A 263,961-nucleotide genomic window follows, 5' to 3' on the forward strand; every position below is an offset into this window, starting at 1 on the left:
TATGTATGTATGTATGTATGTATGTATGTATGTATTGAGACAGAGTCTCCCTCTGTCATCCAGGCTGGAGTACAGCGGCGTGATCTCTGCTCCCTGCAAACTCCACCTCCCAGGTTCAAGGGATTTTCTTCTCTCCACCTCCCAAGTAGCTGGGATTACAGGCCCCCAACACCACGCCCGGCTAATTTTTGTATTTTTTCAGTAGAGATGGGGTTTCGCCATGTTGGCCGGGCTAGTCTTGAATTCCTGATCTCAGCTCTTGTCATTTTATTTGAATTTATTATATGATTATTTGATCAACATCTGTTTTCCCTACCAAAGTATAAGCACCTCATCCTGGGGCCCATAATGAGTAATCAAGAAATATATGTTGAGGCCGTGCGTGGTGGCTCATGCCTGTAATCGCAACACTTTGGGAGGTCGAGGTGGGCGGATCACTTGAGGTCAGGAGTTCGAGACCAGCCTGGCCAACATGGTAAAACCCCGTCTCTATTAAAAATACAAAAAAAGTAGCCAGGCATGGTGGTGTGCACCTGTAGTCACAGGTACTAGGGAGGCTGAGGCATGAGAATTGCTTGAACCTGGGAGGGGGAGATGGCAGTGAGCTGAGTTGGTGCCACTACACCCCAGCCTGGGTGATAGAGCGAGACTCTTGTCTCAAAAAAAAAAAAAAAAAAAAAAAAAAAAAAAAAAAAAAAAAAGAAAGAAAAGAAAAAAGAAAAAGAAAGACAAGAAAAAAAAAAGAAATATATGTTGAATCAGCAAATGAAAAACAGTGTAATTACCAGGACAAAGCACATGGGCATTTGGAAAATTCTGGAGGATATTTCTAGAGTGCTTTCCAGAAGGGTGGTAGCAAGGAACACTCGCACCAGGCATATGGGAGTGTCTGCGTATCCACGCCTTTACCATAAATTTCACACATGCAGCAAAGCTTCAATCATCTAACAAGTGCAAGCCCCCAGGCCAGTCATAAAGTGAGAGTACAGTCAGCAGCAGACGCTGAGCCAAGCAGGCGGAGAGCAGCTGACTGAGTCAAAGATGCAAAGGTGGCCCCAGAGCCGGCGTGTCTGGGCCCTTCTGGAGCCAGAAGACAGGAACAGTCTCCCTGGTTGCCTGTCAAAGCCACGTCTAATCATTCAGGCCTGGAAGTCTGGGGAAGCGGCAGAGGAAAGGACTGGAAAGAAGTTAACAGAAGAGGCTGAGCACGGTGGCTAACACCTATATTCCCAGCATTTTGGGAGGCTGAGGTGGGCAGATCACAAGGTCAGGAGTTCAAGACCAGCCTGGCCAATATGGTGAAACCCCATCTCTACTAAAAAAAAAAAATACAAAAATTAGCTGGGCATGGTGGCGCATGCCTGTAGTTCCAGCTACTCGGGAGGCTGAGGCAGGAGAATTGCTTGAACCCGGGAAGCAGAGGTTGCAGTGAGCTGAGATCATGACACTGCACTCCAGCCTGGGCGACAGAGTAAGACTCCGTCTTAAAAAAAAAAAAAAAAAAGGTGACAGAAGAGAGAGAAGAAAATGCAGGCAGAGGTAGCAGAGCTCAGAGACAGAGGCAGATGTCAGAGGCAGTGGCGGGCTCAGGAGGTCTCAGATCTGCTGCCAGTGGGAGAAGAGCTGCTCTGGGGACCGTCTGGGGATCATCAGCTCACACTTCTGGCACTGGGGCTGGGAAGATTCGAAAATCAGGACTGCTGACCAGGGCACCTACTTGGGGCTTCTCCATGGTAGGTTGCTTCTAAGATGACTGCAGCGATCCTTGTCTCCTGTACTCATGGCCTCTGTAGCTCCTTTCTAAGCAACAGAATACCTCCGTGCCACAATCAGGTTGCAAGAGATTCTCATTTTCCTCTTGGCAGCAGACGCCCTTCCTTGTTGACTTTGATAGACTGAGTGGCTATGTTGGGAAGTCCCGCACAGGAGGAGCCCAGTTCTAGCTGACTAAGAACTCAGGTGCTCTTTGAGCTGCCTTTTTATTTTTATTTACTTTTATTTTTTTTGAGATACGATCTTGCTGTCACCCAGGCTGAAGTGCAGTGGTACAATCATAGCTCACTGCAGCCTCAACCTCCTGGGCTCAAGCAATCTTCCCACCTCAGCCTCCTGGGTAGCTGGAACTACAGGCATGCATCACTGTGCCTGGCTAACTTTAAATTTTGTGTAGAGACAGGGTCTCACTATGTTGCCCAGGCTAGTCTCAAACTTCTGAGCTCAAGCTATCCTCCTGCCTCAGCCTCCCAAAATGCTGGGATTACAGGTGTGAGCCACTGTACCTGGCCCTTCAAGACTTCAAGAAATGAAATTCTGTACCAGGCATGGTGCCTCATGCCTGTAATCCCAGCAATTTGGGAGGCCGAGGCAGGTGGATCACCTGAGGTCAGGAATTTGAGAGTAGGCTGGCCAACGTGGTGAAACCCCATATCTACTAAAAATACAAAAATTAGCCAGGTCTGGTGGTAGGCGCCTGTAGTCCCAGCTACTCGGGAGGCTGAGGCAGGAGAATTGCTGGAACCCGGGAGGCAGAGGTTGCAGTGAGCTGAGATCACACCACTGCACTCCAGCCTGGGCAACAAGAGTGAAACTCCATCTCAAAAAAAAAAAAAAAAAAAAATCAAGACCAGGCACGGCAGCTCATGTCTGTAATCCCAGCACTTTGGGAGACCAAGGTGGGTGGATCACCTGAAGTCAGGCAGATGTCCCAGCTACTTGGGAGGCTGGGTGCGGTGGCTCACGCCTGTAATCCCCACACTTTGGGAGGCCGAGGCGAGAGGATCACTTGAGGCTGGGAGTTCCAGACCAGCCTGGCCAACATGGCAAAACCCGACAGGGTTTAGTAGAAACATCTACTAAAAATACAAAATCCAAAAATTAGATGGGCGTGGTGGCCGGCGCCTGTAATCCCAGCTACTCAGGAGGTTGAGGCAGGAGAATCACTTGAACCTGGGAGGCGGAGGTCGCAGTGAGCTGAGATCACACCACTGAACTCCAGCCTGGGCGACAGAGTAAGAATCTGTCTCAAAAACAAAACAAAACATAACAAAACAAAACAAAAAACCCAGTTTGGGAGCTTCCAGTGTACTAATGTAAAAGTCATTCCAGCCGGGCGCGGTGGCTCACACCTGTCATCCCAACACTTTGGGAGACCGAGGTGGGCGGATCACCTGAGGTCAGGAGGTCGAGACCAGCCTGACCAACATGGAGAAACCCTGTCTCTACTGAAAATACAAAATTATGGGTGTATTTTTAGGCTTGGACTGGGTGTGGTGGCGCTTGCCTGTAATCCCAGCTACTCGGGAGGCTGAGACAGGAGAATCACTTGAACCTGGGAGGAGGAGGTTGAGGTCAGTGGAGATGGCACCAATGTGCTCCAGCCTGGGCAATAGGAGTGAAACTCCGTCTCAAAAATCAAAATATATAAATAAAAATAAAATTCATTCCATTAGACAAAAAACCTCTCTCACAAAACTTAAAAAAAAAAGGAATAGATGTTTTCTTTTGAAGCAGTTTTATGTTAACAAAAAAGTTACCTGGCGAGTACAGAGAATTCTTGAAAACTTCCTCTCCCTGCTCCAACTCCCCCAAATTTTCCTGCTGACTAACATCTTGCATTAATGTGGTACATTTGTTACAATCAATGAGCCAATATGAATACATTATCGTTAGCTAAGATCCACTGTTAACAGTCGGTTGTACTCTGCGTTTTACACGAGATGGGTCTTGCCCAGTGAATAATGTCAGGCATCCACCATTACAGCATCATATAGAATAATTTCACTGCCCCACAAATCCCTTGCACGCCATCCATTCCTTCCTCCTTCCCTCCGCACCAGCCCCTGATTACTGTTTTCAGAGCTTTGCTGTTTCCAGAATATGGTATAGTTGGAATCATACAGTTTGCAGCCTTTTCACGGTGGCTTCTTTCCCTTAGCACCACAACACTTTCTGAGACAAGCCCTTCTCCACCCTGGGCTTTAAGTGAGAAAAGAACCTTGTGATTTGAGAAGACCTGCTCTTCAACAGAGCAACTCTGCAAGGAATGCCGCTAAGGTCCTCAGGATGCCTTTGTCTGAAAGGGTTTGTGAGGCACTTTTCCTTTTTTTCCCTGAGGTCTTAATAAAGGATCTTACAGTTCCCTCTGGACTGCTTTGTCCTGAGGCCCTTTCTCACTTTGAGAATCATTTACTGGCTGAAAACTCTGTTCCGGCCTTTACGTTTCCTCCCAGCTTCACTGGAAAATGAAATTGTTTGCTCCTAGTTCCTCTCTCTCCTTTTCCATTTTATTATAGGCAGAAGGAGCCAGGAGCACCTTCAAGACTTGCCTGGAAAACTCATCAGCTACAGCAACAAGCCAGCTAGGTGTACTCGGTGTCTACTTTCTATGCTATGGCAGGCAACAGTTTTATTAAACCTTCTGCCACCACATGAGAAAGGGTTCCTTTGCTCCAATAGCCAATAGCATTTTCTTTTTTCTTTTTCTTTCTTTTTCTTTTTTTTTTTGAGATGGAGTCTCGCTCTGTCGCCCAGGCTGGAGTGCAGTGGCGTGATCTTGGCTCACTGCAGCCTCCGTTGCGTAGGGTGAAGCAATTCTCTGCCTCAGCCTCCTGAGTAGCTGAGATTACAGGTGCCAGCCACCACATCTGGCTAATTTTTTTATTTTTAGTAGAGACAGGGTTTCATCACGTTGGCTGGGCTGGTCTCGAACTCCTGAGTTCAAGCAATCCACCCATCTCAGCTTCCCAAAGTGCTGGGATCACAGGCTTGGGCTACTGCGCCTGGCTTGCATTTTTCTTTTCCTTCCTTTCCTTCTTCCTTCCTTTCCTTCCCTTCCTTCCCTCCTTTGCCTCCCTCCCTTCCTTCCTTCCTTCCTTCTCTCTCTCTTTTTCTTTCTTTCTTTTCTTTCTTTCTTTTCTTTCTTTTTCTTTCTTTCCTTTCTTTCCTTCCTTCCTTCTTTTTCTTCTTTTCTTTTTCTTTCTTTCCTTCCTTCTTTCCCTCCCTCCCTCCCTCTCTTTCTTTCTTTCTCTCCTCTTTCTTTCTTTCCTTCCTTTTCTTTTCTTCTTTCTTTCTCTCTCTCTCTCTTTCCTTCCCTCCCTTCCTTCCTTCCTTCCCTTCCTCCTTCCTTCCTTCCTTCCTTCCTTCCTTCCTTCCTTCCTTCCTTCCTTCCTTCCTTCCTTCCTTCCTTCTTTCTCTCTCTCTTTCTCTCTCTCTTTCTCTCTCTCTTTCTCTCTTTCTCTCTTTCTTTCTTGGAGTCTCACTCTGTCGCCCAGGCTACAGTGCAGTCACTCAATCTTGGCTCACTGCAACTTCTGCCTCCCGGGTTCAAGCAATTCTCCTGCCTCAGCCTCCTGAGTAGCTGGGATTACCGGCATACCCCACCATACCTGGCTAATTTCTGTATTTTTAGTAGAGATGGGGTTTTACCATGTTGGCTAGACTGGTCTTAAACTCCTGACCTCAGGTGATCCACCCAACCTCCGCCTCCCAAAGTGCTGGGATTACAGGCGTGAGCCGCCCCACCCGGCCTCTTTCTTTTTTTTTTAAGAGATGTGATCTCACTACGTTGCCCAGGGTGATCTTGACTTCCTGGGCTCAAGTCATCCTCCTGCCTCAACTCCCTGAGTAGCGGGAACATGCACTATTGGACCCGGATCATCTTCTTTACTTTCCTGCAAGCCCTTGCCAACTTCCTCCAGGCTTCTGCCCACTGCCTGCTCCTAAAGCCAATGCCATGTGTTTCAGATTTTAGTGACCAGAGCACAGTGAGGCACTTCAGACCCATTAGCTTTCTAATCATCATACCAGCTGTGCGAGTTGGGGGGTTACTGCCCTCCCCTTTCATAGGAGTGAACACTGAGAATTGGGGAAATTACACAACTGGTCATAAGCACCCAGTTAGGAGGAGGAGGATGAGGAGGAGGAGAAGGAGGAGGAGGAGAAGGAGAAGGAGGAGGAGGATGAGGAGGAGGAGGAGGAGAAGGAGGAGGAGAAGGAGGAGGAACTGAGTGTTTGAAAGACAGTTTAAAAAAATTGGATAGCACAGTAGCCTGGGGACATTTAGTGAAGAGTAAGATGGCTGTATGTGCATTGATAACTGTTCAAGGTGCCATCGTGATGGTCCTGAACTGGGAGGGAAAGAGTCATATGTTTGCTATGCTCTTCTCACCAAGGCAGGGGATTGTGTTGTCTGTTTTAGAGAGTTGTCTGTGAAAAACAATTAAAACTTGATGCTTAGGCCAGGGGCAGTGGCTCACGCCTGTAATCCCAGCACTTTGGGAGGTCAAGGCAGGTGGATCACTTGAGGTTAGGAGTTTGAGACCAGCCTGGCTAAGGTGGTGAAACCCCATCTCTACTAAAAATACAAAAATTAGTCAGGCCTTGTGGCAGGCACCTGTAATCCCAGCTACTTGGGAGGCTGAGGCAGGAGAATCGCTTGAATGCAGGAGGCAGAAGTTGCAGTGAGCCGAGATCATGCCATTAAACTCCAATCTGAGTGACAAGAGCAAAACTCCTCAAAAAAATAAAAATTAAATTAAAAAAAAAAAGGCCCAGGCGCAGCAGCTGATACTTATAATCCCAGTACTTTGGGAGGCCTAGGCAGGTGGATCACCTGAGGTCAGGAGTTGGAGACCAAGCTGAACAACATAGCAAAACCCTGTCTCTACTAAAAATACAAAAATTAACCGGTCGTGGTGGCGTGTGCCTGTAATCCCACCTACTTGGGAGGCTGAGGCAGAAGAATCGCTTGAATCCAGGAGGTGGGGGTTGCAGTGAGCTGAGATCATGCCACTGCACTCCAGCCTGGGTGACAGAGTCTCATAAATAAATAAATAAATAAATAAAGCAGGTGCGATGGCTCACATCTGTAATCCCAGCACTTTGGGAGACTGAGGTGGGCAGATCACCTGAGGTTAGGAGTTTGAGACCAGCCTGGCCAAACTGATGAAACCCTATCTCTACTAAAAAAGAAAAAAATTACAAAATATATATATATATATATAGACAGGTGTGGTGGCGGGCACCTGTAATCTCAACTACTCAGGAGGCTGAGGCAGGAGAATCGCTTGAACCCGGGAGGTGGAGGTTGCAGTGAGCTGAGATCACACCATTGCACTCCAGCCTGGGCGACGACAGCAAAACTCCCTCTCAAAAACTAAAAAATAAAAGAAAAAATAAATAAAAACAAAATTTGATGCTTAAACAATTAAGCTTCATGCATCTCTTTAATTTTTCTTTTATTTAAACTCTAATTTCATGACAGATTAAGCTTCATGAATCTCAAAAATGTGTAGAACCCTCACTCCCAGCCTTCCCTCCCTCTCTCTTGTCCTTCTTTCTGATTTCTTGGAATCAGAAGGAAGATTCAGATATTCAGGAACCATCTCACAGGAGGCACCCAGGTGACGTGTCCAACATCACTCCACGCAGGTGTCCTTGGGTCCTGGGTGCCCAGGTTCCTGTGAATTGTGACCCCCGGCAGAAGCGTGAGCATCTGCAGAGGAACCTGCCCACCCAAAGCCAGGGAACAGCCAAGGCTGGCATCTCAGGGTGGCTGTGTGCCAGGGCACCTCTGACTTGCGCTGAGTCAAATGGACAAAGCCCGCAATGCACCCATAACCCAGATTCTTGAGACCCCGCTTGACTTTGGGAATCCCAGGCATTAGGCTCGGGGCAGTGTCATCATGGCGCTTGCTGGCCAAGTCAGGACACAGCCTAAGCCGGAATCTGCTGGTGCTGGTATAAGCGGTGAGTGGGCGTGTGGGTGGGGGTTGCGGTTAGGGTGTGGACATCCCAGAATCCAGGACTCTGTTCACAATTCGTCCACACTCCCTGCTCCCCTCCCTTACAGCACCTCCCTCCCGAGGCCTCCTGAGCCTCTAACCCCCAGATAAGGAAAGGGGTGGACTCAGTTGGAGTCCAGTGGCCGCTCCGGTCCAATCAACTCTACCTGGGGTGAGGGGAAGCTCCTCTGGCCGGGCTGCTCCCTCTGCAGGGCTGTGACTGGACAGATTACTCAAGAAAGGAAGCAGGTGGGCCGGAACGAACCCATGGTGCCACATAGGCCTCCGTTCTCATGCATATAAGTTTCCCACACTCAGGCAGGAAATGAAAATGCTTCTTGGACCCCCAAGGAGAATAAAGGAGAGGGGAAGGAGAGGAGGATTTTTCGGTGCTATTAATGACACTTTCAGCCTCCTGTGCATTTTTGGGACGGCTGCAGAAGGCAGTGCTGCGCCCCTACCCAGAACTAGGGAGTGCTTCCCAATTGGCCTCCCGCCTTCCTCTCGTCCTCTAGGGCCTCCATTGGCAGCTGTGCAAGGGCCCGGCCCTGCCTCTGTCTCTCCACACTCGCTGTGATACCTCAGGCCTCCCAAGCTCCGCCACGCCCTTCCCTCTTTCGGGAACAGCTGCCTTCCATCACCTTGGCTGCCTGGCTAATTCCTGCTCATTCCTTAAAGCCCTGTTTTGATTTCTCCTCAATAAAACTCTGACACCACCCTCCAGTCAGAATTAGTCACTTCTTTCTCTGTACGTTGGAAACACCGCTTTATCGTGGAGACTTTAAGGATCTTCAAGTAGAGAGACTCCTCTCGTGCAGGTTGTGCACCCTCTCACCACCGCGTGCGTTACCCGAGTTGTAAAGGGCGGTTCCCTGTGTCTGCCCAGCTGCACCGATACACCCAGCTGCGCACGGTGCCCAGCGCAGGGAGAACGAATGATCATCTGTCCAACGCGCCCATTTTCGGGTGAGGAAACTAAGGCTCCAACTCGATCAACGCACTCTGTTGATTACCAGAAAAGTAGCAGGACAGGTGTCCGGTCCTGTCCCACGCTACCCCGGCCCATTAAGCCGGCACCCCGGCTCCGACCCCCGGCTGTGCCCGGCGCCGCCGCCTCGCCCGGCGGGGCCGCCCGGAGCGCCCGCACCTCCTCCCGCTTCCACCTGGCCCGGCCCGCCCCGCCCGGACTCGGGACTGGGAAGTGCGGCGACTCCCGGAACCAGCCATTGGCGCCAGCGCGGGGAGCGGGGGGTGCAGAGCTGAGGGCGCGGGGGGCCACGCGGGCGGCCCCCACCCCCAGCCTGGCCTGATCTGCGCTGCCGCGCGGGGGCGCCCCCTCCCAGGCCCGGCGCCACCCAGCCCCGCTCCGCCAGGTGCAGCGCCGCGCAGGGGTGGGCGGGGGCGGGGTTCGGCGCGCACCTTCAAGGGGCGGGGCAGGGGCGGTGTAGAGGCGGGACCACAGCCAGCTGGGCCGGGGTTTTGTGCGCATCTCCGGGGAGGGGCGGGGATGGGGCGGGGCCGGGGCGGGGCCGGGTCCGTGCACACCAGACGGCGGGCCGCCCCCTCCTCCCTCCTTCCTACTCCCGGCCCGGGATTAGCGCCCTGGGAGCCCGCGCCCCGCGGCCTCGCCGCCACACTTTCCTGGGAGCGGCGGCCACGGCGGCACCATGAAGAAGTCTTACTCAGGTGGGCTTCGCGCCCGGGGTGGGAAGGGGTCGGTGTCCCGGGACCAGCCCTGCTCACCTGAGCGCCTGCGGCCGGGAGTGGCGAGGCGCCCGCGGAGCTGAGCGAGTCCCCGCGGCGGGCACACCGCAGGTCGAATTTCTCCCAGGACAGGGCCGCTGTCGGGCCACTTTCGACCTGAGCCGAACGTCCCCTGCGCTGTCTCCAGCCCTCGCTCGAGTGTCTGAGGGGCTGCCCTGTGGGACGCTCCCTCCTCCTCGCCCCTTGTACCCTCGCAGGAATCCCTGACTTTTCAGGTCGGCCGGGTGCTTTGGGTCCCTGGTGCGTCTGTGTGGGTGGATGGGGTGGGGGCTGGGTGGAGGGGTGTTCTTGGGTTCAGCCTCCAGGGCTGGTGATCCAGGCCGCAGCATCCTTGGGGCACGGGACGGCCTCCAGATGGGACTGTCCAGCAGCGCCCAAACTTGGCGACTCGGGTTCGTGTTTTGCGCTCAGGACGCCCGCGGCTGACATCCGCACTCCACCCTAGCAGGGCCCTCCTTAAGCAGGCGGAAGGGGCCTGACTTGGGCCTCACCATGAGCCGGTTCAGGAGTCTTCATAAGAGGATTCCGCTCTGGCACTCTGAAGTTCCATTTCACAGATGGGCACACCGAGGCCGCATGGGCAGGTTAAGGGAAATTCAGATCTTCATTCTTTGTCTTTTCCTTTCCTTTTTTTTTTCCTTTGTGGTTTTCTCCAAAGGACCGAGGCAGGCAGGATCCTTTGTCCTCCTCAGTCCTCAAATTATAAACAGCGTCTCCTCTTCTAACTCTAGAAACCCTCTGTTTAATGTTCCTCCTTTAATTCATTCGAATAGAAAGTTGTCTGCCAAGGACCCATGAAGGACAGAATCATGGGCCTTAGTTGGAGGTGAAGGAGTCATCGCGGCCATCCCCCTGCCTTTGGGCCATTGTCGGTTTCCTCTGGCTTTCCATATTTAGGAACCAAATGAGTGATAAAGAATACCTTGTCTCAAAGAGGATTACGAAGAACTTCCCCGAAAATTCCCTTCTGGGTCAGTAGCTTAGAATTTCAACTTTCACCCGGTTGTTGCAAACAACATGGCCCTCTCCACACCCCAGGCACAGCTCTGTCAGGAGCGTGGGTGGGTTGGTGTGCTGGTGGGTGGGAGCGGGCTTCCAGGTGGCACATGCTTGGTTTTGGCACTGGGGCTTCCTCCCTAACATGCTCCAAATACTTGAGATGGTTGTGGGGATCGCGCGGTGCACGGCCCTTTCCTGGGGATCTCTAGCCCGCCTAGGGAGGGTCCGTTGCCCTTGGTTTCTTACACTTAATCTCCCACTGGTGGGTCCAGACAGTGGGGGTGACCAGGGTCCTCCCAGGTCGTGGGTCCTGGGCTTTTTCTGCGGAGACCCTCCTGCACAGATGCCGGAAGGACCCTGAAGCAGGCTTGGAGTCTCTGCACCTGCGGCTTATTTGGAGACTGGGAGACCATCACTTGTCCCTTTCTCCTCTCTTCCACACCTACGCCACCTCTCACTGGGTTTCTTTTTTTAAAAAAGGACAGAACCTTTTGCAGTAGGTGGAAGTAGAGTTTGTGGGGGGAGCAGGAACCAGCTCTTGTAAAGCAGCCTCGGTGGCTCCTTGTGTTTACCTAAAGGGGCGGGCCCCTCTGAGGATGGGGGAAGGGAGGACTCAGACCATTTCTGGTTTGCTCCCTGCTTGGCAGTGGCCCAAGGTGTGCTGGGTCACTGTGTTGCAGTCGTATGGGGTCAGACTGGTGGGGGCTGATGGTGAAGGTGGCCTCTTGCCCTCATTCTGAGTGTCCTGGAGCTCTCTTGGTAGCAGCTCTGTTCCAGGTAGGGGCGCTTGCAGGAGTCAGGCTGACCCCTCAACAGCCGTCAACACCATGAAATTAAGGAAAGCAGCAAAAGATGTTGAAAATCTTCCTAGTCTCTGACAATCCAAGGACAACAGGAAGGTTTTTATTTTTTCATCTAGATTGAGCGGGATTATTGCTTCTGGACCTGTATATGGGCTTCAGAATAAACTGAATGACCATAATGTTCCTGGTAGAGCTGGTTTGAACACTCACGAGCCTCTGAAAAGGAAAAATATTTTAGAAGGATGTGTTGGGGCAATCTCAAGTACCGTGGGTCTGTACACAGTCATCGAACACACTTTATGTGTTGGGCACACACGGCCAGGTCTGAGTGGGTACAGAATGATAATGAGATGTAGTCCTTGCTTGCAGAGAACTTACATTCTCACCGGGAGTCAGGATGAGGGTGAGACACCAGCTCATTAACACCCTTCCCTCCTGAGCAGTTCATCCTCCAAATACTACAGGAATGCCCCGGAGGTTTTAGGGAGAGCTGGGCCTTGAGGAAGAAGTCTTGAGTAGTGGAGAATAAAAAGGGACTTGGCCAGGTGCACCTGTAGTCCCAGCTACTCAGGAGACTGAGACAGGAGGATTGCTTGAGCCCAGGAGTTCGAGGCTGCAGCACTATGACAGCACCCGGAAACAGACACTGCACTCCAGCCTGGGCGACGTCATGAGACCCCATCTGTAAGAAGGTCTTGTCCAATGGGGAAGGCAGCAAGGGCCCACACGGGGCAGCTGCAGGATATAGGGGAACACTGGGGACAGGCTCTCTCTAGCAGCTCCACTGCTGCTCCAGGCTTTCCTGATGTGCCTCACCTGGCCTTCTAGTGAGTTGGAGATAGTGGTAGTCTACAGGCAGTGTGGTCCAGTGGTTACACTTGGGGACTCAGAGCCGCCAACGCCTTGGGATTAAATCTCACCGGGCTGCGCCTCTCCCTGTGGCACAAGGTTCTCACCTCATGCATCTCATTTGCCTCATTTGTTTGTGTGTGTGTGTGTGGTGTGTATGTGTTTTTCTTTTCTTTTCTTTTTTTTTTTTTTTGAGACAGAGTCTCACTCTGTTGCCCAGGCTGAATGATCTCAGCTTACTGCAACCTCTGCCTTCCAGGTTTAAGTGATTCTCCTGCCTCAGCCTCCTGAGTGGCTGGGATTATAGGAGTGCGCCACCACGCCCACCTAATTTTTGTATTTTTACTAGAGATGGGGTTTCACCATGTTGGTCAGGCTGATCTTGAACTCCTGACCTCGTGATCTGCCTGCCTTGGCCTCCCAAAGTGTTGGGATTACAGGCGTGAGCCACTGCCCAGCCTGCCTCATTTGTTAAATGGGACAGTGCTATGTTGTTGTAAAGGTTAAACGAGTTCATATTTGAAAAAGCTGAGAAATGCCTGCTCTGTGACCTGTTAGCTGCTGTCGTGATCGTGATTGTGATTGTCATTGACAGCAGGAGGATGGAGAAGGCTGGGGTTACGCCATTGCTAGGATGTTCCAGGAGCCTCAATGATCTTCCCTTACTGCAGTCAGAGTACGGTGCAGGGTCTCTCCCCCAGCCCGTCAGCACTGGAGCCAGCTGCACTGTACCCCCCGGTTCTCTGGGTTCTGAGTTTTGGGACTCCCTTTGCATACTAGGTCACATGGAACTTGCTGTTATTCCCAGGCTCCCCTGGAAACTCTCTGTGTGTGGCAGTGGCAGGAGGACTTACCCAAGGCCCATGAGCCACAGAAGCGGGACTGAGGTTGCATGGCACCCCCACTGGCACCTGGGAATGACTCTGGGGATTCTTTTTTTATTTTTTATTTTTTGAGATGGAGTCTCACTCTGTTGCCCAGGCTGGAGTGCAGTGGTGCAATCTTGGCTCACTGCAACCTTTGCCTCCCGGGTTCAAGCAATTCTCATGCCTCAGCATCCTGAGTAGCTGGGATTACAGATGCGTGCCACCGTGCCCAGCTAATTTTTGTATTTTTTAGTAGAGACGGGGTTTCACCATACTGGCCAGGCTGGTCTAGAACTCCTGACCTCAGGTGATCCACCTGCCTCAGCCTCCCAAAGTGCTGGGATTACAGGCAGGAACCACTGTGCCCGGCCACTCTGGAGTTTCTCTGTGGCTTTCAGGAGATTCCTGAAGGGGCACCAGCCATGATTCAAAAGCTCTATGCTGTCATGACTTCTGAGTCCTGAGCAGGGAGGGAGGCTGCACCCACAGAGGAAGCAGCTTCTGTTGTGATTCAGTACGCTGGCTCGCCGTGGTGGACAGGGCTGCACCCCCACCCAGCGCCCCAGGAGCTGACTTATGGGAAGGGCAAGGAATTGCACCCTCAGAGAACACTTCCCCACTTTGCCAGGCACTAACCTGGTGCCAGGCAACCATGGGAAGGGCACAAGCCCAGGGTTTCTTCCTCTTCTCCCCCAACCCCGTCTCCGTGCCTGTTCTCGCTGCCTCTTGCCTCCTCACGTCCACGCTTGTCTGCCCTGGCACATTCAGGGGACCTGGGCTGGAGAGAAAAAGCCACCTCTTATAGTTAGTCTGTGGCTCTGTCTGACTTGTGTCCTCCACCGAGGCCCCCCAGTGGTGAGACAGCTGGCTGAGCCTAAGTCCTGGGGCCAGCCCTCTCCCTAGTCTGTTGCAAAGATAGGAAGGCATGCCCAGGCAGGGGCCACCTGCCCTGCCCCCTCACGCCAACCGCAGGCACTTGCCCGTCAGATCTCCCCGGCCTGCCCAGAGGGGTTCTGATAGCTGAGGGCGAGGCACCTGGCAGCGGGGCATTGAGTTTGCGACAGTCCACCTTCTTCCTGGAACCGTCCCCCACAAGTGGGACCAACTGAAGCCAGGACAGGCGCAGGGGGACCCAGGATTGCCACTTCGGGGCAGTGGTCTGGAGTCCAGGTCCAGGTGACATGGGAGCCAACCCTCTGCTCGGAGGTCCCAGGTGTGTGTTTGCAGAGGACATCTCACTTGAGGACCCATGGAAGGGGATACTGCCCACCCCCTACCCGGTCCTTGGGCTGCCCTCCTCTGACACTCTCCTGCCCACCCATCCCAGGCAGCCCTGACAGTCCCACGGGACTGGGACCTAGAGGTGGCCCCTGTTTCCGCCCCAGTGTTTGTCCACAGGCAGCCTTGCGTGGGCTCTGAAGTTTGCCTAAGATGGACCTGATAAGGAAAGTTCAGTACACATCAGTGCAGGCCCGGCCTGGGGGTGATGATGGCAGTTCCTGGGCAGATCCCGCTGGCTTTAGGGTAGGAGGGGCTCCAGAGAGAGGCTCCAGGCCCCTAGGGGTGTGAACCTTTGGGGTGAGGAGGGAGGTGACGCGCTGGGTTCCTGCGCCTCTGTTTGTTGGAGCCATTACCTTGGAAACATCCCAGCTCTAGGCGGTTGCCAGGGATTTATGGGGATCAGTGGGTGCCAATGCCTGGGTGAAGCCCTCAGGGCTTGTACACAGCACACAGCTCTGGGGCCCAGTGGCTCACTTCACTGTGTGAAGTGGCTCAGTCTCCGGGAGAGCCCTTAGCCAGGCAGGCCTGACGGCAACTGCCAGGTCATGGTGATCTGGAATCGCTGACCGAAGGGAGTCAGTCACGGTGGGTGCAGGGCCCCGGTGGGGAGCCATCGTGATGCCAGGCATGGGGATCGTGTGGCACCCAGGCCTGTGGGTGACGAGCTTCTGTGGGGACAGTGAAGTGCCCCCATGGCTGATGGGCTGGTCACCTCTGCCCCTTTCCTGATGCAACAGTTGTGCCCATGTCCCGGGAATTTTGCCAGGAGGCCTGGCTGGCATTGGCCTGCTCTACTGGAGCAGCGCTGCTGAGCTGTGAGCTGCTTGTCTCCCTGAGGTTCCTAGGCCATTTCAACTCTCCGTGTGGATTTGGTCATTCATTCCAGAATCGTCTGCCGGGTGCCGCTGAGTGTCAGGCTCTGTTTGCCTCCTCTGCTGCACCCTGGAGGCTCTGGGCACCAGCTCTGCAGGGTGGCCTGGCCATGGGTCTCCAGGGTAGAGCATGGCACTCTCTACTCCCAGCCCAGTTTCTCTCTGCCTATCTCCCTGACCCCACCCCGGGTGCAGGTCCATTCGCAGCCCCTGGGAAGGGAGTCATTGAGCTGTTGCTGGCAGGGGAGGGCGGCTCCCAGGCACTGCTTACCAATGGCCTCTCCGCAGCTCTGTGACAGCTGAGCTTTGTTCTCAGCCTAATCTGACCTGGTTCTCCAAAGCTGACTGTTGGCAGCCTGAAAACCTCCAGGACAGGAAACAGGAGTGGCGCAGGGAATGTAAGATGATCCCAGCTTCAAGTCACTGGGCCGCCCTTAGACCCAGGCTGCCTGCTGTCTCTGGCAGGTACCCAAGTCGCTTGTCATCCTCAGAGCAGCGTTGGCCCCGGGCCTTCAGTGGCCTTTGTGTCGGGGTGAGAGGAGCCCTGGATGGCCACTCTGCCCTGGGTGTGTGGGTCCCCAGAAGTGCTGGGTTAGGGGGCACAGAGGGCCAGAAACGCTCTGGAGCACTGGACTCTCTCGCTGACTCCTACCCCACCCTGGCCTGGGGTTTCAGAGAAGGGGTCCAGGCAGGAGTGCCATCTTTTCTCAATGGGGATGTGGCTTCAGTCTCTGCCCAGGTGGGTGCGTTGCTCTCTGTCTGGCTCCTAAAGAGGTCTGGCTCCTCCCATGCTGCGGAAAGGACCTGTGATGAGGCCTATGCCCTGGCCGGGGCCCTCTGCTTTTCCCAGTGCTGCACCTGGGAACCAGGGGTTGGGCCCCGGAAGCCGAGGACGTCCCTGAATGCCATGCCTGGGCACCTGTCCTGGCCAGGCCAGGCGTGTTGGGGCAGCGGCTGACATGGGAGCAGCAGCGTTGCCTGCCAGGTTTGAGATGGGCCCCGGGTGCGTGTGGTTACCAGGAAGGGCTGGGCAGAGCAGGCGGGTGGGCCGCCCCTGGGCCTTGTGCGGCAAATCAACCTGATCCTCATCCTGGGGCCGGGGCTTCCTTTCACAGCCTTCCCGTAAACTATGGCTCCTGTTTCCATCCCAAATCAGATCCCAGCAGGGGAATAATGTCCGTGTAACCCAAGCCACTTGGAAGTGGGTTACATCCAACCCCTGTCATCTTCCAGCTTGTTGAGGACTTGACTAACTCAACCCAGAGGGATTTGGAGGGTTGTCTGCAAAACCCACTAATAACAGGGGACTTCAGCTCTGTAGCCACAGGGTCTACAGAGGTGTCGGGCTGTCGGGTTATTGCTGGGAGGTGAGCCGGTGGTGTAGACACCGTGGAGGCACCGGTCGTGGAACAGCTGCAAGTGCACACAGAGGCCGGCATCGAGGGGTGGGGAGGAGGAGGTGGATTTCTCGCCAATGTTGGCATCATGTTGCCTCCAGCATCAGAGACCCAAGGTGTGGCTGACCTCGGCTGGGGTGATGAGTCATTGGATAACAGAGCCTTCCTGGTAGCTGGGGGTTAACGCTTTAACTGCTAGGCCTTTGTATTATGCTGCTTCTTTTGTTTGTTTTGTTTTGTTTTATTTTGTTTTTGAGATGCAGTCTCACTCTGTTGCCCAGGCTGGAGTGCAGTGGCTCAATCTTGGCTCACTGCAACCTCTGCCTCCTGGGTTCAAGCAATTCTCCTGCCTCAGCCTCCTGAATAGCTGGGATTACAGGCATGCGCCCCCATGCCCGGCTAATTTTTGTATTTTTAGTAGAGATGGGTTTCACCATGTTGGCCAGGCTGGTTTCAAACTCCTGACCTCAGGTGATCCTCCCGTCCCAGCCTCCCAAAGTACTGGGATTACAGGCGTGAGCCACCACGCCCAGCTTGCATTATGCTTTTTTTTTTTTGAGATGGAGTTTCGCTCTTGTTGCCCAGGCTGGAGTGTAATGGCGCGATCTCAGCTCACTGCAACCTCCGCCTCCTGGGTTCAAGCGATTCTCTTACCTCAGCCTCCCAAGTAGCTGGGATTACAGGCCTGCGTCACCATGCCCAGCTAATTTTGTATTTTTAGTGTAGATGGGGTGTCCCCATGTTGGTCAGGCTGGTCTCGAACTCCCAACCTCAGATGATCTGCCCGCCTTGGCCTCCCAAAGTGCTGGGATTACAGGTGTGAGCACCACACCCGGCCTATGCTTATTATTATTACTATTTAATTTTTTTTTTTTTTTTTTTTTTTTTTTGAGACGGAGTCTCGCTCTGTCGCCCAGGCTGGAGTGCAGTGGCCGGATCTCAGCTCACTGCAAGCTCCGCCTCCCGGGTTCACGCCATTCTCCTGCCTCAGCCTCCCGAGTAGCTGGGACTACAGGCACCCACCACCTCGCCCGCCTAGTTTTTTGTATTTTTTTTTTTTAGTAGAGACGGGGTTTCACCGTGTTAGCCAGGATGGTCTCAATCTCCCGACCTCGTGATCCGCCCGTCTCGGCCTCCCAAAGTGCTGGGATTACAGGCTTGAGCCACCGCGCCCGGCCACTATTTAATTTTTTAAGGAAAGCAATCTAAGCTATACGCTGTATCCCTTCTTTCTCTTTTGCTTTTTGTTGTCAGTTTTCTGTGTTACTTATTGCCAAACAACATGAACAGGAAATTGAAAGGAAAACTTCAGCAATCATTGACTGTAACATTTCTTTTGTGTTCCATTCAGTGCTTGTTTGCACAGGAACATGAGATAGGATTTGATTTAATTATGAAAAAGGCATATATTTTCAGAGTTGCATACTCCCCATAGAATGAATGTTGTTGAATTCTGTTCTTTTCACTCGAAATTAGATCTCAGGCATGGATTTCATGATTATCAGTATAATCGTTCTTCAGAGTGGACATTCCATCATGTAGGGGACCATCCTCTCCCCAGCTGCTGGTGTGGACGCTCCTCCTTGGTGGTGTGGACGCTCCTCCTTGGTGGTGTGGGTCTGGGCCCTTGAAGGGTGATGTCCTGAGTAAAGATGTTACAGTAGCCGTGCTTATACATGCTTATAGCTTTGGGCCCAGGGCTAGATGGAGACTGGCTTCAACTCTAGAGCTTGCTGTCTTAAATTATTATTATTTTTTTTTTTGAGACGGAGTCTCGCTGTGTCGCCCAGGCTGGAGTGCAGTGGCGCGATCTCCACTCACTGCAAGCTCTGCCTCCTGGGTTTACACCGTTCTCCTGCCTCAGCCTCCCGCATAGCTGGGGCTACAGGTGCCCGCCACCACGCCGGGCTAATTTTTTGTATTTTTTTAGTAGAGATGGGATTTCACCGTGTTAGCCAGGATGATCTCGATCTTCTGACCTCGTGATCTGCCCGCCTTGGCCTCCCAAAGTGCTGGGATAAAATAAATTCTTAGGGCCGGGAGCAGTGGCTCCCGCCTGTAATCCCAGCACTTTGGGAGGCTGAGGCAGGCGGATCATGAGGTCAGGAGATTGAGACCACGGTGAAACCCCGTCTCTACTAAAAATACAAAAAATTAGCTAGGCTTAATTAGTCCCAGCTACTACAGCAGGCAGGAGAGGCTGAGGCAGGAGAATGGCGTGAACCTGGAAGGCGGAGCTTTCAGTGAGCTGAGATTGCACCACTGCACTCCAGCCTGGGTGACAGAGCGAGACTCCGTCTCAAAATAAATAAATACATTCTTATACCCACTTGCATTATTTATTATTATTATTATTAAACAGGGTCTTGCTGTGTTGTCCAGGTTGGAGTGCAGTGGCGTGATCATGACCTCCCAGTCTCGACCTCCCAGTTTCAATTGGTCCTCCCTTCTCAGCCTGCCAAGTAGCTGGGACTACAGGTGTGCACTGCATGCCTGGCTAATTTTGAAAAAATTTTTGTAGTGGCCAGGCGCAGTGGCTCATGCCTGTAATCCTAGCACTTTGGGAGGCTGAGGCAGGCAGATCACCTGAGGTCAGGAGTTCAAGACCAGCCTGACCAACACAGAGAAGCCCTGTCTCTACTAAAACTACAAAATTAGCCAGGCGTGGTGGCGCATGCCTGTAATCCCAGCTCCTCAGGAGGCTGAGGCAAGAGAATCGCTTGAACTGGGGAGGCGGAGGTTGTGGTGAGCCGAGATGGTGCCATTGTACTCCAGCCTGGGCAACGAGAGTGAAACTCCATCTCAAAAAAAATTTTTTTTTTTGTAGTGACTGAGTCTTGCTTTGTTGTTGCCTAGGCTGGTACTGAATTTCCAGCCTCAAGCGATCCTCCTGCCTCAGCCTCCCAAAGCTCTGGGAGTACAGGCATGAGTCACTGTGCCTGGCCTCCACTTGCTTTGGCTACCTTTCTCTGTCTTAGGTAACCATACATTTCTCCAGGTAATTAAGAAAAGATTGCGCATGATGAGTCCCTTTTCTGGTATTTCTGGGATTGCCCCCAAAACCAGACAAGTGTTCTTACCTCGACATTTTCTTAAGAGTTGAATGAACGGAATGCCATTTGCCCTCAGTCTGCTGGTGCCCCTGAGAAGGCCCAGTGCTTCCTTGTTTGAAAAGTCATCCCCTTGTTGAGGTCTTTGATTCCTTTTCACCACTGGCGGTCATGCCGGGGGCTCCACAGAGCCACCCCTTCCCCATCTCTTCCGTGGCCCCTCAGGATGCATCTGTACCCCCGGAGATGTCTGTTTTCTTGGGCCACCTCTCCTGGCTGTCACTCACCCTGCTGGCTCGTTACTTGTGCAGCAGTTTCTTCTGGAACCCTCAGCCTCCTGCCATCTACCCTCTGCAGTCCCCGTTTTGTTCCTCTTGCCTCGGTCTTCCTCCCCATCATCCCTCTACCTATTGGTCCCCATCTCTCTCTATGGCACATCCCTGTGTTATACTCCGATGGCTGGATAAAGGTCGAGTGAAATGCATCTATCCCTTTGGTGACTGGGGTACCCATTAAGCAGAAGGGATCCAAGGCTGGCATAACCTTTTCCCACATCCTGGGGTATTGTCCTGTGGCTCTTCCTTGTTGGCGTCTGCAGTTTTTATTGTTTTTATTTTCTGAGATGGAGTCTCGCTCTATCGCCCAGGCTGGAGTGCAGTGGTGCAATCCTGGCTCGCTGCAACCTCCATCTCCCAGGTTCAACCAATTCTGCTTCAGCCTCCCGAGTAGCTGGGACTACAGGTGCATGCCACCACGCCCAGCCAATTTTTGTATTTTTTTTTTTTTTTTTTTTTGAGACGGAGTCTCGCTGTGTCTCCCAGGCTGGAGTGCAGTGGCGTGATCTCGGCTCACTGCAAGCTCCGCCTCCCGGGTTCACGCCATTCTCCCGCCTCAGCCTCCCAAGTAGCTGAGACTACAGGCGCCCGCCACCACGCCCGGCTAGTTTTTTGTATTTTTAGTAGAGACGGGGTTTCACCACGTTAGCCAGGATAGTCTCGATCTCCTGACCTCGTGATCCACCCGCCTCGGCCTCCCAAAGTGCTGGGATTACAGGCTTGAGCCACAATTTTTGTATTTTTAGTAGAGACGGGGTTTCCCTATGTTGGCCAGGCTGGCCTCCAACTCTTGGCCTCAGGTGATAGGTTCGCGTTGGCCTCCCGAAGTGCTGAGATTAAGGGCATGAGCCACCAGGCCCCGCCATGGTCGGCAGTTTTTGACCACTGGTCGTTCTCCGTGTGATCAGTGATCTTCCTCTTGGCCCACTGACCCTGCCCTGTTCATCTGCTCACCTTTCTCATGCATACTGTTTGTTCGTGGGGGATGTAATGGGGTCTAACCAGGAAATGGAAACCACTTGAGTATTAATTAATTTATTTATTTATTCATTTATTTTTCCCAAGACAGAGTCTTACTCTGTCACCCAAGCTGAAATGCGGTGGTGTGATCACGGCTCACTGCAGCCTTGAACTCCTGGGCTCAAGCAATCCTCCCTTCTGAGCCTCCCAAGGGGCTTGGACTATAGGTGCACACGATATGCCGGCCTAATTTTTTTTTATTTTTTGTAGAGACAGGGTCTTGCTTTGTTGCCCAGGCTGGTCCCGAACTCCCAACCTCAAGCAGTCCTGCCTCAGCCTCCCAAAGTACTGGAGCTACAGGCATGTGCCATCACACCCTGCTAATTTTTGTATTTTTTTTTTTTGTAAAGACAGGGTCTTACTATGTTGCCCAGGCTGGTCTTACGTTCCTGGGTTTATGTGATCCTGCTGCCTGGGTCTCCCAAAGTGCTGGGATTATAGGCGGGAGCCACAGTGCCTGGTCCACCTGAGCATTTAGAACAGAAGGACTGAAAGGCAGGGAGCTTGTTACACAGAGGATCGGAGAGGTGAAGGCCGGACAGGGAACAGAAAGGCAATCGGCAGGAGATCAGAGTCGTGTAGACTTATGCAGCCTTCTAAGGGTATGGATGCAATGATTCACTCAGAATTTCGAGAAAGCAAATAACAACAAATGATAAATTATAAGCAGCTGTTAAATATCACAAACATCACTACATGCAAAAGAGTATCAGTCAAGTTACCTGTCATAGCTCCAAAGTTATATTTCTCCCACATTTTTGGCATTACTTCTTCAATATGATGACTTTGTAATATCGTTTTCTATTTTGAGAATAGAAAACTAATCAGGCTGGACACAGTGGCTCATGCCTGTAATCCCAGTACTTTGGGAGGCCAAGGCAGGAGGATCACTTAAGACCAGGAGTTCAAGACCAGTTTGGGCATCATGGTGAAACCCCATCTCTACTAAAAATACAAAACTTAGCAGGGCATGGTGGCATACACCTGCAGTCCCAGTTACTTAGGAGGCTGAGGTGGGAGGATTGCTTGAGCCCAGGAGGTTGAGGCTGCAGTGAGCCATGATCATGACAATGCACTCCAGTCTGGGCGAGAGACTGAGACCCTGTCTCAAAAAGAAAAAAGAAAAAAAAAAGGCCGGGCGTGGTGGCTCATGCCTGAATTCCAGCACTGTGGGAGGCTGAGATGGGCAGATCACTTGAGGTCAGGAGTTTGAGACCAGCCTGGTCAACATGGTGAAACCCCATCTCTACCAAAAATATAAAAAATTAGCCAGGTGTGATGGCACATGCCTGTAATCCCAGCTACTTGGGAGGCTGAGGCAGGAGAATGGCTTGAACCCAGGAGGCAGAGGTTTCAGTGAGCCAAGACCATGCCACTGCACTCCAGCCTGGGCAACAGAGTAAGACTCCATCTCATAAATAAATAAATAAATAAATAAAGCAAATTAATCTCCCTAGTTGATCAAATTTCATTTTTATTTTGGTAGTTGGGATGTATATAAAAGTGGCGGTCAACACAGAGTTGGTGGTGCTGGTACAATTTTTTTGTTCAAGAAACACAGGAGTTCTGGTAAATCCTATTTTTTTTTTTTTAATGTGATTCCCATCAAGAAAGAGAGAGGAAAGTGGGGGATATTGCTAATTATTTCTGTCCAGAGAGACTTTTCTGTTTTGACTCCACATTGAAGGAATTGAATCATTTGCTTACTACTTTGCCTCTGGTGATGGGAGTAATTTTCCACAGATTTGCTTCTGGACCTGTGCATTTCAAGTCTTGCTTCTCTCCACTGCGCACATTTTTCCGGCGCCAGGCACCGCAGGATATGTTCGTGTCTTGTGATTTTTGATTCTGCGCGGTAGGTGGAATTGGAACGGTGAGCGGAGCGAGTATTCCTGGAATCCATTTCCGCACCGGAATAGCGAGCATTAACTGAACTATACATGGAAATAAATGGGAACTACATAAATATAACCCGACTAAAGCCAAACTAAATATCTTTCCAGTTCAACTTCTCCTTAGCAGGAGCCCCCACATGGCAGCAAGCCTCCGTTTCCACCTCACACGAGAGAAAATGTGACGGGCAGGAACTCAAGACTGGAAATGAACGGGGATGTTAATTGATCGTAGGGAAAATATTTTCCATTTTGTAAATTTTACAAAAAATGTTTGACCCCGTGGACATGTGGTTAGGGCCCTTCTCGGTGCCTTGAGAGGGACCCATGCAGGCAGAGGAAGCGTTCTTTGCATTGCGGGGGTGACCTGGAGATTGGCAGCAGGGTGCCACCACCAGCCCTAGGTCAGGGGATGAGAGGGAGGAAGGCCTGTGACCAGAGTCCAGGGGCCAGAGTCACCTGCTGGGAGCCCAAACAAAGGTGGGACTCTGGCAGGAGCTGGAACTACACAAAGGACCAACCCTCCTGCTGGAGACGCCGTCTTAGGCAGAGGAGGTGGAGAGCTCCCGCCCCTCCCTGGCTCCCACCTCCCAGGCTCCTCCCCAGCCTATCATTGGTTGAACCCAGCCCAAAGCCAGCAGGCCTGGGGTCCTGGACACCTGAGCCAGCAGAGGTCGGCATTTCTCCCATACAAAGGAGGGCACGAGAAGTGGGAGGCACGGAGGGGGATCAGGCCAGGACCTGCACAGGATGTGCAAAGAGAAGCTCCCCTCTCTTCCCACTCGAAATGGCATCTGCAGCCGGCCTCACTTCCCCACTGTTAGATAGGAAGAGGAACCTTGTTCCTGGCATCAGCCGCCACCCCCACGGAGGCCCCTTTCCTCTTTGGTCTTTGCTTGCAATCACTGGCGATGCTGATGGACCGTATCTTCTGGGGAGTTTGGTCATTAACATGGTTTCCCATTTGTTACGGACTGAACTGTGCCCTCCCCCTTGAATTCCTGCATTGAAGCCCTAACTCCCAATGCAGCTGTAATTGAAGATAGGGCTTTTAGGGAGGTAATTAAGGTTAAATGAAGTCATAGGGTGGGACCCTAATCTAATAGGATTGGTGTCCTTGTAAGAAGAGGGAGAGACACCAGAGATCTCTCTTCCCCCCTCGCTTGTAAACACAGAAAAAATGACCGGAGAACACAGCAGGGAGGTGGCTACAAGCCAAGAAGAGAGGCCTCGCTGGGAACCAACCTTGACGGCACCTTGATCTGGGACTTTGGGCCTTTCAAACTGAGAAATACATGTCTGGTGTTTAAGTCACTCCCTCCATGGTAATCTGGATGGCAGCCTGAGCTGACCAAAGCACCATCTGTATCAGCCAGGGCTCTCCAGAGAGACAGCCAAAAGGAGATAGATGGATGGATGGATGGCTAGATAGACAGACAAACAGACAGATACAGACAGATAGACACAGGCAGAAAGATAAACAGGCAGACAAATGGCTAGATAGACAAGCAGACAGAGAGATAGAGACAGACAGACACATACAGGCAAACAGACAGACAGGCAGACAAATGGATAGATAGATGATAGATAGACAGGCAGACAGATAGATAGCCAGGCAGACAGATAGATAGACACACACAGGCAGACAAACAGACAGACACACAGATGATAGGCTGGGTGCAGTGACTCTCACCTGTAATACCAGCACATTGGTAGGCTGAGGCCAGTGGATCACTTGAGGCCAGAAGTTCGAGACCAGCCTGGATAACATGGTGAAACCCCATCTCTACTATAAATACAAAAATTAGCTGGGCGTGGTGGTGCGTGTCTGTAGTCCCAGCTAGTCGGGAGGCTGAGGCACGAGAATTGCTTGAACCTGGGAGTTGGAGGTTGCAGTGAGCCGAGATCACACCACTGCACTCCAGCCTAGGCGACAAAGTGAGACTCCACCTCAAAAAGAATAAAAAGATAGACAGATGATAGATGGATGATAGGTAGATAGATAATTAGATAGATAGATAGATAGATAGATAGATAGATAGATAGAAATGACAGATGGACAGGCAGACAGATAAACTGATTAGATAGATGATAGATGGATAGATAGAAGATAGGTGATGGATGGGTGGGTAGATAGGCAGATAGATGGATAGAAATATAGATAGATAGATAGGAAGGAATTTGTTAGGGGAATTGACTTATGCCATTGTAGAGGCCAAGATGTACCACAGAAGGCTGTCCTCAAGCTGGAGACCCAGGAAAGCCAGTACCATGGCTCAGTCCAAGTCTGCGGGTCTCAGATCTGGGAAGCTGTTGGTGTAACTGTTAGTTCAAGGCCAAAGGCTTGAGAGCCTGGGAGACTGCTGGAGAACTGGGAGTTATTTTTATTTTATTTTGTTGTTGTTGTTGAGACAGTCTTGCTTGCTCTGTCAGTCAGGCTGGAGTGCAATGGCACAATCTTGGCTTACTGCAACCTCCGCCTCCCGGGCTCAAGCAATTCTCCTGCCTCGGCCTCCCGAGTAGCTGGGATTACAGGCGTGTACCACCACGCCCAGCTAGTTTTTGTATTTTTAGTAGAGATGGGGTTTCACCATATTGGCCAGGCCGGTCTTGAACTCCTGACCTCAGGTAATCTGGCCGCCTTGGCCTCCCAAACTGCTGAGATTACAGATGTGAAGCACTGCGCCCGGCCGAGAACTGGGAGTTCTAAGTCCAAGGGCAGGAGAAGAAGACATCCAGCTCCAAGAGAAAGAGAGGAATTCACCTTTTCTCTGCCTTTTTGTTGTCTGGCCATGGAATGGTGTCATCCACAGTGAGGGAGGATCTTTACCACTCAGCCCACCAACTTACATGCCCATCTCCTCCAGAAACACCCTCACAGACACACCCAGAAGCAATGCATTACCAGCCATCCCTTAATCCAGCCAAACTGACACCTGCCATCAGCCACCACACCGGCTCAGCAGAACCGTGGTTGCATGGCGATGGTCTCCATCCCATCTAAAGAAGTTGAAGATGAACTGTTGGCACAAGCCAGTTGTTCTTTCAGGCTCCTTCCAGTTGTTCTTTCTTTTAAAAATGTATTTATTGAGCACCTGCTGTATGCCAGGTGCTGTGACAAGCACTAGGGCACAGCAGTGAGCAAACAAGGACTCTTCTTTCTTGGAGTGTACATGCGGTAGAAGGAAACAGAGAATCAATGAATTCATCAGTTCCAGAAAACTGTCAAAATAGGACTAAGAACTATGCCGAGAATTAAGATAAGGTGATTGTGGGCCGGGCGTGGTGGCTCAAGCCTGTAATCCCAGCACTTTGGGAGGCCGAGACGGGCGGATCACGAGGTCAGGAGATCGAGACCATCCTGGCGAACACGGTGAAACCCCGTCTCTACTAAAAAAAAATACAAAAAACTAGCCAGGCGAGGTGGCGGGCGCCTGTAGTCCCAGCTACTCGGAAGGCTGAGGCAGGAGAATGGCATAAACCCGGGAGGCGGAGCTTGCAGTGAGCTGAGATCCGGCCACTGCACTCCAGCCTGGGAGACAGAGCGAGACTCCGCCTCAAAAAAAAAAAAAAAAAAAAGATAAGGTGATTGCATAGAAAGCGACTGATGGCTGCTTTGGAATGAGTGGTGAGGGGTCACAGAGATGATGACAGCTGAGTTGAGACTGGGAAGACAGGAAGGAGCCAGCAGTGAAAGGACTGAGCTGGGAGCAAGCTTGGTGCCTTCCAGGAACAGCAAGGAGGCCAGAGGGGCTGCGGTGGAGCAGGGGAGGGGGAGGAGGGAGACGCAGGTCAAAGAAGAGCCTGGGGCCAGATGGAGGACCCTTCCTCCAAAGCTCAGTCATTTCCTCCTTAAAGGAGAATGTGTTACCTCCAAAAGTCACACTTGCCAGCACAGTGTCTGGCTCATCATATGCCTTCAGTCGGCGGTGAGCGTGGCTGCTCTTGTTATTACTACATTATAATTACTAGGAATAATGGGGTCACCAGGCTTTGTGTTTACAGCAACGTGAGGGTGTCAGCAAGCTTCCCTGGGGAACCCATCTCCCCTCACTAAGTTCATAAGAGCCTGACAGCCAGGTCAATGTAGTAAGAGCTACAGCTGCCCAGTGGACTGGACTCTTTAGCCAGGGGCCAGGGCACTTTCATCTCAGCAGAAACCTCTAAGGGGACTGGGGAGTGTGCTGTGGATGTTTCTGGGTTACTCAGGCCTCCTTGGGAGCCTTCCCCACCACAGCTGCTGCAGGGAGCTCAGTTGCAGTGATGAGCTGCGGCTCAACCTTGTTAGTGCAGAGATTGTCACTTGGGTGAGTGAATGGGGCTCAGGATGCCCCAAGGGTATGTGGAGATGGGGGTCAGCTGTCTTCTCTGATGCCTTGCAACCTCCTGCCCCTGCCTTTCTGCATCTCGTTGCTTCCTGGCCTCTCTCACTTTGGGTGCTTTGGAACGACATGCAATCCAATACACAGGCTGACTTTATTATTTTATTTTGTTTTGTTTTATTTTATTTTGGGGACAAAGTCTCTGTCACTCAGGCTGGAGTGCAGTGGTGCAATTGCAGCTCACTGCAGCCTTGAACTTCTGGGCTCAAGTGATCCTCTTGCCTCAGCCTCCCAAAGTGCTAGCATTACAGGCATGAGCTGCTGTGCCTGGACTAGGCTGGCTTTAAAAGCTCCTCACTCTCTCTGCATCCTGATGATACCTACCTCCTGGAGGAGGCTCCCAGCCATTGGCTTCTGACACTTTGTAGCTATTGTTGGCCAGTTGTGGCATGTGAAGCTGAGGCTCAAGAGAAGGGCAGGCCTGTCCAAGGCCACACGGCTCAGTGCTAACACTCAGACTTCAGTGTTCTTTTTTATTTTTTATTTGTTTATTTATTTTTGAGACGGAGTCTCACTCTGTCGCCCAGGCCAGAGTGCAGTGGCGCAATCTCAGTTCACTGCAAGCTCCGCCTCCTGGGTTCACGCCATTCTTCACCTCAGCCTCCTGAGTAGCTGGGACTACAGGCGCCCGCCACCTCGCCCGGCTAATTTTCTTTTTGTATTTTAGTAGAGATGGGGTTTCACTGTGTTAGCCAGGATGGTCTCGATCTCCTGACCTTGTGATCCGCCCGCCTCGGCCTCCCAAAGTGCTGGGATTATAGGCGTGAGCCACCGCGCCCAGCCGACTTCAGTGTTTTTATCTCCCTCCTGGTCGCTTCCACCCTTAGTGCATCTCTGGAGGCCCGAGGGAGCTAAAGACCAGGCTTTGGTCGGCTAAGAATTTACAAAAGCTATCTCTGTGCTCCTCTGTCAGTTCATCACTCTGTTATCTCCCCCGACAATGAATTCAGTTTGAATTTCAGATAAACAAAGATTAATTTTTAGTATAATCATATCCCACAGCACATTTGGGATATACTTATGCCTAAAAATGATTCACTGTTTGCTGGCCTTAGTAGCTCATGCCTACAATCCCAGTGCTTTGGGAGTCTATGGTTGGAGGATTGCTTGAGTCCAGGAGTGTTCAAGGTTACAGTGAGCCATGATCATGCCATTGAGCTCCAGCTTGGGTGACACAGCAAGATCCTTATCTCTTAAAAAAAATTGTTGACTGTTTATCTGAAATCCAGGTTTAACTGAGCATCCTGTATTTTATATGAGAACCCTATATGGGTGAGACCCAGAGTCCTGACGCCCACTGGTAAGCCTTGGCAGGGAGGCTCTGTGGGTCCTTGGCTGGCACTGATGCCCTGTGATGAGCAGGGCCATCTGGCGAGGTGGACGCCTGCTGCCCGTGCAGGCAGAGCAAGGTCCTGGGCAGGCATGAGCTGATCTCACCTTCCCCAACCTGGGAGCCAGATACTACTGGCAGCTTGCCATCAAGAGAGGGGCCACCTCCGTGGGCCTTCTTTGGCTTTCGGCCCTCCCCCTAACCTTCCTCCTACCCCAAACGGAGGCCCAGGGCACCGCGCCAGAACCAGCGTGCTGCCTCCTTTGGTTGGCATTTTGTAGTTGGGTGGACTGTTTCCTTGTCACAGGAGGTGGCGGGTGCCCCTTCCACTTCACAGGGAGGATGGCTGGGACTCCTGACCTTGAGGCAGAGTGCTGTCTTTTTTTTCTTTTTTTTTTTTTCTTTTTCTTGAGGCAGAGTCTTGCTCTTGTCACCCAGGTTGGAGTACAGTGGCATGATCTTGGTTCACTGCGGCCTCCACCTCCTGGGTTCTAGCGATTCTTCTGCCTCAGCTTCCTGAGTAGCTAGGATTACAGGCGCATGCCACCACTGAGAACAATGCCTTCTACAGGGTTTATTCTCCTGTAGGAGCAAGTTCCCAAGGCAAGGGGATTGCTCACCTCATGGATGAATACATTGACTTTAATCCACAGCCCCAGGTGTCAGCCTTGAGGGTGGGGAAAGGTTGTTCTATGTCTGGGGAGGGGTCAGGGCAAGGCCAGGAGGGCCTGGTGCCCAGTGTACCTCTTCAGGGTACAACTCCAGGTAGCAGAGGCCAAGGACAGAGGGGAGGAGAAGAGGGAGGTGGCCATTATCTCCTTATCTCAGCTTCCTCTGGAGATAAGCGTAACTATTTTAGCTATCCACTAAGTCTGGAGATAAGTCTGGAATTTAAACCTTTGACTTTGATCCAGCCCTTCACAGCTCCTGTGACCAAACTGAGCTTCAGAAAAAGGGAGTGAAGCCTGTGCATCCTGGACACCCCCAACCCCGGTTCAAACCGCCCCCATCCCCAGCTCAAACCGCCCCCACCCCCGGCTCAAACCGCCCCCACCCCCGGCTCAAACCGCCCCCACCCCAGGCTCAAAGTGGGAAGGAACCACGGGGAAACAAACAGGGGAGGCAGGGGTGACCCGGATGAAAGTCTCCATGACCCACCTTTCCCCAGGGGCTATCTTGGGAGCTTTTTAAACTTTTATTGTTTTTTAATAGAGATGGGGTCTCACTGTGTTGGTCAGGCTGGTCTCCAACTCCTAGCCTCAAGCCATCCTCCCACCTCAGCCTCCCAAAGTGCTGAGGTTACAGGCATGAGCCACTGCACCTGGCCTCTCAGGAGTTTCAAGAAAAAAGTTGGGAATAGATTCTTTTTTTTTTTTTTTTTTTTTTTTTGAGACAGGGTTTCACTCTGTCGCCCAGGCTGGAGTGCAATGGCACGATCTCAGCTCACTGAGACCTCCACCTCCCGGGCTCAATTGCTTCTCCTGCCTCAGCTTCCTGAGTAGCTGGGATTACAAGCATGCAGGCTAATTTTGTATTTTCATTAAAGACTGGGTTTCACCATGTTGGTCAGGCTGGTCTTGATCTCCTGAACTCAAATGATTTGCCTGCCTCGGCCTCTCAAAAAGTGCTGGGGTTACAGGTGTGAGCCACCGTGCCCGGCCAGGAATAGATTATTTTCCGTAGATGACTTCTGTCATTATTGCAAATGGATGTTTATGCACAAGTGAGTTTTCATAATGTCTCATCCTGAAAAGCTCCTTTTTGAGGGAATGGTGACTTTTGATAGAGGAGAGACTGTCCAGGCCTCATTCATTGTCAGCACAAGGGCAGAGCAGGGGTGTGGCGGTGTCACCCTCCTCGGAGACAGCCCCATCCCTGCTCTGCCCAGGGGTTCAGAAGTCTGGTCTATTCGAGCCCCCAGAGGGGTTTGGAGTGGCTGTCTTACATCACAGGTGGGGTCTGTAAGGATCTGAAATGGCCTTTGAGAAGGCCGGTGTGGTTGGTGCATTCCAATCATTAAAGTAACAACAATGATACATCAAATAGGGTCTGCTCAGATTCTGAGTGCCCGTTTCCACCTTGTGACTTACCAGATTCCACCTTGTGACTTACCAGATTCTAGCATAAAAACCCAGGTAAAAGAAAAAATAGCTGGGTGTGGTGGTTCGTGCCTGTAATCTCAGCGTGAGGCCAAGGCAGGATTGCTTGAGACCAGGAGTTTGAGACCAGCTTGGGCCACCTGAGACCCCACCTCTGAAAATAAACAAACAAATAAAAGATCTTCATGCTGTATGTATTTCTTATATCTAGGTTCCCCAAATTATATGTTTTGGGGAAAGTCCATTAAGAGAAGCCCCTGGCCGGGTGTGGTGGCTCACGCCTGTAATCCCAGCACTTTGGGAGGCTAAGGTGGGAGAATCACAAGGTCAGGAGTTTGAGACCAGCCTGGCCAACGTGGTGAAACCCCATCTCTACTAAAAATACAAAAATTAGCCAGGCTTGGTGGTGCATGCCTGTAATCCCAGCTACTTGGGAGGCTGAGGCAGGAGAATCACTTGAACCTGGGAGGTGGAGGTTGCAGTGAGCCAGGTTGATGCCATTGCACTCCAGCCTGGGCGACAAAACGAGACTCCATCTCTAAATAAATAAATAAATAAATAAAGCGGGTTCCTAAATATGTGGACCAGACCCCACCCCTGCAAAGCTGCTGTGCCCAAAGGGGGTTGTACTTGGTGGAGTTGGGGCAAAAGAGCAGGGAGGGCACCGGGCAGTTGATCTGGTCTCCACTGCTGGAAAGGGGCTGTGCTGTTGGTGCCCTGAGCTGGTTCCATGAGGAAGACGCTGCATGCTGCATGGGGCGCCCTAAGTTTGCTCGTCCTGTCTAGGCTCACCCTTTCCTCTCCAGGACCAGGGAACCCGCTCGTCTCCTGTCTTCAGCACCTTCTCTCTGACTTGTGAGCGCTGCATTTCTTTCTGCTTGGAACGCTGGCCTGTGTTGGATCCCCGGGCTCCTGCCTTCTACTGTCTTTTGCCATACCTCGTCAAAGTGTCTTTTATTTATTTATTTAATTTCTTTATTATTATTATTTTTCGAGACAGAGTCTCGTTCTGTCACCCAGGCTGGAGTGCAATGGTGCGATCTCGGCTCACTGCAACCTCCGCCTCCCGGGTTCAAATGACTCTCCTGTCTCAGCCTCCTGAGTAGCTGGGATTACAGACACATGCCACCACGCCCGGCTAATTTTTGTATTTTTAGTAGAGATGGGGTTTCACCATGTTGGCCAGGCTGGTCTCAAACTTCTGACCTCAGGTGATCGGCCCACATTGGCCTCCCAAATTGCTGGGATTACAGGCGAGAGTCACCATGCCCGGCCAACTATTGTAATATTGATATAATAATAGTATCACAGCCAGGTGCAGTGGTTCACGCCTGTAATCCCAACACTTTGGGAGGCTGAGGCAGGCGGATCACCTGAGGTCAGTTCGAGACCAGCCTGGCCAACATGGTGAAACCCTGTCTCTACTGAAAATACAAAAATTAGCTGGGGCGTGGTGGTGGGTGCCTGTAATCTAAGCTATTTGGGAGGCCGAGGCAGGAGAATCACTTGAACCTGGGAGGCGGAGGTTGTGGTGAACTGAGATCGTGCCACTGCAGTCCAACCTGGGTGACAGAGCAAGACTCCATCTCAAAAGTACTACTACTAATAATAATATCACTTATTGAGTTTTAATTTTGTGCCAGGCACTGTCCTAAGTACTTGTACTATGTGACCTCATTTACTCGGAATAACCTATGAGTAAGCACCACCTCTGTCCCTAAGGAAGCTGAGACTCAGGACATGGAAGTCATCTCCCAGGGCCCACAGCAAGGGCCTGGTGAGGTTTGCATTCGAATTCTGATCATCTGACTCCTGGCTTTCCTGCCTCCTTTGCCTCCCCAAACTCAAAAACTTTCATTTGGAATGACTCCAGACAGCTAGATTTCAATTGTGTTCTCTCCTTCTGAGTATGTTTTATTTTATTATTATTTTTTTTATTTTTTTTATTTTTTTTATTTTTTATTTTTTTTTTTTTTTTGAGACGGAGTCTCGCTCTGTCACCCAGGCTGGAGTGCAGTGGCCGGATCTCAGCTCACTGCAAGCTCCGCCTCCCGGGTTCACGCCATTCTCCTGCCTCAGCCTCCCGAGTAGCTGGGACTACAGGCGCCCGCCACCTCGCCCGGCTAGTTTTTTGTATTTTTTAGTAGAGACGGGGTTTCACCGGGTTAGCCGGGATGGTCTCGATCTCCTGACCTCGTGATCCGCCCGTCTCGGCCTCCCAAAGTGCTGGGATTACAGGCGTGAGCCACCGCGCCCGGCCGAGTATGTTTTATTTTAAAATCACATAAAGATAACTCAGTTCTCAACTGGAGCCACGGAATCGTTAGATGTCTTGGAGACTTTTCCAGCTACCTCTTTGCTGGACTCAGACACAGGCCTGAATAATTAGGTCCGAGGAGCTGAACCGGCGCTGCTTGTGGCCAGAGGTCTCTTCCTGGGAACAGTGGTGGTGACGGCGGCTGCACTGAGCCTGGCAATTTGTTCAAGAGCAGGGGACTCTCAGGCTGCGCTCGTCCCCTTCTTATGAACGAAGTTTGCTTTGCGTCTTCTCTGTGCCAAGGGCTGCCAGGCACAAGATGCCTGTTTTGGGAAATCAGAAAAATAAACAGTGTAAATAAAACAAAAACTCCACCCAAGAAATCTGAGACAGCTGCTGTTTTCCCCACCGTTTCTCCACCCCCATGCTGGGTTTGGAGAGAGTGGGCCAGCCTGTTTCCTAGGGATAAGATGCCCTGGGGAGTTTCACCTGGATGGAACCTCTTCTATTTTACTTTTGCCCGGTGCCAGGGGGCAGAGGGCAGGGGTGGTGTCCATCTGGCCCAGGGAAAAGGACAGGGCAGCCTTTGTCGCCGGCATCCCCTGCAGAGATGTCTCAGCCAGAAGTGACTTGATCCAGGAACGTGTGTCCCGTTCTCTGCTGAGTGGCCGCTCCTTACCCCCCCGTTGTTTCCATGGTGAGGTGTGCTGGATTTATGGGAAGAGCTAGTTCACTCTCAGCCCCGGACAGCAGAACATCCCAGTAGTGCCCTGATGGTGTGCGCGTGGGGATGTGTGGAACAGGATAGTGACCCCATGTGCATTATATGCAGTGCGCCTTCCAGTCAGGTGTGCTCATGGCCATCGTGGAAGTGAGCTCAGCTGGGGCTGGAGGGCCCAGGCTCACTGTGTGCCACTCAGCAGCCTTGGGAGCAGGTTCATCCTCCTCCCCTCTCTCCTGTCCTGGTCCCAGGCAGCCCACCAGAGCCGCTCTCTGGGCCGTCTCTCCTGGTCTTAAGGGGGCTGTCATTTCTGGGAGGCAGATGCTGGCCCCTCCATCCCCGCCTCCTGGAGATCTGCGCCAAGGTCTGCCTTTCTGTCTGGAGGGACTGGCCGGGAACTCCTGGGTTTTCCTGGTGGGGTTTTTGTTGCTTAGCAGTGAGCAGAGTGAGCTGGCACCAAGAGGAGGATGCTGGGTGAGGTCACGGACATGGCTGGGGCAGGCTGGGGGTGCTGGAGGTGAATTCCTCAGCTGTGCGACCTTGGGCAGTTTGCCCAGTCCTGAGCCTCGCTTCCTCCTCTGTGAAATGGGGCAGGAGCACCTGCCTGCTGGGGTTGTGGGTTCAGTGAATTGGAGCTAAGGTGCAGCTCACAGCCTGCTGTCAGACCCTCGGAAGCAGAAGTGGGTGTCCCTGCTCAGCGTCCTCTGGCTGTTCCTTCAAGGCTCAGCTTGGTCCTCCTCACCTCCGTGAAACCTCCCTGGTTACTCCAGGCATCAGGACCCACTCCCTCTTTGGAGCCTTGTGCCACACGCGTTTCTCATGGTGTTGCTTTCCCTGGAGGATGGGTTCAGCTAAAATTGGGGCCCATCTCGGGGTTCCCCCCAGCACCAGAGAGGCTCAGACTTAGTAGAGACGGGTACCCAGTTGATACTAGTTCCATGAAGGACACACTGTGCCCATTCTGCTGCCAGCTGCTGAGTCTGGTGTCCTGTAGTTATGGAACATGGATACAAGCCTGGGCAGCTGGACACGAAGGCCAGGTGCGCAGGTCACTCTGCCTCAGCTCTGAACCTTTAGAAACAAGCAGGCTGCACCCATTTCCATCTGGTCACAGTTTAGGAGTGGGGTTGTGGAATGGATGGAGGGAAGGGTGGGTGGGTGGGTTGATGGGTGGGTGGATGGATGGATGGATGGATGGATGAATGGATGATGGGTAGATGGATGATGGGTGGATGGGTGGATTAGGTGGATGGGTGAATGGATAGGTGGACTGGTGGGTGGGTAGGTGGGTGAAGGGCTGGATGGCTGGGTTGGGTGGATGGGGTGGATGGGTGAATGGATGTGTGGAGGGGTGGGGGGGTGGATGGGGTCCATGGGTGAATGGATGGATGGATGGGTGGGTGAATGGATGGGTGGATGAATGGGTGGGTAGATGAATGGATGGGTGGGTGAATGGATGGGTGGGTGAACGGGTGGGTAGGTGAATGGATGGTTGGGTGAATGGCTGGGTGGGTGAATGGATGGGTGGATGAATGGGTGGATGAATGGATGGATGGGTGAATGGATGGGTAGGTAAATGGGTGGGTGGGTGAATGGATGGGTGGATGAATGGGTGGGTGGATGAATGGATGGGTGGATGAATGGAGTAGATGGGTGGGTGGATGCATGGGATGCATGGGTGGATGGGGCAGATGGGTGGGTGGATGGGTGGATGGATGGGTAGATCAATGGATGGGTGGGTGGATGGGTGGGTAGGTGGGTTGGTGGATGCATGGGTGGGTGGATGGATGGGTGGATGCTGTAAGAGCCTCTCTGGCGGGTTCCAGGGAGGAACTGGCATCTTTGACCAGCAGCCAGCATGGTGATCAGATGCAGGGAGGTCTCTGGGTCTGCCTGATCCCTTATCTCACTGTTGGTGGGTCTGGGCTGGTGGTGTGTCCCTGAAGCTCTCTGAAGGGTGGCTCTACGGCATTGCCCAGGGGACATTCCCAGAGCACCGTGCTCTGCAGCAAAAGAGCGGCTGCCTGTGCTCCCAGGGCCGCTCCTCCTGGCAGCCTTTCGGGTTTGCTCGGCTTAGCACCTTGGCAAATCTCCTCGAGTTAGGACTCGCCTGCCATAAGCCTCTCCAACGAGCAGCCCCAGGCCAAGGCCTGTGTGTGGGCAGAGGGAGCGTGTGCCGTGGGAGGCAGCATTAATCTGAGGTTCTGTTTTTGTTCCCTCCTGGGGCAAAAGGAAAAAACAGGCTGTCCCACTCCATCCCCAAATCCAGCCCAGCTGCACCCAGCCCTGGGAGTGAAGGGAGCTGGATCAGGACTGCCCGTGAGTCGTAGACTCTGGTGTAGGGAAACCCCGGTTCATAAGACGGGTGGACACGGAGGAAGGAGGAGACTCCGTCCAGCAGAGACACACTTGGGCGCAGCCCAGTTTGGAGTCTGATGGACGTGGGCTCACCTGTGTGCAACTCTCATTCACTGTGTGGCCACGGACAAGTGACACTCTGGACACCCAGCTTCCTTATCTGCAAAACGGAAGCAGCGCGGGTTGGGGGAGGATGTGTGTGAGGGTTTGGCCCAGAGCCCTGCCATCAGCCAGACAGCAGTGGCTGTCATCCCTCCAGGTTCCAGGGTTACCTGGGGGAGTAGGGCCTCTGCCCCCAAATGGGCCCCGTTTCTGGTTCTGGAACTCACAGCAGGAGCAGAGGTGAGGACACTCCCGGTGTTAACCATCCGCCCAGAGGGAGAGCGTCAGTGGCCTTGTGTGACCTTTGCCCTTTGTCTCTGTCTTTAGGAGGCACGCGGACCTCCAGTGGCCGGCTCCGGAGGCTTGGTGACCCCAGTGGCCCAGGTAGGTGGCTCGCTCCACCCAGGCCCCAGCTCACGGGCGTGTTTGTGCTGCGGCCCCTTCGTTCTTCTGGTCCAGGACCTGCCTCCCCACCTGGCCTCCCTGGATGAATGGGGCCACTTGCCCGTTTCCCAGGGAGACGCTGTCTTTGACAGCTTTGGACTCAGGTGGCTTCCGGGCCTGTCGACGCTGCCCTGCTGGAGATGATCCTTGTGGGGGCAGAGTCAGCAACTCCCAGGCTCAGGGAGCAGGCCCGTGTGTGCGGGACAGAGGAGAGGACAGGAGATAGATAGGCTGGATGGTTTGGTTTGAGGTGCTGAGGGCACAGGCGCACCATGGACAGGTGGCTTTGGCTGTGGGACTCTGGGTGCTGGTTCAGTATCCATGGGCTCCCTGCAACCCTGCAGGGTAGAAGACACTCCAGGATAGAGCAGATACGGCTGTGTTATCTAGGAGGAAATAAGTGGGCCTCTGGCAGTGGTCACTGTGCTATTCTTTCTGCTTTTTCCATGTGTTTGGAAATTTTCCACAGTCACCAGTAGGGAGGGGAAACAGACGCACCCATCAGAGCTCTGGGGCTGGCCATCCAGGACAGGAGTTACAGCTCATAGGCTTGGAGGGACTCTACCAACCACCGGGTACAGCCTGGGCAGGGGAGTGGGACAGAGAGGTCAGGGCTCTGCCTCCAGCCCTTGCCCCCCAGGACTGAGTCTGTGCGTCATCTTCTCCCCACTGGGTGTCCTCGATCTCCCCTGCCTGACCCCGGTGTGGCCATAAGTGCCTCTGTTCCCAGGAGCCTACGTGGTTCTTGGCTGTCACTTGCAGCGGCCAGGCTGGGACAGGTGCCCATCTAGTGGCTTTTCTATTTGGAGAGGTTGATGGGTCACAGCAATGAATGAACTTACCTCCCCTAGGAGATGAGGAGCTCCGAGAAGGGCAGAGATGGCGTGGTCATCTGTGCATATGTGCTGGGGGCCAACTGGGTGCCAGACCCCTGGCTGCCATCATGGTGGCAGACAGGCAGGGACTGTGCCTTCATGAATTAGCCATTCTAGAGGAGACAAAGTTACCGAAGGACACGGACCCAGAGTCAAGTCCACACAAATAGAGTACCTGTGGGCCAGGGCTGCCTTCAGAACCAGGTGAGACAGCCGTCCTGCCAGGACAAGGCACTCACGGGGGCAAGGCATGTGCCCATCTGCAGCCCCCACCTCCATGCTCTAGACCAGCCCCGTCTAATAGAACCTTCTGTGATGGTGGGTCTGTTCTGTACATCCCCACCCCGCCATCCTGTAGGGTAGTTGCTTGACCACCTGGGTCTACTGCACACTCGAAGTATAAATGTTTAAGTTTATTTTATTCACTCATTTACTTGCATAGAATTATTGATTTATTTTAAATGGATTTCCACTTATAACTACATGTGGCTAGTGGCTATGAAACGGAACAGTTCCAGACCACATTGGCTAACTGAGACCCCAGAATTCTATCCCCAAAGCCTGCTTCTGATCCTGAGTTGGCTTCTGTGGGGACAGCACAGACCCCTCCTAAGTCCGCCCTCCAGAGGTGGATGCAGCGCCTGTGGACTGTGCACCCCCAGGCCTGGAGGGGGAGAGGGTGGACTGTGCACCCCCAGGCCTGGCGAGGTGAGAGGGTGGCTTTTTACAGGACGTGGGAGTGGAGGGGATGGCGTGTACATGTGGGTGATGTGGGACCTTGTGTGGCTATGTGGGCTGCTGTGTCCACATGAGTGCATGTGAGGTCCCTTGCAGTACAGGATGGGACTGTATGTGGGGAGAGCGGGGTGACACTCTGGCTGGAGGCCCCTGGGCAGCTGCATGATTCAGCGCCATGGTTAAGAGGGGCCCCGCCTATTGCAGTCATGTTGGGCACTAGCCACTGGACAGCCCCGCCACTGCTGTGTTTCTGGGGAGCTTTTCTCAGGTTCCGCATCTGATCTGCCTCTCCATCTCCCTCCCTCTCATTGGCCAGCTTCTGGTGGAATGGGTGGGGAGGGTCCCCCAGTGCTTGTGGGGGTTGCATCTTGGGAGCCTGGCATCCTGGGCTGCGTGGACACAGCCTCCCCCGGCGGTTGCTTCCCTCTGCTTACACCGGCTGGTTCTGTGCCGTCAGCACTTGGCAGCCGCAATCACAGCTCAGCTTGGAAGCCTAAGGCATAATTTGCTGAAGCCCAAAGCTGCAAGCTGGTGATCTGGGTTTGCGTGGGACTGCCTGCTGACACACGGGGTCCTCCCTCTGTGGGCCTCTGTGGGCTCCGGCCTGAGACACCCTTTCCTCATCTTCTTGGCTTCTGTCTTTCTCACTGCCTCCCTGCTGCTGAGACCCTGGTCCATTCAGTAGTTCATTTCTAGACATCCCAGCATCTCAGGCCTCCCCATTTGACACTCCGCAGATGACTGTCTGCCATCCCGTCCTCCCAGCCCAGCTTCTCTGTAGATCCACATCTGGCCAGTCTCCTATGTCTGGGACTCTTGCCCTCCCCAGAAGGACAAAGGCTCTTCTCGAGGCTGTGTTTGGGACTGGGCCAGGGATGACATTTCTGGCAAGAGCTTAAATGACACCATGATCAACCCTTTGGTCAGCTCACACACTTTGTCTCCTTTTTTTTTTTTTTTAAATGGAATTGTTAGAGCTACAAAAAAAAAAAGTAAAGAATAAGATAACAAAACACCTGTGTATTCACCGTCCCGCTTAAGAAGTGAGACATTGCAGGTGTAGCCCAGTCCTGGGTGACCCTCTCCATCCCAACCCTGCTCCCGCTGCAGTGCTCACCCCTGGATTGGGCAGGCATGTCTGTCCTGGGCAGTGGTGTGTCTGAGGAGCCTAGGTCTCCTCTTTTTTTTTTTTTCTGAGATAGAGTCTCATTCTGTCGCCCAGACTGCAGTGCAGTGGAGCCATCTCGGCTCACCGCAACTTCTGCCTCCTGGGTTCAAGCAATTCTTCTGCCTCAACCTCCCCAGTAGCTGGGATTACAGGCACCCGCCACCATGCCTGGCTAATTTTTTTGTATTTTTAGTAGACACAGGGTTTCACCATGTTGGTCAGGCTGGTCTCAAACTCCTGACGTCAGGTGATCCACTTGCCTCGGCCTCCCAAAGTGCTGGGATTATAGGTGTGAGCCTGGTCTCCTCTTGAATACGGTCGTCAGCATCGTGTGTCTGAACAGCCTAGGTCTCTCTCCTCTTGAATGCCGTCATCAGCATCGTGTCCTTGGTGCCTGACTGGAGTAGTGGCTGCCCTGCTTGTGCCCACAACGTGATGGCGTGGAGATTTATCCGTGTAAATCCACTTAGCCTTGGTTCATTTATTTTGGCAGCTAGCGAGTGTTCCTCCGTGTGGGGAGGCAGAGTTTGCCAGTCCCGTGGCCCACTGGTGACATCACCGAAGGTCTTCTCTGTTATTAGCGCTGCCGGGAACGTGTATTTCCCCAGGTGGATCGGTTGGGCTGTGGGGACACGCTCCTCAGCCCTTCTAGATGTTACCACTGCGCCCTTCCGAGTGGCCTTCTGGTAGGCTCTCCCATATTTGCCCATTTTCTGTGCCTCAGTCAGCCTCTCTGGGCAGCCGCCTCCCTGACTGAGCGTCCAGCTGACTTTTGCCCTGGTTCCCACGGTGTATGGAGCATTTCATCTCAGTGGTGCCCGAGCTTCCTTCCCTCTGGCCCTCAGTCCCCGGCTGGGATCCCTGGAGCCAACTCCTCTGCCTGACATCCCATGTCTCTGGGTCCTGCTCTTCCATCTTCCATGCCTCTGGGGTGTGTGGCCTCGTCCCCAGTGCCTCCATCATCCCTTCTGTCCTGGGTTGAACCGTGTCCCCCACAAACTCATGTCCACCAAAAACCTCAGAATGTGACCTGGGAGTTGGAAATGGGGTCTTTGCAGATGTAAGTAGTTAAGGATCTTGAGATGAGGTCATTCTGGATCAGGATGGACCCCAAATCCAACGACTGATGTCCTTAAAAGAAGCAGAGAGGCCACAGACGCACCGGTAAGAGCCACGTGAAGGCAGCAGTGGATGGTGCAGTGATGCAGCCCCAGGCCAGAAGGCGCCTGGGAAGAGGCAAGGAAGGACCCCTCACCCCGCCTCAGAGCCTTCCTAGGAGTGTGGCCTTGCTGACACCTTGATTTTGGACCTCTGGCCTCCAGCACCGGGAGAGAACCCGCTTCCAGTTTTTCATGCCCCACAGCTGTGGTCCATTATGGCAGCCACAGGACACTGATGCGTTCCCTACCTGGCCGCTGTGGATGGGCCACCCCCGCCCGCAGGAAGTCTCCCTCAAGCACTGTAGGTGTCTCTGCCCTCACAGGGGACGCCTGCACAAGGAGGTGTGAAAAGGGCTCTGCAGGAGCGGGGCCTGGGCTGGTGCTCGCTCCCTCCCTTCATCCTACGCCAGTTCCCACGCCTCTTCCGGAAGGAGTGCCCGGCCCCACCCGGTGAATCAGAGCCCAACTCTCCTGACAATTGGCTGTCACTTATTTAACTGCCACCATCCCCAGGAGACAGAAAATGCCAGAGGGGTGGGGCCTGGGCAGTGCCTCCTCGCTACTTCCCCGGGTACCGTGCCACATTGCCTTGGTGCACAGAGTAGCTGCTCAAAGTGTGTCGGACAAACAGGTCCCCCATGCCCAGCTGTGCAGACAAAAGTGTGCCATGTGGAGGGAGCTGGCTGTGGAAGAGACCACCAGCATCTTGGCTGCCCGAGGACCTTGCCCCTGGGCTCCTGTGGCACCCCTAGCTCGTTACTTCCTTTCTCACGCATAGCTACCCGCTCTTCCTCTATTTCTCTGATGTCAGCCTTGCCACCCACCCAGGTTCACAAGCAGGAAATCTCAGAGTTGATCTTGACCTCTGCCTCCCCAGCACCCCCAGGTCAACAGGTTGCCAAGATCTCATCAACTCACCCTCCACATACTGGCCCTTGGACAGGCTGCTCTGGTCATAGTCATGTCTTGGTTGGGCCTCTGTCATCCCTCCTTGGACCAGCGGGTGCCGTCCTCCCCACCCCTGTCCTGCTGTGGCTCCTTCCTATCCACAGCCAACATTTAGAGGACGATTACTGCTTCCCTCCTCTGTGCTGGGGACCCGGTGATAGGATCCCTCCACCCGATCATTTACAATAGACCTGGGCCTGGTCTTCTTACTTACAGAGCCCTTAGTTTCTGCCCCCAAGCCTCGAGTGTGGATTTCTGCTGCCGCCCAGCCTGACCCTGACACTGCTTTCCAGCCTGGAGCCCCCTGCTGCTTCTGTGCTCCTGGCTCTGAGTGCTCGGACCTCTCTGGATGGGTTGCCACTTGTCCTCTGGAAAGCAGGGCTTCCGTGCTCCTGGACCCAGCTGGCTCAGGGTGACTTTGGGCCATCTTGCCATACCCCTTCTATCAGCTTGGCCTTGGTTATTTCTGTGTCCTCCACGGCCTCCGACCAGAGCCGGGGCGGGATGCTCTCCTGGTGTGTGGCAGGCAGTCGGGAAATATTGCTGGACTGACCTTGATAGGAGATGCTTGGGAGAATTGGCCAAAAAACTAGCTTAAAATGCAAATATGGGCCTTCTTTTGCATTGGCTAAAGAGTAGCTTTTCTCTGTTTGCCTCCTGGGTAAGAAATTGATGGCAAATGCAGTGTCTCCAGGGAGGAGAAGAAGGTGACAAAAAGGGTCTGTGTAACAGGGCAAGGCACTAGGCATTTGTGACTATTTAAGTTTAAATTATTTAACATAAATGCGAAACTCTGTGCCTTCCTCGGTAGCCCTTCCACATTGCAAGCGTTCACTGCCACATGTGGCTGCCATATTGACCACAGCAGATACAGAACATTGACATCATTGCGGAAAGTTCTATGGGCGGTTTAGATCATCTTCACGTTGGATCTGCAAATTCATTGTTTATCCAACGAACGGTTGCTGGGCACCTACTGAGCAGGCAGGATGAAAGACACCCGCTCTTGGGGGAATTTTCTGTTGACTGCAGAGAAGCTTAAACTCAGGGGGCCTGGGGCAAACTCTGCAAGGGCCCTTGGGCTCTGCACCCCTAGACCTCCCTCACTCTGCACAGGCAGTTGGGGGCCCCCTCTAGGAATGGAGCGCCAGCTCCGGCTCCTGTCAGGCTACAGCCCGGACGGATGGCTGAGCACGAGGCTGTGAGAGTGGAACTGGGCCCGGCCAGGCTGCTTCTCCCTGTTGTCTTGGTTTCCTTCCACGCTGACCTGGAAGGACTCCTAAAGCAACAGGCCTGCCCAGGCGGTTTGCACCAGTAAACCCTGCAGCGGCCCCAAGGGCAGAGATAGCTGGATTGTATTTATTTAGGAACAGCCAAAGCTCGAGGCACAATAAAAAGTGGAGAAAGATTCCGGAGAGGAATGCAGCTGGCCTCAGCCCGGGAATCCGTCTTGCTTGGGAGGCTGTAGGCGGGCCAGGCTGGGGCCAGCCTGGAGGGTCTTGGCCAGCTCTGCTGGCAGGTACAGTAGCAGGGCCAGCAGGAGGGAGTCCGGGACAGAGCTCCTTCACTTTTAATTCAGGGAAGCGAACTTCAGTGGTTGTCTGAGGATGAGCAGGAAATGAATGGAAAAGTCTTTTTTTTTTTTTCTTTTTTCTTTTTAGGCAGGGTTTTTCTCTGTCCCCCAGGCTGGAGTGCTGTGGCACAGTCATAGCTCACTGCAGCCTCGACCTGCTGGGCTTAAGGGATCCTCCCACCTTAGCCTCCTAAGTAGCTGAGACTACAGTTGTGAGCCACCATGCCTGCCTAATTCTTAAAAGAAATGTCTTCAGACTAGGCATGGTGACCCATGCCTGTAATCCCAGTACTTTTGGAGCCGAGGTGGGAGGATCACTTGAGCTCAGGTGCTCCAGACCTGGGCAACATGGCGAGACCTTGTCTCGACTAAAAATACAAAAAGTTAGCTGGGCATGGTGGTGCACCCCTGTAGTTCCAGCTACTCTGGAAGCTGAGGCTACAGTGAATTGTGATTACATCGCTGCCTTCCAACCTGGGCAAAGGGAGGAAGAAGGGGCCTTCAAAAAAAAAAATTTTTTTTTTTGAGAAAGAGTCTTGCTCTGTTGCCCAGGCTGGAGGGCAGTGGCATGATCTCGGCTCACTGCAGCCTCTGCCTCCTGGGTTCAAGTGATTCTCCTGCCTCAGCCTCCCAAGTAGCTGGGATTACAGGTGTGAGCTACTGTGCCTGGACTCTTTTTTTGTAGAGATGGGATTTCTCTATGTTGCCCAGGCTGGTCTTGAACTCTTGGCCTCAAGTGATCCTCCCACTTTGGCCTCCCAAAGTGCTGGAATTACAGGTGTGAGCCACCACTCCCAGCAGGAAAAGTCACTTTTTAAAGCGAGAGGTTGTGCATCCTCTATAGCTTGGTACTCGGCATGGAGGATTTACTGGAACTTGTGTTAGGTGAGGGGACATGGAAGATGGCAACAAATCCGAGCCCGGAGCGTCAGAAAGCATCCTTTCAGCCTGAGATGCCTTATCTCCACCTCCACGCAGGACCCTTCCCCAGTGTGTGCGCCTGGAGCAAGGTGGGGCCGATCCTACGAAGCCTCTTTCCCGAAGGCCCCTGCTGCCTACATCAGCGTCTCCTGGACCGCCTGCTCCTTTCCTGCATGGCTGGACCAGCCCCAGGTCCTCCTGGCCTGGTGTAGGGATCACAGGCCACCCTGGGGAATGCCTGGTATGTGTCCCCTCCCCTCTGGGTACCAGGGGATGAAGCTGTGCTTCGTGGAGGGGAGCTGAGGCACTAGTGCCCGGGATGGTGCGCCTGGGGCAGCTGAACTGGACCCATCTCCTACTGGGCCCCTATGGAGCCCAGATTGTTGTGAGACGGTGACCCGTACCTTTCACTTTCGTTTCACGTGGGAACAGGGGCTCAGTCTGCACACATATTCGGTTTGGAGCATGAATTTCCATGGAGAAGGAAAATCTCTACTAAGAAGGCTCTGATGTCAGGATTGTCTGTGAGGGCCGGGCCATGTTCTGGGGCAAGACAGGAGTGGAGGAGGCAACCAGGGAAGGCTTCCTAATGGAGGAGGCATTTGATAGCATCTTGAAAAAGAAGCAGTTCCTAGGCCAAGCCAGAGGGTGAAGAACAACCACCTAACTTCTTTCTACAAGATGCCCCCAGGCTGAGGCAAAGCAGGTTGAGTGTGACACTTCCTTCCTTTCTGTGGGTTCTGGCCTTTCCGGAGCCCAGCCAGTGCCATTGGAGACAAAGTGGCCTTCGCTATTCCTTCCCGCCCTGCCAGGCCCCACTGTGCCCGCTGAGCCCTACTTTGCAATTAAGAGGAGCTGTGAACCAATGATGCTGATGTCACAAAAAAGTGGCCCGGGGTCTACGGGGGGTGAAGGACAGAGATGCCGCCCTGAGAACTGTCTGGAAGGGGCTTTTGGGTAACAGTGCCCACTCCAGGTTGTAGGCAGGCTGGGGTGACTGGGAGCTGGGCTCACAGGCTGGCACAACTAGAGTTTCCCAAAGCCGTGGCCCTGGGGGCCCTTCCTTCCCGGGAGAGCAACCTTTGGTCCAGTTTGGGAAAAGGTGGGTTAAACCAAGCCCGGCTCCCTCACTGCAGGATTACTCAGTGCGTTTAGTATGCAACTGTGCCTCTGAATCCACGACAGGACCAGAAACCACTTCAGCAGGGAGGGACCACGGGGGATCCGCCGCAGGGGCTTGGGTCTGCGCTGGCCTGGTGAGGTGCCCCCTTGGTGCTTACATGGAGGCTGAGACACCGTGGGCAGTGAGAGGTTGGCCCGTCGCCTCCCCGACCCTCGGCTGGCCTTACCCCACCACCTCTGCACTCGCCTCCCAGCCGGCTCATGACTAACTCCTGCCTCTTCAGAGCCAATTGGTGCTGCCAGATTTTCCATTTCAAGTGATCCCCTGCCTGGGCCAAAATGTTTGGATTTTCAGGCACGGAGGGGAGATGGACCTCAAGCCAAACCATGCTGGGTGAAACTGAGGGTCAAGGCTGTGCTCAGCAAGCGCTCCAGCCCTGGCCGTCAAACCCATAGTGTGCACAGCGTGCGGGAGGTGGCCGGGTGAATGCACTCGTCATAGTCCGGCCCCTCACTCGGGGCTGTTCCCAAGTTCCCACTACCAGCCTGGCTGGGTCAGAGCCTGGTGGGGCCTTCCTGGGCTTCCCTGCCCCACAGTGGGAGTTTGTATGGAGAGTCTTGAGTGAGGTTAATGGGTGTTCTTCCTCTTTTTTTTTTTTTTTGAGACAGAGTCTCACTCTTTTCACCCAGCCTGGGTTGCAGTAGCGCGATCATAGCTCACTGCAGCCTCGGACTCCTGGCTTCAAGCAATCCTTCCGCCTCAGCCTCCCAAAGTGCTGAGATTACAGGCACGTGCCACCTTGCCCAACTGGGGTTTCCGCTTTATACTTTTTCTCTTGTTGCTAAACTCAATACAATGAAAGATATTACATTTACAATCAGAAAAACCAACAAGAAATATTATTTCAAAATTGGAAAAGGGATTAAAGAAACAAACCAAGAAACCTCCGCGATTCCTGCCTATCGGAGTCAGTGGTTATTAGTGGTTGGCTTAATACAATGTTTTAGGAAGAAATAGAATAACAGAAAGCAGCTCCAGTGAGCTGAGCCCTGGCTCTGTCTGTGCTGCTACATCAGTTTCCCACAGCTGCTGTAACGAGTGGCCACAAGCTGGCTGGGTTGCAACAACGCCCAGCCATCCTCTCACAGCTCTGCAGGCCACACGTCCGAGATCAGGGTCACCAGGCTGAAATCAGGGTGTCCACTGGGCATAGCCCTATGGAGGTTCTAGGGCAGGGGTTCCTGTGTGTGTCCTATTAGGAACTGGCCTGCACAGCAGGAGGCGAGTGCCTGGCAAGCGAACGAAGCTTCATCGTATTTACAGTCACTCCCCATTGCTTGCATTACTGCCCAAGCTCTGCCTCCTGTCTGATCAGCCATGGTGTTAGATTCTTATAGGAGCGTGAACCGTATTGTGAACTGTGCATGTGAGGGATCTAGGTTGTGGGCTTCTTACGAGAATCTAATGCCTGATGATCTGTCACCGTCTCCCATCACTACCAGATGGGACCGTCTAGTTGCAGGAAAACAAGCTCAGGCTCCCTCTGATTCTATATTGTGGTGAATTGTATAATTATTTCAGTGTAATAATAATAGAAATAAACTGCATAATAAGTACAGTGTGCTTGTGGCCGGGTGTGGTGGCTCACACCTGTAATCCCAGGTTTTTGAAACTCTGTCTCAAAAAATAAAAAAATAAAGGCCAGGTGTGGTGGCTTACGCCTGTAATCCCAACACTTTGGGAGGCCAAGGCTGGCGGATCATGAGGTCAGGAGTTCAAGACCAGCCTGGCCAACATGGTGAAACCCCGTCTCTACTAAAAATACAAAAATTAGCCAGGTAGGGTGGCAGGCGCCTGTAATCCTAGCTTCTTGGGAGGCTGAGGCAGAAGAATCGCTTGAACCCAGGAGGCGGAGGTTGCAGTGAACTGAGCACGCCACTGTACTCCAGCCTGGGCAACAGAGTGAGACTCTGTCTCAATAAAATAAAAGAATGAATATAATGCACTTGAAACATCTCGAAACCATCTCCCCACTCCCTGGTCTGTGGAAAAATTGTCTTCCATGAAACTGATCCCTGGTGCCAAAAAGGTTGGGGGCTGCTGCCTTCATCACCTGCCCCTTCGAGCCTCTGGTGGCTGTGGGCGTCCCTTGGCTTGTGGTTGCATGGCCCTTACCTTCAACACCAGCATCTTCATATCTCTCCGGGCCCCATCTCCACTTGACCATCCTTGTCTGTGTCGAATCTCCCGCTGCCCCCGTCTTGTGTGAGCACCGAGACTGCCTTTAGGGACCACCTGGACCATCCACGTGTTCTCGCCACAGCAAGATCCGCAACTGAATCACAGATGCAAAGACCCTTGTTCCAAACAAGGTCCCATTTGCAGGTCTAGGGATTAGGACGTGCTATCCCTGGGGCCATTATTCAGCCTTCTCTAGTGCCCATGATCCCTCCCTCCCTCCCCAGCCTCCCACCTCGGCTGAAATGCTGTCCCCATCTCCCTCACTGCCTGGCTGCCTGTGGGGCTGTCCTCCAGGCTCTTTAGGAGGAGGTGGTTGCTTGATGTCTCCCAGAAGGCTGGGAATGGTCCTCCCCACCCCCTAAGAAGACGTCCTTTCTGCCAAAGGAGACTGCATTTCGGGTCCTATCCCAGGCAGAGAGTGGACGGGACTGTGGTCTGAAGTGGCATTTCAGGGCCTTTGACCCTGTCATCTAGCTGAGGGCTGTGCATGGGCCTCACCTGGTCACAGGTAACTCACCTGGCTCTGTGGGGCAGGGATTGTAAACTCAGAGGCCTGCGGGGTGTGTCGAGGTGGAGGGGTGCAAATACTGGAAATTTGCGTGGGGGCCTTGGGGAGCAGCGCAACTGGAAACTGTTTTGTCTAAAGGGCAGAGCAGTCTTGCACCAGCCCTGTGTGGCCAGGCAGGAAGGCTTCTGTGGCGTGGCCATGCGTCCTGCCTTTCTCAACAGAAGCTGACAATCTGGAGTTTTCAGAGAGATTGCCTGAGTTCTCAGCCTTGGCACGAACACACATTCTCTTTAAACAGGCTTGGGCCAACAGAACCGGCCTCTGTGTCTCAGGTTTGAATGAACCCTTGAGGTGAAGCTTAAAGACAGAGAGGATGTGCCCTTCCCCACCCAGGAACCCACACTGTAGGCCCCCACCTGGTCTGCTGAGCCCTTGGCCTCAGCGTGGACACTGACCATGTGCTGGTGGGGACCCCCCAGGTAAGCAGCCTCTGAGGACCCCGGATGAACAGTGGGGAACAGCACTGATCCCCCAGTGGGGCCCCGAGTTCCCGGAGAGGAAGACTCGCTCCCTCCCAGGGGACGGCTGGAGACTTACTGACTCATGCGTGTGTGGTAGGAATCATCCAGGAAGTCCCCATCCCGTTCGCCCTCTGCTTGGGCGGGGACGGCAACTGCCTCTGTCGCCACAGGCTAACGGGACAGAGCGGGGTGACTTCTCAGGGTTCCTCCTGGGCAGGTGCTCCAGAACGTTTTCTCAGCACGCTGGCCTGAGGCACGGCCGTTCCTCCCGCCCAGCCACGTTGGGGTGCGGGGTGAAGAAAGCCTGGGCTAGCCCAGGACAGAGGAAGGCACGCAGGAACTGGGCTTTTTAAACACTTAAACCCAAGGAAATCGTAGCATCGCGGGACGGGGAAAATGAAAGACTTTGGAAGTCGTCAGGAATTTGACTCTGTGAGTTGGTTTCCAAGAGTCTAAGTTAAGCATCTCCAAGTGGATATTAAAAAGGAGCAGCAAGCCTCAGGGCGGCGGGGGCTGGAGGAGGTGGAGAGAGGAGGCTGCCGGAAGCCGCACTCGGGACCTCTGCAGCCACCGACCAGACCGGGCGGCCAGGACTCTGGGACTCTCACAGGCAGACCCTGGGGGCTGCCCGACTCCTCGGGGCCCACCTTGGGCCCTCTCTCCTGCCTCCTCTTTTTGGATTTCTCTCCTTTGCTCCGTTTTTCCTCCCATTTTGAAGAGACAATGCTACTTCAGTTTGGAGCACAAACATGTGATGAGCACATGGAAATGTGGTAATTCGGATGCATTCGTGATTGCAACAGATTGAAGAAATTAGACCAGACAAAGAGTGTTTTTAGAGGAGGAGGAGGAGGAGGAGGAGGAGGAGGAGGAGGAGGAGGAGGAGGAGGAGGCGGCTGAGAGAGGGAGGGCGACGGGGGTGAGAAAGGGGAGGCCGCCTCTGAGCGGGACGCCGGGACTCCCGCCACTGCTAAATATATCCGTAGGAATGGAGAGGGACCGGATCTCAGGTAGGCAGCGTCCCCATCGGCCGCCCCCCCACTGCCCTGGACTCGGGGCTTTATTTATGCTTGGGGGGAATAAGCATGCAAGGGGCGCTTTTGCTCATTTTTCACAGAAATATTTCTTTTCTTTTTGACGGTTCCAAGCTCGTGGGATGAACGCCGTCTCAGAAGCTGAGCTCTCCTGAGTCTGGCTTGTATTTAAACTCCGCTCTCCTCTCTCCTGGCTACTTCTCTTTCATTTTCCAGTGTGCCACTCTTGCATGTCATGGCCACTCTCAACGCTCAGGCTGTTGGTACTGAAACCTGGGGAGGGCATGGGGGACCTGCCCCCCTGGCTCGGGTCTGGGGCGGCGGCGCTTGGACCTGGCCAGTGGTTTGTTTGTCCACTGTGTGGTTTGTTTTTTGCCTCCAGCCAAAGTCTGTCTTCAAGGCTGCCTCGGTCTCCTACCTAAAATAGCATTTCTGTGCCTTCCCGGCAGTTGATTATAGAGGGGGAAGCTCCCAGCGCTCAGAGGAGCCCGGCGTGTGTGTGTGTGTGTGCATGTGTGCACGTGTGCATGTGTGCACGTGTGTGTGCATGTGTGTGTGTGTGTCCATGCACGCTGGCAGCCCCCTTGCAGCGGGCACAGACCCATCGGGGTGTGAACCGGCAAATGAAGAGAAAGGGGCTTCCCGTGTCTTTAGTTCACCCCAGCTTTCCAGGCCCTCCCTCCCAGGCCCAGCCTCCTTGGTGTCTTCACTCACGTGCGGTGCTGTGGCTGCCATCGCACGTGGCCAGCGCCGTCATTGGTAATTAGCAGTGATGACGGTTTCTGCTGCCCATGCCACCCTCTGAGCCCAGGGCTGGGAGATATGGGGTGGTTGAACCACACTCCAGGCTTTGGGTATTCTGAAGTGACCTATGGGCCATGGAGCAGGGGTCGCTAAGAGTGTCAACCCCTAAGTGCCTTGGGCCCTGGTCTGTTGGTTGCCCCTATGTGTGTGTTGGGGGGTCCCTGAGAGGCCTGAGAGAGGGAAGCCCATCTCGGTGACTCCTCTATAGGACGCGCAGTCCCCTCCACCGCTGCTCCCAGGGCCACATCTTGATGTGATGTTGGGACTGGTGGAGCGGGTGTGTGTTGTGCCACTGAGCACACCCAGTCGGGCACGGCAGGCGGACCTCAGGAGGGGGCCAGGGGAGACGGGCAGAAGGCTGGGGCCGCATGTTATCTGTTTGAGCTCGGGGGTTCAGGCCCGCTGGGACGGGTGGTTGTGGAGCCCAGTGTCCTGCTCTCGGCCCAGCAGGAGCCGCAGGGCAGGGAGCACTGAGAGGGGCCTTCATCGGGCCTGCACAGTGGAGTCGTCCTCGGAGTGACCACCCCACCAGACCACAGTGGGTCCCCTGCCTCCTTGGCCACCAGCCCTGGGAGGACGTCACTTCACCCGCCTGGCTGGCAGGGGCCTCGGGGAGCCTCGGGTTCGGCCTTCATTTTATAGATGATCCAGCCAAGGCCCAGATGGGTGACCAGCAGGGGATCTGAGAGCTGGGCAGAGAGGCATGGGTTTAGGGGGTGGTGCTCCCTGGGGAGCTGGAAGTGGTGGCACCCTCCCAGGCTCACCAAACACAAGCTTTTCATCAACTGAACAAAACACTCTTTGAAAGCAGTCAGCGCTGTGCCCCAGAGACCATTCTGATCCCTGCTGCCCTTGGCCAAGGACAGCACAGTCAGGGATGAAGCGGGGACCTCCCCTCGGGCTGTGCCTTGATGAAAGATGCTTTCTACAAAATCCCATTCAGATGTGTTTTCATGTAAGAAAACGTACATTTTAAAAAACTCAGTTGTAAACTGGCCGCCTTCCGAATGAACACGAGAATCCCCGAGCTGTTTCCCTAACGAGGTTTTCGTCCTGGGCAAACTTTAGCACTGGTCTTTAATTGTCACTGAACTCCTGAACAGTCCCTGGGGAAGTGAGTTCCTTCCTGTCCCTGCTGGGTGGCCTTGAGCAAGCCACTTGGCAGCTCTGGGCCGCAGTTCCGTAATCTGCAATGTGAGGGATGGGAGCAGCCGGGCCCCCAGGCAGCGCACCCTCCTCCTCACGGGTTTCTGCGTGTGTTCTGAGTTTTATGGGCACTTCTTCCCTCGCTGAGGGGCTCTTGCTTTTCGCAGGGTGTGGCTCATGCCACTTTGTCAGGCTGCAAGCCACTGTGAGAGCTGCTCCGATTCCCACGCGTGTTCTGGCCTGAGGAGGAGCGTGGGGAGGATGCTGTGCCTATGTGACAGAGGCCTGCCCGGCAGACGCCAGCCCGCTGGCTTCCAGACGTGGCTGTGGGTGCCTCATGCCCCACTGGGCTGGTGTGTGAGGCGTGTCCAGCTCAGGCTGCCCTATAGCTGCCCAGAAAGGGTTTGTGGGAGGGGGTAGTCCTACCCTGGTGAGTCCATGGTGGTCTGCCGGCCCCAGGGAAGGCCTAGGAGCCCCAAGACCTGCCCTCTTGTCCCTCCGTTGTCCCTCTGTCGGCAGTGCCTGGCTCCGGTCTGGTTTGTCACGGGGGCCTGGGTACTCTCCCGCCCTCCCTGGGGCCTGCGGCCTTCCCCTGGGAAGGCGCTGGAGGGTTCGTCAGCCGGGCCAGCGTGAGTCACGCAGCGGTGACTGGCCGCTGAGGCATGGAAGGCCACTCCTTCCAGCCAAGGGTTGGAGCTTTTTTTTGTTCTGGACCGGCTTTGTGGCTTTTACAAATTGAGCAGTTTTATCTTGTTCCAAGAGCTTGTATTTCAGCAGGGAGAGAGTCTCCAAGAAGGGAACTTTCCACTGGGGAGCTCCGTTGGGCTGGGAGGTTAGGAACAGGCCACGAGGGAGAGCTGCAGGAAGAGGGCGTGGACGTCTGTGCATGGTCATGAATGCAGGCCCAGGGTCCTGGAGGGGCTCAGCCACGCTGTTGCTGGACGTCTGTCCCCACCAGGGTCCACCCGATGCAGTATGGCACAGGGTAAAGCCCAGCTCCTCTTAGGGGTTTCCTGGGTCACCAGTGGGCAGGGAGCCAAGGCCCCCTGGAGGGCGGTACCTCAGCCCTCACCCCTCCCTCTTGTCCCTCGCTCTGCTGTCCCTGATGGCCTCTACCGTCCCCTGGGAGTTCCTACCCCTGGACACGGGGTGCTATCCGGTCTCAAACTCTCCAGTTCTGCTTTTTCATCTCCGATGTGAGAGGCCTGGCCTGAGGCACTCTGCACCCACTTCCTGCCCGGCCCTGTGGGAACTCTGGTCCCTGTAGTGGTTTCCTGGGGCTGCCATCACCAAGTGCCACAAACTGGGTGTCTCAAAACACCAGACATTTCTTGTCTCACCATTCTGGAGGCCAGAAGTCCAAAATCACGGCATCAGCAGGCCTGGTTCCTTCCGGAGGCTCCGAGGGGGAGCCTGCTTCTCGCCTCCGGCAGCTTCTGGCAGCTCCCGCAACCTTTGGCGTTCCTTGGCTCGTGGCCATATCACTCGATCTCTGCCTCTGTTGTCATGGGGCCTCCTTCTGTGCCCCAAATCTCCCTCTGTCTGTCTCTTATAAGGACAGTCTTTCTCGGCTTTAGGGCCCACTGGGTAATCCAAGATGGTCGCATCTCAAGATCCTTAATTTCATAATGTCTGCAAAGACCCTTTTTCCAAATAGGCCGTGTTCATAGGCTCTGGGTGGATGTAAATTTTAGGGGCCACCTTTCACCCCCCTGTTGTCCCCCTGTGTCTGGATGCACAGAATGGTTCCATGTCCCAGACCTCTCGCTGGCCCCCTCTGGCCCTTTGGGGTGGCCGGCGGCCTTTTCCACTCGTTCCTGTGCTCCTGGTGAGGTGTCGGGGTCCGGCAGCCTCTGTGGGAATTCTGGGGGCAGCACGGAGCCGGCCCCTCCCCACCAGGCATCTTCCTACCTGCCTGGAGCTCATGGTTGTGAGCTGGGGGTCTCTCCTTGTGGTTTTGATTTGCATTTCCCCAATGCTTAGTGATGTTAAGCATCTCTTCGCGTTTATTGCTCATTTGCACATCTTCTTGCAGAAATGTCTGTTCAAGTCCTTTCTCTGTGTTTGATTTGGATGATTGTTTTTGTTGTTGTTGAGTGTTAGGAGATCTGTAGATTAATATCCAGATACTCATCCTGTATCTGAGCTACGATTTGCTGCCATTCCATGGATTGCCTTCCCATCACGTTGTTAGTGCCCTTTGATATGCAGTTTTTTGTTTTTTGTTTTTTGTTTTTGAGATAGAGTCTCACTCTGTTCTCCAGGCTGGAGTGCAGTGGTGTGATCTCGGCTCACTGCAACCTCCGCCTCCTTGGTTCCAGAGATTCTCCTGCCTCAGCCTCCTGAGTAGTTGGGATTACAGGTGCCCACCACCAAGCCCAGCTAATTTTTGTATTTTTAGTAGAGACAGGGTTTCACCATGTTGGCCAAGTTGGTCTCGAACTCCTGACCTCAAGTGATCCGCCCGTCTTGGCCTCCCAAAGTGCTGGAATTACAGGCGTGAGTCACCACGCCCAGCCTGATATACAAATGTTTTAAACTTTGATAATGTTCCACTTTATCTATTTGTTCTTCTGTTGCCTGTGCTTTTGGCGCCATAACCAAGAAATCATTGCCAAATGCAACGTCATGAAGCTTTTCCCCTGTGTTTTCTTCTAAGAGTTTTGTGGTTTTAGCTCTTGAGTTCAGGTCTTTGATGCAGGTTGAGTTGATTTTTGCATGCGGTGTAAGGGCTGGTGCAGCCTCATGCTCTGGGCTCTTGATTTGCTTCTCTTCTTTTCTCACGCCCAGCTGGTTCTGCTGGGTGGCGGGGAGGAGTGGGGAAGTCCCGGGCTGGGCCTGCCCTATCATCCCCTCTCAGGCCAGCCAGGGAGTCTCAGCTCCTGCCCAGGACCTGGCTGGACATGCGCCCTACCGGAAAAGCCTGGGCCGCCTTTCTAGGCTGATGGCAGGGCCAGCCCAGGGCGTCCTGAGGCCTGCCCTGCAGACATGCCCCTCATCCTCGGTGGTGTGGCTGCCTGGCCTGCGTGTGAGACCAGCTGTCTGCTTCAGGGCACGGAGGCTGAGTGTTTCCAGCCTGTCCCCTTGCTCGGCTCTCCCTCTGGGGATGCCCCTGCAGCTCATTCTCTGCCTCCGCTTCTGCCATCTGTGCCTTTGTCTGCTTCCTGTTTGAGGTGGTCATCCCTGCTGCCGCCCCTCATGATCTGGACAGGAGTCTCCGTCCTGAAGCCACCACCCGAACCCCTGTGCCTCAGACCCCTCCTACCCACCACATGGGTTCCACTGTGACCAACTCAGCAGCTGATGAAGCTTCCCTTGGGGCTCTCCTAGCAACGGGGAGCTGGCCTGAGGCCTGGCCTCAGTCCCTAAGTGGAAGTGGGGTATGAGGGTGTCAGCCTTTTTCTGCTGCCTGGTGCTCTAGGGGTTGGCTTGTCACTCCTGGAAGCACTTGCCATCCTTACACAGCACCCCACACCCTCCTCCCTGCCTCCTACCCCTTCTTCCAAGGGGTCATCTCTGCTTCCCTCCCCACCCAACCTCACCCACGTGGTCCGCCCAGCAGCCTTTGAACCCCAACATGACACAACAAACCTCCCTTGCTGGTCACTCATTCATTCATTCAGCATTGGGTGCGCCCTGTGGACTTGGTGCTGGGGTCTGATGGAGGGCAAACCAGACACAGTCCTTGCCCTCATGGGACTGCACCAGTGCAAGACCACATCAGTACATGTGAAACATGGGAAGTGACAGGAGTGACAAAGGGGACCAGTGGCAGGACAGGACCTGGGGTTTGTAGGACCAGGTCAGGAGGACTGCCCTGGGGGGAGACCTTCAGGCTGAGCACAGAAGGGTGAGGAGTAAACCAGGCTCAAACCCGGCAGGCAAGCGGGGATCACTGCAGGCAACAAGCAATGTGTTCAAAGGCCCTGGGGCATGGGGGGCTGAGGCCCGCAGCAGGGCAGGAAGGGAGGCTGTGGTTGAAAGAGAATGACTGTCATGTTGTGAAATACACATTTGGTTTTCATCTCCATTTCCTGGCATACAACTCCTAAAATCTTTGGAATCTCCAAAGTGGTGCCTTTTTGAATGCCCATGATTGACAGACCAGCTGGCAGCCCCTAACCAGCTTCAGGATGGGGGCGGGTCCCAGGGAAGACTGGGTAGAATTACAAGGTTGAGACTTTCAGCCCCACCCTCCAACCTCCAGGTAGGCGAGAGGGGCTGAAGGTTAAGCTGATCATCAGTGGCCAGTGATTGAATCAATCATGCCTTCGTGATGAAGCCTCCGTAAACACTCAGGAGGGGGTTCGGGGAGCTTCTGGAGCACGTGGAGGCTCCTGGAGGGTGGAGCGCCTGGGGAGGGCATGGAAGCTCTGCGTCCCTCCCCCATACCTTTCCCTACACCTCTCTTCATCTGTATCCTTTGTAATATCCTTTATAATAAACCAGTAAATTCCATAAGCCCCAGGAACATGTGTAAAAGAAAAAAAAGAATAATCCATAGCTGTTCTAGCAAGTTAATCCTACCAGCACCGGCCTTCCTCTGCCAACCTTATCTCTGGCAATGCCCCCTCTCCTGGGCCACTGGGAGCCCCCCGCCCCACCACCCCTCCTGTGGTGGTCTTGCTGGCTGCTGTCCTCAGGTTAGTTTATTTTTACCCGGCCTGCTTCCACCAGGGGCTGAGGCCTCCCTGCTCACTCCAGCTTCCTGGCCCATCTCTTGCTCTGGGCTCCCCGTCCACACCAAGTGGCCAGAGCTTCTGAAGCCGTTCGCCGTGTGCCCCTGCCTGGCCCCACGCATCCCACGTGGTGCTCCCCAGGGTCTCCCACTGGCAAGGGCATTGGCATGGGTTCTGGGGCTGCCTTGGTTCAAGCCCACCCTGACTGGGGGCCTGAGGGTCCCTGAGGGGATCCCGAAGGCCAGGGCAGGCAAGGCTGGCATGATCTGGGCGGTGGGGGCTGGGCATGGGAGGGGGTCGTGGGTGGGGAGATTCCTCTTAACCAGCGGCCCATGTTTGGAGACTGATTTGGGCTCCAGGCTACGCCTTGAAATTGGGACAGAGAGTGGCACAGATCTCAGCCCGGGAGCCTCCCTCTGCCTGTGGACGCCCTCATACCTCCATCCACGGAGCCACCCTCCTCTTTTTTTTTTTTTCTAAATGGGGAAACTCAGACTTGAGCACTGAATAAACAACACTCCCTCGAAATCAGCGAAGAGGCACTGGCTCTGAAACTTTGCCATGAAAACTTGAACATGCTCTTTGGACCGATTTGCTGGAACAGATGGGTGTGATGGGGCTGCGGGACTTTGGGTGGCAGGAGGTGTCCCCATGCCCAGGGCGTCCCTGTGCCCAGGGTTTCCCTGTGCCCTGGGTGTCACCATGCCCAGGGTGTCCCCATGCCCAGGCACCGCCTCTCCCCACTTTCCTAATCTCCCTCCACCAACAGGTGTCAGCTGTGAAATGCCTGCTGTGTGTGTCCTTTGGTTGAGTTCATCTTGTGCTCTTAAGTTCCTGTTAGACACAGGCAGGCTGCTTTAGTTCTTCTGGTGAATATTTGTTGTTGTTGTTGTTGTTGTTTGATACGGTTTCTTACTCTGTCGCCCAGGCCGGAGTGCAGAGGCGAGATCTCGGCTCACTGCAACCTCCGCCTCCCACGTTCAAGCGATTCTCCTGCCTCAGCCTCTCAAATAGCTGGGATGACAGGCGCCCGCCACCATGCCTGGTTAATTTTTGTATTTTTAGTAGAGATGGGGTTTCACCATGTTGGTCAGGCTGGTCCCGATCTCCTGACCTCAAGTGATCCACCCAGCTCGGCCTCCCAAAGTGCTGGGATTATAGGCGTGAGCCACCCCACCTGGCCTATCTGGTGAATGTTTATTGGGGCCTACTATGTGCAGGCCCTCTCTTAGGTGCTTGGCCTGTAATGAGGAGCAATAAAGACGCAGTCGCTGATCACTTGTTACTTACAGTCGGAACCGAGAGTCAGGCAGCCCACAAATGAGCAAATCCATAGATGGTTTTAGACGAGGGCTGTGAAGATGCTGAGAACAGGTTGCTAGGGGTGCATATTTGTGTGTGTAGGGGGGGATTAATGGAAGCCCTTCCTCAGTGGTAACACTGAGTTGAAGCTCTAATGACCAGAAGGACCCGGCCAGGCCAAAATCCAAGGGAAGAGCAACCCGGCAAAGGGAACGGCAGGTGTGAAGGGCCCGAGGTCGGAGCCTGGGGAAGGTGGGAGTGGCTGGAGAGTGTTGTCAGAGATGGCAGCGGTGACACCAGTGAGACAGGCAGGGCCAGGTTGTGCCAGGCCTTGGAGGCCCTGGCGAGGGCTTGATTTTATTCTCACTATGGTGGGACCTCAGTGCCCTGTGGCTGCTGAGAATGGCCGGTGGCAGGCAGGGAGGCCTGCTAGAGGGGAGGCTGCTGCAGGCCCTGCAGTTGGAGAGGGAGGATCAGGATCTCTTTGGAGAGGAAGTTGGAGAGGGAGAATCTCTTCGATTGCTGGACGGACCCACCTGCCTGGCTTCCCCATCAGCATCCAGCAGAGGCCACTCGGACCCCCTCCTGTTGATGTGGGCTCTGAGCCATCACCTCAGCAGCTCCTGAGTTTTGGGGCTGCTCTTGGCAATGGCGTGGGCTCAGCCAGGCTCTTGGGCAGCCTTTCCTGGATTCTTCCTCTGTCCTCCCCTGGGCAATGTTTCTGTTTACCTGGAGAGGATGGGTGGGACTTGGGGACAACAGGGATTCAAAGAAGTCAGGAGTGGGGGCACCTGTGCAGCTGGTTAAAGCCTAAAGCCTTGTGTCGGGAGCCCCGCTTGCCTCTCAGAGAGCACGTGGCTTGACTGTCCCAGGGACTGGGGGAGAGGCACGGCCATGCCTGTCCGGCAGCAGAAGGGAACCCCCAGGCCTGGGCCTCTCCGTTCTGTGGCCTCGTCTTTCCTCGGGGTTGCACCGTCTCCCTCTCTGTCCCCGCTGCTCCAGTGCTCACGTGGCTGGTGGCCCTGTCTGGGCTTGGTCTCCCGCAGTCCGCCCTGCCCAGCCCCACACAGCCTGTCCCTCCAGCCGGGAATCAGAGCTCCCCTGGAGTTCCAGGCAGCAGATTCGCGGCGGTGATACAGGGCTCTCAGCCACGCTGGCAGGCCCTGCTGCTCTCAGGGGGATGGGTGTTGCTATTGACAAAGATTCAAGCACTACAGCTTCAGACTGAGGACAGTGGCTCATGCCTGCAATCCCAGAACTTCAGGAGGCTGAGGCAGGAGCATCAGTTGAACCCAGGGGTTCCAGACCAGGCTGGGCAACGTAGCAAGGCTTTGTCTTAATAAAAAATAAAACAATAATAAAAAGAACTACAGGCCGGGCGCGGTGGCTCAAGCCTGTAATCCCAGCACTTTGGGAGGCCGAGACGGGCGGATCGTTGAGGTCAGGAGATCGAGACCATCCTGGCTAACACGGTGAAACCCCGTCTCTACTAAAAAAAAAAAAAAAAAAAAACTAGCCGGGCGTGGTGGCAGGCGCCTATAGTCCCAGCTACTCGGGAGGCTGAGGCGGGAGAATGGTGTAAACCCGGGAGGCGGAGCTTGCAGTGAGCTGAGATCCGGCCACTGCACTCCAGCCTGAGCGACAGAGTGAGACTCCGTCTCAAAAAAAAAAAAAAAAAAAACTACAACTTCAGAATGATTGGCTTCAGCATGTTTATAAAGTCAAGGGTCTTCAGTGTCCTGGGCCGATGTCGCTGTGTCCGAGGGAGAGAGGAAGAGGCTGGGGTGATGGGCATGGGGGCTTGTGCTCCACCTGGGGTAGGTGGTCTTGGACTGTGCCTCTGATGTGTTTGTCGTGGCAGGGCGGTGTCCACTGAGGACTGGATGTTGAGGTGTGGGTGGGGGAGGTTCTGAAGCACTGGGCATATCTCGTGCCCTGGTGCCCCGAGATTGCAGAGAGGGGACCCGCCCAGCCTGGTCAGGGAGGCACGTGGCTGGGAGGAAGGGGAGAGGAACCCGGTTGCAGAAAGCCTTTCCTCCAGCAGGTGGCGCCGCAAGCTCTCGAGAGTCCAGCTCCTGCGGGGTTTGCATTTTCACTGAACTCATGGGAAGCGGCTGCCTGGGTGTAGTTTTCGCCAACTGTGGCTGCTCACTGCGGGCGAGGGAAGTGGCGAGTGCAGAGAATGAGAAGCACCAGAGGGCAGAGGACCACCCCCCGCACAGGCACGGGGGTGCTTCCTTCCCTGCACAGGCACGGGGGGGCCGAGCCCTTGGGGTTCTTGTCCTAACTGGGCAGGGAAAGGGAGGGTTGGAAGCTCAGTTAGGGGGAAAGGGAGGGGTCTCCTGCCATCTCTTTTATTTTATTTTTCCTATTTTTGGTTGATATGTTTCAATCTTTTACATTTTTGCAACTTTTTGCCATAAATGTTTTCAAAGACAGAAAAGATGAAAGAGGGCTGGGCGTGGTGGCTCGTGGCTGTAATCCCAGCGCTTTGGGAGGTTGAGCTAGGAGGATCACTTGAGCCCAGGAGTTCAAGACCAGCCTGGGCAACAGGAGTTCAAGACCAGCCTGGGCAACATAGTGAGATCCCATCTCTATGAAGAATACAGAAAATTAGTCAGGCATGGTGGTGCAGGCTTGTAGTCCCAGTTACTCGGAAGGTTGAGGTGACAGAATTGTTTGAACCTGGGAGGTTGAGGCTGCAGTGAGCTGGGATTGTGCCACTGCACTCCAGCCTGGGTGACAGAACAAGACCTTGTCTCAAAAACAAAACAAAACAAAACCACAAAAAAGAAACCGTGAAAGATTCTAAAGTAAACACCCATGCACCTACCACCTAGATTCCACAGTAACCATTTTTGCTGTTTGCTTTACCACAAATCCATCTGGCCACCAGAATCCATGCTGGTTTTGATGCACTTAAAATAAGCTGCAGAAATCAGCACACAACATCCTGTCAACGCCTCAGTTTGCATTTCATTAACTGGAGTCCGGCATTTGTCTGTGATTGTTTTTGTTTTTCTTTGAAGTAAAATGTATATACCCTGAGATGCACAGGTGTGAAATGTTCCGTCCTTTGAATTTTAACAAATGCATCCACGTGTATCCCAGCCTGACCAGAACATAGAACATCACTATCACCCCAGAAAGTTCCTCATGTCCCTCCAGGCGCATCACAGCCCCCTTCTCCCCCGGGGCAACCACAATTGTGCTTTTTTTCCACCATGAAATAAGTTTGCCAGTTTGAGTGTTTCCTCGAGCTACCCATGTTGCTGCAGGTGCCAGCGCTTTGCTCTGTCTTATTGCTGAGTAACATCCACTGTGTGAACACTCTGTGGGTTTTTAGCCATTCTCTTGTTGAAAGACCTCTGGCTGTTTCCACCTGGAGGCTCTTAGGAGTAAACCTGTTATGATGGTTCTTCTTGTACAAGTTTTTCTGGGCGTATAGGCATTCATTTATTCTGTAGAAATACCTAGGGTAGGTGTAGGGTATATGTTTAGTTTTATAAGAAACTGCCAGGCCGGGCGCGGTGGCTCAAGCCTGTAATCCCAGCACTTTGGGAGGCCGAGACGGGCGGATCACGAGGTCAGGAGTTCGAGACCATCCTGGCTAACACGGTGAAACCCCGTCTCTACTAAAAAATACAAAAAACTAGCCAGGCGAGGTGGTGGGCGCCTGTAGTCCCAGCTACTCGGGAGGCTGAGGCAGGAGAATGGCGTAAAAACCCGGGAGGCAGAGCTTGCAGTGAGCTGAGATCCGGCCACTGCACTCCACCCTGGGCGACACAGCGAGACTCCGTCTCAAAAAAAAAAAAAAAAAAAGAAGAAACTGCCAGATCTTTTCCCAAAGTGGCCCTTCCATTTCACACTCCCACCAACAATGGATACGAGTTCCAGTTGCTCCACATCCTGGCCAACATTTGGTGCTGTCACTCTGTGAAATCTTAGTCATTCTGGTGGGTGTGTAGTGGTATCTCATTATGGCTTTAATTTGCATTGGCCTGATGACTAATGCGGTTAAGCACATTTTCATGATTGGCTCTTCATATATTTTTCCTTTGTGAAATGTCTTTTCAAATCTGTTGTTCATTTTAAAATTGGGTTGCTTGACTTTTTCTTCTGGATACTGATCTTTTGTCAGATACGTGTTTTGCAAATATTTTATTCCAGTCTGTGGCTTGCCTGTTCATTTTCTTTTCTTCTTCAAGAATGAGGTCTCGCTATATTGCCCAAGCAGGTCTGAAACTCCTGGGTTCAAGCTGTCCTCCTGCCTCTGCCTCCCTAAGAGCTGGTTTTACAGTCATGAGCCACCATGCCCGGCCTGTTCATTTTCTTAATGGTATTTTCCAATAAGCAAAAGTGTGTCACTTTAATTTTTGTGAAGTCTAATTTAACAAACTCCTTTCTCTGTGGTTCTCTCTCTGTGTTCGTTGTAGGAAATCTTTGCCTACCCTGCCAAGTTGCAAAGATATTTATGTTTTCCTCTGGAAGGCTTAGAGTTATATAGCTTCTATGAATTAACTTTTGTACATGGTGTGAGGTAGCGGGTCAGAGTTCGCTTTGTTGTCATTTTATGTGTCTATTCAGTTGTTCCAAAATTCATTTTTTAAGCTTTTGTTTTGTATTTCCTTGGTGACTTATGAGGTTGCACAATTTTCCAAGATGCTTATTGGTCATTTACATATTTTCCTTTGTAAAATTATCTGTCCAAATCTTACCTCTTTTTAAAAATTGTGTTGTTTCGAGATTGAGTGATTTCTGAAGGCTTCATTTTATAATGCTTGAAAGAATGAACACCTGTTCCCCAACTACAGGCTTCTGCTCTGTCTTTGTTCTGCAGCTTCTCAGTGGGGTAAGACTTGGGTTTTGTTTTGTTGCTGCTTTGTTGCTTTTTTATTTGATTATTTCCCCATGGGGCTTATTTAAAAAAAAGAATTATGTTGTTTCATACGTTTTTTATATATTCTGGATGTAAGTCCTTTATCAGATATATGTATCATAAATGTTTTTTTTTCATATTGTTCCTTTCTTTTTGGTTTTCTTAATGATGTTATTTAATGAGCGAGAGTATTTTATTTTCATAAAGTCCAGTTTATCAACTTTTTCCAGTTTTGATTTATGATTTTTATGACCTATGCAGGAAATCTTTGCCTACACTAAAGTCAAAATAAGTTCTCCTATTTTCTAAAAATTTTATAGTTGTATATTCTATGATTTCTTTTATTTTTAAATTTTTTTAAATTTTTAAATTTTTTAACCTTTTATAGCTGTCAGAATGTTCTAGGATCCATTTTAAATCAGTTTTTGTATTTGGTTTGAGGTCAGGGTTAATTCTTGTTTTTCTGCACTCATATCTAGTTCTTGCACCATTTGTTAAAAAGACATACCTTACTCTGTTGAATTACCTGATGCCTTTGCTAAAAATCATTGACTGTATATGTGGTCCTATATTAGTATATGTACATATATACATATAGGCCCTATGTTGACTGTGTATGTGGTACCATCATAGCTCACTGCAGCCTGAACTCCTGGACTTAAGCAATCCTCCCACCTCAGCCTCCTAAATGGCAGGGACTATAGGCACATGCTACCACACCAAGCTAATTTTTAATTTTTAAGATTTTTTGTACAGATGGGGTCTCATTATGTTGCTCAGGCTGGTCTGTAATTCTTGGGCTTAAGTGATCCTCCCACCTCGGCCTCCCAAAGTACTGAGATTACAGGTGTAAATCACTGTGCAGGCCTGATTTTTGAATATTAAACCAACCTTGCATTTCTGGAATAAGTCCAAGTTGCTTATGAGATATAATCCTTTTTACATATTGCTAAATTTGATTTGCCCAGTTTTTTTGTTTTTTTTTGTTTTTTTTTTTTTTTGAGACGGAGTCTCGCTCTGCTGCCCAGGCTGGAGTGCAATGGCCGGATCTCAGCTCACTGCAAGCTCCGCCTCCCGGGTTCACGCCATTCTCCTGCCTCAGCCTCCCGAGTAGTTGGGACTACAGGCGGACGCCACCTCGCCCGGCTAGTTTTTGTATTTTTTAGTAGAGACGGGGTTTCACCGTGTTAGCCAGGATGGTCTCGATCTCCTGACCTCGTGATCCGCCCGTCTCGGCCTCCTAAAGTGCTGGGATTACAGGCTTGAGCCACCGCGCCTGGCCGATTTGCCCAGTTTTTAAGGATTTTTGCGTGTTGATTCATGAGGGATATTGGTGTGGTGTTTTCTTTGTTTGTTTGTTTATTTTGGTAATGTCTTTGTCAGCCTCATTTTGGCCTCATAAAATTAGCTTGGAAGTGTTCCCTTCTCTTTGTTTTCTGTGAGTTTTCATAGGTTGATGTTGTTTCTTCCTTAAATGTTTGATAGAATCCACCAAGAAAACCATCTAGACCTAGAATTTTTTACTTTGAAAGGTGGTTGATTGTTTTTAATCACAAATTCAATTTGGGGGAAAGAGTTTTTCAGGGTTTTTTTTTTTTTTACTTCTCCTTTTCTTACTTTTGGTAAGTTGTACTTTGAAGGGATTTGTCCTTTTCAGGTAAGTTGTTGAATTTGCTCATTTAAAGTTGTTCATAATACAGGCATACCTAGGGTTTGCTTCCGGACCTCGGCAATAAAGCAAATATTGCAATAAAGCAAGTCACACAAACTGTTTGGTTTCCCAGTATATATAAAATTTATGTTTAGGCCAGGCACGGGGGCTTATACCTGTAATCTCAGCACTTTGGGAGGCCAAGGTGGACGGATCATTTGAGGTTAGGAGTTTGAGACCAGCTTGGCCAATATGGTGAAACCTCATCTCTATTAAAAATACAAAAATTAGCTGGGCATGGTGGCGCACGCCTGTAGTCCCGACTACTCAGGAGGCTGAGGCGGGAGAATTGCTTGAACCTGGGAGGTGGAGGTTGCGGTGAGCCAAGATCACACCATGTATTCCAGACTGGGCAACAGGGCGAGACTCCATCTCAAAAAAAAAAAGTTATGTTTACACTATACTATAGTCTATTAAGTGTATAAGATCATTATGTCTTATTGCTAAAAAATGCAAATAATCATCTGAGGCTTCAGCAAGCTGTAATCTTTTTGCTGGTGGAGGGTCTGCCTCAATGTTGATGGCTGCTGACCAGGCGGTGGTTGCTGAAGGTTGAGGGTGGTCATGGCAGCAGTTTCTTTGTTTCTTTTCTTTTCTTTTCTTTTTTTTTTTGATACAGGGTATTGCTCTATTGCCCAGGCTGGGGTGCAGTGGCATGATTTCAGTTCACTGCAACCTCTGCCTCCTGGCTCTACCTCCTGGGTTCAAGCAGTTCTCTTGCCTCAGCCTCCCACGTAGCTGGGACTACAGGCACCAGCCACCATGCTTGGCTAATTTTTGTATTTTTAGTAGAGGCAGGGTTTCACCACGTTGGCCAGGCTGGTCTCGAACTCCTGACCTCAGGTGATCCACCTGCCTCGGCCTCCCAAAGTGCTGGGATTACAGGTGTGAGCCATTGTGCCTGGCAGGCAGTTTCTTAACTGATGTTTGTGACATGGATTGACTCTTTCTTTCATAAAAGATTTTTCCGTGGCACGCATTGTGTTTGGTAGTATCTTACTCACAATAGAGCTTCCTTCAAAATTAGAGTCAATTCTTTCAACCCCTGCCATGGCTTTATCAAATAAGTTGGTGTAATATTCTAAATCTTTTGTTGTCATTTTGACAATGTTCACAGCATCTTCACTTGGAGTAGATTCCATCTCAAGGAACCACTTTCTCTGCTTATCCATAGGAAGCAACTCCTCATCTGTCATCTGTTCAAGTTTGATCATGGGATTGCAGCAATCCAGTCCCATCTCTAGGCTCCACTTCTAATTCTAGTTCTCTGCTGTTTCTACCACATCTGCTGTGACTTCCTCCACTGAAGTCTCGAACCCCTCGAGACTTCAAGGAAGGGTTGGAATCAACTTCTTCCTAACTCCTGTTAATGTTGGTATTTCCACCTCTTCTTGTGAATCACAAATGTCCTTAACAGCATCTAGAATGGGGAATCCTTTCCAGAAGGCTTTCAATTCACTTTGCCCAGATCCATTAGAGGAATCACTAACTATGGCAGACACTGCTTTATCAAATATATTTCTTAAATAATAAGACTTGAAAATCAAAATTATCCCTGGCTCCATGGGCTGCAGAATGGATGTTACATTAGCAGGCATGAAAACAACATTCATCTTTACATACATCTCCATCAGAGCTCTTGGGTCACCAGCTGGGTGGTCAATCAGCAATAATATTTTGAAAGGAACCTTTTTTCCTGAGCCATAGATCTCAATGATTTTTTTTTGATGGAGTCTCGCTGCGTCACCCAGAATGGAATGCTGTGGCGTGATCTCGGCTCATTGCAACCTCTGCCTCCCGGGTTCAAGTGATTCTTGTGCCTCAGCCTCCTGAGTAGTTGGGATTACAAGCAACTTGGGATTACAAGCGTGCACCACCACGCTTGGCTAGTTTTTGTATTTTTAGTAGAAACAGGGTTTCACCATGTTAGCCAGGTTGGTCTCAAACTCCTGACCTCAGGTGATCTGCCTGCCTCAGCCTCCCAAAGCACTGGGATTACAGGCGTGAGCCACTGCACTGGGCCCTTTTTTTTTTTTTTTTTTAAATTGAGACAGAGTCTCGCTTTGCTGCCCAGGCTAGAGTGCAGTGGCACTGTCTCAGCTCACTGCAACCTCCACCTCCCAGGTTCAAGTGATTCTCCTGCCTCAGCCTCTTGAGTAGCTGGGACTGCAGGTGTGCACCACCATGCCTGGCTAAGTTTGTATTTTTAATAGATATGGGGTTTCATCGTGTTGGCCAGGCTGCTCTTGAACTCCTGACCTCAGGTGATCTGCCTGCCTTGGCCTCCAAAGTGGTGGGATTACAGTTGTGAGCCACCACGCCTGGACTTTTTTTTTTTTTTCTCAAATTGAGACAGAGTCTCCCTCTGTTGCCCAGGCTGGAGTACAGTGGCACGATCTCGGCTCACTGCAACCTCCACCTCCCGGGCTCAAGTGGTTCTCCTGCCTCAGCCTCCCAAGTAGCTGGAATTATAGGCGCATGACACCATGCCTGAATAATTTTTGTATTTTTAGTAGAGACGGGGTTTCCCCATGTTGGCCAGGCTGGTCTCGAACTCTTGACCTCAAGTGATCCGCCCGCCTCGGCCTCCAAAAGTGCTGGGATTACAGGCGTGAGTTGCTGCACCCGGCCTCAATGATGGGTTTTAAATATTCAGTAAACCATGCTGTAAACAGATGTGCTGTCAAGTAGGGCCTGTGATTCCATTTCTAAAGCATAGACAGAGTAGATTTGGCAACATTCTTAAGAGCCCTCGGATTTTTGGAATGGTCAGTGAGCATTGGCTTTAACTTACAGTCAACAGCTGCGTCAGCCCCTCATGAGAGTCAGCCTGTCCTTTGAAGCTTTAAAGACAGGCATGGACTTCACCCCTCTAGCTATGAAAATCCTAGATGGCGTCTTCTTCCAGTAGAAGGCTGGGACATCTATGCTGAAATTCTGTTGCTTAGTGTAGCCACCTTCATCAGTGCTCTTCGCTAGATCTTCTGGGTAACTTGCTGCAGCTTCTCCGTCGGCACCTGCTGCTTCACCTTGCACTTTTACATTATAGAGATGGTTCTTTCCTGAAACGTCATGACCTGACCTCTGCTAGCCTCAAACTTTCCTTCTCCGGCTTTCTCACTTCTCTCAGCCTTCATACCATTGAAGAGAGTTAGGGCTTTGCCCTGGATTAGGCTTTTGTTTAAGGGAATGTTGTGGCTGATTTGATCTTCTATCCAGACCACTCACACTTTCTCCATAGCAGCATTAAGGCTGTTTTGCTTTCTTCTTATTCATGTGTTCACTGGAATCGCACTTTTAATTTCTTTCAATAACTTTTTCTTGGCATTCACAAGTTGGCTAGCTATTTGGCATAAGAGACCTCACTTTTGCCTATCTTGGCTTTCAACACGCCTTCCTCACTCAGCTTAATCATTTCTAGCTTTTGATTTAAAGTGAGAGACAGCTGACTCTTCCTTTCACTTGAACTCTTAGAGGCCATTGTAGGGTTATTAATTGGCTTCATTTCAATATTGCTGAGTCTCAGGGAATAGGAAGGCCTGAGCAGAGGGAGAGAGAGAGCGGGGAACAGCCAGTCAGTGGAGTAGTCAGAACACACACAACGTTTATTGAATAAGTTCACTGTCTTATCTGGGTGTGGTTTGTCATGTCCCAAAAACAACTGCAGTAATGGCATTGAAGATCACTGATCACCGGACGCAGCGGCTCGCGCCTGCAATCCCAGCACTTTGGGAGGCGGGTGAATCACCTGAGGTCAGGAGTTTGAGACCAGCCTGGCCAACATGGTGAAATCCTGCCTCTACTAAAAATACAAAAATTAGCCAGGCGTGGTGGCGGGTGCCTGTAGTCCCAGCTACTGGGGAGGCTGGGGCAGGAGGGTCGCTTGAACCTGGGAGGTGGAGGTTGCAGTGAGCCAAGATCGCACCACTGCATTCCAGCCTGGGCAACAGAGCAAGACTCCATCTCAAAAGTAAAAATAAAAAATAAAAAGGCCAGGTGCAGTGGTTCACGCCTGTAATCCCAGCACTTTGGGAGGCCGAGGCGGGCAGATCATGAGGTCAGGAGATGGAGACCATCCTGGCTAACACGGTGAAACCCCATCTCTACTAAAAATACAAAAAAAAAAAAAAAACAGCTGGGCGTGGTGGCGAGCACTGTAGTCCCAGCTACTCGGGAGGCTAAGGCAGGAGAATGGCGTGAACCCTGGAGGCAGTGAGCCAAGATTGCGCCACTGTACTCCAGCTTGGGCGACAGAGCAAGACTCCATCTCAAAAAAAAGAAAGAAAAAAAGAAAAGAAAAAAGAGATCACAGATTACCATAGCAGATATAATAATAATGAAAAAGTTTGAACTATTTCAAGAATCATCATCAAAGTCCTACACAGAGACACACAGTGTTAACATGTTATTGGAAAAATGATGCCGGTAGACTTACTTGATGCGAGGCTGCCACGAACCTTCAATTTGTAAAAAATGCAGTATCTGTGAAGCACAATGAGATGAGGTGTGCCTGTATTCCTTATCATTGTAATGTCGGTAGGATCTGTAGGGAAAACACTTCATTCCTCTTATTGTCCATTTATGTTCACCATCTCCCTCTCATCAACCTAGCTAGGAGGTTATCAATCTAGATCTTTTTAAAGAACCAGCGTTGGACTCCCCTTTTCTGGTGTCCATTTCCTTGAGTTTCTCTGTTATCTTCATTACTTCCTTCCTTGTACTTGCTTCAGCACGTTAGTCAGGGCCCAGTCAGGAAACAAAAACCACACCGGTAATTTGAATAGCAACTTGAAATATAAAGTGTTCTTAACTGTAAAAGGTAGTTAACTATTAAAGGGATCACAAAGGGGTGACATTGTGATATAAGAAAGATGTATTTGGGCTGGGCATGGTGCAGTGGCTCACGTTTATAATCCTAGCACTTTGGGAGGCCGAGGCAGGCAGATCCCTGGAGCTCAGGAGTTTGAGACCAGCCTGGGCAACATGGTGAAACCTCGTGTCTACCAAAAATACAAAAAATTATCCCAGCATGGGGGTGTGTGCCTGCAGTTCCAGCTACTCGGGAGGTTGAGGTGGGAGGATCATTTGAGCCCGGGAGGCAGACATTGCAGTGAGCCAAGATTGCACCACTGCACTGCACCCTGGGTGACAGAGGGAGACCCTGTCTCAAAAATAAATAAATAAATAAATAAATAAAAAAATATATATATATAGTATCTATCTATCCATCCATGTATCTATCTATCTAGTCTCTGTCCCCCAACTTTGTTTGGCATGTAGCTCCTAAAACTCTTGAAATCTCCAAAGTGATGGGTGTCTTTTTGTTTGCTAAGGAGGTGACTGGTGGCTGGAGGCTCCTGGACAGCTTGGGGATGAGGGCTGGTTGCTGGGGGACCCAGCCTTGTGATTAGAAGGCTAGAACTTGCAGCCTTTCCCACCCAACTCTTGGGAGGCAAGAGGGGATGAAGGTTGAATTGATCATCAATAGTCAAAGATTTCATGTCATGCTTACGTAGTGAAACCTCCCTGAAAACTCAAAAGGATGAGGTTTGTAGAGTTTCAGGTTGTTGAATACCTGCAGGTGCCGGGAGGGTGGCGCACCCTTCCGTGGAAGCTCCATGCCCCTTCCCCCATACCTTTCTTATGCATCTTTTCCATTTGGCTGTTCATTTGTATCCTTTGAAATATCATTTGTAATAAATCCGCAATTATAAGTAAACTGATTTCCTGGGTTCTGTGAGTCACTCAAGCAAATTATTGAACCTGAGAAGGTTGTTGTGAAGACCTCCAATTTGTAGCCAAGTCAGACAGAAGTTGTAGGTAACCTGGTATCTTACCACTTGTGACTGATCTCTGCAGTTGAGGGCAGTCTTGTGAAACAGAGCCCTTAACCTATGGGATCTGCACTAAATCTGGTAGGTGTCAGAATTGAACTGAATTGGAGGACACCCAGTTGGGGTCTGCTGAGTACTGGAGAATTGCTTGGTGGGGGTGGGGGTGGGGGTGGGGGCAGGGATGGGAGGAAACCACACATCTGGTATCAGAGCTGAAGAACTGAGTGCTGTGAGTGAGAATAGAAAGATAGAGTTTGTTTTACCCTATACAAGAGGACTCTAAGGAGTATAGAAATAGCAAATGTAAGAAGCAGCTACTTTAGAAGAAAATGTAGGAGGAAAGCTTTGTGACATTGCAGTTGGCAATGCTTTCTTGGATATAACATTGAAAATACAACAAAATAAATAAATGATAAGTTGGACCTCATCAAAATTTAAAACTTTCATGCCTCAAGGAATACTACCAATGGCATGAAAAGGAAATCCGCAGAATGGAGGAAAGTATTTGAAAATCATATAGCCAATAAGGGACTAGTATCCAGAATATATAAAGAACTCCTATAACTAAGCAACAAAAAAATAAACAACCCAATGAACATACATTTTTCCACAGAAGACATACCAATGGCCAAGAAGCAAGGAAAAGATGCTCAGTGTCACTAATAATCAGGGGAATGAAAATCAAAGCACAATAAAATATGATTTCACACCCTTTAAGGTGGCTGTTAGCCAAAACATGGATAACAACAAATGTTGGCAAGGATGTTGAGAAATTGGAGCGCCATGCATTGCTGGTGGGAATGTAAAATGGTGCAGCTGTCGTGCAAAAGATATAACAATTGCTCAAAAAATTAAACTCAGAATTACCATAACATCCAGTGATTCCAATTCTGGATGTATACCCCAAAGAACTGACAACAGGGACTTGAACAGGTGTGTGTACATCCTGGTTTGTAGCAGCACTTTTCCCATAACCAAAAGATGCAAGCAACCCAGGTGTCCGTCAACAGATGAATGAACAGACAAAATGTGGTCCATCTGTACAGTGGAATATTATTCTGCCTTAAAAAGGAAGGAGAGGCTGGGCATGGTGGCTCATGCCTGTAATCCCAGCACTTTGGAAGGCCAAGGTGGGCGGATCACTTGAGGTCAGGAGTTTGAGACCAGCCTGGCCAGCCTGGTGAAACCCTGTCTCTACTAAAAATACAAAAATTAGCCAGGCATGGTGGCACGTGCCTGTAATCCCAGCTACTAGGGCGGCTGAGGCAGGAGAAATGCTTGAACTAGGGAGGTGGAGGTTGCAGTGAGATCGTGCCACTGCACTCCAGTCTGGGCGACAGAGCAAGACTGCCTCAAAAAAAAAAAAAAAAAAAAAAGAAGGGGATTCTGACACATACTATAGCATGGATGAACCTTGAAGACATGCTAAGTGAAAAAAGCCAGACATGAAAAGACAAATACTGTATGATTTCACTTATATGAGGTCCCTAGAGTAGTCAAATTCAGAGAGACAGAAAGTGGGATAGAGGTTGCCAGAGGCTGGGGTAAGGGAGAATGAGGAGGGAGTTGGTGTTTAATGGGGATAGAATTGCAGTTGGGGAAGATGAGATGGATGGTGGTGATGGTTGCACAACAGTGTGAATGTGCTTCATGCCACCCAACTGCACACCTGAAAATGGTTAAAACAGTACATTTTATGTGGTGGATACTTTAATGTGGGTATGCATACTCACAGAAGCAGTTACTACCTCTGGGGTTGATGGAAAAGCAACCAAGAACTTGGGGCATCCTCCATACCTTGCCATGTCTTACGTTCAGGCCTTGTTGGAGAGTGTGTGACTGCCACAGAAACCTGCAGCCTACTAGTGGCAAAAAGGTTCTTGCCAGGAGGTGTAGAAAGAGTGGATCTGCAGAAGCAGTTTATTGGGTAGCCGAGAAACCTACTAGGGGGTATGAGTGGGCTGGAGCTGGGTGTCTGAGGCATTTGCTGGGGTCCCTTTGAGCTAGAGCTTGGGTGCTGGAGAAACTCAGTACAGAGCAGGCCCCACAGGGCTCACGCCACTGGCAGCTGTACCTTCAGAGGAAAAAGAGACCCTGGAACCAGGAAGAGAAGCTGCTACCTCAGCAAGGCCTGGCAACTCCCTGCAGTGTTGTCCCCTGTGGACAGAGCCTGACATGACTGTATTCAGCCAAGGAGAAAGATTTGTAAGGCCTCAGGCCAGTATCACGGAGTATTCAGGATGTATTCAGAGCTAAGAGGCAATACATGGGTAACCAGCATTTTTTTTTTTTTTTTTTTTTTGAGATGGCATCCTGCTCTGCTGCCCAGGCTGGAGTGCAGTGGCGTGATCTAGGCTCACTGCAACCTCCACCTCCCGGGCTCAAGCCATTCTCCTGCCTCAGCCTCCTGAGTAGCTGGAAATGCCAATCATGCCCAGCTAATTTTTGTGTTTTGTGTGTGTGTGTGTGTGTGTGTTTTGACACGGAGTCTCGCTCTGTCACCCAGTCTGGAGTGCAGTGGCACGATCTCGGCTCACTGCAAGCTCTGCCTCCCGGGTTCGCGCCATTCTCCTGCCTAGCCTCCGGAGTAGCTAGGACTACAGGTGCCTGCCACCACGCCCGGCTAATTTTTTGTATTTTTGGTAGAGACAGGGTTTTACCATGCTGGCCAGGCTGGTCTTCAACTCCTAATCTCAGGTGATCTGCCAGCCTTGGCCTCCCAAAGTGCTGGGATTACAGGCATGAGCTATACCACGCCTGGCCCATTTTTCCAGATTCTTAAAGCAGATCCTTAGGTTCTTTTTCTTTTTTCCCCACTTTTCTTCTTTTCTAATATAAACACTTACAGTTTCCCTCTAAGCGCTGCTTTTGCTTCAGCCTACGTATTTTAGTATGCTGTGTTTTCATTATCATTTCATTTGAAATATGGTAAAATTTTTCTTGTGATTTCCTCTTTGACTCACAGGTTATTTACAAGTATGTTGTTTAATTTGCAAATAGTCAAGGCTCCTCTGAGTGTCTCAGAGCTATTGATTTCTAATTTTTTTTTTTTTTTTTTTTTTTTTTTGAGACGGAGTCTCGCTCTGCCACCCAGGCTGGAGTGCAGTGGCCGGATCTCAGCTCACTGCAAGCTCCGCCTCCCGGGTTCACGCCATTCTCCTGCCTCAGCCTCCCAAGTAGCTGGGACTACAGGCGCCCGCCACCTCGCCCGGCTAGTTTTTTGTATTTTTTAGTAGAGACGGGGTTTCACCGTGTCAGCCAGGATGGTCTCGATTTCCTGACCTCGTGATCCGCCCGTCTCGGCCTCCCAAAGTGCTGGGATTACAGGCTTGAGCCACCGCGCCCGGCTTGATTTCTAATTTAATCTTATTTTGGCCAGACAAGCATATTTTGCGTGCTTTTAAAATTTGAGACTTATGGCCCAGATTATGTGTAACTTGGTGAATGCACTGTTTTCACTTGAGAAAAAAATATATATATATTCTAGACTTCCTGAGTATAGAGCTTTATAATTGCTGATGAGGTCAATTGCTACTTACCAGTGTTTTTCAGATTATCTGATGCTTGTTTCTCAGATGTTGAGAGAATGATGTTTGCTGTGGCCTACCTGTTTGTGTCCCCCAAAATTCATATGTTGGAGCTTAATCTCTGGTGCAGTGGTGTTGGGAGTTGGGGCATCAGGGAGGTATTGGCTCGTGAGGGCAGAGCCATCGTGAATGAGATTAGTCCCTTCTGCCATGTGGGGACACAGCAGGAAAAGGCCGTCTCTGAAGCAGGGAGCTAGTTCTCACCAGACACTGAATCTGCTGGCACCCTGATTTTGGACTTCCCAGCCTCTAGAACTGTGAGCACTACATTCTGTTTATAAATTACCCAGCCTGAGGCATTTTGTTTTAACATCCTGAATGGACTGAGGTGGTGTTAAAATCTCCAACTATGCGTCCAGGCACAGTGGCTCGCACCTGTAATCCCAGCACTTCAGGAGGCCAAGGTGGGTGGATCATCTGAGGTCAGGAGTTTGAGACCAGCCTGGCCAACATGGTGGAACCTTGTCTCTATTAAAAATACAAAAATTGGCTGGGGCATGGTGGCACAGGCCTGTAATCCCAGCTACTCAGGAGGCTGAGGCAGGAGAATCACTTGAACCCGGGAGGTGGAAGTTGCAGTGAGCCGAGATCGCACCATTGCACTCCAGCCTGGGCGACAAGAGTGAAACTCCGTCTCAAAAAAAAAAAAAAACAAAAAACAAGAACAAAAGGCTCCAACTATGATTGTGGAATTGCCCATTTCTCCCTTTAATTCTTTCCGGTTTTGCATCATGTATTTTGAAACTCCTTTGGTTAGGTGCATACACATTTATGATTGTAATGGCGTCTCAATGAACTGATGATTTGCAATCATGATGAATGTATTCCTTTATCTCATAATAATTTTATCTAGGACTCAACTTTATTGATATTTATGTAACCTCTCCAGCCTTCTTATGCATGCTGTTTGGGATGTGTGAGAAGGCTGGAGAGGTTTACGGAGAAATTTGTGATGGTTTGACCTACAGTTTTTCAGCTTTACTGTGGTATGAAAGTGGTATGTATACAGTAGAAACTGTACTTCGAGTATGTATGAAACCATTCTGTTTCTCACTTTCAGTACGGTATTCGATAACTTACATGAGATAGTCAACACTTTGTTATGAAACAGGCTTTGTGTTTGTTGATTTTGCTCAACTGTAGGCTAAGGTAAGTGTTCTAATCATGTTAAGGTAGGCTAGGCCAAGCTAGACTGTTCAGTTAAGTTAGATGTTAAGTGCATTTTTGAGACGATATTTGTTTTCAACTTACGATGGGTTTGTTAAGACATAACCCCATCATAATTCAAGCAGCATCAGTATGTCTTTTTCCAAACAGAGAATTTCAGCCTGTGTTTATACTGAAACAGCATCTTTTGTAGACAGAATATAGTTGAGTCTTGCTTTTATATTCATTCTGACAGCCTCTGCCTTTTAATTGGAGTATTTAGGCTATTTCTGTTTAACATTAGAGCTACCACCTTGCTCTTTGATTTTTATTTCTTTCATCTTGCTTTCTTGGCTTCTTTTAGGTTAATTAAATATTTTTTAGAATTCTATTTTAATTTATGTTTTGGCTTTTTTTTTTTTTTTTTAAAACAGAGTCTCACTGTGTTGCCCAGGCTGGAGTACAATAGTGTGATCTCGGCTCACTGCAACCTCTGCCTCCCAGGTTCAAGCAATTCTCCTGCCTCAGCTTCCCAAGTAGCTGGGATTACTGATGCCCGCCACCACGGCTGGCTAATTTTTGTATTTTTAGTAGAGACGGGGTTTCACCATGTTGGCCAGGCTTGTCTCGAACTCCAGACCTCAGGCAATCTGCCCACCTTGGCCTCCCAAAGTGCTGGGATTACAGGCATGAGCCACCGTGCCCGGCCTGTTTTGACTTTTTTTTTTTTTTTTTTTTTTTTTTTTTTTTTTTTGAGGCGGAGTCTCGCTCTGTCTCCCAGGCTGGAGTGCAGTGGCGCGATCTCGGCTCACTGCAAGCTCCGCCTCCCGGGTTCCCGCCATTCTCCTGCCTCAGCCTCCCGAGTAGCTGGGACTACAGGCGCCGCCACCACGCCCGGCTAATTTTTTTTTTTGTATTTTTAGTGGAGACGGGGTTTCATTGTGTTAGCCAGGATGGTCTCGATCTCCTGACCTCGTGATCCGCCCGTCTCGGCCTCCCAAAGTGCTGGGATTACAGGCTTGAGCCACCGCGCCCGGCCTTGACTTTTTAATTGTATCTCTTGGTATTGCTGTTTTAGTAGTTACTTTACAGATTCTATTGCACATTCTTAGCTTTTCACAGTCTACTTAGAATTAACATTGTTTTTCTTCATGGAAAAAAAATGTAAGAACTAGACAATCCTATGGGTTCATTTACCACTTCCCATCCTGTATGTGATGGTTGTTAGATATTTACTACATCCATATACATTGTAAACTAGACAATACAATAATGGCATTTTTGCTTTAAACAGCCCCATGCATTTTAAAGAAATTAAAAGTAAAGCAGAATCTTTTCTATTTGCCCATGTATTTGCTATATCCTGTGCTTTTCATTCTTTCCTGAAAGAGCTGAGTTCCCATCTGGTCTCATTTCCCATCATCTTGGAGAACTTACTTCACAGTTTTTGTAGTGCAGGTTTGTAGACAGCTGATTCCCTTTCATTTTCACTTACCTGCAAATCTTTATTTTGCTGTCTTTCTTTCCTTCCTTCCTTCTTTCCTTCCTTCTTTCCTTTCCCTTCTTTTCTTTTCCTTCCTTCCTTCCCTCCCTCCCTTCCTTCCTCCCTTCCTTCCTTCCTTCCTTCCTTCCTTCCTTCCTTCCTCCCTTTCTCCCTTTCTCCCTTTCTTCCCTTTCTTCCCTTCCCTCCCTCCCTCCCTCCCTCCCTCCCTCCGTCCCTCCCTCCGTCCGTCCCTCCCTCCCTTCCTTCCTTCCTTCCTTCCTTCCTTCCTTCCTTCCTTCCTTCCTTCCTTCCTTCCTTCCTTCCTTCTTTCTTTTCTTTCTTTACAGAGTCTTACTCTGTCTCCTCACAGGCTGGAGTGCAATGGCGCCATTTCAAAACTCCTGCCTGATCTCAATTCAGCAACCTCTACCTCCCAGGCTCAAACGATTCTCCTGCCTCTGCCTCCCAAGTAGCTGGGACTACAGGTGTGTGCCATCACACCTGGCTAATTTTTGCATTTTTAGTAGAGATGGGATTTCACCATGATGGCTAGGCTGGTCTTGAACTCTTGACCTCAAGTGATCTGCCTTCCTTGGCCTTCTAAAATGCTGGGATTACAGGTGTGAGCCACTGTGCCTGGCCTGCTGTCATTCTTGAACCATCATTTTGCTGGTTATAGAATTCTGAGTTGTCAGTTTTTTTCTTCCAGGACTTTAAAATGTAGGGTTCCAGTGTCTTTGGCCTCCATTGTTTCTGTTGAGGAATCAGCGTTCATCTAGCTATTCCCCTGTAGACCACATGTTGTTTTTCCCTGGCTGCTTTTAAGAATTTTTATTCAAGTTAATTGCTCAGTACCTACCTTCAGGCAAAAGGCCTCAAGAAACCAGAAACTCATCTGGGTTTCTTCCCCTCTGTCAGGTGTAGACTCCACTCCAGCTTCTACCTACTTGAGATCATCTATACTGACTCCAGGCTGTTGTTCTGTTTTGTTCTTTTAAATATTTTGTCCAGAGCTATAATGTTTTCTGCAGAATTGACCAGATAGCAGCTACTCTCTGTGACCAGGAGCCTTGATCTTCCAGACTTGCTGATGGGCTCCCAAAGCTCCTGCCCATGACCCTCAGTTGGCAGTGGCTTCCCTGCCATGAAGTTGTCGTGAGCGTATAAAACCTACAGGCTCAACCTTCTCATTAGTACAGTCCAGAAAAGTGGAATTCCTGGTCTGGGTGGCTGTGGTGCCGTAGGTCACTGGCTAGACCAGGGTGGTGACTTGTCAGCTGGCTGGGTGTGGGGCCTCCAGCCTAGCACCCTTGGACTCTAACCTAGGAGTTATGGCTGTTTCAGGGCCAGGGGCCTGGCCTCAGCCCCTGTCCCCCTTCTGTTCTCAAGTTGCCCAGCATCAGGTCCCAACCAGCATCTTTCGCAGACAGGGCTGGTCGGCTCCTCACTAGAGGGCCAGGGTTGGGAGGGAAGCCTGTTGAACCCTCCTTCCCATGCAGCCCAGGGCCCTGTGGTTAGCTCCAGAGGGGTGCAGAAAGGAACCCCCAAAGGCAGAAACCCACCCTTCTCTCTGTTCTTGTGTTTCCAGGGATAAAGGAGAGGTGGTCCTGGTTGGGGGCTACCAGTGGTGTCCAGGAGGCCCACATGACCACTGTTTGCTGGGGCCTTTCCTTCTCTGTGCTGAGAGAGAGAGAGAAGAGATAAGAGAGAGAGAAGAGAAGAGATAAGAGAGAGAGAAGAGATAAGAGAGAGAGAAGAGATAAGAGAGAGAGAGAGAGTGAGTCAGGGTAGTGTCTTCTTCTAGTAACGCAGGCATCTGCACGTGTTCTCTGGGAGAAATCTCGTCACTCACTAGAGCTGTAGATCTGGAAGAAGCTCTGCCTCTCTTTCCTCCAGTGCAGTGTGTGTGTGTGTGTGTGTGTGTGTGTGTGTGTCCACGTGCATTATACTCTTCTACAGAGGAAATAATTCCCGTCCAAGTGCACAGGTTGGGATTTTAGCAGGCAGCAGGAGGGCTAAAGGAGCAAAGAGGAGGAAACGGGGGTGGGAGTAAGGGTGGGAACAGGAGGTGGGTGGATACGAGGAGACACGCCTTCCACACCTAGAAGGGCTGGTGGAGATGACCAGAATGCTCCGGACAGATCTTTTATCAAACTTCCAAAATTCAATCTTATTTCATGAAGCCTGGGGCCCCTGCAGAGTGGAAGACAAGGAAGGGCTTTCCTGCAGGGGGGTATGTGTGCATGTGTGTGCCTGTGTGCTGTGTGTCCCCATGTGTGTGCATGTGTGTGCCTGTGTGCTGTGTGTCCCCATGTGTGTGCATGTGTGTGCCTGTGTGCTGTGTGTCCCCATGTGTGTGCATGTGTGTGCCTGTGTGCTGTGTGTCCCCATGTGTGTGCATGTGTGTGCCTGTGTGCTGTGTGTCCCCATGTGTGTGCATGTGTGTGCCTGTGTGCCCCCATGTGTGTGCACGTGTGGTCCTGTGTGGTGTGTGCCTGCACATGTGTGCACGTGTGGTCCTGTGTGGTGTGTGCTGAGTGTGTGTGTGTGCCTATGTGCTGTGTATGCACTTGCACACATGTACACAGATCTCATTTTCCTTTTTTCTGTCTTCCTAACCGCCAGAAAGAATTTCCGTGAACCTCTCCACCCTTCCCAAGGCTGCACATGGAGGGACTTGTGCAGGCACATGTGCGCACGCGCGCGCACACACACACACACACACGAGTCAGGGGCAAGCACTCCTGTGGATTGTACCTAGGTCTGGCAGGAAACCGGGTTCTGGGAAACTGTAGGCCCCACCTTTGGCAGAAAACCATGTTTTTGTTGCTGTTCATTCAAGGGAACATTAAGTGGGGCTGGGGACAGTTTATGTTGAGAAGAGCAAATTTTGCCTATGGCATTGGGGACATTGAGTGGCTCCTGTCCTGGGCTCTGGAGGACTTGGGAGACACGTCTGCAGCTCTGGGCATCTCTCAAGGTCACGGGTGGCCACACTCGAGGTTAGGCCCTCCTCTGTGTGAGCTGCGGTCAGCAGGAAGGCCGACCTCAGAGACGTCCCCAGGGCCCTTGGAGGCCCTGCCCCTGAGTCCTGGGCCAAGGTCAGAGAGCCGAGAAGGCTGCCGCTGAGGACTCTGGCTGGCGCCCAGCCCAGCAGCCCATCAGGCGGGCCCAGTGCAGGGGCTGATGAAGTCAGCTGGGAAATCTGTGAAATAAAGCACAGGTCCCCCAGGCTTGCCCAGAGCCCCAGCATCAGATGAGGTGCAGAGAAGGGAACTGAGCTGCCAAGTGTGAACGGGAGAGAGGAGCCCCAGGACCATGCAGGGGCCCCGACATGGCAGGTGCTTGGTCAGCGGCAGTGCTGCCCTTACTGCTGGACGTGGGAAAATCCACTGACACTTGCTGACCATAGCCAGGGTGAGCATCTGGGTGACCCTGCAGATGAGACAAAATAAGGGCTGCCTTGGGGGAGGGGCCCTTGCCGGGCCATCCTGCTGAGGCCCTGTGTTACCGTCCTGTGGCTGGCATAACAAAGGACCACAAACATCCAAAATGTCTTCCCTCGAGGTTCTGGAGCCAGAAATCCCAGACCGAGGTGTCTGAAGGTTCATTCCTCCTGGAGGTTCCGAGGGAGACTGTGTTCCATGCCTTTCTCCGAGCTCTGCGGTGGCCAGCAATCCCTGGGGTTCCTCGGCTTGCAGCTCGGCCTCCCTCCCCACCTGGCTTTCTTCCTGTGTCTCTTCTGGTGTCTCTGTCCAAAGTGCCCTCTCTATTGTCTTTTTCATTTATTTTTAGGGACAGGGTCTCACTCTGTCCTCCAGGCTGGAGTGCAGTGGCATGATCATGGCTCACTGCAGCCTCAACCTCCCAGGCTCAAGCAATCCTCCTACCTCAGCCTCCCAAGTAGCTAGGACACAGGTGCACGCCACTATGCCTGGCAAATTTTTTATTTTATTGTAGAGATGAGGGCCCAGGCTGGTCTCAAACTCCTGGGCTCAGGCAATGAACCTTTGCCTCCCAAAATGCTGGGATTAGAGAGATGAGCCACTGTGCCCGGCCTGCCTCCGTCTTATAAAGACACTGGTCATTGGATTTACGGCCCACCCTGATTCAGTATGCCCACAAATAACCCAAGTACATCTTCAAAGACCCTGTGTCCAAATAAGGTCACATTCGCAGGTACTGGGGGTCAGGACTTGAATCTGTCTTTTGGGGGAACACTATCTAACCCACCACAGGTCTCACCCACAGAATGGCCTCTCCGGCATGTGCACAGGCGGGTGAGGGGCCCAGCAGAGGGACCTGCGTGGCGAGAGGGCTTCGGTTTATTTCAGGGATTCCAGAAGGGGACTGGATGGGGTGGCTGCATGGAGCAAGGGGCTACAGCCACTGTGTCCAAGTAGTCAGCGAGTTGTCAGGTAGAAGGGGAGCATTTATTTTGAGTTCCCCCAAGATACGAAGCTGGTACCAGGTACCTGGAAGGTACTAGAGAGTAGAGCTTGACTCTTTACAGAAAGAGCTGTTTTTCTCATGATTTTCACTTTAGGATGGTGGAACAGGCTATTTCACAAAGTAGTGAGTTCCCCATGCCTGGAAGCATTCAAGCAGGGGCCATGTGGGAGTTGTTCAGGACTGTATAGAAGGGACCTCAGAGGTCCCTGCCAATACCAAGAGTCTTATTTTATAACAACTTGAATTTCAGAGTGCAGTGTTACTGGGGATATGTCTACGAGAGGGATCCCCACCATCAGGCCCTACATGCTATGCATCATTTTTAGGGCAGAGGATGAGAGCAGGCTCCATTCTTTTTGGTTGCCTATGAGGACCAGGAAGCTTTGCTGCTACAGCAGCTTCCTGTGGAAACAGTGTCTCAGCCCCACAATCCATTCATCGGAGCTGCAACATCTTAATTAAACACTGTGTCAGACGGGTTCTGGGCATGTGTGTGCAGATTGTCACAAGTACATGAGAATGCACACATGCACGTTGCATGCTTGTACATACGTGAATGCACACATGCACAAGAACGCAAAGACCCAAGGCAGCTATAGTCTATGAGACAGATCCCTCTAGGCTGAAAGACTCCCCACAAGGGTCCCTAGAACAAGGCCCCAGCCTCAGCGGTCCCTCCCACTTCTGGTGGGAGGATCTCAACAGAGAAGAAGGGTCAAGAAGCACAGCTCTTGATGCTCACGGTGTACCAAGCTCTGCTTTAAGCTTGCGTCTTATTTTTTACTTATTTAGCAAATCTATAGCTCTTGTTTTGTGCCGTTCTCAGCACTTTACAAATATTGATGCATGTTTGTTTCATGACAACCCTGTGAAGTAGGTAGTGTTACCCTATTTTATAGATGAGGAAACTGAGGCATAGAGGTATGAAGGGACTTGTCCAAGGTCTGTCTCTGCCTTACATGCACGTGAATGCTCACTGATGCGGCGGGCGCTGGTTTCCCTCTGATGTGAGTCAGGCCTTGAGCTGGTCGGGGTCTGGGTCCCGCTTTGGTTGTGTTTCGCTGTGGGCAGCAAGGAAGCTTCTAGCAGCCTCATCTCTCTGGTATGGCCTAGCTTCAGGGTCTGGATTTCTCCAAATGCTCCTGCCCAGCCTGGAGCCTCCTTTCCAGCTAAGAGAGGGCTGAACGACCCCTCACTCCTGGAGGCTGCCGGAGCCCCTCCTGCCTGCATGCGGCCGCTGCCGGGTAGACAGGCCTGCTTGTGGGTTGAGGCTCCCAGCAGCTGTCAGGAGAGGAAATGCCACTGGGGTGGATCATTTCTCCTCCTGGGAAGCTTTGGGAGAAGCAGCTGAGGGGGCCAGCGTCCTCCTGAGGCCGATTCCCTGCTCCCCCCAGCACAGGCATGAAGCTATCTTTGCTTGTTTGCCACAGGCAGCGCAGGGCGGTGCAATGGTGACGTCTGCTTGTTGCACTTTGCGTCCATGAGGACGTTGATCCCTGGCTGGTGCTGGGCGCTTGCACTTCAGTCATCTTGCCCTGACCTGGCGCGGCAGGCCCGAGCACTCCTCTTTTACAAGGAAACAGGCTCAGAGGCCTTGAGTCACTCGCCCAGACTCCCCCAGCCAATGACTGGCTGAGCCAGGATTTCCATCCAGCTCTGTGAATCCAGAAGTCCAAGTTCTTCCCATCACGTCCGGGCCAGGAAAGGATTAGAGTGGTTTTCTACAAGCCGATTATTCGGATGATCTCTGCAGCTTAGCTCACTGTAGTTGCTCAATAAAAACGTGGAATGAATGGGCCTATATGTCCCCGTTGCCCTGCGTGAATCAGAGCCAATGGTTCTGGCTGATCCTCCCGTTTCCATTCCGTGGATCAGTGTCTCTCTTTGGCGTGTGTGACCTTGGAATCAGTGACTCTCTCCATCCCACCTTGAATGGTGTCTGCGCCGCAGCAGGGGAGCAGCTGGGGATTCCCAGTGCCTGTTGCTGGTGGGCTGTGCGCCAGATCCCGGCGCGGTTGTGTGGGTGATTGTCAGCCACATGTGTGTGAAGAGCTGTGCATGTAGGATTTGTGCAAATGTGCCCCTCCCTGCCACCAGCCCGCAGGAGGCTGTCAAGATTCCGCCCCTGCACGTTGGCCCACACTCTCCTTGTGGCCCCGCTGCTGTGGCTGTTCCCTTGTGTCACGTGGCTGCATGCAAAGCCCCCACGTGGGTGGGGATCGTGGGCTGAATGTGCATCAGATGCCCCTGCTTCTTGGTGGGTGGAGACCCTCGACCCACGCACCGTGGCTGCCACATCTGAAAGGCCTTCTATGGTGAAGGACTTAGGCTGGACCTGAGCAACCCTCCGCGGAGGTCTTAGAAGTGCTCCTAGCTCTTCCTCCTGTAGTGAGGCTCTGAGTTTCCGTCCTCGGAAGAAAACCTGGCTGGGGAAGGCATCCCTAGACCTGGACATAAACGCCAGGAGACCAGGACTCCCCTCTCGGGTGACCAATCACAGAGACTCGGGGAAAGTCACGTTTGGAGGAGGTGATGCTGCGTCTCAGCCTCATTCTTTTCTCATTCTACAGACACTGCCTGGTGCCCAGCCCATGCCACGGGGCTTCCTAAGCAGCTCTGGGCACCCTGCACCTGGCATGGCCTCCAGCCCCATCTCCCTGCCTTGGGAGACCTGGTGGGGACTCCGGGCCCAGCTCCTGTGGCTGTGGAAACTTAGTGGTTTATCCTGGTGGCTGAGGACAGGGATGTGGGGTTGGACGAGTTGAATGCAACTCCCAGTGGCTCCATGTACTGCCTGCGGGCTTTGGGCAGCTCTTTCCCACTATGTGCATCTGCTTCCTCATGGAAAAATGGGGGCCAGGGAGGAGCGACCTCGAAGGTATTCGTGGGAAACAAGCGAGGTGATAAATGTAGTGTCCTTGGTAGAGCACTGGACACAGAGTCCACCCCCCCGAAGGGGGCTGCTCCTCCTCCTTCTGTGTTTCCTCTTGTTCTTATTTCTCGTCTTCTATCTTCTCCTGTTTTTACCTCCCCTCCTCTCCGCCTCTCCCCTGCCCTCTCCCTCTCCCTTCCCCTCCCCCTCGCACATGCAGGCACACTCCAGTTTGGTGCCCCAAATGCCTTTCTCCATTGTCCTTCTGAAAGTGGTTCTCTAAGTGGGAACTCAGGCCTAGAAAGGGTGGGCACCCTGCCTGGTGGGCTCCGGCAGGCCAGGCCCTGAGCAGCCTCAGGAGACACAACCCCAGGAAGAGGCTCATGCAGCCCAGCTGTCATGATGGACTATTGGTGGGAGAGGGGAAGGTGCCATGGTAGGAGAAGCTTTGGAAACATTCACTAGTGGCCTTATTTATGACTCAGGACACCTGCCAGGTCACTAGAATACAGCTAAGGAAGCTGTCGGCCAGACGTCCAGAAGTGTCAACCTGGTGACTGGACAGGCAGACGAGGTGTAGGGGGAAGGGGCTGACATTCACTCAGTGTCTGTCACACACTGAGGGCACAAAGGGCAGGACGGAGAGCTGGCCCATGCCACCTGTGAAATCTTCCAGGTGTGGGGGCAGGTGGGCAGAGGGGCAGATGGGGAAGCAAGGGGGCTTGAAGACATATGTGCTCATTAAATGTCCTTAAATCCCGAGAAGAAGAACGAGGACACATCCACACTGGCAGGGCTGAAACTATGATACATGGATTTTGGGGGTCCGCTCCTGCTGCAACAGCTACAGTGACTCCCTCTTACCTTTCTCTTCCCTCCATTCTATTGTGAAAATGTTCAAATACACAGTCAAGTTGAAAGCATTTTACAGGGAACACATTCAGCCATCACCTAGATTCTACCACTAACACCAAGTTACACCTGCTTTATCACCTCGCCATCCAGCTATCCCTCCTTCCCCTGGCCATGAATCCATCTTATTTTTACTTTTCGATGCATTTCAAAGTAATTTCGGGTCACCCTGATTATCTCTGGAATCACTGTCAGAAATTCCCTCCCCTCCCCTCTCCTTTCCTTCCCTTTTTTGAGATGGGATCTTGCTAGGTCACCCAGGCTGAAGTGCAGTGGTGCAGTCATAGCACACTGCAGCCTCCAACTCCCGAGCTCAAGCAATCCTCCTGCCTCAGCCTCCCGAGTAGCTGGGACCGCAGGCATCCACCACCACACCCAGCTTCATTTTCAAAATTTCTCACCAACTCTCTGCTCCTTGTGTTCATCTTGGAGCTGGAACAGACGTCGCTAGTCAATCATGATGGCTGCTGGGTGCACTGGCTAACATCTATAATCCCAGCACTTTGTGAGGCTGAGGTGGGAAGATTGCTTGGGGCCAGAAGTTTGAGACCAGTTTGCGCAAATTGCAAGACCCCGTCTCTACAAAAAATACAAAATGTAGCTGAGTGTGGTGACACCTGTAGGCCCAGCCCCAGCTACTCGAGAGGCTGAGGTGGGAGATTCGCTTGAGCCCAGGAACTCGAGGCTGCAGTGAGCTATGACTGCACCACTGCACTCCAGCCTGGGTGACAGAGCAGGACCCTGTCTCTAAAAACAATAAAATAAAATCAAAGTTTTAAAATGGAAACGAAAATCATGAGCACATAACTCCAGATGTATCCTCAAGATAGCAAACCCAGATGGGCACAGTGGCTCATGCCTGTAATCCTGGCACTTTGGGAGGCCAGGGTGGGTGGATCGCCTGAGGTCAGGAGTTTGAGACCAGCCTGGCCAACATGGTGAACCCCATCTCTACTAAAAATCCAAAATTAGCCGGGTGTGGTGGTGCTCACCTGTAATCCCAGCTACTTGGGTGACTGAGGCAGGAGAATCGCTTGAACCCAGGAGGTGGAGGTTGCAGTGAGCCAAGATCACACCATTGCACTCCAGCCTGGAGGAAAAAAACAAACTCCATCTCAAAAAAAAAAAAAAATGCAAACCCAGGGCCAGGTCTGTAGCCACATGGCCACCTTCCTCCCTGAGTGCGGAGGCAGCCTCAGAAAACTGCCCCACATCACGTCAGTGGGCAGTTGACTGGGTCGGCCTGCCAGTTGAATCCTATTTGCTACAGCCATTCTCCATAGCAAGGGGGTATTCTAGACATACCCCCCTTCCCAGGAAAGAATAAGCCATAGCTGCCTAAGCGTTTCATGCAGTGATATGCACGTCTTTTCCCAACTCTGTGTTCAGTGATGTCCTGTTGGTAGCTTGAAATTTGCTACAGTGGGTGTATTTACACCACAGGAATTGGCAAACACTACATATCAGGCCTTACCTCCTGCTCCCCACTAGGGTAGGTTGTTAAACATGTACCTGCCTGCCACTGTTTCAGTCTTGTTTGTCTTTCATCCTTTTTTTTTTTTTTTTTTTTTTTGAGATGGAGTCTTGCTCTGTCGCCCAGGCTGGAGTGCAGTGGCCTGATCTCAGCTCACTGCAAGCTCCGCCTCCCGGGTTCACGCCATTCTCCTGCCTCAGCCTCCTGAGTGGCTGGGACTACAGGCGCCCGCCACCTCGCCCGGCTAGTTTTTTTTTTGTATTTTTTTAGTAGAGACGGGGTTTCACCGTGTTAGCCAGGATGGTCTCGATCTCCTGACCTTGTGATCCGCCCGTCTCGGCCTCCCAAAGTGCTGGGATTACAGGCTTGAGCCACCGCGCCCGGCCTTTTTTTTTTTTTTTTTTTTTTGAGATGGAGTCTTGCTCTGTTGCCCAAGCTGGAATGCAGTGGTGTGATCCCGGCTCATTGCAAACTCTGCTTCCTGGAATCAAGTCACTCCCTGCTGCTCAGAACTAAAGCTGTAGTGACGCCTGGGGTGGGTTGGGAAAACCTGTGGGAATCACAGTGCCTGCTGTCACGCTGTGTTCTGGATACCTGAAGCTTGGCAGGCAGGTGGGAGTGAGGGTGGGCATTGGGAAAGTGATGTGGTGCTACAGGAAGGGGACATAGGTCCTGAGACTTTAGGTCCCCAATTGGACAAAGCTGTTTTTTTTTTCCTGGATAAATGTTCTGGCTTATTCATAATAGAGTGGTCAATTGCTGGGCCTTGCACACCTTGCTGGCTCTGGAGACCCTATGCACCATGTAGACCCTGTTGGTGTCCTCCCCCCAGTGTTGGGGGAGGGGCCAAGGGCCTGTCGATGTGTTGACACCTGGCCATTCACTGGCCTTGAATGTCCACATTCACCTCCTTGAAATCGATGCTCCCTATCGGAGGCTCCACCTGGATATGGGCGCAGGCCTGTACTCCAGGGGTGGCTTTCACCAATCAGGCAGAATCCCTGCCCTGCCATGCCCTTTGGGCTCTGCAACTCCAGATGTGTGCTCCAGATCTGTGGTTGCATGGATGGGACAAGCCACGGAGACTCAGACTCCGTGGTCCCTGTGACCAGAGTAGCCGTGGCCCTGTCTGGGAATGTTCCCGCCCTGTTGCTGAAGGTGAGAAATTTCTCTGTGCTGGAGAACAGCTGTGCCGAGAAGTTGGCCCATCTGGCTTGCAGGACTGCTGGAGCAAGGGAGGTCTGTTGCTGGTCTCTTCCTTCCTCCTCTGACTGGGTGCTCCTCGTCTAGGTTCTTTGCAGCAAGAGAATTCTCTAATTTATTTTGCCCCCTTATGGAGTCTCTGCTCCATGAAGCCCACCTCCTGATCCCAGCTGACCGGCTCCCACCTCCTCAAGAGGAAGGCCGGGGCGGACGAGGCTGAGACTGTGCCTTCGCAGTCTGAGCTGCTGCTGCTGTGTGTTCACAGGGCTCCTTCAGCTTTTAAAAAGGCTTCCCTTCAACACGTTCATCACACACTTGGGGCTCTCCTGGATGCCACACGAACTCAGTAAGGCCTGCGTTAGAGGCTGCCCCTGAGGCTGTGAAAATAGAAGAAGGGTCCAGAGAGAATTCCTTCATCTGGCAATCCCAGGAAGGCTTCCTAGAAGAAGCAGCCTCTGAGCTGAGACCTGAAGACAGATGGGGCCTGAGCTAGGCCAGGGAGGGTGGGAAGGGCCCGTCAGGCAGAGGGAACAGGATAGGGCAGGCACAGAGGTCTGGCACCTGGCTTGTGGGGAACTGTGAGCCCCTGGGCATGACCAAGGCGGGGAGAAGCGGTGTGGGGGGAGGCAGATGTGGCCGGCAGGAGATCGGCGGCCCCGGCCTTGCTAAGCTCTCACTCTGTCTGCAGCAGGTGACAGAAGCTGCCCAGGACAGTGAGCAGGGAAGTGACTTGGTCATCCCATCAACAGCCTGGAGTCCAGCTTGGGGGGACCCAAGACCCTGGGGAAGGCATGAGTCAGGGGCCTGCTAGAGCCAGGAGCTGGTGGGAGATGGAAACAGTGCTGCTTATGAATTACAGACGGACACTCCCACAACTTTCTCTGATGTGATACAATCTCAAAGTGGGCCACCAAGAGGTAGGAAGGTGGCGTCTGGCTCTCCAGGCCTTGGGCCTGTCTTTTTTTTTTTTTTTTTTTTTGAGATAGAGTCTCACTCTGTTGCCCAGGCTGGAGTGCAGTGGTGTAATCTTGGCTCACTACCAACTCCGCCTCCTGCATTCAAGCAATTCTCCTGCCTCACCCTCCCAAGTAGCTGGGATTACAGGTACCTGCCACCACGCCCGGCTAATTTTTGTATTTTTAGTAGAGATGGTGTTTCACCATGTTGGCCAGGCTGGTCTCGAACTCCTGACATCAGGTGATCCGCCCACCTTGGCCTCCCAAAGTGCTGGGATTATAGGCGTGAGCCACTGTGCCCAGCTGAGCCTGTCTTCATGTTCTCCCTGGCCCTCCGTGTTTCTGTATTAGTTCACCCTTATGGCTCCCTGCTTTAAAGAGTCTCCCTTAAGACTGTCCCCAAGTGGACAGGTCCCCAGAACCAAGGAGCAGCCTTAGGAGTCCCCAGTTACAGACACTACAGGGGGTCCGTGTGACCCCCGGCCTCTGGTCTGGGCCCGGCAGCCTTGCTCCTTTGTGCTGGTCTGTCCCTCGCATAGCCTGACCAGAGCTGGCCAGGTCCCTTGGCTGGGCCGAGTCATCACGGCCGGTGACTCATGCAGAGGGAGAAAAGTGGGGGGGGGGATGGAGTGCGAGGGAGGACTGTGTTAATAGCAAACCCATTACATCCCCGAGGTCACTTCACAGGAGGGACAAACGGTTCAGGTTCATTTAGGTTGATCTGGCTGCCGGCTGGCTTCCAGCGACACTCAGGGTGGGGAAGATTTCATTATCCGGGGAAAGCAATACCAGATTGTCTGGAGGGGCCCAGCCAGCGCACCCCGCGCTTCCTGTCTGCCTCCCACGCAGAGCGTTCTGTTCCCAAGGCGGCAGGCCAAGAGTGCGAGCTCAGGTGCAGAGAGGGTGCGGCATGGGGGCTCTGCAGGGCATGGGGTGCGTGCATTTTTATTTTATTTTTTACTAAGTGTTAGGGTAATTTGTTAATGGGATACACTTGGTGACACAAAACCTTCTGTCAGTTCATGGCAGACTGGAATGGAGTGGAAGCATCCCATCCCTGGGGAGCCGCCACACACCTTTGGCTGTGAACGTCGGTGCCTTTGCACTGGAGCCTCTTTTGAGTGCGCTGGGCAGAGCAGCGAGGTTCCTCTTCTCTCTTCTCCATCATCCCGTGGAGGTGTCAACATGTAGCCAGAGATGGTCACTGGCAGTGAGGAGAGGGGGGCAGGGAGAGGCCAGGGCTGGGGGCTTGCCAGCCCACAGTTCTACCCCTGAACACCCATGACCTCCTTGTTCAGGTCAGTGAGGCCGGGGGCAGAGACGGGCAGGGCCTCCCGATCCCGAGCATCTCCCTCCTCCCTCATACTCTGGATTTGCCCTCTGGAGAAAGCTCTGGAGCACCCAGAAGTCCTGGGGCTGCTGGTTGAGGTAGGGAGCAGAGCCCAGCTGTGCCTGGAGGCTCCCCACTTCCACTCAGCCTCCAGGGACAGTCTCAGCTGTGCAGGCCCAGGCCGCTGAGGCTGGCTCCAGAAATTTATTCACAGCCGCCACTGGATGGACAACCTGTTCTCTAAAGGGCCCCAGAGCCAGTTTTGTTCCTTCTTCCACAGGCTCCCATAGTCAGAGCATCGGGTCTTTGTTAGAGACACAGAAGAGATGATGTCCCCAGCCCTTATGGGGTTCGGTCTCCACTGTGGATACTGGTGATCTTAGTCTCCTTCTCAAAACCAAGGGCGCTGATGTCCCAAATTCCAGGCCCCCAGAAAGAGCTGCCACCCACCCACACCGCCACGTCTTCTTTCTACTTTTCTGTTCCAGGAAGAGTATAGTGGATATGTGCTCCTGTAGAAATCCATCTACAGCCTGACTGCAGATGTATTTTGCTCCCTTATTGAGGCTCTGCTCCATGAAGCTCACCTTGTTTGTTCCTCTCTCTTTCTTCCCTTCCTTTCTTCCCTCCCTCCCTTCCCTTCCCTTCCTTTTTCTTTCCTTCCTTATTCTTTCCTCTCTCTCTCTCTCTCCCCCCCTTCTCTGTCTTTCCTATCTTTTCTTTCTCTCTTTTCTCTGTTTTGAACAGCTAAAGATAGAATGAGTGGCATAGGTAGGTACTGAGCTCCCTGTAACTGGAGGTGTTCAAGTGTAGGGTGGATGGGCATTTATGGGGCAGGCATTGAGGGAGGATCCCCTGGGGTTGTGGATGGCAGGATAGGCCCTGTGGAGCCTTCTGAGCGGGTGCAGAAGAGGGAGGGCATGTTCCTGCTCCCTGCCCTTCCCGGGTTGCCTGGCCGCCACTCCCAACCTCCACCCTCTTTCCTTCCACCTGCTGGGTCTTATGGGATGGACAGAGGCGTTGTTAGAACACGGAGCCACCGTCCACAGACGGCCAGCAGGGAGGAGGGCTCCCTGGGGATGATGTCGCCTCAGTCACTGTGGTGACTTTAAAAATAAATGCTTTCTTCTCTGCTTGAGTCCCTGTTGTTCCTGCTGACGTGGAACTAGGGCAGGCTGGTGACTCAGCCGTCGTCCCTGCACTGCATCGGTGGCAAGTTGCCTCCAGCCTCAGACCCCACAGAGCAGGGTGCCTCCTTGAGAAAAACAGTAGGGAGGCCAGGACACCAAGGCCCCAGGGACAGCCTGTTTCTCTTGGCTGGCACATGTTCTAGCCAAGCCTCCTGGCACCCTGGGGGTGAGGAGGTACCAGCTGTGTGCCTTAGTCACTGGCTGCTTTGAGGCTGGGTCGGTGCCAGGCTGGCCACTCCTTCTTGTCCCCGAGTGTGACTTTGCAGAGCTCCCGGAAGGGTCAGAGGGTTTTTTTCCATCACTGGTGTCCATGGGATACTGTGTCCCCATCTCATTTCTGTACTCCATTCTCAGACAGTGCTAGGAAGTTGGACACTTGAGCCATTTCAAGACCGTCTTGTGGGGCTGGAGTAGGAACAGGAGTAGGAGGAACCCTCTGGTCACGGGACTGTGTGAAGAGAGAATGATCAGGAAGAAGACATGAGCCATCATGTCTGGGTTATACCTCAGCAGAGCCACTGGTGGACTCCCAGGCATCTGAATTTGCTAATCGAAAAGCTCGCCGGATATGCAAATAAACAAACACTGTTCAGGAGGCACAGCCAGGGTTCTGATGGTGAGGGATCATCTTGGAGGGGTCATAATTCCCACCCAGTCCTTCAGTCCTTCTGTCCTGTGTGTGTGCAGCCCCTGACCACCACCCCCCCCGCCCCCACCACTTGCTCCCAGGGTTCCATCAGGTTGGATATTATTGCAGTAAAATGTAGCAACAGGAGGTCCAGGCAGTGCTGCACTCTCTGGTCCTATCATCAGAGCCAGCAGGCAGCAGGGCTGGGGAACTCCAAGCTGATTCAGTCCCAAGTGCTGGAGTGGGTAGCTCGGATGAGGTGGGGGTGGGGACCGGGGAGCCATGGAGCAGACTGTTTGCTGTGCAGGCCAGGAGCCTCCTTGGGAGAGCATGAATTTAGAACACTAATACTTTGTTTAAAAAGTCCCCTGCCTTGGAGATAAGAGCTCAGGCCGCTGTGGTCAGGTTTTGCTGTAAATGTTCTGCACAAAGCAGGCTGGGGGGATCACTGGGAAGTCTGGGGAACAGATTGGTCATGTGCTTCTTTGAGTGAAACCTTATGGTTGCATTGAATCGGCCAGCCAGAGGGTGTGATGGGTTGTGGTAGCCGCATACCGGGTCACAGTCAGGCTGAATGGGGAAATTCAAACTCAGGTAGCCTGAAAGAGACTTAGTGGTCCACAGCCTGGTAGCTGCTCCCAGTACAGCTGATGTAAAGGGAGAAGGGGTTCCAGGGGCTTGGCCTTGGTGGAAACCACGCACTGTCCATGATCCTGGGCACGTCGAGGCTGGGGCAGGTCTGCCTGGTGGCTGGCAGAATGCACATGAAGAGTCCATGTGTGTTCTGAACGTCTCCTCTGCCCCTTTGGGTTCATGCCCCATCAGGAGTCTCCTGACTCTGCCATTCTGCAAAGAAAACTGCACTTTGTCACTGCACAGGAGTGAACAGGTGTGTGTGGAGTCCCTAAAGCCACTGTCTCAAGGGGTCTCACGGGACACTGAGAGAGTTGCTGTGATGTTTAAGACTAAAGTGACAGCTGGGCGCGGTGGCTCACATCTGTAATCCCAGCACTTTGGGAGGCCGAGGAGGATAGATCACTTGAGGCCAGGAGTTCGAGACTACCCTGGCCAACACTGTGAAACCCTATCTCTACTAAAAAACAAAAATTAGCCAGGCATGGTAGTTGGTGCCTGTAATCCCAGCTACTCGGGAGGCTGAGGCAGGAGAATTGCTCCAACACAGGAGATGGAGGTTGCAGTGAGCCGAGATCACTCCACTGCACTCCAGCCTGGGCGACAGAGTGAGACCGTCTAAAATAATAATAATAATAATAATAATAATAATAATAATAATAAATAAAAGCAAGGACTTGAACAAATATTTACACACTCATGTTTGTAGCAGCTTTATTCTCAATTGCTCAAATGTGGAAGCAATGGAGGTACAAAGTGTGTGTACACACAGTGGAATATCATTCAGCCTTCAGAAAGAATGGAATTCTGTCACATACTACATGTGAACCTTGAATAATGAACCTTGAAGACCTCGTGCTCAGTAAGCCTGTCTCACAAGGACAAATGTGTGATTTCACTTACATGAAGTCAAATTCATAGAGAAACTGGAATGGTGGTTGCCAGCAGCCAGGGGAAGAAGGAAGGATGGGGAGTTACTGTTTAATGGGGACACAGTTTCAGTTTGGGAAGTTGGAGAAAGTTTTGGAGGTGGATGGTGTTGATGGGTGTACAATGTGAATGTACTTAATGTCACTGGACGTGTAAACTTAAACATGGTTAAAATGGTAAATATTTTGTTGTTGTTGTTTTTTAGACAGAGTCTTGCCCTGTCACCCAGGCTGGAGTGCAGTGACGTGATCTTGGCTCAGTGCAACCTCCGCCTCCTGGGTTCAAGTGATTCTCGTGCCTCAGCCTCCCAGATAGCTGGGATTATAGGCGTTTGCCACCACGCCTGGCTGATTTTTGGAGAGACGGGGTTTTAGCAGAGACTGGGTTTTACCATGTTGGCCAGGCTAGTCTCGAACTCCTGACCTCAGGTGATCCTCCCACCTCAGCCTTCCAAAGTGCTGGGTTTACAGGTGTGAGCCATGATGACTGGCCTAAAATGGTAAATTTTATATTACATATATTTTATCATAGTAAAAATGCATTGCTCTATTAGAAAAACATGTTGCTTTATTAGAAAAATGATAGATTTATACAGTATGAATTAAATTACAAGTTATGAAGAAAAATTAAGCAAAAAATTAAAAAATTACTTATAAGTGATTATATTTAAAACAAAAGATAATAAATACACACCTTTCATCACCTCTTAGGTTTTTTGCAACATTTAACTATTGTCTGTCCTGTTGCAGTTATGTTCTTGAGGCTGTATTTGTATGATGGAAGCACTATATTGGTGGTAACTAAATATCTCTTCCCAGTGTCACCTCCAATGATGTTATACAAATAACTTGAAATTGGCCGGCTGGGCACGATGGCTCATGCCTGTAATCCCAGCACTTTGGGAGGCCAAGGCAGGCAGATCACCTGAGGTCAGGAGTTCGAACCCAACCTGGCCAACATGGTGAATCCCCATCTCTACTAAAAATACAAAAATTAGCCAGGAGTGGTGGCAGGTGCCTGTTGTCCCAGCTACTTGGGAGGCTGAGGCAGGAGAATCACTTGAACCTGGGAGGCGGAGTTTGCAGTGAACCGAGATTGCCCGACTGCACTCCAGACTGGGTGACAGAGCAAGACTCTGTATCAAAAAAAAAAAAAAAAAAAAAAAAAAAAAGAAAAGAAAAGAAAAGTAAGAAATTGGCCAAGGCAGAAATACTGACATCGCAGGAATAGGCAAGTGCTACAAATCGGGAAATTGAAATCGAGTGTTGTTGCTTTTGCAGGTCCCAGGTGGCCAGTTGTTGACTGTTAGCTGGCACCCCCCTGGAGGAGGGAGGCTTAGACTGATTCGCAGATAGACTGGAGGTAGAAACGCACCATGGTTTGGATACTGAGGGTGAGGGAAAGAGAGGAGTCAACAATGGTGCCCAGAGACTTTGCTTGACCAACTAGGTGGGTGGTAGTGCCGTTTCCTAAGATGAGGGGCTGTGGGAACTTGAGGGGCTGTGGAAGGCCCTGCCACTGATGGACCCAGGGCTCGGCAGCTCAGGGAGGCCTACTTTGTGTCAGGCCACACAGAGACAAGACCGTCTGGGCCCTGCCCTTGGGAAGTCTCCGTCTGTGAGGACACAGCCCGCCACCTAATGGGGTGTCCCGTCTGGAGCCTTGTTGTTGCTGGGAGAGAGCCCCCCACCTTCCTCCGCTCCCCGAGCCCCTTTTGCTTCATCGCTTCCCTGCCAGCGGAGCTTCTCCATGGAGGCTGTGCCTGGAGGGCGGTCACAGATATGGAGGTGTGCGCCAAACGCTGCTTCCTCGTGGATTTCCTCCCCACTCCGTTCCCACGCTTTGCAAGCTTTATTTCTCCGGGGCCTGACCCGTGGGGTTTCTCTCCAGACCTGCTCCTTCCCGTTTCCAGAAAGGCCCGCAGGGGCTTCCTATGGCTCTCTTGCCTGTCCCCATCCCCCTTCCCTCGGGACAGTGCCTTGCCGGACGGGTGGGCTACCCACAGGAGGTTTGTGATTGCTTAGACGTCTTTGCTGTATGAAGCTTTGACCTCAAGGCATGATGCAGATGGGAACTAAGGCATGAGTTTCTCCTGGCCGCTGTAACAACTGTCAAAATGGGGTGGCTTATGGCAACGGGAACGTGTCCTCTCACAGTTCTGGAGGCCAGAAGTCTGAAATCAAGGTGTCAGCAGGGCCAGCGTCCTCTGAAGGCTCCAGGGGAAAACTTTTCCCTGCCTCTTCCAGCTTCTGATGGCCCCAGGTGTTCCTTGGCCTGCGGCTGCATCACTCCAGTCTCTGCCTCTGTCTTCACAAGGCCTTTTTCTGTGTCTGTACTTTCTTTTCTGTCTCTTAGAAGGACATAGCATTGAATTTACGGCCCACCTTAATCCAGGATGATCTTATTTTGAGATCCTTGCCTAAATTCTTTCTGCAGAAACCCTTAAACAGAATCAGGTCAAATTTGAGGTTCCAGGTGGGTAGATCTTTGTTTTGGGGGATTCATCATTCAGCCCACTATAGGTCTGTTTGTGCACTGAAGACGCGGGCGGTCCCTTTGGCCAGGGCTGCAGTCGGTCTTGCCTTCTCTTGTGACCTTGGAAGAATGCACCTTGCTGGATGCATAGGCCTTTACAGTTCTTTTGTTCTTGCCAAATTTCAGCTCAGTTTCCTCTCTGCTGCCGACGTGCATCCTCTCTGCCCAGTGCCCCTTCTGGGACTGTGTGTCTAGGCCCCGAGGCCCTAGGAAAGAGGGGTGGGGGCCTCCTCACTACCCTGTAGCAATCAGGCCTCATTAAAATCCTGGAGCCTCAGACTGGACCCAGCCCTTAGCTATGATCAAAGGACAGCCCGGGATATGATTAAAGGGCTAGAGAAAGATGATTTAAGCTGAGAAAGAGAAGGCCAAGGAGCAACTGGATTGTCCTCGAATTTGGAAAAGGTAATTATGACTTGAAGGGTGGTGCCCAGCTGTTTCCCATCTCCTCTGAGGACAGGGAAAAAAAAGGAAATAAATGATGTACAATTAGAGCAGTTGGTTAGATATGAGGGTGAACTTCCTGGCTGGGAGTGTGGCCAAGCCTCGATTTGGGTTTCCTGACAGAGCTTGGGGAACCTCTTTACCTGGAGGTTTCTAGGCCTGGTCATGTGGCTCTGAGTGATTACATTGAAGGGGCAGCGGCTGGGGCTGGGGCTGGAGCCGGTGGGCTCTGAGCACAGTCATGCAGGCACCGGCACTTTCTGGCTGCCCTCCTGCCATTGTCCCTTGGGTTCCCATTTTGGTGAGGCGTGCACCCTGGCGGGGCTCCCCAGGGAACTAAATATGTTTGCTGCACTGTGCGTGGAGACGGAGAATGTACAATTGGCTGACCATGTGCTAATCTGGTGGAACTCCATGCCAGCCCTGGGAGAGAACAATTGCATGGGTGTGTCCACACTCACTAGGTGCTTTTTAGAAAAACACGAGAGAATAATGCTGTGGCTTAGGATGGCTGTTGTGCCGGACCTGGCATCTTCCCAGGGGGCTGTGTTGTTGGACTGAGTTTCTTAGGTACTGGACCCCCAAATCCCCAAATGCGGCGTGGACAGATGACCCAGTAGGGGCTGGACTATCCGATAGGCCCAGGTGCTGGAGTTCAGACAAGAAATACCCTGGCCTGGCATGGAAGATACGGGGTGCTATTAATGGCAGCAATGGCTCCATTTCTGAAACCCGGGCTCCCAGGCAGACGAGGGTGTGCACGCATCTGAAATGTCTGTGGTTTTGCAATTCCCATGTCCACAAACTCACTTGGTTGAAAATAGTTCAAAATATCCAAAGCATGAGGGAGGGAGTGACTGCTTTTCTTAAAAAGGAAGGACTTGATTTCATCTACTTAAAAAGCCACCCAAACCTAGAACATTTTCCGCAAGAGAACCCCCCCGCGCCCCACCTCTCCAGAATGGCTGGGGAGTCTCAGCACTCCTGCACATTTGGGATATTTCAGAGTGGGTGGGGAGGTGCAAACGCGCAGCGAGCGACCCTAGACCCAGGATGAGCTCTCAGGCACTCCGAGGCCACACACTCAAGGGACTGGAGCGCAGTTGTAGCGTTTGCGCCTGCTGCTGCGGGGTGGTGGTGGTGTTCTGTGCTGTGAATTCTCACATGGCCCCTGACTCTGGGCAGAGGCCGAGGGTCTAAGGTACGGGGTGGCAGGAAGAGCATGCAGAAGAGGGTTTCTGGCTTTCCAAGGCGAGTGGAAGAAGCGCCTCTCTCTGTTGTAGGTGACACACCTGGAGGGCCCTTCTTGAGGATGAGAGCCTGTTGCTTCTCAAGTTCTGTGTCTAACCCAGGTCCCCAGGTCTACCCCAGCCACTCGGCCCTGCCTGCCTTGTGGGTAATACAGTTTAATGGTAGAGACGCTGGCCTGGAGGGAAGGCTAGGCTTCAGGTTAGGGCCCAGACGGGAGGGAGAAGCCCCCGGGGCAGCTCCCTTTCTGCTCACTCACTGCCTAGCTCCTTCCTTCACACCTTCGGAAACCTCTGCTCCTGACTAGGTCTACTTCCTGCTCTCAGGAGGCCCTTATTGTGGAGGGAGGCGGCGCCTGTCCCTGGCTTCTCTGACAGCCGTGTTCCATCCCCGCCCTGTGCCCCTTCTCCCGGACAGTGCCTTCTCCAGGGCCCACCCACGAGGGTGCAGCAGTGGCCCCCGGGGTGGTGGTCGTGGTGGGGGTGTTAGCTGCAGGGGTGCCCTCGGTGGGTGCGAGTTGGTGGCCTCTCGCTGGTGCCATGGGACTCGCGTGTTCGCCCTGAGCCCCTGGGCTCTTGAGCCCACAGGCTGGGATCCTGCCTGCCAGCCGCGTGCGCCGCCGCTTAACCCTTGCAGGCGCAGCGGCGGCGGCGGCGGTGACAGCGAACTTTGTTTGGCTGCCCAAATACAGCCTCCTGCAGAAGGACCCTGCGCCCGGGGAAGGGGAGGAATCTCTTCCCCTCTGGGCGCCCGCCCCCCTCGCCACAGCCCGGCCTCCACATCCGCCCACATCTGGCCACAGCGGGGCGCCTGGGGGGAGGGGCCGAGGCCGCGTCTCTCGCCGTCCCCTGGGCGCGGGCCAGGCGGGGAGAAGGGGGGCGCTCCGGTCGTGTGCCCAGGACTGTCCCCCAGCGGCTGCTCGGGCCCCAGTCCCCCAGGCCCGGCCTTGACAGGCGGGCGGAGCAGCCAGTGCGAGACTGGGAGGCCGGCGCGGGTGCGGGAACCTGATCCGCCCGGGAGGCGGGGGCGGGGCGGGGGCGCAGAGCGCGGGGAGGGGCCGGCGCCCGCCTTCCTCCCCCATTCATTCAGCCGAGCCTGGGGGCCAAGGGGCTCCTCCGGCAGCGAGCTCTGCACTGCAGGAGCGCGGGCGCGGCGCCCCAGCCAGCGCGCAGGGCCCGGGCCCCGCTGGGGGCGCTTCCTCGCAGCTGCCCTCCGCGCGACCCGTTGCCCACCAGCCACCATGTCGGACCCTGCAGTCAACGCGCAGCTGGACGGGATCATTTCGGACTTCGAAGGTGGGTGCTGGGCTGGCTGCTGCGGCCGCGAGAGTGCTGGAGAGGACCCTACGGGTGGGCCTGGCGCGGGACGGAGGTGCGCCGAGGGCAGGAGCGACCCCCAATCCAGGCGCCCTCCTGTCGAGAGCGCCGCTCGCCCCTGGCCCTGTACCCGCGTCGCCTACGTGGGGGACCCTGTTGGGGGACCCGCGGGGACCCCGCGCGCCCTCACAGGACCCTGCGCTCGTTCTGCGCACTGCCGCCTGGGTTTCCTTCCTTTTATTGTTGTTTGTGTTTGCCGAGCGACAGCAACCTCCTCGAGGGCTCGCGGGGCTGCCTCAGAACTCTCCAGGGCGCACAGTTTCACTCTGGGAAATCCATCGGCCCCCTCCCTTCGACTCTCCCCGGCGGCTCTCGGGCCCCGCTTGGACCCGGCAACAGGATAGGGAGGTCGTTCCTCACCTCCGACCGAGTGGACAGCCGCGTCCTGCTCGGGCGGACAGCCCTCCCCTCCCCCACGCCGCCAGTTTTGGGGCCGCCAATTTGTGCAGCCCGTGGGCCGGGAGCACCGAACGGACACAGTCCAGGCCATGGCAGGTCCAGAGTGGGATGTCCCATGGCCCATTTCCAGGCCTGGGGGACATCCTCATCCGCCTCCCAGAATCGGGCTGTGGGGGGCAGAAGGGGCCTGCGTGCGGGCAGAGAGCGCATTTTGGCTCTCTCCTGTCTTCGGGGTTTACAAAGTATGTTGGGACTTGCGGGGCTGCTCCGTCCAAGCCCGGGTCTGGCGTCCGCGTCCCTGAGCCTGTGAGTGAGTGCGTGCGCTTTCCTGCGTCCTCGTGACTCCCGGTGCTGGGGCTCTGCGTCCTGCGTCCGCGGGAGTAAATACGGCAGGCAGAGGGGAAGCTCACACAATGGTCTCCAGCGCTCTGGGGCAGGGCTTCTGAGGGGCGGGCCTGCCTTTGCCAGGACCTGGAGCCCCCGCCCCTCTGAGGGGCTCCTACGCCGACTTGGGCAGAGCCCTCTGGTGGGCCGGGAGGGAGAAAGTCTGTTGAAATGAGCAACTGTCCAGGTGTCAGGCCAAGCTGGGACGTAACCAGCCTGAGGTCCTCACCGCTCCATGGCCAGAACCAGGGCTGGCATCTGGGTGTCCTGAGCCCAGCTGCCCACACAGCCCACCTGGGGTCAGCCCCATCTGGGTGGGGGAGGCGGGGCCTCCTGGGGGACCAGAACCTTGGCTGGATGCCAAGCAGAGTGCCAGTGGCTGTTCTTCAGGGCTGGGCCTGAGGAGGGTGTGGGGCGGCGAAGGACGGGAGGGGGTTGTGATCCAGTGGCCGCTTGCGCTGTGCAGAGTGTGAGCTGGAGACATCATACCTACTTTGTCAGCTTAGTGGTGGAAGCACTTTTTCAGGCTCTAGCCCTTTGCATCCATGCTTCCCAGAGGGAGGGGAGGTCTGGGTCCGCAGAGCTGGGAGGGTTTGCTGTTCCCGCCTCCCCTCCACCGCCACACCCCCTCATCTGGACATCTTTGGGCACATGCTCATACCGGGGGGTCTCTCTAGGTCCACTGTGTTCCGTTGAGCCTCCTGCAGGCCCCGAGTGAATGTGGCCTCCCTGCCCCTGCCTCTTTGCAACTCTTCCCTGCAATCCCTCCTCCAGGGGCCTCCCTTGTCCCAAATGTCCAAGTGGCACGACTTAGCCGGTCTGACCACTTTCCAGTGAGCCCTTATGGAGAGAGGGCCTGTGTTCTGCGGGCCTCTCCTCCTGCCCGCGGGATCGAGGTCTCTGCTCTCAGTTCCTAACCGGAAGTGCTGGGTCTCTGGTGGGATTTCTGGGGAAGAACTCTCGGGGCTCAATGGGAGCCCTGTGGCGGGAGGGGAGGCCAGGGTTTGGGGTTGTGTTGGTTGTACAGCTGTCACCATTTGTACCACGAAAGTTGTTAGTGCCCCTGCCTCGAGTCTCTGGGTATAACTCCACCCTCGCCCCCATGCACCTCCATCTGGAGCTGCTTCTGCGGCTGCCTCCCAAGCCAGTTTTGTGACCCTGTAATTTAGTCCGAGACAATGGGCTCATTGAGACCATCCTGGTGCAGCAGTTGACAATCCTTTGGCTCTGGGGGAAGGTTTCTCAGTCTCTGGGGGTGGGGCCTTGATCTGCTGGTTCCCTGTGTGTGTCAGTCTCCCCCTTGTGTACCCTGAATGGTTTTGCTGGGAATTCTGGTCTTAGAGCCATCAGGTGGCCCAAGTGGATGGGTGTGAGAGAGTGTGTGTGTGTGCATGAGTGTGCGTGTGCTTGGGGGCTGACCTGGGGTATGGAAAGTTGACCCTCCCTGGTGCCCAAGGAACCTGGAGTATAGTTGGGGGGTGGGGGTGTGTATACAGGAGATGGACAACCTTGGGTGGACAGATGGACATGGGGAAGGTATGATTGGAGGAGGTGGAGGAGAGAGTATGATTCAGCCCAGCCAGGGGGTGATACAAACAGGCAGCTTCCAAATCAGGGTGGAGAAAGGTCGCCACTAGCTAGCAGGGGAGAAGTCAGTATGGAGGAGGCGGACCTTGAGGGAGAGTAGGAATTGGGTTTCGAGAGGAAGGAGAGCCTTCTGGCCAGCAGCAGCTGGCAGCAGTGGGGGAGGCCGGAATGAGCTGGCTGGAGAGGGGGCTGGGGCATAAGGAGGGGCCTGCCTGTGAAGATCAGATGGGCCAGGCTGCGGAGGGCCAGGCATGCCCGCTGGGAGTGCAGCTGGTCCACGGAAGCATCTGGAGTAGCCGGGAATGGGTGCAGGAGCCGTGCATCGGGAGCACAGGTCTCTTTCCCGGGGCGGCTCACCTGGTGTCTTGGTTCCTGCAAGGTAGGCTGAAAGGGTGGGGAGGAAACTGCCAGCTCCTCGCAGCACTGGGATGGTGGCCCCACGGTTCCTGAGGCCAACGGATGTGGGTACCTGTCACCATGTGGGTTGCTGAGGGGTGGAGACTCCAGGGGCCACCCCCAAAGCAGGACGAGCTCTGAGCCATGGCATCTCTGGGAGCAGTTTTCCAATTGAGCAGACGTCTAGGCCTGGAATCCTGTAGGAGGTTTAGAACTAGTGGCAGTATGCAGGGTAGAGGGCAAGTGACCTGGCATGGGGAAAGGGGTAGGTGCCCAGGCTGGCACAGCACACCCCCAAGGAGCCGTCCGTGGGCCTGTGTGTGTGCTGGGAGTTAAAATTCTGCCCATGTCCCATGTCCTGGGCACATCTAGCCCCTCCCTGGGGAGCACCTTTCTCTTCACCTTTTCCTTCCCTGCCTGTCCCCTTTGCCCAGGGCCTTCCCCATCCCTCCCGTCTTGGGGACAGAGGGCACCATGGCGTTATGCTCCCTCGCCCATGAGTTGCACGGGGATTCAGTCCTTCTGCTGTCCTAGCGGCGTCCGTCAGGCTCAGCGTTCCCAGGAATGGAGAGGGTGTCAGTGTCTTCCATGGACTCAAACTTCCCGCATCCCGCCTTTGCTCCCGCTTCAGGACAGGTCTCTGGGCTTCGAGGTCTTAGGGCTCTGTGAAGGCCCCTATGTAGCAGCAAGGAGAATGTTTTGTATTTTGCCGATGAGATTTTTAGAGTCTTATTTTCCACTTTTCCACTGTACAAATGGGCCTCCAGACGACTGCAGCACCCACCACTGCCCGTAATAGGGTGACAAGAGGGATGACCGTTTCCTCTTTCTCCCTTCTGGTTGGTGGAGGCGCGGGGCTGGCGGACGGCATGCGCTTTCGTGAATTCAGGCCAAGTCTGTTATCGCAAACACGATTACAACTTGGGTCTTTGTGTAACAAAAGCCTTTCCAAGTGCCAGCTGTTGGCCTGCATTGCTCAGCGGTGTTTGCTGTAACCAGATTTGCACACTGAGAAAAAATCCAAAAGTCCTTGATGTTTGTTGAAACAATCTGGCCCAGGACCCACGTGCTGAGATCCCAGAGCTGTGTGGCATCCGAGCTTCTCCCGAGCCCCCACTGTCGCCCAGGGAGGACCCCCAGAGCTGTGTCCTGGAGGCAGAGCAGGCTGTGGGACGGGCTTCTGGGTGGGAAGGGCCATGTGGACGTGCCTTCTTGCTTGAGAGTCCCGACACCTCCGGGACGTGGGAGCTGGCCCTGGCTGGATTCAGGTACCTCTTTCCTCCCTAGAGAAAGGCCCTGTTGCTTGGTAATAGGTGCAGACCTGTCCCTAATTAATGCCTGTAGGCCTCTTGCGTGATGAATCCTGCCTTTCAGCCAAGACTCAAGGCCTCCTGTGAATACTGCCTCCCTGCAGTTTGAGCTTTTGTGGTGGGAGGCAGGAGCCACGGGGAGCGGGGGCAGGCCTCTTGTACGGGTCCCACAACCCCTGGCAGCGCTGATTTGATGCTCTTTGAGTTCAGAGCCAGGGCCAGACAGACCTGCTGTCCTGACTGCAAGCTGGTTCATTTAGAGGGGGGCGGACACAGCACCAGGCAGCAGATGCGCCGTGATCAGCCTTGCAGCTGGGCTGTGGGTTACCTGGGCTGGATGTCCGGGAAGAGGCAGATGGAGGTAAACGCCGGGACCCTGCAGTGACTGGGTGACCGCAGGCTGGAATCGATTTCTGCAGGCTGTGGCTGTCCAGGAAGGTTTTGAATGGGGCTAGTGGACAGAGTTTGCATCCAGAGGGGCAGTGCTTTGGAGGAGTGAGGGGCGCGGAAGTGTAGGGATGCCCAGGCTGCCCTCCCTCTGCCATGGGAAAGCTAGGCGGCTTAGATTTCTTCAGTGTCTTTGCCCGCTTCCCTGCCTGCACAGTGGGGTTAGAAACAGCTGTCTTCGAGGGTTGCCGGGGGACTCAGTGAGATGCAGCCCGTGGTGCTGAGCACAGGGCCGGCCACCTAGGGGTGTGGTGGGTGTCGCTGCTGGTGTCGCATCTGGGTGGGAAAAGGGGGCATTTGCAAAAGACAGTAGATTTGGATGCTTAAACATACAGGTCTGGGGATGGGAGGTCTCAGGCAAGAGCCTGTGTGATGCCACTGTGTGAATGAGGCTGGACAGCGCGGTCACCACTAATTATGGAAAGCACGGCAGACACCAGTGCCTGTAGGGCCCGCCTGGGGGTCGCTCTGAGCCCAACAGATACCCAGGCTCCTGGTGCAGCCATGGGACCCCTCTTTTCCTGCCTGGCTGACACTCTGGAGGCTGGAGTCATGTTGGCTGCAGGTTCCTCTTACTGGGAGGTTGTCCTGGTCTTCCCTGTCACCCTCTACCCCCACCCCCACCCCGGAGTGTCACAGATGGGTGGACCATATGCCCATCTGCAGGGCCAAGCGCTGACAGTGAGGTGAGCACTTGCTGGAGGACAGCAGGGGTGCTGGCAGCCTGCTTTTGGCTCTGCAGGCTGGCCTTTCCCTGAAAAGCGGTTGTGGCAGGGTGTGTGTCGCAGGGAGTGGTGTCCACTGCTCTGGACATTCTCTCCCAGCAGGCCTCTGCAAGGGCCCAGGTGAGTGTGGTGCAGAGCTGGGCAGGCAGCTGGAACAGTCTCATCTTGTCCAGTGGTAAGACCAAGGGCTGACGGGCCAAGGCTGCCTGCTGCTCGCCCAGCCTGTGGACCCATCCACTGAGCACCCCTACACCCCCACACTGGGCCCGGGGTGTCAGCAGGTGGAGGGGGGACTGGGTGCCTGGAAAAACAAACTTACCAGAGCCTGAGTCCCCAGGGGTCAGTATCAGGCAGTCACCACAGTGATACACAGTACATACACCACAGTACATACACCACAGTACATACACCACAGTGATACACAGTACATAGTGGCCACCCGGTCTCGTTGGCTGTCTTGGTGGTGGAGAGTGTACTTGGTGGCCACACACGACGGGCATCACCCAGGGAAATGCAGATATGCAGATTGTGCACTTGTCTGTAGGAGTCACAGGGACTTCTCAGCCTGGCGACGTGTGGCCTCTGCCTGCCTGTTGGGAGAGAGGTAGCTGTCCCCTGATATCCTGGTGCCAGGAGAGCAGAGCTAGGGTCTCCTCCTCCTTTCTTTGTTCTCTGATATCCTGGTGCCAGGAGAGCAGAACTAGGGTCTCCTCCTCTTTTCTCCACCTCCTATTTCTTGCATGCCCAGGCATCAGGGGAGGTCACATTCGGGGATGAGGCTTAGCCACCCGGTTCAGGGCCTCACTATTGCCAACTCTTCCCTTTGCCAGCCAGCCAAATGCCCCTCCCTCACCGTGCTGGGGATGGGGCTGGCCTGTTCCTCTGAAGTCTCCTTGGTGTATAGCCTAGGCTGGAGCCCCAGGCAGTTCCGCCACCCTCTCCTCCCCCTGCCTTTTTTTTTTTTGATTCGTCCCAGAAACCCAGCCAAAAACCAAGTTCCTGTGCTCTCCCTTGACAAAGCCACTGAGGAAAAATGGTCAAACACTGGCTTTCTTTCCAAAGCCCTCTTGGTTTTTCCCAAATTTGGAGGCTCTGAGTTGCTTATGAGACCAAAGGGTCCGGAACTCTCTGGAACACAGTCACAGAAGTGGGAGGATTTGTCATCTTGCCAGCCAAACAGACCCACCAGTTGGCCCCTAGACACCCCCAGGCGCCTGGGGGCATTTCTGGGCTCAGGCTGTTTAATTTGGTCTGCAGAGCCCCAAGGCTCCGTTTAGACTGGCCCAGCAGACGTTCTAGAGACTTCAAGTTTGTTGTCATTTTTAAAAGTCCTGCCAATGCCCAGAAACTTAGACAGAGGGACAAGAAGATGACCTCGATGTCAGCTGGGAGCATAAACAGCAAGACCCCCCACCCCCATGCCTGCCCCCATGCCCACCCCCATGCCCGCCCCCACTGCTCCTGTAGCTAGGTCTCCAGGGATTGCCTGTGGCCGTGGGGGAGGCTGGGAATGCGGGGCTCAGACTCTACTTGGCTTCTTGTATTTTTTTGTTTTTCGTTGTCCATCTTCTTTCTCTGAAATTTCTGAATCTCCCCCTACAGGCTTTGGCATTCCGTCTCCCCTGGCATCTCTGGGCCAACTGGGGAAACCATCATTCGTCCAATATCTGGAAAATCAAGGGGCCTGGCCTTAAACACATTGCAGTGCCCTCCTCCCCACATGGCATCGAATTTCCTGTGTCCTCAAAGCCAGGAGCCCGTGCCTTAGATGTGGGCGATGAAGCCTTGCAGACACTTGGAGTGGCTTTCCTGGGAGTCTCCTTGGCCTTCCCATCCACCTGCTTCCCCTCCCCTGCCCCAAACTCTGGCCACGGCCTCGGAGGGGTCTTCTGAGTGTAGGTTAGCCTCTGGGTGTAAAGTTGGGGGGCAGTTACCGCACATCCCCCTGTCTTCACGGGGTGCTCCCAGGGGCTCAGGTCTTGGGTGATGGTGGAAGGGTGGGGTGGGGAGTAGGGCATTATCTCGTGCCACCTAGGTATTATGTAGACTCTGGATGGGCAGTTCCCAGGAGCTGGCTTTTCCTTCTCACCCCCTCCACAGCACTGCCCCTCTGAGGGGCTGGAGCTCTCTGGAGCCCTTTGCAGCCTGTGGCAGGTCTTTTCTGATTCTGTGCCTGGTTTCGCAGCCTCCAACCCATAGCCAGTGGCATGAAGGGCGTTCCTGGCTGGCTCTACCTGTGGACCTTGTAGGCAGCAGTTCCCTGGGGCAGGGCCTGGGGACCTAGCACCTCCTTGTGGGACCCCTTGGGCATGAGGGAGGGAGCCACCTGGGCCCCAGACAGACCCCCTTCCTGTCTCCAGGAGGTTCAGGATGGACCTGTCTCATCTTTCTTTTTGGTGGGAAGAGAGCAGTCCCGGGCATGGGGAGTGTGGCCTGGACAGAGCCACCTAGCCTCTCCCCTCCCCCAGGCAGGGCCCTGGAAGATGGAGATGGTTCTGCTCCTGCTATGTCAGCAGCCAGCAGTCTGGTGGATTTCCATGCAGTCCAGGCAGGATCTCCTTCTGTCCCCACCCCCCACCCCATGTGCAGGAAGCTGGTTCCAAGCAGGGACCCTTGGCCCTGCTTTCCACGTGGGTGGGCAGTTTCCCTGCGAGGGGCAGGCCAGGCCCCTGCCCTATGTCCCCCAGAGACCGATGTTATCTACAGTAAGAGCATACAAGTCTTTCTGGCTCCAAACCAGGCCTGGAGGGGCGGCCTTCTCCTCTGTCCTCTGCCTCTTGCCTCCTGTTAAAGGTCAGGGAATGGAGTGCTCTGTACGTTTGCTGGGGTTGGGTTTTTTCCTTTGGTTTAAAATGAAGGGCTGGAATCCCTGGTGCGGACTGCACGGTGAGGGGTATTCCTTGGTGTCCACTTGCCGAGTGTTACTGCTGAATGCCCTGCCAGGCCAGGAGCGTCGTTGGGGGTGGGAGAAGCAGTTGGCTTATTTGTTTAGCCGTCCATGGGTACCCCAAGGGCCAGCTCTGTTTCAGGCACTGGGGGTCTAGGCATGGGCTCAGGAGAAGGGGTAGAACAGGAGGGCTTCCTGGAGGAAGGCTTCCTAGCCAGAGACTGGGGTAGGAATTTGCCAGGCAGATTTCCAGGCAGGTGATGCTGGCCAACTTCTCTTGCCATTTTTTTCTTTTCTTTTCTTTTCTTTTTTTCTTTTTTTGAGACAGAGTTTCGCTCTTGTTGCCCAGGCTGCAGTGCAGTGGCACGATCTTAGCTCACTGCATTCTCAGCCTCCTGGGTTCACGCAATTCTCCTGCCTCAGCCTGTGAGTAGCTGGGACTCCAGGCACCCACCACCACACCCAGCTAAGTTTTTGTATTTTTAGTAGAGACAGGGTTTCATCCTGTTGGCCAGGCTGGTCTCGAACTCCTGACCTCAGGTGGTCTGCCCACCTTGGCTTCTGAAAGTGCTGGGATTACAGGTGTGAGCCACTGCACCTGGCCTTCTCTTGCCATTTCTGCAGACTCATAGTTTGTGTGGAAGACTCTGTCTGCCTGGCACAGCTGCCCTCAGCACTCAGGTGGGAGGTAGGGGAAAGGGCTGTTGGTGCCAGCACAGGTCATGGCATGAGACAGGCTCTTCCAGCCAAGCGGGGTGCACTGCAACATTGGAGGGGCCCTGCTGTGCACAAGATCCAGACTCTGCATCCATCCTCCTCCCCAGGAGGCCTGGAGGGCTGGGAGGGACCTGGGCTGTGAAATAACCCGGGTGGGAGAGAGGCACTGTTGGAAGGGCAGAGGGGGCTGCAGGTTTGTAGCAGTGAGCTTTAAACCCTGGGCCTCCACCAGAAAACCTCAGAAAGGGATGCTTTGCTTTTTTTCTAGACTACAAAAGAAACCCTTGGCCGCCCGAGCCCCTTGGGGGCGGGTGGGGGAGGAGATCCTTCATTCGCACCTTTGCAGGCCCAGTGCTGTGCAGAGGAAGGAGGGTGGAAGCAAAGGCGGGGTCCCTCCCTAGCGCCCCTGCCCTGTCTGGTTGCTGCTCCCAGCCCCCTGCTCCTGGCCCGGAAACATGGAATCTTGGGACAGCTGGGGTAGGGGGCACAGAACGGAGACCCTGGTGAGGGAGGAACTCTTCCTCCAGCCCTGGCTGTGGCCAGAGCACGGCCAGGCTGGGAGGACCTCACTCAAATATTTACATCTCTCCCAATATTTAAATGATGAAGCAGGCTCCTGCACACAGCTGCCCTGGAGCCAGCTGTCGCCTGCCCTACCCTCCCTCTCTCCCTCCCTCCTTCTCTCCCTCCCTCCTTTTCTCCCTCCCTCCTTCCCTCCTTCTTGCATTCTTTGTCTCTGACCCAAGTCCAGGCCCTTCCAGCTGTTCCCTCGTTACCCACAGGCACCTCCTCTGAGCTTCTTCTTGTTATTTTTCATAACCATTTCCTTTAATTGAGCACCTCCTAGGTGCCAGGCCCTGGGCTGGTACTTTGTATACAAGGTCTCTTTTAATCCCCCCGAGAGCCCAACAAGGTAGATTGGGCTGCCGAGGCTCCAGCACTGGAAGGCCGGCCCGGGTCCTCCCAGTGCACACTGCATCCTTCCATCACTCCCCACTGCGGAGACCTGTTCCCTGGCCCCTGGCTGAGCCCAGTGGAAATCTCTGTCTACTAGTCCTTGGAGAGTGGGGATGGCTGGGGGTTCCGACCCTGGGGTTTGACGGGGGCTGCCTTTGCCCCACTTCAGCCTGGCTGCTCTTCCACTCAGTGTCCGTGTTTGCAAAACCAGAACAACAGTGTTACCTGGCAGGCTGGCTGGGAGGCGTGGGAGAGGGTGCACGGAGGGGCTGAGTGAGGTGTCAGCATCGTGGGGATCTCCAAGGGTAGCTTTCCCAGGCCCAGGGTGGAGTGTGAAGGAAGAGAGCGCGATGGTCCAGCGTGCTGGTTCACGTCTGGCCTTGCCCTTGCCCATATGGCAATGTAGGGGAGTCATCAGCCTCTCAGTGCCTCGGTTCCCCATCTGTGAAATGGGGACAAGAGTAAATCACTGACTTCAGGTATGGTAAGCACTCATACACATTGACTATTGCAGGATGAACACAGTAAACCCTTCTTAGGCTTCTACTACATGCCAGGCAGGGTGCCAGGCCCTAGTGGAGAGGGGACAATGATGGGCAAACTAGCTCCTGCCCTTGAGGGCTGTCGAGCCGGGAAGAAGGCGCCGGCTGCCCTGGCTGTGACCCGGAGCGGGGTGATTGGCAAAGAGGCTGGCGGGGGGCTGCTCCCTCTCCTGCCTGTGTTCCATGGCAGGGTGTTAAACTGGCTTTTATCATGGATTTCCAAGGCCCTGACTGTGGGACCTCAGGCAGGTTTTAGGACCTTGTGACCTTGTTCCCGCTCGTCATTCAGGCCTTTGTCCTCAGCAGTGCCCAGCACACAGCTACTTCTGCATGTCCTTCAGTGTGTGACCGACCCTAGAGCTGAGACTTGGCGGCTGAGGCTGGACATTGTCCTTAGATAACTCCCGGGGAGGTGGGGGCAGGGTGGGGCTATAAGCTGGCAACTCCAAGTCCCCAGCAGCCTCCAAATGGAGGCTTTCCTCTTGTAGGATTCTCAGGGGGAGGGAGGAGGGGATGGGGGAGATGAGGCTTGTGGGTCTTCAGGAGGACAGAGGTTCACACCTGCAGCTCCCCAGAAACACTTCGGGGTGCCCAGGCTCACCCAGCCTTCCTGAACCAGAACCACCAAGAGTTGGGGACCAGCAGAGTCCATTGTTTAGCAAGATCCAGAAATGATTCTCCTGAACAGTCCGAGCCGAGAGTGACATATCTGGAATCAGAACATTAGGACTACAGAGGAATCGAGAGAACGGGCCCAACATGTGTAGGGACCTCAGCCACATAGCGGCACAGGGAGAAAAGCACCCAACATTGTCACTGTATGAACCTGTTTTACACACACACACACACACACACACACACACACACACACACACACTCCCCAGTAAAGAGTGGAAAGACATTTGTCAGAATATTGATGGAGGTTACCTGGGTTGTGGGTTTATAGATTTTTCCCTTTGTTTTTCTGCATTTTGCAGATTTTCAGCTTTGTGCCTAAATTCCTTTTACAGTCAGGATAAAAGCAGTAGATGTTATTTTTAAAAGTTCATGGTGGCTCGTGCCCATAATCCCAACACTCTGGGAGGCTGAGGCAGGGAGGATTCCTTAAGCCCAGGAGTTTGAGACCAGCCTGGGCAATATAGGGAGACCCCCGCGCCCCCCCACCTTTTTTTTTTGACAGAGTTTCGCTGTGTCCCAGGCTGAAGTGCAGTGGCTTGTTCTTGGTTCCCTACAACCTCCTCCTCCCAGGTTCAAGTGATTCTCATGCCTCAGCCTCCTGAGTAGCTCGATTAGACACTTGTATTTGTAGGATTTGGGAATCCTACAAGAGGAAAGCCTCCATTTGGAGGCTGCTGGGGACTTGGAGTTGCCAGCCCACGGATTTTTTAGTAGAGACAGGGTTTCACCATGTTGCCAGGCTGGTCTCAAACTCCTGGCCTCGAGTGATCCACCCATCTCAGCCTCCCAAAGTGCCAAGATTATAGGCGTGAGCCACCACACCCGGCCACAGGAGACCCCCTCTTAAAACAAAAATAAAAATAAAAATAAATAAAAGTTCTCTGTCAAAAAGAAAAACACATCACCCAATCTGATCTCCCCCTGGGATTGGGAGATGAGGAAGCAGAGGCTGGAAAGTGTCACGTTCCCTGGTCGCTGGCAGTCAGGGCACCCGAGGCCCGGGCTGGTTCTCTCCTGCTCCAGGCCTGGGGTGTCAGGTGGGGCCTCTGCTTTGCACAAAGGTCCAGGTGCCTCTGCCAGCACTGCCTGCTTCTGCATTTTTGGCCACAAGGAATGTGGGCCAAAGGCAGGATGCTTGACCTCTGCCCAGGAGGGTGAAGCGGGCTGGTCCTCCTAGTTCCTGCTCCGAGGCCCCTGCGGCTGTGCCTTTGGAAATTGCTGGCCTGAGCTAGTGTGAGGAGCTGGGACAGACCTCATCGTGGCCCTCGTGGGGTCATTCCATGTCCGGGCTGGAAAGGATCTTTCGGTCCAGCCCTTCCTGTTCCTCACCAGGAAACTGAGACCAGAGAGGTCATCTGCCTGGCCCGGGGTGGGGTGTAGATGGCCCTTGTGACTCCTGCATGCCACGTCCAGACAGTCCCTCAACTGTGGGCTTCCCATACAAGCTGGGGACAACTTAGCCGAAACCTGCGATACAATCAAGAGAAGAATGACTCCTCCTGCAGCCCTGTGCCCCACAGGCTCTTCCTCCTGACCCCACCCCTCCTGCAGAGGGGCCTCATGCTGGTGGGTGGGTCCCTGTTGCTGCAATGGGCCCGGGCAGTTTCTGGGCAGTGGAGGCTTGGCTGTCTTCCTGTCCAATGTCTCCTGTAGCCCACGCTGTCCGGGAAGGGCTGGGAAACGCTCAGCCACTGGGGACTTCACAAGATGGGTATCCGGGAGATGCTGATTGGCAGGTCTGGCTCCCGTGGCCCGCAGGCAGGTCACAGGTCACAGTGCTGAGCTGGGCTGAGTTGGCAGCTCAGGGCAGTGGGGGTGGGGGCACCTTGCTCAGCCGTGGGCCTCTCTGGCACCAGGGTTTGGAGCTATTACTGTAACAACTCCTTCAGTTTTTCCTTCTCTCATAGGCCACCAGCAGAATTGAGGGGCCCTCTGTTGATGAGGTGTGGCCTGGGAGGGGGTAGTTGTCTGTCCAGCTGATCCTCGCGGACAGGTGACCACAGGCTCCCTGCCCCGGGGGGTTGGGGGAAAGATCCGGGAGGCCTCTCTGGCTTCCCTACTTGGAAGGAAAGAACGGGCAAAGGGGAGACACTTTACGGGGACACATTTCAGCCAGTTAACCTCTGGCCATGCTGGGGGCACAGTGCCTGCCCTGCCCACCAAAGGGGTCAGTTCTCTCCAGGATTTTAGCTTCAGCCTTCAGTGCAGGGCAGATGAGCACTCGGAGGCCCAGAGCACTCATATCATGAGAGAGAAGAATAAATTGCCCACCACCTGGAAGCTGTGACTGCACGGGCACTGAAGAAGGTTAAACAGAAGAGCGAGACACACCTGAAAGTGTGACCTGAAAGTCCTGGGGTCGGTGTGGTTAGCCCAGATAGCTGGGGAGCTTCGGGTACCAGGCTTTGGAGGGGAGGAAGACCCCCGTGACAGTTTGCTGGGGCCGCTGGAACAAAGCCGCACGAACTTTGGGGGCTTAAAATGGTTCTGGAGACCGGAAGTCCAAAATCAAGGTGTCGGCCAGGCTGATCCTTTGGGGGCTCTGAGGGAGGCTCCGGCCCAGGCCTGTCTCCCAGCTTCTGGTGGCTCCCGGGCGCCTCTAGGCATGTAGATGCATCATGCCACTCCCTGCTGTGTCTTCATGTGGCGTTTTCTGTGTCTCTGTGTCTTGTGAGGACGCTTGTCATTGCATTTCAAGCCCACCCTAAATCCAGGATACTCTCATCTTGAGATCCTTTATTGCATCTGCAGAGACCCTGTTCCAGCTCCTGTCACATTCACAGGTCTGAGGGCTAGGGCTCTGGCATGTCTTCTGGGGGTCACTATTCAGTCCACTGCAGCAGCTGATCTTAGGCGAAGCAGAATGTTCTAGGCTTGGGGTGAGTGGAGGGAGCAGGCGGAGCAGGAGACCAGGTTCGAAGAGACCGCGGATCTCTTCTGTCTGATGAGGGCATGATAAGGTTCTTATCTCGGGCCCTCTGAATGGCGGCCGCCTCTGAGGAGACCCTTTCCCCTGGACCTGCCCCTCCAGAAACCTCCGCTTAGGTCCAGGTCCCACGGTGGATGGTAAGAGGCGGCTCTCTCTGCCACTCTTGATGGGTGAGTGTGTGAACAGGGTTGGGAGCGGGACACTTGTCATTTCTGTGGACAGATTCCAGAGGCTCCTGCATTTGCTGCTGGGGAGGGTGCCTGATCTAGCCTGACCCCCCGACCCCCCACCTCCCCCTTCCCACCCCCCACCTCCCCCTTCCCACCCCCCTTCACCAACCCTATTCCCAGAGCTTCACTTCTCCAAAGGCAGGTGCCGTTCCCTGGACTTCTCAGCAGCTACCCCCTACCCCAGACCCCTCTCTTGTTGGCCCCTCTGGTCTCAGTGCCCGCTCCTCCCTGGGCTACCGGCCCCTCCTCCGTCGCGAGTCTTCTGGGCTGAAGTGTGGGGCCCCCCGGCTGTGTCTGGCTCTCGGGGTATACCAGGGGTCCCCCCAGGGGCCCGCCCTGCCCGCTAGGTTTCCAGGGAGCTTTTCAAGTTCTTAGTTGGGCTTGATTGAGTTTCCCAGGTGCGTTGTCTCAGAGCAGGAGGGGCCCCGGCCGAGTCCGAGAGTCCCCTCAGTCACACCCTGGGCTGTTTGGAGCAGCCGGCAGCCCGTCTTCTGGTGGCCCTGCCTCTCTGTGGTTACCCCTTGTGGAATCTTCTGCGTCCAGTTGCGGCCTCTCCTACACAGCAGACCCACCACCCCCTCTTATCTGTGATTCTTCTTTGTCAACCTCTTCATGTCTTTGAGGATGGAGACCAGGTCTCCCTCACCCTGGAGTTCAGCAGAACCTAAACCGGGCGGATCCGTGTAGGTTCACATGGGGGCTCTGTGACCACTGTGGCTCTGCCCTCACCTCCAGCCCCACTTGATGTGCTTTGGGTCATGTCATTCAGTGCTGGTCCCCCACACCTCTCCCCTGGCTCTGCAGGCCTGGGAAGCAGCTGGCTCCTGGGTGCAGCTATGAACAGAGCCTGAACTCTGCTCCCTGGGGTCACCATCCCCTGTAATTAGGCTGCAGCTCATATTGGCTAGGGCAGAGGCCATCTGCTGCCCGCCTTGGGGCCACAACACAGAGAGCCCCGTGATTAATGGAGGCTCCACCTGGGCCAAGTGGCCCCTGGTGTTAGGCTTTTTCTTTTTTCTTTTTCTTTTTTTTTTTTCCCCATTTTTTAAGTGCTTGTAACATTTCCCCTCATCGACAATGAGATGAGGAGGGAGGGAGGGGTGGCTTATCTGCCCAGGCAGATCAGGAATGGTCACCACCTGTGTGTGCAGTGACAGGTCTGGGAACAGACAAGGGAGAGCTTGTCCGGGAGGCTGGACCCTCACACCGATGCTGCCTGTGCCTGGCAGCTCAGTCCCGGGCTTCGGAACAGACTCTGACCAACGGGCTCCTCAGGGTCTCCAGGCCCGGGTCCTGGTCCCCGGCAGAGCTTCCCGTCCGTGGAAAGGATCACAGGACAGCCTTGCTGGCTCCTTGTGGGGAGCTGGGATGTGTTTCTAAGAGCAGCATGCGTGAAGCCCGGGGTTTGGGCAAAGGAGTGTTTGGGGAAGTGTCTGCTGTTGTTGGAGGGTGGGGAGTAGAGGGGAAGGAGGGGCAAGTGGTGGGCTGAGGAGGTGGCTGGCCACCCTTTGGTGGGGACGAGGGGCTATGGACAGACCTGGAGCCAGCATCACGTGTCTCTGTCTCCAGAGTCGAGGACGAGAGCTGCCAGAGAGGCCCTGGCGGGGTGTCTGGGGGCACCTAAAGGACGTGGGTGGATTAAAGCTGAGGAAAGCCTCATTTTGGGGGACTCCGTACTTAACCTTTGAGGCCCTCAGAGCTGCAGCCTGTGGTTTTTCAAAGTCAGTCACTTCCCAGGGCCTCCCTCCTGCCTTCAGCGACTGCCATTTATCTGGGAGTCTTTGACCCAAGGAGACCTGAAAGGTCATCTGGTCCCTCTCCTACCCCCAGGCAGGCCACACCTAGACCCTCCCACACAGATCCGTCCTCACACTTCTGCTGCCTTCCACGAGGGAGGGAGGGAGGGTGGGCGGCCCTCTCACCCAGGCCCTGGTGGCCCCACCCCAGCCAGGAAATTCTTCCTCTTTATCTGCCTCACATCTCTTCCCCTGCGGCTTCCGCCCATTTCCCCTCAATCTGCTCCTAGTGGAGCAGCCAGCAGCTGGTTTAAAACCCGGGGGTGGGGGGTGGGGGGAGCGCTAGACCAGTGCATCACGTCTGAGTGTGTGCCAGATGCGCTCCCATTCCCATAACTGATTTAGTAAAGAAAAAAGGAAGTCCAGCAACTTAGCGCGACTTTAAAGTCTGCCTGGAATGACCCTGTGGCTGCCGGAACCAGGGGCACACGGTAGATGGGGGGAGCAGGCACAGAGAGGCCTTCGTCCCAGATCAGTCGCTGTGGCCCTCTTGGAGGCTAGGCTGTCTTTCAAGAACAGGACCCAAGGCCCTGCGAGTGGTGGCCTCCTCTGGAGCCTTTACTGTGGTCCTGGTTCTGCTCTGCATAAAGAGAGATGGCTTGAAGCAGAAGCTGCTATGTGGCTGTCCCAGGTGCCTGGCACAGCTACGAGGTGGCTCCCTGACTCTGGGTGTGGTTACTCCAAGACCCTTCTCTGGTGGGGCACAATTCTGGCCCCAGGTAGGGCGACCGTAGCGGACACTTGGGAGTGAAAGGGACCCTTGAATGACTACGGTGGGACAACAGATGTGAGCTGGGATTGTCCCGGGAAGGCTGGATGTATGGGCCCCTTGGGCCAGAGGAGACACAGCAGAAAGCTCTGTGGCCGATGGGACCCAGCAGGAGAAGGGCCGGCCGAGGCTGGGGCAACACGCTTGCCTGCTGTGAAGGGCCTGTGTGAGCTGATGGCTGACGGTGGGGCGAGGCTGCCTCCTGCCAGGCTAGACCAGCTCCAGGCCACCCTTATCCCCTTTCCAGAACCAGTGAATCCGTGGCTAGAAGGGGCTTCAGAATTGACAGGACACTCAGGGAGTCGAACGGAATGGCGGGAGTGGCCGCAGCAGGCTCAAGGCCTCCTCCGCTTTGTTTTCTGTGTTCTGTTCCTGGCGTCTATATCCTGGGGTTGCTGTGACAGATGCCACAACCTGGGAGCTTACAAACATAGCTTCCGGCGGCTCCTGGAGATTCCCGGCGTTTCTTGGCCTGCAGACGTATCACCACCATCTCTGATCTCTGGCCCCCATCTCCACGTGACTTTCTCCCCCTGCCTGTGTGTCTTTCTCCTTTTCTGTCTTTTATGAAGGTGCTCACCATTGGATTTAGGGCCCACTGAATTCAGAATGATCTCACCTTGAGATCCTTACCTTAATTGCATCTGCAAAGATCCGTTTTCCAAATGAGATCATGTTCGCAGGTTCCAGGAGTTAGGACTTCAGACATATCGTTTTGGGGGACACTGTTGAAACCACTACGTTTAGTAAACTCAGAGTTGGTGCCAGTGTCCCCTGCGGACACCATAGCAGATTCTGGAAGCTACTTGTAAAGGAATCCGTAGGACTTCTTTTCCTTTCTGGCTGTGTAGCTGGGCTCGGGAAAGCTGCTGGTTCAAGCTGGGGCTGGTTCAGCTGGTGCTGGCTTGCCAGGTTGCTCGAGAGCTTTATCCAGGGAGAAATTAACATCACAAAATTGGGGGATAAGAGAAGGTTTGGAATCCCAAGGGCTGACTGTTGAGGTCGGCTGCCCACCCCTTTGTGTTCCATCTTAGGGGGACCCAGGGCTGCCAGGGCTCCGTTTTGGGAAGGAATACTGTGGGCCGCTGTGCCCCATAGGCAGGGTGGAGGGTCCCCTTGCAGCCAGCAAGCTGCTCTTCCTGTAGCGTGCAGAGGGAAGGAGGAGGCTTGTTTATTTCTCTTGGCCTCAGCCGAAAATCCAACCACAGGCTCTGGCACGAGGCAGACCTGCTCATTCTCACATCATCATTGCGGAGTGAGCCAGGCCTCCTGGGTGGGGCTATGATGAGCAGGAAGGACCCCCGGAGTGCCTGGGACTTCTCGGGCCCAGGGTTGCCAGAGGCAGAGAGAAAGAAGCCTCCTCCTAACCCTTGAGCAAAGATAGTCATCAGAATCCGTCAGATGGGGCAGGGTGACCTCATGGTCACCCTGAGTGGCCTCCTGTGGCTCTTCCCTGGGTGCCGATCCCCCTGGTGCATTTGAAGTTTGCAGGGATGCTGTTGACGCTTCCTGCACCTCCATCCAGGGCTTGGTGGAAATGGTTCTTTTCCTCCTTGTCCAGAGGCACCGGTCAGGCCCTTGGTAAGATTGCAATCTTACAGGGTGTTGAAATGTAGGCCTGCATCCAACTGGAGAGTCAGGGAGCAGGGGCTGTGGGGATGATGCCCCCAAGTCCCAGACCTCAGTCGACAGGCCACGTGTGCAGATAAGCCTGGGCAGTCGGTAACCCTTGGCCACCAAGCTGGCCTCCTGCAGACTGGGCCGGCCCTGGAGGCGGGTCTTAGCTGCTAGCCCGTGGCCCAGCCAGGCCTGGCCTTGGGAAGGCAGAGGGGAAGGGGACTGGGAAAGGGACCGAGCTGGAGGTGGCGGCACCCCAGTTCTTCTCTCCTAGACCCTCGGCAGGTTTGAACTATCTGGGTGCGGCTCTCTGAGGAGGGAGCGCCTCCGCCTTGATGTGGACTCTACCTTCTGTTCACATTGTCCCTGTCCCTAAACAAACGTGGCTCTCTGTGGGGAACCGGGGGGCCGCCCTCCCCGACACTGCTGTTTCCTGGCTTCCCTTTGCAGGCTCTGCTCAGCTTCACTGCACCTATTTTTAAGCCCTTCCTTTTGGACTGTTTTGCTTCCTGAGAACACTCCCCTCCCCATCACCCCAACTGTGTCCTCCTCCCTGTCCGGAGCCTGCTCCACCTGCCCCAGGAGCCACCTCCCTCCTCCACCAAGCAGCCCAGGCCAGGGGTGGGGCTAATTTGTGTCCCTCCAGAAGCAGGTCCTGAGACAGGGATTTCAGTGGGAGGGGACACCAGGGGATCCCCGAGTGTGGGAATGGGTCAGGCAGGGAATCCAGCCAATAAAGGGTGCCTCATCAGCTCATTGTGACCACAGGTGGCTGCCCAGCCCCCATACCGCACAGCAGAGGGAGACTGCAGACCGTGCCCCCAGCCTTGGCCCACCTGGGGTTGGGGAAGGGAGCTGGGGTTTTTATACTTCAGTTCTTGGCCAAGGACTGCACTGTTCACTCCTTCCAGCCTTCTGAGGGCATAGGCACTAGGAAGGGCTCTGGGCGGAGACACAGAAATAGGCCATGTGAAGTCAGTGGGTGTGATTGGTGGCAGGCCAGGACAGCCTCGGCCACCAGCAAGGTGACCACACATGTCAACATGCACAACCCCCACACCCAGGAGATGGTAATTACACCAGCAACAGTCATTCTTGCCGCGTGCCGTTTCTGCACCCAGGACATCTTAATTAATTAATTAATTAATTTATTTGAGACAGTTTCGCTCTTGTTGCCCCAGATAGAGGGCAATGGCGCGATCTCGGGTCACCACAGCCTCCGCCTCCCGGGTTCAAGCGATTCTCCTGCCTCAGCCTCCGGAGTATCTGGGATTACAGGCATGCACCACCACGCCTGGCTATTTTTGTGTTTTTAGTAGAGATGGGGTTTCTCCACGTTGGTCAGGCTGGTCTCGAGCTCCTGACCTCAGGTGATCCGCCCACCTCGGCCTCCCAAAGTGTTAGAATTACAGGCAAGAGCCACCGCGCCCGGCCTCAGGGGCACCTTATTACCCTGTCACCTCCTACAGGAGGTGACACTGAGGACCCTGAGGCTCAGGGTAGACTGTGATTATGTCACTCTCCTGTTTGGGTCTCCTGCTCTGAGCCCTGAAATAAAGAGCACAGTCCCTGTGCAGGTCCATACATCCTGTCTCCAGCCCTGGGGTGGTCCTTAAGCTCCTCGAAGGCACACCAGGCCTTTGGCCCTCATCTCCCAAGTCCTGGATAAATAGGAGGCAAAGGAGCCTTCACAACTGGACTCCGCTCTGCCAGCGCCAAGGCCCTGCCCGACTACCCACCCCACCCTGCACACATCAGGGACCTGTGCCAAGGTCCAGCATCACAGGAGAGTGAAGACAAGGAGCATGCCCACGGCGTACATGCTGCTGGACTCACTCTGTAGATCTTAAGCGTTATGGGGCGTTACCTGCCAGGGGAGGTTTTCCTGTGTCTTTCCTGCAGGCTCAGGGTAGCGTACAGGGCGGTGCCTCCCTGCTCCCTGGCACTATCTGTCTGGGTTCCCTCAGCCCTGACCCTGCTTCCCAGGTAGCCAGTGTTTCTTCAGGGACGGAACCTGCTGCTGCTCAGAGGAGACCCAGTTTGACCAGGGCTAGCATTCCTGGAACCTGAGCTCAGAATTCTACCCTGCCCTGGGCAGAGGCCACATTGCTCCCTCCTATGAGAGCTTAGCTGCACATGAGTTTGTTCTGACCTTAGGCTCTGGCATTTCTTTGCATGACATTTGTCCCAGGCTGGAGCAGGGCCCTGTGGCTCGCTTGGTATCCCCTCCCCAGACTGAGTCCTGATATGTGCACCAGGAAGTGCTTGATCTGGTTTCGGGAGCTGGGAGCGGTTTGCCAGGCAGCCTGCGGTCAGAGCACGGGCCTTAACAATGGTCCCTTGTGCGGCACATTCCTCTCTAAACAGGCCCAGATCCAGGCTGCTCCTGCTTCGACCCCCGCATGGGCCTGGAGGGGAAAGTTTGCATCTGGAGGATGGCCCACTGTGGCCTCTTTTTGTGTCGCAGCTGAGACCATAGGTGCTTGAGGATAGGAGAAGCCCTATGCCCTTCATGGGCCGTGAGATGTGTTTCCAGAGGTGGGGATGGGGATGGGCCAGCGTGCAGTTATCCACATCCTCCAGTTTGTTGGCACCAAAGTCTGTGTGTGTGTGTGTGTTTTTTTTTTTTTTTTTTGAATTTTGTTTTTCCAAGATGGAGTCTTGCCATGTTGTCCGGGCTGGTCTTGAACTCCTGGCTCAAGCGATCCTCCTGCCTCGGGTTCCCAAAGTGCTGGGATTACAGGTGTGAGCCACCGTGCCCAGCCAGTACCAAGGTGTGTTTTTAAAGAACAATATCGATGGTTTTATTCCCTGAAAATGCTAAGTGATCCCCATGTAGTAGAAGCATCTCAGAAGGCAGGAAATTGTAATGAACAACACCCACCACCATTCATTCCGTCCAGAGATTGTTATTTTCTGCGCGGGTGCGAGTGCGTGTGTGCGTGCAAACTGCACATGTGTGTATGAAATGGAATTAGGATCTTCGTATACATCTTGTATCCTGCTATTTTTACTTAATATTCTCAGCATTTCTCATCTTCAAAAATGTGATTTTGATGACGGTGCAGGCCTTTGACATATGGGTTTAGAAAATCTGCGGAAACCCGGATTGTTTCCAGGGTTTGTGAGTTTAATGCTGATGCAAGTGTCCTCGTACATAAATCTTTCTGTACTTCTGATTATTTCCTTGGGATAAATTCCCAGAAGCGGGCCCAAGCACACGAATGGTCTTCAGGCTTTTGGAGCAAATTGAGATCGGTGGGGAGTGGAGAAGGGACCAAGGGAGGCTTTTGGGAGCCTGTGAGGTTGGAGTCTGCCTTTAGGGGACTTGAATTCACAGATGAAGGAGACGGCTGGCAAAGGTGGGAACCTCCTGCCCTGTGGTGGGGGTGACACTGTTTTACCTTCCAGTGGCAGCATGGGGACCCTCCCAACGTGACCTGGCCCCGCATCTTTCTGACACTGTGCACGGTCCACAGTTGTGATGCTCAGCAGGGAGCCTCTTCTGTGTCCTTCGGTTGCATTAACTCCTTGCGGACAGAGAAGGAAGCCGTCCGGTGCGCCTGCCTACCACATGGGTCCTTTGAATGTGCCCAGTCAGGCCTGCGGATCTGTGCAGTCACATAGGGGTCTAAAATCTGCAAAAGGACAAGCTCACAAACACTCTTACTTCTGTAGGTTAATGGGGATACCCCTTGACTGCCTCTCCCTCCATAGGGAAGATGGAGACAAGTAAAGTGACAAGGACCTGCCCCAGGGTGGGTTATGCCGGTTTCCCCGTGAGGGTGGTGGCAAGGGGCTTCCCAGGAGGTCTGCACGTTGGGAAGAGAGGGGCGACTGTGTGTGAGTGCAGGACCCAGGGCGTAGTTTTAGGACTCTGATGGGGGAGGAGATTCTGGGGGACCCTGTTCTGCCAGCCTGGTGACAGGCATCTCCTAATGTTTCCCGGCTGGGTACAACTCACAGCGTCCTCCGTGGGGAGGCGTTTGCCCATGAGGCATCCCTGGCAGGGATGGTCTTGTTTCATCGCCAAATATCCCAGCAATGAAACAAGAATCTAGAGTGATGTGATTCCTCCGATGACTTCTCCAACCATCTGGGGTTTTTGTGCAACTCCAAGAAGGGGGAAGGAGGCAGCTCTCACTCCTCTGGGCTCCTGATACGGCAGCTCTGGAGTGGCCACGTGTCCGTTGGCCCACAGTGGGCCGTTTGTCAAGTGTGTTTGTGGTGGAGTTGGGGCTGGGCTGGAGAGTGAGTGACCACACCAGCGATACTGACCCTAGGCCACTGTGCAGCCCAGGGGTTTCATCTTCCCAAGGGTCTCGTTGTGAGTGTCCTGGCGCTGCTGGAACATATTGCTGGAAACCAAGTGGCCCAACAACAAAGATTGATTCGTTCGTGGTTCTGGAGGCCAGAAGTTTGAAATCAAGGTATTGGCAGGACCACACTCCCTCCGACAGCTTGAGGGGAGGACCCCTCCTTGCCTCCTCCAGCTTCTGTTGGCCCAGGCACTCCTTGGCTCCGACAGCATCTCTGCAGTGTCTGCTCTGTCATCACCTAGCCCTCTCCGCCGTGTCTCTTTGTGTCCCGAGTCCCCCTCTGCCTTTCTCCTATAAGGACACCGAGCACTGGATTTAGAGCCCATCCAAAATCCAGGATAGTCTCATCCCGGGATCCCTAGTCACATCTGCAAAGACCTTTTTTCCAAATAAGGTCACATTCGTGGGTTCTTGGGGTTAGGTCTTGGACATGTCTTTTTGGGGGTCACTAGTCAACCCTTTACAAAACCTCAGATGAAAGTGAATCTTCGCAGGCTGAAATGGGGGTGAAGGTCTAGTGTGTCCCTTCTCCTTGGGAGCTCCCTCAGGGCTTGTGCCTATCCTGTGATCCAGCCTTTTTTTTTTTTTTTTTGAGATGAAGTCTTGCTTTGTCGCCCAGGCTGGAGTACTGTGGCGCGATCTGGACTCACTGCAACCTCCGCCTCCCGAGTTTAAGTGATTCTCCTGCCTCAGCCTTCCAAGGAGCTGGGATTACAGGCACCCACCCCCATGGCTGGCTAATTTTTTTGTATTTTTAGTAGAGACAGGGTTTTACCATGTTGGCCAGGCTGGTCTCGAACTCCTGACCTCAGGTGATCCGCCTGTCTTGGCCTCCCAAACTGCTGGGATTACAGGCGTGATCCACCACGCCCGGCCTTTAGTAGGTTTTGGTTGTCTTTTTTTTTTTTTTTTTTTTTTTGAGACAGGGTCTCACTCTGTCATCCAGGCTGGAGCGCAGTGGTGTGATCATGGCTCACTGCAGCCTTGACCTCCTGGCCTCAAGTGATCCTCTCACCTCAGCCTCTCGAGTAGGTGGGATTACAGGCATATGCCACCACCCTGGCTAATTTTTATATTATTTAGTGGAGTCGGGGTTTTGCCATGTTGCCCAGGTTGGTTTTGAACTCCTGGGCTCAACAGTCCACCCACCTTGGCCTCCCAAAGTGTTGGGGTTACAGGTGTGAACCACCACGCCTTGGCCTAGTAGGTTTTCTAGAAGCACCTGAGGCCTTGTGAAAGCATGGTGTCATGGAGTAGAGGACATTCAACTCTGTTCCCAGGGAGCCCAAACACACTCCCTGCAGCCAATCTCAACAGTCATGACATGGCCAGGATGATGTGGGGAGGGGGTGGTGTGAACTGTGTGGGAGGCCAGACCCCCTGGGAAGGGGGCTGGAGTGGGCTTGGCTTTGAGGAGGATTCACAAGAAGAGGAGGAGGAGGCGGTGGCATGCTCGTTTGGGGGCATGGCCTGAGCCAGGGTGGGCACCTCTTCGTTTAGGTGTCACCTTCTTGACATTCCAGCCGGGACATGGTTTCCTTGGGGAAGATGGACACCTCCAGAATGGGACATCTTCTGTTCTCACTGTTCTCCCAGCACACAGTTGTATTCTCTCGCAGTTCTGGAGGCTGCGAGATCTCCTGGCTGTTATCTAGAACAAACCCACCTTTGAGCAGCGCCGCCCTGATGGTGGGGTGGTCCCTGCGGGGGGAACAGCCCCTGCTCTCTCAGAGCTTACTTAGAGCTAGTGGGCATGGGGGTGGTGCTAGATGGAACACCCAGATAGATCATAGAGCTGGACAGTAAGCACAGAGGCCAGCCAGTGGGGACGGAGGGACCCATCCATGAAAAGACACCAAGCATTGAAAGAGATGAGAGGACGGCTGGGGACTGGCACACATGTACATTTTGCGCAGATGGCCAAGGTGGTGAGGCGCCAGCCACGCAGACAACTGGAGGAAGGAGGAGTGCCTTGGGGGAGGGGCTGGCTCTGGTTCTAGAATGATCCGCTTGTGCGTGTTGGTCTGGCTGGAATAAATCACTGCATCCACACTGTAGACTCAATTGTAAGCTCACACCAGGGAGGGCTTTGCTTTGGTGCAGGGTCCTGAATCATGAGTCAGCCACTGGGGGGTGTCTCCAAGGGGACTCCCCAAGGAGGGGATTCAACGGATCTCCCAGGGAAGGTCGTTTGTTTTCTTGGGTTGGACCTGGGACAAGGCCTTCTCTTGTCTAGTTTCTGTTCTCCAACTTGGCCACACGGAAGGATGTTGAGGACACCTGGAAGCCGGCCTCTGCTCTACAACGCCCATAAGACAGCGGCACACCATGTGGGGACAGTTTGTACAGTGCTCAGGAGGCAGGGGGCAGATCAGAGGACCGTGGGAGGCCCTGGGAACCACACGAGGACCCAGGCATTAAGCTTTGCACTTTCTGGCATCAGCCCATTGTACAGTCTGGCTCTGTGTCTACCCCATGCCTCACTTTCCCCATCTGTATGGGGGGTAATAATATCCTTTACAGCCCAGGTTTAAGCGGGTGTAGATGTAATGAGCTAGGTAAGCCCATCTTGTGACATTCAGTTCTGGGCATTGAACTCTGGGCTTTCTGGCTGGTAGAAGTGGACATTCAATCTTCCCTTGGAGCCCTGGGGCTTCTGCAGAATCTGAACAGAGCCAGCAGTTTGCATGCAGTGGCAGAGGGGCGGAGTGGCACCGTGGTGGGAGCCCATACCTGGCACACCCCTGATCCTGGGGCTCAGGATCCTGCTGCCCTGCAGCCATGCGATCAGTCAGAGGTCATGGCTGGACCCACAAGCGAATACAGCCTGTGGATTTGATTTTGTTTGGCCCTGTGGTGTTTTATTTTATTTTTAGTTTTAGTTTTTGGAGACAGAGTCTCGCTCTCTCACTCAGGCCGAGTGCAGTGACATGATCTCAGCTTTGCAACCTCTGCCTCCTGGGTTCAAGCGATTCTCCTGCCCCAGCCTCCCGAGCAGCTGGGACTATAGGTGAGCGTCGCTGTGCCCAGTTAATTTTTTATTTTTAGTAAAGTGGGGTTTCACCATGTCAGCCAGGCTGCTTGGTGTTTTAAAAAGGGCTTGTTTTGTTTTATGCCAGCGTTTAAGGATCAGGAGATATCATATAAAGATCCAGATTTCTACTCTCTTGAGAATTGAACAGCTCTGGCCACGCCAGGCCCATATCCTCTAGGGCAGTGATGGAGCTGAGACAGGGCCTGGGACAACTGAGAGTTCCCTGGAGTCCACGCGGCTCCTTGCCCAGCTTCTGGTGGAGGCTGAGCTTAGTGACCCAGGATTTTGTCTGTGTCCACCAAGAAGGAGAGGTGCCCATGGCTTAGAGAGGGCGCCCACAGGAGTGCCTTGCCCAGGAAGCTGGCAGCTGAAGCAGCCAGGATTAGGGGGTTGGGCTTCCTCTTCCCCTCCCCAGTGCCAGAGTGCATTTGGAGGAAGAGAGACAGGTGAGGGGAAGGCACTGAAATGGTCCTGGAGAGCTATTGTTGGGGGCTGGGGACCAGCTGTCATCCCTTTTCCTGTGGGCAGGGGAGGCAGTGGTGGGATCCCATGAGACCCGGACTCTGGCCTGGTGAGGCAGGGAGCGCCTGGGGAAGGCACTGTGGGTCTCCAGGGGGGCTTTGCTGGGGGAGCTGTGCTGGGAGCCTGGCCTAGGGAAGGAGCTGGTGAATGTGCCTGCCATGTGGGCCCCTCCCTGCTCTGGCCCTAATAACCAGGAGCAGCTGGCTCTCATTTGGAGTGCGGTTGTGGGGACTGTGGAGGTGGCAACTTCCCAGGTACCATCCCCACTGCCTCCGAGGGAGCAGACCCTGGTGCCTCCAAGAGGCAGGATGGCTGCAGGGTGGGAGCTGGGTGGTTGGCATCACTGCATGGGTTTGAAGTATTGGATGGGAAGATGCAGGAGAGGCTGATGACTGAGAAAGTTGGTTCCTGTGGACTAAGCTGGGGGAGCCGGACAACCAAGTGGTTAGAACCTTGGGCTCTGGTATCAGCCTGATGTACAGTCTGGCTTTGGTCTACCCCATGCCTCACTTTCCCCATCTGTACTGGGGGTATTGGTATTTTTTACGTTCCAGGGTTGAGCGGCTGTAGATGTGATGAGCAAGCGCGGTAAGCCCGGCGCCTCGCCGGCACTGAAAGCTCCAGTGTTCGCTCTTGGTGTCCTTGATGGGGTTTTCTCCTCACTGTGGTTCTGATTGGTTACAGTTGTGGTCACTTATTGTTGGAGGTGTGTCCCCCACTGTGGCTGGTGGTAGAGGTGTTTGCTGCTGGTGTCTGGGTGTGTGCCTTGGCTGGAGGTGAGGAGGGATAAAAACAGCTGCGACAAGAAGGAAATCAAGGCCGGGCGTGGTGGCTCACGCCTGTAATCCCAGCACTTTGGGAGGCTGAGGTGGGTGGATCACTTGAGGTCAGGAGGCTGAGACCAGACTGACCAACATGGTGAAACCCCGTCTCTACTAAAAATACAAAAATTAGCCAGGCATGGCGGCCCATGCCTATAATCCCAGCTACTGGGGAGGCTGAGGTAGGAGAATTGCTTGAACCCAGGAGGTGCCATTGCACTCCAGCCAGGGCAACCGATCAAGACTCCATCTCAAAAAAAAAAAAAAAAAAAAAAGAAGGAAATAAAAGTCTTCTCTGGAACTAGAACGTTCCTGTGTAGGCGTAGCTGGAGGGGGAGGCTATGTGGTTTGCACCGTGGCCATGGTCAGACACGATGGGCAGCGTCTTCCTGCTCCAGCCTGCATCTCTGCCCCAGAACTCATGACAGGTCTCCTAGGATGGGGCTGTCCCTTTCGCTTGCTGTGGGTGTCTTAGGATGAGGCTGTCCCTTCTGCTTGCTGAGACGTGAAGGACAGGAAGAGCCCCGGGGCCCTCAGCGCAGCATTGCCTGCCTTCCTCTGCTGCTCCTTAGCAGGAAACATGCCGGAGTGTTCCCGAGCCGTCCACTCACCAATTGTACTCCCTCTCTTTATTTTTCAGCCTTGAAGAGATCTTTTGAGGTCGAGGAGGTTGAGACACCCAACTCCACCCCACCCCGGAGGGTCCAGACTCCCCTACTCCGAGCCACTGTGGCCAGCTCCACCCAGAAATTCCAGGACCTGGGCGTGAAGAACTCAGAGCCCTCAGCCCGCCATGTGGACTCCCTAAGCCAGCGCTCCCCCAAGGCATCCCTGCGGAGGGTGGAGCTCTCGGGCCCCAAGGCGGCCGAGCCGGTGTCCCGGCGCACCGAGCTGTCCATTGACATCTCATCCAAGCAGGTGGAGAACGCCGGGGCCATCGGGCCGTCCCGATTTGGGCTCAAGAGGGCTGAGGTGTTGGGCCACAAGACGCCAGAGCCAGCTCCTCGGAGGACGGAGATCACCCTCGTCAAACCCCAGGAGTCAGCCCACCGGAGGATGGAGCCCCCCGCCTCCAAGATCCCCGAGGTGCCCACTGCCCCTGCCATCGACGCAGCCCCCAAGAGGGTGGAGATCCAGATGCCCAAGCCTGCTGAGGCGCTCGCCGCCCCCAGCCCAGCCCAGACCCTGGAGAATTCAGAGCCCGCCCCCGTGTCTCAGTTGCAGAGCAGGCTGGAGCCCAAGCCCCAGGCGCCTGTGGCTGAGGCTGCACCCCGGAGCCAGGAGGGTGAGTCGCAGAGCACTGGGTCTTGGATGCGGTGGTGATGGGGACCTGGTTGCTGGCTTTGCCACAGAATCTTGGAGGAAGAAGCTGGATATGGGTGGGGGATGCTACCCTGGAGACCCAGAAAGAATGGAATGCATGGGGGTGGGAGTCTGCAAGCTCAGGAGAGGTGGCTGTGGCTCTCTCTGCCTGATGGGAACATGCCAGGATGCTCCAAGTGAGACTTGAGTGAGAGTTTGGAAAGATTCTCTGGGTTTCAAGAGCCTCCTTTATTGGTCACCATGGGCCTTGGTAGGACCTCTGTCTGCTGTGTGTCCCTGGAGGGCCTGGGAGACTTGGAGAATGAGGAGCCATGCAGGAACCAGGGCAGGCTCATGCAGGGGTGTGGGACAGGGTGGGGTTGAGACCCCTGGAAGGGCTGTCACATTCCGGTGACTCCTGCTTGAGGAATTGCAGGCTGCCTGGATGTGCCCAGCAGAGTCCGAGGGCTTGGGGAAGGGAGGAGGGACGTATGCCTCCCGAGGCTTGCATCGGAGCTCATGACCTGCTCCTCCTCCCCCAGGAGGGATGGTTGTGGCAGAGGGAGGGGAACATGAGGGGCACCTTAATCTGCAGGATAAAACACTCAGGGCACTGGGAAGGGGTTCCTGGACCAGGGGACTCTGTGATACCTGCACACAGTTTTATTTGGGGGTGCCCTTCTGGTGAGAGGAGAGAGGCCACGGGGCTCCAGCAGTGTCCTGGGAGGGCTCAAGCCCAGAGCTGTGCTGACGTGGAGCTTACGGGCAGGGGATTGGTGCCAGTCCTGTGGGACGCAGGGCCTGTTCGGAACTGCCAGGCTGTGGGACATAGTTGGCTCTCTTCTCAGAAGTGTGCCCCCTGGCCCCAGCAGGGATCGTGGCTCCATGGGGCTATGTTAAGGTGCCAGCTGGGTCAGAAGCCCCTCTAGAGCCGGGTCCGATTCTGGGCACAGGATCCGAACTCAGTATACTATGTTCAGTAAGCCTTCTTAGGGTTGGACAAACAGTACAGTCTGGGTTTTTGATTTACCTTTTTCTTCTTATTTCTAATTGTGGTGAAATACACAACATACAATGTGCAATTTTAGCCACTTTGCAGTATACGTTTCGTGGCATTCAGCACATTCACAGTGTTTTGCAGTTGCCACCGCTGTCCATCTCCGGGACCCTTTTCATCCTCCCAGAATGAACTCTGTCCCCGTTAGACAAGCTCACCATGCCCCTCCCCCAGCTGCTGGCAGCTACCATTCTATTTTCTGTCTTTATTATGAACTTACTTGACCACTCTAGGAACCTTGTGTGAGTGGAAAAATACAATAATGGCCCATTTTGTGTCTGGCTCATTTCACTCAGCATGACGTCCTGAAGGTTCATCCGTCATGCTGTAGTATGGGGCAGAATTTCCTTCCTTTTAAAGGCTGAATAATATTCTGTTGTGTGATGCACCTGTGTTGAATAGCTGTTCCTCCATCGGTGGACCCTTGTGTTGCTTCCACATCTCTCTAAGTCCCTACTTTCCATCTTCTTTGACTTTTTTGACACAGGGTCTTTCTCTGTCCTCCAGGCTGGAGTGCAGTGGTGTGATCACTGCTCACTGCAACCTCTGCCTCCTGGGCTCAAGTGATCCCCCAACCTCAGCTTCCCAAGTACCTAGGACCACAGGTTGCACGCCACCATGCCTGGCTAAATTTTAAAATTTTTTGTAGAGACAGGTTCTCACTAAGTTGCCCAGGCTGGTCTCAAACTCCTGGGTTCAAATGAGCCTCCTGCCTCGGCCTCCCAAAGTGCTGGGATTATAGGCATGAGCCATCCAACCTCTATTTGGTTTTTCTTTTTGAATGAGAGTTCTCAAGTGGTCAGTGGGCTTGGGGGCTGGGAGGACGTGGGGCCTGGAGAGGGTGTGGGTCGGGGGGAGACCAGTGCTCCTCATGCTTTCACGGGCATGTGGAGTGCACATTCGTCTCAGCAGGTCTGAGGCCTGGGACTCTGCATTTCCTACAGAGGGGGTGTCAGAACACACTGAGTAGCCAGAGGCTAGCGGGCCTTGGAACGTCCTTTCCAGCCCTCAGTGTGCGAATCCGTGTTCCCTCCCCCATCTCTCTTAAGCTTGACTCTGCAGAGCCACCCTGCCCCAGCCGCCCAGACTCAGTGACAGTGGCTGTCAGTGGCATGGTGTCAGGCCAAAGGGATGGGCAGTTTGCAGAGTGGCAGGAGGCTGTTTCCTCCCCAGCCTTCTGTTGGTGCAGGACCTTTGTTTGACGTGCCGGATACACCCACCTCCTGGGTTGATGTGTTCACACTCAGCTGAGTCAAACAGGATGTGGCTGGGGAGGCGGTTGTCACTGGGCCGTCTAAATCTTGGTGACGGCTGGTGCTGGATGCACAGAGACATGGTCCTGGCTCTGGGGAACGGGTGGGGGGATGTCCATGGGGATGTACAAGAACATCCTCCTCCAGGGGCAGACACAGCTCAGCCCCTAAATTGTGCCAGAGACTGCACTGGGAGCCAGACCCAGGGACACATCCTGCAGGCTCTGCTTTCTGGAGCTCACCGAGCCATGAGCAGGATGGCTGGGATACAAGGAGTGCCCAGGGAGCTTCCCCAGCAGTGGAAGTGCAATGTCATCAGGCCAGGAAGGGGAGAGAAAGGCAGGCCACGTGGAGGCAGCAGCGTTCAGAGCTGGCAGGAGCCTGGTGCTCTGGGGGACGGTGGCTTTCAACATGGAATACATGTTGGAGCTGGGGCATGGGAGAAAACCATCAGCATCCCAGACCCGGCCACCCCTGGATGGGGACCTGTGCAGGTGGGAGTCCAGCCCGCGTGGAGAGGTCCGTGGGCTGGGCTGACGGTCCTGAGGGCCTAAGCAAGTCCGGGTGGAGGAAAGGCAGGGAGAGATGAGGGCAAGGCCTTCCCGATGGAGGGGTGCTCTTGAAATCCAATGAGAGTGGCTTCTTGGGGGACCCAGGCCTGAGCCCCACTAGCTCTTCCTCTGAGGCACCACCTGCTTGCTTCTCCGTTCTTCCTCTCTGTGTCACAACCGTTCTGGACACACATCCAGTTCTCTCCAACTCGGCTTCCTGCCCATCTTTCCTGCAGGTCCAGCAGGCCCATCCCCTTCTGCCCCTCCATGTGGGCTGGGCTGGGAGCTCCCTGAGCCCCCACATGCACAGCTCTGACCAATCTCCATGGCCCCTCTGAACCCTGAGCACCAGGGATCCAGCTGGCACCATGAGGAAAGGGATCAGGGAGGGAGTTTCTGTGCCCTCTCAGCAGATGCCCAGCCCCTTGGCTTCTGCCTGCGGGAGGGCGTCTATGCTGTGGTTTGTCTCCACCCCAGAGCCGCAGGCACAGGGCAGGGTCTCCTGGGGCCCAGCTGAATTGCTCCCAGACTGACTTCCCCAAAGCACAGCACTGCTGAGATCTCTTCCCATTCTGAGCCTTCCCTGCTCACTCACCGTAGGCCCCGCCATGGTTGATTCACTCTCCTGCTCAGCTCACACCTCTCTGCTTCCCAGCTTCTCCTGCTTTGGTCTTTCCTTGGTCTCCCACACCTTTCCTCACAACCCCTTTGCCCTGACCTCCTGAACCCTGACCTCTGCTTCTCCTTTTTTTTTTTTTTTTTTTTGAGACGGAGTCTCATTCTATCGCCCGGACTGGAGTGCAGTGGTGTGATCTCGGCTTACTGCAAGCTCCGCCTCCCAGGTTCAAGCGATTTTTCTGCCTCAGCCTCCCGAGTAGCTGGGACTATTAGCGCGGGCTACCACTCCTGGCTAACTTTTGTATTTTTAGTAGAGACAGGGTTTCACCATATTGGCCAGGCTGGTCTCAAACTCCTGACCTTGTGACCTACCTGCCTCGGCTTCCCAGGACTCCCAAAGTGCTGGGATTACAGGTGTGAACCACCGTGCCCAGTCTGTCTTGGTTTTTTACAAAGAACCCCGTAAGAGGCCGGGTGCAGTGGTTCATGCCTGTAAATCCAGCACTTTGGGAGGCCGAGGCAGGCAGATTGCTTGAGCCCAGGAGTTTGGGACCAGCCTGGGCAACATAGAGAAACCCCGTCTTTACAAAAAAAATACAAAAAATTAGCCAGGCACGGTAGCATGTGCTTGTAGTCCCAGCTACCCAGGAGGCTGAGGTGGATCACCTAAGCACGGGAGGCTGAGGCTGCGGTGAACTGAGATTGTGCCACTGCACTCCAGCTTAGGGACAGAGTGAGACCCTGTCTCAAAAAAAAAAAAAAAGAAATCCCGTAAGATACCAAGTAAGTGACTTGGACATAATAGGTATGCCGTGAAATTATGCTGAAGGAGTGAGCCACTGGTGGTGAGATGGGGGATGGCTTTTTTTGTGGTTCTTGCAGAGATGTAGTGACCCCCTTGGGACATCCCTAGGGACCAAGCAGAAACTTGCCTGGTCAACTTTACCCCCAGGGCACCTGGTGTCTCCTCTGGAGGTCGTGCTGGAGGGCTCAGTGGGTGGGTGTCAGCTTCAGTGTGGGGGTTCTGGAAGGGGTCAGCCTTTCAGGAAGGAGTGTCGGCACCTAGATGGTTGAAGGGGAGGGAGAGGAAGAGAGGAGCTGCAGAGGGCAGAGGGCCTCCCTGCCTGCTCCTCCGCCCCAGGGCCTGGTGAGGTCTGAGCTTTATGCTGGTGCGGTGGATTCTCGGTTTCTGAGGCTCTGGCCCTGCCCTTGAACTTGGCACCCTCCTTGCTGTCCTCCCACAGGACCCTCGTCCTTCGGGGTCATCCCTGGTCCTCTCAGGCTCTGGGTGGGGACGGCCTTGCCTCCTCTCCCGGATCCCTGCTCTTTCCCTGCCCCCCACATGGGTGCCTCTGGATGGGGCGAGGCTGGGCCGCAGCACCCAGGACTGAGACTGCAAGGGCTGGCCGCTGGCTCAGAGCACCCCCACCAGAGTTACTCCCCTCTGGCTCCTCAGCCACACCAGCCAAGTTTCTCCAGAGCTGCCTTATAAGGCAGGTGCTCAGTGCTCGTCCGTGGGTCTGGTTCTCTGCCTTCTTGGGATACTCACTGGGGGCAAGAGGGAGGCCAGGCCCGGTGCCCAGCTCAGTTCTGGGCATGTTCCGGCTCTGCCCCATGAGCCAACTGGTTCTGAACCATCACTTCACCCCTCCCAGCCTCAATTTCTTGATTTGTCAAAGAGGCATCTGCAGAGGTGGCTGGGGGCTGAGCGCTCATGTATCCACCCACCCCAAGAACCAAGAAGGGAGTCCACGGTGGTGCTGGGGCCACTGTGACCATGGGTGTAAAATTGGGGCGGGGTAGACATGGCAGCATGTCTCAGTAGTTTTCCTGTGACCCAGAGGGTCTGGAAATCTTTGTCGTGTGGGTGGAGCGTTGAGGGAGCTGGGAGTCAGGCCCCCGAAGCCGATGATGGTGGGCGTGGCTCTTCGCATACTTGGTCCGCACCAGGCCCTGTGTTCCGGGGACAGAACAGGGAGCAATCTCAGCTCAGACAGCAGGGCTGCCAGTACAGCATTGAGTATAGGGTTAATCAAAGCCCAGGGCTCCCTGGAACCACCCAACGCAGAGCATTGAAGAGGTGGCTTTGGGGAAAGTGGGGTCAGAGCTGAGCCTGAGTCGGGGGTGGGGAGGGTGGGCATCAGCCTGCAAGGGAGGAACACCTACTAGGCCCCAGAAGTTCCTGGTGGGGATCAGGGACTGTGAAGTTGGGGAGAGCGTGACTGCCGTGATTTAGGGAGGAAGGGCCCCATAGACAGCCCGGCTCCTGGCCCCATGTTTACAGGACACCCCACATAGGCTCTGAGCCTGTCCCTGGACGGTGGACTCCCTGAGGCAGGGTCTGCAGGTTCGTCCAGTACCAGGTGTGAGGCAGGGGACCTTGGTAAGCGTCGAGGGACTCACTGGTGTCTGATGAAGCAGTGAGTTTGGATCGTGTCATGCCTGGGGTCCTGAGCCTGCAGGATTTTTCTGTGTGGGGCTGTGTGCTTCTGCTTCTGGAGGGGCGAAAGCCGGGTGTCCAGAAGGCACCGATGTTCCTGCCGGGCTGCCTTACTCAGAAGGTCCCGCTGCTCCCACCTCCTCCCATTTTCCTGAGCTGCTTCCAGAGGGCACCCAGGTCCCCTTTTACTTTGGGATTGGGTCTCTTTCTCTTTCCCCTTCTAAGAACAAGTACCGTCCTTCTCCGAGCCTCTCAGACCTAGGTCTAGAGCAGGAAGTCCCCCATGTGCTGGGGGAACAGGAGGATCAATGGAGGAGGAGCGGCCAGGCCAGGTGTGTCTCCTTCATGGTGGGACGGGGTGGGCCCAGAGAACAGAGCCTGGCTGCAGGGCCCAGGAAGAGAACCCTTCCCCTGGTGGCCTGCTCAGCTGCCTGCCAAGTACCCTGCAGTGGTGAGAGGAAAGGAGGGCTGGTCTGGGAATGCAGCGGGTGCCGAGCAGCTGTGGAATACCTTAAATAGAGCGGGCAGCTGCGGGGAAGGGTGGGGCCAGGAGGCAGGCACTGGGGGTGGTGTCTCCACTCCATCCCCTGCAGCTCTGTGGCCCTGACCACTCAGCCTGGCCCCAGGATGGAGCCCCAGCCCCCAGACACATGGCAGTGGGTGAGGCCTCCTCTCAGCACTTGTCCCAGGAAGCCAGAGCAGCTGCCAGAAGAGATAGGAGCTGTGTCTGCACCCGCAGCCTCCCAGGCCTGGGACAGCTGCTGGGATTGAGGGTCTGCACAATGGCGAGCCTGTCCGGAGGGGCGCGCCCCGGCCAGACAGCCATGCTCTGTGCGGTGTGGACAGAGGGCACATTCAACCCTGCAGGAGTGCACTCAGACTCCCCGCCCGGGGCCCCGAAGTGTGGGCAGCCCCTAACCAGACCCTGGATTCCAGCAGACAGCCTGGGAGGATGCCGTGTGGTCCACCCTGACACACCGTGTCACCTGGGACTTCATGTCTGAGAGCTGCCGGGAGGCGCTTCCTCGGTTGGACTCCACTTCCTCTCTGGGGTTTTCTGTGGGTGCGATAAGTGACTGTCTCTCCTGCAGTCCAAGGGGGCTCCTGGGGGCTGGGCTGTAACTGACAGGCTAGAGTAGCCCAGGCTCCTGGGGGCTGGGCTGTAACTGACAGGCTAGAGTAGCCCATGGCCAGGGCTGAGCTTCCTTCCCGTTCTCTCCAAACACTGAGCCCAGGAAGGGGTTAAAGTGGAGATACTCTGAGGCATGGAGCTCCCCCAACCCTGTCCCCCCATCCCACTACTGGGTGTCCTCTGTGGAGCCCCGGGACTCTTAAGGAACCCAGAGTGGAGATTCCTGGTCTCATCCAGTGCAGGTGAGGGGGAAAGTGATTTGTCCACAGTCACGGGTCAAGCTCGATTCCGCTCCACCGCCCCAGTCTGAAACCTGGAACTGGAAATGGCCCTGGAGATCACTGATTCCATCTCCCGCCTTCCAAAATGGCCCGCAGGGGTGACGATGTAGATGCCTGTAATGCCTTGCCCACTTGTGTGTGGGGCAAAGGCAGAGGAGCACCGGCTCTGCGCTCACACTGCCTGGGCTGCCGCCCCTGCCCTGCCTAGGGGCTTTCCTCTCTGGTCGTTTTCTCAGTGTGGAAGTGGGTACAATTCTTGCTGTGCAGCGTGGTGAGAGTGAACAGTGATAATTCGCAAGCAGGGCTGGAGCGCCTGGGGGATTGTGTTAAACAAGCATATAAACAAAAGCCGAACCTAACCCTGATTTAATCAGCAGGCAGGCCTTGTCTGAAGCCCCCGGGCAGCATCTCATACCATCCCTAGATTTCAGGCCGGTGGCGTTGCCCCGTGTCTCTCCCGCCCGCCCACAAGCTGGTGTTTAGAAGCCCTGCTCTGTGTTCTGGCTCCCATTCTCCCTGTGACCTTTCCCTTTCTTCATCCTAAAAAGCAATGCACGACCGGGCGTGGGGACAGGCGCCTGTAGTCCCAGCTGCTTGGGAGGGAGGCTGAGGCAGGAGAATCGCTTAAACCCAGGAGGTGGAGGTTTCAGTGAGCCGAGATTGCGCTAGTGCAGTCCAGCCTGGGTGACGGGACAAGACTCCATCTGGAAAAAAAAAAAAAAAAAAAAAAAAAAAAACACAAAAAACAATGCCCAGTCATTCTTAGATAAAAAATGAAGATCACATGAAATTTCGAAAGGAAGTTTTTCTCTCCCATTCCCCAACTCTTTCCCAAGGGGTGGCCATGTTGACAGCTGGGTGTGGCATTCTTCTGAATTTTATTTGTGCAGAGTCATTCAGGGCTTGTGTAAAAAAAGTCAATGTGTAAATTTAGACTTTTCAAGAACACAAAGGAAATCAGACTTCTGCAACCAGCTTTTATTTTTTTCCATTTGACAACACTGTTGCCACTTGTAGATGTAGCATGTTACTTTTTTTTTGGTGACCGGACCGTTGACCAGGCTGGAGTGCAGTGGTGCCATATGGGCTCCCTGGGCTCAATGTAACCTCTGCCTTCCGGTTTTAAGCAATCTCCTGCCTCAGCCTCCCAAGTAGCTGGAATTACAGGTGCCCACCACCCTGCCTGGCTAATTTTTGTATTTTTAGTAGAAACGGGGTTTCACCATGTTGGCCAGGCTGGTCTTGAACTCTTGACCTCGAGATCTGCCTGCCTTGGCCTCCCAAAGTAGCACGTTCCTTTTCATGCTTGTATCATCAGATGTCCCATGGCGCTGCCAGGCTTGTCCAGCTTCCTACTGTGATTGAGAGGCTGCAACAGATGTTCTCACACTTGTACATGTGCACACATGACTAGGATGAGCCCTTAAGAGTGAATTTCTGTGTCAAGGATGTGTGCATTTAAGTTTTGATCTGCCGGGCACAGTGGCTCACGCTTGTAATCCCAGCACTTTGGGAGGCCTAGATGGGCTGATCACCTGAGGTCAGGAGTTCAACACCAGCCTGGCCAACATGGTGAAACCCCATCTCTACTAAAAATACAAAAATTAGCTGGGCGTGGTGACTTGTGCCTGTAATCCCAGCTACTCAGGAGGCTAAGGCAGGAGATTTACTTGAATCCAAGAGGTGGAGGTTGCAGTGAGCCAAGATTGCGCCATTGCACTCCAGCCTGGCTGACACAGCAAGACTCCGTATCAAAAAAAAAAAAAAAATCAATCCTTGTTCCTGAATTGGCCTCTAAAGTGGTTACTAGAATTTTTTAGGACCCCTCCCCTTGCCGGCCTGCTCAACTGTCTGCTGGGCCCTGTGCAGTGATGGTCCAGCAGGGAGGTCCTATGCCCCTCACCCCTGGCTGAGGGCCAGACGCTTTCCAATTGGTGTTTTATTTTGTGCATCTCGGTCAAGTGAGAGGGATTATCTCTTCTTATGTTACAGACCAGGGTCCTGTGTTCTCTTTTCATTTGGATGGTTCATCCTTTCCTTGTTGGAATGTTTTAAAAAGAGTTCTTTGTAAGCCAGGCGTGGTGGCTCACACCTGTAATCCCAGCACTTTGGGAGGCTGAAGTGGGCGGATCGCTTGAGCTTAGGAGTTCGAGACCAGCCTGGGTAACATGGCAAAATCGCATCTCTGCAAAAATTAGCTGGGTGAGGTGGTGCTCCTGTAGTCCCAGCTACTTGGGAGGCTGTTGTGGGAGGATCATTTGAGTCTGGGAGTTTGAGGCTGCTGGGAGCTGTGATCGTACCACTGCATTTCAGCCTGGGTGAGAGTGAGATCCTGTCTTAAAAAAAAAAAAAAAAAGTTATTTGTACATCTTTATCACAGCAGGTATGAGTGTCTTGTCCCCAGCTGCCTACTTTTGATTTTATTTCTGTGATGTTCTTCCACACAGAACATTTTAATCCTGTAATCCTGATGTTGTCAAGTCTCTGCTTTCCCTTTTAGCTTTTGGAATTCATGTCCTGTTTAGAGGTCTCCTGCATTCTGAAATTATAGGAAAGAATTTCACCCACGTTTTCTTCTAGTACTTCTGTGGTTTCATTTTTACATGTTGGAATCATGAATCCATTGGAATGTATTTTGGTTTCAGCAGCGAGGTAGGGGTAGATGGTATTGCCTGGATACACAGCAGCAAGCTTGGTCTGGAGCGGGTGGGGCGTGTGTGTGTGTGTATGTGTGTATGTGTGTGTGTGTGTGTGTGTGTGCGCTATTTTTATCAGTTTTGGTGTCTGTATTGTGCTGGCTTAGCAAAAACAATTTGGATGCATTTCTTTTCCCCTCTGTGTTCTGGAACATTTTAAGCAGCAACATAATAATCTCTTTGTTAAAACTTTTCAAGAATTCACTAGTGAAACCATCTGGGCCTGATACTTTTGGGGGAGTCTATCACTTTAAAAATTTAAATTTTTTCCATGGGTCTTTCAGTTTTGGAGTTTTTCTTCTTAAAATTCATTATTTTTTTCCTAGAAAAGCGTCTTTTAGCTTGTTTAAAATCCCTCGGCTTTTTCCGTGGGGGTTACTTTAGCTCACTTAGTGAGGACAGCGTGCAGCGGGGTGATTGACATGATTGGTCAGCAGAGCATGATCGATCGGTCTGTGTGCAAACATCACTGGCTGTGGCTGGCGTCCTGGGATGCTCCATGTTGAGGCACATGTGTGCAGTGCAGGGTGATGTGTATTCTGAGAGGGGATGAAGCCACAGGACCCCTGCACCCTTAAGAGAGAGCCCCCCTCCCCATGGCTGCAGTCTTGAGTAGGTAGTGACAGGGGACTGGGTCTGGGGGTGGCTCAGTGGTTCCAGCAGGCCAAGGGCTTCAGGAATTATGAGAGGTTTGGAGCTGCCCAGAGAGTGGCTTTCAAAATCAGTCTGGACTGCAGCCTCCAGAAAGACATGCGCTTGACACCACGACCCAGGACACACCTATATGGGGTGGGGGTGGGAGGTGGAGGTATATAAATGAAACCAAATTTCCATCATGGAATTCTTACCTTTACCATGCCTGCGCTACACTTCGGTATTTTCTTTTTTTTTTTTTTTCTCTCTCTCTTTCTATTTTTTTGTTTGTTTGTTTGTTTTGGAGAGAGGGAAGGCTTTTTTCATTTTTTTTAAACAGCTTTATTGAGATTCAAGTAAGCTATTATACAATCCACCCATTTAAGAAAGTGCATAATTCCATGGTTTTCAGTCTATTCAGAGAGTAGTGCAACCATCATCACCACAACCAATTTTAGAAAATTGAAAATTTGAGAAATTTAGAAAATTTTTTTCTTAAGAAGAAACCGCGTAGCCTTTAGCTATCAATCCTGCCCTCCTCCTCCATATCTCCTTTCTATCTGTGTGGATTCCAGACTTTTCTTTTCTTTTTTTTTTCTTTCTTTCTTTTTTTTTTCTTTTTTTTTTTTTTAGGTAGGGTCTGATTCTGTCACTCAGGCTGGAGTGAATGGCTCAGTCTCTGCTCACTGCAACCTCCACCTCCCTGGCTCAAGCCATCTTGCCACCACAGCCACCCAAGTAGCTGAGACTACAGGCCTGTGCCACCATGCCTGGCTAATTTTTGTATTTTTTTGTAGAGATGAGGTTTCACCATGTTGCCCAGGCTGCTCTTGAACTCCTGGGCTCAAGTGATCCTCCTTTTTTTTTTTTTTTTTTTTGAGGCGGAGTCTTCACTCTGTCGCCCAGGCTGGAGTGCCGTGGCACCATCTCGGCTCACTGCAAGCTCCGCCTCCCGGGTTCCCGCCATTCTCCTGCCTCAGCCTCCGAGTAGCTGGGACTACAGGCGCCCGCCACCGCGCCCGGCTAATTTTTTGTATTTTAGTAGAGACGTGGTTTCACCGTGTTAGCCAGGATGGTCTCGATCTCCTGACCTCGTGATCCGCCCGCCTCGGCCTCCCAAAGTGCAGGGATTACAGGCGTGAGCCACCGCTCCCGGCCAAGTGATCCTCGTGTCTTGGCCTTTTGAAGTTCTGGAATTACAGGCGTGAGCTACTGCGCCTGGCCGATTCTAGACATTTCTTGTACAGAGAATTGCACGTTTGACCTTTGTGTCTGGCTTCTCCACTTGGTGTCACGTTTCCAAGATCCCTCCACATTGTAGCAGGTGGAATATTGAGTAATATTCCGCCGTGGAATGGACTGTTCCACTGTGGACAGACACGTTGCCTTCATCAGCTGAGGGACATTGGGATGTTGTCACCGTTGGCCTTTCGTGAGTGTGTTCTTTTCAAATGAAAAAAAAAAAACTCTGGTCACCACCTACTAGATAGTTTTCTTGGCCCACAGGGTGGGACAAGCCGGCCTGGGTGAGGGCAGGGAGGTGGCCAGGTGGAGGCAGCTGGAGTGGCCCTGGGTTGCTTCTGGGCGCAGCAGGCAGAGGTGCAGAGGCAGAGCCTGAGCATGTTCCGTGGGCAGATCTCCATCCTGGGAATGTTTGTTTATTCAAGAAGTCTTGGCCAGGCGTGGTGCCTCACACCTGGAATCCCAGCACTGTGCGAGGTCAAGGCAGGCAGATCACCTGAGGTCAGGAGTTCGAGACCAGCCTGGCCAACATGGCAAAACCCCGTCTCTACTAAAAATACAAAAATTAGCTGGTCGTGGTGGCGTGCACCTGTAGTCCCAGCTACTTGGGAGGCTGAGGCAGGAGAATCTGCTTGATTCCAGGAGGCAGAGCTTGAACCTAGGAGGTGGAGGTTGCAGTGAGCCAAAATTGCACCACTGCACTCCAGCCTGGGTGACAGAGTGAGACTATGACTCAAAAAAAAAAAAAAAAAAATCTCCAATGCTGCCCTGTGCCCGGCACTGAGGCGGGGGAGTGCAGCACTGGTATGTGCTTCCAGCCCACCGGGCTCCTGTCTGGAGCTGACGTGCGACCAAGGCACACGAGGGAAGCACGGTGAGGTGGACGGTGCGCAGGCATAAGGAGCAAAATAAGGCAGACGCGGTGGCTCAGTGGCTCCTGGTAGCTGCGAGGAGCGTGGGCAGGACAGACCCAGGAGGGCGCTTAGAGAGCAGGGCTGACTGGGGCAAGGTGTGTCAGGCACTTGTCAGGAGCACAATGTAAGGGGACAGGAAAGAGCTCAGGAATCAACACAGATAGTATTTAATGCAGTGTTTTTAAATATTGAAATGATGCAAAGTAACCTCCATGGTGAACAAATGTTGGAATTTTAAATAAAGACAGGCCCAGCCCTGCACGTGCACAGCCATGTCAGAGTTTGTTCAGCGTGGAATTTGATTTGTTTAAAATGTTACTTTAAAATATTGTTTAATTCCTGGATTTTTTGGCACTCCCTTAACTTTTGCACCTGGACGAAGGCCTCACCCTAATCCCAGCTGGAGAGGGTCAAGGGCTGGTGAATTTGGCTTTGGACCTGCAGAGCTCATGGTACCTGAGAGGTGGGGCCAGGAACAGGAAGGAGCTGGTGAGAACAACACCTGGACGGGGCCAGATCAGAGCAGCACTGTGGCCCTTTCCAACCCATGGTTTTGCTGCTGGATGCTTGGCAAATCGGTGCTGAGTCCCCGGCCCTCTGAATGGAGTGTGATGAGTGACAGGGCTGGGGAGCTCTCGGGCCCCTCCCTGAAGCGGCAGTGAAGCCAGGGATGTGCTGACAGCAGGCAGGGAGAGGGGCGTCTGGGTCTGTGCCTGGAGCCAGCTGCCCCACGGAGGAACTGGGTGAGGATGCGGTGGGAGGAAGACCTTCCCAGTCCTGCATCCTCCGAAGCATAACTGAGTGCTTGTGTGGCTTGGGGGTCACTCTGGTCCGAGGACGGTCTTGCTCTGCTTAGCCAGGCTTTGAAGAGCCACTGGGATACGGACAGCAGCCCTGCTGGGTGGCAGGTTGTCCACTCTTGCCTGCTTCACACTGGAACTGGATGCCGAGCACCTGGATAGCCAGTCCCAGAGTGTCTCTGACACTCCCAGTCACCTCATCCCTTAGACCAGGATAAGATGGGGGACCCCAACCTGAGCCTCACATGGGCTCCATTCCATGTGCTCCCATAAGCCACTGGGCCCACCTCCTGGCTGCAGGGCTGCCTGGCCATTTGGTGTCTTGGTTTCCTGGTCGGTGCAGTGCAAATAATAGTCCTAGCCTTCTCGAGGAGTTACAAGATGCTTTTCATGTGAAAAGCTGGGATTTGGTACCAAACTACCTGGATTTGAATTTTGGCCCTACCCTTCCTAACCTGTGGCTTTGGGCCAGTCTCACTTCCCTGTGCCTCAGTTTCCCCATTTATGGAGCCATCTCATTGAGTTGTTGGGAGGATGAACATAAGGAAGTGTACTGATGTGCCCAGAGCATTGTGATTTTACTTATTATTACCAAACCAGGCACACAGTAAGTGCCTAATAGATGCTCAGTGTTGTTTCACGGACTTCTGTATGCCTTGTGTGTCTCCAGCAGCCTAGCTCTCAAGGTGGGGAAGCTCTTGATGAGTTGCGGGGGTAATTAGAAAGAGGAGGCGGCAGGTGTGAGGGTTTGGGTGACACCTGTGGACAGAGAGAGGCCGATGGACCCTGGCAGGGGGGAGGGGGTCCTTGCACATAGAAAACATTTCCTGCATCCAAGATCCTTGTGACTCTGGAACAAAGGTGGCAGAGATCTGCAAATTCCAAATCATAAACCCAGAAAGCATAGAACATTCGTAGGGAGGACCAGAAGCATCATGTATCTTAGTGTGTATAGAATTTTCCACATAGCCAAACAAAAGCACGTTTCTAACTGAAGCTGTCGGAGAGTTCCTGAGCACTTTATACCAGACAAGGGCCGGTAAGTGGAAGTTCAATACGCAGGAGCCATTCCTTTTGTTCGCGAATGTTTGCTGTCTTTTCTGTCTTTATCCGCATTCAAGTGAGGGCACTCATAGGTCCACCGTCCAGCCCCATGCTTTGTTTGCTACTGAAAAATATCTTAAGAGCTCCACAGCTGCAAATCCTTCTGTCGGGGGGGGGTGTTCCAGGAACCCAGCCTTGCTCGGGGCTGAGGCCCCTCAGCACCTGCTGCACAGGCATTGGTCATTAAAACTAAAGTGGTCATGTGCTATATCCATGGGCCCTCAGGGTCTGGTGGCACCTGGTCACACAGTCCAGTGGCTGCCTCCCGCCTGCCGGACACCGGGAGTGGGGGCTCCTCATTCCTGTTCCCTGGCGGTGGGGGGAGTGACTCGAGCTCTCACACATCAGAACCCACCGATTCACACGCTGGGGCACCTTAGAGCCCCTTGACAGCCTCTCAGCCTGAGAGACCATCAAACTGAGCTCCTGGAGAGGGTGGCCCTTGAGACCTGGACACAGGTGTGGGCAGGATAGCCCTGCCTCATCTTGGAGTACCGCTTGGGTTCAGCCTCTTGTGGGTCTGAAGCTCAGGCTGGGCCAGTTCCTGCCCCTCGGACGGCCGGAAAGGCAGCCCAGCCTCACAGCCTCCTTGTCAGGCTCTGAAAGCCACCCGGCCTCCGGCTCTGCTTTATTTTTTAAAGATGGAGTCTCACTCTGTTGCCCAGGCTGGAGTGCAGTGGTACCATCTCAGCTCACTGCAGTCTCCACCACCTGGGTTCAAGCAATTCTCCTGCCTCAGCCTTCCGAGTAGCTGGGACTACAGGCACGTGCCACCGTGGCCGGCTAGTTTTTGTACTTTTAGCAGGGATCAGTTTTCATCATGTTGGCCAGGCTGGTCTTGAACTCATGACCTCAAGTGATCCGCCCGCCTCGGCCTCCCAAAGTGCTGGGATTACAGGTGTGAGTCACTGTGCCCAGCCTCCAGCTCTGCTTTGATTTTCCCTCAAGGCTGTGAGGATGTCCACGCCTCCTCCTGTCCTCATGGCCCATTGATGTCTCCAGATGGTCCGCAAAGCCACTTTCCCCTCGGGAGCTCCCCAGCTGGTGAGGGGGCCCTTTGGGGATCACTGTCCAGGCAGTCATGGAGGCCCGTGGGCCCTGCTTCCTGGCTGAACTGAGACCTGGTGCATGGGGTGCATCTGGTCTGAGCCGAGGCCCCTGGAAGCCACAGCCGGGAGGCAGTGAGGGACGGCTGTCATGTCCCCTCTCCTCTGTCTCCCAGGGTACCTGCGGGGCAGATTTCCCTACCTGAGCCTCCCAGTTGCCCATACCCTGGCCTCCCAAAGCCCAGCCCAAAGCCTTAGGCACCCTACAACCCGCTTCCTCTAGCCTGCCCTGTCTCTTCTCTGCTGATGTTCCTGAAACTTCCCTGCCTCTCCTTACCTCTTGGTAAGAGAGAGACTGGAGACCCCGTGGGAACCCCCGAGGGGAGGGAGAAGACTGCTGTTTTGAACGGAGGTGGTCTTTCCCTCTGTCCCTCCCCAGGCGGGTCACACTTGTAGGCCCAGCCTCCTGCTGTGGCAGCGCTTGGGGTGTTGGCTGCCTCCTGGGCAGGAGATGGGAGCTGAGGGAGGCGCTTTCAGGACCAGAGTGGGAACCCAGCCGGAGGAGGAGTAACAGGCCTGTGGTCAGCAGCAGCTGCTGCAGGGACCCCGGAGCTATACCTGTGCCCCAGCTGACCCCTCCCGCTTCCCTAGGGCGGGCTGGGGATGGTGGTCTGTTGCCCAGCCCAGGAGGAAGAGGGGCCGTGGTCAGCAGCAGCCACCTTGAGGACCCCAGTGCTGTACCTGCGACCAGGCTGACCCCTCCCGCTTCCCCAGGGCTGGCTGGGGATGGTGATCTGTCGCCCAGCCCAGGAGGAAGAGGGGCTGTGGCTTCCACTCTAGAGGTCTTTCTCCTGGTCCCTCCCCCGGTGCTGGTCTAACTGCAGGCCTGCCTTAGGCCGTGGCTCCCTGCCGGCACCTGCTGACTAATGCTTAGCTGATGCTGATAGGAGAGGGCTGAGATGGGGAAGCAGCAGGTCCTGGTCACAGCGGGCTCGGGTTACACAGATGGTTGAGGCACCTCCCGGCCAGCCCCAGGAAGCAAGGCCTCACACAGCCTCCGGCTCTCCCACTGCCCGTGTGCATTTCTGGGGGCCCCATCCCCCAAGGCCCCCACCAGGTAACTTCATTGGGCTGGGTGTCGCTGCAAAACCACCCATTGGGTAAGGTGGTTTTTTTGGTGGGGGGTATGGCTGGTGAGAATGCAGTGGAGGAGAAGCCAGCTCCGTGGTTGGGGGGAGTGTGGACCCCCCGTTTCCTGTCTGCCCCCTGAACTGGAGCTCATGGTCCCTCCCCCAGGCGCCTGGGCCATGGAGGAGGTCACAGCCCTGCCTTATTCCTGTGGCAGCCTAGGGGAGCCCTGGCCAGTCCTGTGTCTCCTGGGAGGGCGGCAGGCTGGTCAGGCTGCAGGGCAGGCCTGGAATGCAGACCCCCACTTGGCCATGCCGTTGCCTGGCCGCTCTGTCTGGGGACGTTCTGTTCAGGAAGAGAGAAGTGGACCAGACAACCCGGCTCAGCAATTGGAAGCTCAGCTCCCCATGTTCAGTCCAGCAGGAAGTTTGCCTCCTTGCAACACTGGCGTGCTTCTGCACGCGCCTTCTTGGCTGGTGGTTCTGCGAGGCCCCCACTGGGCTGCGTGATGTCCTCTGGCCACCCTGGCCTTGGTGCCTGGCCCCTATGAAACAGAGACACCTGGGCAGTCCCCACTTGTGCTTGCAAGCCTGTGGGACATGTGGCTTCAGTGATGGCTGATTCCGTTTCACTCAGAGGCCCTGGGAATCCTCAGCCCAACTGTCCAGAGGAGTCTGTCTCAGTGGGGAAGAGTCTGAGCTGTCCTCCTGGTAGACAGTCCTTTAGATCGCTGGGGTACTTCCCTGCCGGCCGTTCCTCCTGCTGTCCCTGCTCCTCTGTCCCCCAGCCGTCTCCCACCCTCTCCCCTGCAGCAGCCAGCTGGCACGGGGACCTCACCTTCCCTCTGGGATTGCGAATGAGACGACTTCCCTCGTCCTTCCGGGTCCAGATCTTTCCGGCAACAGTGAGTGAAACCCTTGTCTCAGGTGGGAGGAGAAGGCTCAGTGTCTGGTCACAATGACGGTCCTAACCACATCACTCTCAAACAAACGCTGGCTTTCACTTACCCCTTGCCCTGCCCAACAGTTACTTTCATTATCCCATTTTCCAGATTAGGAAATCAAGGCGCAGAGAGCTTCAGCCACTTGCCTGAGGCCCCACAGTTAAGTGTCTGGATTTGAACCCTGGGGCAGCTTGGCTGCTGAGCTGTCCTGGATATGGGGTACTGTGCAGTGGTGGGGTGGGGTGGAGCTCTACCGTCACTGACCCTCGGGCTACCTGGAGTGATAGCACAGCCCCTTGTCTGGGCCCCTGCCTGAGGCTTTGGCTGGATGCCGGGAGCCCGAGCCCTTCCGGCTCTTTCCTGTGTAAGGCGCCATGGGGTGAAATGAAAGAAAACCCCAGTTAGAAGGTGTCTCCCTCTTCCTTCAGTCCCTCAGCTGCCCTGGATTTTGAAATAAGACACCGCCCGTCTGTGGGGTGAGCAGGAACAGATTGGAACCTCATTTCTCTCCCGCTAGTCACAGCTGCCAGGAGCTCATCTTTCTCTGTCTTTCTCCTCCCCCTGCTGCCTCTCCCCACAAGACCTGGGCTGGATCCTGCTGGGAAAGCCAACAGGAAGTCTTTTGGCTGCGGTGGAGGTGGGGGTCTGTGCTTCCCTGGGGACTGAGATGAGGTTGGAAGTCTTTTGGCTGCGGTGGAGGTGGGGGTCTGTGCTTCCCTGGGGACTGAGATGAGGTTGGAAGTCTTTTGGCTGCGGTGGAGGTGGAGCCTGTGCTTCCCTGGGCATGGAGATGAAGTTGGAAGTCTTTTGGCTGCAGTGGAGGTGGGGGTCTGTGCTTCCCTGGGCACGAAGATGAGGTTGGAAGTCTTTTGGCTGCGGTGGAGGTGGGGGTCTGTGCTTCCCTGGGGACTGAGATGAGGGCTCTAGGCTGGCTCCAGCAAGAGCAGGGAGGCCCACATCTCTGCCTACTGGTTTTACTTCCTGTCCTGGGGGAAGGTATCCACATGTCCCAGAATGCGCCCTCTGTGTGTACAGGGATGGCTTTTGAGCGATTCACCTGAGGTTTAATGATCTTTCTCTTTGGAACTGGAGTGGCTTCTCCACGGTCGATCGGGCTGAGCTGCTGAGCTCGGTGCCTCAGCCGGCATCTTTCCCCAGGCGCTTCCTCTCACCGCACTGGGGCGCAGGTTGTTAGTGGATGGGTCTTCACCCTTGGGGACTGGCAGCTGCCAGCTTATTGCACAGTCGTCCTGGCCGAAGGTTCCACTAAGCTCCTTGGAGTGTAGGGTTTTTTTTGAGACGGTCTCTCTCTGTCGCCCAGGCTGGAGTTCAGTGGCCCAATCTCCCACTCACTGTGATCTTGACCTCCTGGGCTCAGTGATCCTCCCACCTCAGCCTGCCAAGTGGCTGGGACTACAGGCGTGTGCCACCATGCCTGGCTAATTTTTTAATTTTAATTTTTTTTGTAGAAATGGGGTCTCACTATATTTCCCGGGCTGACCTCTAACTCCTGGGCTTAAATGATCCTCCTGCCTTGGCCTGCCAAAGTGCTAGGATTCCAGGCATGAGCCATTGTGCTCGTCTGGGGTTTTCCTTTAACCCTTCCTGGCCCTTCCCAGGTGCAGGAAGCGGGCCTCAGCCTTATGTGTTCTTGAACAGCTCTGGACTCTGTCCTGTGCCTCCTGGGTGCGTGGTCAGGCCTCACATCAGCAGGAACCTCAGGTGAAGAGGGAGGCAGAACGGAATGCTTGTCATCACCCAGCCTCGGGGCCAGGCGGGGCGGCCAGGACAGTAGCAGTGGCTGGCGTGGCTTCCCGGGAGGTCAGCCCATTGGTGTGGCTGGGGAATGGGGAAGGGAGCTTCTCCCCTTGTCTCCTCTTATTTCTGGTCTCTGGGCCTCCAGGGCCAGGTCTCCAGAGTTCTAGGTGGAGGATGGAAGTGGGAGAAGCTGGGGTGAGAGCGGGGTGGGGTGGGGGGTCTGGGGGATCCTGGAAAACCGTCCTCTGCAGGTCCTGCTTTTCCCAGGGAGTGCCCAGGGCTGGTCCCAGGGAGCTGGACTAATGGTTACCTCGGATGGTGCAGAGGCCCATCCCCAGGAAATGGGGCCCACAGAAGCTTTTGGTTCTGGTTCTGTTCTGCTTCCAAAGTAGGGCTCAGGATAGCGCTGAATTCCCTGCCTAAATGCAGCTTCCTGGGCCCTAACCCAGCCCTCCCGAACCAGAGGCTCTGGGGTGGGCCCTCTGCTTGTCTAGCAGCCTCCAGGGGACACTTCTGCCTGCCAGAGAAAGTCTAATAAGCACTGCTCTAAACCCCCTCGTCCCCACAGCCTTCTGGCTCTTCTCCTTTTTCCTGCTAGGATCTGCATCAGGATTAAATGCCAATGTCAGGGGTAAGGTTAGACTTGTGAACCCTGAGACAATACCTGCATCTTTTTTTTTTTTTTTTGAGACCGTCTCGCTCTGTCATCCAGGCTGGAAGGCAGTGGTGCGGATCTCCGCTCACGGCAACCTCCACCTCCAGGGTTCAAGCAATTCTCCTGTCTCAGCCTCCCAAGTAGCTGGGACTACAGGCTCGCACCATCACACCTGGCTAATTTTTGTATTTTTTGTAGAGATGGGGTTTCACCATGTTGGCCAGGCTGGTCTCGAACTCCTGGCCTCAAGCAATCCCCTCACCTCAGCCTCCCAAAGTGCTGGGACTACAGGCGTGGGCCACCGCGCCCAGCCTGATACCTGTATCTTGACCAAGCTGTTGTGGAAACATTGAGTTCCCCTTGATAGTTCTGTCCACTGAGTGAATGTTTAGGAACCGGCCAGGAATCTCCCACCCCCACCCAGATCGCGGCCTGGAGGCAGCGTTTGTGACCCTGTGATGGGATTTGTCTCTCTTGCCCAAGAGACTTTGGAGATGTGGCCCCTAAATGCGGGGGCCCCTGTTGGGGTGGGAACGGGAGCTGGCCCTGGCCTTTGTCCAGTGACCCCGTCTCAGTGCTTCGATCCTAGCACCCTCAATCTCAGCGTCTCCCCTTCCCCGGCTCCGCGCAGAGATCACGTGGCTTACGCTGAGTAATCCTCCACCGCCCGCCTTGTGTTCCTGCTTCAGGGAAGCCTTTCCAGGGAGCCAGCTGACACATTTGGCCTCCATTATTTGTTTTTGAACAGGAATGAAAGGAGAGAGTGAGTAAGAAAGTGGCAGGAGGTGGGGGTTGCAGAGTAGGGAAAGGTCAGAGAAAGGGGAGGAAAGATCTGGAAAGTCCAGACATGTGCTCTGGAAGCAGGTGCCAGCTATGAGCTCATCTGGAGGGTGCCTGGGGCCAGTAGGGAACGCTCTGCCAGGGCATGGTCACTGGGAGCTTGTCCTTGGCTCGCTTTCTGCTGCTTTGAGCGCTGAGCAGATTTGTTTCCATTTTAGGGACAACGCAGGGAGGCTGTCATTCCACCCCTTGCCTTATTAATATTTCATGAATCATAAGTGACCACTTACTGCATCCTGACATACTCCAGACGCTGGGCTCGAAGCTTTATGTGCTTCATGGGACGTATCCGCACCATTGCCATAGAAAACGGTCCTGTTACTACCGTGGAGAAGAAGGCACCGAGGCACAGAGAGGTTGAAGAACCGGCCCCAGGCCACACAGCTAGAAGCAGCTGACCCTGGCTTTGAACATAGGGCTGCTTGACTCCAAAGCCCGAGCTGGTTTGCAGTTAAGCTCACGGTTTCTATGCCACTGTTTGAGCCTCTGGTCGAGCCCCTTGGCTCAGTGGGGGGGCCCATGACCCACCGGCTGTTCCATTATGTGTTGTGGACACCTCCACGGCCCACCTGGGTGGGAGGGAAGGAGCTTCAGGAGGTGGGAGGGGTGCAGGGAACAGAGTCCAGCCTGCTTGGGCCCAATACCTTGACCTTCAAGGTACCCTTTGAGGGTGGCATGAGGCTAAGCTCTCGTTCCCCTCCAGGACTCTGCTCCTGTGAGCGCCTCAGGGTCCCTGGCTTTTTTCTGGGGGCCTTGCTGGTCAGGATCGCAGAGAAGCTCTTTGCTGTTGATCTTTCTGCCTCTGTATCTTTTGGCAAGCCATTTTATGACTCAGTTGCTTTGTCTGTAAAATGGGTTGAATAACATTGTCCTGCCTCAGAGGGTTTTTGGGAGGATCAAATGAGGCCTGTGGCACAGAAGCCCTTTGTTAAGCCATGCCGACCAGCGGTTGGCGGACCCCCAAGTGAATGGGCATTTGGGTGCTGAGTGTGTGGACTCAGTATCAGGAGGAGGGGCTGGGGGATGCCTAGAACTCCTGGGAGGCTCGGACCCCTACTCTGCTCAGAATCTGAGCTGCTCCTTGGCCAGTTTAATTCCCGTCACTAGGGTGAGGGTAACCAGGACTTACGCATAGTTGGGCGAAGTTGAGTGACCACATGTGGAAGTCTAGCATCCCTCGTGCAAAGTGGGCAGGCGGCCAAAGTGAGCTCTGCACCAGTCCCCCAACCCCCGGGGCTGTTCCTGGCGCCCTGCCCTCCCCCAGAGCCCCACTGACCTGCACCACGTGACCTGGGCCTGGGAAGATGGGCCCAGCTGTGGGAGGTCGTGCGGGCTGGGGACTGAGAGTGCCGGAGGAGGCCCTCCCAGGAAAACCCAGCTGCACAGGAAGCCGGGCCAGCGGCCTCCGGAAGCCTCTGGGCTTTGCAAGCTGGACTCCCCGGATCTGTGACTGTGGGGCCCTCTCCTGCCTGCAGCTGAGAGCCCTTGACCCGTACCTGAGGGCTTCAGAGGTCCGGGAGGGGGATGTGACCGTGTCCTCAGGGTGCAGCCCACCCGAGTGCCACTCTGGCTGCAGCCCCCACTCTTCCTGGTCCCCTCGCTGGCCATGGGGATGCTGCCTGGGAGGTTCCCTTACATGGAAGGAGCTGCAGCTGAGCTGGCGGGCCCCACACACCCCCGAGGCCACCTGACTTCCAACCTCCAAGTGGGGCTGCATCCAACACTCAGGACCTGGAGCCTCAGCCAGAGAAGGACCCCCCACTGCCTCTTTCTGTGTCTTGGGAAAGGGTCTTTGTGCTCCTCCCCCAGGGATCCGGCACACACATGTTGGGAGGCTAAGAGGAAGCTGCCCACCTGCTCATCTCCCCCCACCCCCACCCTCCCAGCCAGCAGAATTGTACCTGTGTGCCTAGAATGCATGGAGCCAGAAGTCAGGAGGTTGGCCTGGCTGTGTCCGACCCTGGCTCTGCGGTCTCGGACAGTCCCAGCCCTCCTGGAGCTCAGGGTCCTGATCTGTAGAGGAGAGGCTGCTGTGCGGCCCCGCAGGGCCCTGTGCAGAGGGGAGTGTGCACGACTGTGAGTTCAGGCTCTGCCCTCAGACAGGCGGATAGGATCGGAACAGTGGGTCAGGATGACCAGAGGGTCCCAGCTTCAGGAGGAGGCCTCCGCACCTCCCAGCACCTCCACACCAGGGAATGCAGCCAGGAACCCAGGCCTCCCATCTCAGGAAGCAGCACCCCGCGCCCCACCTCTGGTTGCCTGGGCCTGAGAAGTTGAGGATTCCTCCCAAATCCGAGTGCCCTCTGACCCCTGCTTGGGTAGTTGTCCCTTCTGAACTGACCACCTGTCCTATACTGTCGCCTGTGGTTCGTCCCACAGGGTGGCCAGCGAGTCCCCTGCACAGCACACCTCCCCCAGGAGCACTGCCTGTGAGGGTGGTGTAAAGGGTGCCCCCCAACCCCCTGGAGGTGTGCAGTGGCGGGACAGCATGAGCCCAGGAGCCCCGGTGAGCTCCTGGATGGAGAATGTGTTCAGATCACTCCCCAGCCTAAGCCTTCCCTGGGTGTCTGCTGTGCTTGGGATGCTGATTCATCCTGGGGCAGCCTGTGAGATCCCACGTCACCCGGCCACTCCCCACCGGCCTCCTGGCCTGGCTGCTCCTGGGACATGAGGGCTCATCCTCACGGAAGAATGTTCGCTTGTTCCCTCGCGGGAAGTCCCTCCCCAGACCTCCTGGCCGCCTCATTCAGGTCTTGCTGAAGCGCTGCCATCTTGGAGAGGCCTCCCTGTCACCCGCAGTTAGAGCAGCCCTCCCATGCCTATGGGTGGTTTTCTGTGGGGCAGGGATGAGTATTGGAGAGTCTTGCCGTTTATTTGTTCATATGCCCTCTGGGAGGGCACGGGGCACTGACTTGTGTTGCGGGTGCCTTGCATGTCACGGGTGCTCAGTGAATGCTTGTTAAACACTAGGAGAGCACAGAGGAGGGAAGCCTCTGTCCAACTGGAGCAGTCAGGGAAGACTTCCTGGAAGAAGTGGTATCTGGTGGCTTGGAATGTGGAGGTTTGTCTATATGCAGACATTAGGTTAGAGGGCAAAGGGGCATTGTCATAACTTAGCAGACAAGCAACTAAGGCATTGCTATGACATGGACTGCTCATGGTTGGAGCTAAGAAGGAGTCAGAGAGAGAGGTCCCTGTGCTCTGGAGTGAGTCGTTGCGGGAGGCTGAGCTCCCAGAATGTGGGGCTGCCTGTGGAAAGGCTGGAGGTGGGAGATACACCTGTGAGTGCAGGTGAGTGTGGGGTGAGCCACTGGGGCTGGATCAGAAGATGGGAATCCCTAAACCTACCAACCAGCCTTCGTGCCCTGGGAATGACAGGAGACGGGGTTTCTAGGGGACTAATCCAGCACAAGCGGATGAGATGGGATGCAGGGAAAAGCACAGAGCTCTCTGAGGCTTTGGGAAGCTGAGTTAGGGTAGAGCCATGACAGGGTGAGTTCCAGAAGCAATCCAAGAAAAAATAGCTAGATTGGTTTCTCCCTTCACTGTAGGAGATGCCCCACCTCACTTCCCCCGTCCTCCGGGCTCTGGCTATGGGCTGGGCACAGTGAATGGGTTCCATCTGCAGGGGTAGTCACACCCTCTGGTCACAGCTGCCTCATGCACTGTGTTGAGATGGGATCCGAGGCCAGGAAGAACAGCTTCTTCTGTAGGTTGGCATTGTCAGCCTTCGGGGAGGGAAGGACGGTGGGGTGCCTGGAGCGTCTCCTGTTTGCCATTCACACTCTGTGCCTGCCTGCAGGGCCTTGAGCTCTGTCTGTTCTGCCTCAGTCCTGGTCGGGAACTCGTTGGTACCCATAGGGGCAGTCAGGCTGGAAGGAGGAGACCAGGCCGGCAGAGGAACTGAGAGGGGGCCCTGAACAGCACCCAGGCCTGAGTCATCCTGGGCTGCCAGACTTGCTATTTGGAGCTGTTCCCGCCTGCTCATGTGCAAGGTCCTGATCCACTCAGGTCGGTTTAACCAGCGCCCTTCCCCAGGCCCAGTTTGCCTTGTTTTCATTCGATTCATTTATTGTCACCGCTGCCATCCTTGCACCACATAACTAGCCTTTCCAGCAGGCCAGCCACCAAGCTCAGGGCCTTCACCGCATCTCCTGTAACCCTCACAGCAACCTGGGAGGCACAGAGGGGCTGACTCGCTGGCCCATAGTCACAGGGCAGGAATGGGGCATTGCCAGGATTTAGCTGGATCTCTGACTCCAGGGCCTTGGGTGGGACACTGGCAAGGACGCGAGGTATGAGGACTGGCCCTGCCTTGGACAGAGCTCGGGGAGGGTGGCCTGGCAGGCCCAGCTGACACAGTGGCTCTGGTGCAGGTTCAACCATTGGCAAAGTGTTCAAGTACACACAGAATCTCAACTGGGGACACAGGCGAAACGGTCGGGCGTGGGTTGTGAGTGATGGGTGGGCACTCTACCTACTGGCAAACCAGCTGACCTTGGTGCCTTCTGGAGCCTTTCAACTTTCTTATCCAGAAAAAGAGGAACTAACAGTTCCATCCCCAAACTGGGTGGGGGTACCACATTCGAAATTGAAGCAAAGCTGGTCCATGTCACAGGCTCGGCAGATGTTAGCTGTGCATGCAAGTTAGTGAGCATTTGAAGTAGGCTGTGCGGCTGCATCCTCATCTTGCAGGTGTAGTCCAGAGAGGTTAGGGCACTAACCCCGGGTCACACAGCAACAGCTCAGGCTACAGAGAGCAGTGCTGGGTGGGAGGGTGCCGGCAGCTTCAGGCACAGGCTGGGAGGGCTGTGGGGTCAGAGAGGGAGGGCGCACTTCCCAGCTGGTAGGGTTCACTTGTGCCTCAGTACTCGTGTGGGCTCAAAGCAGCTGGAAGGAGGGAGGTTAGAGCCACCCCTGGGTTCAGAATCTGATAAGCTGGTTATTTACTCTGAATTTGCCTCATCGTATGTAAATTGGGGACAAATTTGGGGATTTAATGGTATAATGTAAGAAGCAGACATGTCACAGCCCTGGGTATACAGTCAGTGTATAATAAGCGGTAAGTCCCCGGCAGCCGGTGGGAATGGGAACGTCTCAGCAGCCCTCTGCCTCCTGCTCCTGGTTGTGGATGTACCTGTTCTTGGCTGTTTGTGCCCCAGCTCCATGTCCTCCAGTGTGTATGAGGCCGAGCTCCTGGGGTGGGGGCTGGGGGCTGTGTCTGCAGCTCCTGAGGCCAAGACCAAGGCCAAGGTCGAGGCTGAGGCTGAGACCGCCTTGGTGAGGAGGAAATTGCAGGTGGAGAAGCTCGCTGACCGTGACCTTGATCTGACCATGATTTTGATGGTGCCGATGCCGTCAGCACCCAGGCCTCCTGCCCTTGCCATGACTGGCTCCTGCAGCTCACCTGGCTGAGAGGTGCGCTGGCTCCCGCAGGCTGCTAAATAGGGACGTCACTGGCCGCCGGGGCTACGGCATGCTTGCGGATTGCGTTTGCGGAGGGACTGAGGACTGATTGTGTTGTGGGGATATTAGCAGAGAATCAGAGGGGGCATCCGAAAGGCCGAGGGTTCGACTGATTGTGTTGTGGGGATATTAGCAGAGAATCAGAGGGGGCATCCGAAAGGCCGAGGGTTCGGCGGGGAGAGGAGGTGGGAGGCTGCTTCTCTATTTTCTGGACTTTTATCGAAAGGGAACAGGGGACACATTTGGGGACAGTCTCCTTCCTGGAGGAGGAAGGGCTTAGGGTGCTGGTGTGGAGTTTGCAGGGATGGGGATAATGAGCTGGAGGGTGCTGGGCAGGAGCTGGCCAGTGGAGGGCTGACGAGGGAGGCCCTGCTGACTGGGCCTGGTTTTCAAGTGAGCATCCTGAGCTGCGGGGACCGAAGGGGTCTTAGAGACCTCGGAGCTGAGACTCGGGACCACAGAGGGGTGGGCTGTGCGCAGGACAACACAGCAGATGGGGCAGATGTGGGGGGACCAGGCTTCTGGCCCCCACACTGCGCTCCAGGGCCTGTCGTTTGCCTCTGGAGTGGCTGACGGTTTTGGTAGTGCCGGCTGCTGCTGGAGCGAAGACCACTCGCCAGTCAGGCCTTGCCGGGTGGCGCGGTTCCCCGCATCCTGCAGAAGTGGAGAGGGATGCTCAGAAGTGAAGATGCCTGCCCAGGGCTGTCCTAGCATGGTGCGAATACCTGAGCTCAGGCCAAGGGCCCAGGGGCCTTGCAGGCTTGAGGAAACTCACCTCTTGGGCATGCCTTCTGTACTCAGGCCTGGAGCCATTCAGGTCTGGCTCCGGGGGTGGGACAGATGGGGAAAGGTGGTTCACCAGGTTGAACCCTGGCTTTTTGTGAGGATGGAGTAAGGTATCCTCTAGAAGAACTCTTGCACTGTGAATGCGCCCTGCAGGGTCCATCCCAAGTGGTCCATACCAGCCCTGAGTGGCGATGATCACAAGGACGGTGGGCAAAACCTATCTCTGCCCCTCTTTCTCCTGCTGCAGAACTGTGTCCTCCCAGCTCATGGCTGTCAGATCCTTTAGATGCCTCTGGGTTCCATGGGTGCCTTACGTTGTCTTCCCTGTAGGACAGCAGACCCTGGGGGTTGGCTTTGATGGTATTCACCATGGGGTACCCCATGCAAGCACAGTGCTTTCACGCCCAGCCTCCCAGCCTGTGGAGTAGGCCTGTGTCCGGCCAGCCTCATTTTGTGGCCAGAGGAGGGAGACAGTGGTTCTGGAGACAGGAGCTAGCCTGGGGCTGCCCTGCCAGCCCCCTGTTCTCCCAGCTCATCTCCTTGCCTTGGGGGTGCTGGTCACCCTCCCCCCGGCCAGCTCTACCCCCAGCTTTCTCTTCCTGAGCCGTGACCTGTCAGTAGGGGGCAGTGGAGGCCTTGAAAGTCCTTGGAGAGGACTTTGAAGCAGTTTTTACAACTCTGTCCCTGGAAAGTGTCTCCTGTCACACCCCCAGCGGCTCCCTCCCTCCTAACATTTTTCCTGGGGTTGTCATGCAGCGGGGGGTGGAGGAACCCACTAGGTCACGGATGGAGCAGAGCTGTGTTGATACAAACCCTGGCTGAACCCACATGCTCCCTACAGCCAGCGGCTGATCCCTGGAACCAGGGAAGTGACCTCATAGCAAGGACCCACGGAGCAGCCGTCACGCATTCCCAATCTTGGTTTCTGGACCCAGCTCTGGAAAAGGAGCCAGATCCCAGCCCCTTGGAGCTGCCTAGGGAAGACCCTGGCCCAGAGCTGGTTGACAGCTCACTGGAACCTTTCATCTGCTTGGCCAGGCGATGCCAAGGGGCAGAGGTTAGAAGTGCTAAGAAGCAGGCCGAGTGTGGTGGCTCACGCCTGTAATCCCAACACTTCGGGAGACGGGGGCAGGTGGATCCCTTAAGGTCAGGAGTTCAAGACCAGGCTGGTCAACATGGTGAAACCCCACCTCTACTAAAAATACAAAAATTAGCCGGGTGTGGTGGTGCACGCTTGTAATCCCAGCTACTTGGGAGGCTGAGGCAGGAGAATCTCTTGAACCTGGGAGGCAGAGGCTGCAGTGAGCCGAGACCATGCTACTGCACTCCAGCCTGGGCAACAGAGCAGTACTCCGTATCAAAAAAAAAGAAGAAGAAGAAGAAGAAGAAGAAGAAGAACTAAGAAGCATCTGTCTTCCTGATTGAAAAGCAATCTTTGCTGGGTGTGGTGGCTCATGCCTATAATCCCAGCTTTGGGAGGCTGAGGTGGGAGAGTCGCTTGAGGCCAGGTGTTCGAGACCAGTCTGGGCAACAGAAGCTCCAGGTGTAGTGGCGCTTGCCTGTCGTCCCCGCTCCTCAGGAGGCTCAGGTGGGAGGATTGCTTGAGTTAGGAGTTCGAGGCTGCAGTGAGCTATGACCACACCACTATACTCCGGCTCCTAGGTGGTAAGTTGAGACCCTGTCTCAAAAAACAAAACACAAACAAAAAACCAGCCTTTAACTTTTGTGATTTTAAAAATCACACCTGGCCGGGCGCGGTGGCTCAAGCCTGTAATCCCAGCACTTTGGGAGGCCGAGACGGGCGGATCACGAGGTCAGGAGATCGAAACCATCCTGGCTAACACGGTGAAACCCCGTCTCTATTAAGAAATACAAAAAACTAGCCGGGCGAGGTGGCGGGCGCCTGTAGTCCCAGCTACTCGGGAGGCTGAGGCTGGAGAATGGCGTGAACCCGGGAGGCGGAGCTTGCAGTGAGCTGAGATCCGGCCACTGCACTCCAGCCTGGGCGACAGAGCGAGACTCCGTCTCAAAAAAAAAAAAAAAATCACACCTACTTGTGACAAAAACATTAACTTAGAAAATGTAAAGGAAATGATCAATAATAATTGCATCCTCCAGACAAACACTGTTAGTATGTTCGCATTTCCTTCCCGTCTTTTTCTACATAGATACTCAATACTTACTAATTTGTTTTGAACTAAAGATGGTTTTCTCTGCTTTGTATGAGAACCACCTCAGCCAGGCATGATAGTTCGCGTCTGTAATCCCAGAAAGCTAAGGCAGGCAGATTGCTTGAGCCCAGAAGTTTGAGACCAGCCTGGGCAACATGGCGAAATTCCATCTCTACAAAAAATACAAAAATTAACCGGGTGCAGTGGCACGTGCCTGTGGTCCCAGCTCCTCAGGAGGCTGAGGCAGGAGAATAGCTTGAGCCCGGGAGGTGGAGTGAGCCAAGATCACGCCACTGCACTCCAGCCTGGGCGATGGGAGTGAAATGCTGTCTCAAAAAAAAGAAAGAAAGAAAAAAAAAAAAGAGTGCCACCTTGCCGCCTCTCTCAGGGATTTTCATCCTTTTCACTTTTCGCCCAAGTCTTGCCCTGTACAAGGATGAGGTCAAACAGCCATAGGAGGGTGGTACTGGATGTTCAAAAAAATGTCTCGTGGCTGGCGGGACTTGGAAACACGTTGGGGAGGTTTCAGCAGAGGGTGGACCCCAACTGGGGGTGGGGGGCAGCAGGAGGACCCCTCACATGCTCTCTCTGCGTGTTTCATGGGGCTGCCTGTGAGGCCGTGTGAACCAGAGCCCGGCTGGGAAGCCACACATTACCTGGACTCCATGACCTTTCCTGGCAGCACAACTTTGGCCAGTACACTCAACTACGTTCCCCTCTGTAAAATGGACTAATAGAAATGCCCACTTGAGAGAGACGTGATGAGAAACAAATGTGTTCATAGAGCAAAGTGCTTAGAACGGGCCTGGCACGACAGGAGCCCACGTGTCACTGCTGCCGTTGTCACCGTCATCACAGCGGCCGCGGCGTTGGCTACTTTGATTGTTTCTCCCTCGTCCCTGTCACCTTGTTCCCTCAGCAGGCTCTCATTCACTTATTCATTTACAGCCGAGGCCCGCTCTGTGCCAGGCCTGGTGCTGAGAACGGGGGGGCGGGGGGGGTAGATAGATGGGGGCTGTGCCCCACTCCCTGACCCGAGGGTTCCCTTTGCAATATGAGGTTCTTGCAGAATGGACCCCCAGGCTGTTCCACCAACCCCTCCTCAGTCCAGCTTAACCCTTCCGTGCCCGTTTTCCGTGCTGTTAGAGGAGGAGAGGGGAGGAAGGATGGGTGGAGTTTTTGTGAGGACTGAGCGGGCAGGGGTGTGTGAGGCTCTGGAAATGGTGCCTGCGGTACTCACTCAGCGTTAGCTTTTGTTGTAGTTGCTGTTGGGAGTATATTCTTGGATTTCAGGACACTGACGACGGAAGGGGAACGCTTTTTCTGGAAGCCATCCAGAGGGGTCCACCGTGGCCGCTGGGCAGAGTTGCTGACTTGTGAGCTGGGCCTGACCACAGTCACCGTTCTCACGAAGGAGGCCGCCTGCAGTCCCCCTCCCAGGAATTTCTGGGCCTTTGGCAGGGGACAGTTCAGGGCTGGGGGTGGGTGGCCGTGTCCGCAGGCCCTCTGCAGGAGCTGATTCTTGGAGTCAGAGAATCCCCTGTCGCTGTGGGGGGTGTTCTGTCCCGCCCCTCCCCTCCTGCTGTGCTCTCAGCTGCTCCAACAGGATGCTTTTCTGAGTGACAGAAACCCCAACTCAGAATGGCTTCAGCCCTCAAGAGAACTGAGAGCTTTTTTGTGCAAAATGAGATGCTCCGGGCATTGAGGATGCTGTGGAGGCGTCTCCGTTCCACCATCTCCAGCCGTGGTGTCCCTCTCGGTCACAGGATGCTGCAGCCATGTTCTAGGGAAGGAGAGCCTCCCTTCCTGTGAGCCAGGAAGCCCCTCCGCGCAGCCCCTTCACTGGCCATTGCCTGAGACCTGACCTGGTGGCTCCTGCCCCAAGGAGCAGAAAGGGGATTTGCTAGGTCAGGGTGGACTGGGTGCGAGGAGCACCCCCCAACAGGGTCTGCTCAGGTGTCCCTCCTGTTGGGGCAGCAGGGAAGGGACCCACATGTGGCACTGGGACACGGAGAGGCTTTTGTGCCTGTGACAGCCAAAAGGGATGGCGCCCCCGCCACGTTCCCACCCAACCCGAGGCCCAGCATGGCCACGCCGGAAATAGCAGCGTCATCCCCCGCACTGTCTTGGCCCGCTTTCAAGAGGCCAGAGGGGTAGGGCTGGAGCGGGCGTCTGACCTCTGGCTGCATCCAGCTGCCCGTGGACAGGCTGTGAGTGAGTCTGCAGAGGAAGAGAGATGAGGCGGCCGGGACCTTCCCCTGCACCTCCTGAACCCCCGTTCCCTGTGAGTGAGATGGGGAGTGCACCCCTGCCCTCTCCTCCTGGGTATCCCCCGCCTACCCGCCCCAGGTGCTTGATGTTGCCTGTTCGTTTTCCCTCTCTGCCCCTCCCGCCAGCCTTTCCCATATGGTCCTGATTAGGACCTTCCGCCCGCCCGTTGGTGGACAGGCAGAGAGGGGAGCTTGCTGTGGGGCCTCCCCCGATGGGGGGACTTCCCAGCACAGAGTTTTCTGGCCTCCGCAGAGACGCTGTGTGTGCCTGTGTGTTTCTGGTGTGTTAGAAGCGCTAAGCTGCAGCTGTTCTGTACATTTTTCACGTTTCTCACTTGTCAGAGGCCCTGGGTTTGGTGTTTGTGGGCTGGCGATCTGCGTTGGGGTCTCCAGGAGGCCCGTGGTGGGAGAGGCAGGGCCCCTTCTCCTTCAGTCTGGGCAGCCTTGCTCTGGCCTGCTGTCTGTGGAAAGTGCGTTAGGATATGGTGGCAAGACTGGCTGGGGCTCTGGCTCCAGGCCCGGCCCCAGCGCGTGTCAGACTTACCCTCCTTGTGCCTCCGTTCACCCTGTCTGCCTGCAGGGCCTGCAGAAGCATCCTGAGAGTTGGTAGGGTGGCCTGCCTGGTGCCCGCACGGGGTCTGCTGGTGGGTTGCTGAGGCTGCGGTGGGGTCTCCATGGCTCCCTCGTCCTGCACATCCATCCTTTGGTGTGTTATCTTGCTAGCATGTGAGCTCATACTGGCTCTGAGTCTGCAGCCTGTTTTCCTCACCAGGTGGCTAAGCAGAGTGGCAGGCAGGGTGGCAGAGCCCCACTGGCCTGCAGGGGACCCTCTGTGGGCTGCAGGCAGTCCCCTTGTAGTTCCAGGTGCCCTGGCAGGACCTTCACCATGATCCCCGTCGAAGCTCACATCTAAGGCATTTGTGGGCACCCCTGCCCCAGACATGAGGGTTGGCATTTGCTCTTGCACATGAAGCAAAGGCCTGTTTGGAGGAGGGCGTGGAAGCCTGGTGTGATGAAGACAAGGACCGGTGGCCCACCCCTCTTGCACCAGGACCTTGGGTGGCAGGCCTGGGGCCTTCAGTCCTTAATTCAGGAGGGTAACCCGTCACTGGAACTACGAGTGAACTCCAGCTGTTGTTGCCATAGCTGGAGGGAAGAGCGGAAAGGAGGGGCTGCAGGGGAGCAGAGGCGCTCACCCTTCCTCTGCCGGCATCAGGCTGCCAGTGCTGGACAGGGCCCCGTCAACTGTGTGAGGAGTAAGTATCCTTACCTGGAGTAAATATCCCCTTTAATCCTCCCACCAACTCTGAAATTGATTCTGTTGTTATTCCCATTTCACTGATGAGGAACCCATGGCCCAGAGATGTTAAGTAACCTGCCCAAGCCTCCCTCTGAGTATGGCAGAGGGAGGGTCTGAATTCGGAAAGTCTGGCTCCCGTGCCCCCATCCCTAACCACTGTCATTTACCTCTTGGGCCAGCCCTCTGATTGGAAAACCTGAGGCCCAGAGAAGTGCAGTGACTTGGCCAGTTCCGCATGGCAGGTTAGTGGCAGAGCTGAGCTGTGTCTCCCATGCTCTGATTCTGTGGCCTCTTGAGGTGGCTCACCCCTAAACACGCCCCACGTGGTGGCTCTGTTTCCTCCTGTCCTCTGAACCTGCCAGCCTGTGCTCAGGCAGGGAGAAGTGGAGCAACTATGCCGGGCGGGTCGTCGTGCCCCAGTGCCGCCTGCCCTACGCCTGATTGGCAGCAGAGTGGCCCCTCCTTGGGGTGGTCTGGAGGTGCCAGTGGCCACTCATCCGCACAGCCCAGTCTCACACGTGTCACTCCCAAAGGATGTTGACACAGAATGAAGCAGCTAGGGGAGGCGGACACTTTTGCACGAAGGTGGCGTTCCTGGTAATCTGTCGTGCTGTCGTCTGTGGCTGCCTTTGGCTGGCATCTCACCTCCTCCTGGCTGTCCTGCAGCCACCTTAGGGAGGTCAGCGTGTCACCTTCATCCGGGTACAGCACAAGCTTGCCAGCACCGCACTGCGGGATCTGGAGGCCTTTGCTCCTGAGCCCTGCCTCTGTGTAATCCGTAAAGCACGGACCTCTTAGGGGCTTCCGTTCTTCCACCTGGAAGAATCTTACACTGTTTAGGGCTTGACGCAGGGCTAGAGCGTGGAGGCGTTGCCGGAGGACCGAGGGAGAACTGAGTGCATGTTCTCTTGGCCTCAGCCCCGTGTGCATGTTATACATGGGTGCTTTGCTGTCCACACTGGGTTCCACGGCTGGGCGGGAGTTGAGTTCAGCTCGGTGGCTGCCTTTCCACCCTGCAGGCCTGGTTCGGGAGTGTGAGGATGCTTGCTGGAAGCCGATGTGCATGAAAGAGTTAATGGTGGATCCCGTTTCCTCGGCCCCCTCTCCAGCTTTCCCAGGGAAAGGGCAGGAACAGAGAGGCCTTATCTTCAGAGGAAGGGGTGGGCGGGGACACAGCGCTCTTCTGCACAGGCGCCTCTGAGCCACCCTGCATGTTTCATTCCACCGACTTCTGCAGCCCAGCTGTTCAGGGCAGATCCAGAAGGTGGAGAGAGGATTTCCAATAAGCAGAGAATGGAGTGAATGTGAGATTCATTACTGGGATTTGGCAAAGCAAAGAGCCTCACTTTCTTCCCGCAGATGGGACGGGGGTGGGGCAGGAGCCAGGGGGGTGGGGGTGTCCAGCAAGAGCTCCTTCCCATCCTCCCACTGCTAGAGCGCCTAGGCCTGCTTCCTTTGCCATGGGCCCCGTCCTCCACGCAGAACCTCAGCCTGGAATGATCACATGTCCAGCTTTTCTCACCCCCTTCCTGCCTTGCTGGAGGGAGTGGCCTGGCCCCGGCCCCTGCCCCCTGCCACCTACACCTCCTGTTTTGCTGCACTGGCCTCTTGGTGGGGGCTGCAGCGGAGATGGGCAAAAGCCGCTTCCAGGCAGCCAACCCCCATCCTGGGAGTGACTGAAAGTCCTTGAGGGCTCCTGCAGGGTGAGCTGACCATCCTGGCCCTGGTAAGGACACCCAGGAGAGGGCCAGGGTGGCTCTTTTTGGGGCACAGCATAAAGAACAAGCCTAAGTGTTTCTGAGGCAGGAGGGTGCCGAAGCATTGGGGAGCTGGGTTTTAGAAGCACTGTTTGGGGTGGTGAGTGGAACATGCAGGACACAGATTCACGCGATCGTGCACATCACCTGACCTCACTCCCTCGGTTTACAGAGGAGGAAACTAGAGGCCGAAAGAGATGAAGTGAGTTCCCTAGGGTCACACAGGCCAGCGAGGCCCAGGGCGCAGACCTCCTGCTCTGCTTCCCCGTGCCCATTCGGTTGGCATCCGCATCCCTGCCTTGACACCCCCGTGTGGCAGCTGCTGTGATTCTGTGACTCAGCACCTCCTCACCCCACCCCAGGGGGCCCTGCGAGGGAAACGAGAACGCCCCATGCAGAAGTGGTTGGAAAGCAAGAAGCCTGGAGAGAAGTGAGGCCTCTGTGCTTTGGCCTGAGTCCAGGACTCATGGCCTGGTTCCCAGGGATGGAGCACTGACCCCTCCCTTCTACACCCCCACCCCACGCCCCCAGGAGCTCCCTGTGGGGAAGCCAGAATGACCTGGGCTCAGAGATTGTGAATTCATCTTGCTGGGTGTGTGGCTGCCTTTATGTAACCAGCGCTCTCACGGAGGAGCCAGGGCACGGCTCTCAATACTCTCGGGGGTCCCTCGGTGAGGTGGGAGGACCTCGGGAGGTCAGGAGGCTGCTCAAGACCTCTGCCCATCAGGGACCAGGTGAGGGCTTGTTGACCACTGTGGCCTCCTGATGCTTCTGGTGGGGAGACCACAGAGGGGCCTGCCGCCACCATCGCCAGTGGCCCTGGCCTGCCCTGTCGTCCTTCTGGGCTGGCCAAACTCCATGTGCAGAAACCCAAGTGAACCCCAGTAGTGGCCTCTGGGAGAATCATCTGTCAAGAGCCAAGGATGGAGTTTCTGGGGAGGACTTTCTGCTGCCCCCCAACCCCTTTCGGGTGCATTGTCCTGTGGCCCCACTCCCTGTAGGGAAGTCAGGTGCCTCCAGAAGCTTCTCCCTGGCCCCAGGCCAGAGGCGACAGTGGGGGCCCCTTGCTTGCACTGGTGACTGTGGCTGGTTGTTGGTGCCTGGCCCTGCCCTGCACTGTGCACCCATCGAAGGCGGCATCATCCTGGCCTCTCTGGTGGCCGTGCATGGGTGAGCAGCCTACGACATATCTGCTCCCAGCATCGTGTGGGGCGGGGCTTTCAGAGGGGCTGGGGGCTTTCAGAGGGGCAGGGAGTGCTCCTGGCCTTGTGACCAAAAGGAGCTGAAGGTTTGCAGAAGCTGTTGGGCTGAGGTCAGTTCTTATAAGATTTGGCGATGAGGGAACAGATGCTCACGGAGCTGCTCCTGTGCCAGGCGCTGCTCCAGGCGCTGCACACACTGCCTCACTCTGCGCTGACAGCCAAGAGGCTGGCTCCCCCACATTTTACAGATAATGTGCTCCCCCAGTTCCTTAGTGGTGGAGCCAGGATTCGAACCCACGCAGGCAGCCTCCTGGGCCTGTAGTCCTACCCTTCATCTCCCTCCAGGACCTGGATCTTGGGGTTGGCAGGATAATGACTTCCAGAGGTATGCACCTCCTAATCCCCAGCACCTGGGACTATGTTAGGTGACATGGCGGGGCCAGGTAAGGTTGCTAATCAGCTGGTCTTAAAATAGGAAGATGATCCTGGATAATCCATACGGGCCCGCTGTCAACACAAGAGTTTTTAAAAGCGCAATAGACCATCCGAGTGGTGCAGCGGGAGAGGCTTGGAAGGAGGAAGGAGGCCACAAATGTGGGCGGGGAGAAAATGCAGGAAAACACAGTCTCCCTGAGCCTCGGGAGGGTGCCCAGCCCTGTGGACACCTTCCCTGGATCCTAGTGAGGTGGAGGGTGGGACAGATGTGTGTTGTTTGACATCACAAGTGTGTGGTCATTTGCTACAGCAGTGATGGGAATTGAATGCTGTTAGGCAGCAGTGCTCCTATCCCGGAAGAATTAGGAGAAATTCTCCTGTGGATCTCAAACTCTGGAAGATTCTGGGCTCCTCTCTGGACTGCTCCAGCTCTGCAATCATAGGAAAGGTCTCCCATGTCTGTTTTGGGGAAGAAAACCCCATAGCAAAACCATTTCCCCTTTTGACAAATGAAGGCGAGGGTGTGGGCTGGACACATGTTTCCTTTTTGTGGATTTTTTTTTGTTTTAACACTTAGAATTCTGTAGCTGAGGGAGACTTTGGGGGTTTGTCTGCCTGATTTGCAAGTGAGGAAATGGAGGCCCAGGGAAGTTAAGTGACTGGCCCAGGGTCATGCAGAGTCATGCTGGAATATCAAGTCAGATAGCCCAGCTCCTGTTCCAAAGTGCTTTCCTCCCTGGTTGGGGAGGAGAGTTGGAGAGAGTGGACCCTGAGCAACAGCATCATTGGCAGGGACTGGAAGAGTAGCTACTATACCCAAGTGCTGGGGCCTCTGGCCACTTCCTGCAGGAACCAGGTGACCCGCCACAGCACAGGCCTCTCCCTGTCTGCCTGTAGCCCTGGGGGCCCCAGGGACCTGAGGACACTCTGGCCTGAGGGCTGGGGCCTGAGAGAAGAGGTAGAAGTCCCTCTAGTCTGGCCTGCCCTCCCGGTGTCCTGCAGGCGTCTCCGGCAGCCCAGGGCTCCTAGAGACCTTGGCTGGCGGGCGTCCCCACCTTTCCCCAGCCGCACCCTGTGGCCAGCAGCTTGCAGGACTTGGGCTTTTGCCTGTGACCCTGAAACAGTCATTTTCTGAGCTGAGTGGGGATCAGGTGAGCAGATCCCCACACCTGTAACTGCTGTGATCTTTCTGTCCTGGAGGCTGGTGGGCAGCCTGGATGGTGCTTCATGGCACTTTATGACTGTCCCCGTCACCAGGCTTGTGAGTTGCCCCCCTCCTCTCGGCACTTTATGACTGTCCCCGTCACCAGGCTTGTGAGTTGCCCCCCTCCTCTCGGCATCCTGAACAGCTTCCCTGAGAGCCCCACTCCGGGCCTTCGCCTCTGTAGGCCCGCTGCCTGGGGCGCCTCCTTCCCCTGGAAGCTGGGCCTCTTTGGGGACTCCTTAATAAGGGCCTTGCCAAGTGCTGCCAAATTGCCCCATCTGGTCCCCATTTGTTCCACTTACCACCCTATTTTAACTTTTATGTCTCCTCCTTGGGTTTAAGATCTGAGCAGGCAGGGTCTGTGTGGCACCCCAGGTCCCTGATGCCGCCAGCACCCGGGGGACTCTTAGTACATATGCAGGGAGGGAAGGAATGAAGGAGGAGATGACTTGGGAAGTCCTCCAGTTCCTGTTTGTAACTGGCATATTGTGACAAAACACTCATGGCATTTCACTTTTTTCATATACCTTTTTTAAAAATTTATTTTTATTTTTATTATTTTTATTTTTATTTTTTTTTTTTGAGACAGAGTCTTGCTCTTTCGCCTGGGCTGGAGTGCAGTGGCCGGATCTCAGCTCTCTGCAAGCTCCGCCTCCTGGGTTTACGCCATTCTCTTGCCTCAGCCTCCCGAGTAACTGGGACTACAGGTGCCCGCCACCTCACCCAGCTAATTTTTTTTTTTTGTATTTTTTAGGAGAGACGGGGTTTCACTGTGTTAGCCAGGATGGTCTCGATCTCCTGACCTCGTGATCCGCCCGTCTCGGTCTCCCAAAATGCTGGGATTACAGGCTTGAGCCACCGCGCCCGGCCTGTTTTTATTTTTTTGAGATGGAGCCTCGCTCTGTCACCTAGGCTGGAGTGCAGTAGCACGAGCTTGGCTCACTGTAACCTCCATCTCCCAGGTTCAAGCGATTCTCCTGCCTCAGCATCCTAAGTAGCTGAGATTATAGGCACCCGCCACCACGCCCGGCGAATTTTTGTATTTTGAGTAGAGACAGGGTTTCACCAAGTTGGCCAGGCTGGTCTCGAACTCCCGACTTCAGGTGATCCACCTGTCTTCGCCTCCCAGAGTGCTGGGATTATAGGAGTGAGCCACTGCACCTGGCCTTCATATACCTATAAAAGAGAACTTGCCCGGGAAATCTTCCAGATGCACCTTTAGGGTTTTAAGGCACAGATACATGAAGCTCGTCAGTGAGCAGCTGCTGCTTATTCCTTTTTCACTTCCAACTCAGAGCAGCCCGCATCCCAAGCGGACAGCTGCTCTCTTCCTCTTGGCTCCCTGCCGCCGACGCTCCCGCAGAAGCAGGGAGAAGAGGCAGGAAGGCGACGCGTGATCGTCCGCTGGGCGCCCGCACGGTGCCGTCTGCACAGGTGCCATCTCCTTTACTTGCCACTCTCCTCGGTGAGCCCTTTCCCCTTTTTGCAGATGAGAGCATTGCCCCCTAGAGGTTAAGAAATGGGCCCAGAGTCACTCAGCTCATCAGGGTGCAGCCAGATTTGAACCCCACCCTGCTGATCTCCACGTCTGCAGGCCTGGCCCGATGAGATGGACAGCTGGGTGGTGGAGACCTTGAGACCCTGGATGGCTCCCAAATAGGGCCTGTAACTCCTGGACGGGGAGAGTTTGGCACAAAGGGTTTGTGGAGTGAGCTGGGGGAGAAGGTGGCTTAGGGTCCCTGTCTCTTTTTTTTTTTTTTTTGAGACGGAGTCTCGCTCTGTCGCCCAGGCTGGAATGCAGTGGCCGGATCTCAGCTCACTGCAAGCTCTGACTCCCGGGTTTACGCCATTCTCCTGCCTCAGCCTCCTGAGTAGCTGGGACTACAGGCACCCGCCACCTCGCCCGGCTAGTTTTTTTTTTAATAGAGATGGGGTTTCACCGTATTAGCCAGGATGGTCTCAATCTCCTGACCTCGTGATCCGCCCGTCTCGGCCTCCCAAAGTGCTGGGATTACAGGCTTGAGCCACCGCGCCCCGCAGGTCCCTGTCTCTGAACAAACAGATGGAGGTGCTATTCCAGCATCCTCTCAGCCTCTGGTGTCCTGAGCTTCTGGTTCTGGGAGGAGAGAATGGAGCTGGGCTCCGTTCTGGGCTAGGCTGGTTTGGGCCCAATTCAGACAAGCTTCTTAGTTTGCCATGAGCGATGCTTTCGCCTGCCCCAGTGTCTCCGCCAAAAACATGAAGGGCTTCAGACCCCCCGACCCCGGCCTGCTTCCCTCCTGGACTTGGAGTGGGTCTGGGGCTGACAGCAGTCTCTTGCCGGATAGCCTGAGCAGCCACCAACGCCATCAGGTCTGACGGTGAGGCCCCTGCCCCTGAGGAAAAAACAAGGCCGTCTGGGGGATTTTCTGCCAGGTGGTGAAAACAGGCCTGGAGTCAGCCAGCACCCCCATGCTTAGACACTTCGTGTGGTTTTCAAAGTGCTTTTATGTTGCTAGCTCATACGATCTTCCCCAAAACCCAATAAGGGAGGGCAGGAAGTTTGAGCAACAGCCTCTCAAGCACCCAAACAGCAGGTGGTTTCATTGCCCTCCATTTACAGGCAACTAAACTGAGGTTCAGGATGGCTACCACTTGTCTCCCCAGCCACCCAGCCATTTAGCCGCAGAAAAGGTCATGACTCTTTATGCCCCAGCGAAGCTGAAGATTTTTCTTTCTGTTTTTAAAAATGTTTACTACCCAGGGCGGTGAACACCTGGTGCCTCTGTCTAGCCCAAGATGTGAACATTTGCCACTCCCGTTTCTTTCCTCCCACAAGACCTGACCCTCCTTTTGTGATGGGAACATCCTGCAGGCAGGCTGTCCTGCTTTCATAGACTTTGAGAAACGGGGTCCAAATTGCTGGCTGTGGGTGGGAAAGGCGACACTGCGGTGAAGAGGGGGAGTATTTTTGTAGGTGGGAAGAAATGCATTTCCTCTGCCCTCTTAGGTTCAGTGTTTGGGGGCCTGCGAATTAAACTCACTGAAGATAAATTAACGATAGAAAAGACAGATTTAATCACCTAGGTATGGGAGTTCACTGAAAAATGTGACTCAAAAGAGCACGTAGAAGGTGGGGCCGTGGCTGGTCCGAAGGTGGTGAGTTATCTCTGCTGATTGTTCAGTTACAGATTAGATTCTTTGTTCCACTCTTTCCCCTCTTCCCACTAGTGCACTTGACTAGTGTTTTTTTTGAGCCGGAGTCTCACGCTGTTGCCTGGGCTGGAGTGCAGTGGCGTGGTCTTGGCTCACTGCAACCTCCGCCTCCCGGGTTCAAGCGATTCCCCTGCCTCAGCCTCCCGAGTAGCTGGGACTACAGGTGCCTGCCACCACGCCTGGCTAATTTTTTGTATTTTTAGTAGAGACGGGTTTCACTATATTGGCCAGGTTGGTCTCGAACTCCTGACCTCGTGATCTGCCCACCTCGGCCTCCCAAAGTGCTGGGATTACAGGCGTAAGCCACTGTGCCCAGCCAACTAGTTTTTTTTTTTTTTTTTTGAGACAGAGTCTCGCTCTGTCGCCCAGGCTGGAGTGCAGTGGCCCGATTTTGTTTTTTTTTCTTTTTAACTTTGGGCATGTATACCATCTTAATAGGGGAAAAGGAAGGGGCAAAAGCACGTATTATGGGCCAGGCGTGATGGCTCACACCTGTAATCCCAGCACTTTGGGAGGCCGAGGTGGTCGGATCACCTGAGGTCAGGAGTTCCAGACCAGCCTGGCCAACATGGTGAAACCCTGTCTCTACTAAAAATACAAAAATTACCCAGGCGTGGTGGCGCACACCTGTAATCCCAGCTACTTGGGAGGCTGAGGCAGGAGAATCACTTGAACCTGTGAGGCAGAGGTTGCAGTGAGCCAAGATCGCACCACTGCACTCCAGCCTGGGCAACAGAGTGAGACTCTGTCTCAAAAAAAAAAAAAAAAAAAAAAAAAAAACACATATTATGGCAAAACAAATGAGTTTTTGGAAAGATAAATAGGCCCTTAGGAGCTGAGATGCGAGATGTGAAGTCTTGTGACAATGTCTGCTTAGGTGTGGTGTGGAAACTACTCACATCTCCCAGGGAAGGGTCCGTTGCTCCCAGGGAGCAGATTTGGGCCCGTATACCATCTTAATAGGGGAAAAGGCACATATTATGGGCCAGGCACAATGTGCCCGGTGCAGGAGGCAGACGTGGTTTATGGTTGCTGTTGGAACCAGTGCAGGGCCCGATTGCTTTGTATTGGGTGTTGAGGATCCTGGTTTTGTATCAGCCATGAGTTTGCAGCTCTAGGACACACCTGATGTGAGCTCAAGGGGAAAGGAGGTTGGAGGGGCAGAGTGGTTGGATTGGATGTGTGCCTGGGGCCATATCTAATCTACAAAGTGGTCATCAACGGGACCAGCTGGCTGCAGACCACAATCAACGCTATTATTTAAAAGTAAGGTCACACTTTTAATAATAAGTCACATTTTAAGTTATGATCAATTTATAAGACACACTGTTGGTATAATGATAGCTTTTCAAGAAGGATACAAAAAGGCACATTGGGCCGGGTGTGGTGACTCACGCCTGTAATCCCAGCACTTTGAGAGGCCGAGGTCAGCGGATCGCTTCAAGCCAGGAGTTTGAGACCAGCCTGGCCAACATGGTGAAACCCTGTCTCTGCTAAAAATACAAAAAAAAATTAACTGGGCATGATGGCGCATGCTTGTAATCTCAACTACGGGGGAGGCTGAGGCAGGAGAATCACTTAAAACCTGGGAGGTGGAGGTTGCAGTGAGCCTAGATTGCGCCACTTCACTCCAGCCTGGGCAACAGAGCCAGATTCCATCTCAAAAAGAAAAGAAAAAAAGTAAAAAGGCATGTTGTAGGTACCTGCTAGTGGAAGTTGCAGCTTGACAGGAGGTAGGGCGAGTACTTCTTAGAAAGGAGGAAATGGGCCCTCCTGCTACAGAGACCCACAAACATAGACTGAGGCCTGCCGCACAGGAGACTCAAAAGAGGCAAAGGTGAATTAGAGTCAGGGTCTCCAAGTCAGGGTCTGACTCTGGGGGTGGGGGTCACATATTATGGAGGATGTCAGGAGGGCTTCCTGGAGGTGGTGACGTTTACCGGGCGGGTTTTAGGTGGGTTTTGCGAGACAGTACGGCCTGGCTGAAGAGTGTAGGCTCCTTAGACAGGAGGGGGAATTCAGGCTTGAAAGTGAGTTGGTCAGATTGCCGGGGTCCTTGAATGCAAGGGAAGAATTTCGACTAACAGAGGAACCTGGGAAGCTGTTTGGGAAAAGGAGTGATGAAGTGGGAGGGGTCATCCAGCAGAGCCCTGCCTTGGTGGGAGGTAGCGAGATGGGAGGTGGGCATTGGTGAGGGACGATCCCAGTGGTCCAGGGGAGCAGTCATAGGGTGGAAACTAACCTTGTGGGTCTGGGCAGGAAGGGACTGATTTGAGACCCCGGGAAGAAACAGCCAGTAGGACTTTGGTGAGAGGGCCGGGGGTCGGGGAGGGGGGAGCCGGGGGTCGGGGAGGGGGGGGCTGGGGGTCGGGGAGGGGGGGTCCGGGGGTCGGGGAGGGGGGTGCGGGGAGTGGGAGCTTGAGTCTTCGGAAACGGGCAGTGTTCCAAGGGGTAGACCTGAGGCAAGATGTGGAGAGGCAGCTGAGCTGGGAAGCTGGAACGGAGGTGTGGTCACCCCAGGAGACTAAGTCGGGGGGCGAGGGGACCTCTGGGAGCCATCCAGCCCCCAGGACTAGGGAATACGGAGGGGAGAAGAACCGGCTCCTGCGTGTCAGGCACTGCCCTGGAGGTCAGATGGGGCGGGGCTGGATACTGGCCATGAGGATTTTTTCAAGAACTCCGTTAATAGTGAGATGGGCGGACACCAGATGGCGCGGGTGAAGAAGTGAGTGGGCAGTAGGAAGCTAGAAGCTGCAGTGTAGACCCACTTTGAGAGGTTGGGCTCTTCAGACCGGGAGAAAGTTCACAGTTTTGAGGAGTTAGGTAGGTCAAAGGAAGAGGGTTTGCTTGTTTTTGAGATTGGAACATCCTGAACGTTCTCCCAGGCCAAGTGAGGAGAAACCAGAAGAAGGAACATGGCCCCCGAATGTGCCAAAACAGCCCAGCAGCTGTGCTGCCTCACAGAGAAACTGTGCAGAGGCCCCTCTGTCCCACCACGGCCTTCACTCGGGCTACTCAGGGTTCCCCCAGTCTGTCCACCCAAGGGCGGCAGGGGCTGTGGGTGCTCCCAGCCCCTTTTGGAGGTCGGTCTATGGGTAGGAATGTGGGCTGCCTTGGGGCGTCACGGCTGCAGGTGCATACCAGCCATCAGAACAACCCTCCTGCTCCCCAGCCCGCCCCCCTGCACCCCCATGAAGAAACGCGGCCACCGGCCCACAGAGAGGGAGGGATATTGTTCTTGGCATTTGATGGGAAGCATCTGCTGCATCCCACTGGGGTGTTGCCCAGGATGGATTGGAAAAGAGTTGGCAGGAAGGCTGAGCTCTGTGCTCACAACCTGGCTTGGCGGTAGCCGAGGAGCTTGGCAGGGGCAGAGTACAGGACCTGGGAACTGGGGGCTGGTGCATGTGTGCATGCACGTGTGTGTGTGTATCTGTATGCACATGTGTGTGCTGGGGGGTGGGGAGGAAGCTGAGAAACCACATCCCCTCCTCGTTGCTGCTGTGTTGCTGCGTGCTTCAGCAGCACGTGGGTGTCACTACACTTCCTGGCAGGTGTCAGCCTCCAAGACTGTGCTGGGCTCTTCTCCCAGTTGGCTCAGTTGGAGGTGGGAGTCCCAACTGTCCCCTGTGGCTTCCAGAGTGGGACCTTGCTGCGGGATAGGCTGGCCAGTGCTGCTCCCTCCCCCGTGACCCTTCTGTTGGGTGGGTCACCAGGAAGGACTGTGGGCATTGCCCACAGACAGGTGGACATGTGGCAAGGACACCTTGGGGCCTTCTTTCTGATGCCCCTCGAAGGGGGCACTTTGTCAGCTTTGAGATGAGTCTCTGTGGATGTGGGAAGCTCACTATCTGAAGAGCAGCAGCCTTCGAAAATTCAACACAGACCCCCGAGTGGGGGCGGGAAGGGGTCCTGTCCCACTCACTGGCTGCCTGGCAGAGTTCAGCTCAGCTCTCAGTGTGTGTTTCTTCATCTGCACGAGGAAACGCCTGTGTTGCTGTGGGCGGAGGAATGGACTGAGGGCTACATTCGCTTCCTGTTGCCACTGTAACTGCTTCGCACAAACTCAGTGGCTTAAAGCAACAGACACTTCTTCCTTTACAGTGTTAAGGGTCAGAAGCCGGAGATCAGTCTCACCAGACTAAAGTCAAGGTGCTGGCAGAATTCATTCCTGCCTCTTCCAGCTTTGGGCGGGAGGCGCTGCTGGAGTTCCTTGGCTTGCGGCTGCATCCCTCCAGCCTCTGCCTCCATCCTTATACAGCCTCCTCCTTCTCTGCAGTGAGATCTCCCTCTGCCTCCCTCTTTTTTTTTTTTTTTCAGATGGAGTCTCACTCTGTCACCCAGGCTGGAGTGCGGTGGCACGATCTTGGCTCACTGCAGCCTCCACATCCCGGGTTCAAGCGATTCTCCTGCCTCAGCTTCCCAAGTAGCTGGGATTACAGGCGTGTGCCACTACACCTGGCTAATTTTTGTATTTTTAGTAGAGACAGGGTTTTGCCATGTTGGCCAGGCTGGTCTCGAACTCCTGACCTCAGGTGATCTGCCTGTCTCAGCCTCCCAAAGTGCTGGGATTGCAGCCATGAGCCATTGCACCTGGCCTGCGTCCCTCTTAAAGGACGCTTGTGATTTGGGGTCCGCCTGGGTAATCTTTTCATCTCAACATCTTCAGTTACATCTACAGAGTCCCTGTTGCCACATAAGGTAACACAGTTTGGGGAGGGAGAGTTATTCAGCCTACCCTGGGGGCTTGTGGTATATCTCAGGGCCCTTTTGATTTTAAGATATAAAGCAAGAAAACAAATTTGTTCAAGGGGAAAAAAAGGACATGTTGAATTCTGTTGGTTTAAATGTATATTTTTTTATTGTGCTAAAATACACAGAACATAAAATGTGCCATTAGTAACACCGAGTACATACACAGTGTTGTGCAACCATCACCACTATCTAGTGCCAGAACTTTTTCATCACCCCAAAAGAAAACCGCGTATCTATGAAGGACTCACCCCCCATCTGCCCTCTCCAGCCCTTGGCAGCCACCAGAATGCTTTATGTCTCTATACATTCATTTTTAATAAGTGCAATTCTGTGTGACTTTAAAATAAATAAACATGAGCACGATGAGTTGCTTATTGGAAGGATGTCCATGCGGGCAGGCCGGCGTGTGGAATGCCTAGGCCTCCGGAAGGGCAGGAGTTGAAGGGGTGTGGATGTGCTGCCCTCTCCTCCCCTTGCTCCTTCCTTGGGGTCACTGCCTCTTATGCCTCTTTGCAAATGGCTCCAAATAGTGTCTCAGCCCCCATGTCTGCATTGCCTCCTAGCTTCAGAACCCTCCACCAAAAAACACTCCAAGCTTCAGACTCACTCCTGGGAAAATTCCAATGGCCTCACTCTCCCTTTTGAGCCAGCCAGGCCCCACGGCCTGTGGCGGGCTGTCTTTGAGTCGGGTATGTCCCAGCCTGAGCACCTATGAGCTAGGGAAGCAGGACAGGCACATCCAGGGAAGGGGAAGAGTCGGCAGTCGCAGTAATTTATATCTTTGGAATCGTCTAAGAGATACTTAGCGTGTGCCTAGAACTTTCATTTCTTTTTTGTTTGTTTTTTGAGATGAAGTCTCGCTCTTTTGCCCAGACTGGAGTGCAGTGGCGCAATTTCATCTCACCGCAACCTCCTCCTCCCGGGTTCAAGTGATTCTCCTGCCTCAACCTCCTGAGTGGCTGGGACTACAGGCGCGCACCACCACGCCTGGCTAATTTTTGTATTTTTAGTAGAGATGGGGTTTCACCATTTTGGTCAGGCTGGTCTTGAACTCCTGACCTCCGGCAATCCACCTGCCTCGACCTCCCAAAGTGCTGGGATTACAGGTGTGAGCCAACACACCCAACCACATTCATTTCTTAGGAGAAGCTCTGCATTTTCTGACAGCGAAATGTTCCCAGGCGGGTGACACTGATGGCGGGATCTATGGCCTCACCAGTGTCTTACGGAAGATGCTGCTGTGTGTTTCACCAAGCTGTGTCCTATCGTCCTCTAAATGTGGCTTGTAGACATGGTGCTGAGAATGATCTGGGAGGCTCAAATCATAATATGGTCCAAATCAACAGCTCTCTGATGACCTGGTATTATCCTAGGATCAAATTGAGACTATCTGAGGATGGGTGTGGTGACTCACGCCTGTAATCCCAGCACTTCAGGAGGCCAAGGCAGGCAGATCAGTTGAAGTCAGCAGTTTGAGACCAGCCTGGCCAACATGGTGAAATCCCATTTCTACTAAAAATACAAAAAGCAGCCGGACATGGTGGTGTGCGCCTGTTGTCCCAGCTACTTAGGCTGAGGCCGGAGAATTGCTTGAACTCGGGAGACGGAGGTTGCAGTGAGCCCAGAACGCACCATTGCTTTCCAGCCTGGGCAACAGAGCAAGACTCTGTACCCGCCCCACCACCAAAAAAAAAAAAAAAAAAAAAGAGATGATCCGAGCTGCACTGTCCAACATGATAGCCGCTGGCTGCACGGGGCCATTGAACACCTGAAATGTGGCAACTCCAAATGGAGAGGTGCCGTGTCCTAGCAAGGGGGATAGAAAAGAATGTCAAATATCTGTCATTTTTACATTGATTACATGTTGAATTGATAATATTTTGGGCTCTGTTAAGTGAATGATAAAATTAATATCACCTGCTGTTACATTTTTTTAATGATTTTTTTTTTTTTTAAATACGGGGTCTCACACTGTTGCCCAGGCTGGAGTGCAGTGGCACAATCTCGGCTCACTGAAACCTTTGCCTCCCGGGTTCGAGCGATTCTCCTGCGTCAGCCTCCCGAGTAGCTGGGATTACAGGTGGCCGCCACCACGCCTGGCTAACTTTTCTATTTTCGGTAGAGACAGGGTTTTGCCATGTTGGCCAGGCTGCTTTCAAATTCCTGACCTCAGGTGATCCGCCCGCCTCAGCTTCCCAAAGTGCTGGCATTTACAGGCGTGAGCCACTGTGCCTGGCTTGTTCTTACATTTGTTATTGTGGCTGCTGGAAAACGTAAGGTTGCGTCTGTGGCCCGTGTGCCATTTCTGCTGGAGGGTTGGACCGAGGGGCAGCCGGGAAGGCTTTGGGGCTACTCTACCTGAGTGCCGAGTGTGTGCTGAGTGGTGGAGAACTTTGAGAGATCCTGAAGGACAGAGGCTCTGTGTGGGGGATGCAGCCCCGGGCCGGAGATGCCCTCTCTGTGCTCTGGAGACCCTCATTTGGTGACAGCAAGAGGAACCACTGCCAGAGGGGCGGCCACCTCAGCAAAGCACCGCGGCTGCTGGCCGCCCAGGTCAGGAATCCAGAGGCAGAGGAGGGGAGAAGGCTGGGCTTGGAGGAGAGCAGGGTCGTGGGCCCTGGGAAAAGCCTGGAGGGGCCAGAAAGCTGGGGGATAGATTGAGGCCAGAGGCAAAGAGAAGGAGGTTCGGAGAGGAAGGCTAAGGAAGAAAGGTTCTGCCCACGGGGAGGGAGGAGGCTGACGGGGTAGGGGCATGGTGGAAGCTGAATCCTCGAGGCTTGCTGTTGACCCTGACACCTGGCCAGAAGGGAGTTCCTTCCAGCATCCTTTGTCAATGGTTTCTGGAGCTGCCCTTAAGGGGCCAGTGACGAGGGTGCCGTGGGATGGGCTGCGGGCAGTGGAAAAGAGGCTCTTCTCACTCCCACTGCTGGGGAAATCAGCTTCTTGGAGGACGGGGGAGCCGTATTTTCTGAGTGGCCGCACTTCCTGGCCTGGACACGTGTGTCTTGCTGTAATTTTGGCGACTGGTGTTGGTGGTACCCATTTTATGGATGGGGAAGGTCAGATTCCACAGATGTTGAGTGACGAGCCCAGGGCCTTGGATTTCAGTGTTTGACTCAGAACCCACGTCTCTGATCTGCCACCAGCCTCCCTCCCATTCAGATGGGAACAGGGACTCCGGGCATGCAGTCCCCTCCCAGACACTCCCCCGGCTCTGGCCTGGCGCCCAGAGACCAGTGGTAGCAGCTCCCATTCACTGTGAGGTGGGGAGGTCCGTGGGACCAGGAGGCCTTAGGGGGAAAGTTGGCCATGAGGAGTGGGAAGTGATGGGTTAGATGCCAGTGACTGCTGGCTGGGGAGCCGCTGGACGTGGCTGGCCTGTGTGGCCAGTGTGGCGGGTGCCCCGGGGCTTCAGTCACCCCCAGCCACAGGTGGGGGTGTGGGAAGGTGAAAGTGTGTGGAACCCAGTGACCATGAGGTCCTGTAGGGGCTGCCTGAGAGAGCGTAGCCTCCAGAATTCAGACCCTGGCCCTCAGAAGGTGTCACCAAAGGCTTCTTTCCACTTAAGCGAATCCCTCCCAGCCCCCAGCAAGCCCTCGGAACCAGCCCACTCCCAGGCGCTCTCTCCTAGTGTGGGAGTGGCCACGCCCCTGCTGGGAGTGACTCACTTGGGTTCAGAGGTCGTGGCACTGAGATGGGTCTGGCAGATCCCAGCGTCCAGGCCCAGCCCCTATAGTGTCAGCTCCCTCCTCTGGGGACCCCCTTGCTTGTGCCCCTCTGGGTCCCAGCACATCCCAGGCCTGCAGGGAGGGGGAGAGGAAGAGTGACTCACTGGCCAGGTCCCCCAGGGGCTGGAGAGGCTGGAGAGGCAGGAGCTGGATCGGATCTGAATCCAGAGGCTCTCGGAAGAAGAGCTCAGGGTGAGCTGCGCCCCCATCCCCTGCCCCTCCTCTCCTGCTCCTTCTCCCTTCCGTGGTCCCAGCCAGCAAGCACCTGGGGTAGAGGGGACAAACCCAGGTGGCTGTGTTCCAACCCTGCCTGCAGGTCTGAATGGCTTTCTGGAGTGGCTGGCCATGCCCCCTGAGAGCCCAGCTGTGGGGATGTCTGAGCAGGTTGGTGGGGGAGCACCTGGGAAGCAGGGGCATTGGGCAGAGCACAGGGTGAGAGGGCGTCCAGGTCAGGTTCAGGACCTGGTTGGGAGGAGGGGGCTCCTCATGGGCACTGCCCCTGGCAAGCTCAGGGACAAGGGCAGGGACAGTGTGGCTGGAGGTCCCTAGGAGCCTCTTCCCCTCTCTTCCTAGCAGCTCCCCCTCGCTCTTCCCAGGGACCCTGTCACTCTCCTTTAGCGAGTGGCAGCTCCTTGGCGTCCCTCCCATGGCTCCAAGTTGCTGCTGCACCGGGCCTGCCGCTGGGCTCCCCTATCTCTGCCTGCCCCCTCCTCCTGCTCCCCTCGCCCTGCCCCCTTGGAGCAATTCCCCACCGAGCCTCCCTTCCCAGGCAGTCGAGGTCCCTCCCTACCTCTGCCCCACGCTCTGGGAGGCTCCTTGTTCCGCGGCCACAAAGCCCCTTTGATCCTCTGCTCGGCTCCGAGCCATGTGACCCGGTGGGCGGGCCGCGGCTCTCGGCGCGTCCAGCGCAGCCCGACGTTCCGCTGCTGGGGTGAGTCCTGCTCCTTTGTTCTTCCCAGCCTTGCACCACTGGCTCGGGGGCTCTCAGGTGGCGCGGCCGTGAGGCGGGCCCCGATGGCCCTGGTGGCGGGGCCGGGAGCCACGCTGTCCCTGGGCCCCAACCCGAGGCCGGCAGGACCGAGCGGGGTCCCCAGGAGAGGGGTGGCGGGGAGCTCGGTCTCCACGCGGGGACCAGATTTTCAGCCTCAAAATAGAAGAATAGGGCTTTGTGTGGTCACAGCTATCTCTTTGTAAATATTTGGCCAACTAAGCTGAGTGGCTGAGTCTCCTCCTGCCGGGAGCTTCTTGGAACATGTTTCCTTTTCGCAAGGGGTTTCCCTGGCTTCCAGGAGGGCCAGGAAGAAATTCGAATTGGCCACCACTTTCTCTAAAATCACTCCGCTCAAGTTATCACCCCTTTGGGCTCCTGAAGACCGGCTGGCTGGAGGCTGGAGATAGTCTCAACCCTCGAAATGCAGTAACCCAAGCTCCCCGCAGCGCCGGCACTGGGATCCAGGGAACTGCTGCTACAGCCCAGCTCTGGATTCCTGGATGTGTTGGAGATGTGCAGGGTGTTCCTGGGAGGAGCGGGGAGGGAGGCTGCTGCTGGCGGGCTGGTCTGCGTGTGCTTTGCTTCTCTACAATGGCATGTGGGGTGTCGCCATGCAGAATCATGTCAGTGAGCAGGGGCTGAGGGAACTCCCTAACGGACCTGCTTTCAGAGGGGTTTTTCATGCTGTGAGAACCCCAGAGACTAAAGTCATGCAGCCAACAGAGGGTGGTCCCTGGCATCAAAGCAGGGAGGGGGCCAGGAGCTTTGCAGGCAATGCCATCTGCTCCTGAAACGCCTTCCCAGTGACTCTGGGGACTGACTCAGCCTCCAGCCTGCTGCACTTCATCCCTGGCCCCTCTCTCTTTGCTTTTTGACATGAAATCTGCTGTGTTTTGGTCAGAGGTTTGGGGAACAGCTCTCTGCTCATCTGAGATAAGTTTGTAATTCCCGGAGAAAAATGTGCCACCCGGAAGGAGGCTGAGCAGTAGTTTTCTGACAGGTCTGTTCTGGGCTTTGGGGACAGCACCTGCTGAATCAGGACCGAGTTGGAATTTGGTTTGGATCCCATATGAGAAAACCTGTTAGAAGAGGAGGAAGCAGAAAAAGGCCCCATTCCCTAATAATGATGTGGGTTTTCCTCCTCCATTCATTGCCACCTTGCCTTGAAACTAACGGGGCCTCGTGTGTTTCCGTGAATGTCATTCTCTTTGGCCAACTCCCCTGGCAGCCCCAGGAGCTCCTTTGCAGGAAAAGTAAGAAGGTGTTTGCTGAGCATCTAGCATACGAGTCCTCGTTGGAAAGGTGGGATTCTTGCTTTTCCTTCTTGGGTCTCTTTTAGGCTGAGATGTGGCCAAGGAAGGCCTGTGGTATGGCTCGCCTTTTTTAACACCTGTCTCTGGAGACCTGAGTTGCCGTGGACCCCCGGCTTGCTCCTCCTGTCCTCTGGTCATTTCTGTGTCGGGGTGTCTGAGAAACTATTGCATCGGCCGCTTTGTGTATGTTCCCACCAGCCCCCGCCCCTGTAGGCTGTCATTGTGATGGGGCCGATTCAGCTGCGGTGGGGAGGACCCACTGTGCGCACATGGGGGGTGGCGTGGGGCATTCTGGGATGAGAAGATGCAACTTCTGCCCTGAGAGCCCTGTTTTAATGGAAGGCGGGGGCATAGTTGCAGGTGGAAGCCATGGAACGCTGGTCAGACCAGCATTCCATGTCAAAAATGGCCTTGTCAGCCAGGCGCAGTGGCTCATGCCTGTAATCCCAACACTTCTGGAGGCCAAGGCAGGCAGATCACCTGAGGTCAAGAGTTCGAGACCAGCCTGTACAACATAGTGAAACCGTGTGTCTTCTGAAAATACTGGCTAATCTGGGCATGGTGGCACGTGCCTGTAATCACAGCTACTCAGGAGGCTTAGGCAGGAGAATCACTTGAACCTGGGAGGTGGAGATTGCAGTGAGCTGAGATTGTGCTACTGCACTCCAGCCTGGGCAACAAGAGTGAAACTCCATTTCAAAAAAAAAAAAAAAAGGCCTTATCTGGGCCTGGGATCTGTCCTCCGAACACTGGGTCCACTGTGCTCCACAAGGTTCTGGGCTTTCACCCCGGAAGCCCTAGACCCACTTGGCTAACCAGAGTCTCTGGGTTGACCACTCCCCAGCCCTGGCCAGCCTCCTGGGCCACCATATTCTCAACAACTTCCTGTTGTGCCACAGCTGGTCCGAGCTGCTGTTATCAGACAATGCGAGGCACTTCCACAGGAGGGGACCACCCTGTCCTTAGGAGCCCCTTCTCCCTGTCCCCAGGCCTGGTGCAGTGTGCGGCTTCCCTTCTGGTGTCAAAGGTCTCAAGGTCCCTTTAAGAAGCCTGTCACCACTGCCAGCAGCTTCCGTTATCTGGTTCCTCTGTACATGTAAGCCTTTCCCATACACCCCGGATGTTTAGGGCTTCCGCCCTCTCTCCCTGGCCGAGGGTGTGGGAAGAGGGCTTTATTTCAATGCTTGAGAGTAGGGTCAATGGCCGGGGTGAGCTGTGGGGGCTCCTCCCCGCCGGCCCCTCTCTGCAGCCCTCACCTGGACATAGGGCATTGAAACCACCTGGGCTTTGGGAAGACCCTGGAGGCTCCCAGCTTCCCACGGCCACTCTTTGGGGAAGAGGCTTCCTGAGGGACTTGGAAGGGACTGTGGCCCTTGGCTGGGACTCTAGTCCCAGAGTTCTGCCTTCCAGCGCCGAGCTTTGATTTGTTTGTTGAGTGCCAGCCCGGTTCCCGGACAGGTAGGGACCTGTTCCCGAGCTCAGCAGAGCCTTGGGAAGCTTTCCCAGGAGGTTCCCGAGGGTGGCGGCCATGCCCGGTCTGCTGTACGTGTGATTTTGTTTGATGAGGAATTGGCTGGGAAGGCGCAGGTCTAATTACAGGCCCATGAGGGTCCCTCTCGCCCCCACCCAGGAAGCGGCGGAGATCCTGGCACACTCAGCACCCAGGCCTGTGCCTGCCCAGCTGGCGGCGGAATCATGGGAGCCTTGCTCCAGGGCCTGTGGAGCAGCAGTGGGAACCTTCCCCACCTCAGCCCCTCCCAGGGCTGGCTGTTCAAACTCGCCGCAGCTCAGCCTCTTCCTCCTCTCTTTCATCAACCCTGGGAATCGCCCACTGCCCACTGGGCTCGGAGGGGGTGCAGGAAGAGAGAGCTTAACACCCAGAGGCCCAGGCCTTCTGCAGGTGCCTGAGCTGCCGTGGCCTGATCTGGGTTCCCTGCTCGAACCATCACAGTAGAGTTAATGATCTGCCTGCACGAGTTGCTTCATCCCAGCTGACTCCGGGGCTGGTTTTGGCTGGTTTTGTGGGGAGGGGCTGGGCCTTGGTTTTGAGGGAGTTGGGGGAGTCAGTGCAAAGGGCCTGAAAAGTGGCAGAGGTGATGGCCCATCTGCCCTCCCCCTGGCCAGCCAGGCTAAATGCGATTTACTTTCTTTCTTTCTTTCTTTTCTTCCCTTCTCCCTGTAAATAACACTAAATGCGATTTGTCAATGCATTCATTTGGGTTCAGTAGTTGGATCATGGGCAGAAGCACTCCAGATCTGTCACTAGCCTGAAGCTAGGGGTGGGGGACACCCTCTGTGAGATCCCAGCTCCTGAGTGCCCAAGGCTGCTCTTGGAACCCCAGCTCTGGGTCCGTGTCAGGGGACTGATGTTGATGGAGTTGCTGACATTGACCCCCGGCCTCTGCATGGCCTTCGGGAAGGAGGCCCTTCGCTCTCTGTCCCATCGAGCCTGGCGGGCAGCACTCCCTTCTCAGGCCTGTGCCCCTGGCAGGGCCTGCCACCCCCGCCCTGCTCTGTGGGTGCCAGGCTCTAAGCATCAGGTGACTCGGTCATCTGAACGGTCACTGAACAGTCGTCCTTGCTGGTGTCCCCAGTGGAATGTGCATGGACGTCCTCCCTCCCCCAGATCCTTGTCTCTTATCTCTCAGCCTTTGTTGCAGGGGCCACCACAGGACCAGGAGATACGCGGACGTGGGTGGCATGTCCACTGGGCAGATTCGGCCCTGAACCTGCATGCCGCCTCCAAGGGGGTCCCCAGTGGGTGGGGTTGATGGTGCCATCTCTCTCTCTCTCTCACTAGAACTGACATGAGGATTGTGTCTTATCGATCCACGTCCTGAGTTCCCGGACGTCATAGGTGCTTGCTCAACAAGTGTTTGAATGAATGGTCAGCATTGTGTGACTGCAGATTTTCAACTTTTATCCAAATATTTTGTGGTTTCTGTGAGGCTAGCCCGAGAGTCTCACAAGAATCTCCATTCTCCCTGCGCTCTCCGCACAAGGTCTCCTTGGAGGATTTTTCAGAAAAAGGGCCAAAGAGCAGCATTTCCTCAGGGATTTGAACACGCTCTCCCCCTGCCCTGGGGGAAGAAGATTCCCAGCCCCACTTCCCATGTGCCACGTGACTAGGAGGGTCTTGGGGCAGGATGGTGTCTTTTGTGCCTTGTGTGCTGGGGCCTGAGGAAGAGCTGCCCATGGCGGGTGTCATCTGCCGGCCCTGAAGACTAATGATGGGCTGGACAGTGGCCCCATTGAGTGGGAGGGAGAATCGCTGCTGTCTGTAGCTGGGGGGCCGGGCGGGTGGGAGCCGAGGCTGGGCAGAACAGTGCAGACCTGGCACGGAGAGGCCTGGAGGAGGAGCAGGGGTTCTCAGCCACCCAGGGCGCAGGGGCGCCGCTTGAGGAGCAGGAGTGTGCATCCTCCTGCGGATTCTCCGCCTCTTGGCTTCGTTACCTGCACCAGGCTTTGTGGTGAAAGGGCACAGAGTGGAGGAAGGTGCCGCGGCCAGGGCAGGCCACACGCTCTGCTAATGGACTACTGTTACTCGTTGCTTCTGTGGTTTTGCTGTCAGGATCCTCCAGCACCAGGTCCCCACCGCCAGGGATAGGCCCCAGAGGCAGTACTGACTCCCCGAAGCCAGGGACAGACCCCATAAACAATACTGGGTCCCTGCAGCCAGGGATGGGCCCCCACGGCCAGTACCAGATCTCAGGGACCAGCACTGGGTACCCACAGCCTGGGATGGGCCCCATGGCCAGTACTAGGTCTCAGGGACCAGTGCTGGGTTCCCATAGCCAAGGACAGGTCCCCATGGCCGATACCAGATCTCAGTGACCAGCACCAGGTCCCCACCACCAGGGATGGGCCTCACAGGCAGTACCAGGTCTCAGTGACCAGCGCTGGGCCCCTGGATGACTGAAGGCGGGCACGGCTGACTAAAGCTGCAGGAGCCAGCCTGGCCATCCTGAGGCACTAAACCATCACTGAGGTCTCAGGGGACTCAGACTCCTCGGCTTGTCCTCTTGAATTCTGGAATCAGACACACCTGGGTTCAGCCTTTCCCCCAGGGCTGTGTGCCTTGGATGGTTGCCTCACCTCCCTGAAGCTCAGTGATATGGGGACCGCTGCACAGGGCCTGGCACAGATGGTACTTGGTAGCACAGGGTCACCTGCTCACATCCATACAGCCTCGGCCCTCGCCCTGGCTGTGTACCAAGAGTCCCATGCCCAGACCTCTGCTGAGTCTCCGAGCTCCTGGTCATGCCCCAGGCCTCCTGTGAGAAGCAGCGCTGCATGGACCATGCCTCGGGACCTCACCCTGAGCTGGGAACCTTGCTCCAGTCCCCCAGTCTCCCTTAGAGGTGCCCCACGCCCCATCACTCTTCCTGCTCGAGGGGTCAGATAGGGGAAGCCAGTGTGGGAGGCCCAGAGGTGCCGAAGCGGACGTTAAGTGAATTCTGTGTTTGTGCACTGGGCCTTGGCAGACACCGCTGACTCAGCCTCTTCCCCAGGAAGGAGAGTGGGGTCCCAATCCAAGTTGTGGCCTCAAACCCTGTGACCAAGAGTGGGGAAAAGGCAAGACCCCTCCTCCCAGTCTTCTGGAACAGCCAATAGTGGTGGAAACATGGGGTTCACACTGAATTTCCTTGTAACCTGTTGAAGAGAATGTAGCCCACATTTTCAGGGGTGGAGGTCTGGCTGATTTGGCAGTGTGCCCATCCCCCCGGCCATGGTTTACTCTGAACCGGGCACCCTGGGCCCTCCCTCAGTGACGCAGTGAAGTCACTGTGACGTGTGTAGTTGGTGAGAAAGTGCCTCCTGTAGTGTTTTACTCTTCTTAGAGGGTGAATAAGGTTTGTTTATTATAAATAATTATTTACAGAATACATGAGGTTTAAGCTGACTGCAGGCCACGTCTCGTCCTCCAGACGGCCCTCCTCCACGGCATAAACCCACACACCACCCTAGCTAGAGCTGGTACCCCCACAGGCTCCCTGGACTCACCCTGAAGGGGGGCTGGATTTTCTGCCTGTCCCGACGAGAGGGCTACAGGACAGTCCCCAGTGACCCCTTCTGAGGGTTGTAACCTCTTCCCCTGGTATTTTCCTGCTCTCCAAGAATGTTTCAAGCTTCCAGCAGAAGCCTACCCACCAGAGTCGCTTTCTACCCTGCTCACCATCCCTCTTCCCTCACTCATTCAGCAGACCCCCATGCACAGCCCAGTGCAGGAGTTGGGGTGGGAAGGGGTCCCAGGTGGGCTGGAGCAAGGTTCCCAGCCAGGGCGGGGTCCTGAGGTGTGGTCCACAGCCGGGACTGTGATTCGGGGGGCCCTTGCCTTGTTCCAGCCCCGGCACCACCGCTATCCTTGTGCTCAATGGACTCACTGGCTCCAGGCTCTAAAACCTCAGTGAGGTTTGTAGACAGGGAGGAGCCCCCACTCGTGGGTAGAGAGACTGCCAGGTCCATTTGCCTGTTATGAACCATGTGGCCTCGGACCTGCCATTCCTCCTCTCTGAGCCATAGTCTTTTGTCTGAAAAATGGATAATGATGGTTACCACATCAGGGGCCATCATGAAGACAAATGGAGATGAAACGGAAGGGGCTCAGCACGGAACCTGGACACAGAAGTGCTAAGTGTGTGTTACCAGCTGCGGTGGCTGCCAAGGCCCAACCACATGGCAGCCACTGGCTGAGTGGCGGGCAGGAAGTGGGGGGCAGGGGCATGCAAGACGGGCCTTCCTGAAGCTTCTGATCCAGTGAGATAAGTATACACCCAGCTCTTTTTTTTTTTTTTTTTTTTTTTGAGATGGAGTCTTGCTCTGTGCCCCAGGCTGGAGTGCAGTGGCGCGATCTCGGCTCACTGCAAGCTCCGCCTCCTCGGGTTCACGCCATTCTCCTGCCTCAGCCTCCCGAGTAGCTGGGACTACAGGCGCCCGCCACCTCGCCCAGCTAATTTTCTTGTATTTTTAGTAGAGACGGGGTTTCACCGTGTTAGCCAGGATGGTCTCGATCTCCTGACCTTGCGATCTGCCCGTCTCGGCCTCCCAAAGTGCTGGGATTACAGGCTTGAGCCACCGCGCCCGGCCATACCCAGCTCTAAGATGGAATGTCCCAGGAAAGTGGAGACTGCAAAGGCTTTGTGGCCCAGGAATGTGAGATGCACCTCTGGGCACTAGAATTTCACCAGAGCTCGGGGAGGAGGTCAGCTCAGATATAGGGACAACGGGAGAGATGGGAGTGAGAAAACGGCTTGGTGTCCGGAGGTGGAGCCTGGAGAGGTGGGCATGGGGACAGAAGAGGGCCTTGGGGGCCATGGGCCCATGTGTCCAGGAGGTGGAGGCAGTGAATGGGGCCAGGATCGGCCCCACACATGGTACCACCAGCCCTGCCAAGCCTGCACCTGCTCCTCGGGCCACCTGAGTGCCGCTCCCACCTGGCACCCCTTGGTCTGAGTCCTGCTTCCTGCCCTCGTGGGAAGAGTGAGGCTACTCACACAAAGTCCCTCAGCTGTATCTTCCTGTCCTGGCTGCCTCCTGGCCTTGCCCAGGGTTAGCCGTTGACCTGAACTGCCCGGTCCCTCCTCCCCAGACTCCTGGGGCCTTGCCCTGGCACCAACAGCCAGCTCCATCTTCATCATTCACTCATGCATTCACCCAGCAGTGCTTTTTGGGCATCCACTCAGTAATATCAAGGCGCTGAGATGCGGCTGTGGTTAAGACCCCAGGCCCTGTCTGTGAGGACCTCACAGTTGCCATTTCCCCAGAGCACAGCCCCAGCCAGGCACACTGTGGGGTCCAAAAAGAGAAACTGACACATCGCGTTCGTCCATTTCGAGTTGCTGTGAAGGAATAGCCGAGGCTGGGGGGTTATTTGGCTCACGGTTCTGCAGGCTGTACAAGTGGCGCCAGCATCTGCTCGGCTTCTGGGGAGGCCCCAGGAAGCTTTCCCTCATGGTAGAAGGTGAAGGGGGAGCTGGCCCGTCACATGGCGAGAGAGGGAACTCCCAGACTTTTTTTTTTATTTTGAGGTGGAGTCTCGCTCTGTCACCCAGGCTGGAGTGCAGTGGCACAGTCCTCGGCTCACTGCAACCTCAGCCTCCTGAGTAGCTGGGATAACAGGCACACACCACCACGCCCAGCTAATTTTTTTGTGTTTTTACTAGAGATGGGGTTTTGCCATGTTGGTCGGGCTGGACCCAAACTCCTGACCTTGTGATCCACCCACCTCGGCCTCCCAAAGTGCTGGGATTACAGGCGTGATCCATCGCACCCAGCCCTCCCAGACTCTTTATAGCAATCAGATCTCCCACACCTGATGACCATGGGGAGGGCACCAAACCTTCCATGAGGGATCCGCCCCCATGACCCAAGCCCTGCCCCCACAGGCCTTACCTCCAACATCAGGGATCACGTTTCAGCATGAGATTTGGAGGGGACAGTGTCCAAACCATATCACGCATGACCTGTCTGTGCATGCCTCAGTTTCTACATCTACAGAAGCAGTAGAAGCTCCTTCTCTGTTCCTTGTTGAGAGGGCAGTGGGGGAGAAATGACTCAGGGATGGGAGGCTGGTCCCCTGAGGGGCCCTGGTGTTTGTGGAGTGGGAGTGAGGGAAGGCCCCTGCTTCATGTGTGCCGTGCTGGGCGGCTCCTCACAGCTCACCGTGGGGCTCCCCGAGGACTGCTGGGGAAAAAAGAGCTAATTAACTTGGAGACCCGACTGCTGAAGTTATCATTAAACTTGAGCAACCCAGGGGCCCCTCTCCCTCTGGGGCGCATGTCACCTAGCACAGTGAGGCTTAATTGAATTTTTTCTTGTCCATCAAAGCTCCTGGCTGGTGTGGTTGGGGTTTGGGATATGGGGAGGGAGAGGGCTTGGGCCTCTTCCAGATTGAGTGGGTCCCCCAGAGATGGCCCAGGAAACCGCGGGGGCCACCCCCAGCAGAGATGGCCCAGGAAACCGCGGGGGCCACCCCCAGCAGAGATGGCCCAGGAAACCGCGGGGGCCACCCCCAGCAGCTGGGGGCTCCTGCGGTCATTTCCTCTTGGTCGTGTTGAGCAGCCCTAGCCCCTGGAGCCCTCTGCTGGGGATGCGAGGGCCTGCTGGGCCAGGGTCCTCACTGCTGCCGCTATGCACAGCTGCGTCTTGCATCTGGGGAGTGGGGTGCTGAGTGGGGTGTCTTAGGAGGCAGGTTTTCCCTTCTTGTCCCTTCTACCCGGAGACCTTGGGGACGAGTTGAGTGAGACCTTTCCGGTTTCTGACTGGCTGTGTTTCTGTTGCCATCCCCCACTCCTTTTAAGTGGAGGTTTATGACTTCCTTCTTTATTTAAAAGGGTCATTTAGTGACTTAGCAGATTCCAGTCTGTGTCACCCAGGGCCCTTTTAAAAATCCATGGGGAGGCTGGGTGCGGTGGCTCACACCTGTAATCCCAGCACTTTGGGAGGCCGAGGCGGGCAGGTCACCTGAAGTCAGGAGTTCGAGACCAGCCTGGCCAACATGGAGAAACCCTACCTCTAGTAAAAATACAAAAAATTAGCCAGGTATGGTTTCACATGACTGTAATACCAGTTACTCGGGAGGTTGAGGCAGGAGAATCGCTCGAATCCAGGAGGCGGAGGTTGCAGTGAGCCGAGATCACGCCACTGCACTCCAGCCTGGGCGACAGAGTGAGACTCTGTCTCAAAAAAATAAAAATAAATAAATACTAAAAATAAAAGTCCATGAGGAGACCTCTGTGTCCATTGGCTGGTGTGAGGAGAGGGTGAGGAGGTGCAGAGAGAGTACCAGGCTGAGGACCGCCCCGACCCTTGGACTACAGAATTGAAGGAGGGGGCACATGAAAGATGTTCCCAGCCTCGGGCTGGAGGCTGGGGACATCCGAGGACAAGGACGATGCTGTCCCCGCTCTTGCTTGCAGAGGAGTGCACAGGGCTCGCTGGCCTCGTGTTGCTGTTTAAGTGATAGCTTTATGGAGATAGAATTCGCATACTGTGACCTTGACCTTTTTAAAGCCTACAGTTCAATGGTTTTGCTGTATTCACAAAGTGGTTGTATTAGGGTCATCCAGAGAAACAGAACCAATAGAAGGTGTGTACGTGTGCACAGATAGAGATTTATTCTTGTGAAGAGTTGACTCATCTCATTTCGGAAGTTGGCAAGTGCCAAGATTCGCAGAGTAAATCAGCAGGCTGGAGACTTGGGAGAGCCCGTGATGTGGCTCTGGTGTCCACCTGAAGGCCCAAGACCCAGGAGAGCCAATGGTGTCGTTCTGGTCCTGAGACCCAGGAAGAGCCCGTGTGTCAGTTTGAGTCTGAAGCAGGAAAAAACTGATGTTCCAGGTTGAAGGCAGTTAAGCAGGAAGAATTCTCTCTCACTCAGGCCTTGTGTCCTATTCGGACCTTCAGGTCTTTGTCACAAAATGACAAAGGCCCGATCAGAACAAAATCTGAGAAAAACAAAACCCTTTCCTTCTATCGGTTTTGGATTCATTGGCTAGGACCCTGGAAATTAGACTGCCAGAGAGATTAACAGGAAACAAGCGTAACAATTCAAGTAAGTTTTACTTGACACAGAGCCTTCATAAGGAAATGAAGACGCAGAGAAACCGTTAGCCTGAGCGGTTTTTGTTTTGTTTTGAGACAAAGTCTCACTCTGTAGCCCGTCCAGGCTGGAGTGCAGTGGCCCGATCACAGCTCACTGCAGCCTTGACTTCCTGGGCTCAAGCTAGGACCCAGCTGCCGGCCACAGGAGCTGTTCTGAACCCACTCTTAAGTCCCAGCTCAGACTCCCAAGTAGCAGGGACTACAGGCATGCGCCACCCCGCCTGGCTAATTTTTTATTTTTTGTAGAGACAGGGTCCCACTATGTTGCCCAGGCTGGTCTCAAACTCCTGGGCTCAAGCAATCCTCCTGCCTTGGCCTCCCAAAGTGCTGGGATTACAGGTGTGAGCCACCGTGCCCGGCCTAGGCCTGAGCAGTTTTTATTTGTTTTGCTTGTTTGTTTTATTTGTTTTTTGCTTGTTTTGAGCAGTTTTTCTTTTTGTTTGTTTGTTTATTTTGCTTTTCTGTTGCCCAGGCTGGAGTGTAGTGGCCTGATCTCTGCTCACTGCCACCTCTGTCTCCTGGGTTCAAGCCATTCTCACGCCTCAGCCTCCTGAGTAGCTGCGACTACAGGCATGTGCCACCACACCCGGCTAATTTTTGTATTTTTAGTAGGGATGGGGTTTTACCATGTTGGCCAGGCTGTTCTTCAACTCCTGACCTCAAGTGATCCGGCCACCTCGGCCTTCCAAAGTGCTGGGATGACAGGCGTGAGCCGCTGTGCCCGGCCTAGGCCTGAACGCTTTTATGCTGGGTTTGATGAAGAGTGGAAAGTCGTGGGAACCTGTGACAGAGCAACAAAAGATGAGCTGACCAGTGAGCCAGGCGGGGGGAGGTCTCGGCAAGGCCTGTGTACCAGTGCCCCTCTCAGATCCTCCATCTCTGGAGATGAGGCTGTTCGTTTCCCCTGGGTGTAGGGAGGGCACCTCTTACATGAGGGGCTTATGATCTACTTCGGAGAAGGGGCAGCCAGCGAGTCCTTCTTGGACCTGCCATTTCTTCAATTCCTTCAGCTGAAAATATTCACTGTGCCAAGGCACTGTATCTTGGAGTGTGCCTTCCAAACCCTTCACGGGTGAGGCTCACCCCCATCAGAGCACGCAATCTGCTTTCCCCGGGCTCCTGATTGCACCCTTTTCCCGTTTGCCCCGAGAACACTCACCAGCAGTGCTTGTGGCTGCAGCATTCACCCCGAGATAACTTTGCTGGGAAGTAGCTTGCTTTTATTATTATTTTCACATCACTCTAGTATATTGACTTCGGAAACAGAAGACATCATTCTGTTTATAGCATATTCCATTTTTAGTAGTGGTATTTCCATTAAAAAAAAATGGTAATTCTCAGCCGGGTGTGGTGGCTCATGCCTGTAATCCTAGCACTTGGGAAGGCTGAGGCAGGCCGATCACCTGAGGCCAGGAGTTGGACACCAGCCTGGCCAACATGGTGAAATCCCGTCTCTACTAAAAATACAAAAACTAGCCGTGCGTGGTGGCAGGTGCCTGTAATCCCAGCTATTTGGGAGGCTGACGCAGGAGAATTGCTTCAACCCGGGAGGCAGAGGTTGCAGTGAGCCAAGATCGCGCCATTGCATTCCAGCCTGGACGACAGAGCAAGATTCAATCAAAAAAAAAAAATAGTAATTCTCGATCGCTGAAAATGTCAAATCCTAGAGATCACAGCATTCCTACGAGTGATATTAACATTGTTCTTCATCAGTTGTTGGCTGAAGATTCGTTTGATGAATCCGATTTTTCCAGAATAGATGACTCAGATGATCCTGTTGTTTTGCTTAGCAATAACTGCGGGAACAATTAAAAAATTTTTTCTTTTTAATTTTTTTGTTTTTTGAGATGGATTATCTCTCTGTTGCCCAGGCTGGAGGGCAGTGGCACAATCTCGGCTTACTGCAGCCTCTACCTCCCGGGTTCAAGTGATTCTCATCTCAGCCTCCCGAGTTTAGCTGGGATTACAAGGTGCCTGCCACCACACCTGCCTAATTTTTTGTATTTTTAGTAGAGACGGTGTTTCACCAGGTTAACAAGGCTGGTCTCAAACTCCTGACCTCAAGTGATCCGCCCATGTCGGCTTCCCAAAGTGCAGGGATTACAGGCATGAGCTACCGCACCTGTCCGGTTTTTATATTTAGTTTTCACATAGAACATCAGTCAGATTTGCTTCAGCCTCAAAGAGCATGTTTATGTAAAATTAAGTGAGTGCTAGGAGTGAGCTGAACTTTTTTTTTTTCCCTAAAAGGTAAAGAGTTAAATATTAAACTCATCCAAAAATACCCTCGCAGACACACTCAGAATAATGTTTGACCAAATACCTAGGTGCCCCATAGCCCAGTCCAATTAACACAGAAAATTAACCATCACAGTTACACAGCCATCGCCATTAATCCCAGCACGTTTCATCATCCCCAAAAGAGACCCTGTCGCCGTTAGCCATTCCCCGTTCCCAACTCCGGGCTCTCCGCCCCTAGCCACCGCTCATCTGCTTTCGTCTCTATGAATTTACCTGTTCTAGATAGTTTGTATAAATGGAATCCTACAATATGTGGCCTTGGCGACTGGCTCCTTTCACTTGGTAGAATGTTTTCAAGGCTCATCCACATTGTAGCAGGTGCTGGTGCTTCATTCTTTTTCATGGCTGAATAATATTCCATCGTGGATAGGCCACACTGCGTATCTCTTCATCTGCTGATGGACATTTGGGTTGTTTCTGCTTGGCTGTTGTGAAGAGTTCTGCAGTGAGTGCCGGTCTACAGGTGTTTGTGTGAACACGTTTTTCATTTCTCTTGGGTAATTACAGGGTCATGTGGTTTAGCCAACCAGCCTTTAAGCCATGTGTCTGCTGAGGGACCCAGGCCCGGTGGGGGTGCATTGCAGTGCTTGGCCAGCCAGGTGCTGCGCGTCCGTGTCACAGCCATTTCTCTGTACTGTGCTCTGAGGTTGCTCTCACAGGCGTCGGGCACTGTGAGCCCCAGGAGGCCAAGGCCCCCTTTGTTTTATCTTGAGTCCATGCCTCGCTCCATGAACTAGGATGAGTGGACATTGAATCAGCACAGGGACGGGTGTGGCTGGGGATGCACAATGGCCCCGGGGGCCTGCAGCTGGGTCCTGGCTGCTGACTTCCAGTTTCCTTTGCCTGTTGGAACCCAGAACAAGTCAGAAAGGGGAAATGCAAGGTTCGTGTGTCTTTTCTGTGGTATATTGGCAGGCCTGGGTGGGTGAGCTGCTTGCAGCTAGTTGCAGCGTGAGAGAGGAAGTGGGAGGGGAGGGAGAGGGTGAGTTTGGTGTAACTCACCCCTGGTAGGGGGCTGGGCTGAGGCTGGGGGAAGTGACTTATTTTTCTGAGAGGATTCTTCCCTGGAACCAACTTCAAATCCGGGTTGACAAGACCTTCCTGGGGGAGGCTGGAAGTGCTGGGGGCCCCAGGTGAGGGTGGCCACAGGTCTCCCAGGGCCACCGTCTTGGGGAAGCAATGTGTTACCGTGTTTCTGGACTGTCACACACACACACACACACACACACACACACACACACACACACACACACAAGTAAACTGTAACACAAATGTGTACCCGTTAAAGTGCCTACTTTAAACCACCACATGACCTGTAAAACGAAGGCCCTGGCCCTGGCCCGCATCTGGGTACCCACTCCCCAGCCAGCCGGTGGGCAGTTTGTGCTGCAGTCTGTTACCATCCCTCAGGGACACAGCCGAGGAGCCCAGTTGGCCTGGAAAGCCCAGTGGCTGCAACCTCTGGAAAACGGTCAGTCTCCGGCCAGGCCCCTTCCCCCTCCCAGCCTTGGGAGAAATTACCATATGAATGTAGCTTCTTCCCGGAGTTCGGGCTGGAAGGGGCCTGGGAGGGGACAGGCTTCCACCCTAGGAGCTTCCAGGTTCCGGCTGCCGCCCGTGTTGGCTGCGTGAGCGTGAGCGAGCCAGGGGTCGCTACTAGGTGGAAGGAGGAAGCCGGCATTTCTTCTTGGAGATCACCGTTGGAGTCTCACAGTAGGTCAACCCCAGGCCTTGGGTCCTCGGGAGGAGGAGAAAGAAGAAAAGCAGGAAGTATGGAGGGTGGGCCGGGACCAGAAGGGACACAGGATTGGGGCAGTGTGGGAGACCCTGGGGGCTCCGTCATTTAACCAGCTAACATCACAGTGTTCATAAGAACACACTATTACTGCGGTTTTATTACTTTGCTCTGATTTCAAAAGGCACAACTGATTACTTTAGGGAACGGAGAATCTAAAGAAGGCCTCACAGGAGAGGGTCAGTTGCGATCAGGTAAATGTGAGCCCTTTATAAACCGTAGAATGTGGAGCACCGGTCAGCCCTGGGGTCAGTGTTCCTTTGATGCTCAGCTTGGCCTCTGTACCTTTTAGTGCTTGATTGAGCTCTGTGGGGGTCAGGGCTGGGTCTGGTACATTCGGGACTTCTACCAAGCCCCTGGCAGTGTCTCAGTTACTAAATCCAGTTTGCCAGTTACTAAATCCGCTTAGCCGGTTCCCGAATCACTCTTCCGTTGGGGCCGGCCATGTCACGTCAGGCTTTTCATGCAGGACTGCAGATGGATAGACGCTGGGACCAAGTCATCCTTGGGCCACAAGATGTCTGAGCCTCTGCTGGTGTCTGGGAAGATGCTAGCCCTCCGTGGCATGTGTGCCACGCAGTGCTTGGTGACCAGCGGCCTCTAAGGGACCCCCCTGCCTCAGTGTGGGGACTGGCCTGGCCAAGGTCTCCGTGTCTGGTTGGAGCAGGCATAGGCTCAGGTGTTCTGGCTGGAGGCCCCCTGCCCACGGGCTCTGCTTGTCCTGTGTCCCTGGTCCTTACTGTGTCTTCTGTGTTCCTAGAGAGCCCCCAGGGGTCCTGAGCCCAGCACTGGGGTTGGGGAATGGGCGGGGAAGTGGGTGGGGATTAGAGTCCCTGGCTGGAGAACAGCCAGGCCCCAAGTCCCCGCCCCACTCCCCTCCCCACCGGGCGCCTCATCCCACACTGACCATTTCCTGAACAAAATTTCCTGAACCGGCCTCCCACCCTGGCTGTCCCAGGAAGCTCATCCATCCTTCCGCCTTAATGCTTTGTGGCTCCAGAAGGACGATGGAAGCCGGAAATCACGAGCCTCTCATTCACAGGTGGCCACACACCAAAGCCGCGGGAACGCCGTGGGAAGGGACTCTGGCCAGCACGGCCGGCACAGAGGGAGTTGTTACCAGGGTAGACGAGTGGTGTTACCGGGGTAGACGGGAGCCGTGGCTGCCCCCATGCTGGTCTGGGAGAGAGGAGGGGCCGGACGAAAGGGCAGCAGGCTGGCCATTCATTCATTCATTTATTCACTCATTCACAGCATCTTACTGGGTGCTTCGGACGTGTAATGTTTTGTGGGCAGTGAATGCGACAGACCCCAGACAGCAATCTGAGGGCCACGTGTGTAAGAACTGAGGGACCCAGTGTAGATGAGCTATCCTGGGAAAACAAGAGGGAGTTCTAGGAACAGCATGGAGAAAGGATGGCCCCAGCAGGGAGGACCTCTGTGGGTAGCCTCGTTGGAAGAGCTGAAAGGCAGCCAGGGAGGCTGTGCGTGGATGGAAGCTGAAGAGTAGGTTAGGGGAGTGTGTTTTGTTAACAAAGACTTCAAGCATTTACTGACCAGGCACAACACTATGTGCTTCATATATAAATATCTCATTTGATGCCCAGCATTCTTATGAGACAGATGTTATTATCCCATTTCACATGTAATAACATTGAGGTGTAGAGTGTTTAAGTTACTTGCTAAGGGTCACACCGCACGTCGGTGGTAGGACAGGATTCTGGAGCCACAGGAATATGGTTTATCCCAGGTGCAATGGAAACCAGTCACGGCTTCATGGAGGGAAATGATCAGATTAATAAATTTTCCACAGGCCTCCTGCCGCTTTGAGGAGGAGGGATTGGGGTAGGGACAGTTAATGGTGGTAGCTTAGATTGCAGGTGTCTGTGAGATGTGTTGGGTTAACATTGATGGAAGTTTGGGATGGATGAGTGGATTTGGAGTAATGGAAATGGAGGGCCCAGGCCCGGCCCCTAGAGATCTAGCTGCAATAGCTGTTGGCTGGAGAGGCCGTTCACTTTGATGGAGGATGGGGTGGGAGGCAGGTGGGATGGGAGCTCCAGAGTTCAGCCTGGGGCACGGTCGTTTGGTTCAAGGTGTCTTCAGATGTCGGGGCTTGACAGTGGCAGTGGCTGCAGATAGCCAGGACCCAGCAGAGGGCCTGGCACAGTGGGGCCCAGGGACACGTCTTTGAGTCAGGCTGGCAGTCAAGTGTGAATCTGGACAAAGAAGGTGGCATTGTTGGCACTGAATGTCCAGGGGCTGGGTGAAGTCAGCTAGACTCCGCGGGTGAGGGTGGAGGAGGAGCCAGCAGAGGCTGAAAGAATCGCCAGAGACTGGAGGAAGGTCGGCAGAACCATGCACTGAAGCCTGGAGAAGATTTGGGGAAAAGAAGGGCTGGGTGGTCGTCATTCCCTGCAGCTCGGAGGCAAGGGTGACCCCTGTGTGTTTCATTCTTCAGAGGACTGGTGGCTCCGTCTGGTCAGAACCCCAAGTCCAGAGGTGCATCTGAGCTTCATGCCACAGTGCAGGCAGCAGGGGCCACAGTGCAGGCCCGCGGGATCACAGTACGCCTGCTGCTTCCTGGTGTCTCATACCCTGAGCTCAGGGTTGCTTGGATGCCCTGTGCAGCATCCCCCAAGGCAGTGTTCCAGAGAGGATGAAAGTGACTGTCTCGAGGTGTGACCAGGTAGTGGTCTACGCACACTGCTTTTTCCTGGGGAAAGTCTGGGATGAAAGGGTATGTGTGTGTTTCTGAGACTCCTTGGATAGGCAGCATCCACCTATCCACCCATCTTTCCACCTACCTGTCTTTCCACCCACCCACCCATCCAACCACCCACTCATCCACTCACCCACCCATCCACTCATCCACCCATCTGTCGATCCACCCATCCACTCATCCACCTATCCACTCATTCACTCTTCCACCTATCCACTCATTCACCCATCTATCCATCCACTCATCCATCCATCCATCCATCCATCCATCCACTCATCCACCTATCCACCCATCCACTCATCCACTCATCTACTCATCCACCCATCCACTCATTCACCCATCCATCCACTCATCCACCCACCCATCCACTCATCATCCATTCACTCACCTACCCATCCACCCATCCACTCATCTATCCATCCACTCACCCACCCATCCACTCACCCATCCATCTACCCATCCACTCATCCATCCATCCACTCACCCACCCATCCATTCACCCATCCACCTACTCATCCACCCATCCACTCGTCTACTCATCCACTCATCCACCAATTCACTCATCCACCCATCTACTCATCCATCCATCCATCCACTCATCCACTCATCCATCCATCTACTCATCCACCCAACCATCCAGTCATTCATCCATTTGCTCATTCATCCACCCACCCATCCATTCACCTGCCTGTTCATCCATCTACCCATCCATTCATCCATCTGTCCATCCACCCACCCACCCACTCACCCATTCATACACCCATACACCCATCCATTCATCCAACCATCCATCCCCATCCTTACTTCAGAAAGCATTTGAAGTTGCTGGGGTGTGCACTTGGAAAATGCGTCATAAGCTTTCATAAGGCCTCTCTTCGGCTTCCTCACTTCTTTGGTCTTTCTTTCGGACATGCAGGATTCTGAGCAGCTCTTCTGGGAGGTGGGTGCAGTCCAGGTAGGCTGCCTGCGAAGCTAGGACCGAGGGAGCCACATCCAAGGCCTTGTGGGTTCCCAAGGCAATGGCACTGTGGGCCCACTGCTTCCAGACCTCCTCAACTCCCAGGCTCCTGAGCAGGAGGACTCCTGGGGCAGGGCCTGGAGATGGGGAGAGAAAACAACTCCAGTCTCCCAACTCTCCTCAGCCCAGGTGGGTGCTACATGGATTGGGGGCACCTGGAGCAGCTGGCCCCTTCACCGCTTTCCCGCACCTTCCCAGCCCCTCTGGCTATAATCAGACAGTTGTGTGCATCTTTCTCCCTCCTGAAGGAGTCATTTAGTCAGGCTCCTACTCATGGCCCAGGAATGTGCCCCTCCTGCCTGTCCCCCACCCCCAAGCAGGCCCTGGGGCAGCCTCTGCAGCATCCTCAGGGCCTGATCTGCACAGCAGAAGGGAATTAGGGGAAAGCTTTTTTTTTCTACCCAGTTCCTGGCAGGGAGCCACCCTGTTGCACCCCAGAGACCGTTGTCTACGTTTTGTTATTTCAGATGATTTCATAAGTTGGGGGAGGTGGAACCCCAGACCCCCCAGCCCCTGTTGTTGCCTCACTGCCAAGCTCTGCTGTGTATCTGCTGACAGGCCTGCTGATAGCAGAAGGGGCTGGAGAGAGGGAGGCTCTGGGCCCTGCCCTCCCCCACCCCTGCTTAGGGGACATCCCTGATAAGAGGAAATTCCAGCCTGTGACAGATGGCCAGTGTCCACCCACCCACGGGGGAACTTTTCTTTCTCTTTTTAAGTTTGCAGATTTGCCAAGAACTAATGGAATCTCTGTGGTTGGCTGGCCACTGTGGACATGGCCAGAGGGCTGGCACAGGCTGGATCTTGGGGTTGCTTTGGGGTAGGGGCCGCTCCTGCTAGAAGGTTCCCTGGGGTGGGGGAGGCATCAGGGCCATTCCCTGATCCTCCCTCTGCAGTGGATCCACTTCAGGGGCGGGGGCAAGGCAAGAGGGCAGCAGAAAACAGAATATAAAATAGCACCCCCCACACACCGCACTAGAAGTCAGAGGATTCATCTTTGGCCTGCCCTCCCTGCAGCCTGAGTTCTGAGAGTGGCTCTTTAGGAAGTGAATGGCGATGGTTTGCAGGTCAGAGCTTGCTCTGGCCCAAGATTGATGTCTCAATAGGCCATGGAGCCTGGGTGAAAAAACTCAGGCTAGGGAGGTGGCGGGTTGCAAATCAAAGAACAGAGGAGGGCCTCTTCCAGAAAGGGGCGGGTGGTGTGGGGAGCCCTTGGACCTTGTCCAAATTTGACTTTACCGACTGGGGCCAATTGAAACCGTGCTGGCAGAAAGGCAGAGCTGCTTGAGATTCCTTCCTCCACAATAGAGGAGAGGTTTGCTTGAAAAGGTTTGGCGAGGGAAAAGCTGGAGGAACCTTGGCCGGCATTAAAAGTGGGGACCCCTGCCCCCCCTGCCTTGGGGGCACCTGGGGCCCCTGAATGAATGAAAGAGGAGGCTGGATAGAGACAGACTCACACCACCTGTCCTTTCCAGGTCCTGCAAAGGAGCACACAGGGTTCTTGTTGGCTCTTCCACCTTGTCGCTCCCCAAGAAGGAGAGAGCACTGACAGGGGAACCGTAAAGCTGTGGCTTTGTTTAAGCCCCATCGTGGAAACCGGAAAGAGCTCCAGCTCGGAGAAAAATGCAGCTCTTTGCCTTTGCAAATCCGTGTCTTTCTCTGGGAGGCCAGAGCCATTGTGCTCAATTTCTAAGCAGGATTTCAGAGTTTCTCAGGAGGGGAAGGCAGAGTCTCAGATTTCCGGCATCCCAGGTCCTAAGCAGACTTTGAGGAGACGCTTCTTGCCCCATACAAAGTGTGAAGTGTAATTGGATTTGGAGTTAGTTAACAAATTAGATGAGCTGTGTGCATTTTGAAAATTCAGTCCTTGATCCCCCACCCACACACTTTTGCACAATTTGGTCATTTATATTCAGTGTTTCCATCTTTAGAAGAGAACAGGAAGTCCCCAGTGACATTTATGGAGTGTTTGTAGTAGCTTGGGTAGGTTAATAGGAACACAATGCAGTGAAAAGCGGAGTTGAGATGGGAAAATATCCTGTTTTCACCCCAGGGATGACATTCCTCAACGTCTGTGTCCACCCCCTCTGGAGTCCACTGTCCGTGAACAGCAACTTGTTCTCACTTGGGGGCTCTTCCTGCTGGAGCTCAGGGATGGAGGCCAGCTGGCCTCAGTCTTCTCCTCTTACCTCTTTGTTTCTCAGACTAATCTTCTACCTTGAATAATTTTTTTAACCTGCCCTCCCTCTTCTCTAGCTGTAGAACTCAGAACTTTGTGTGTGTGGTCGAAAGTTTAGAGAGTGCTGAAGGTAATGCTGAGATAACCCTATTAAATTCTGTAAGTTCTCATCACACCAAGTTCTTTTTTTTAATTCTCATTTTATTTCATTTTATAGGGATGGGGTCTCGCTACATTGCCCAGGCTGGTCTTGAACTCCTGGGCTCAAACGATCCTCCCGCCTCAGCCTCCCAGAGTGCCAAGTTATTGTTTTTAATTGGGATCCACTGGCCTAGGGATTCTTTGATGGACCCTCCAAAATGCGTGCATGTCTGTCTGTCTGTCTTCAATGTATACTTTTCTAGGGAGAGTCTTTACTTTTCACCAGATTCTAAAAGAGGTTTGTGGCACACACATGTCCTGTACTATTGTACAGGACAATTCAGATTGTGAATTCCTTACATGTTAAAGACTGCTTCAGATCTGCCCGGAAGTCTTTGCTAATAAACATTTAAATAAACGAACTTGAAATTCCCATGTGCCACCGCTGTTTTCATTCTGACTGTTCTCAAGCCTATAGTGTCATCTGTTTGTTACTGTGAAGTAGACACTCAATAAATGCTTGTCAAATGAATCAGTGTTGTGGTCTTGGTCCACTGGAACCCCGGGATCATCGTCTACCATTATTGTCTATAGTTTCTTTACCATCTTGTTCCAGAGCAGTTCTTTCTCTGAGGTCTGCCCACCTCTGCACGTGTGTCCAGTTTCCAGCCCTGTTGCCTTATCATTCTCTTTCCTTTACCTGCATTTCCTGAACTATTAATAGTTAACAATAGCTTCTCCCTCAACCCACTCACTCATACCTGAAGTGAAAAGTCATCGTTGAGGCCTCTGTGGATTTTGTCAGCCCAACCTGGGGCGGCCTTCTGGAGGTGGAGTTTTCAGATGAGGGATGGACATTTTGGTGTCTGCTGGGTAGATCCACCTGGGAGCTTTGGCAGGGGCCCCGGGGCAGCTCCGTCTCTTCATTTTGGCTGTGGGACCCCTGGTGCACTAGGGTTCCTCAAGTAAGCATCTGTGTCCTGGGAGAGCCATAGGCCTGAGAGGGCCCCTGGAATCTGGGACCCCCAGCCCGGCCCAGTAGCTGGTACGATCACCTTTCTTGCAAGGAAGTTATGGAAACTAAAACGCTCATGGGCTTTGATAGGCCTGGAGTGGCTCTAAGCCCTGGGAAGAGCCCTGGCAACTTTCCCCGACTGGCGGGTGGAATCTTCTCCTGGCAGTTCAGGGCTCTGCCTCCAACTCCCTGGGGGAGAGCAACTGAGGGAGGAGCTGGAGGCCAAGGCCTAGTGGTGAGCTGCCCACACCACAGTTGGCACCTTCTGGGTCCTGGCTGCAGGAACCCCATACTTCTCCAGCCTTTCCATGGTACCCAAAGACCTGGCCTCGGGAGGGGGTCAGCAGCCTGGGGCTCACCTACCTGGCTTCAAATCCTGGCTCTACCGCTTACTCACTTTGCAACCCTCATGATTGACAAAAGTCCTCTTGGTCTGTTTCCTTATCTGTGAAATGGGACGGTATCAGTGACTACTTTATAGGAATGTGTGATGATCCATGAGTTATAATAATTCCTGAGCAGCGTTTAGAGTAACACCTGGGACTGGGTGCTGTGGCTTATGTCTATAATCCCAGCACTTTGGGAGACCAAGGTGGGAGGATCGCTTGAGGCCAGGAGTTGGAAACCAGCCTGACCAACATTAGTGAGACCCACTCTCTAAAAAAAAATTAGAGTAACGCCTGGCACAGAGAGCCCCAGTAAACCTCGACAGCTCTGATGAGCTTTGCTTCTTCATTTGTTCATATTCATTCACCAGACTTTTTGCCGGGGCTTTGCCGTGAGCCCTATGGTGCTCTGAAGAAAGCCGGGCCGGAGTGAGCGTGATTGATGGATGAGGTGTCTGGCTTCACAAACCCTACGTGGGGGGGTCATGGTGAGAGGAAACCGCACACATCATTATTCAGTTACCATCGTGGGGAGACTGCCTGGACGCAGAGGGCAGGCTCTGTGTGGGAGCAGGGAAGGTAAGCCCTGGTTTCGAGGCAGGGCTTCCCCAGGATTCAGCAGGGATCTGAAGGACTTTGCAGGCACCCAGGGAGGTAGGAGAGGAAGAGGGAGCAGCCCTGGCTGGACCCTGTCCCCCTAGCATTGCCTGCATCAGGGACTCACTCACCTTTAAGAAGCCCCTTTGTGGGGGACAGGGAGCATCTGTTAATTGATAGGACCTGAAGTCCTCCAGGAGCTCAAGGGTTCTGGGAAGGCCTGCAGGTGGCGGTAGGGCTGCCGCAGGAGTGGTGGCCCCAGGGTCTGGATTCCGGGGAGCCTGTAGAGGGAGGGCAGCTTGAGGCTGCTCCTGTGTGTGTTGTTATGAGGCAAAGTAAGGAGAGTGCTGGGCCCACGCTGGGCCGGGGTGGATGGAGGCAAGGAAGTGTTCCCCAGGGCAAGGGCACCAGCTGCAGTTGCCGGCAGCTTTCTCCTGGACACGGGCCTGGAAGGCTGACAGGGTGTGGTGAGTGCCACTGGCTCCACTGCTGTGGCCTGGTCAGTGGCTTCACAGGCCTCCGTGGGCAGGAGGAGGATGACTTTGCATTCAGCTTGGCCACCATTGGCAGTGACTGACGAGGTGTGTGGGGATGTGGCCATTTCAGTCCATGCTCTGAGAGCCAGGCGTGGGTTGGATTTGGGGAAGATGGGAATGGCATTGACTTGACTTCAGAGCTTTGTCCTGGGGTGCAGGCCCGGCTGTGACATGGGTACCAGGTGGCTGTCCCCTGAAGCTGGGAACAGCATTGGGCCGTGGCTCAGGGTCCCTTGCCCCAGTGACACCATCTCTGCATTTGGCCAGCAAGGCTGATGGGACGTGTGTGGACATTTCTGGGTCGTAGACCAGGCAGCATGACACACAGGGAGGGGTGGGCAGAGAAGGGCGGCCCCTGGGTCTTGGTTTCCAAGTCGGGCTTTGCAAGCCTGCTGTGTCAAGCCTCTCCCTCGGCACCGGGCCAGGTGGGCCAAGGTCAGCCCTGGGGCTGTGATGAATGTGAGTGCCTCTAAATTGTGCCACATCCAATAGCTGCCTCCTCTCTGGGCAGTGTCTCCCAGCCAGATATCCTACAGCCCCCATCCCAGCCACAGACAGTGATCCGATTCCCTCATCCTTGGCAGGCCCCTGCGCTTGTCACCAAGCGCAGACATTGGCAGAGGGTGCTGGCTCAAGGCTGAGTGGATTACAGCCCTTTCATCCCTGCCTTAGACCCACCCGCAGCTCTGGAGAAAAGATGGCCCAGTGGATGCCGGCGGGGAGGAGGGAGCTGGTCCCCAAGATGGGCAGATGTAGGGGCAGTCCCCATCACAGGACCAGTGACCCACTGCCACCAGTGCCAGTGAATGGCAGAGGGGCCCTGGCTCAAGGCCTGGGTTCACAATGGGAACCTGCAGAGAAACCGTCAAGGTCTCCTGCCACCTCACACCTCCGGCTGGCTGCCACCCCAGAAACGTCCTTGCTGCAAGAAGATGGGGGGCTTGTCTGATGGGGGGCTTGTCTGGGGCACAGTCTGGCAACACCAACTTGAGGAACTCAGGCCTAAGTGTTGGCATCTGGGCCTCAACTGTCCTCTGAGCTGTAAAGCTGGCTCCTGGGCACTTGTGGAAAACATTGGACTCTTTTCTTTATTTTATTTTACTTTACGTTCTGGGATACACGTGCAGAACGCGCAGGTTTGTTACATAGGAATACATGTGCCATGGCGGTTTGTTGCACCCACTGGACTCTTCAGTCCATCTCCACTAGAAATGACTGCCTTCTTTCCCTCCTTCCCTCCCTCCCTCCTCCCCTCCCTTTTTTCCTTCCTTCCCTCCTTCCTTTCCCCTCCCTCCCTCCCTTCTTTCCTTTCCTCTCCCTTCCTCATGGGGATATAATTTCCATATTACACCATCCGCCGATTCAGAAAGCACAGTTGAGTGGCATTTTTTCACAGCCTTCTATAAGCATCACCTCTAATTCCAGAATGTTTTCCTCACCCCAAAAGGAAACGCCATCCTCGTTACACAGTCACTCCCCTTCCCCCAGCCCCTGGAAGTCACCAGTCTGCTCTTTGTCCCTATAGATGTACTTACTCTGAACGTTTCATATAAATAGAACCATAAAAGATGTGACCTTTTGTGCTTGGTTTCTTGCAGTTGGAATGTTTTCAGAGTTCATCTCTGTTGGAGCATGCTCGTGCCTTTTTATGGCTGAGTCATAGTCCACTGTGCGGACTCACCACGGTGGGTTCCTCCATGCATCTGTTGGCGGATGTGTTAGTTATTTCTGTAGCGGGTGTGTTGTGCTACCCAGGGGCTGCACTAGGAGCTGGGATATCACTGAGCAAGCCACAGCCTTGGGCACCCGGGAGCTCGCAGAGCAGGAGCTGGGAGGGAGGTCAGGAGGTGCTGGCCTGTTTCCCAGGGTGGAGAGACTTGGAAAAGGTCATTTGAAACCAGAACCAGAACCAGAGCCCCAGGCCCCTGACTCTCAGCCGTGGAGCCAGGAGGGAAGCTCTGCATTTTTCTTTGACTGTGGGGTGACCTGTCAGTTACTGTCCAAATCAGAACCTTTCTGAGAGTCAACGTGGGTAGTGGTGATAATTAGTCTGGATACCCGAAAGAATGGAAAGCAGGGACCCAGATAGATCCTTGCACACCCGTGTTGGTAGCAGGGCGAGGCCTGGAAGTGCAGTGGGGATCCCAACGGGGCAGCTGCCGTCGTGCTGGAGCCCGCGGTCTATGGAGGGGACACAGGTGTTAACCACATATCACAAGCAGGAATGTGAAATTTCAGGGTAGTCAAATTCAGTGAAGGCCTTGTGCTGGCCTGGCCACTTATAGTGGCATTTCAGGAAAAAAATCACTCTGTGGACCTCAGTTTCTCATTAGTAAAGAGTAGGTTGGACTGGAATTCTGTACCATCCAGTATAGTTGCCGTTTATGAAATGTGGCTATTTAAATTTAAATAAAAATAAATAAAAATTCCCTTCCTCAGTTGGACTAGCTCAGTGTCCAGTGCTCAGAAGTCCCTTGTGAACGCGTTGTGGCAATTCCTCAAAAAACTAAAACAAGAACCACCATACCATCCCATAATTCCACTTCTGGGTATGGATTCAAGAGAATGCACAGCGTCTTAAAGAGCTAGAGGTATTTGTACACCCACATTCATAGCGGCTCTGTTCACAGTAGCCAATGGGTAGAAACAACCCGCATGCCTGTGGTCAAATGAATGGAGAGATCAAAGGTAGAGCAGGCTGGGTGCGGTGGCCCATGCCTATAATCCCAGCACTTTGGGAGGCCGAGGCAGGTGGATCATCTGAGGTCAGGAGTTCGAGACCAGCCTGACCAACATGGAGAAACCCCATCTCTACTAAAAATACAAAATTAGCCAGGCGTGGTGGCGCGTGCCTGTAATCCCAGTTACTCCGGAGGCTGAGGCAGGAGAATCGCTTGAACCCGGGAGGCAGAGGTTTCGGTGAGCCGAGATTGCGCCATTGCACTCCAGCCTGGACAACAAGAGCAAAACTCCGGATCAAAAATAAATAAATAAATAAATAGGCCGGGTGCGGTGGCTCAAGCCTGTAATCCCAGCACTTTGGGAGGCCGAGACGGGCGGATCACGAGGTCAGGAGATTGAGACCATCCTGGCTAACACGGCGAAACGCCGTCTCTACTAAAAAATACAAAAAAACTAGCCGGGCGAGGTGGCAGGCACCTGTAGTCCCAGCTACTCTGGAGGCTGAGGCAGGAGAATGGCATGAACCCAGGAGGCGGAGCTTGCAGTGAGCCGAGATCGCGCCACTGCACTCCAGCCTGGGCGACAGAGTGAGACTCCGTCTCGAAAAAAAAAAAAATTAAATACATAAATAAAAAAATAAAGGGTGGAACATACAAGGAATTTGACTCAGCCATAAAGAGGAAGTTGTGATACCTGTGACAGCACGAGTGAACCTTTAGGGTATTACACTAAGTGAAATAATTTGGTCACAAAAAGGCAACCCTGTAGGATCCACTTATACGAGGTCCCTAGAGTAGTCAGATTCAGAGAAACAGCAGAATGGAGCTTGCCAGAGGCTCGGGGGATGGGGCTGGGGAGTTGTTTAATGAGGACAGTTTGTTTTACAAGATGAAAAAGTTCTGGAGATTGGTTACACAACATTGTGAATGTACTTAACACCACTGGACTGCACACTTCAAAAAAGTGACCGTGGTAAATGTTATGGCAATTAAAAGGAAAAGTCACGTGGCCAGCGGCTACCACGCTGAGCTGCGCAGGCCTTGGACAGTGTCGTGGTCACAGACAATGGAGTGGCTGGTCTTTACCATTCTTTCCAGCCGCCCGAGCACCATGGTGTCCAGGGGCCAGGCCCCTGGTGGCTTTCTGTGGAAATCAAAGTTTTAGTTCACAAAAGTGTCTCTGGGTGTGGGGTGTCTGCTTCTCCCACTTGGGGTTCCCGAAGGCAGACCCCAGAGCTCACCTGGCCAGGTAGGAGAGTGAGGCGGGCTTTGGCATTGCTCTCTCTCTGCCTGCCTGCGGGCCAGCTGGGGCCTGCAAGGCCGCCTGTCGAGGGAGGGGTCGCAGGAATGACTCTCACCTGTGCAGAAGGCCAGCCACTGCCCTACGTCAATGGCAAAGATGGGGCTCAGTGGTGTTTTATGATTATTTCTCAAGCAGGGCCCCTGGCGGGCAGGATGTTTGGTTTGACTTTCTGCAGAGTGCTGGTGCCTGGGGAGGGGCCCAGCTGCAGCAGAGGCCGCCCCTCTCTCGCTCTGGGCCCCAGGGGCGTTGGGGGTGAGGAAGGAGAGTTCAGGGGGCAGCACCTCCCCCCAGGCCTTGCTGGGGAGGGTTGAAGGATGCTGGGGGGAGGTGGGGGTGGGTAGGGGCTGGTCTCAGTCCCGGGCAAAATGACTCTCAGACCCACAGGCAGATGGAAGCAATTTTCGGTCACGTGGGTCGGGGCTGAACTGCTGCCCCGCAAGGCAAGGCCCCATGTCTGGCTCCAGGAAGCGGCCCCGAAGCCACATGGTCCGGGGCCAGATGCAGGCTGTGTCTTTGTTTATTTAAAGGTTCTGAAAGCCCAGGGGAGAGTATTTCTGAAAGGGGAGCAGAAGCAGGAGCAAAGCCCCAAAGGCTTCCAGGCTGCATGGCCTGGGGGTGGGGGCACGTGGGGGCACAGAAAGAGGAGATCTGGCCTCCAGGTCTGCCTGGGGGTATTGCTGTCAGCAGTGGAGCTGTGTGGACCCCCTTGGCGGTTCCCAACAAGGAATGATATTGTTCCTTTGTTCCCCCTGTTCCATAAGATAGGAATTCCTGCGCCCCGTGGAGGCTGAGAAGACAGGGAGGTGCTTGTGAGGATAAACCAGGCCCCAGTTTCTGGCTTCCAGAGTCTTTTCCTCTCTCACCTCTGATGCCTCAGGCCTGGGGAGTCTCCCTCCGACACCCTCTGACCGCTCCAGTGAAATAGGCTGAGGGGGATGGCTGGAGGCGTCTGGGGACGGGGGTGCAGCCAGGTGGGGGTGCTCAGTGAGCATTTTTTGAGTTCGGTTCTTGCCCAGCAAGTGGAAGGGCAGTTGAACTGAAGTCTCCCCTGGCCCCTCCTGGCCTGGAAGCCTGCCTCCCGCCTTCTGGGCAGGGTGAGGAGTGGGCGTGGGCCGCCTGCCCGTCACCGGGGATGTGCCCCCTGCAGCCTCCCACGCTGTGGCCCTGGCTCCCACGCCGGCTCCACTCCCCTGTGGCTGTCCCTGGTGGGTGCCCACCCTTCCCAGGGAAAAGCCACTGCCCTCCCCGAGGGCTGGCAGGAGAGGCCCTGCCTGGGAGCACGCTGTGTGGTCCCTGTCTTAGCGCAGGATGCCTGAGGCCAGATCCTCCTTGGGAGGCAGGATGGGGCGAAAGTCTCCCGGCAGGCAGAGCAGGGCCCAAGCGGGGAGGGGGCCCAGAACAGCAGCAGCCCAGCCTGCTTGGGAGCTGAGGGCCACCAAGGGCAGCTCCTGCCTGTGGGGACTAGCGGAGGCACCGCCTCTGTGACCAGCGAGTTGTCTGCACCCACGCGCATGCACCAGTGAGTGTGGCGAGTCTGCGGTGCGCTGGGACCTGGCCCGTGTGCCCTCCAGCCAGCCCTGGTGGGAACCAGCCCCATCCTGGGAACCCCTGGAACTCTGCTGCGTGGGAGGATCCAGGTCTTTGGCAGGTGCCTTCTGGGCGCCCGCCCCCAGCCCCAGGCCTCTGACCCATGTGTGGAGTCTTAACAGCAGCCAAGGCAAGGCCGTCGAAGGGACCTACAGACAGAAGACGCTTGAGTGATTTCGGGAAGTTCAGCCCCACGTGCCCCACAGACCTGAGAGTAAAACTTGGTCCTGGCCTGTGGGTGTGCAGCCTGCGGGTGCTGGCCAGGCAGACAAGACGGCCGCCTGGGTCAGTCCAGGGGGAGGCAGAGGTGGACTGGGCGCCCCCTCCCCTCCATGCACCCAGGGGCAGCTCTGCACCCAGGTACCCGCCCTGCACCCAGCACTTTTCCTTCCCTCAGGACTACTGGCTCGTGGTATGGGATTGAACACACAACTCCATGGGGACGTACGCTGGTTCTATCCCCCTTTCTTGCAAGACCATCCATGGAGACATGGGAGGTGGGGACAGATGCTGGTTCCATCCCCCTTTCTTACAAGACCGTCCATGGGGACGTGGGAGGCAGGGACGGACGCCGGTTCTATCCCCCTTTCTTACAAGACCGTCATCTATGGGGACGTGGGAGGCGGGGATGGATGCCGGTTCTATCCCCCTTTCTTACAAGACTGTCCATGGGGACATGGGAGGCGGGGACGGACGCCGGTTCTATCCCCCTTTCTTACAAGCCCGTCCATGGGGACGTGGGAGGCAGGGACAGACGCTGGTTCTATCCCGCTTTCTTACAAGACTGTCCCTCCTGCGTCTTGGCTCCCGGGTCGGCCTCTAAGGCCTTTGAGTGGCAGCAGGTTTATCTGAGTGGAGGTGAAGGAGAGGGCCAGGTCCACCTGGGTGGCTGGAGGCCGTGTGGAGGCCGGGAGAGGAGAGCGCCCTACACCCTTGTCTGAGCAGCCCTCCAGGGTATAGAGACAGGAGTTTAGGGTCAGCCCTGCCTTAGAGCGGAGGGGGCCCCCAGGTTGGCACAACTCCTAGAAGAGGAGATGGAAAAGCCTGGCCTTGGGAGTCTGGGGATGGAGCTTTGCTGGGGAGGCAGCATGGCTGCAGGATGGTAGCTTTTTAGAGGACACCATGGCCAGGGGCATCCACCCTGGGGAATTCTCAGGGGTCTCCTGGGCAAGTCGCTTCGCCTTTCTGAGCGTCAGTGCCTCAGTTTCTCCATCCAAGGCTGGGTGTGACATCCACCTGGCAGGTGCCTGTGTGTGAGGCCCTGTCTCGCTCTAACTCCTCTGCTCTTCCTTCCCCAGCCACTGAGACGGCTCCTAGCTGCGTTGGCGACATGGCCGACACCCCCAGAGATGCCGGGCTCAAGCAGGTGCCCGCACCACGGAACGAGAAGGCCCCGGTGGACTTCGGCTACGTGGGGATTGACTCCATCCTGGAGCAGATGCGCCGGAAGGCCATGAAGCAGGGCTTCGAGTTCAACATCATGGTGGTTGGTGAGTCCTCGCCCCGCCTGCCACTCAACCCATGCTAGAAACCAGCCTCAGCCCCCAGGGCGGGTTCACAAGCCTTTGGGCTTGGTCTTCCCTTCTGTAAAACAGGGCAGCAACCCTGACCTCAAGGACAGATGGCCAGTGACATTGCGTGTGCGTGCTGTGCCTGGGAGGAGCCCACAGCCTCCAGCGGCTCCTCAGAGGGGCCTGTCCTGCACATGCAGGGCCCCTGAGATGACTTTGGGGAGCCCAGGCCGGCCTGGAGCAGGTCCTGATGAACGGTCACTGCCTCTGAGCAATGACATCAGCCTGTGCAGAGAGTTTCTGTGGCAGCTGTCCCCTCACTGTTGCTCCAGCCTGGCCCTCCAGGCTCCCCGCCGCAGCCTGGCTGGAGGCTCCCCAGCAGCCCAGCTTCAGCACCTGCCCTGGAATTGCGGCCTCATGGCTTCAACACCCCCGGTGGCCCTGGAGAACTGGAGGTCACCACGGGAGGTCGTCGATCAGTACGACCTGGGCAGGGTGAGGGGGCTGGGCTGGAATCTACAGTGGGCTGCCTCTTGTTTCCAAAGCCCCCCAGGTCCCATTCAAACCTCACAATGACCCTGTGAAGGGGGCGTCCCGTTTTCCAGGCAGACACGAGGTGCAAGGAAGGCTGCTGAGGTTCCTTAGCTCACAGGGCAGAGAACCGCAGCCACCCTTTTGACTCCCAGAACTGTGTTCTGCCCACTCCATGGTGTCCAGGGATGGGTCTGGGGAAGTGCCCCCACCAGCTCACACCCTCAACAAAGGTGAGCTTGTGGGGTTTCTGTAAGGTGTCTGGGCACCTTTCAGGCCAGGCCTGTTTCTCTAACTAATGCCAGCTGTGCATGCCCTTCTTGCGCAGCTCTGTGGGTGCAAACCCACACCTGCCAGCCCGATGTCTTTCTTTCCTCTTCTGCACTGACCTGGGCCCTGGCTCCCCTGGGGTCTTGGTGTCCTCTCTGCTTCCTGTGGCCTCATGGGACCTGGCTGCTCGCGGCCCCACTGTGCTCACAGCTGCCTGGAAGCTGGCAGCCTGCTTCAAGGGAGGGTGGAGGTATGGGGTCCCCTCCTGTGGCCCCCACCCTGCTCTGCCTGTTGTGGGGGACATGCTTGTACCCTGAGAATTTAGGGCTGCCTCCCGGGAAGACGGCTAGAGAGAAAGAGAGGGGAGAGGCCCAAAGGCAGTGGCCAGGCTGGGACTCACCTCTGTGGGCTGGGGAGGGACTGCCCTGCTCCCTAGCCAGGGATAGGGTGAGAAGGACCTGGGAACCTCTGGGTCCCAGCCATGGCACAGGCCTTCTTCCAGAGCTTTGGCCCCAAGAAGAGGAAGAGGCAGCCCAGCAGCCCTTGCTGCCTCCTGTGGCTGCCACTCTAACAGCCTTGCCCTCCGGGAAGGGTGCCCAGGAGGCCTTCACCTGTCTGGGCCTCTTTTCAACCCTGAGAAGAGCAGTGGTCCTGATTCCCCCCAAGGTTACTCCCTCCTGGTGATGCTGAGTAAAGAATAAGACATGGGGCAGCTCTGCTCTCCTCCCTCCTCCCTCCTCCCTCTTCCCTCCTCCCTCTTCCCTCCTCCCTCTTCCCTCCTCCCTCTTCCCTCTTCCCTCCTCCTTCCTCCCTCCCATAGCAGCCATGCCCACCTGCAGAGATGCAGGCAAGGTGGAGGGACACCTGTTTGTAGGTCCACAGACCCCAGGGAGAATCCCAGCTTTGTCCTAACTCAGTGGGGTGAAACTTGTGTGTCTTCCCCCGGCTTCTCTGTGAGCCTTGGCTTCCTCATCCATAAAAAGGGATCATCCTATAAAATGAGATTGAGCAAGCAGGCCCTGGGCAGGGTCCCTGACAGGTTGTGGTTGTTCAAGAAGTTACAGCAGTGGTGATGGTGGTGGTGGTGATAAGGATGATGGGGATGGTAATGACAGTGATGATGATGGTCGTGGTGATGGGGTGATGGTGATAGTGGAGATGATGGGGTGATGGTGATAGTGGTGGGATGGTAGTGGTGATGTGGGTGATATTGGTGATTGTGATGGTGGTGGTGGTGATAAGGATGATGGGGATGGTAATGACAGTGATGATGATGGTCGTGGTGATGGGGTGATGGTGATAGTGGAGATGATGGGGTGATGGTGATAGTGGTGGGATGGTAGTGGTGATGTGGGTGATATTGGTGATTGTGATGGTGGTGGTGGTGATAAGGATGATGGGGATGGTAATGACAGTGATGATGATGGTCGTGGTGATGGGGTGATGGTGATAGTGGAGATGATGGGGTGATGGTGATAGTGGTGGGATGGTAGTGGTGATGTGGGTGATATTGGTGATTGTGATGGTGGTGGTGGTGTTGATGGGGTGATGGTGGTAGTAGTGATGGTGATAGTGGTGGGATGCAATGGTAGTGGTGATGTGAGTGTTGGTGGTGGTGAGGGGGATGATGGTGGTGGTAGTGGTGATAGTGGTGGGATGGTGGTGGTGATGTGGGTGATGGTGGTTGTGATGTGGGTGATGATGGTAGTGATGGTGATGGGGTGATGATGGTGATGGGGATGATGGTGATGGTGATGATGGGATGGTAGTGGTGATGTGGGTGATGGTGGTTGTGATGGTGATGATGGTGATGGTGGTAATGGTGGGATGGTAGTGGTGATGTGATGATGGTAGTGATGGGGGTGATGATAGTGGTGGTGGTGATGGTGATGATGGGATGGTGGTGATGGGGATGATGGTGATGGTGGTGATGGGGATGATGGTGATGGTGATGGTGATGGTGGGATGGTGGTGGTGATAGTGGTGATGGGGATGATGGTGATGGTGATGATGGGATGGTATTGGTGATGTGACGATGGGATGATGGTGGTGATGGGGATGATGGTGATGTGGGTGATGTGGTGGTGGTGATGGTGGTGGTGATGATGGTGATGGTGATGGTGGGATGGTGGTGGTGGTGATATGGTGGTGGTGATCAGGGTGATGGTGATGGTGGGATGGTGGTGGTGATGTGGTGGTGGTGATGTGATGGTGATGGTGGAATGGTGGTGGTGATGTGGGTGATGTGATGGTGGTGATGGGTGTGCTGATGGTGGTGGTTGTGGTGGTGTTGATATGGATGATGGTAGTGATGGTGATAGTAGAGGTGATAGTGATGAGGGGGATGGGGATGACAGTGGTGCTGGTGGTGGTGATTTGATGACAGTGGTGGTGGTGATGAGGGTGACAGAAGTAGTGATGATGACGGGAGTGATGGGATGATGGTAGTAGTGGTGATGGTGTTGTGATGGTGGTGCTGATGGGGATGGTGGTGATGATGAGGGTGATGATCGTGATGATAATAATAAAAGTAACAATAATAAAGGGGTACACTTTAAAGTATCCCAGTTGACATCTTCTAGATCTAAGGTGTCGTGGCTGGAACATTGACATAACTCCTGACCTGAGCTTGGCCAGGACACAAACCTGGTGGACAGAGAGAGATGGGCAAGGAGTGTCCGTCCTTGGGCTACTAAACAGTTCAGGCTGGGGATTCTCAGCACCAGCCTTGGCCTCCTGGGAGTCCACACTTTTCCTAGAAAGGTGTTATCAAAGTCAGAACATCGATGTAATTTAGGGTGTTTTGTTTTTTTGAGACAGGGTCTCACTGTTGCCCAGGCTGGAGTGCAGTGGCATGATCTTGGCTCACGGCAACCTCCACCTCCCAGGTTCAAGTGATTCTCATGCCTCAAGCATGCACCACCATGCCCAGGAGACAGGGTCTCACTCTGTCACTCTGGAGTGGCAATGATCCTAGCTCACTGCAGCCCTGCACTCCTAGGCTCAAGCAATTCTCCCACTTCAGCCTTCTCTGTAGCTGGGACTACAGGTGCTCACCACTACACCTAGCTAATTGTTAACATTTTGATGTAGAGACAGGGTCTCGCTCTGTTGCCCAGGCTGGCCTTGAACTCCTGGGCTCAAGCAATCCTCCTGCCTCAGCCTCCCAAAGTGCTGGGACTATAGGCGTGAGCCACCGCACCTGGCCTAGGGCGTTTTTTTTTTTTTTTGTGCTTGCTAGCTTAACCCAAGGCAGCTCTGTGCCAGGTAAAGCAATGGGGCACCGAGTCTGGAGGGGTGTGTGTGTGTGTTATGTGTGAGTTGTTCGTGTGTGTTGTGAAAGTTGTGTGTGAGGTATGTGTGAGAGGTGAGTTGTGTTTGTGTCGTGAGTTGTGTGTGTGAATTGTGTGTGCGTGTGTGTGTGAATTGTGTGTGTGTGTGAGCTGTGTGGTGTTGCCTGTGAATGCCACTTCCTCATCCTTGTTTGTCTCAGTCACCTGTGGACTGGCTGTCCACACACACAGGCACTGTCCCTTGAGTGGCACCACCCTGCACATGGCCCCACAGATCCCATGGGATGTGCATGAGCCTGCCTGATGCTCACACCAGCTCCGCGGGGGAAAGGATTGTTTATCCCATTTTGCAGTTCAGGAAACTGAGGCATGGTGAGGTCAGATGACTTGCCCAGTCCCCAGCCAGTCAGGGAGGAGCAGTTTGAACACCTGAGGCTGCCCTGGGTTTGGTTCCCACCACCCTGCTGAACTGCAGGAATCCCGGCCACCTGGTGCACCCCAGGCAGCCCTGGGCTCCTCCGTGAGCCTGGCCTCTGTCCTGTCTAAAATCTGAGCCACCAGGAGACCTCCTGCCCAGAAAGCACAAGGGGCACAAGAGATGCCTCCTCTCCCAGGCCTGGCTCACCTCAGGAGAGGACTGTGGCCTGGGTTGTGCTGGCACCAGAGCCCGGCTGTGTGGGTTTACACAGTCACTGGACACCCGGCTCGAGGGTGAAGTCCGCGGGTGCTGCTTGGCAGGGGTATTGCCGGGCGGTAGCCCGGACACTGCTGAATCTCAGGCTGGGGAGCCTCGTGCCTGGGTGGGAGGGGCCCCACGTGCAGACCCTGCTGGCCTCTCTGGAGAGACCCCTGACCGGCCTCCCATCGTCTCCCCAGGGCAGAGCGGCTTGGGTAAATCCACCTTAATCAACACCCTCTTCAAATCCAAAATCAGCCGGAAGTCAGTGCAGCCCCCCTCGGAGGAGCGCATCCCAAAGACCATCGAGATCAAGTCCATCACGCACGGTCAGTGGCCGGGGCGGGCTGGGGGTGCGGGACGCCCCTGACTTCCTGGAGCACAGGGGTAGGGGGTCAAGTCCATCACGCACGGTCAGTGGCCGGGGCGGGCTGGGGGTGCGGGACGCCCCTGCCTTCCTAAAGCACAGGGGTGGGGGTCAAGTCCATTACACATGGTCAATGGCTGGGGGCGGGCTGGGGGTGCAGGACGCTCCTGCCTTCCTGGAGCACAGGTGCTGGGTGAGGGTGCCCAAGTCAGGCAATCCCAGGTCCCCAAGACAGGGACTCGCTGTGCCCACCATCCCCGGCATGTTGAGTCTGGGGCTCTGGCTGTGAGGGGTCAGCGTCGCGGACCCCTGTGGGCCCCGTCACACTGAGCTCCCTGCAGACAACTGAGTTTTCCACCAAAAGTCATGGGTGAGGGATGCCCAGGGGCACCGTCACCGGCCTGTGCCCTAGCTGGCTGAGGAAGGCTATTAATTTCCCAGTGTCTCCTTGGTTGTCATTGCTGCCTACCTGGGGCTGCCCCTGGGTCAGTCAGGCGTGGGGTGTCTGTGAGGGTCCTCCGCCTCCCCTCTGACTCTGTGCACGTGGCTCGGTGCAGATATTGAGGAGAAAGGCGTCCGAATGAAGCTGACGGTGATTGACACACCAGGGTTCGGGGACCACATCAACAACGAGAACTGGTGAGGCCCCTCCAGGGGGAGAAGCACTAGCAGGGGCTTCAGGGCTCCCTGGACCCCACCCAGAGTCAGCCCTTGGGGCTCCCCAGCCCACGGGGTTGCAGGACCCACCTCCTGGGACCTGACGTGCTGCTAAAGTCGCATGTCTCAGGGGTCTGAAAATTCTGGACCAAAGCAGAATTACCTGGGGAATCTTGCTGTCCCCAACTCACCTCCTGAGGCCAGCCTGGGGAGGCTGGTTTGAGAGGTCGAGGATAAGGCTGTGGCCTCTCTGCTCAGCAAGCCAGACCTCCCAGGGCGTGCATTGGCAGGTGGGGTGTTGGGCTCTGAGTCCTGGGAATGGGTAACCTGCTTGGGGAGGCGTCCCATGTGCCCGCTGACTCGTCCCCCATCCCCCACGCAGCTGGCAACCCATCATGAAGTTCATCAATGATCAGTACGAGAAATACCTGCAGGAGGAGGTCAACATCAACCGCAAGAAGCGCATCCCAGACACCCGCGTCCACTGCTGCCTCTACTTCATCCCCGCCACCGGCCATTCGTACGTCCCTGCAGTGTCGGCGTCCTCATGCTGGGTGCCCTGGGTTCCCTCTGTCCCCTGGGGCTCCCCGACAGTGCTGTCTGCCCTGTTGCTGGGCACAGAGGGGCCGAGTCGGGGGCCGTGGCCACCAGCTGTGAAGTTGGGGGTGTGCCGTGTCTGAACCTCCAAAGCCTCACTCTGATCCCTACACAGCATCCTGCCCAGTCCCCATCCTTCAGCTGTGTCTTGGGGAGGGAGCTGAGGGTCAGGCAGGCCCTGGGCTGTTCTGGAGCCTGGTGGTCTGTGTCCTGCCTTCTCAGGCCAGGCTCTGGCAGGTGGAATGGGAGCCCCCAGCCTAGCACCCTTAGCGGTGACCTGACCTTCTCGTCTGGGCCCTGCCTCATGGGACCCCTCGGTGGGTTTGGTGCGTTCTTAGGCGGGAAGCACAGAGATCAGTGCTGGCCCCTTCCAGGGCTGCACGGGGCTGCTGTTGGCCTTGGCAAGAGCCCTTTCTTCCCGCTGGCTCTGTCCGCACCTGACGTCGCCCCCAGAGGTCTGCAAGGGTGGGAGGCTGTGTGTGCCCTGGCAGGCGGACCCTTTGTGGCCTCACAGACCCTCTGTCCTCGGCTTGCTGTGCACCCCCCGCCAGACACCTGTGGCCCACCCTGAGCCAGGGCTGGGAGGAGGTGGACCCAAGGCCAGCAGGAGGGGCTGGTGGAGGCAGCCGTGGGTGGCTTGTTGGCGTGGGTGGGTGGAGAAGGTCCTTCGCACCTGCTGGCCCAGACGCACGTCCCTGGGTGGAGGAAGTCCAGGGGTTTGGGGAAACCCATACTCTGTGGGCAGCAGGTGCAGGAAGGAGCCTGGCTGGTGGGCAGCAAGCCTCGACCAGAGTCTGTGGGAAAACCCAAGCCCGAGTTTTCGAGCCCACCCTCTGGATCATCCCCTGTGGGCCGGCAGGAGTCCATTCAGGAGCAGGGCCAGCTTGCTGCCCACAGGCCTCTCCTGAACTGAACATCTACCCTCCCAGGGCAGAACGGCCCATCTGGGGTCCCGTGGTAGCTGTTCCAGCTGCTCCAAGCTTTGCCTCAGCTGAGGCTGATGGCAGGAGGCAGAAGCCCCTCCTGATGCCAGCTGGGCAAGCCAAGGATGGCGGGCAGTCTCTGGCACTTCTGCCACTCCCCAGCACTGACCCTTTGGCTGGGACCCCAGCTGGGCATGTTTCCTGGTCCCGCCCGAGGCGCCCAGTCCCATGAGGCAGGGGCGGCCCTTGGTCATCTCTGCTTAAACTTCTGCCCGGAGCTGGATTCTCCGCAGCCATGTCTGTGACTGACTTATTCTCACTGTGGGAAAAGCTCTGCTCCAGATCTGGGGAAGACAGTGCTCCAGTTCCAGGGCCCTGCCAGCCCCTGCCACCCACAGCTTTCCCCACATCGGACCCCAGGCTCACTGGGGCCAAGCAGGCAAGGGGAGGAGCCTGCCTGGTGCAGGGGGAGCAGCCCGCCTGGTGCAGGGGGAGCAGCCTGCCCGGTGCAGGGGCACCGCACACTAGTGCTAGCTTCTGTTTCTTTGGCCTCTCCCCTCCCAGCCAAAGCCCCACGGCAAGACGGCTGCTGAGCCAATGGCAGCCCCTCTGTGTGGACACGTGAGTGTGTGGTTGTGACTCCATGGACGAGGGTGCTTGGAGCTGGCCCTGGTCTGCCTGCCCTGCACAGTGGTGTCACCTGTGTCTGGGAAACACCCTTGTCCTTCCTCTGCCCCACACTCACAGCGTGGCCAACTCAGCCCGGGGCCCCGTCCTTGCCAGCAGGGACCCCCGTGAGCCCTGAGCCAGCACCTGAGAGCGTCGACATCTGCTTGGAGGTGGGTGGCCCCCCCTCGCTCCCCCAGATGAGCCTCATGCACATCCTTCTGCTTCAGCCTCAGGCCCCTGGACATCGAGTTTATGAAACGCCTGAGCAAGGTGGTCAACATCGTCCCTGTCATCGCCAAGGCCGACACACTCACCCTGGAGGAGAGGGTCCACTTCAAACAGCGGGTAGGGTTCCGTCTCCACCCACCCCAGCCCTTCTGCACAGCCTGGAGACGCTGCAGGCCTGGCAGGGGCCACCCAGTCTAGAGGAGTCACATGGTCGGGAGACCGAACCGCCAGTCACTCTCCCAGCGGGTGGTTGGCCTGGTGGTCCCTGGCCTGGGTGGCTGCTGGGGGCCGTCCCTGAGATGGCCTCTCTGGCTCCCCCATATCTCAAAAGCAGCTTTGGGGGAGGGCCCATTCTCCAGCAGATTCTCTGGGGGGGTTTTGGAGAAGGCCTGGACCAGGCGGATGGTGAATCTCTCTTTCAGGGAGTGAGGCCGAGGAGGGGCCGTGAGACATGGCCCACCTTGTTTTTTGTCTTTTTTTTTTTTTTTTTTTTTTTTGAGAAAGGATCTCGCTCGCTTGCCAAGTTTGCAGTGCAGTGGCGCAGTCATGGCTCACTGCAGCTTCCACCTCCCAGGCTCAGTCATCTGAGTAGCTGGAATTACAGATGCATACCTCCACGCCTGGCTAATTTTTGTATTTTTAGTAGAGATGAGGTTTTGCCATGTTGCCCAGGCTGGTCTCTAACACTTGGGCTCAAGGGATCCTCCTGCCTCAGCCTCCCAAAGTGCTGGGATTACAGGCATGAGCCCCCTCACCCTGCCTGGTTTTTATTAGATGGAAGAGAAGTTGGGCCAGGCGCGGTGGCTCACGCCTGTAATCCCAGCACCTTGGGAGACCGAGGCGGGCAGATCACTTGAGGTCAGGAGTTTGAGACCAACTCACCTGCAGCTGCCCCTGCTCCCCCCGGGAGGCACAAGAGTTGGAGGTGATTGGGGTCACAGACCCCCAGAGCCTGCCCTTGACCCTGAGCCTGGGGCAGCTCAGTGTGGAGGTCATGTGGCGGCAAACACCGGGGGCGGGGGGCGGGCAGAGCTTGCCACAGGGATGTGCCCAGCTCTCCCCCTCTATCCCAGATCACCGCAGACCTGCTGTCCAACGGCATCGACGTGTACCCCCAGAAGGAGTTTGACGAGGACTCGGAGGACCGGCTGGTGAACGAGAAGTTCCGGGTGAGTGGATCCACGGGGATGTTCTTCCCGGGGGACCCCCAGTTCCTGCTGAAAGGTGTGGTGGGGGGAGGTTTGGGGGACCTTAAGCCATGAGATGATATTCTTGGGGCCAGAGAGCACTGAGCCCGGGTGTCTGTACCTGGTGCTCTCAGGCTGAGGCTCTCGTTTTTGGGGGACCCCAGACTCAAGGCAGCTCCTCCCAGGGGCCCAGGAAAGGGAATGGCCTTCCCGCACATGTGTAACCAGCGCCATCCGCCCGTTCCCCAGGAGATGATCCCGTTTGCTGTGGTGGGCAGTGACCACGAGTACCAGGTCAACGGCAAGAGGATCCTCGGGAGGAAGACCAAGTGGGGCACCATCGAAGGTACTCGCTGCGGGCGCCAGGGCTACAGACAGACGGGAAACAGTCCCTCTGCTGACTCAGAGCCTGTGGGCCATGCCTGAGCCGGGGACGAGTGGAACCTCAACCACTGCATTGCCCCACCCAGAGAGAGGGGTCTCCTCGTCCCCACTCAACCCTTGGGAAGTGAGAGGGCAAGTGGCCTGTGCGGGTGCCTCCACCCCGGATCTCTCCCCGGGCAGGGAAGGATTCGGGGAGACAGGAGCTGGGACGGAGGCTGCCAAGTTCTAGGAACTGGTGCAGGCTCTTTCACGGGCACCTGTGTGGCCCTGGACAAATCGCCCAACTTCTCCGGGCCTAGAAAAGGGGTGGGCCGTAGCTCTGTGAGCCAGATGGACCCTCGGACCCTCACCCTGCTGAAGTTCCTGGGACCCTCACACCTTAGTCTCTCGTGGCTGTTGTAACCAATTAGCACAAATGAGGGGCCTTGAAACAACACAAATGTATTTTCACAGTTCCCGAGGCCAGAGGTCCAAAAGCAGGGGCTGTTTCCTTCTGAGGCCCTGAGGCCCAGCCTCTTCCATGCCGCCTTCTTTCTGGGGGCTCCCAGCACTCCTGGCTGTCTTGGAAAGGCATTACATGCTCTAATCTCTGCCCCATTGTCACAGGGCTTTCTTCCCTGTATCTCTTGTCCTGTCCCTCCTCCTCCTTTTTTCTTTTTTTTTGAGACAGGGTCTCACTCTGTCACCCAGGCTGGAGTGCAGTGGTGCAATCTCAGCTCACTGCAACCTCTGCCTCCTGGGTTCAAGTAATTCTCCTGCCTCAGCCTCCCGAGTATCTGGGATTACAGGCATGCACCACCACACCTGACTTAATTTTTATACTTTAGTAGAGACAGGGTTTCACCATGTTGGCCAGACTGGTCTTAAACTCCTGACCTCAGGTGATCTGCCCACCTTGGCCTCCCAAAGTGCTGGGATTACAGGTGTGAGCCACCGAGCCCAGCCTGTTTCCTCCTCGTTGTAAGGATGCCTTTGGACTTAGGGCCTAGACTAAGTGGATGATCCCATCTGGAGATCCTTAATGAATCTTTGAAGAAAGACATTTTCCAAGTCAGGTCACAGTCATGGGTACCAAGGCCTGGACCTTGACCATATCTTTGAATGGATGGGAGCCCCAGGTGGGGGGGGCCACAATTCAACCCCCTCTTGGTGGTGACACCCCGGGAGGGATGGGCCCAAACGTTTCCTGCGCTTTCCTCTCTCTGCCGCTTCCTTTCTCATTAGAATGGAAGAGGGGAAGGTGCAGAGGGAAATGGAGCAGGAAAAGCCACCTTGTTCTGGAGAGCACTTGGCTGAAAGGCCCAGTAGCGCAGGAAGCACAAGTCTCTTAATCTTCCAGGGCCTCAGTTTTCATCATCCACAAAGTGGGTGCAGTGTGCCAAGATTTTAGTGAGTTGAGAGACTGTCCCAAAGACCACGAGAGCTTTTTGGGAAGCTGTTGCTCTAAGAAAATGGTCATAATGACAATTATCAGGAGGCATCAAACGCTCCTGTGCCCCTGGCTTCAATGAGTTATCTCACTTCATGCCAAGAGCTCCCCGCACCCACCCTCCTTGCAGAGTTGAGGACGTGCTGTGAGCAGAAAACCTCCCAAGGGATCCAGAACGGGAGGCAGCTCTAGAATCCACAGCTCCAGCCCTGCACCAGACTCCCTCGAGATGGGAGTTCATGCCTGGAGGAGGGTGTGGAGAGGCACGCGGGCCTTTTCCCCTGTCTGCCCTGCTCCCCTACCACCGAGCCTGCCCCACCCACCCCGCAGGAGCTGCCCAGCAGGGTGCGGCCTGGGTGTTTTCCAGTATCCGCCTGTGATGTCAGGCTGGCTTGCCTCCCCTTGGCCCCTCTGCCTGCAGTTCCTCTCTTCCTCTCTGCCCAAATAATTCTTGCTGTTTAGGAACCTTTTTATGAAAGACAGGTTTAGGAGAGCTCGGGATGGATGGGCCTGAGATGGGCTGGCTGCTTTGCTATGGGCGTGCCTCTGCTGCACCCTGGTGACCAGCCTTGGGTACTGCAGGTGGCTGGTGACGGAACCTGTCAGGAAATGCACAAGGCTGGGGTCCCTGCACCTCTCTGACCTGTGCATTGTTGCGCGCCACTGGCTCCAGCTGAGGAACAGCCTGGAACCTGTCAGGACAGTTGTGAGGTGGTGGGGCCCACATTCCAGCAGTCTTATATGGGGACCCTGGAAATGTGCCTTCAACACTGATGGGTTTTTATATCGGGGCCCTGTGAGTTCCTAGCTGACCTGACACCCGGGCTAGTAAGGGCTCTGCCTCATTCTTGCCTCCCACTTGGTGAACAGCACAAGATGCTGTATCTTTGCCATCCTTAGAAACCACCCCAAATATTGTCAATAGAAATGTGGGGTGTAATTAATCACGCCATGAACTCATTTAATCCTCATGTCCCTGAGAGGCGGGTGACGTTATTATCCACATTTTATGGATGAGGAAACTGAGGGAATGAGAGTAACTTGCCCGAGCCAGGGAGCAGCGATCACACACTGCAACTCCAGCCTGAGAGCTCCATTCTTCCTGCCGGCTCTCGCTGCCCCTCAGTGTTAGATGAGAATGCTGCTGGTCAGTCTGCAGGAGGTTCTAGTGTGGACACCGCCCTACATAGGGCCATGGCAGGAAGGGTCTAGGCAAAGGCAACTGGCGTAGCACTGAGAGCACTTGAGGACTGGGCAAGGTGGAGGCCCCGGCCCTTCCTACTGGCCTACCAAGTGAAAACCAGACATTTTTAACTTGGGGAAAAGCCATATGGCTCTGTGATGGGGCAGCCTGGAGCTGGGTGTATGGGTCCTGAATCCCGCTCCAGCCTTACGAGCTGTGGAACTCAGACAGACACAGTTCTTGCATTCTCTATACCTCTATACCCCATTTTCTTTTTTTTTTCCTTTTTTTTTTTTTTTTTTGAGACGAAGTTTCGCTCTGCTGCCCAGGCTGGAGTGCCGTGGCACGATCTTGGCTCACCGCAACCTCCGCCTCCTGGGTTCCAGTGATTCTCCTGCCTCAGCCTCGCAAGTAGCTGAGATTACAGGCACCTGCTACCAGGCCCGGCTAATTTTTGTATTTTTAGCAGAGACGAGGTTTCATCATGTTGGCCAGGCTGGTCTCGAACTCCTGACCTTGTGATCCACCCGCCTCGGCCTCCCAAAGTTCTGGGATTGCAGACGTGAGCCACAGCACCCAGCCTCTATGCCCCATTTTCATCAGATAATGGGGATAACAAAGGAATCATGAGAGACACTTGCAGGTGTGTGAAGATGAAATTCATCACACGGGAGGGCACCGGTGTCTTTTTATTTGCCTTCCTGCCCGGCTCCGCACCTCCAGTGATGCCATTCACTGCCTTCCTCGTTAAAAGGCCTTCTGTTGTAACAGTTATACGTGCCAGGCACTGTGTGTTCATGTAGGAGTTATGAAGCACAGCAATAAAATGACCACTTTGAGATGGCCACCAGCTCGAGCCCGAGGGCACTTGTGGGCACCCATGTGCCCAGTCTTTCCTCGTCCCTGAGAAGTGACCACTGTCCCGAGCTTGGGCTTGTGTGTGTTATATGAAGTACACGTGTCCCTGAGCAATGTTTAGCATTGCTGATTCTTGAGCTTGTGAATGGTCGTCCACAGTACGTAGCCCCTGTGTGTGTGTGCTCTGAGCGCAGGCAAGGTGGACGGGGCTGTGTAGGTAACACCCTGTGGGCCGCAGGTTTTCTTTAAGATCCCAGCTCTGATTCTTGCCTCATCCCATTCCCAGCAGCCCAGCCCCCTTCCTGTCTTCAGGCCTCTGCTGGGACGTCCTGCTCTCCCTGGTCACCCCAGTGGTGCAGGGAACCGGCGCCCTGGCTTCTCCACTGTGGCTTCCTCCCATGCTCCTATTTGGCCTGGTCACTGTGCCATCTCCCATTAGCCAGGAACTTTCTGGAGGGCAGGAGCTGAGCTGTCCAGGAGCAGGAGCTGATACTGGTCACCCCAGTATCCCCCAGACTGAGAGCAGTGCCAGGTGTCCTATACTCAGCCGCAGAGCAGGCGGTTCCCCTGCCTTCCTGCCCCTGGGGCGGCCCTCAGGCTCTGCTCTTGGCACTAGCATTGCTGGGCAGGGGGAGAGAGGCGGGGTCCGGGCAGAGCTTCTCCACCAGGACATTAAAGCCCTCCTGTCTCCTCTCCCAGTTGAAAACACCACACACTGTGAGTTCGCCTACCTGCGGGACCTTCTCATCAGGTGAGAGACAGCGGGCTTGGGTGGGGCTGACGGCTCATCCCTAAGAGGCCCTACAGTGGGTGGGGGCAGAGGGTGTGGGGCTGAAGCCCTGGGCAGAGTGGGCACGCCCTGCCACCTGCCTGCCCTGTCCTTGGGAAGATCTTGGAAGCCCGTCTTCTAAAAAGAAAACCCACTGGGAAATGAAGCAAGCAGTGAAGGTCTTTTTTAATCCCCGCGAAGTTGGCTGGATGGGAAGGCTGAGCTTTGGTCCACTGTGGCCCGGCCCGTTAGAGCTGCCCGGTGACCACTAAGGGCCCAGTGAGGCCTCACGTGTAGGCCCCGTCGGCAGCATGGGATGTCTCCAGCTCCGACCCCAGTGGCCTCTGACCCCTACCCCTTTCACCTGGCTGAGGCTTCTTGGCTCCCTTGAGTCCGGGCAAGGAGGGGAAGCCCCGTGAGAGAGGGTGCCAGGTGGGTGGTCCCTGGAGTGTGAGCGCTGGCCTGGGCAGATGAATGGGGTTGGGGACCTCCTGCCAGAGTGCCAGGGGCTCCTCAGTTCTTCCTCAGCAAGCAGGTGGCACAAATGATGGGAATGTTATCAAGAGGAGGGGCCTCCAGGTTGGCAAGGACAGAGGTGGGGGGATGCCGGGAGCCGTTCTGCCATCGTGGGGAGACTGGGCTTTCCAACTTCCCTCCAAAATATTCCTCCTGAGCTGCAGAGGAATGAAAATCTGAGTTCAGGACTTTTTTTTTCCTGGGGACAAGGGCAACTCAGCCCTTTGCCACAGGCCATAGCCCTGGAGGCCAGCTGTCACCCACTGCCTCCTCCCTGCCAGCACCCTGGACACCGGCCTGGAGCAAGAACGCTCCAGCCCTGTCCCTCTGAGTCTGTGCACTGTCCCTGGGCCCTGGACCAACCACAGGGTGGACCCAGAGGGAGACACATGCATTGGAATATGTGTGTCCTGACCGAGTCTGGGCTTACCAGGGGGACTGACCCTTCCCCCCAAACGTGTACCAGATCTGGTCCAACGTGGTGGGCCTGGGGGACCCCATGGGGAGCCAAGCAGTGGGGATGGGGAGTGGCAGGGGGTCAGGCGGGCCTGAGTCTGAGGCAGGCTAAGCAGGGGCCCTGCCCCGCTGGCCCCGCCCCCCACCTCACTGACCTGCCTGCCCCCGCACCAGGACACACATGCAGAACATCAAGGACATCACCAGCAGCATCCACTTCGAGGCCTACCGCGTGAAGCGCCTCAATGAGGGCAGCAGTGCCATGGCCAACGGCGTGGAGGAGAAGGAGCCAGAAGCCCCGGAGATGTAGACGCCGCCTTGCCCACCCCCGGGATCCTGCCCCCAAGTCTTTTCCGTCCCCCCCAGGCCCTCCCACTGCCCCATTTTATTTTATATGATTTTCTCCATTTGTCATCATTCCCCACCCCTTCGACATGCTGCCAGGAAACAAGGGAAGGGGCCTCCCTCTGAGTGAGTCAGTGATGAGCCCGCAGCTTCCCCAAGGTTGTGGGGAGGCTGTGCTCGAGCCAGAAGCAGGGGTGAGAGCACCCACTGAATTGATGTGACCCTCCGTCCCCAGGCCTGGCTCCCCGAGGGCTCAGAAGAGCAGCTTCGGTGTGCAGATCATCCGTCCGTGTGGGCTTCTCAGTGCCGGGGGCCTCGGGGTTGGGGCCAGGCCTCGCACGTGCCGAGAGGCTGGGTGGGCTGCATGCTCCCCTCCATCCCCGTCGGCCCCGTCCCCTGGAGTGTGTCAGAGCCCAGGGGAGAATGGAGCCCATCGGGGGCACCTGGACCCCCGCCCACCACGTGGCGTGGCCATCACTCAGCCCCCACCCCCGCCCTGCTCCTAAGGGTAGAAAATCCCAGGGTCCCCTGCCACCGGCTGCCCAGCCACTCCAAGCCCCGTGGCAGCTGCCCGTCCTGGAGCAGAAAGTGCCTTGATCTCAGCCATCCGCAGGCGGCTCTGCGGAGACAGGCTGGAATGAGGGAGGCGTCTTCATCTCCCTGCCATCCCCCTCTCATGCCACCCCTCCCACAGGGCTGCAGGTGCTGCTGATGCGCTGGGATGTGATTGAGGATAAAAAGGAAGGAAAGATGACCCCCACCCCCTCATCCCCCAGTTTTGAAAAGGTCCGAGCAAGTGAGTCTGGTGGAGGAGCTGAGGGAGGGAGCCATGGAAGGTGCCAGAAGGAAGGCTGGCGGGGGCATGTGTGGGCAGTGGCTTGGGCTGGTCAGAGTGGCCTGAGCTGCCCGGCGGTTGCCCTGCCCAAGTGACCAGGGAAGTGTGTGTGTGTGTCCACGTGTGTGTCCGTCTGTCTGTCTAGTGTCTGGGTTTGGCCCAAGACTGGGCTGTGGTTACATTAATACCCAGCCAGCCATCCCCGCCACTCCCCCCTCCTGGCCCAGGCCTTGCTGACTCTGTGACCTGGGGAGGTGGGAGGCCAGGCGAGCCTGACCCTGTTGTCCTACCCATGCCTGGGCCCCTCCCCTCAGGGCCCATGGTAACGAACCCCTAGGAAGGAGAGACCGGGTGTCAGGGGTGCACAGTCCACAGTGAGCTGAAGAGCGAGGTTTCATGGCAACATGGCCCGGCTCCTCACCCTCCGTCCCCACAACGGGACCCGTGGGGCCTGCCTTTGCAGGGCACAGATGACCAAAGTCCCTTCCTGCTTCCTGTTCCCTGTCTTGCTCTGGGGAGAAAGAGGGGCCTGATGAGACTCCACACGGGTAGACACATCACCAGGTGCATCTGCAGGCCCCGGGCTGGCTGCTTGCAGCCAGGAGAAGGGCAGCGGGAGGGAGCGTGCGTGTGAGCGTGAGTGTGTGTGTGTGCGCGCGCGCGCTCACGCGCGCGCGCATGGAAATCTGGGCATTGGATGTCTGACTCCCTCCCCACCCAAGTGAGGAAGGACCCCTCACCACCCCCATCGGCGGGACAGTTTACTTGCCAACTTGCCGTGTTTTTGCCAAAACCAAGATTTTGAAGGAAATGAGTGGCCAGCGCCAGGGCCCAGGCCATGTGGCCTGCCCAGCCTCAGCGTCACTCGGTGGCAGGGTGGGGTGGGGGGTGGGCAGCAGCATCCCAGCCTAGAGACGCTTCACTTTCCTTCTCTGTAACCAGTCTTTGAGAAATTGTTCATTTCATCAGGCTCTGTTCCTCAATGGCCTTTTGCTACGTGCCTCCCAAGAAATTTGTCTCTTTTTGTATAAATGACAAAGTGTTGAAAATGTATTTCCTGAAATAAATGTTTCAAATGCAGAAACGCAGAAGGCTCCTGAGTGACAACGTTTCTTCTGCTCCTGGGGTGCGGTTCTTTGGGCCTCGGGACAGGTTTGGGTCAGCTGCAGGTGGACGAGAAGCGTGGGCAAGAAAAGGTAGGGCAGGCGCAGTGGCTCACGCCTGTAATCCAGCACTTTGGGAGGCTGAGGCAGGTGAATCACAAGGTGAGGAGTTTGAGACCAGCCTGGCCAACATGGTGAAACCCTGTCTCTACTGAAAATACAAAACTTAGCTGCGCATGGTGGTATGTGCCTGTCGTCCCAGCTACTTGGGAGGCTGAGGCAGAAGAATCACTTGAACCCTGGAGGTAGAGGTTGCAGTGAGCCAAGATCATGCCACTGCACTCCAGCCTGGGCGACAGAGCAAGACGCCGTCTCAAAAAAAAAAAAAAAAAAAGTCAGGCCAGGTTAGATCTTGAATTCAGACTCCCAAGATTTAAAACTAACAAACTCCCTGAGAACTTATAATTTCAGAGCACTGTGAAGAGTGAGGATAGCATCAAGGCGGTTGCTAGGGGGTTGTTTAATCTACTTGGGGTAAAGGTTCCCAGGGTCTGAGAAGCACTCATCAGCGGAGATGACTGAAAAGCGAACGGCAGATCTGAACGCTTTCATTAAAGTACGGGATCTGAAGGGCGTCCACAGGGGGTGCTGTGAGCTGCTTCTAGTTAATGTATCCTTAAAAAAGTTTTTCTGTTTTATTTTTTGAGACAGGGTCTTGCTCTGTAACCCAGGCTGGAGTACAGTGGCACGATCACAGCTCACTGCAGCCTCTACCTTCTGGGCTCAAGTGATCCTCCCGAGTAGCTGGGACCACAGGCTTGTACCACCACACCTGGCTCACTTTTTCATTTTTTGTAAAGATGGGATCTCACTGTGTTGCCCAGGCTGATCTCAAATTCCTGGCCTCAGGTGATCCTCCTGCTTTGGCCTCCCAAAGAGCTGGGATTATAGGTGTGAGCCACTATGGCTGGCTGAAAATAAGTTTTTCTTTCGGAAGTTTATATTAGATTGAACTCTGGACTGGTCAGTATTTGACAGTTGTTTTATGCCAACCTAACCCATTCCAAGAGAACTTGACTCCAAATAGATTAGAACTCAGAGCCTTGGCTGAGTGAGCTTTTCTTTGCATGTGAGCTTAGGAAGTAAGGTTCAGGGAGCTCTGGTCCGGATGCCCTTGGCGTGTGCAGAAGGAGCCTCACCCGGATCCCTCCTCCCACATGTATTAGTGCCCTGCAGCTGCCTTAACAGACGACCATGCAGCAGGGCTGAAATCAGCAGAAATTTATTCTCACAGTTCTAGAGGCCAGAGGTCTGAGATCCAGGTGTCCCAGGGCCTCACTCCCTCCAAAGGTTCTGGGGGAGGATCTTCTCTCCTGCCCCAGCTCCTGGTGGCCGCTTCACTCCCATCTCTGTGTCTGTCTTCACACAGCCTTCTCTCTGTCCTGGAGGGTCAAGAGGGCCAAGAGGGCACTCTTCCAGGACTCAGGGCCCACCTTGATTCAGTTCGATCTCATTTAGATCCTCACCTTCATGACATCTGCAAAGACGCTCTTTTGAAATCAGGTCACATTCTAAGGTCTAAATGGATGTGAATTTGGTGAGGTAGGAGACACTGTTGGACCCCCTACATCTCCTTCTGCCCCCCTGTTTCAGGGCCTCCAGGACAACATGGGCAGTGGAGTGGTGAGTGGGAAAGTCCTAATTTGGGACTCGGAAAGTCTGGGTTCCAGGCTGACTGTGCCACCAAAACTTGGGGTTGTCTCAGCCTCTCTGGGCACCCCCTGGCTCTTCTGCCAGGCACCTGACTCTGCATGTTTTGGAGAAAGCAGACAGGTTCCTCTCTGAATGAACTGACGGGCATTGGCCCAGTGGAGCCTCTGCGCCATGGGCTGGTGTCTGCCATGAGCACAGGCAGGTTGAGAGTCAGGTCAGCCCCTGTGGGTGGGTGCCAGCCTGCAGCCTGATTCCAAAAGAGGGTCTTTGCAGATGTCATTAAGGTAAGGATCTAAATCACTAAGGTCCTTCCGGCTGTGATGACTTTGCCCATCCCCCATCTGAAGCTCCTTGCAGTCCCTCTGCCTTGAAGCACTCTTCCTACAGACTGAAGTGTCTCCATTTTCACCCCCATTGTCCATCCTTGCACATAGGGAGCCTGTCCAATGGCTGCCCTCTTTGGGGCCGACCACCCTCTCCAAGCCCTGGCCTCAGAACTCCAGCTCCTCCCCACTTGGCCAGCATGATCCTCCCAGGCGTCTTGAAGGGGTGGCCTGCCCCTTCACACCTGTGGGCCTTTGTCGTTAGGTGGAACGAGAGACTTGAGAAAAGAAACGAGACACAGAGACAAAGTATAGAGAAAGAAAAAGTGGGCCCAGGGGATCGGCGCTCAGCATACAGAGGACCCACACCGGCACCAGTCTCTGAGTTCCCTCAGTATTTTTTGATCATTATCTTTACCATCTTAGAAAAAGGGAAGTGGCAGGATAATAGGATCATCATAGGGAGAAGGTCAGCAGTAAGACATATAAATAAAGATCTCTGTGACATGAGTAAGTTTTTTTTTTTTTTGAGATGGAGTCTTGCTCATCGCCCAGGCTGGAGTGCAGTGGCCCGATCTCAGCTCACTGCAAGCTCTGCCTCCCGAGTTCACGCCATTCTCCTGTCTTAGCCTCCCGAGTGGCTGGGACTACAGGTGACCACCACCACACCCGGCTAATTTTTTGTATTTTTAGCAGAGATGGGGTTTTTCACCGTGTTAGCCAGGATGGTCTCGATCTCCTGACCTCGTGATCTGCCCGCCTCGGCCTCCCAAAGTGCTGGGATTACAGGCGTGAGCCACCACGCCCAGCCGTGACATGAATAAGTTTAAGGAAAATTGCTGTGCCTTGATATGCATATGTAAATATCTCCATAAACCTTTTTAGTGCATAAAGAGCAGCATTGCCACTAGCACTTCCCACCTTCAGCCCTAAGGCGGTTTTCTCCCATCTCAGTAAATAGAACACACAATCGGGTTTTACACCGAGATGTTCCATTGCCCAGGGACGGGCAGGAGACAGATGCTTTTCTCTATCTCAACTGCCAAGAGGCCTTCTTTCCTCTTATACTAGTCCTCCTCAGCACAGACCCTTCACGGGTGTCAGGCTGGGGTGTCAGGCTGGGGGACGATCAGGTCTTTCCCTTCCCATGAGGCCATATTTCAGACTATCACATGGGGAGAAACCTTGGACAATACCTAGCTTTCCTAGGCAGAGGTCCCTGTGACCTTTGGCAGTGTGCGTGTCCCTGGGCACTTGAGATTAAGAGAATGGTGATGACTTTTCACAAGCATACTGCCTTCAGGCACTTGTTTAACAAAGCACACCCTGCACAGCCCAAAATCCGTTAAACCTTGAGTCACCACAGCACATGTCTCTTGCAAGGACAAGGTTGGGGGTAGGGTCACAGATTAACAGCATCTCAAATACAGAACAAAATGGAGTCTCTTATGTCTCCTTCTTTCTATATAGACACAGTAACAGTCTGATCTCTCTTTCTTTTCCCCACAGTGTCTCATGCCCCTAAACCACACCCAGCCAGCCCCTGCCCCCTAAGCCATGGTCATCTCGTTGACCAGACCATCCCCGGTACCCAGCCACCCTGCACCGCCCATCCAGCGATGCTGAAAGGAGGCCCTCCTGCCACCCAACCAAGCAAGTCCCCTGCTGTAGAACCAGAGTGACCACTGTTCCAATTTGCCCGAAAATGAGGGCTTTCCAAGCACACAGGACTTTCAGTGCTAAAATCAGGGAAGCCTGGGTAAAGTGGGCAAGTTGGCCACCCTGGGTGGGATCCCCGTGCCACTCCAACCCTTCTCCTGCCTCTTGGAGCCCTGGCCCCTACGCTTGTTCAACCCCAGAGGTTTGAAGGAGCTGCACGGACCAGGTCGTTCCCAAGGAAGGACCCGGGGAGAGTAGGAAGGCCCCAAGAACGGGCCCCATTCTCACACTGGCTCTGAGCTCCTGCATGGGAAGTGGGGAATCTCATGGGGGCTGTGGAGACCTTGTGTCCCTGCTTCCTCCCCTGCAAAATCAACAAGCAGGCTTTGGGCTTTTCCAGACACAGCCTTGTAGGAGACCCTGCATCCCCAAGAGCTCAGGGCCAAGTGAGGATGCTGGCAGGTGGGCTCCACTCAGCTCCACGTGGATGCACCTGGGAGAAAGCTGGACGGGAATCCAGTGAGCCCACTGGGCAGGGACTGTGCTTGGCACCTCCTCTGAGATGTGCATGTCCTTTCTGCTATTTTATTTTATTAATTTTTTTTGAGGCAGAGTCTCACTCTGTTGCCCAGGCTGGAGTGCAGTGGCGCAATCTTAGCTCACTGCAGCCTCCACCTCCCAGGTTCAAGTGATTCTCCTGCCTCAGCCTCCCGAGTAGCTGGGATTATAGGCGCACACCACCATGCCCAGCTAATTTTTGTATTTTTAGTAGAGACGGGGTTTCACCATATTGGCCAGGCTGGTCTTAAACTCCTGGTCTCAAGCGATCCCCCACCTCAGCCTCCCAAAGTGCTGGGATTACAGGCATGAGCCACCACTCCTGGCCAACTCTCTCCCATTTTAAAACACTACTTTCTGACTACAAAAGTGGCATGTACAATGGGAAATGTCAGAATTAAATACCCGAGGAAGACACTCAAAAGCCTCTGTGATGCTCCCTCCGGTCCTGGTCCTGCGGTGTCGGCCTCTTGTCTCCCTCCTGGTGCGGCATCCTTACCACTGCAGTAACTGGGAAGAAACGTTCCCCATGCATTGCTCTAAATCCCGCTGGATCTGATTTTGGGGGTGCTGGGCTGCTGCCCAGGAGACTGGAAGGGGAGGAAGGCATGTGCCCCTGAGGGCTTCGAAAGCACTCTGTGCCGTGAGGATCCCACCTCCTGCGCTCCCAGAAAGTGGCCGGTATTTTTCTGCTCCAGCAGGGAGCCCAGGCGAGGTTCTCTAGGTAGGTGGAAAGGTAGGTGGAGCAGGCTTCAAGAGCAGAGCCCAGCAGAGCACCCGGCCTCCTCCCATCGCCCGGCTCCTCCCTCCCCTCCCCTCCCCTCCCCTCCCCTCCCCTCCCCTCCCCTCCCCTCCCCTCCCCTCCCCCCCTTTTGGAAGCAAGGAGGGGAGAGGCTTCCACCCAGGTTGGGCCCAGCTCAGATGTCCTGAGTGGTGGGAATCTGTGCAGGGCCCAGGCGCATTTCCCTCCCCGGAGCAGGAATGCTTTACAGATGTTGGAGCTGCCTCAAGGCATGGCCAGGAGGGGCGGGAGAAGCTGCATAGGGGACGCTGGGCTGGCGCCTGCACATGGGACAGTCATTGATTAAAATCTCACTTGTATGGAGCCTAAATCTTCGGGTCCTCTTCAGAGAGTCCCAGGTAAGCTGTGTTCCCTGGGTTGATTCCAGGCTGGGCCAGCCTGGGCTGGGCTGCAGACCTCTGGGGATTGCCCACCCAACCCTGTACCACCAGGCTCCCTGCTCCTCCTGAAGGCCTTGGCCTTCAGTAAAATGCAAAAAGTTTTAAATGTTCTGGCTTTTCTGTGGTAATAGAAGCAACGCCTGTCCATTGTAGAATGTTGGGAAAATACAGAAGGGCAAGACCAACAACAGGTACAGAACCCCACCCTGCAGGTCAGCCGGCCTGTGCGTGGGAGTTAAAACAAAACTGGCAACTGGGATGGCTCAGAAGCCCATGGTGGAATAGTCTCTTGTAAACAAAGAGACAAGAGGAGGCCGAGGACTGGTTTCCCCTTCTCCTTCCCACTCCCACTCCTCTCCTCTTTCACATCAAGTCTCTGGTCTCTGCCTTCAGGCTCATGGATGGGCAAGGCGTCCTTTGAGAATTTGCCTGCCAACCCTCAGAGTCACACACACGAAGGTCTCCTGGAGCTCGGAAGGTCAGGCACAAAGTCACTCCTTGACCCTATTTATTGAAATATCCGTTTTTTGAGCACTTTTCCTTTGTAGACTCAACAGGGTCTCCCTCTGTTGCCCAGGCTGGAGTGCAGTGGTGCGATCATGGCTCACTGCAGCCTGGAACTCCTGGGCTCAAGCAATCCTCCTGCCTCAGTTCTCTGAGTAGCTGGGACCACATGTGTAAGACACTACGCCTGGCTAATTAAAAAAAAAAAAAAAAAAAAAAAGTAAGCCGGGCACAGTGGCTCACGCCTATAATCCCAGCACTTTGGGAGGCCAAGGCAGATGGATCACCTGAGGTCAGGAGTTCGAGACCAGCCTGGCCAACATGGTGAAACCCCATCTCTACTAAAAAGAATACAAAATTAGCTGGGCGTGGTGGCACATGCCTGCAATCCCAGGTAATCCCAACTACTCAGGAGGTTGAGGCAGGAGAATCATTTGACCCCAGAAGGTAGAGGTTTCAGTAAGCCAAGATCATGCTACTGCACTCCAGCCTGGGCGACAAGAGTGAAACTTGTCTCAAAAAATAAAAATAAATACATTTAAGAAGTAGAGGTAGGGTCTCTCTATGTTGCTCAGGCTGGTCTCAGACTCCTGGCCTCAAGTGATCCTCCCACCTTGGCCTCCCAAAGTGCTGGGACTCCAGGTGTGAGCCACTGCACCGGGCTCAGCTTGGCATGTCTTGAATTTGGGTCAACGTGAAGGAGTCCAGGAGGTCATTCCTCACAGATCGCTTATTGAGGAACCCCCCAGAGGTCAGAGTGGGGGTGGGTGAGGGGAGAGAGGGGCTGCAGGCAGATGCAAGGGGTCCCTGGGATTGCTGGTGTCAGTCCAGGCCCAGGGACACAGCCACGTGGAGAGAATGTGGGATCGGAGCACAGGGGCTGGGCTGGAGGCCTGCTTTGCTGCATGTGCTTGGGGCTGGGGTTAAGTCGGAGCCTCCGTGAGCTCATCTGACAAATGAGGATGAGGACCACCATGTAGTCACCATTCGACACTCGGGGGGAGAGAGGCAAGAAGGAGCCCCGGGCGGGATGAATTCTGACCCAAGCCAAGAGCCACTGTGGGGCCAGCGCCAACCTGCACCAGGTTCTATATCCGTCGTCACATTAGCTCCTCCGAGAGCCCTGAAGGGTGGGCCATACCCACTCCCTTTCCGGGTCTGCTGAGCGGCTCTGGAGCCCAGGTTTGTGTTTAGCCTGGGCTCTCTCCCTGCTGCACCCTCTGCCTTGTGCTCCCAGCAGAGCACTGCGGCATCGGCCGGCTTTAGCAGGGTGAGGCGGCTCCCACAGACATGTGATGCAGAAAGTCCCCGACACCCCCAGCCAGCTCTCCGTGGGTCCTGTCCAGGGCCCTGCCCCGCGGCGCCCACTGCTGCTGCCGGGCAAGCCTCAGATTCCACTGGGATTCGAGAGGTTGCAGCTGAATCAATGCTGAGAGCCCATCGGAGAAAACATCTTCCTTCCCTTTCAAAGAGGACAGTTATGCATAATTAGAATAAAAAGGAGGTATAAATAATTAAAGCGGCCCAGAGTGAGTGGTTCTTGAACCATCTGCCTGATTTAAAAACTAATTACTCGGAGACTGGTCGCTGCGCGGAGCTGTGCACGGGAGCCTTGCACGCTCCTCACGACGCTCACCGCCTCCTCTTCGGGCACCAGGGGTGGCGGCATCGGCCTGATCATCCAGTCCTGGCACGTAGAGCACTGCCACAGCCTCCTCCATCTCCCTGATTAATAACTTCATCAGAGCCCGGGACCAGAAGGAAATGTAAGTCCTCTGAAGGAAGCGGCCGCACGGTGGAGCCAGCAGCAGTCTCTCCCAGCAGATGAGCCGGGAGGTGTGGACCCAGTCCCAGGCAGGTTAGTAGAGCCTCAGATTCAACCCAAGGAATCACCCATTACAGGGGCTCAGCAGGACCTAAGGATCTTTACTCTTTATCTAAGGGTGCAAGGCACACTCTCCACATACAGCCCTCACCCTGTCCCTGGAGGGAGGGAATTGGATCTCTGCTCTGATTCTTCTGCAAGAAGAATCACTAGGCGTGGTGGCTCGCACCTTTGGTCCCAGCCACTCAGAGGGCTGAGGCAGGAGGATCGCTTGAGCCCAGGAGTTCGAGGCTGCAGTGAACTATGGTCACACCACTGCACTCCAGCCTGGACAACAGGCTGACCCTGTCGTGTCTACATGGGAAAAGTGCTCAAAAGACAGATATTTCGATAACATAATAATAATAGATCTATTTTGCCTTGCAGGTGAGTCGAGGAATCCTGCAGGAAGCCCCTCTCCTCATCCAGCCCCCATCCCCGGCCCTTCCCTACTCCTCTTCCTCGGAGACTTGTCCGGACTGTCAGTCCCTGCACAGCAGCCTGGGAGTGGGGCAGGGTGGGATCGGGGGACAGAAATACCCTGTCCTGTAACAATTAACCCTGACATTTCCTTGGCACAGATTCTCATCCTTGCGTTCCCTCTGAAGAGGGCACATCAGGGGCTGCTGCTCCACTTCACAGATGAGGAGAGCGAGGTCAAGAAGGTTCAAAGTCATGCAGCAGAGAGTGGTGGAGATGACCTGGACTTCAGACTTCGTCCTTCGGGAGCTTTATGTTCGGGTGCTACTTGGGGACAGCTCTTCCTGTGCCCCCACCTTCTCTGGAAGGCAGCCAGGGCTGAAGCACGGCCACCTCACAACGCGTCGTGCTGCGACATGTAGGGTCTCAGAGTGAGGTGTGTGTGTGTGTGCATGAGTGTGTTTCTGTGTGCATATGTGAGAATTTCGATAAACGCACACACCCTCACAGCACAAAATGTGGGGAAAGACACAGGGTCCAAAACAGCCTACCGGGCTGGGCCTTGTGTTTATGGGTTTAGCCCTGAGTGGGGAGGTGTTGAGATTAGCTGCACTCTTGGATGAGGGTGGAGAAGTGCTGCCACTGCCTGCCACTGCATGGCACCCAGCTGTGAGATGACCCCTCTATTGACACAGGCAGAATTACAAAATCAACATTGCAAACTCAGGAATGGGAACCAGGGATATCCATCTACACACATCAAAATGGTTAAATGGGGGAAAACAAATGCACTGTCCGTCTGCAAACTGCCTGCAGTTAAACCCTCAGTGAGTCAACCCTTCAAGGTGGCATCAGCAGGGGAGAAAATTTCAGCTCCAGGCTCTCTGAGTTTTTCTTATCTACGCTGTACTTTCCTAAAGGCTGATTTCTTTTAGGTAATGCACATCCTCCCGTCTCCATCATATTTTCTTTGTAAGCTCGTAGACTGTGTTCATTTGCAAAGGTCATCAAAGGGCAGTTTTCTCTGGAGCTGGTTTTGAATCCTGGTTCTTCTGCTTACCAGCTGGGTGACTTTCAGTGGGTGATTTAACCTAGGTCCTCAGTCTCCCCATCTATAAAATGGTAATGATAGTACCCAATTCATAGGATTGTTGTGATTAAATAAGTTAGTTCATATGAAGCACTTACAATAGTGTCTAGGGTCTAGGCAATGAGTGTTCCATAGATGTGAGCCATCATTATCACCATTGACATCACCACCACCATCATCACCATCACTATAATCACTATCAACATTAACATTACCATCATCACCCTCACTATCATCATCACTATCATCATCACCATCACTACCATCACCATCACATCATCATCACCATCTCCATCATTATCTTCATCATTATTATCATCACATCAGCAGTATCATCACTACTATGATCACCATCATCACTACCATCATCCCATCATTACCACCACCACCATCTTTATCACTATCATTATCATAATCACCATCACTATCATGCTCATCACCATCACCATCATCAATATCATTACTACTGTGATCACCATCACCACCACCATTATCCCATCATTATCATTTTCACTATCACCATCATCACCACTACCATCATTATCATCTCATCACCATCATTATCACCATCATCATCATCACCATCATCATCACCATCTCCATCATTATCATTATCATCACATCATCAGTATCATCACTACTATGATCACCATCATTACTACCATCATCCCATCATTATCACCATCACTATCATTATCATCATCATCACCATCATTATCATCATGACCATCACCATCACCAATACCATCATCAGTATCATCACTACTGTGATCACCATCACTACTACCATCATCCCATCATTATCACCATCACTATCATTATCATCATCACCATCATTATCATCATGACCATCATCATCACCAACACCATCATCAGTATCATCACTACTGTGATCACCATCACCACCATCATCCCATCATTATCTCTATCGCCATCATTATCAACACTACCATCACCATCATCGCCATCATCATCACCACCATCATTAGCATCATGATCATCACCATCATCTCCATGAACATCACCATCACCACCATTACCATCATCATCACTACTCCTACCTTACCATCAATATAAGGTACCTACTGCCTTACCTAGCACCATCGATGTCGCCGTAATTATTATCATCACCATCACCATCGTCATCACGATTATCACACAACCATCAATATCATCATTTTCTCCATCATCACCATCAACAACATCCTGAAACTGAAATAAAGAAAAAGGCCCTGCTGTGGCCTCATCTTGCCCCTCTGCCCTGGAATCAGAAGGAGTAAAAACCAGCCAGGTGGAGGGCAGAACTGACAGCAAAGGAGAAGTTGGGCTGTTTGCTGCCCAGGCCTGGCCGGCACTACTCCTCCTGGGATGTAGCAGCTTTCTGAGCATGTCCTTAGTGTGAGACTTCCCTGCGCTGCTTCTCCCTGAATGTTCACAATAGTCCCATGGGGCAGGTGCCATCATGGTGAAGTTGAGGTGCAGAGAGGTCAAGGTCATCTTGGCCAGGGTGCACAGCTGGTGAGGGACTGAGTCAGGATGTAAAACATTGCCTGATCTGTGGTCCAGTGGCTTCCACTCCAGTTCACTGCCCACGGTAGGGGTGGAGGTGGGGGTGGCAGGCTCCCTGTTGCCTCAGACTGATGAAGTGCTCAAGGCTGGCTGTGTGTACTGGGACCTCCCTCCTGGGCCCTGAACCCCAGCATCTATTTAAAAATGTTGTGGAGACCTACTCATGGAGGCAGCACCATGCTGGGCCCGGGAGGAACAAAGCGGGTGAACAAGGCAAGACTCTGAGCCTGGGGGCGGCCGGTTGGGTGGGGAGGACAGACACGTACACAGAGCATCGTAATATGATGAAGCCAGTGCCATGACAGAGGCGCACGGAGGCCAGGAGGGGCATCTACCCTTTTTGGCAGGGCCAGTACTGAGGGTCAATTAGGCCCTTTATATTCTTTATAAATTATACAATCTCAGACTTTTTTTTTTTTGAGACAGAGTCTTGCTTTGTCACCCAGGCTGGAGTACAATGGCACAATCTCAGCTCACCACAACCTCCACTTCCAGGTTCAAGTGATTCTCTTGCCTCAGCCTCCTGAGTAGCTGGGATTACAGGCATGCGCCACCACGCCCAGCTAATTTTTTGTACTTTTTAGTAGAGATGGGGTTTCACCATGTTGGCCAGGCTGGTCTTGAACTCCTGACCTTGTGATCCACCCACCTTGGCCTCCCAAAGGGCTGGGATTACAGGTGTGAGCCACCATGCCCGGCCTCAACTACTTCTTTATAGTAGTGTGAAAATGAACTAATGTGAATTCGTCAAGTTTCTTGGATCTATTGACTGATCTCTTCAGATTTTGGAAAATTCTCAACAACTATTCCTCAAATATTTATTCTGCCTTATGCTCCTTTTCTTCTTTCTGGGGCTCCAATTTCATGTATGTTGATATTTTCCCAGTTCTTCAACACTCTGTTCTTTTAAAACATTTTATTTTGTTAATTCTTTTTATCTTTGAATTTTAGTTTGGATAATTTCTATTGCCTAGTCTTTAAGATCCTTTCAGTTTTATTGATCTTTTCTTCTATTGTGTTCAATCTGCTCTTAAACCCATCAAACGAACTCTTTGTATCTAATATTACAGTTTTCTTCTCTAGAATTTCCATTTGGTTATTTTATGCTTTCCATTTCTGTGCTGAAATTTCCCATCTGTTCACACATGCTGTCTACCTTTCCCACTAGATCTTTTAACATCTTTATTTTAGTTTATTTAAGGTTCTTGTCTAATAATTCCAACACTCGGTCATCTGTGGGTCTACTTCTATTGGTAATTTTTCCCCTGGTTATTAGTCACATTGCCCTGCTTCTTTGCATGTCTTGCAATGTTTTTAGTCTGAAATGTGGTATATTTTTTAAAAAGTAGTGCCTATAATAAGTATATGTCTCCTGGAAAAAGAATGTACCCCTTCTTCAATTGGGCCATTAGTGTGAGGGACTGAGTCAATTTAATATGCAGTTGATTTGGATCTGGGCTTTAATGAAGCTTCAGTTAAAGTCACTTCACCACTCACTTCAAATGTTCTGAAAGTAGGATCAGGTCTTTCCCTTAGGTAAGTGTTTGCAAGAGAAGACGATAGTATGAAAAACATAATGTGTGCCTGTATTAAAAAGGTCAGAGGGCTTTGAGGATGTAAACATGGTGTATAAAGGTGAGTGTTATTAAACAGGATATTGTAACAGTGCAGAGATGGGTGGTAACTTTCAGAGGATGAAAGATCTTATTCTCCAAGCTTTAGATGTTACAGCTAGGAATGGTAAAAGTAATAACAGATACTATCCTCATGAAGGGCATTCTCTGCCTGAACCCAATCACTTCAAGGACCCTGAAAGAATTCTCAGAACTCCAAATCAGTTGGCCATAGGCCACTGCTGCTTCCACATATTCAAAAAATGCTAACATCCCAGTCCTACTTCCAAACCCCAGCACAGGCTGTGTTGTCCCCCAGGGTAAGTTAACACCAGAAAACAGAAACTTCATTGGTCCTGGCCCAGAGCTCTGTGTCCTGGCCTCGCCCATAAAGGGGGTTCCCATTAGCTAACCTGCTCAGCTCCCTGCCACACTTCCCACAGAGCTTTCTAGCTTTTGTCAGCTCGAGGCAGCCCTTGAAAACTGTAGAATCCGAGGGGGTGTGTATCTAATAAAGTTGGAGCTCTGCAATTTAGCAATTACTGTAACCCACACTTGTAATTTAGGGGGTTTCTTGTAATTCTCCTTTGTACTCTTTCTTTTTGAAAAAATATGCAGCCTTAATAGCTTCCTCTTTAATGCTCCAAAGGCCGATATTTGCCACTCCCCATCCCCTGTCAGCTGCAGAGCACAAAAAACAGTGTGCAGATCATGTTGAAGTTGCTTTTCAGGGCTTAGAACGTTTAATTTAATGCTCAGCATCTCCGAAAGGAAACTGAACTTGCTCTTTGTAATTGTGCATGTCTTCAAAGCTCTGAATTCCTCTTCTAGGTTGGTCATCAGTATGGATTAAAATCTGCTGAGAGGTGTAATCTACCCACCTTTCTACGTTCTACTATCAGGCCAGTCTCCTTACTGCTTCCTGAATGTGCTAGTGTTAATTTTGCTCATCTATCTTTATTCGTGCAGTTACCTGTTTGTTCATTTAAGAATTTTTTTTTTTCTTTTTTTTGAGAACCTCTATGTGCTAGACTCTAGGCTTACTACCAGAAATCTAAATCATAAAGGACAGGACTACCTCTGTCCAGGAGTTTTGCAGTCTGGAAAGACAGATGACTCTATCCTAACTACACTCAGGATATTATGTGCGATGATTGAGCTGGCATAGAGGGTGATGGAAGCCAGGGGGTGGCACCTAACTCAGACTGAGCTGTGAGAAGTAGCGACTTGGAAGCCAGGCTATGATGGATAAAAAGAGGCGAAAGAGGCAAAGCATGGGAAGGAATGGTCCACAAAGCATACAGAGACTTGCGCTGGAATGCTTCTATTTACAAAAGCTGGATTTAAAATAGAGACAAACCGGAAAACACACAGATGTTCATCAATAGAATAATTTTGATATGCATACAATGGAATTTGACTTAGCAATTAAAAATGAACTACTGGTACATGTAACAACATGCTTCATTCTTAAATATGTTTTGTCGAACAGAAAAGCCTATTGCAAAGGGCACATAGTATTTAATCCCATGAAGAATGAAATTCAAGAAGAGGCAAAACTGGCCGGGTGCCTCATGCCTGTAATCCCAGCATTTTGAGAGGCCAAGGTGGGCAGATCACTTGAGGTCAGGAGTTCAAGACCAGCCTGGCCAACATGGTAAAACCCCGTCTCTACTAAAAATACAAAAATTAGCCAGGTGTGGTGGCAGGTGCCTGTAATCCCAGCTACTCAGGAGGCTAAGGCAGGAGAATTGCTCAAACCCAGGAGGTGGAGGTTGCAGTGAGCCGAGATTGTGCCGTTGCACTCTCGCCCGGGCAACAGAGCGAGACTCTATCTCTAAATAAATAAATAAATAAACAAATAAATAAAATAAAATAGAAAATCAAAAAAAGAAGAGGTAAAATTAATCCATAGTGATAAAAACCAGAACTCTGGTTGCCTATAGGGAGGTGGGGAGTCAATGTAAACGGCCTGGAATGATGTAAATAGGCTATTGGATTTCAGGTAGCATGCATTTACACATTTACCCACTCATTGAATTTTAAACTTAAGATCTGTGTATTTCACTGTAGGTAAATTTTGCCTCGATAAAAACTAACCAGTAAAAGAAGAAAAAAGAATCTGAATTTCTCTTTTTACAGAGGGTTTTAATCCTTTCACATTATTTGTGAGTATTGAGATTGATGTTAGGACTTATTTCTGCTATCTTCCTTTATTTTAAAAACTATAGTTAACATACTTTCTTGTTATCTCTTATTTTTCTTAATAAGAATACTTAAAGTTTAGAATTCACTTCTAAATTCAACTGTGACTGTATCTTATTATTTTCTAAATAATCTACAATAGGTTTTGATTTCTTTGTTGACCTAATCATTATTAAAAGATGGTTTCAAATTTTCCAAACCATTGAGTGTTTCTGTTAGGCTTTGTTAAAACTTGACCATTAATTTATGTTTTTCATTTTTTAAACAATTGTGGTTAGGAAATGTAGACTGTGCTCTCACTGCTTTATAGAACGAGACAGAAAACAGACTGTTCTTGGACTAACAGATGTGTTGTTTTGGTTTATTCAGATGGTCTCAAAATGTCCTCTGTTGTTGAGAGGATTTTTAAAAATCATTACATATAAGCCTTTTAATATCAAGGTATATTAGTCCATTTTCATACTGCTATGAAGAAATACCCAAGACTGGGTAAATTATAAAGACAAAAAGGTTTAATGGAGTCACAGTTCCACATTGCTGGGGAGGCCTCACAATCATGGCAGAAGGCGAAGGAGGAGCAAAGGCACATCTTACATGGTGGCAGGCAAGAGAGTGTGTCCAGGGGAACTGCCCTTTATAAAAACATCAGATCTCACGAGATTTATTCACTCTCACGAGAACAGCACAGGAAAATCCCACCCCCACGATTCAATTATCTCCCACTGGGTCCCTCCCACAACACGTGGGGATTATGGGAGCTACAATTGAAGATGAGATTTGCGTGGGGACACAGCCAAACCATATCACAAGGCCAGCAACCTACCTGTAATGGGTATTTAATTGTCAAAAATTCATACAGCCAAATAACGTTTGCTACTAAAATCTTGACTCTGTTTTGTGTTCCTGGACCATATGAACAGGGCATACTTGCGTCTCTTCTTGGAAAGAGCTTGGTGCCTGGGTCCCATATATCTTTAAACACATATTCCTTGCTTCGGCAAGCAAAGACAGCCCCTACCACCCTACTTTGCCACTGTCAGACTAAGGCAAATATAATAATCTCTCATTTGTGTCCTTGTTCCTTGTGTGGAAAACTCGAAGGCAGCAAGAATGAAAAGTGTTAAAGGATTTTATGTGTTCAATGTATTTAGGCCATATCAGCAGTAATACAAAGTCAAGCATATCTTTTTAAAAAATAGATACATTTAATGGGGGGAAAAAATCCATAAAACCACTGTCAGATATTAGAGCCAGATGTTATGATTCTGACTTTTAGACAGACTCTAAGGCCTACATCTCAGGTTCTGCCCAGTAATTTTCATTTTTTGACCTGGGTCTAGACATTTATCAAATTTTACCTGTGTGCAGACAGAAAAGAAAGTGGTTAGAAATAAAAATGCTGGCTGGGTGCAGTGGCTCATGCCTGTAATCCCAGCACTTTGGGAGGCCAAGGTGGGTGGATCACCTGTGGTCAGGAGTTTGAGACCAGCCTGACCAACATGGAGAAACCCCGTCTCTACTAAAAATACAAAATTAGCCTGGCGTGGTGGCGCATGCCTGTAATCCCAGCTACTCAGGAGGCTGAGGCAGGAGAATTGCTTGAACACGGGATGTGGAGGTTTCAGTGAGCTGAGATCGTGCCATTGCACTCCAGCCTGGGTAATAAGAGCAAAACTCCCTCTAAAAACTCCCTCTAAAAAAAAAAAAAAAAAAAGAAAAGAAAGGAAAAGGAAAGAAGGAAGATGGATGTTGTGATTCAACGTATAATCAGTTTTGTAACTGTTCCATAGATGTTTGAAGAGATGGCATATTATAGCTATTATAGCTGTAGGACGTAAGTGTAAAATCTTTCTATCCATCTATCTATGTATTAGTTACCTATTGCTGCATTCAGCGCATAACAGCCTGAACAACAGACATTTTTTTTTTTTTTCTTAACTTTTATTTTAGGTTCAGGGTTAGATATGCAGGTTTGTTATATAAGTAAACTCATGTCATGGGGGGTTGTTGTACAGATTATTTCGTCACCCAGCTACTAAACTTACTACCCAATAGTCACTTTTTTCTGCTCCTCTCCCTCCTCCCACCCTTCACCCCAAATAGGTCCCACTGTCTGTTGTTCCCCTCTTTGTGTCCATGAGTTCTCATCATTTAGCTCCCACTTATCAGTGACAACAAGAGGTATTTGGTTTTCTGTTCCTCCATTAGTTTGCTGAGGATAATGGCCTCCAGCTCCATTCATGCTCCCACAAAAGACACGATCTCGTTCTTTTTTATGGCTGCATAGTATTCCATGGTGTATATGTACCACATTTTCTTCATCCAATCTGTCATTGATGAACATTTAGGTTGATTCCGTGTCTTTGCTACTATGAATAGTGCTGCAATGAACATTTGCATGCATGTGGCTTTGGGTACAATGATTTATATTCCTTTGGGCATATACCTTGTAATGGGATTGCTGGGTTGAATGGTAGTTCTGTTTTTAGCCCTTTGAGGAATCACCACACTGCTTTCTACAATGGTTGAATTCATTTACATTCCCACCAACAGTGTATAAGTGTTCCCTTTTCTCTGCAACCTCACGAGCATCTGCTGGTTTTTGACTTTTTAATAATAGCCATTCTTTTTTTTTTTTTTTTTTTTTTTTTTTTTTTTTTTTGAGACGGAGTCTCGCTCTGTCGCCCAGGCTGGAGTGCAGTGGCCGGATCTCAGCTCACTGCAAGCTCCGCCTCCCGGGTTCGGGCCATTCTCCTGTCTCAGCCTCCCGAGTAGCTGGGACTACAGGCGCCCGCCACCTCGCCCGGCTAGTTTTTTGTATTTTTTAGTAGAGACGGGGTTTCACCGTGTTAGCCAGGATGGTCTTGATCTCCTGACCTCGTGATCCGCCCGTCTCGGCCTCCCAAAGTGCTGGGATTACAGGCTTGAGCCACCGTGCCCGGCCAATAATAGCCATTCTAACTGGTGTGAGATGGTATCTCATTGTGGTTTTGATTAACAACAGACATTCCTAATCTCACAGCTGATGTGGGTCAGGAGCTCAGAAGCAGCTTAACAGGATGGCTCTGACTCAGGGTCTCTCATGAGGTCGTCAAGGTGGAGGCTGGGGCTGCAGTCGTCTGAAGGTTTGACCGGTGCAGGAAGATCTGCTTCCAAGGTGGCTCATATGTGTGGCTATTGGCAGAAGGATTCAGTCCTTGCCATGTGAGCCTCTCTTCACATCATAACTGGCTTCTTCAAGAATGAATGATCCAAGAGAAGGAAAGAAAGAGAAGCTGCAATGTCTTTTATAACCTGACCTTGGAAGTGACATACCATCATCAGGATGATAGAATATTCTGTTGATTACACAGACCAACCCCAGTGCAGTGTGGGAGCAGAATACACAGGTGCGTGAATACTAAGAGGTAAAGGTCACTGGGGGTCATCCTGGAGGCTGGCTCTCACAATCTACCTTTTTATTTGTTTATAGATACAGGTAGAAAGTTGTTCAACCTTATGAATTATATTATTAAAGTAATTTGTCTATTTTTTTGTCCACCTGACTATCAAAGACTGAGAGTGACTGTTACTGTTCAGTGCTGTAGACGTAATGCTGTTAATTTTTTTTTTGCATTTTGACCATTTAAAAATATCTTTTGAGACAAATTATATTTTATGTTTTCATTGTGGATTCTGCCCTTAATATAAAATAACTCCACTCATTTTGATACCTTCTGCTTTTGATTCTGTGATGCTTACTAAGATTTTTATCTGTTTTCTGTTTTCTTGCATTTACCTAATAATTTTTGCTGGCTGTTTTAATTTTTAACCTCTCTTTACTATTTTTAAATTATAAATTGATAATTTATAATTGTGTATATTATGGGGTAAAAATGATTTCTGTTCAAAATAATTCATGAATGCCATGTAGAATAATTAAATCACGCTAGTTAACATACCAATGACGTCAAATACTTAACATTTTTTGTGGTGAGAACGTTTAAAATTTACTCTTTTAGCAATGTTGAAATGTATAATATGCCGTTATTAACTATATCCACCATGCTACGCAACAGATCTCAAAAAGCCCTCCCCCATATCCTTTCTGTCTAACTGAGATTTTGCACCCTTTAACCATCACTGCCTCATTTGTGTATCTCTTTAATAACAAATTTCTTTCGGATGTGTCTCTTGTAAACAACATATGCTTCTATCTGATTTTTAATAAGAAAATTTAAATAACTCATTTTTATTGTTATAACAAGTATATATGTACATGTGGGGGGAATATATATATATATATAGTTTTTTTTTTTTGAGACAAGGCCTCACCCCGTTACCTAGGTTGGTGTGCAGTGGTGTGATCTCGGTTCACGGCAGCCTTGACCTCTTGAGCTGAGGTGATTCTCCCACCTCTGCATACTGAGTAGCTGGGACTACAGGCATGGGTCACCACCCCTGGCCAAATTTTTTGTTTTTGTAGACATGAGGTTTTGCCATGTCGCTAGAGACTGATGTTGACTCCTGGGCTCAAATGATCTGACCACCTCAGCCTCCCAAAGTGCTGGGATTACAGGTGTGAGCCACCGTGCCTGGCCCAACTTGTCATTTTAACAGCATCTAAGTTTTTTGAACATGTTTCTAGTACTTACTTTAAAATCCTTGCTAAATCCAACATCAGGGCTCACTCACAGAGTCCATTTCTATTGACTGTGTTTTTCTTTTTTCAGGTATGGGTTACATGTCCCTGTTTATTTTCATATCTCATACTTTTTGGTCAAAAACTAGACATTTTAAATATTATAATGCAGTAGCTCTGGATTCCATTTATTTTTATTTATTTTTTTGAGACAAGGTTTCACTTTGTTGCCCAGGCTGGAGTGCAATGGCGTGATCTCAGCTCACTGCAACCTCCACCTCCTGGGTTCAAGCAATTCTCCTGCCTCAGCCTCCCAAGTAGCTGGGACTACAGGTGTGTGCCACCACACCCAGCAAATTTTTTTGTATTTTTAGTAGAGATGGAGTTTTCCTATGTTGGCCAGGCTGGTCTTGATCTCCTGACCTCAAGTGATCCATACGTCTCAAGCCTCCCAAAGTGTTGGGATTATAGGCATGAGCCACTGCGCCTGGCCGGGATTCCATTTATTTTTCTGAGGTTTTTTTTTTTTTTCCTTGCCTGGACTTACACTGTGGGATGTCTCCCTGTGGTATGCGTCTGCTGATCGCTTTGCTCAGAATTTTGATCTTTCAGCCTGCCTTCCCGGTAATCATCCTTGAGTCTGCATTGCCTAATGGTCAGCCAATAATTTGGGCGAAGTTTGTGCCCAAACGCCTTGGCCCTACTAAGCCTTCTTTCCTCTGCTGCTCTGTGTGTGTGTGGATTTGGGAGTGCATCCGAAGCCAAGTGTCCCTCAGCCTCCACTCGATGCTGGGCGGGTTCAGGCCCGCCCTGTGCAGGCTCATAGTTCCCCAGTCAGCCCAGTGTTTGTGGTAAGCTTGCTTCAGCCTTTCCAGTGCTCTGTTATTTCTAGGATCTCCCTGTGAAATTTCCTTTTTTTTTGGAGATGGAGCCTTGTTCTGTTGCCCAGGTTGGAGTGCAGTGGCCTGATCTCGGCTCACTGCAACCTCCACCTCCCAGGTTCAAGCGATTCTCCTGCCTCAGCCTCCCAAGTAGCTGGGATTACAGGCGCATGCCACCATGCCCAGTTAATTTTTGTATTTTTGTAGTAGAGACAGGGGTTCACCATGTTGGCCAGGCTGGTCTCGAACTCCTGACCCTGTGATTCGCTCACCTCAGCCTCCCAAAGTGCTGGGATTACAGGCGTGAGCCACTGTGCCCGGCCATGAAATTCCTGACTGGTTTGCTGCTTGCCCCAACTTGGAATCCAAACTTGAGTTTATGAAACTGGGTTTTTCCAATTTGTACCCTACTGAATTCATCACTTTTAGTTGGGAAAACTGCAGATTTTTTCCTTCGTCCCAAGTCAGCCCCCTCTGGCTACCATAACTGTTCTTGCTGATCCAGCTTGGGGAGGATAGAGCATCCGTAGACAAGAAGACCACAGACCTTTACTACTCTTGCCAAAAGCTCTGCAGCTTTCCAATAATGGAAGCTTCTCAACTCACTGTCTGTCTTTGGTTGATGCCCACTGGTCCCCAAAGGTGGTTGATGTTTGACAATTTCATCCATTTCATACTTGTTTTTTTGTGGAGAGAATTCACCAACCTTTTCATGCCAACACAGCCAGAAGTACCTCAGGTGAAGGTTAAAAACCAGATGACTGGTGACTGGACAATGTCAACACACATGGAAAAGGCCAGGTGAGGTGGCTCACGCCTGTAATCCCAGCACTTTGGGAGGCTGAGGCAGGCGGATCATGAGGTCAGGAGATCAAGACTATCCTGGCTAACATGGTGAAACCCCATCTCTACTAAAAAATACAAAAAATGAGCCGGGTGTGGTGGTGGGCACCTGTAGTCCCAGCTACTCGGAAGGCTGAGGCAGAAGAATGGCATGAACCCAGGAGGCGGAGCTTGCAGTGAGCTGAGATAGCACCACTGCACTCCAGCCTGGGCGACACAGCGAGACTCCGTCTCAAAAAAAAAAAAAAAAAAAAAAAGAAAAAGAAAAAGAAAAAAAAAAAAGCTACAGACCTTGCTCACAATTTGCCCACAAGAAAATTCCTTGCGGACAAAGGACAGATAGAACTCAAAGTCATCCCTCTGCTCACCTGAGACCAAGGCAGATCTGACGGCTTCCTCTGCCCTACTGTTTCACTGAGCCAGACCAAGGCATAAGTAACTCTTCCTGTCAATTGTGTATTCAGTGAAAGGCTAATCAGAAACTCAAAAGAATGCAACCATTCATGTCTTATGTACCTATGACCTGAAAGTCCCCTCCCCGCTTCGAGCTGTTCTGCCTTTCGGGACCAAACCAGTGTACAGATTTACATATATTGATTGATGTCTCAAGACTCCCTAAGATATATAAAACCAAGCCGTGCCCTGACCCCCTTGGGCAGACGTTGTCAGGACCTCCTGAGGCTGTGTCATGAGTGCGCGTCCTCAACTTTGGCAAAACAAACTTTCTAAATTAACTGAGACTTATCTCAGATACTTTTTGGTTTACAGCTGGTATCCTATAAAATCAAGGTGGTCTGGGAAATGTAGCATTTAGCCTTCTAGCTTCCACGCTACAAGGTGGTGGAACTGGATGCTGAATGCCATAGAGAGTATCTAGCACAGACATGTAGATAAATTATCTTCTGGTCTTTGGTGATAACAACAGAATCTGTTTTATTTTTATTTCTTTTTTATTTTTAAATTTTTTTTTCTTTTGAGATGGAGTCTTGTTTTGTCACCCAGGCTGGAGTGCAGTGGTGTAGCTCAGTTCACTGCTTCACTTCCTGGGTTCAAGCAATTCTTCTGTCTCAGCCTCCCAAGTAGCTGGGACTAAGGTGCATGCCACCGCACCTGGCTAATTTTTGTATTTTTAGTAGAGACGGGGTTTTGCCATATTGGCCAGGCTGGTCTGGAACTCCTGACCTCAGGTGATCCATCCACCTCGGCCTTCCAAAGTGCTGGGATTACAGGTGTGAGCCACTGCTCCCAGCCAGGATCTACTTTAGCTCCAAACCCATCTTGAATTTCTTTATGTCCCCAGCCCAGATGAAGCAGGGGAAATCACTGGTGAATATTCGCATTAGTCAGGGTTCTCCCCTTTGTCTATATCACTGCCTCTCCTTTGGTCCTGTTTATGTAAAGAAATCTATTATTAGGCATTGATTCACGTGATTATGGAGATTGGAAAGTCCCGTGATTTGCAATGGGCAAAGCTGGAGACCAAGAAGAGCCGATGACGGAATTCCAGTCTGAATCCAAAGGCCTGAGAACCAGGACAGCCCATGGTGTAAGTTCTAGTCTGAAAGCTGGCAGTCTCGGGACACAGGAGAGTCAATGTCAGGTCAGGTCCAGTCTGAAGGCAGGACAAAGCTGTTGCCCCAGCTTGAAGACGGTCAGGGAGCAGAAATTCATTCTTGCTAGGAGGGTCAGCCTTTGTTCTGTGCAGGCCTTCAACCGATTGGATGAGGCCCCCCTCCACATTCGGGAGGACAAACTGCTTTATTCTGTCTACTGATTTAAATGTTAATCTCGGCCCGGCGCGGCGGCTCATGCCTGTAATCCCAGCACTTTGGGAGGCCTAGGTGGGAAGATCACCTGAGGTCAGGAGTTCCAAACCAGCCTGGCCAACATGATGAAACCCTGTCTCTACGAAAAACACACAGAAAAATTAGCCGGCGTGGTGCCACACACCTGTAATCCCAGCTACTCAGGAGGCTGAGGCAGGAGGATCACTTGAGCCCAGGAGGTCGAGGCTGCAGTGAACCAGGATCGCACCATTGCACTCCAGCCTGGGTGACAGAGCAAGACTCTGTCATAAATAAATAAATAAATAAATAAATAAATAAATAAATGTTAATCTCATCCAAAACACCCTCACAGAAACACTCTGACTAACGTTTGATCAAATATCTGGGCATCCTGTGGCCCAATCCGGTTGACACATAAAATTAACCATCACAGCATTTGTGAAATGTCTGACGTTTTATGACTGGTGCTTTGAGATGTTCTAGATCTGGCAGACAGAATTCCTGATAAACAAACAACACCTTATAGCTAAGCATGATGTTAGACTCTGACGTTCTGACCAACGTTCACATCAAGGAGAGAAAAGAACATGGGCACTTCATGAAGAGGAGGAGGGGGCATGACGGGAGCCTCGTCCCTCTGCTCCTCCTTCTCACTCCCCTCCCCCAGCCTGGTGACTCTGGCTTTTACCTGCAGCCCCATACCTGTCTCACTGAGTGATTGTCGTGGCTTTAGAGCCAGAGTTCCTGAGTGCCTGAGCCTATCCAGCTATATCAAAAGCCACTCTTGCTGCTGGCTTCCAGCTCTAGTTAGTTGCTCAGACCCCTTCCCAAACCTCACGTCTTGTGGCCTTTTTGCTCCCTGGCCTTCCAGGCTGGGTCCTGCCTTCATATGGACCTAATTCCCTGCTGCCTGGACCCACACCTCATGCCTTTAGGGATCTCCAGATGACCCCTGGCTCACGTCACTGTAACTGCCAATCATCTTCTCATTTGAATCAGACCCTGCCTGGTGGCACCCAAGAATCTGCCCAGTCTCCTAGGGACAGGTCTCCAGTCCTGGAGGGAAAGGTGCTAGGTATCTGGGGCTCAGCCTGCTTCAAGCTGGAGGTGAGGGGGGCGTGGCAGCATCCAAGAGCCACCTGGGAAGTGGCCACTGACATCTGGGCTCAGGCTATAGGCCCCCTCTTTTGATTTTCAAATTCAGTCTCCCATTTTTCCTTGTCATTTTTTGTTTTGCCAGCTTTCAGTGGCAGCAGCCCCTCCCCCTGGGGCTCAGAGCTGGAGTGGGAGTTTGAAGTGGTTTCTGCAAAATATTTTGGAGGAGAATGATCTGCCTTTAGTAGTCAAGGACTCTTCTTGCAACACTCAGGCTCCGTTTTACGGACAGAAGGAGTCCAGGAGGCTCTCTGAGCCGCACGAGGGCCTTTGCAACCTTCCCAGGCTCCGGCTGAGAGCAGCCATTTTGGAACATGTGAAACGGATTTCAAATTCCCTTTTTGCAGTTCGAGAAGATGGCGGCCTGAGCCGGAGTCCTCCTTCCCCTCCTCCCTCTCCGCTGCTGCAATGCCCAGGCCCCCCCCACTTTCCTCGTCTGTAATGGTGCCAGAGGCTTTAAATCTTGCAGAAGCCACATCTGCTGCCTGCAGGTAAACCTCCCTGGCTGAGCCCACTGCGCACGCCTCCACATTCTGGAGCCAGAAACAATGAGAAGCACATTTCCAGCAGCATCTCTCCTCCCGGTCATTTGCATAGCACAACCTCTCCCTCCACCCCCTCCTGTCTCCCACGTGGATCTTCATGTAATTAATTAATATCACATTCATCAGAGCTTAATTCATGTTCTTGTAATATACAAGGATTAAAAAAAAAATCCTACCAAGAGAGCAGTAATAGGCTCCGGCTTTTCTGGTCTGGGAGCAAATATAATGAGCCCCCATGAAAATATTGAATCGCTTCCCGCAGTCTCCACACCTCAGGGCACTGGCATGTTTACCGTGGCAAGCTACTCCTCTGTTCAGAAACACTACGGTCTCCTTTCCTGTGGGGGTAGCCATGCTGGGGCCACGCTGGAGCCCCTCCCAGGGGTGCACTCAGCAAGGCAGAGGCTCGGAGCCCTTCCTGGGAGTACATTCGGCAGTGGCAGAGGCTCAGCAGATGCTGGGGTTCTGGGTGGGTGAGAGCTGAGGGTTGAGCTTCCTGCAGAATGCCAAGAGTGGCATTGCAAGTTGCTCCTTCCCTCCCAGAGCCCATTTATTCTTAAACCACCCTCTCCCCTCCGCTACAGTGTGATGGCTCCTCCATGCTAATCGCCCTGTAGAACAAGGAGAAAAGGAAAGGTGGGCCCTTCACGGTATATATTTTGCTCTTTGAAACGACATGAACTCAGTGTAACGACCAGGCTGTTGTGGGGGCTGGGTTGTTTCTGGACAGAAAGTCCCGTCTGTGTCCAGGGGGCCGCGTCTGAGTACCGGCCATTCACACTGGCATGCTCTGTTTTGCTCGGACCCGGGACATGGCACGTGGGCTGTGTGAGCCCTCTTGGGGGCTGGAAACCCAAGGGGCCAACCAAGGGTTCTTGTTTCAACCAAACCTCCCCTTGCCATCCTCCATGCAGAACGCGTCCCTGGGGCCCTCACCCTGTCGTGAAAAAGCATGACCATTTTGTAAAGGGAAGATCAAAGAGCCAGAAGTCGCAGATGTGTGTGTGGCAGGGGGGACCCAGAGTGACAGTGGCCATGCAGTGTGTCCCGTGGTCGCCCCAGAGGCGGATGGGCCAGGCCGCTGCACAAACCGTGGGAGGAGGCAGGCGGGGAGGGAACCCGAGGACCCTACCTGTGTTCACCCCTCTGTTCCTCTCTGGGACCCATTATGGCTGAAGGTGACTTTTTCCTCCTTCCCCCAACCCCTCCCCTCCTCCCCTTCCCTCCCCCTGCTTTTTAATTTCTTCCCTTTTGCAAGGCTTTCTGTTCAGCTGGGGCTGGGAAGGAGCTGCCCCCGACCCCCTCTCGTGGTCGCCGGGGTAGGGGTGGGAGGAATCTGGAAACCACGTGCGATGCTCGGGGCTGCGCCCTCCTTCCCGGCGCGTGGGTCCGCGAGCGCCGCGCAGCCTCCAGAGCTGCTGCTTCCCCCGCTCCTCCTTCTCCCCCGCTCCTCCTTCTCCCCCTCCGCGCCTTCCCCTCGCGATCCCCCTCCTGCCTCTTGGGTCCTGGAAGCGTCCCAAGATGGGGTGGGGGGCACGGAAGGAGAGAGGGGAGGAGGGAGCTGGCCGGAGGCAGGGCCGCCAGGAAGTGGGACGGGGACTCTGGCGCCGCTCCAGGCTGCTGCGCGCGGACTGGGGACCGTGCACCGCTTTGCGCGCCAGACGCTGCATTTCTGGAACGGCAGCTGAGGCAATGCGGGGTGCGAAGCGGCGGCGGCCAGAGGGGCTCGCAGGGGCTGGGATCCGCGTGCCACTCTCCTCCTGGGTGCGGAGTACGATGTGCCCCGGCGGGGGCGAGGACGTCCGGGAGGGGCTGGGCTGCGCACGCTCGCGTGGGCGTCGCAGACGGGCGGTTTGGAGGCGCCGCAGTCGCTGGGAAATGGGAGCCTCCGTCCTGTTCTCTCTGCTGCTGAGCAGGGCTGGGCTGAGCTGGGCAGGAAAGCCAGGGTCCCCACCCCTCCCGTAGCAGGGCACGCCGCGCTGGCTGTTCCGGGGGCCCGGGAGGGCAGAGCTGTCAGGAGGTCTGCCTGGCATCATTAGGGGGGCTGTCTGTCTCTCTGTCCCCGGCTGGCGTGGCCCGGCAGGAGGCGAGGATGATATTTTCAGGAGAGCTGGTGATTTGACCTGACACCTGTCAGTCAGGTAAGCGCTGGCCTCCTGCCCCGCGGGGGAAGAGCCGGTTCTGCGCCCTGACCGGGCACGGGTCCCTCAGTGCTGAGGATGGCAGCTAATGAGCCCGCCGAGGGGCTGCCCACCGGGTGCACGGGCAGGAGCAGTGGGCACATCCCCTGCTTGCCAGACCCTGCGGAGGGGCTGCCCTCTCCCCCAGCGCCTTCTGCCCTCTCCTAGTGTCTCCAACACTGACCCTGGAAATCACGTTCTTGCTTCTCTTATCAGGATAGTCCTACATGTCTGGAACTTTCTGGGATGTTCCCTTTGCCTTGGAAGTGTTTATTTATTATTTTAAAATCACCTCTAGGGTATTTATCCTTCAAGATAAAGCCAGTACCTAGAACCAGGTGTCCTTCCTGCAGGGCTTTAGGCTCTGCCTGACTTGGGTTCTCAGGCAACCCTTTCCTTCCCTGTACAACCTGGGGTTTGACTTTTGCGGAAGTAATCTGTTATGGTCTAAATTGTGGCCTCCTCAAATCCATATATTAAATCCAGAAGCCCCTGGCTGGGCATGGTGGCTCACGCCTGTAATCCAGGCACTTTGGGAGGCCGAGTTGGGCGATCACCTGAGGTCCGAATTTCGAGGCCAGCCTGGCCAACATGGTGAAACCCCGTCTCTACTAAAAATACAAAAATTAGCCGGTCGTGGTGGCGGGCACCTGTAATCCCAGCTACTCCAGAAGCTGAGGCTGAGAATCACTTGAACCCGGGAAGCGGAGTTTGTGGTGAGCTGAGATCCTGCCGTTGCACTCCAGCCTGGGCGACAAGAGCGAAACTCAAAAAATAAAATAAAATAAAATAAAATAAAATAAAATAATCCCGAAGCCCCAGTATCTCAGGATATGACCGTATTTGGAGATAGAGCCTGTAGGAAGGTAATTAAAGTAAAATGAGGTCCTTAGGGTGGGCTGCAATCCAACAGGACTGATGTTCCTTATAGGAGGAGGAGATTAAGACACACACAGAGGGACGACCATGTGAGGACACAGGGAGGAGAGAACAACCTTCTATAACCATAGTCCCCAACCTTTTTGGCACCAGGGACTGGCTTTGTGGAAGGCAGTTTTTCCACGGACCCGGCTGGGGTGGGGGATGGTTTCGGGATGATTCCAGCGTTACATTGATTGTGTACTTTGTTTCTATTGTTATTACATTGTGATATATAATAAAATAATTATACACTTCACTGTAATGTAGAATCAGTGGGAGCCTGAGCTTGTTTTCCTGCAGCTAGACGGTCCCATCTAGGGGTGATGGGAGACGGTGACAGATCATCAGGTCTTGAATTCTCATAAGAAGCACGCAACCTAGATCCCTCGCATGTGCAGTTCACAACAGGGTTCATGCTCTTGTGCGAATCTAATGGTTCCTAATGGTCCACAGACCGGTACTGGTCCTCGGCCCAGGGGTTGAGGACCCCTGCTCTATAAGGCCGGGAGAGAGGCCTCAGAAGGAACAACCCTGCCGAGACACCTTGATCTCAGACTTCCAGCCTCCAGAACTGCGCGGAAATGCGTTCCTGTTGAAGGCACTCTGACCGCAGTGCCTTGCCGTGGCAGCCCTCAACAACGAATACAGAGTCTATTGAACAAAATGAATCCAAAATGTATGCCCAAAGATAGCTGCCAGGTTTATGAAAACACCTGCTATGATACGAGGGGATGTGGACGACAGATGTGGGTGCTGGAATTCAAGTTGGTTTCGTTAGTCATTCTCCTGCCCCACGTCCCTGCCCCCATAGCAGTTACATTTTCTTAAAGCATACTTGTTTAAAAAGGTATTTACACAACAGATCAACATTTAAGTACATGTTTAAAAGCAATTATGAGCGTGCTCACCTGTCAGGGCAGGATGGTTTTGCTCATGGGTTTCCAGTTGGTTGGGTAGATAATCAGCTCAGGTGTTGTTTTGTTTTAAGCCTACCCCCTACTGTAATTGTGTGTTTACTTTTATGATAATGTCACATCACTCTCATATTTACTGGCAGGGATTAAGTTATTCTAATAAAAGATAGAGAAATAAATTTCAGACCCTGTTTCCTGGCCATCCCCACCCCTATCTTTCAAAAATTGGACAATTTTCCGAGATCACGGGAAGCAGTTTTGAGTGTTTGGAAGCCGTGGATGCCCCAGCCTATGGCAGCTTTTTTCAACTGTAACCCACTTGCCAATAAGGTCTCCCTGTGTGGGGTCAAAGGATGTGGCCCCTGCCATCCATGTGGTCACTAGGGAGGATACAGTGTGCCGCACCCCAGCCTAACTGCTCCTGGGGGCCTGGGCAGTTGTGGTCACTAAGTCCTGACTCTGCCATGGCAGAGTCATCTTCTGGGCAGACACTGATGCTCAGTGGCCTCCAGGGGATTTGACGGGTCCCCTTGACACACTGGAGGCTCTCTGGCTAGAGTCCGCTCCCAGACACCCTCATTCCTGTGTCTCCAGGACTGGAGAGGCCTACTGGCCTTCTGGGAGGATGTTTCTGTTGTTGGGCCGATGGTCAGTCCCATGCAGAGGATGGCAAAGCTTCACCTGCCACAGTTGGCAGGTATCTCAACAAGGAGCCCGTTTAGTAGCTCACTGTCTAGTGCCAAGGATGGCCGTGTTGGGTACCACAGAACCACTGTGGCCAGCAAGCTTACAGACACTGTCTGTTGTCAGAGCAGAGACAGTGTGGAGTTTACATCATCCTCATCACCACAAACTGCCCCGGCAGGAGCTCGGAGGGGACCCAGGTGCTGGTAGGGACTTTGGCACATTCGCAGGTGACAGCAGTGACACTGGTGGTGACGATAGTTGGGATAGTGACTCGGCCTCACAGCTGCGTCCATGTCTCGCAAAATCACGTGGTCTCTGTTGGTCTTCACAGTCCTGGAAATTGTCAAATTCTTGCGCTGTGGGGTGGAGGTGGACAGGAGGCAAGGTCTAAAATTCACTTCTCTCTGAATGAATGGGTCCTCTCTTCCTTTGCTCAAGAAGGTTTTGTGATCATGCCAACAACCAGAGCTGCCCTCGCCTTCCTTCAAATTGCCAAAGCACTCAGGAATCTTCTGCCCTTAGAGTTTATCGTGGGGTCCTCTCTCCACGCCCTTGCTGATAGAGCTCTGGAGAGGGGCTTTGAGGAGTGTGTGTGACCATCCCCAGCATAGCTGCCCCCCCATCAACACTTATTTTAGGGAAGGAAAGAAGCCAAATAGGTCTTACCGTCCCATTTTATGAATGAGGAGATGGGCACAGAGAAGTTCAGCAACTGGCTCAGGTCAAATGCTTGTGATTTTTGTTTTTGTTGTTTATTTGCTTGTGATTTTTATGTCTTACACATTGCCTGGTGCTCTTCTGAAAAAATTCCACATTGGAAACTTTGCGACATGAAGCCATCTACCAATCGGGTCATATGTCTAGGGAGACACTATTGCTGTAGGTATCAAGAAGTTTTGCTCCAGAGAAATGGTCCAGTCCAATTCTGCTTCCCAAGTAGGCCAGGATGTCCACAGGACACCATGAAACAGTGACTCCCTCCTGCATTTTATTTATTTATTTTTGAGACAGGGTGCTGCTCTGTCACCCAGGCTGCAGTGGCTTAATCTCAGTTCACTGCAACCTCCACCTCCCAGGTTTAAGTGATTCTCCAGCCTCAGCCTCCCAAGTAGCTTGGACTACAGGCGTGAACCACCACGTCTGGCTAATTTTTGTATTTTTCATAGAGACGAGGTTTCACCGTATTGGCCAGGCTGGTCTTGAACTCAAGGTGATCCACCTACCTCAGCCTCTCAAAGTCCTGGGATTATAGGTGTGAGCTGCTGCACCCAGCCCTGTCTGCATTTTAAATGGCTGCAGCCACACACAACATGCTCTCCTTCTTTGCAAGCTCAGCTGGGGGAGTGGGTGAGGGAGGGACTCAGGGGTGGTGCTGTTGGTTCTTTTTACCTGGATTTTCTCACGCAGAGTAATTGTGAGAAGAACAGGGTTTCCTCCCCTGAACTCGGAGGAAATGGAAAAAAATTTCCCACTAGCAAAAGTAGGTAGAAAAGAAATTTTAGAAGTAAAATAAATTTTACTTCTTCACTAGACTTTTAAATTTATTTATTTATTTATTTATTTATTATTATATTATTATTATTATTTTTTGAGACAGAGTCTCACTCTGTTGCCCAGGCTGGAGTGCAGTGGTAAGATCTTGGCTCACTGCAACTTTCACCCCCCAGGCTCCAGCAATTCTCCTGCCTCAGCCTCCTGAGTAGCTGGGACTGTAGGTGCCCACCACCATGCCCAGCTAATGTTTGTATTTTTCGTAGAGACGAAGGTTTCACCATGTTGGCCAGGCTGGTCTCAAACTCCTGATCTCAGGTGATCCACCTGCCTTGGCCTCCCAAAGTACTGGGATTACTTGGGAGGCTGAGGCAGAAGAATCGCTTGAACCCAGGAGGTGGAGGTTGCAGTGAGCCGAGATTGCGCCACTGCACTCCAGCCTGGGCAACAAGAGCAAAACTCCATCTCAAAAAAAAAAAAACAAAACCAAAAAGACCTGAAGCCGGACTATGGGCCCAAAATGCCAGGGATGATATGAGGTCCTCAAAAAGGGTCCAGGAAATGCTGTATCTAAAGAGTCAGAGTTGTGGACCAAAAACATACCCATCCACCGCGTGTATACCCTGCACTTCCTGGCCCTCCATTCTTGGGGTTGCCTGGCCCTCCATGCTTGGGGTTGTATGATATGGTTTGGCTGTGTCCCCACCCAAATATCGTCTTGAATTCCCACATGTCATGGGAGGGAACTGGTGGGAGGTAATTGAATAACGAGGGTGGGTCTTTCCCATGCTGTTCTCGTGATAGTGAATAAGTATCTTGAGATCTGATGGTTTTATAAGGGGGTGTTTCCCTGCATAAGCTCTCTCTTTGCCTGAGCCATCCTTGTAATACGTGACTTGCTCCTCCTTACCTTCCACCATGACTGTGAGGCCTCCCCAGCCACGTGGAACTATAAGTCCATCAAACCTCTTTTTCTTCCCAGTCTCAGGTATGTCTTTATCAGCAGTCACCCCTCACTCCTGCCCTGTCTGGATCTGGACAAGAGCCCACCACTCAGTTGGCAGTAGTCAGGCAGCTCTGCCCCTAAGAACCTGCAGCTTTTGGAGGAAAGGCACCCTGTGGTTTCAGAAGCCCAAGAGTCCTTGCAGCTTAGCACCTCCAGCCTGGTGCTTGGCAGATGATTGCCTTCAGGGCTGGAAGGCGGTTCTCTTAGGAGAGGGAGCAGGTGAGCACGTACGAAGGGTCACTCTCAGATCCTTTCAAAGAGAAAGGGTGTCATGCAGATGCCAACAGGTTGATCATCAGAACCAGAGGGTGCTTTAACACACAGATTCCCAGGCTCTGCCAAGATGATTCCCAAGGTGATTCCCGGGTAGGACTGCCAAGGTGCACAGTTTGGGTGAGAGCCACAGCTGATTGCCAGAAAGTTACGGCAGGAGGGGGAGACACTGACACCACGCCTTGCCTGGGACCCACCCGAGAGGCGAAGCACTTTTATGGCTTGGCAGTCTTGGAAGAAGGGGTTGGGAGGTCTGGCCTGCCTGGGAACCCTGGAGTTTCCATGCTTCTCTCATAGGACAAAGGCACCGAGTTTTTGTTTGTTTGTTTGCTTTTCTTTTTTTTTGAGACCGAGTTGCCTCTGTTGCCCAGGCTGGAGTGCAGTGATGCGATCTTGGCTCACTGCAAGCTCCGCCTCTGGGGTTCATGCCATTCTTCTGCCTCAGCCTCCCAAGTAGCTGGGGCTACAAGTGTCCACCACCACGCCCGGCTATTTTTTTGTATTTTTAGTAGAGACGGGGTTTCACCATGTTAGCCAGGATGGTCTCGATCTCCTGACCTCGTGATCTGCCCGCCTCGGCCTCCCAAAGTGCTGGGATTACAGGCTTGAGCCACCGCGCCCGGCCAGGCACAGAGTTTTATCAGCAAAGAGTAAACCAAAATGTATTCTCTGAACACAAAACTCCTGGCTGAGAGTTCCAGGCTGAAAGCCATTGTGCTGGGAGCCGTGGGTGCTGACGTCATCCCCCTCCCTGCCCGAAGGCTCCTCTTCCAGGGTCTGAACCAGACAGCCAGGAAAAGTGGTGTTCGGAGTGCTGGGCCTTCAAGGTGCCCTCGGTCTCTTTGGTAGAAAACAAGGAAGCAATGTCCTTGAGTGGGGGTACTGCTCTCCTCCTGGGAGGGGAGGAAGAGACTGACTGGCAGCCACATGTGGCATGGGGAGTGCAGTCCAGGCAGAGGGTGGTGGCTCCTCAAATACCCACTGTTGGTTTCCTGCATATCTAAGGGGGTGTGTGACTCAGGGGTCCTTCCTGTTGTCTATGGTGTCTTTACATTAACCACCTGAGGGGAAATTTTAATTTGTAATACATCTGTGTTATGGTAGAAGCTCAACCGCTCCAGTGGCTATAAAAATTAATTCCTTATCCTAAACATTATTACATAGCTTTTGAAATGAATCGACTTGTGGTTGGGTTCTTGGTTTGGGCCATTATTTGCAATTAGTATAATCAAATAGCATCATCCGTAATACTTCCCCTCCTATCCCCAGCCTTCCCCAGGCCCCACCCCTTGATCTTGTTGGGAAATGGATTCTATGAAGTCATCAGAATTGTCAATGGCATATGGTGGGTGGAGACTGCCTGCTGATTTTGATGGCTGAGAAAGAGATTTTCTTTCCATTCTCGAATAGTCAATTTCGCTCACTGTTGTGGTTTGTTTCTTTCAGAAAACTGTGTGTTCTTCAGAACATCATGATAACCTGGCATTCATGGGTCTATGGAGACAATTCAGGGGGTCTGGGAGCTTGGATGGGATAAATTTCCATCTTTATTTTCAGGAAACTTTATTTTCAGGAAACTACTGAAGTTTTGCATTTCTTTAATTATAAATGGAATCAGTACAACCCAATAGTACGCACAGACAGTGACTTCTCCACTGCATTAAAGTGGCTGCAGATATCTCAAAATATTATTTACATTTATTATAACTTAGAAATTTGGGTGGTAATTAAACCAGCAACTATTCTTTGTTTAATGCATTAAGAAAGAAGTATGTATACTATCATATCTCAACTAAAAATATTTTAAGAACTGGATTTTAACTTTATTGGTTTCCTTTGTAACTCTCTGTATTTCATTTTAGGCATTTAAAAATGTTATTCTGAGAAGGGCTTCAGCAGATGTCAGAGGTGTCCATGGCAGAGCCATGATTAAGATCCACTGGTGTAGACTAGAGCAAGTGTGTGCATCCGAGGTTGGTATGAAAGTTATGTTCGTGTTCAAATCCCAGTCTCCCATCTCATAGCTGCGCAAGTTGTGTCCTGATCCATCACTTTATTATTATTATTTTTCTTGGGATGGAGTCTTGCTCTGTTGCCCAGGCTGGAGTTCTGTGGCACGATCTCGGCTCACTGCAACCTCCACCTTCCGGGTTCAAGCAATTCTCCTTCCTCAGCCTCCTGGATAGCTGGGATTACAGGCACGAGCCACCGTGCCCAGCTAATTTTTTTGTATTTTTAGTAGAGATGGGGTTTCACCGTGTTGGCCAGGCTGGTCTCAAAACTCCTGACCACAAGTGATCCACCTGCCTCGGCCTCCCAAAGTGCTGGGATTACAGGTGTGAGCCATTACGCCCAGCCTCATCACTTTAAATTGGGAATAATAGTCACCATACAAGGGTATTGGGAATGATTAAAAGTGTTAGTACCAAAGGAATAATTCTAGGACCTAACCTCATAGGGTTGCAGGAGCACTGAATGAGATAATCCATGAGGTTAGGTCCTAGCATCATTCCTGTTTTACAGATGGGGAAGTTGAGGTTTATTTCAAGTAAGTGCCCAAGGTCACATAGCTAGGAAGTGGTAGAACTAGGATTTGAGCCCCAGCCATTGGGCAGCAGATCCCATCCCAGATCCTATATTGGCCTCCAAAAAGTCAAGCACCCCTGGGTCAGTGGAAATTGCAATCTGGGTCATACAGAGTCCGGAGGCCAGTCTCCAATTTCTAGGCTTTTAGAGCCCTCATTTGACCTTGAGCTGTAACAAAGTGCTCACAAACATGTGCCAGTAACTTCCCACAATGAAGGACAGTTGTGTGGGTCTATGGTGGGGTGATGTGTTGCTTCTTACTGAATGTGAAATAAAGCTTAGGAACACTGGATCCGTGTGCTTCAGGAGTGGTGGGGATTGCCCTGGTTGAGTGACTGGAGCATTAAGTGAGATGGGATCTTTGGTGTCATCCTATGATGACAGTGACAGTGGCAGTGATGATGATGATGACAATCACCCTCTTCTTTTTCTTCTTCCCCTTCTTCCCCTTCTTCCCCTTCTTCCCTTCCTTCCCCTCCTTCCCCTCCTTCCCCTTCCTCTTCTCCTTCTCCTCCTCCTCCTTCTCCTTCTTCTTCTTCGAAAGTCTCTCTCTGTCACCCAGGCTGGAGTGCAGTGGCACGATCTCGTCTCACTGCAACCTCCGCCTCCCAGGTTCAAACAATTCTCCTCCTAAGTAGCTGGGACTACAGTCGTCCGCCACCACGCCCAATTAATCTTTGTATTTTTAGCAGAGATGGGTTTCACCTTATTGGACAGGCTGGTCTCAACCTCCTGATCTCAGGTGATACACCTGCCTTGGCTTCCCAAAGTGCTGGGATTACAGGTGTGAGCCACTGCACCCAGCCAACAATCACTTTCATGCAGCATGCCCTTTGAGTGCCTACCGTGTATCAGGTCCTGATGCTGCCCTTGAGGAGTTGACAGTTGGGGGGAAAGGACGAGGAATATGCTGTCTTACCCCATCACAAAACAAGGGAGAAAATAATGAATGTCACAAGACAGGTGCCAGCAGCAGGTTATGGGAGTCCTGCCACTGCCTTGCTCCGGTGGGCCCTGTGAGGATGCACTGGATGAATTCGCTACTGCAGCAGTGCATCCGCCTTCCAGAGGGACCATCGGAGCCAGCCCCGCGTTGCAGGAACCTGACAACCCTGAGGTCCAGCCTCCCCCGACGCCCAGCCCAGCTCAGTCCACTGTGTCCTCTTTGGCCTCTTCCTGTCCTCCTTTCTCGGTTGTTCTCAGCCGAACCACAGGACTGGAAGTTTTGTCGCTTTCTCTAAGGACTTGCCTGTCAGGGGGAGTTAGTTCGAGGGGAACGGGGAGTGAAGACTCGAATTTCAGGTAAAAATCTCCAGGCTCTGAGGAGACTGGGTCTGACAGCCAGTGCTGGCCTCGGGGACCCTGATGGAGACGTTCACACAGGTGCCGACTGCAGGACGACGCTGCCGAGGAGGCACCTGCTGGGGCCAATTAGAATTCCTCGTTCTGGGCTGGGTTCATTTGCATAAACTCTGGGCCCCCAGGAAAAATCTTCCACTAGGCCTCCTCCTCTTTGTTAATTGAAAAAGGCTCTTTGTCTGTCTTCAGCTGTCAGCTCACATGCGGCCTCCCCAGGCAAGTTTTTACCAGCTCCTCAGACCAGGCAGGTTGCCCCTGCTATCTCTGCGTCTCCTCCCCACACCTCAGCTCACCCACTTGGAATTATTTGTGGAGTGTTTCCTTCCAGCTCCAGTGCCACAAGGACAGGGACCTTGTCTCTTCCTGTGGTGGTTGTTTTTATCATCACCTAATCCATATCTACTGCAGGGCAGGGGTTGTTTACTCAATGAATGAATGCATTTCCTTGTAGGACGCCTGGCTGCCCGGAGTGAGCCACGCTCCTTACAAAGACCAGGCAACTACGTTGAAGAAATGCTGATATTTATTAAGAAACACTCTTCCAACCATTTTTAATTTTGGGGGATATTAAAGTATTTATTAGGCTGGGTGTGGTGGTTCACGCCTGTAATCCCAGCACTTTGGGAGGCTCAGGCAGGCGGATCACTTGTGGTCAGCAGTTTGAGACCAGCCTGGCCAACATGGTAAAACCCTGTCTCTACTAAAAATACAAAAATTAGCCGGGCGTGGTGGCTCGTGCCTGTAGTCCCAGCTACTTGGGAGGCTGAGGAGGAGAATCGCTTGAACCTGGGAAGGGGAGGTTGCAGTGAGCTGAGACTGAGCCACTGCACTCCAGCCTGGGTGACAGAGCAAGACTCTGTCTCAAAATAAAATAAAATAAAATAAAATAAAATAAAATAAAATAAAATAAGATGTATTAGACAAAAACTGAGAGTTCTTACTTTAAATTGATTTGGAATTTTGGGTACACATATACTTTTTTATAAAATAAATTGAAAGTGAATCATCGAAGAAATATTACGTTATATAAATATTAACTTGTTTGAAGTACTTATTAAAAAACAAAAAAAAAAAACAAAGGCCAGGCATGGCCCCATCCGCAGAGAGCTGGTCAGCCCGCATTTTCTCCAGCTCTTACCCCGGCTGCCTCTCCTCTGGTTTCTGAGCCTCCCCACCCCCACTTAAGGAGCTTACAGCTGAGCGAGAGAGATAAGATGTAAGTGTGTGGAAAGATTATTTTTTATTTTTGGAAAGTTGAACATTTTAAGCCAGTACCCCATGAGGCTGTGGGATTAGGCTGGAGGTAGAACTTGCTTATCCCATTTGGAATTGCTGAAGCTTCCCAGAAAGGCTTACTTCTTCCTCTTTTTTTATTTTTAAAATTCTGCAGAAATTCTTCCATGCCAAGGCTGGCCTTGGGAGAAGAGTGGATGTCAAAATGTCAATGATGGATTGGAACGATGGGTGGGAAAGAGAGCCAGGGGGAGCTTTTGAGATAACATCAGAGGAACTGGCGTTCGAGGGCTTGGTGGATGATTTCGAGAACTGGCTAATGCATTTGGTCAGAAGACGGCTGGTGATGGGCTGTGTTCCTATCCTGGCTCCCGTTTCTAAAAAACAGCAGGCACCCAACCGGCTCTCAGTGTCCCTTTGTCCCAGGGAGCTTGGCAGAAGAAGCCAGGACGTCTCACAAGGAGCAGATGGCCCTCAAAGCTGGAGGACCATCAAGAAAGAGCCTCCCCGGTGAGGAGAACTTAGGTTACTGATGTGGGAACTCAAAAACTCTTGCTTCTGTGTACCCAGGGGTTCCTTTTCATCTCCGCAGGAATCCTAAGTATTTCAGGGACCCGGGGCAGTTGCACAGAGTGGCCATCGGGTGTCAGTGTGGAATTAGAAGCTCTGCCTCTGTTGCTTCGCTCAGCTGCTCTGCTTTGAGTTAGATGCTCCTGGAAGCTGGGCCCGCAGCCCCATGCAGGCTGGGAATGGGGATGGAGCCGTGAGGGTTCTCCCTTAATTTAATGGCCCCGTCCACTGAGCTGAGAACATGGCTATGATCCTCAGCTTGGGCAGTTCCTATTGTATTGAGGCTTTGGAGTGCTTATGAGCTGGGCTGAGTCACGCTGATAAAAAGTTAATTTCTATTTGCTGTGGCTGAGTAATTGGATGAACATGAAAGCAATTAAATATTAAAACATACAAACAAATAACTAAGTCACTGTAATTAGCCAAAGTTTGATCACTGTCATATTTATTTAGGAAGAGGTGATATGTCTCAGCAGGTGACATTTTAAATACCCCGGGCCTCTCTGGTGTTGTCTTTGGAGAATGCTGAATAATGTACAGAGAATTTAATTAAACCCTGTTGTAAATCAGCCATGATGACAGGGAAATGACAGCCACATGTTGAAATGAGAATTAGTCCACAGCAAGGGATATTAATTAACTCTTTTTCTGAAGGCCTCTGGCACAGAGTGGCATTAAAAAAAAAAAAAAAGCCAGTGCTTTGACGTGGGGAGGGCATTGTGCCTATTATTATTTTTATAATCATCATTATTATTTATGGCTTGAATTTCTTCAATGGCCAAAGTGCAGCTAATAATCAAGATGCCATACAATGAGATTAAACAATTCTTTCTCCAGGTGCTTTGAGACCCAGGTAGAAAATAGCGCCATAAAAGGATGCCAGGGAATGAGAGAGTCTCTTTGGAAAACACCAGCATTTTGATAAGCAGCATATTATTCTCTTCCAGATTTGGACTCGGAGAGAATAGGTAGAGTGGTATTAGGAATGAAAGAACAGACCGCAGAGCTGGGAGAGACCACGGAAATCACATGGCCCAATCCCGCTCACTTTATAGAAGAGGAAACAAGGCTCATGGAGATGCACAGATTTGCCCAAGTTCATAGGGCTTGTTGGAGCAGAGTCAGGATGGAGCGTGACCCTGACCCCCGGTCAGTGGAGTTTCTGTTAACTGCCTCGCCCAGGTTTTCAAATGCAGGAAGCAGAGGATGGAGATGTGCCAGGAATGGTAAGCTGCTGCTGTGAAGACTGGGGAATGGAAACGCTGCTTTTGCTCCTGATGCTAAAACTCCCTGTGCAAATCGGAGCAGACATCTCTCTTCGCCATGAAGACAGTCTGAGGTCTTCCCCACATGGTCTCGGCTG

The 263,961-nt window shown here is 53.7% G+C and overlaps 1 protein-coding gene, 9 long non-coding RNA genes and 1 pseudogene across 60 annotated transcripts; 7 read left to right on the forward strand and 4 right to left on the reverse strand.

Annotated features, from left to right (window-relative positions):
• The first annotated feature begins 9,225 nt into the window (after positions 1 to 9,225).
• SEPTIN9 (septin 9) lies at positions 9,226 to 224,831 on the forward strand. 50 transcript variants are annotated; one of them, XR_013407346.1, is made up of 13 exons: positions 9,226 to 9,467; positions 36,486 to 36,542; positions 125,873 to 126,517; positions 207,358 to 207,549; positions 212,541 to 212,669; positions 213,265 to 213,346; positions 213,747 to 213,884; positions 215,781 to 215,898; positions 216,855 to 216,950; positions 217,218 to 217,314; positions 221,522 to 221,573; positions 222,738 to 223,431; positions 224,619 to 224,831. XR_013407346.1 is itself a non-coding variant. In XM_077973015.1 (13 exons), exons 2-13 carry the CDS (start codon positions 36,356 to 36,358, stop codon positions 222,871 to 222,873), a joined length of 1,785 nt encoding a protein of 594 aa, XP_077829141.1. In that variant the 5' UTR covers positions 22,761 to 22,876; positions 36,189 to 36,355; the 3' UTR covers positions 222,874 to 224,831. The 50 variants fall into 50 exon arrangements, 33 of the variants coding, with proteins under 33 accessions (XP_014975948.3, XP_077829142.1, XP_077829145.1 ...); XM_077973015.1 differs by lacking the exon at positions 9,226 to 9,467 and adding exons at positions 22,761 to 22,876; positions 36,189 to 36,398 and having other exon boundaries at positions 222,738 to 224,831; XM_015120462.3 differs by having other exon boundaries at positions 222,738 to 224,831.
• LOC144335989 (uncharacterized) lies at positions 37,915 to 48,832 on the reverse strand. The gene is made up of 3 exons (XR_013407361.1): positions 48,455 to 48,832; positions 47,284 to 47,443; positions 37,915 to 40,514 (listed from the first exon to the last, which is right to left on the reverse strand). It is a non-coding gene; the product is annotated as an uncharacterized LOC144335989 (long non-coding RNA).
• On the forward strand, positions 107,388 to 110,092 carry LOC144335993 (uncharacterized). Its single transcript, XR_013407365.1, has 2 exons — positions 107,388 to 109,574; positions 109,978 to 110,092. It is a non-coding gene; the product is annotated as an uncharacterized LOC144335993 (long non-coding RNA).
• LOC144335987 (uncharacterized) lies at positions 130,140 to 136,222 on the forward strand. Its single transcript, XR_013407359.1, has 4 exons — positions 130,140 to 130,323; positions 130,556 to 133,588; positions 133,632 to 134,918; positions 135,592 to 136,222. It is a non-coding gene; the product is annotated as an uncharacterized LOC144335987 (long non-coding RNA).
• Positions 137,797 to 141,327, forward strand: LOC144335992 (uncharacterized). Its single transcript, XR_013407364.1, has 2 exons — positions 137,797 to 138,151; positions 139,039 to 141,327. It is a non-coding gene; the product is annotated as an uncharacterized LOC144335992 (long non-coding RNA).
• On the reverse strand, positions 149,498 to 155,277 carry LOC144335988 (uncharacterized). Its single transcript, XR_013407360.1, has 2 exons — positions 153,202 to 155,277; positions 149,498 to 153,136 (listed from the first exon to the last, which is right to left on the reverse strand). It is a non-coding gene; the product is annotated as an uncharacterized LOC144335988 (long non-coding RNA).
• LOC100427734 (uncharacterized) lies at positions 170,185 to 171,675 on the forward strand. Its single transcript, XR_013407358.1, has one exon. It is a non-coding gene; the product is annotated as an uncharacterized LOC100427734 (long non-coding RNA).
• Positions 185,149 to 203,489, reverse strand: LOC144335991 (uncharacterized). The gene is made up of 3 exons (XR_013407363.1): positions 203,433 to 203,489; positions 186,848 to 187,850; positions 185,149 to 185,199 (listed from the first exon to the last, which is right to left on the reverse strand). It is a non-coding gene; the product is annotated as an uncharacterized LOC144335991 (long non-coding RNA).
• On the reverse strand, positions 193,513 to 197,181 carry LOC144335990 (uncharacterized). Its single transcript, XR_013407362.1, has 3 exons — positions 197,097 to 197,181; positions 195,424 to 195,714; positions 193,513 to 194,624 (listed from the first exon to the last, which is right to left on the reverse strand). It is a non-coding gene; the product is annotated as an uncharacterized LOC144335990 (long non-coding RNA).
• LOC106994141 (uncharacterized) lies at positions 223,120 to 224,831 on the forward strand (annotated as a pseudogene). The gene has a single exon (XR_001440603.3). The product of XR_001440603.3 is annotated as an uncharacterized LOC106994141 (transcript).
• A 24,349-nt stretch (positions 224,832 to 249,180) lies between these two features.
• On the forward strand, positions 249,181 to 258,671 carry LOC114673014 (uncharacterized). The gene is made up of 3 exons (XR_013407368.1): positions 249,181 to 249,324; positions 256,554 to 256,796; positions 258,297 to 258,671. It is a non-coding gene; the product is annotated as an uncharacterized LOC114673014 (long non-coding RNA).
• The last annotated feature ends 5,290 nt before the right edge of the window (positions 258,672 to 263,961 follow it).

The sequence above is a fragment of the Macaca mulatta genome, chromosome 16, assembly GCF_049350105.2.
Source record: "Macaca mulatta isolate MMU2019108-1 chromosome 16, T2T-MMU8v2.0, whole genome shotgun sequence".
Taxonomy (NCBI): Eukaryota; Metazoa; Chordata; class Mammalia; order Primates; family Cercopithecidae; genus Macaca; species Macaca mulatta.

Bases quoted from the DNA above. Each gene is read 5' to 3' on its own strand.
- SEPTIN9 (XM_077973013.1), top strand. From the start codon at position 101,966: ATGTTTGTTGAAACAATCTGGCCCAGGACCCACGTGCTGAGATCCCAG. The intron at 213,885-215,780 runs GTACGTCCCTGC...CTTCTGCTTCAG, and splicing joins ATCCCCGCCACCGGCCATTC to CCTCAGGCCCCTGGACATCG. The intron at 217,315-221,521 runs GTACTCGCTGCG...CTCCTCTCCCAG, and splicing joins CAAGTGGGGCACCATCGAAG to TTGAAAACACCACACACTGT.